At 41.1% G+C, this 268,478-nt stretch overlaps 4 protein-coding genes, 1 non-coding gene and 1 pseudogene across 5 annotated transcripts; 2 read left to right on the plus strand and 4 right to left on the minus strand.

Annotated features, from left to right (window-relative positions):
• The first annotated feature begins 33,360 nt into the window (after positions 1-33,360).
• Positions 33,361-34,185, plus strand: LOC130889794 (40S ribosomal protein S2-like; annotated as a pseudogene).
• A 16,996-nt stretch (positions 34,186-51,181) lies between these two features.
• Positions 51,182-91,042, plus strand: Tspan2 (tetraspanin 2). The gene is made up of 8 exons (XM_057794239.1): positions 51,182-51,324; positions 68,365-68,467; positions 76,099-76,196; positions 77,667-77,741; positions 78,704-78,802; positions 79,883-79,954; positions 85,262-85,345; positions 88,690-91,042. Exons 1-8 carry the CDS (start codon positions 51,256-51,258, stop codon positions 88,753-88,755), a joined length of 666 nt encoding a protein of 221 aa, XP_057650222.1. The 5' UTR covers positions 51,182-51,255; the 3' UTR covers positions 88,756-91,042.
• An 8,273-nt stretch (positions 91,043-99,315) lies between these two features.
• On the minus strand, positions 99,316-100,188 carry Tshb (thyroid stimulating hormone subunit beta). The gene is made up of 2 exons (XM_057794233.1): positions 100,027-100,188; positions 99,316-99,570 (listed from the first exon to the last, which is right to left on the minus strand). The coding sequence occupies exons 1-2, from the start codon at positions 100,186-100,188 to the stop codon at positions 99,316-99,318; spliced, it is 417 nt and encodes a 138-aa protein (XP_057650216.1).
• Positions 100,189-128,343: 28,155 nt separating this feature from the next.
• Sycp1 (synaptonemal complex protein 1) lies at positions 128,344-215,046 on the minus strand. Its single transcript, XM_057793884.1, has 32 exons — positions 214,939-215,046; positions 212,914-212,998; positions 212,699-212,742; positions 212,325-212,381; positions 210,864-211,028; positions 208,808-208,875; positions 206,956-207,029; positions 206,305-206,363; positions 198,565-198,634; positions 197,918-197,991; positions 195,105-195,213; positions 187,061-187,155; positions 186,457-186,641; positions 184,593-184,660; positions 179,439-179,500; positions 174,447-174,551; positions 172,936-173,039; positions 171,052-171,169; positions 169,753-169,823; positions 163,988-164,069; positions 161,347-161,409; positions 159,338-159,400; positions 159,114-159,176; positions 150,600-150,716; positions 150,054-150,164; positions 148,240-148,332; positions 147,459-147,533; positions 143,060-143,116; positions 138,348-138,527; positions 130,916-131,059; positions 128,577-128,663; positions 128,344-128,481 (listed from the first exon to the last, which is right to left on the minus strand). Exons 1-32 carry the CDS (start codon positions 215,044-215,046, stop codon positions 128,344-128,346), a joined length of 2,994 nt encoding a protein of 997 aa, XP_057649867.1.
• A 6,781-nt stretch (positions 215,047-221,827) lies between these two features.
• LOC130890010 (bile acid receptor-like) lies at positions 221,828-239,699 on the minus strand. The gene is made up of 10 exons (XM_057793939.1): positions 239,636-239,699; positions 235,867-236,226; positions 233,535-233,675; positions 230,076-230,218; positions 229,881-229,985; positions 229,648-229,747; positions 228,672-228,785; positions 226,434-226,556; positions 225,657-225,770; positions 221,828-222,075 (listed from the first exon to the last, which is right to left on the minus strand). Exons 1-10 carry the CDS (start codon positions 239,697-239,699, stop codon positions 221,828-221,830), a joined length of 1,512 nt encoding a protein of 503 aa, XP_057649922.1.
• Positions 233,307-233,469, minus strand: LOC130890284 (U1 spliceosomal RNA). The gene has a single exon (XR_009058724.1). It is a non-coding gene; the product is annotated as a U1 spliceosomal RNA (small nuclear RNA).
• Positions 239,700-268,478: the final 28,779 nt, after the last annotated feature.

The raw sequence follows: 268,478 nt of genomic DNA on the forward strand, positions 1-268,478 counted from the left end.
GAACCACATGCAATTTCTTGACATTAGTAAATCTCAAAAATATAGCTAAGTCCATATAAATCCAAGTATAGAAATGGGTTGCCAGCTTTACAAATTTAAACATAGACATAAATATTGTGTATTGCTGATGAGTATGTGACAAAATTTTGGAAAATGGCACACTTCGGGGTGGAAATGGCTACAAGGGAGGGGGTGGTGTTGGGGGGAAGACTGGAGCTGAGTTGTTAACATTTTATTTCCTTAAATAAATATTTGCACTAAAGCTGGCAAAAGATTAACATGCGGTTAAGCTTTTGGTGAGAACATTGAGTATCTATTACATCACCACTGTCCTTTTAAAGTATTTTCTAGTTTAAAAGATAATAGGTATAAATAATTCTCTAAGTGTTCTCCAGGCTTTCGTCTCACTCACAAAAGATAAAATGCCCAGTCCAGCCAAATATCCCTTCTTCTTCACAAGGCAAGTGGAAATTTACGATAAACAAAAACTAGTAGTAAGGTCACCAGCTCCTCCAGCCAGTTCCTGACACTGCGGCCACTCTGACCTCTGCAGTCAGAGTCCCCTCCCTCCTGCTCCGGCCAGGCCTGTTGGCTCGGCTTAGGACTGGCCTGTGTGAGATACAAGCAAAGACCACAAGGACAGGAAGAAAGAAAGTCTTCCTCCCTGCTGGTTTAGAACTGGAAGAAGCTACATCGCTGATGGGTAGGACTCTTCTGGGATCTACTTTGGCTCTCGGTCTTGTAGTGACCGCTCTCTCCCCTTGCTCTTCAGAACTTGGGGTGCACAAGGACTTCCTTCTATTGATGAGCCCACACAGGCTTCAACAAACCTTGTCAGTATCTCTTCGATTTGAACACATCCTTATAAATGGCACCCTCATTAAACCCTCAACACCCCAACTCAAGTGTGCCCTCCATTTTCTCCTGGTGCCTGACCTCATGGAGCAAACAGCATGAGCAGGAGCAGTCAGGAGAGTGAAGAAAGCTGCAGAGACGGCCAAGGCTGGGAAGATGAGTGGAGGTTTGCCAAATGCTCAAAGACACGTGGTAGAGAGAGAAAGGATGTCAAAACAGGAGGACTGAAGAAATGGTATCAGCAAAGACTTTTGTATTAGATGATACTTTCTGTGTGAATTTTGACCTACAAAATTAAGGCGCTGTCACGTGGTCAACCAAATAGGATTCAGACCACGGTTTTATGACCATAGAATTCATGGAGGCTTAAGAAGCAGTAAGAAGAAAAATGAAGGTGTCCCTCCCAGATGGATATTATGAAAGATAGATATAATATTTATCATCTGCAACAGAGAGCATTTAACTTCTGGAAAGAGATAGGAATGTGACTTCCATTTTGTGTTGTTACTCCAACAGAACCCCCAAAAAAGCCCCTGAATCTGCAACCTAGTTCTAAGAGAATAACATGCAAATTTCCACAACTTGAGCTGTCTAGAACACAAAGAGTGATTGAGCTATCTAGAACACAAAGAGCCCAATTTGAGCTATCTAGAATGCAGAGAGCTAGATAGGCCCGTAGTTACCTACCCCAGTGTGACTAAGGAGTTAAGAATCCTGCTTACTATCACACATTTGTACGAGCTCCCAGTTAGATTTCTTATTCATGGACAACTGCCAGAAGGAGTGGGTTTTAAAGGATGCCAGTGAAATGTTTCTGTGGAGAAAGGGCAAAGCTTGAGCCTTGGCAGAGGTGACTAGGTGAAGAAGAAAGCTCCACAGAGGGAGAAATTGCAGAGACCAAACTAGCTCGGCTGGAGGAGCAAAACATTCACAAGGCAAAGGACTTCCTTTTATTAATCTTCTCATGGGACCCAAATTAATCTTTCTTCAGAATTGTTAGTCTCATGAAATTTATTATTTTGGATGACAATAAGTCTTCCCAGGTTTAGAAAGAATTTAAAAGCATAGGATTTATTTGTCCTGAGATGATTCCCAGACCCACAGTGCTACTCCTCAAAACTAATATTTTGGCATTTAATAAACCAGGGAAATTGGGCCATGAACTCAACATTAACGAATTTAAAAAAAAAAAACCTCTGAGTAATATTTAATGTTGGAGTTGTTTTGATCTTGTAATTTCTGCTAGGACACTTGAGCTCAGCACACTGCGGAACCAGATTGCCAGAAGCCTGTGTTCAGGGTGAGATCAGTCTCCCTACATCCTGGTGTTTTAAATTTCAACTCTCCAGATCGCAGGTGCTATATCTGATGGGCTTAGTGTAGTACAACACTTGGGCCTTCTATGGCACTGCTCAAAACCCAAAAGGGCCTGCAGTCAGGCCCTGAAGGCCGAGAGTAAAGAGTGGGGTGAACTAAAGGGGCGTGAGGATGGTAGCTACGCCTTGCTCTGTTTTGGGACTCCCACAGACGTTTCCATCATGATGGCCAGTCACAACCATGCACGTCATCCCCAGGAAGAGCAATGCAGACTCTGGTCTTGCAGGAAAGCATGGCTCACTCATCTGTCTCCAGTTCATGTCTCCTGCGCTGTGCTGTTTCCGGGATCTGAGTTTCAATTAGGTTAATTGAGTTATTTATTCTCAGAATGAAGTGATCCATCATCACCCAAGCCTTCGGGCAGAAGTGGCAAGTGACCAAAGGCCAGCCAATGATGAGTCAAATTGTCCCCCAGGAGGAACCCTGATCTATATCTAGTCTCACCTTACAAAGGGAAGACTCAGCTCAGAGCTAGCAAATGAGTTAGTTGCCCGAGGTCCTGTAATGAGTGTATGTGAGATTGCATTTGACTACAAGTCTGTCTTTGGGTAGCAGTGACTCCCAGGTACTCCCACAGCACATGGTCTCCCTCTGTAGCCTAGAATACTTTATCTTCTTTGTTCATACAAATCTTTTTCTTCCCCCTGTTCAGTTTCTTTTTATATTTCTCTTCAAAACAGAAATGAAATGTAACTCAAACGTCATTCTATTGTGTGTAACCCAGGCCACTTTTACTGTGGACCTCTAGGTGCTAAATCTGTGCTTATATTAAGCATCAGACATGGAAGAAAATCTTAAATGGGGCAGGGTATTTGGAAGTGTAAATGTGATAACGTGTTGCTCATGACATAATTTGGTCCCCAAAGAAGATTGTGGTGGAAGTGGTGGTGGTGGTGGTGGTGGTGGTGGTGGTGGTGGTGGTGGTGGTGGTGGTGGTGGTGGTGGTGGAGGAGGAGGTGGTGGTGGTGAAGGAGGAGGTGGAGGTGGTGGAGGAGGTAGTGGAGGTAGTGGTGGAGGAGGAAGAGGTGCTGGTGGTGGAGGAGGAGGAGATGGTGGTGGTGGAGGAGGTGGTAGAGGTGGTGGTGATGGTAGTGAACATTATAGGAAGAATTGAGATTTATTTCAGGGTAAAACTGGATGTCAGGAGAGGAAATAAAGAAAAAGGTGATGACCTTTTAAAGTCATTTTTGGGACTTTCAACTTTGAACAACTGGACAAGCTGGTAGAGGGCACCGCGTTCCCCTTTCCCCCTCCCAAAGGAGGTAAAATGCACAGCTGTGCCTCAGGCAGAAGGCACAGGGCAACAGTTTGCAGAGACAGTAGCTTAAGCTGTGGAGGGAGAGCATGCTCAAGTCAACCCTCAGGAAGCAAGAGGGAGCCCATCCCTGACACTGATGCGGGGACCCAGCAGCTAGCTAGCCTAGAGACCGCGGAGAGCACCAAACCAACTGGAGGGAAAATGTCAATGTAAGGATGTCTAAGGATATTCCGCTATGCTCATAGATTGGTACCCAGCCCAAGGGTCATCAGAGAGGCTTCATCCAGCATCTGATGGAAACAGATGCAGAGACCCACAGTCAAGCATTAAGCCGAGCTCTGAGAATCCTGCTGAAGAGGAGGAGGAAGGATTGGAGGAGGCAGAAGAGTCGAGGACTCCGCAAGAAAACTCACAGAATCAACTAATGTAGTTTCATAGGAGCTCACAGAGACTGAACTAACAATCAAGGAGCCTGCACAGGACTGATCTAGGCCCTCTACATAGATGTTAGAGTGGTGTGACTTTGTATTCTTGTGGGACTCCTAACAGTGGGAGCAGGGGCTGTCCCTAACTCTTTGGCTGGCTGTTTGGGACCCTTTTGCTCACACTAGGTCGCCTTGTCCAGCCTTAGTATAAAGGGAGGTGCCTAGTCTTCCTGCAACTTAATACGCTGTTTTTGTTGATATCCATGGGAGGTCTGCCCTTTTCTAAATAGTAATGGAGGTAGTGAGGTTGGGGGAGGGCGTGGAAGGAGAGGAAGGAGGAGAAACTGCCATCGGAATGTAAAATAAATTTTAAAAAGCTTTCCCTGCTGCTCTGGTATACCTGAACTTGACCGCAGGGCTACAAAGCTATGAAAACATAAACAAACCCATCGACCTATATCGGGAGGGTTTGCCCTTACCATCTTATCCAGCCAGCATTTTCCTACCCAGAATTCCAAAATCTCCTCTCCTCCAGGAAGTACCCTGGACCCCCATCTTTTATGAGATGAGACATAGTAATTCGGAGCTTCATTCCCTAGCTCTGGGCATATCAGTCACTACTGTGTCTCTGTTAGTGACATCCAAGGAGCCGTGGCCATTCCGTTGTTCTTTGCATCAACTCCCTCCATCAGCTGTCATTTTCCCAGATGTGGCTTTCTCTCCCAGTACCCCTCCCCTCCACTCTCCCAGAAGCTCTCCTTTCTACCCAAAGTCCTAACAATGTAGGCAAAAGCTGAGTTTTATCAAACAAAACTTAAAAAGAAAGTCGCAGAAGAGACGCGTGCTTAGCCTTGGACTTCATAAACCGTGTGTGTATGTTAGAGTCCCTTAAATGTAGCAGGCCTCTCTATTTCATAAGCCTCTAACTCAATTTTGTTTCTTAAATATTTGTAGAATTTCCACGAGAACATCCAACAGTGATCGGTGGCAATGGTGGTTAAAATAGAAGCAAGGAAATTGGATAACGACAGCAGCCCACGGCCACCCAAGTGGGGAAGCCAAACCACAGAGGAGCTGGAAACTCCAGGGACAGAGACCTCTGGGAAAATCTTCCACTTCCTCTTTTCCAGAGCAAAACCTATGGAGTCGCATTGTCACGTGCCATTTTTTTTTTAATCATCAAAAAGTGCCTAGCCAAGGTTTCCCCGGTACGTGAGTGCGCTCAAAGAACACGACATTTCACCACAACCAGCCACCAGAGCGTGGACCCCACTCTTGGTTGTCCTCGGGTTACCCAAACCTGCAGTAACTTTATTGAATTCCCTCGCTCACTTCTGGCAAGAAACCAGTGCTGGCCTCTGGGGGAATAAACTTGAAATCTAAAATTCTCATGGCCTGTGATTTTCACAGAGCCCTCCTGAGTGCTTAGTATTTCCTGTTGGCTTCATCGTACCTTCTGTACGGCAGACTGACAGGAACAGTTTCAGCCACTCCGGCAACCCCCGGCCTAGAGCGTTCAAGAAGATAAGAAATCCCTGCAGAGCCTGCCCCACCACCACAGCTAACAACAGCATCTCCTTGTCTCAAGCAGCCCCTCCAATAAGAGCCCAAACCAGACCCTGCCACACCCAGTAATGGGAACCTCGCTGAAAAATGTTTCTCATCTGCACCCAATCAGTTTATAGGGCATTCTACAGCACCGCGAATGCCTTCCATATGTGTTCCATCTCGGGAACCCTGAAGTCTCCTCCCCAAACCAAATCGCATTGCTATTATTATTGTTGTTATTTAACATTTGTTCTTTTTTACAAGGGTGATGTGCATCACAAACATTTATTTAATGTTTTATCATCTAGAGCCCAACCCCTGCACACTCAGACACCAAAAATAGAGATGACTCAGGGGGCTGTGCTACCATGGCTGTAAACGTTGATGTCTTTCCTTTACCCAAGATACGCACCTACCCTCATCTTCTAGAGAAAGAAAGAGACTAACAGGGGACGGGGCACCTACATAGAATTTTTCTGAGAGAACTGACATGTTGCTTGACAATAATAGTGCAACTAAGGCGGAGGAATCCCAGCTCCTTCTGAGCCCTTTGTGTAAGGGGAGTTCCCACACCTTCTACTCCCTGGGGAAAAACAGAGGGTAAGACTCTCCAGAATGCTCTTGTGAGAAATTTGCAAGGACAGGGGAATGTGGTGGTTTGAATGAGAATGGGCCTCATAGTCCCATATGTTTAAATACTTAGTCCCCAGTTGATGGAACTGTTTGGGGAGGATTGGGAGGTGTGGCCCTGTTAGAGGAGGTGTGTCACTGGGGGTGGGCTTTGAGGTCTTAAAAGGCTCATTCCTAGTGTGCTCTCTGCCTCCTGCTTGAAGGTTACAATGCAAACTTCCAGCTGTTCCCAACAGCTAGCCCACTGCTAGCTGCCAATCTGCCCCACCAGGATGAGCTCTCAGTCCTCTGAAATCCTAAGCCTAATTAGACACGTTTTAATTTTCTTTGGTCATGATGTCTCTTCACAACAACAGAAAAGTAACAAGACAGAAGTTAGATCCAGGGAGTGAGCTCTTGCTGTGACAAACCATACTATGCTGGGTTTTTGGAGGCACATAGAAGATTTTGGGACTTCGCACTAGGAAAAATGATTGAATGATATATGTAGAACATAAACAGGTCTTCTTAGTAAGAGCCTGGAAGGTGATGCTGAGAGCCATAAAGAGCTCCATAAAGAGGCTTCATCAGGGAATGATATTAGCAATTAGGCAAGAGATCCTCCTTGTGATATTTTATAAGGCTACTTTCTGCCCTTGTCCTCAGAACTTGCTTGAGGCTAAACTAAAGAGTGGCGAAGGAGATTTCAAGGCAGCCAAATATTGACTCTCTCGGTGTTTATTAGCAACCCCACTCTTATTCAGATCTGCAATGAAAAAGAGCAAATGGGGCAGAAAGTAATAAAAAAATGTAAAGCTTGAGAAAGAGCAACAAGAAGTTTAAACTTGGAGCCAAGACTGTGCTGACAGAGATTGGGAAATTAAGGAGAAGCTTGTCCCAAACTGTAATAAAAGGAGGGGCAGCCTCAGGGCAACGCCCTACCCAGGAAGGCTCCTAGGATTTTTTTTTTTTTTAAAGAAAAGGTCTAAGGAATTTTCTGTTCCTGAAAAGCAGCAATGGGTGGAGAGATGGCTCGTTGCTTAAGATCACTGACTGCTCTTCCAGAGAACCAGGGCTTAATTCCCAGCATGACCCGTCACAACTATCTACAACTCCAGTCCTAAAGGATCCGATGCCCTCTTCTGGCCTCCATGGGTACTGCACACATGTGCTACACAGACATTTGTGCAAGCAAAACACCCATACAGATAAAAAAAAATAACAAATAAATGTTTCTAAAAAGTAACAACAAATAAAAGCTGCTAGAAAGGTGACTTGAGGGAGCCCAGGATCCATCCCAAGCAAGCACGTGAACCAGGCAGTGTTGTCCACATGGTTCTGGCTTTAGAGCTAGGAAGGACACATGAGTTAAATATTATGGACTCTTCCTCCCTGGCTAGGGAGAGGCTTGGAGGACAGACATGTGACAGTGGAGTCACTGGGGCATGGAGCCCTGAAACGCCATTGGGTGAGGTTGTGAAGGTGAAGCCTGGGTTGCATTAGAGATTCCAGGCTGTTGGAGGTACCAGATCTATGGGATTCCTGACAAGGAAAGCTACACACAGAGAACACAGGGAGTAGGAGCCGCCCAGGAGAAGTGTGTTGTAGGCGGGAAGAGCTGTCTAAGCCATTTGACTCAGACATGGTACTGCAAGATTTGGAGTGTACCCTACCAGGTTGCTTCTTGCTTTGGTCAAGTATTTCCTCATTATTCTCTGACTGCTCCTGCTCATAATGGTAATATATATTCTGTGCCACTGTATGTTGGAAGCATGTAATTTGCTTTTTATTTTACAGGGGTTACAATTAAAAGACTTTGAACTTTTAAACAGTGTTGAGACTGAAAAGCTACAGGAACTTTTGAAGTTGGACCAAATGCATTTTGTATTGGGATATGATCACAAGCCTATGGGTACCAGGGAATGCAATGTGAGCCATAGGCTCATATGTTTAAATACTTGGTCCCACGTCTTGTTGAATAAGGCATGCCGCTGGGAGCTGGTTTGAAGGTTTCAAAAGACTTTCACCATTCCCAGTATGCTCTCTGCCTCCTGCACGGGGATCAAGAGGTGTGGGTGCAGCTGCTCCAGCCAACATGCTTGCTTCCTGCTACTGTACTGCCCCACCATGATGGACTCTGAGCCCTCTGAAGCTGTGAGCCCAATTCAATGCTTTCTTTATAAGTTGGCTTGGTCATGGTGTTTTATCACAGAAACAAAGTGACTAAGACAGGAATAAGATGGTGTGTGGACCTGCGTCTGTTTTAGGACTTTCCAGAAAGAGAACAAACCACTGGGTTATTCACTTGGGGGATTGCATCCCCAGCCATTACTAAAATTCTAGGAAGATGGTACCTTCCCACCTATGCCCCTTCTCTGGCACTCTTAGGTCAAGTCCACAGGCCAATCAGTGTACTTGAACGTTTTAGATCATCTTGACCGTAACCTAAGCAGAAAGGACACGGAAGATTGACTGTGAGATTACACCCAACATCATCCCTGGCTCAGAAGCTAGTTTCACACTTTGGGACAAGCCCTCCCTTGCACATGCCTGCTCCCCGAATCATGCTCAGTGCGGCTCTGAATTGGAGAATCTTCGAGGCTGTTGCTGAGGAAGCTTGCCTGGAGGGTGCGCTGCCTAAATCAATCCCTGTGCACTAAAAATATGTGATCATACAGACTTTTCTCAGCTGGAGACTCTCGTACATTTTTGCTCCACCTTAGTGCCTGTTAGCACTTGTCCGTTAGCCAGAACTACCCTAATACAAAATAAATGAATGAGTAGAAACGATTCACGGGAAAGCTCCAGGATGCTGTGTCTTCCAGCAGTTGCCCTCCATGATCCAGACTGCTCGTATTTGAGGTTTCGTGTTGCATGAAGGGACTGCAATCACATGTTTGCTAGAGGAGAAATGCGCCTTGCTCATTTGAGGAAATCCAATAGATCATATTTGATGGCGTGCTGGAAAATCGTCCTGACTTTCAAAACATCAACTCCCACCCCTGCCGCGTAGACACAGTGGAAGAGCACGGGATTTTAAGCTTCCTGGTTACCGCCCCAGGAACCAAGGCCATTTCTTCACCTAATGTGACTGCTCCAAGCCTCAGCTTCCACCTCCGTCTGTGCCCCAGGAGGGGTGGCTGAGGAAGGGGCTAAGTGCCCAGTTAAAGGAAGTACCCGCCAAACACTAGTCGTTATCACAAGGATTAGTGAGCCACATTTTAAAGGTACCTGGCCCAATTTCTCACACTTCCCAGTGAACCACTGTGACTCCCATGCCTGCTGCAAGGATTCTAAATTTCAGCCCTCAGGCTCCTCCAAGTTCCTGCCCAGAACTCCCAGCTGTCAGGGGTCACAGACAGCTCCTGGCAAACTCTGAGGAGCTGAGGCTCCAGAAGTAAAGTGAAAGAGAAAAGAAAATGTCTGCATACCTTAAACCAAAGGGTCTCTCCCACCCAGGCTCAACCCTGGTGCACCCCCACGGAAACAGGATGGGAGAGAGGGTCTGGAGGCAACCAGCCAGGTCTCAGGTGCCTCTCACAGCTGTGCCCGGTTAGGGTCCAGGAGTTTTAATTAAAAGTGAGAAGGAGGAGGAAGAGAATGAGGAGGAAGAGAAGGATGAGGAGGAAGAGAAGGAAGAGGAACAAAAGCAAAACAGCAAACCCTTCTCACACAAAGAGCAAACCATGGCCATCCAGCATCCAGAGAGCTGGCCCTTGGAGGGGTCACCTGGTGCCTCTCACATGATAGCCAGCTGGCAGAAGGGCGAGCACGGGAAAGGCTCTGGAAGAAGAGAGGACAGCTGGATGTGACAGTCCCCAGGCCCCGCCCCAAAGTGCTCCAACTGTGGCTTTCTTAACGCGATCCTAATTGTTTAAACAAGATTAAACAAGCATGGAATTCGAGAGGGAGAAGGAAGAAATTCGAAAAACAAATAGCGAGGGAATTTTTCTTTGCAGAGACCCGAAACAAATCTAAACCGTAAGAACAGTTCTGACTTAGTGGCCTTGAAAGATCCCAGGCTGAAAGTGTACAACACCAAGTGGAAGCGAACATGTGCAGAGGAAATAAAGGAGCAACGAACCCAGAGTCGCTACTTTCACTATGCCATTGATACACACACACACACACACAAACAGAGCCCTAATGCATTTCTGCTCAGAACACCAGCATCAGTCCATGAGATAAGAAAAATCACACACCTGGTTTAAGTCCCAAGAATGGCCCAGCAAATCCACCGAAGAGTGCTAACACCAGGAGTCCGCAGCCTCTGGAGGATGAAGCTGGCATCCTTAGCACGGAGGACAGAGCTCTCCAGCTTGCCCTTTCATGGCACACAACTTTCTAACTGGACCTTCCGATCCTCCCTGGCCCTAGATCTCCATTCATTCATTCCTGGGCTCACACAGTCGCTCTCTAGCCTGTGGGATGTCCTTCCCCAGTCTTCGCTGGCTTTGGGAAGCCCCAGTTCACCCCTTACAATTTACTGAACAATGGCCTCTTCAGGGCAGGGGAGATGTTCAATTGACTGTGGACTCAACTCAACCCCCAGAACCCATGCAAAAAATGCCAGATGTAATCATGCACACCTGGAATCCCAGGGCTGGGGAGGTAGAGGCAGGGGGAAACCTAGTGCCCTCTGGCCAGCCTCGTCTAATAGTGAGTTCCAGGCCTGATGAAAGACCTTGTCCCAAAGAAGGTGGGCAGTGTTCCTGGGGATGTCACCTGATATTGTCCACTAACCTCCACATGTACACACACAAAGGAACTTGTTAACACTCACGTGCACACGCACACATAAATGGGCAATTCAACAAAGCTTGTCCTCAGCTGTCACACTCCCTCCTGGTGCTTATTCTAGCCATTCAGGGATCGCTTCTTTACTGCTGTTGGTTCCCATAGCTCCGTCTCTCAGAGTTGACCTTGCATGGCTGTGCCTCTGAGATACTTGCTCCTCCAGCACCCTCACTGTTACAGAAAGTAGGATGTCCTCAGCAGCTGCTCCTGGAGCTAACCTGGTTCTGAATATATGCACAGCGATGCAGGGTGACCTCTCAGTGGTTGGGGAAGGGTGATTTTAGGGTTAGGTTCGCTGCTAGAAGGAAGCCTCCATTGTGGGTCAGAAGCCCACAATCTCCTTGTGCACCCCTGCTTTTCACAGACTATCTGTGGGAGCAACGGGAAAGATACTGAACAGGCCTGGCAACTTGCCATTTTAATGAAGCCACAGACTTCAGAACTGAAAGGGATTCTAGAAGCCATGGGACCTCCTCCACAGATACTCAGTCAAACTTAGCAGATCTCACATCATAAAGGAGTCCTACCCTTATGAAATAAGCTTCACTGGTATGTTTTAAAGAATAATATATAAGTGTTCAGCCTCGTTCATTACCGCTCCTCATCATGGAGCTCCACAGGGCTTTGGGCTGTGGAACTGCACTTGAATTCCTGTGTTCAGTCCTGTGTATTTTTTTTTCAGAGATGCAAAGGTGACCAGTTATCCAGTTATTACTACATGACCCTCATTCTACCCACACAGTCCCAGAGTTCTCTGTGATCCTGGCTCAATAAAGTCTCATTTAAACAAGATTCTAGCAACCAAGAAAAGGAAAAAAAAAAATGTGATTCAAAATGTTCTGGAATTTCTCCAATTATTAAAAGGAAATCGAATAATAAACCATAGGTATTTTATAATCTTCTTTCCCCGTATGCTTTCCTTTGATCAAGGTAGAGTCCCCCACCCAGAACTCTCTTTTGACTGTTCTTGGCCAAGCAGGCTGAAACTGTCTCCTCAGCACCCCACCTCACCAGCCCTCCCGATACTTCCCTTAGCCCACAGCTTTTAAGTTTCTTCCCTCTCCTCTCCCCCTTCCCTATCTCTGCCCTGCACACAAGCCTCGGGAACTTCCTCTGCATGAAAGCACTCCTTCTTTAACCCCATATCATGGGGTAATGGGGATTGGGCCCCATGGCACAGGAAGACACCGTCTTGTGTCCCAGCCCCCTTTGCTGTCACTGACTTTCCAGCGGCACAAAGCCTGAACCGCTTGATGGTTCCCTTTGATATCACTCTTACTTAATCCCCGCCATCTCTAAAAAGAGACACTCAGTATCAAACGCAAGAATTTGTTGTTTCATAGGGCAAAGCCCTGTGGAACTCCATGAAGAGGCGTCGTTAAGAATGAGGCTGAAGAGTAAAATACTTATGTAATAGTCTTCTTAAAATAAGAGTGAAGCTTATGTCACAACTGGGCACTGACTTTAAAGGGTCACGTACTGGGGACCCAGGAAGGCTGTGAGATGCATATTGATGAGTATGCACCTGGGAATGATAGTCAGGGCTAAGTATTGCCAGGCAACCCTGGCAATGGGGTATATGATTTGAGGGTCTCTCAGGCAACCCCAACCCTTCTACCAAAAACATATGTCCACTTACATAACAAAAACATCCTGTGTTGCTCAAAAGCATTAAAGCAACAGGAGGCTGGAACCTTCAAAAAACTGTCAATAATTAATGTTTTCTGACGACTTAAACAATTTTTGGCCAGAACTAAAGGCATGAGAAAAGGTCTGCATTTGCTGCGGTTAAGCGTTGTGTGTGTCCAGGGCAAACATGGCGTGAGACGAGCAAATAGAGAAATACAGGATGCTCCGAAGAGACTGACAGGAGCCCAGCAAGGAAGCAGAGCAAGGAAGCAGGCCACCAGACCCTGAGCGCCTTGGCCAGCCCTGCTCAGAGCTGCGAGGAGCGACGGGTTGTGAAGAGAACGGCGAGAGTGCCCTCTAGTGGAAGGAACCAGAGCTTGGCTCCCCCCTGCTCCGTAGTTAAACCTGGTTTAAATCTTGTGTAACTTCATTATTCAGTCAGTAGGCACGGGTTGAATTCTTCTTATGTGCTAAACATCAGGGTGGACCAGGGAGACACATGACTAAATCTTGGCCATCACTCTCAAGAGAGTTTCAACCAGGTGACAAGCTTGGATAACTTGGGGGGGGGGGGGAGGGCTGTGCTAAGGCAGAGGTGGTAAGTCGGGAGGGTCTTCGCAACAGATGTGAACCTCAAGCTGAGATGTTTAGCAGGTAAACAGGAGGATAGGTGTGTCAGGCCAGACAGCAGGGACAAGAGGTACTCTCCCATCTGGGGAGAGAGACAGTGGGAAGCCAGGGAGTAAGGTGAGAAGCCATGGGTGGCTTCTCATTCATTTAAGCACGATAGGAAGCTAGGCAGGCAACATGCTACCCTACAGACTTGTGAATGTGTTACTCTGATGAAAAGGAACTGAGGTTGATGCTCAGGGAAGCAAGACTGAAAGCCAACAGAAAATGAGGGTCTAAATTAGAACCAGGACCAGAAGCTGGCTGGAGAAATAGATGTGGAGAAGAGCAGATAGGCAAGACTTGATTTCAGAGGGATGTGGAGATGGGACGGGAAGGGAGCATTCCAACCAGTTTCTAGCTCCAGCAACGGGCGGGGCGGGGGGGGGGTGCTTTGATGGGATGTTGCTCACCAGACTAGGGATCATGAAAAAGTATGTAAGAAAGACAGTAAGTTCTATTTGGAATGTGGGGAATTGGATGAACTTAACAGGAAAATTCTGGGAGGTAATTGGTAATTGACTGTTTAGTCTGAAGCCTGGAGAATTGATGTAGGGTTGGCAGTCGTCTATGGTATTGGAAGGGAAACAGTCATCCAAGGTAGAAACCACCATGAAACGAGAATAGCTGGGGGCGGGCTCTGAAGCAAAGCTCGCTTCTGAGAGGAAGAACAGGTGCCGGGGAGCTGAGAAGAAAGACTGAAAAGGAGTTGGGTGGGCAATTCCTTAGAGTTTAGCAGCTCCTTGTGGAACCAGGGGGGCTAAGAATCCCTTATGTAACACACTCAGCACGTGGTCGGCATCCAAGACTAGCTAGCTCCCCTACTCTAGAGCATGGCTAGGAAAGTCGCTGTAATGGAGCACAGACTCACCTTTTATTAGTCTGTATCCAGGCTGACTAACACGGCTCCTCCCACAGAAGGAAGTAGTGAGCAGTCTGAGGTCAGTACCTCCAGTGTGTGGTCTTCACCAAATGGGCACCGCTGACTGATGTCTCGTGTGTTCACTGGAGTTCAGAAATGGATTCTGATATTTAGATCTGAGTAACCTCAATGAGCCCTTCTCAACAATGCCACAAGGTAGGGAAAGACTGATATTTCTTATTTATAGATAAGCACATCCGATTAAGAAACACTATGTGATGTGCCTAATAGCACATACTCCTCAGAAAAGGGGGTCCCTTTTTAAATTGTGTCATCTCCAGTGTGTCCCATTTGAATAGTGAGGATCAGAGAGGAACATGAACAGAAACACACACACACACATGCACACACATGTACACACACATGCACACACACACATGCACACACATGTACACACACATACACACACACGCACACACATACACACACGCACACACATACACACGCACACACATACACACACGCACACACATACACACACTCACACACACGCACACACACGTACACACACATGCACACACACGCACACACACTATACTGGATGGCAGCCACTCCTAACCAAATCCCAGTTTGTTCTCAGTTCTACAGGTGGCTCCTCCCATCCTTACTAAGTCCCTCACCCTGCTCCGTGCCTCAGTTTCCCGTTCTGAAAGAGGAATAAAGCCTCTGGTGTCTCCCTTCTTCCTTCCGCCTAAGGAGTAAACCTATCGAGGTTATGTCTACAGCTTTGGGAGCTGTGGGAGGAAGCGATGGCCCAAAGCTCGATGGAGCATCAACTGAACAGCACCGAGCTGCAGCTGAACTAAATTCTAAGCTAGACTGAATCACAGTGCCTGCCCTCTTTGTTCAGCCACTTCTCCAGGTTCCATTTCTTAGTTCCAGTTCTAAACAACAAAGCCAGGACATCTTTATCAGGTACAATGTACAGAAATCTCTAGTTAGGATTTCTCTAAAATGTTTCTCACATGTGTGCTACATAAATACACACCTCTAACTAATCTATCACCAAGGAATATGAACCTCTCTGACGGCATCTTACCACCTCAGCTGCAGAAGCCACTGACCCTCAGGTGTCCGGAATGTTCTGCGACCCCTTCTCCAAAAGCCTAGCCCACCCCCAGCCCACCGGTTTCTGAAAACCACCACCTCTGGAAGCTCTTAGAAGAATTCACTGAACACTTCCTCCGCCCTGCCCTTCCTTGGTCTGAATGGTGAGGTGGTTCCCACGAGCTACTTTCTCCACCAGTCATTCACACCTGTGTTTTCACGCTTTCAAAGCACCCTGAACTCTGGTGCGTGGCTGCTGTTTATTCTCTCTTGGCAAGGCTCTGAAGCCTTCTGTGGTCACGTGCACCTGAGCGGCTGGGCAGCAGCACAACGAGAGGAATCCTCCAGAGGCCCCAGCCAAGTGTTAACGAGGAGCGTGTGAGCAGCCGGGGATCGCCTTCAACAGCCATTTGTGGAGTTCCCCCATCCATTCGGGGGTGTGCTAATGTGACTTTGACCCAGCTGGGGGGTGGGGAGACCTGTGAAGGACAGTCCTTACAAGGAGAAAGCAAGGTCACCTCCTCAGTTGTCACCACGCTCCATTTACAAACCTTTCTCAAGCACTGCCATGTTGTCCCCACCTCTAGAAGAGAGGCGAAGATTGCTACGAGGCAGCCAATGGCAGCATTCTCATTTTCACACGAGGAGATGGGCATGGAGACATCCATGACTTGACAAAGGTCTCCAGAGTACCAGAGAAGAGACCCTGACTACAGATCCAGGGTCCAGGAATGCAAGACACGACCACCACCACCCTCCAGACACAGACTATAATCCCAACAGTAGCGGGTGGGTGCCAGGAAGACATGGTCCCAATCACATATTCAATGTGTCTAAAGAACCACCGTGGAGAAGGGCCAGCCACTCTGGAGAAACGTGGACAGAGAGAAGGTAAAAGTGGTCCCCTCTGGACCATTGTCTTCAGCTCTTAACCAGCACCATATTGCGCCACCTCAGATCCTAAGGACCACATTTTCATTCTCCAGTTCATCAGATTCTCAATGTATGAGATAATTTGATCTCAAATGGCACCTTCCTTCTGGAGGGAGGTGACATCAGCATTTCTATCAGAATGACCAAGAGTTCTGCCAAATGGATTCCGCAGTAAGTCTTCTTGGCTGGCCCCTGCATGGACTCCATAGGAGGTCTTCCTGGCTGGCCCCTGCATGTCCCCTCCCTCAGCAGTCTCCACAGTCCGACTGCTTGTCCCATGCTCACAGGACTCCTGTGTTGGAAGTGAGTCTGGACACGCATTCACATGGAAAAGCATACGCACGTGTGTCTGCTCCTCCCTCTTTAGGCCACCAAGGCATCCGTTAGGCTTCGCAAATTTTGTGTGGAGGAGCAAGATTGGGCAGTGTGTCCTCCTGCCACGAGGGTTTCTTGACTCAGGAACTCAGAGAAAGGCAAACAGGTGGGGCAGTGAGGGCGGCAGCTCGAGCTTGGTTCTGGTTGGGTAGCAGCTTCCGGTCCTGGGCAGGAAGTCTAGCCATCTTCTACCCAGTGTCCCGCCGTCGTTATGACTTCCTCCTGAGCCTTTCCCTACTATCTTCTACAGCATGGCCCTTCAGTCCCCCAGTCTTTGGCCTCTCTCAACCGCAGCTTGTTTTCCAAGACTTAGAATCTTCTAAGAGACAAAGCTCTGGGCGTATCCATGAGGGTGTTTCCAGAGAGGTTTAAGTGATGAAGGAAGATCCACCCTGACTGGACAGTACCTTCCCATTGGCTGGAGTTCCACACTGAATAACGAAGAGAATGTGTAGGCCAGCAAGAAGTCTTAGCAGGGAAAGCTGCTTGCCATCAAGCCTGACGACCCGAGTTCAATGCCAACGTCCTCACGATAGGAGGGAACTGACTCCCTCCCACGGGTTGTTCTCCGACCTCCACATATGTACGGACAAATGGACATAAAGAAAAAAATGTAAAATATATTGTAAATATGTATTTATTTAATTTTGTGCATATGAATGTTTTTCCTGGATATATGTATATGCACTATATGTGTGCCTGATGCCCAGGGAGGTCGGAAGAGGGCATCAGATCCCCTAGAATTGGACATTATGGGGGGTTGTGAGCCACCTTCCTGGCTGCAGGGTTGCACACACCACGTGACCAGCTACCTCCTGCTCTTTCCACTATGCTCTCCCTGCCCCCCATGATACACCCTCACACGTCAAAACAAGCTGCCCTTCTTTAAATTGCTTTTGCCAGGTACTTTGTCCCAGCTGCGAAGAAATTATTTAGCCCACCCACCCACCACTATCCCCTTCCTTCTGTGTCTTCTAGTTCTGAACCCTTAAAGGGGAAACAAATCTGGCTGGGCTCTTTTCCCACAAGCCTTGCCACTGGTGAGCCTACAGTTTACTTGCAGTTAGAGCAAGGTACCCTCCCAATCAGGGAATGGCCTTATAGGAAAATGAAAGCCATGTGTTTGCCAGAACCTGGAGCCGTGAGGGAGGTTAGGTTGAACCACAATGCCACCGACTCCCTGTGTTCAGGTGTGCCTTTCCTTGCCCTGCACTGATGGCCAGAGACCATGCCCTTCCTACGACACACCTGGAATCTATTTAAACTTTATTCTTGCTGATATTCATTCTCTCTCTCTCTCTCTCTCTCTCTCTCTCTCTCTCTCTCTCTCTCGGTAATGTCTGTCTCTCTGTGTGTCTTTGCCTCTCCCTCTCTGTTCTCTCTCTATCTCTGTATCTCTCTCTGTTCTCTTTCTCTGTGTTCTCTCTCCCTCTCTCTTTCTCTCTCCCTCTGTTATTCTCTGGAGTATTCATTTGCCTACTTCCATTGTCTTGTTAATTTATCAACTAGGTTACAAAACCAGCACAGCCAGGGATGCTCTCACTTTCCCTGTGAGAGGGAGGAGGGCAGGGGAGAATATAGCTGGTAGAGTGACTGACTCCCCATCACTGTCCAACACGAGACAGACCTGCAGGCAGATGATAATACTATCAGCCACACTAGCCATGATCCTCTACTCTGCTCCTCCCTCCGGGAGCAGAGACAGGGACAGGACCATAGCTTATGGCTCTGCATCCCTGAGCATCCTAACTGAGCCCTCACCTGCCCTGGATAGCAGACCTGGAGAGTGGCAGGAAAATCCTTTCTTATAAACATACTGCACTGTTAGGCCATGTGGAACTAGTGAAAATGGCAGGCTCTGGGTTCACTGACAGGGTCCTGTCTCCAACACACAAGGTGACAAGCAATAGAGGGAAACGCCCAGCACTGGCTTCTGGTCTTTGTGTGTGCACATGCAAGCGCACATGTGTATACAATGACTCCATGTTCTAGGTCTGGTTCTGCTGCCACAGCCAGCTGTATGCCCTTCTGCCATCTCTTGTCCACTTTGGCCCTGTACGTCCTTGCTGCCTCCCAGGGGTGCTATGGAAGTCACAGGCAGTGGTAACTGCAAGATGGCTGCTGCCATTGTCACAGTCATACTTGGCCTCGCCTGCAGCTGACAGCCCCACCCCCTCCCCCAGGGGCTCACTGTCTGAAATAGACAGGCCCAGACCTACCTGCTGGAAACAAGCACCATGGGAGAAACGAAAACCAGCCAGACCGTGCGCTGGTGTACACACGATGTATTCAATGAAACCGAGCTGATGTTTATCCTCGGACAGACTTGTTTCCAGTGCCCCGTCATCACACTGGAAGACAGGAGGCGGTGGTGATTCCAGCCAGCACCGTCCTGGTTCCAGATGCTCTCAGGTGAGTTTGATTCACGCGGCAGTCTGCCAAGTTACTATTCCTTTCCTTTCTTCAGAGAAGGAAACTGGGTGCGCGTGAGAACAGAGGCTTGCGCACATGGGCACGTCTGGAAAGTTGGTCCAGGACCCCAGTGATGCCTCAGACCAGCAATCTCAGAGGCTGCCCAGGTCAGCACTTGTGGGGTGGTGTAGAAATCCCAGCTGGGTGACCCTGGTGACACCCACAGCAGTATAGATGGTTCCTGGACACGAGGGACTGATGGAAAGGTTCCCTAGATCTAAGAAGGTCCAGATTTACCTGCAAAGAAGTGGGGCTCTGGCACTGTTCTAAGCAACTTCATAGAGAGGACACACAGCGTATGAGTGTAGAGAGGACACACGGCACATGTGTGTAGAGAGAGAGGACACACGGCACATGTGTGTAGAGAGGACACACGGCACATGTGTGTAGAGAGGACACACGGCACGTGTGTAGAAAGGACACATGAGTGTCTGAAGAAAACTTACCAATCCAACTTCACATACTTACTTGGCAGGGGACCCCATGATCACGAAGGGGGTGAGCTTATCCATTGCACTCTGGATTTCGTGACCCCTGCGATTTCCCCAAATGTAACCTGCCTAGTTTGTGGTAGTGGGGCTCTACATTCATGTTCTTTCCTTCTTAAAAAACATTTTTTTAATTTAAAATATAAATAAATAAAATCCCCACAGTTGCCAGCCTACTCCAGGCCCTGGACATCCCTGGGTTTTGAAGGCTATGAGCATCATTCATGCAGCTGGAACAAGAAGGACATGGGACAGACAAGAGACTTGTGCTTCAGGGACTGCTGTCAGGGGGCTGGGAGCTGGGAATCAGCTCCTGGTCAAGGTCTCCTTGTGTCACAGCCACCCACATTCCTAATCTGTGTTTCTGGACCTTTCCAAAGATCCTAGAGACAGTGCCTGAGGAAGTCAGCCATCCTGCAGGCAGAACTCAGCCTAGATGAGGAAACTACACAGACAGAGTCCCAGAGAATGCAGGGAGAGCCAAGAAAGGAATTTCCGTTGGCACCTCATACTAGGGCCAAGGGGCACTAATCTAGATGTGGCCTATAAATTTAGTCCTATGTCCCTGGTAGTCAACATGTCCCTTCTTGGGAAGATGGTTTTTCATTTTCCTCAGTAGACCATCATCTGATGCTTTGCAAAATTTGAAAAACAATGAAAATGACTCTAATTATAGGAGTGACCTTTTCAACACACTTTCACTGAGGAGCAGATGGTGGAAATCCAAAGAAAAATGTCAGAGTGGAGTCAGGTTCGGACCAGTGGAGGCCAAGCTATGAGATGGCCCATCTCCTCAAGGGGAGCCCCCAGTTCCTCCCCTTGGGTGACCCAGGCAAAGGAAGTTTCCATCAAGACAGGCCTGACTCAACCTCTCCCGAGCAAACCAGACACCAGCCACCAAACTGCTAGCACAGAGTTTCCGTAACGAGCCACTTCCAGGAAAGCCCATAAAGCCTTTACTGTAAATTCAATAAACTGGATTTTGAACATGGGGGGTGGTGGGAGAGCCCAGGGCAGTGCCACCACCTCTACCCTCCCTTCTCTTGTCAACATGGGAGACAAAAAGGCAGTCCACCCTTCTCCCGCTGCCAAGACCTCCCTGTTCCCCAAGTCATCTCAACACATGCCCCCCCTCCCCGGCCCAGGCCACCAGACCAAGTCTAGCCAGGCACTAGACAGTCCTGCCATTGCTCTGCCACCACTAGTGGGGAAAGCCAAGCCTCACACCCTTTCAGCCCACCAGTGCTCAGGGATACGGTTCCTACACTGTTGTTTCAAAGAACATTAGCCACCTGGTTCAGAAAAAAAAGAAATGTACCCCCAAAGCGTTCAGTCCAAATCAAGAACTTTAGCCCAAGGGAGAATGGCCACAGCGTTCCCCTCTGTCCTGGTCAAAAACCTCCCTTCGCTCAGTCATCCCACATTTACCGTGATCCACACTCCAAATCCCTCATTCTTGACCCTGACTTTGAGACCCTGATTTTTACATACACACACACACACACGCACATACACACACACACATGCACACACACATACATGCACACACACATGCACGCACGCATGCACACATGCCTCCCATCTGTCGTCACAGTGCTGGGCCTGCAGGAATCACAAAGTGTCTGATGTGAGCACCTCAGCAAGAACCATGTGTGGGAACATCGGGAAGAGCAGGCCTTGGGTGTTCAGAATCAGCTTTTGTCTGACTCCGCCCAGTCAAGGTGAGTATCTCTGGAAAAGTCAAGGCAGATTGTGTGCTGGGGAATGAGGCGGGTGGCCTGTGTGGAAAGGAACAGTTTTACCAGCACAGCTAGGAAATGGGCTTTGCTAGAGAGCCCTCCAAAGCTTTTGAAGCAGAAAGCACTGAGACATCAGGGCTCATCCACCTCAGCACCTAGCACTGTGAGGTGAAAAACTCCTGCCTGAAGAGGCGAAGTGACGCTCACGGGCACTCGTTCACTCCGTGGTACCGCCAAGAGCTTGTTAGGGGCTAAGCCCAGCTCTGCCAAGGTTAGGGGATCCCATGAGATCATATACTAAAACTGTGTATCACACTGCCCAAGGGAGGGGAGAGGAGAGGGAGAGACGGAGGGTGGGAGAAGGAGGAAGGGAAGGGAGGGGAGAGCTGGGAGGCCGGGTGAGCACCTGGGACATCCAGCCAGGTGTCTTGACTTGCTCAGTGCTGCACCACAGGCTTGGGAAGGAGCCTCCTCCAGGAGGCTGAGACTCCCAGCAGGCTCCACAAGCCTGACCCTATAGGAACTGGCAAAAAGAAAGAAAGGGAAAAAATACAACAGAAAACAAAAAAAAACCAAGAAAACAAAAAAAAAAAAAAACCTTTTTCTCCTTGCGGGGTAGAGTTTCACATTCTTTCCCTGCCTCTGCTGGAGGATCACAGTGTCCTCAGCAGCAATGCGAGCCTGTCTAGAAGACATCCCACCCCACTTACACTGTGGACATTCTCTAGATATTTTTTAAAAACTGCTTTTTTTTGGGGGGGGGGACGGTTTTCCTCCAGCCCCGGCCCAAGGACAAACCAAACAGTATTCGCAGTTGGAGAACACAGGGCCAGCATGTGTGGAATAGAGTACATCTGCCTGCAGGTCTGAAGGGCACCCATCTGCCTGTACTTTTCCATAAAGAGGAGGGAGGGGTCGGCACGAGACTGGCTTGCCTAGGGTGGCTGCCTGGTGGCCTGGCATTCTGGGGGTTTTTCCAGCCAGATCTGGGCAAGTTACTGGAACCTGACTGAGCTGTGGCCAAGGTCCCTGATAGGTGTAGGAGCATGGGCAGCTCTGGTCATACAGTGCTTCTGGATGCCTGCTCCCCAAGTCAGCGTCCTCTCCTTGAGGGAGCTGTGTGGTATCCTGCCCATCGTGTGCAGATCATAAATACACTGAGCGCTGGGTCCGGTCAGCCTCTTCTCTACCCTAATGCCATCCTCTGTGATTGGGTTCAGCCCAGACACCGAGCCTCACTGAGAAAGTAAACTCTTGCCCCAAACAGAACAGTATGTTAGCTAGCATAGAGACAACATGGGCTTCATGAAGAAGCAACTAAACATATGATATGGAATTCGACATCCTCACACTGGGTGACTCTATCACCTTCTAGTTTCTGAACCTCAGCAAGCCACTCTGCTTGTCCCACAAGGTGGTGGGTCGGGTCCATCCATAAGATGGAGGCAGATACAAAGCCAGCAGTTTATCCTGGTTATGAACAGCCAGAGTCACCAGGCCTCATCCCACCCTGACTTGTGAAGGCACAAGGGGAGATGAAGATTCAAGAGGTACCCAGAGCATCACCCAAAGGACCAGTCCCCACCCTGTGAACTGCATGGGACAGCTGCCCTTTGATGGTCACATGTGCAGAGGAAAAAGAGGTCCTAACACAATCGAGAGCTCCGAGGAAGCCACTGGGGCTCAGGAGCAGTCTCCGAGGAACAAGCTAGACCTGTGTCCTGGACCAGCCCCAGGTTCCTGTTGGACTAAGCAGCCAAAGCAGTCAGCCCCTTTCCACCCTCCTTCCCACCAGCGCCTGCCTCTTCCTGCAAAACCCTGGAATAAAACCATCGCATGATACAATGTTTCCTTAAGTGCTGGTTGACTGGACAACGTGTGCGGTATAATCATTCCAAGTGTGCTATTAAATATAAGTATTGGTTAATGACTGCGAAGCCATATTTCCAGATTATCAGCGATGTTTTGGAGAGTCAGACTAGAGGAAACTAAAATTAATAAATCCTCCTGGGTGCTTTTCTGTGCTGTCCAAAAGAGCAGATATAAGTTTCATATTCGCAAAACATGATCTTTTTTTTTTTTGAATTTTTCGAGACAGGGTTTCTCCTTAGCTTTTGGTTCCTGTCCTAGAACTAGCTCTTGTAGACCAGGCTGGCCTCGAACTCACAGAGATCCACCTGCCTCTGCCTCCCGAGTGCTGGGAAACATGATCATTTTTAATCTCACCTCTGGCCTTTTAACACACACATGGGACCATACCCTTTTCTGATTACATATCTTCAATTATTCCTCATGACACAAAGTATAAAACTGCAAGGCCTTTCAAGGCATGGAGAAGTTCCAGATCCCCCTCCCCCGCCAGCTGCACCTCATCTTTCGAGACATCACCCCCCAGCTCCTACCTCAAAGCCACCCTCTGGATGTAGAACACAGTTCCCAACACTTGGTGCTGTGTGACCTTAAGCAGGTTTCTTAACTTCTCTGTGCCTTGGTTGCCAATGGTGGAAGGAGAAAGACCTCATAACAGGAGACAGTTGTGAGGCCTGTGCTTGGAACACTTTCTTCACCACCATGGCTTTCCTGCTGCAGAGCACAGACGTCACTTCACTCTTACCTGGGAGATTTCTTACCCATCGGGCTGCAGTTCAAAGGTCGCCCTCCTCAGAAGGGCCTTCCAGCCACCAGGTCTGGACTCTTTCCGCTCCATTATTTTCTCATAACGTCTTCTCCCTTTTCCTCTGGCTCACGTATTAGAATGTCTAATCACTCACTGACATGGGGGCTGGCTCTGCTTCATGCCTGCCGCTCCCCCAGCCCTAAGCTCAGGAGGGTCAGTATCCTGGCAGGTTTGTCCTCCTCTAAATAATCTGGGCTCCTTTAGAAATGTCCATCAGACAGTCGGTGCTCGATAGATGCTGCCTGAAAGGATGGACAAGGTGCACTCAGAGTCCTAGATGACTATCAAATGTTTACAGTCCTGCTTACAGACTGAAGCATTGGCTGATACAGCCGGGTCGCACCATGGCCGTTAAAGCCATTCTTGGTCACTCCTATGCAGTTTCTTTTCCTTTTCTGTTTTTAGATTTTTTTTATTATTATTATTTTAAGGTCAGTGTTTGGGCTGAATGTGTCTGTACACCACATTTGTGCCCGGTGCCCTCAGAGGCCAGGAAAGGGCATCTGACCCCCAGGAACAGGAATCACAGACCACAGTGAACTATCAAATGGGTGCTCAGAATTAAGTCCCAGTTCTCTGGAAAAGCAACAAGTGTTCTTACTGCCAAGCCGTCTCTCCACCCCCTACGTGATTCCTTAACCTCATAATCTTTACTTGTTTGATTGTTGGTGTTTCTGTTTCAAACAGTGTCTTGTATAGCTAAGGTCGTCCCCCTGCCTCCTTTTCTCAAGTGCTGGATTCTAGGCATGTGCCAACGTTCCCAACGTTAACTTCACCAGGCTAGGCCAAAGAAGAGCATCATGTACCCAAAGGAAGGGCAGGAGCAGAGAGCTGCTTTCTGCCTCTCTCTCTGGTGACTCCTTCCCTCTCTCCAACTGACCTGCTGTCTTCCCTTGGACGTTGTGTGGTGTCCAAGGCTTCAGAACGCCTCAGCTCCCAGCATTCATGGCCACATAGAGAGGTCATCTCTTTCTTAGGTCAAGCTTGGAAATGTTCAAGAACTAGCCAACAGGCCTGAGTTAGTCAGACAGTCCTCCCTGTGGGTAGGAGGAAGGTGTCCGCTGAGAGGGCCAAATCATGGAGCACAGATGAAGTCCCCAGAGTCCACCCCTACAGGTCCCAGGAAAAGAGGATGGGTCTATTCCAAATAAGCAGTGTTCCGGCACCATGTGAAGCCTTAACCTCCCCAGCAAGCCTGCTGCCTCGGAACCATTACCGTCTCACTGATCAAAGCTTATGTTATTCTTCTCTCCTCCCTTAGTTTGTATTTTATTTTCTACTGTTTGTGTTTTAATATGTCGTCTCATATTCTAATACAACAGACATCTGTGAACCCATTCAGGTGGCCACATCACACCACTTAGGGAAACTGAGTGTCTCTGTAAGTCACAACGCATCTGGAGTTGTTGGGAATCCAGCCTTCACAGCTATCCTAGGCAACCATGCTTGTCACCATCCCAGAACCAATCGCTAATCAGAATACACCTGTGCCCCTTCCCACCCGGTCCCACTGCATCTTATAGAAGCTGGTCCCTCTTAAGTACAGTTCACTTAAGTACGTGGCTGCGGTGGGTTTCATTTTCAAGAAATGACCTGACAAGCTCATCTTCAATAGTTCTGAGGGGTCTGGGGACTTCTGTGTGCTCTCCCTGAGCATTTACAGACCTTGATGACTGCCTCTCTCAGCAGAGTACTACACAACTCATGTGTATGACTCTCAAGGACAAGCCAAAGAGCACACTGTAGACACCACACTCTCTTGGGGAGTCAGGAAATCCAGTGAGCTGGCTCTGAGTTCAGGGCCTATTGTGTTGTCCTGGGGAGCTGGCAGCCACAGAGCGCCATGTCTGCTCAACCATACAAGTCTGTCTCACACACAGGAAATCCACGATTGAGATACTGATCTGCTAAGTGAAGACCAGGTTTCTTCTCAGTGGCACACAGAAGCCTTCTCGCTGCCCCTCCACATGACAGAGGGAGTGCTGGTGCCTTCCTCTGTTTATATGAAAGAGACTCCACCCTGTAGCCCCATCTAAACCTAGTTACCTCTGGAAGGCCACACCACCAAACACTTCCTATCTCAGTGGGGGCTAGGGTTTCAGCATGTGACGATGAGGGACAGAGGTGTGAAGGCTGGAGAATTTATTATGGATGACTCATAAGCTCTACCCTTAAGTCATTTTAAGTAGCTGTGTCTTTTCAAGAACTTCTCCATTTCATCTGTGCTATCTAATCTGCTGGTACACCAGTATAATCTGATAATCTTTATAATCTTTCCCGTTGCTATGGAGTCTGTAGTGATGTCTCCTCTTTCATTCCAGGCTTTAGAAACATGACTCTTCCTTTCCACAGCTAAAAGAATTTTTTTTTATAAAATCCAGTTTTTAGTTTCATTCTTTTTTCCATAGTTCCTGTTCCATTTTCTGTTTCCCCACCCCACTCTGCCCCTCCCTATTCTGCCCTGCCCCACCCCATCTACTGGTAGTCTGTCCTTCCTCCTGGTCCCTTTGGCTAGACTGCTCTTTTCCTTCTTTCTCTAGGCAGGTGAAGTTTTGGATTTGAGATTTATTGCCCTTAAAACTCTGTGTTTACAGGTATAATGTCACTCAGCTGTTGCTTTCACCACACCCTGTGGTGATTTTTGTCCTCGTTCATTTCATAGTATTCCTAATGCCTCTGTGGTCTCGTCTCTGACTTAGAAGTCATTGATGAATATGTTGTTTAATTTCTTATTATTTCCAAGTTTCTCGTATTTGCTCCTAATATTGACTTGTAATTTAATTCCATTGTGGTCAGAAAACAGATTTTTTTTGTATTATTTTAATCTCCTTAAGCCTATTAAAGCTTATTTTCAGCCTAAGCACTCCTTCTGGAGAATCTCCATGTGCACTTGGGAGGGTGTAGCTCAGCTGTTGCATGGAGTGTCCTGTGGAAGCCCGTCAGGGAGTTGGTTTATAACCATCTGCAGATATCCCTTTCCCTGTTTGTCTGTCTACTTGTTCTACCTATTCCTGGAAGAGTGGTACTGGGGGCTGGGTTAATGGTTCAGTGGGTAAGAATGCTTTCTGTTCAAGCATGAAGACCTGAGTTCTGATACCAGCAGCCATGTAAAAACCAGGCCAGGCTGCACACACATCACCCTGCCACAGTCACCCTGCCTTAGTGTAAGGCACAGACAGGAGGATCATTGGGGCTCGCTGGCTGCCAGCCAAGCCAGCCCAGCTCCACATTCACTGAGAGATCCTGCCTCAGGGGTAACACGGAGAGTGCTCAGACAGGACACCTGGTGTTGTCCTCTGGTCTCTGCATGCATGGGCACAGGCACAGCTGCACACACATGTGCACATACAACAACAACATTCACACAAGAAACTATGATGTTGATGTTTCCAACTATTGTTGCTGAATTACTGAATTCTTCATTTAATTTTGTTAGTTTTTTCTTCTTATAGATACGTATATGTTTATTTCTTCCCAGTGTATCCATCTTCCCATCACTATTAAAATGTCTTTTTCTCTAGTAACACTTTTTACCTTGATGCCTGTTTCATCTGATGTTGACATAGCTATGTCAGCTTTTATTGCTTACTAAACAGTGAATTCTTTGCTGTCCATTCTCTTAGAACTTACAATGTCATTGAATCTAATATTTGTCTTTTATAAGCAGGAGATATTTGGGTGTGCTTCTTAGTTATTTTCTGGTCCCTGCCTTGATTAGTATTTTAATCCATTCCCACCTCATTCAGTTATGAATATGGCAAACCTGACATGTACTGTGTCGATATCCATTATCTGTCTTCTTTGTATCATTCCTCTGTTCCTCTGTTATTGTCATCTTTAGAGTCAAGTAGACATTTTCTTTTTTAATTATAAGAATGAATTCCCTGCACTCAGTGTTGTGCTTGATAAAGACAATTTCTTCCAATCATCTTCATACACTGTAAAGCTCTCAGCAGTTTAGTAGCCATTGCTTCAAGCCGAGTTTACCTTGTAAGTCTGTAATTCTAGCACTGAGGAGCTGAAGCAGGAGGATCAGGGGTTCACACCCAGCTCCATAGTGAGTCCAGGGCCAGCCCGGGCTACAGGAGACCCTGTCTCAAAAAACAAAAATAAAATGACTATTGTTTTATAAATTTTCTTTCAAAAGCAGATAGGGGGGAAAAGTCACAGACAGAAACCCACGCAGGGTGCCGTTCCCTTTGCCTGTTAGCTGCTCTTCACAATGAAGGGTTTCTTCTCCACATGGAGTCAGAACGTTGCCAGGCACCCTTCCTTCAACCCAATGAACTCTCGTTAGTATTTCTTGCAGAACAGTTTTTACACTAAGTCATTTTTCATTAATTTTTGTTTATCTTGGTGTTTGAAGTTCTTGATAGTTTTTTAAACAATGCTGCGCTTAATATAAAGTTCTCTCTTGACAGCCTAATTCTCTCAGCAGTTTGTCAATCTCACCGTCTCCTGCTGTCAACGATTCCTGATGACTTTAGCCCTTAATCTTAGGGAGGAACTCCCACGTGTGCTGAACAGGGTTCTGTTGCTACTTTCAACATTCTCCCTTTATCTTTGACTTTTAAGCGTTGTGATTATGATACATGTAAATCCTTTTAGATTGTCCTAATTGGAGTACATTTTCCTAATTCTTAATGCTCCTGCCAATGTCTTTAGGAGTACATTGGTATGCCTAATAAAGACAGACAAGTCATTGAGGTTCTGCTTATTTATTTATTTATTTATTTATTTATTCATTTATTTATTACTTATTTGTGTTTCTGAGGCTGGGTAATTGTAACTCACCTGTCTGTCTGACTGTCTGGCTATCTGTTTGTTTTGACACAGGATGTAGCCTTGGCTGTCCTGGAACTCACTATGTTAAACCAGGCTGACCTAGAGATCAGTGTGCCTCTGCCCCCTTAACGTTGGGATTAAGAGGATGCTCCTGCATCCTGGTCCAACTCACCTCTCTTTGAGTCAGCTGATTTTTCTGTCTGTTCAGACCTATTCTGAGTCCAAGCCAGGGTCCACAACGGTTACTGAACTTTGCAATTCCAGACTGTCTGTTTGTATCTCTTTATAACTTCTGCCTTCTCTTTGGTGAGACATTGTTGCCACATTTAGCCTTAATATCCAGCCAGAGTTTTCTATTCTTCTTTGAAGGCACTCATAAAAGACAATTTAAAGTCTTTGTCTAACAAATCCAACATATATGTTTCCCCTCTTAGGAGAGTTTAATCTGATTTTTTTTTTCTGTGAATACAACAAGATAGCATGTTTGTGTGTCTTGTAACTTTTGGTTGAAAATTGAGTATGTGTTTTAAGTGCCCCTTCTCACAGCCACACTGCCCATTGCTGTGCTGCCCGCTGCCAGCGATGTCTGTTTAGTACCATAAGGGGCTCTGCTTGCTTCCTGAGGTAATTCTGTGAACTCTGTAATCTTTGTCACATGCAGTCACTGAACCAAATCTTCCCAGTTCCTATCATAACAGGCCGTGACTGTTGCCGAGTGAACAAACACGTCAATTCCTCACTCTCTAGCTGCTTTGCTTGATGGTGATGATGAGGCCGATACGTCTTCACATTTTCTTATCGTAAGTGGTCCTCCTCTCTGAAGCCTTTCCCCGTCAACTCTTGGACATGAGTTACAGGAGCTCTGTGTGTGTAACATGAACTGACCTTTTGCAAGTAGATATACAGTCCAAATTCTTTCTCTCGGCATGCCACTCATCTTTAAGATCTCTAATAAACAGAGTCCTTTACTTTAATATGATTAGTATTTCTGTAAATTCTTTCTGTGTCTTGAAGGTATTTTCCAGCTGGGGAATCGATGCTGCCCCTGGGAGGGGTGGTGGTGTCCTGACTGTAAGCCATTTTCAATGAAAATATTTTAGACTTACTTAGTTGACCACAAGAGGATCAGCATGTTAAATTCAAGGTATTTTAAATGACCTTGGGGCCCCTCCTGGAGAGACAAGCCCACCCACTCCCAGACCCAGGGCCCCCTCACTGTCATGGAGCCCCTTCCCCCTCCTGCCCTCTAGCAACTGGATGAGAGATTCAATCATCAATCACCTCTAAAGCTGTCAACTGGGCTAGTGATGGGGAGGAAAGCCCAAGGGAAGGGGCTGCTACTGAGAAATACCAACCGGCAGGAAGACCCCTCCACCATCAGGGGAATGCGAGCAAGTCCCAACAGAGGACTTGGGGGGGTTGAAATCTTAGCAGAGGGGGTGATGATAATGGGGGAGGGGAAAGGCAAGGCTAAAACAGAGAAGGTGGCATTTTGAAGAAAGGAACATCTTCAGGTGAATCCCCTGAGAGCAGGGGACTAAGGGGACTTGTGCCTCTGAGAAAAGAACATTTTTGCCACCTGTGCCTCTGCATAGGCTCCCAAGAAGGAGGGGAGCTGGGGAAAGGGGAAAGAGACAGAAGGCCTGTGAGGGGCTGGGAGCTGGCTGAAATCACAATCTCTCTCTCCCTCTCCCTCTCCAATCGCAGGCTTCCTGAGTCCACCTCAGCTTCACGACCCAAGGTAACATTTTTTTTTCTATGTGGAAGAAAAGAGGAGGAATTTCAAATCGTGGGAGGCAGAAGGGTTCCTCTGTTCATCCTGCTGAGATCAGCCAGGCTTTCTGCGCATGACCCGCTGAGCCCTGAGAGTCTCCCCCACCCCCACCCTGAAGGGGATGTTTGATTGACTCTCCTTTGAAGTGTTCACACTTTGCTTCCAGTGAATGTTTGACTTTGAAACTTCCTGTCATCTTTGGTGAGAAAAGAGGCTACTGTGAGAGGCAGCTCTCATCAGCCTCCTTCTGAATCATGTGTCCACCTCTGCCAGGAAGGGAGCCTGAAGCTGAGCACTGGACTGAGAGTCAACGGGCCTCACTCTGCTCCTGGCTCTTCCTTTAACTGACCTCATTGACCAGGCTGAATCCTTTACCTTTTAGCATGACCAGAAGCTGCCCCTGTTCTGAGATGAAGCACAAGTCATCAATGGGACTAGCCATCAGTCCAGAGACAGGTCTAGCTTCATCCTCTAACACAGTACAGACTCAATAAGAGTGGAGGACCACAAGGGAATACAAATCAGAAAAGAAGTCAAACTCTCACTATTTGCTAATGATATAATAGTTTACATAAGCGACTCCAAAAATTCCACCAAGGAATTTCTTCAACTTATAAACACCTTCAGTAATGTAGCAGGATACAAGATTAACTCGAAAAAATTAGTAGCCCTCCTGTACACAGATGATAAATGGGCTGAGAGAGAAATCAGAGAATCTACACCCTTCACAATCGCCACAAATAGCACAAAACATCTTGGAGTAACTCTGACCAAACAAGTGGAAGACTTGTATGACAAGAACTTTAAATCTTTGAAGAAAGAAATTGAAGAAGACACCAAAAAATGGAAAGATCTCCCATACTCTTGGGTAGATAGAATTAACATAGTAAAAATGGCAATCTTAGCAAAAGTAATCTACAGATTTAATGCAATGCCCAGCAAAATTTTTCACAGACCTCAAAAGAACAGTACTCAACCTCAAATGGAAAAGCAAAAAACACAGAATAGCCAAAACAATTCTGTACAATAAAGGAATTTCTGGAGGAATCACAATCCCTGACTTCAAACTCTACTACAGAGCTACTATACTGAAAACAGTCTAGTATTGGCATAAAAACAGACAGGAAGACCAATGGAACTGAATTGAAAGCCCAGATATCAGTCCATGCCTAGGAAGACCTCATATTTGACAAAGAAGCAAAAAATATAAAACGAAGAAAAGAAAGCATATTCAACAAATGGTGGTGGCATAACTGGATATCAACATGTAGAAGAATGAAAATAGACCCATATTTATCACCATGCACAAAACTCATGTCCAAATGGATCAAAGATCTCAACATAAAGCTAGCCACAGTGAACCTCATAGAAGAGAAAGTGGGAAATACACTTGAACGCATTGGCACAGAAGACCACTTCCTAAATATAACACCAGTAGCACAGACACCGAGAGAAACAATTAATAAATGGGACTTCCTGAAACTGAAAAGCTTCTGTAAAGCAAAGGACATGATCAACTGTCAGGAGCCATCCCCCCCAAAAAAAAATTATTATAGGGATCATCGCCCTGAGGAGTTTGCAGAGGGCTCCACTTCCCAATTGTATTGAGAATTGTTTTATTGGCAGAGCCTATCCCGCACCCAATTAACTGTCAATAGAGAGCTAGCTGTTAGCGGAACCTGCCTCACACTCTAATTATCCAGAGAACTAGGTGTGTCAACCTGTGAACTCCTGGCCGAGGAATCGTGACCTGACCAATCGTAACCTCTTGGACCATCACGGCAAGATCCCTTCCTGCCCCCATCCCAAGCCAAATTCCTCATTTAAAGGCTATATAAGCCACAACCATGACGCTAATAAATGGAGGCTTTGACAAGAACTCTGCTTGGCCTCCTTCCTGTCTCCCGCCCATGTCTTTCAGGTAGCGCCTCTCCGGGACCCTGGAATAACTGACCCGCCAAGGCGGTCTACAATCAACAAGACAAAATGACAACCTACAGAATGGGAAAAGATCTTCACTAACCCAACATCAGACAGAGATCTGATCTCCAAAATTTATAAAGAACTCAAGAAATTGGTCATCAAAAGAACAAATAATCCAATTTTAAAAATGGAGTACAGACCTAAACAGAAAACTCTCAACAGAGGAATCTAAAATGGCTGAAAGACACTTAAGGAAATATTCAACATCCTTAGCCATCAGAGAAATGCAAATCAAAACAACTCTGAGATTCCATCTTACACCTGTAAGAATGGCCAAGATCAAAAACACTGATGACAACTTATGCTGGAGAGGTTGTGGGGTAAAGAGAACATTTCTGCATTGCTGGTGGGAGTGCAAACTGGTACAGACCCTTTGGATATCAGTATGGCAATTTTTCAGAAAATTAGGAAACAACCTACCTCAAGACCCAGCAATACCACTTTTGGGTATATACCCAAAGGACGTTCAATCGTACCAAAGGACATGTGCTCAACTATGTTCATAGCGACATTGTTTGTCATGTGCAGAACCTGGAAACAACCTAATGCCCCTCAGCTGAAGTATGAATAAGGAAAATGTGGTACATTTAAACAATGGAGTAGTATACAGCAGAGAAAAATGACATCTTAAAATTTGCAGGCAAATGGATAGAGCTAGAAAACATCATATTGAGTGAGGTAACCCAGACCCAGAAAGATAATTATCATATGTACTCACTAATAAATGGCTTTTAGACATAAAGAAAAGAAAAACCAGCCTACAATTCACAATCCCAGAGAACCTAGACAACAAAGAGGACCCTAAGAGAGACATACATGGATCTAATCTACCTGGGAAGTAGAAAAAGACAAGATCTCCTGAATAAATTGGGAGCATGGGGACCATGGGAGAGGGTAGAAGGGAAGGGGAGAGGAAGGGAGGGGAGTGGAGAAAAATACATAGCTCAATAATAACTTTAAAAATTAAAAAAAGCTTCTTCTTCTTCTGGAAACACCAAATGGCGGATGCTGCAGGTGCAGCGGGAGGGCCCAGGATTAGGAGGCCGTGGTGGCAGGGGGCAGCGGTCTGAGCCCCCGCCCCCAGGCCACAGAGCTCGCGGAGGTAAAGCTGAAGACAAGGAGTGGATTCCCGTCACCAAGCTGGGCCGCCTGGTTAAGGACATGAAAATCAAGTCCCTAGAGGAGATCTACCTGTTCTCCCTGCCCATTAAGGAATCTGAGATTATTGACTTTTTCCTGGGAGCTTCCCTAAAGGATGAGGTTCTGAAGATCATGCCCATGCAGAAACAGACTAGGGCAGGCCAGTGGACCAGGTTCAAGGCTTTCGTGGCTATTGGGGACTACAATGGTCACGTAGGTCTCGGTGTCAAGTGCTCCAAGGAGGTAGCCACTGCCATCCGAGGGGCTACCATCTTGGCCAAGCTTTCCATTGTCCCTGTGCGGAGAGGCTACTGGGGGAACAAGATTGGCAAGCCCCACACTGTTCCTTGCAAAGTGACAGGCCACTGTGGTTCTGTGCTGGTCTCATCCCTGCCCTCAGAGGCACTGGCATAGTCTCCGCTCCTGTGCCCAAGAAGCTACTGATGATGGCTGGCATTGATGACTGCTACACATCAGCCAGGGGCTGCACTGCCACCCTGGGCAACTTTGCCAAGGCCACCTTTGACGCCATCTCTAAGGCCTACAGCTACCTGACCCCCGACCTCTGGAAAGAGACTGTGTTCACCAAGTCTCCTTTTCAGGAATTCACTGACCATCTTGTGAAAACCCACACCAGAGTCTCTGTTCAGAGGACCCAGGCTCCAGCTGTGGCCACCACATAAGGGTTTTTTATACAAGAAAAATAAAAGTGCATTAAGTCTGTTAAAAAAAATTAAAAAGAAAAAAGAGTGGGAGGAATCACAAACCATATCATAATGCAGATGGGGATTAGACCAGGCGGTAGTGATTCATACCTGTAATCACAGCACTCAGAAGCTAGAGGCAGGCAGATCTCTGTGAGTTTGAAGCTAGCCTGGTCTATGGAGTGAGTTCCAGGACAGCCAGAGCTACACAGAGAAATGCTGTCTTGAAAAGGCGTAGAATCCATGGATGTTCAGGGGTTTGTGGCTGCTTAGGACCACAGATCATCTGAGAAAGCCCAAGACTACCCATCTCTACGGATGCCCTTGGCTGAATCCCTGGCAGGCAGAGTTTGGGGTCTTGTGGGAATGACCCAGGGACTGGACAACCAGATGTTTGTTCTCCAGTCAAGCAGAGACAATGCACCCTGGGAGACAGAGTTCTGAGCAGTACCCATGGGAGTAAGAAAGGCCACGATTCACACAAATGAGGAGGAGCCTGAGGGACAGTATGTGCTTGCAACGTGCAAAGAGTAGCAGAGTAGCGGGTGGTGATATTTGTTCTCGGGAAAGAAACCTAGGGCAGCCTATAGCGCTGGGACTTTAAGAACTGGGCGGGGGTGGGGCGGAGGGGGCGGGGGGGGCGGGGGCGGGGGGGCGGGGACTGAAAGGCAGGAGGACAGGAAGCCCAGGAGAGGGGTTCTGAGCTGAAACTATAGGCCCCTCATTAGAGTCCTGTGAAGCTAGGCACCCGAGGCTCAGAACCACCCCAAGACAGTTCAACAATGTCAACAAGAAGACAGTTTAGCCTCTACAACCCTGAGGCCTGAATGCAGAGAGCAGCGGCCTGGAGGTTGATGACGCCCTTTCCCCTTCCTCAGCACTGAATGTGGGTCTCTTGTCCCTGGTGCCCGAATGTAAACAACCTGAAAGTGTCGGGGGACCCAAGGTGGATCCAGCTCTCACCATGATCAGAAGTACCCATGCTAGTTGAAGGAGACCCAGGAGTTTGGGTGAGGGCCTAACAACAATGCCCGTAACCTCCCGTGTTCTCAGAAGTCAGCGTAGTGTGTGTGCTAAGCCACATTTGGGCACTTCATAAACAGACTCCCTCAACGCACAAACATCAGTGTAAAGTGAGCCATTCTGGCTCTGGGGATCTTGCAGGGGCCCAGTCACGCGGACAGTCAATGAGCAGTCAACGGTAGGTAGAGGAGATCTCAGAAATGCACTCTCAGACTGTGGTCCTAGTTCTTGAAAGACAAGAGACTGGCTAAGTCCTTGCAAAGCTGCTCTCCGACAGCAGGAGGCGCCAATACCTGATAAACCGTGCCAGTGCAGCGGAAGCTGCCAAAGAAATAGCCAGGAAATGATACCTTGGAAAGAACTGGAAAACAAACCAGCTGGTGATGCAGGCAGCTCAGGCCCAGGTTTAGTGGATGTTGCAGCCCAGATTGCTGACCCCTGAGTTAAACAAATGTCACCCGGGGAAATCCAGGCTGGCCTTAGGGTGACACTGGTTGCCAGTCCTCTGACACTCCAGACAGCCACACCTGACAACCACAATCTGTTTCCTCCTTCTTTCACGGGTAGCTGAGCTCACTCAGGTCAGGGCCACCCCAAGTTCAGAAGAGGCAAAACCCTCAGGGAGGAAGGGAAATGACTTCTTCCAGCTCAGCCTGGAGTATCAGCTGATACTCAAATCCTCACATTTAAATCCCAGGCGGCCCTTTCTGCTATTATTGCAGTAGATGGAAGTCTTCTACCTGGAACTGAAAGTCCAGGCTCTCTCTCTGTGAGGCCACTTCCTCCTTTGTGAAAGGGATATAAATATAAATGCGTTCGATGACAAATAAGAAGCCTGGGGCACGAGAGGCTTGCCTCGGGAAGGACGTGCAAGGGAGGGAGGCAGGGGGAACCTCACGAGAGCACTGGCATTGAAGCTCATGTCCTGGATTCAGTCTTGTAAGCTGTGTGGCCTTGAACGTGTTGCTTAGCCATTCCTAGGCTCAGTTTCCGCTTCGTCAAATGAGGAGTGGGAGGATGAATGGGATGACATCATACCCGAGTTTGACTTTTAGCAGCTCCTTCATGGTGACAAGTGCCATACCATATCCCCTTGCCACATTAAATAATAGATTACGGCACTCCAGTAATTGAGAGTGCCCGCGATGACCAGGCATTGTAACGAATCTCAAAAGTCATAAAATGATGATAAATATAGTTTAGATTTTATGCTCACTTGGCAACTTTCTTATTGCTTTGGTAGTCATATCTCTTTGCATTTTTACCAGAACTGGGAAATACTCAGCGGGACCCATTTCACTACCCTTTCAAATATGAAGAAACTAAGATTCCAGGACTGTAAATAAATTAACCGAAGTCCACCCACCTAGCTATCTACTCAGGAAAAAAAAAAAAAAAACAGGAAAAACATGATTCTTCATAACTCCGGTTCCTACCTTCAAGGGCATAATAATGCCATCATGAGATGGGTCTCCATAGGAGATTACAACCAACTCAGAAAGGATGGAATCGAAAGGGGGCAGAAAGCATGTTAGTTGGAACTATGCTTGCATGTCTGATCAAGCCCTCTACTTCACTGTCTGCTACGGACAAAAGCCCTCAGGAAAACAGAGGCAGCAGAGAACTCTCCATGAGAGAAGAAGCCAGGTGAGACATAAGTTTTCAAATGCATTTATTCCAGAACACGTTGTGTGCATGCCAGGTGCTATGTCAGAATACAGTAACAGAGAAAACACGGATACACTTCTGAGGAGCTTATCAGCCGGCAAGGCGGACAAGCAAGGATCAGGTAATCACACAGAGGTATACACAGTCATCCTTCAGTATCCATGGGGCACTGGCTCCAGGATCCCTGCAGACACCGAGTCTGCGGGTACTCAAGTCTCACCTGTAGTATGGCATGGTGTTTCCATAACTGAACACCTCCTCCCAGACACTCCAAATCATCTTGAGATTGGTTGCTTTAACTAATGCACTGTGAGTGCTGTAGAGATTTGGGGGGGGAGGGGCTGGGAATAATGGCAGAGAAAGAAAGTATGTCTGTGCTCAGTCCTGTCACAGGCTGTTGTTCAAATGCTTTTGATCCATTGCTGATTGGATGCGTGGGTGTGGGCGTGAAAACAGCGCACACAGGAGGCTGACTACAATCACAAGCTGAGATACGTGCTATGACAGAGACACGTCAGGTGTGTACCGGGAAGCTTCTAACCCATGAAACCTGGCTGGTTGCTGGGAAGAATGCTTGAGGCTCACTCAAGGAACCCTGCAGGCACAAAGGAGCTTGTGCAAAAACCCAGCAGTAAGCGTTCAATGCTCAAGGAAGGTGAAGAGGGCAAGAAGTCTTGGGAGATGACACAGGAAAAGGGTAATGGGGAGGCTGCTGTGGTGACCAGACCAATCTGGACCTTGCAGGCTATGGTTGGATTTTGGGTTTTTTGTCAAAATTCATATACAGGCTGGGTTGTGGTGGCACAAACCTTTAATCCCAACACTTGAGAGGCAGAGACAGGAGGATCTCTGTGAGTTCGAGGCCAGCCTGGTCTGCAAGAGCTAGTTCCAGGACAGGCTCCAAAGCTACAGAGAAACCCTGTTTTGAAAAACCAAAAAAAAAAAAAAACCACCTTACTCATCAGGAGCTTGAGGTATGGCTCTGTGGTAGAACGCTTACTTGTCTAGCATGCACATCACTCCAATTTCTCTCTTCAGTACCACAAGGTAAAGAATGCCCATCAAATATCTCCCGCAGTTTCTAAAGAAACGTCTATAGGGTCATCAGGTTCCGGGGGTCTTACTGAGGAAGTGATCTATTTCTGGCCGCAATTTGTCAAGGGCATAGGCCATCTGGAAGGTTGAGAGAGAAATAGAGAAAGAAGCTTCCAGATGGCACCTTAAATGAGGCCACACATCATAAAAGCTCTCCCCCAGGCTTTGTTCTCTGACTCATCTGTAGCTTTCGAAGAGAGAGCAATCACATGAAATATCTAAGCCGCCAAACATGGGGAAAAAATGACAGGAGAAAGCTGCGAAGAATCCTACCAAGTCATCAAAGTTACTGCTACGCTCATCCACCGAGGCTGAAGGCTGGTCCGCAAGTGCTCCCTTCTTTAGGGAGAATAAAGAAGCTGTCTCTGCTGACTGTGGATGAGAATGTGTGGGACAACACGCCAAGGAAACTCAATTGTGGGGTCTACAAATTGGCTCAGAGGAAGGTGGTGCCCCAGTTGAGCCAGAAGATCTACCCGTTAGGATGGCACAGCAATTTCCTTCCTGAATTGGCAAGCTTTGCCCAAAATGTGCTAATTCAACATGTAGTTCTCACAAGACGAACATTTTAATGTGGATTGCAATATCTTAAGAAACCCACAATGTCTCAAAGAAAGTGACATTGCGAAAGCTCTGAAGATAAAAGCTGTGCAAGAGGTGGGCATTACTGTGAAACAGGGCATCTCCATTTGCGTCCTGGGAGACACATTCCCTGAAGTCCAGTTCCCGTGTCTTTGCGCAGGTCGGAGACTCCACCTTAACAGTTCCTGGAAAACACCCTTCTGTTCTCATGGAGACTTCCTTGGCTGCATTTAAATGAAAGCATTTTTGATGCAGTAAGAACGTTTGATTCTAAAGATAGATGAAGCTGTGATAGGTAATGTGTCAAATGTTCAAAACATCACTGCCAAAATCTAGAGATGCCTGCTTTTCAGCACGCCTGTCATTTCCAAACATGCCACTCCCGTGCGAAGCGAGCTGATGAATTTAGGAGAACCTAGCGAATGTGGGATGTGGAGATGGCTCTGTGGGCCAGAGGGCCTGCCGTGCAAGCATGAGGACTCGAGTTCGAGGCTCCAGAATCCACATGAAAAGTCAGGCACGCTCACACATGCCTGTAACGCCAGCGCCGTCAGCCAGGGTGGGCAGAGATAGGAAGACCACTTGGTTTGCTGGTTTCCAGCCTAGCTCCAAAGTCAGTGAGAAACCCTGTCTCCGGGCGATAAAAGTCGGGGTGATAAAATGAAGTGCGTTGAGCAGGACTCTGGACAGCCTCCTCTGGTCTCCATGTGAGGGTGCATGAACCTGTACCTCTCTGTCTCTGTCTCTCTCTCTCTCTGTCTCTCTCTCACACACACACACACACATGTCTAAAGGGAGAAGAGCTAAGTGTACTTAAGAACAAATGAAGGAAAGGCTGAACTGACTCCTTAAAATGAACCTCCCACCCTCCCTCCCTGCTGATGGCTTCTGTCATATCTGTGTGCCATCTCTATGGCTGGTTCCTGACTACTGATGGACCAGTTATCTTAATTTTTTACTTTGCCTCAACAAAAGCAATATTATCGTTATTGTCCGAATATTCCCTCCCCATGCATGTTATTGTGAAGAGCTAACTAATAAACTGTGACTTGACCTCTACGCACTGACAGATCTTCTCGTGTGCACTCGTGTCTTCAGGGTGAGGTTCCAGAACCCCCAGGCATAGAAATCAACAGATGGGGGACTGGGAAGATGACTCAGGGGTTCAGAGGACCAAGGCTCCATTCCCAGCACCCCCGTGGCAGCTCACAATCATCTGTAACTCAAGTTCCAGGGGATTCAAACCCTCTTCTAATCTCTGAGGGCACCAGGCATGCATGCAGTGCGCTAACATACATGTGGATAAAATAGTCATTAACATAGAAGAAAAATAACTCTTAAAAACATCTGCAGGTATCTAATAAAATGGTATTTGCATATAATCATGTGCTTTAAAGCATTCTCAGATTACATATAATACCCAATGCAATGTCAGTGCTATGTAAGTAGGTGTTATAGCATTTAGGGAATGACAAGAAAGAAACCTTTACTTATTAAATACAGATGTAACTTTATTCCCAATTGATTGAATTTATAGATCGGAAGGCTGAATATTCCCATCTGTGGCCAGTGAAGTGGGACCGTGGTCAGTGGCTCAGGCCCTACCACACTCCATCCCCACAGGTGGATGGAGGCAGCCTTAGCCCCAAACACATGGCTGCCACATCATAAAACAAAGGAAAGGGTTCGTGTAGACATAGCCAGTATTTCATGCTGCAGGTTGAGTTTCCATGCTCTGTTTGACCCGTTACCTCCTGCAATATTCTCTGTGCCTTATACTAACCCCAAGATGAAACTCTTCTTCTGAATCCCCAGAGAAAACACCACTGCCTGGAGGTGTGGGGGCGGGCCTGCGACGCTGCGTGTCTCAGCGCATGTTTGGTAACTCATGTCAGTCATTTCGTTTCTTGAGTTTCTGGGCTAGCCTTGTAATCCTGTTTCTTACATTTCTGGGTTAGCCTTGAGACTGGAATTTTCTCATAAGCCATACTTGAGTCTTGAGCCCTAGGCTGCCACCTTGCAATTAGGGTTTTGTTGTCTAGCGCTCTGTTTTCTGAGACTGAGAAAACAGCCGACTGCTGTCTGTTTGGATTCCCCCTTTCATCAAACGTTTCTTAAGCCTTTTACTCTCTTTAAAATGGAGTTCCTTGCCTTTAATTTCTGTGCAGGAATTCTTCAAATATTCTGGAGATAGTTTCCCCTTCCTATCCAGTGCAGATTCCGGGATCCCACAACCTCCCGCAAATGCCCAACTCCACAAATACCCGAGTGCCTATGGGAGATGGCTTATTTGCATACAATCTGCACATGTCTTCCCACATCCTTGAAGTCATCTCAAGATTATTTATACCACCAAACACAGATAGACGCTACACAGCGGTTGCCATGTCGTGGTCTCGAAGTCTGGCACAAGACATCTATATCTGTGCAGTACAGACACCATTTTTATAAAAAAAAAAAAAAAATACGTTTGATCTACATTTGGTTACAGCACCAGATGCAGACCTCATGGACACTACTTTCTGCTTTTTATTTTTGTCTGGTTGGGGGCTATCACCATTAGTTGAGTAATTATAGACACCCCCTTCCCGTCTGTGATTAGAAGCTTCACTTTCTTGGTGTCTTACGTGCATAAAGGCTCACCACCTTAGCACAGCTCTTAGGGCATGTGGACAGCTTGTCGTGAGCTTACAGAACCCATTTTCTTATCTAATCACTTCTCAGGCTTTCGGCCAAGATAAATTAAGAAGTTATCCAGACATCTTCCTGTATGGCGTTCAGTAAGTCAGTTATTGCCACCCAACAACGCCACCCAAAAACAGTGACTGAAAACAAAAACTCTTCTCACTCATGAGCTCCGGCCAATGTCTGCAGGTTAGTTCACCTAAACCTGGCTAGGTTCTGGGGGGGGGGGTGGCTGTGTTTGGCTGGTGGAGTCACCGGGAAGCTGTGCTCCCAGTGTGTCTCAAGCCTCCAGACATTCAGTCTGGAACTTATACCGTGGGGTCTCCTGGTGCTCAGGGCACTGGACCTAAAGGAGATCTATGTATTGTGCTCTCCCAGCTTGGCACGTCGGCCAAGACCTTGAATCTTTCATAACCACGTGATCCGTTTCTCTATAGTGGATTTCCTGCATAAAGACACAATGCCTTGCACACACAGGCATTCTTAGACACTGATAATCTTAGTCTTGGTCTTTGAGGCTAAAATTGAAACTTATACACAAGAAGAAAATCATACTAAAATTATTCTATATTCTTAGTCCATATTGCTTTTTGATTTATTCAATGAAGAGAGGATGCATGGAGGTCAAAGGACCACTCGTGGGAGTCATTTCTCCCTTCCCACCATGTGGGTCCTGGGGAATCAAACTGGGGTCATCAGGTTTGGCAGCAAGTGCCTTTGCTCACAGAGCTGTCTCGCTGGCACCTATTCTGACATTTTTAAAGGTGTCTTTTTAATCCGTATGATTCCAATGGGAATCACCTACAAGGCAGAATAAATATTTAGATTTAGTACTCAGACGTGAGTGCATTCTGTTCCTCCCCTCTCTGCCCTTGCAAAAGTTAAAGTAAAGTAGGCCAGTTGTTCCCTCACAGCCTGTCTGTCTGTCTGTCTGTCTGTCCCAGCCTTCCAGATCATTCTGCTTCTGTCTCTTTCTCCTGAGTCTTTGCCCCGCCTCTTGGCCCACCTGTCCCCACACACATATAAACAATCCTTTCTCTCAGCAGCAAATACCAGAAGCTTAAAAAAACATGGCAAGAGGAAGCCTGAATGCCGCTGGAAAAAGACTGCAAAAAAGAGCCCAGCAACCGGTGACCATGGTGACGCCGTGTAATCAGCAAAACCAGGCCCTTGCTTTCCTTCCTCCTCTGGGCATCCATAAAATGGTTAGTTTAGAAACCCCAAGCCCACAGACTGTTTTCCAGCAACATAGCAACTGCCAGCAAACTGGGCAGTCAAAACTACCCATGACCTGATTATCAAAACCAGAGTTATGACAGCAGGCTACACAGCTGCCTTGCTTAGCAGGAGGGTACACTGGTCACCTGAGGTATCTCCTCTGTTAAATCCAAAATGTTGTGTGAAATACATCAGCACTTCACACACACACACATATACATACACACACCTCACACACACACACATATATACACACACATACATACATACACCTCACACACACACATATACATACACACTTACTTCACACACGCCATACACACACATATACATACACATACATACACACACACACTCACACACACACACACACACACACACACACACACACACTCACTGCGGAGTCACCACAAAAGGAAGAGAATCTACAAAGGCCAAAACGAAGTGAAAGTAAGCACCTTGGGAAGCAGTCTGGCGGCAAAGCTGCCCTCTGCCCTCTACTCTGTGTTTCCATTGACAGTTTCCACAGCTTGGGGTTTGTGAGGTTAAGCCTGAAACCCTACTAAAATAGTCTGCTAGGGTGCCCCACCCAAACCTGCCCCATCCCAGGAGCTACATTCTCAAGGTAAGAAACAAACCCACTGTGCAAAACAGGGCAAGGAAACACCTGTGTTTGGGTTTGATCGTGGGTGTGAGGGGATCTTCCCTGAGAACTCAACCATACGCCAGCCCTCCAGGGACTCTGCTGTCTGGGTGAAGGTGATGTCACTGCCTTGACATGATCTGCAGAAAGACAAGAAAATTCTCTTGGGGGAAACACAACTTCAGCTGCAAACCCAAGACTGTCCTACAACTTACTAGAAAAATGAGCAACTTTACCTTGTTTTTAAATTATCTTTTAAAAATCACAAAATAGGGACAATACAGGTGCCAAGCCTGGTGGTCTAACACCAGGGCCCACATGATAGAAAAAGAGAACCCACTCTTGCAAGCTGGCCTCTGCCCGTATATGCATAGTGCTGTGTCTTCACAGGTACAAACACACTAAACAAACAGACAAACAGCTGTACCAAAAATAAAAAATAAGCAATAAATCACACAATATATAGTCCATAAGGCATTAAAACAATCGGCAGAAAATTCCACAGGTCACAAAAGCAGATCACCAGGGGCTCAGGGGTTACACTTGGGGAAGTGAGGCAACACCACCAGTCTGCCTTTGCCTATTTCCTCCGGTTTCTATGTATGACCCAGTGGTGTCCATGCTCCTGTTTTGATGCTCATTGGCCATATTCCTGGTTCTGTTCTTTTTCCCAAGGTCTATAAGCACATCTTTCCTCTGCACATCAAGAAGGAAATCAGTCAATTAACCAATCAATCAATAGACTCCCACCATCTTGCTCCACTACTCCCACAGCTAAACTCCTTGAAAATACAATCATTGTGACTTCATGCAATCCATTGTGCCCCACCCAGCCCTTCTAAAAAGGCCCTTGCCCAGGCTGTAGAGGCCGCAGTGCCCTGAGGCACCAGGTCACCAAACCCAATGAACCGTTACTTACCAGTTATTGCAGAGGCATTGTACAATGTGAACTCCCTCCTTCCAGAAAGTCTCCTGACTCAGTCTCAGGGGCACTGCTTTCTTCTGAGTTTTCTCTTACGTCTTTGGTCACTTCTTCCCAGGCTCCACAAGTGTTCACTGTGGTTTGTATAGATAGCCCTGTCTTCGTTTCTTTTCCTGTAACTGGGATAAAACACCCCGGCGAACACAACTGAACGGAGAAAGGATTTGTTTTGGCTAGGAGTTCAAGGGTACAGAACAACATGACACAGAAAGGATGGGAAGCAAGAGCTTGAGGCAGCTTCTCAGGTCACACCCACAGCCAGGAAAGAGCAGTGCAGACACTCAGATCACTTTCTCCAGTTTGTACAGTCCAGGACTCATGCACAGGAAATGGTCCTGCCCCCGTCAAGTGGGTTTTCTTCCATCAATTAACCTGGGTAAGATAAGCCCTTGACGGCCTGCCCGGAGCCCAGAACACCCCTCTGGGTTATGTCAAGTTGATGTGACAGCGATCATCGCACCCCCCCAAGATTCACTTGGAAAGTCTTGTTCCCATGCTCGATGCTATTGTGGGGTGGAGTTTACTGAGGGGTCGTCAGATCTTCCTGGAAAGGGATAATGGCACCCCCACTCTCTTCCTTTCTCCCTTCCTATCTTGTCGTTGGGTGAAGCTGGAGATTTTGCACTGTCCTAGGCTTTCACTAAGGCACGCTTCACCGCGGGCCCAAAGCCGTGGGACCAATTGTTCAAGGCATATCAACACTGTAAGACAAAACAGAGTTCTCTTTCTTAGCTGGTGACCTCAGCCGTCTGGTGTAATGGTGGAAGGCTGACTGGTGTGCCTCCTCTGCCCACTCAGGATGCTGTTCTTATGTCACTTGGCACCATCTCCACAGGCACAGCCTCCATTCTTCTGGACAAAACGGCCATCTGTCTAGGGGAATATGTATCTGAGGGCTGAGGGAACCTTTCCCAAGGGAACTGCAGCATTAAGGGCTCAGAGAGAGCTGACTCAGTCTAGATCCCCCGTTCCCAGCTGTATTTCTCCCCACAGGCGGTTGACACTGTGCCTGTGAGGAAGTCGTGTTCCTTAAGGAGCTGTTGCTTGCCCATCCTGAACCTGACTGCGGTACACTTCCCAAGGGTATAAAACTCCCTGGACCACCAGTTCACAAAATGCGGTAGATGTTAAGAGAGAAATAACTACAACACGAATAATAAATATTCCTGTAAAAAGGTGACAACCCCAAGCTTTCAATAAGATTGAAGAATGACTGAACAATTGGATTGATCAGTAAAAATAGTTTCTGTTGCCCAAGGCGGTACACACCTTTTATCCCAACGCTTTGGGACAGAGAGGCGAGCATATGTGAACTCGAGACCAGTTTGAGCTACATAGTGAGTACCAAGCCGGTAAGAACCATGTAGGGAGACTCTGTCTCAAACAATAAGAGGAGGAGGAGGGAGAGGAGAATAACAACAACAAAATATAATAAGAGTTTTAAATAATAGACAAATCTGTAATGAGACATTTGATTTGGAAGGAGCATAAGGAATCCCAGAGTGCTGCACACCTATAATTCTAGTCTCCGAGACAGCAGATCACAAGTTCAAGGCCGACCTGGGCCACATAACAAGACTTTGTTCAAACAACAGCAACAAACCACTATGAAAATACTAAGAGAATTTATGCTGAATGCTCTGCTCTGTGACTAGCAACAAATAACTTCTGTTCACAAATGCATGAACTAATAGAAGAAAACACCAACCCACCAATTCCATCAAGGGAAGAATTTTCATAATTCCAATAAGTGGCAAATGGGATTAAATGTAGCTCAAAAGCTTCTACACAGGAAAAAAAAAAAAAAAAAAAAGGTCACCACAGTCAAGAGAGAACCTGCAGAGTAGGAAAAATGTTTAGCTCTGTTCACCAGGCCAGGCTTTTGTAGCTAGAGTACTAGACTACACAAAGAACCACAAAAATTAAACAAAAAATCCAAGTCATTTAATTAGTGAGCCAATGACCTGGATAGATAACAAAACCCAAGAACTCGAAATGGCCAATAAATAATACAATAAGTAATGGGAAAGGTGATCAATATCCTTAGCCAACAGAGAAATATAAACTAAGCCTGTTTTAAGATTCCATCTCAACCCTAATCAGAATGACTATCACCAAGGAAACACCCACCAACACGAACAGTGAAGAGGTATGTTGGGGACCGCTTTTGGGGTTGTTGGGAATGTGAACTGGGCAAGTCAACTTACCACAGAGACATTTGTAGGTTTATGTTTATTACTGAACTGTCCCTAACAGCCAAGAAAAGGAAGCAGCCTAGATGTTTATCATCATATGAATGGATAAAGAAAATGTACTTCATCTGCATGCGAATCACTTGAATTTTTACAGCCATGGAGAAAAATAACATCATGACATTTTCAGAAAAATAGATGCACCTGAAAAACACCGTGTTAATCAAAACAAACTAGATTCAGAAAGACAAATCTCTGGTTTCCCTCATATGTGGAGTCTAGATTTAAGAGTATATGTATGCATATATGCAGGTATATATTTGTGGATATGTGTGGGGGGGTCATAAAACTAACAAAGGACTCATAAGATGAGAACAAAGAATCTAGGGGAAGTGGGAAATAGGTAACGGAATATGTTAATAAGAAAGTAGAAAGAGACTCAGTGGAAGAAGAACGGGAACCGTCTGGAAGGGAAGGGACACAGAGAGAGGACAGTGGGGGAGGGAAAGGATGGCAACCAATATAGTGACACATAGTGTATGAAGACACCATGTTGAAGCCCACTGCTAGAGCAACAAAGATAAAAACGTGTCTTCTCAAAAGAGAGCAATTGCCAGTACTACCTTACCTTGATGTTTAATGTCTGTTCATTTAAAGCCATATGCTATTTTAGTCAACTGCACTCTAAAAATAATTTGAAGGATAACTCAAACGCTAAGAAGCTAATTAACACTCCGAGTCTTACAGGTCTCAAGAGAAAAGTAATTCATTTTGACCATCATATAACCGTCTTTGTCCAGACAAGTATAAAAAGACACTCAAGAAAAATCTTTGAAGCACTAAAATGTATTATTTTAGTCTTACCTGAAAATATGTGTTCAAGAAGAAAGGGGAATGCTGTAAGATTCCACCCCGTTCAGAGAGCTTGTTCGTGTGTTTTCAATAGGATGACAGTGGGTGGCAGGTCACACTGGCATGCGGTTTCTAGCGCAGGTATTGAAATAAGCATCGTGACAATTTCCTTTAGAATGGTTAATAGTTAAGGTATACCAGAAATGGCATCCTTTAAAAATATCCAAACTTACAAGAAATAAGTTTAGGTGTCAATTTAAAAGTGTGAGACTAAGTCCTACACAAGGTCAGTTATGTGCAAATCTAGAACAGACAGAGAAAGCAAACCATAGCAAGGCTGCCTCCCAAAGATGTGGGCACAGGTGTCCTGGGAAGAAGCACACGAAACTCCTTGTCGGTGGCAATGCTCGATGCCCTGATAGGGTTTGGATATTTGCTGAGTGCTATCAAATAGTATACCTAAAGTCTAAACACTTTGTGGAGGTTAATTTTATTAGGGGAAAAAACAAAACATAAGCAAATGTTTGGACTCTAATGTCATTTATGCTAGAGTTTGGGGGAAACACTTGGAATGCAGAATAAGTAAGGGGTTACCAAGGAGACAGCTATACAGATAGTAATGGAACCAAAGTAGGATATTTGCTGGGGAATCTAGGCAACGATAATATGGTGTTTACCGCACAACTTTGCTGTGCATCTGAAAATACTCATAATAAAATATTGCAGGGAATGTGCAAAAGGAAGTATTTTTCATAATTATTTTATCACAGGTCTGAGAAAAGTTAAAACTGGTGGTTGGTGAACTGTCACCTCCCTCCAGTATCCCAATCATAGCTCCCACCAGATCCAAAACTCCGCAGATTCAAAACTGAATTTATTGTCTTCCCTCTATCAGGTGGGACCACCTCAGCTCCCAGTAACAGACATAGAGTTCAACACAAGCAGGGATTTTTCTTACCTAGCAAGAAAGATGGAAGTAGGGATGTGGTGTTGCTGACCCCACAGTGTGATAGGGTTCTAGTAGGCAAGTCTGCAGTTCTCGTTATCGTCCTTCATAGTCCCAGTATGTTAGAGCACCATGGCCAGGCACCATGTCTGGGTTCAAGAGAAGACAGAAATGATGGCTCTGATGATTAGTTTAAAGGCTAATGTCCTTGTGTTGACACTTAAAGTAATCCTTTACTTGGATATAATAATGCATCTTGAAATGTGTCATTAGCTAGGATGCTCTCAACCGCAAAGACATGTGGTCCACACACAGTACTAAAATCCAGAGTCGAGCTGGAGAAATGACTAGTGGTTAAAAGTGTTTGCTGCATGCATAGCCACAGGACCTGAATTCTGTTCCTGGCACCCATGTCAGGTGACTCACAACCACCTGTAACTCCAGTTTTAGGGGCTATAACACTCTCTTCTGGCCTCTGAGGATACCTGCACATACATATATACATACACACAGACACACGTACACACAGAGTGAGGGGGGAGAGAAGGAGGGAGATTTAAAAAAAAATAAAAGTAGACTTAAAAGTGACTTTAGAATTGGCTGACTGGATGATAGAGAAATGTCATCTACAATCTAGATTTTTTTTTTCTGTGTTATGCTTTGTTGTCTTTAGTGTTGGATCTGTCCCCAGCCTGGCACCAAGAAGGACACAGAAACTTCAAGTAAAAGATCCACATGCAGGAACCATGAGAAGAGAGACCAACTGGTCCTCAGGAGCCACCGCTCCCCTCCCGTTAGTAACAATGCCTGCCAGTTGATTTTCTGAGCTACAAGGGAAATGGGTTTGCCTTAAGGAGAGGAGAGCTGACTCCCTTATCTAAAGCTAGTCCTGCCAAGCAGCCTAAGACCTAACTTTGTGAAGGGAACTGATAGGATTAATCTCACTCAAAGGTTTGATGAGCCCTAGAGTCACCGGAGACAATGTCTCTAGACAAGCATGAGAGGGAGCAGCTTGATTGGATGAGAAGGGCACCCACTGTGGGTAGCACCATTCCCTGGCTTGAGAGCCTGGGGTAAGCCCAAGCACTCATAACTCTCCGTTTCTTGACTGTGAATACGGTGTAGACAACGTGCCTCAAATTCCTGCCGCCGTGACTTCCACCGTGATGGGCCACATCCCTGGACTATGACTTAACGTGAGCCCTTTCTCTTCTTCCTTTGCTTTTGTCGGGCTATTCTGTCACAACAACAGGAAAAGTCGCTAAGATACGGGTTGAGTGTATACTGCAGATCTAAGAGTGTTATAGGAGGCACATGATGAAACGCCTCTAACAAACGCACGAGGCTTACAGCATGGAAGAACAGTAGATTTATTATATAGCATAATAGAAGTTCTGTTCCCAGAAATGACAGAATATATAATCTCTAAATCTTAGAGACATAAAACTCAACAATATGATACAACACGACAGTATACCATCTCACTGCTCCCTGATGATTTACTGGATGCCTACTGGGTAGTGGGGACTACTCACTGATTTCGTTCCTCTTTCAGAGCAAAACAGAGGTGACAGATAGAGACTGTGTGACTGAAATTGAGGCTTCCCCTCTGCATACTAATGGCTTCTATCTTTGTCTCCAGTTCACTGTGACTACCAGAATCAGCACTTTCATTTTTCTTCTCATTTTCATAAACAAAATTCACTAGCTATTCAAAGATGGAGGTTTGATATAGGCCGAGTGGGTAACATGGTGGAGACTGACCTGGTCGTGAGGTCCTGGCCACGCCCCTCACTGATCTGGGCGCTTTACATATATTCACTCCTTGAGCTTCACAACTCTTTTAAAACAGGTACTGCAATCTCCGTATTGAGATAGGAAAGAAAGGCACAAGGACCATGGGGCAGCGTGGCACATTAGTGGACCACCTGCCCACTGCGGTTTGCTCTGGTGCCCTCCCGCTTCCCCTTACTTTGGCTATCTCTCTGAAACCTGCTCCTGAGCTAGGCTGTGCTTCCTCCCTCTGTCTCCCACCTACCCCTCCCTCCCCCACCTCCTCCTCTCTCTGCTGGGACTCTTTTTACAAATCAGGGCCAGGCCTCTCTTCCTAGGAAAGCCTTCCTTAGTCAAGGCAGACACCAGGTTCTCACCCAGCACCTAATGCACCCACCATGCTCAGATAATTTGCTGACAGATCGTGCCTGGCTTCTTCTGTTGTCCCTGGGGCTTGCTACTATGCCTGGCCTATAATTGGCACTTCGAGTGTTGCTAAATTAATGCACCAGCTCCCTGATTCTACACTTCCCTGTCTCCCCCGTGCCGTCTGACACCACATATTGTAGACGCACGACACTTAGTCAACCGGAGTGGGTGCCGCCTTCTCACCAGTAACCTAACTTAACAAAAACAAAGCAAAACAGAACCCGCCCCACCCCCATCTACACATCTCAATCTAGACCCCGAGAATTTGGAGTGCTATCAAGGTCTGCCAAAGCCGGTAGGATGTGGGAAGTCTGACTCCCCCTTGCTGGCCTGGCCGGCTGGGCTGGGCCGAGTGTGGAGCAGTGTCAGGACTCAGGGCCGCCGCCTGGTGCGCCTTCTCCCAGTTCTTGCCTATTAAGGTAAGAGTCCTCTAGGAACGCAGCGACGGGAAGGAGGGTACCCAGCAGCGGCCTCCGCGCTTGGAGGACTCTGATTAACCGCAGCCCTGGTTCCTCTGCCTGGCGCCTCGCCACTGGGTCTACCGGCTTCAGGTCCTTCTTAGCTTTACCACCTGAAATCACCTTCTTATGCTTTCATAGCCACAGAGAATAACTTCAACCTCAACCATGACCGCGGGCCTCAAAGGTGTCTGGGCACCCGGCGCTGACTAAATGGACCCCGCTTCACGGGTGGGCGCTGCTCTCGCACAGATGCTCGGATAGCTACAGGATTCCGCACCCTTCGGCGCGGAGAAAGGTGGTGCCACCTCCGGGACCCGGATCTCCACCCTTGGACTCCCCATCCCAGGCCAACTGGCCGCTCGCGTCCCGGGTCCCCGCCCGCAAGCCACGCCCACAGGTCACGCCCCTTCCAACCCGCCCCGCCCCTCCCGCCGGCGCCCGCCGCTCCCGGGGCTCGGCGCGGGCCTGGGGAATCGGGAGCCCGCTGCCGGGGTCGCAATATGGGGCGCTTTCGCGGGGGTCTGCGGTGCATCAAGTATCTGCTGCTCGGCTTCAACCTGCTGTTCTGGGTGAGACCCGAACCGGCGGGCCAGCTAGGGGGCCGGGGTCCCCAGGGAGGTGACCGCAATAGAGTTGGGCCCTGGGGGAAGGCAGGGTGTTCCAGAGGCGCTAAGGAGACAAAGAGGGAGGGGACGGATGGAGGGGGAAAGGGCAGAGAGAAGCTTGAGCCACCAGAGCCAGTGAGAAGACACGGTGCCGTGCTTCCCCGAGAGGAGCCATCATCCTCGGTGGCATCGCCCGGCGGGTGGCGCCAGGTGCGGGGACCCAGCGGGCCCCTTCATCCCGAGGGCTGGGGCCCTGGTGGCAGGCGCTTCCTGCAGCCCGCTAGACACACACACCCCCTTCGCGCGCTGCCTGCTCGGGGTGGGGGCGGGGGAGCCGTGCTGCCCGGTCAGGGTACCGGGAGGGAAATCCCTACCCTGCGGCTGCCTGGGGTGGCGCCCCATTCCAAGAGTGTGCGGACACACCGCCTGGCTCTGGTGGTTTGTTGGGAAAATACGGACAGTAGCGAAAATTTAGGGAGTGGGGGATGATCGTCCTTTTCTTGGGCATTGGGGGGGGTACTGCTGGATATAGTGGTGGGTGCTGTTCTATGAGAATGCTGTTGGAGAATGGAGGGGCTTGGGAAGGGCAGCAGCATCCCCCAGGATCCCTGCCTACAACCAGTACTCCTGAAATGAGCTCATTCAACTTTTCAGGGTGGCATAGACCTGGCAACAGTCCCCAGTTAGAGATGCAGAGAGACAGAAAGAGAAAGGGTCCTGGCTCCAGTCTCCTGTGTTAGCAGGGCATGGTTAGGAGTGGACCATCCCTGGAATACTCTCTCCCAGGCCCTGGAGAACCGTCAGAGGTCCTTTCTGCACAGTCCCTACTGGCCTTCCCTTAATAGAACACTAGCCAGTGTAGCTGCTCAGACAGACCCTGAGGGGAGACGCGAGTCTTGTTTTGGGGGAAGTGGGTAACAGCAAGAACAGCGATGCTTTGAAATTACTGGACTGGAAGCCATGGTGATCCCCTGTGCTCTGAGGAGGTTGTCTGGACAATAAGTAATTAATTATTGAAAGGTGGGCTCCAACCCATTAGCCTGGGTGACTCCAGCAGCTCCAAACTCTTCAGAGACCACGTGGTCAAGACCAACATGGGTCAGCAATGGACAGTTTGGAGGAGGTACCTGGGGGCTTCGCCTGAATTTTAAAAATACACATAGCTTTTGTACACCTGGGCATTTGCATATGTCACACTCCAGGAAGAAGTATTTTCAAGTACTCTTGTGTTGTATTTGTTTTTAGAAGTCTGGCTTAATTTCAAAAGCTGTTAATTATAGAGACCGTGCCACGCTGACACCCTTCCTTCTCACTGGTACAGATTCAGAGCTCTGTGTGAGCCCTGGAGTGAAATCTCAGGCTAGGTTTAATGCTCACTTGTGCCAGCTTCCCCAGATGTATGGAGCATTTGCAGTGGGTCAGGGACAGTGCTAGGCACCCTACATCTGTCTTTGCACCCCTTTCTCACTACAGTGCTCATGTGCAAGTGGCTCACCCCCACTTTAAGATGTGAAGACACAGAGACTCAAATAGGTCACACAGCTATTGAATGGCAGAGACAGAACTCTGAAGCTGTCTACTCCCTCTTAACCCTGTGGGGGATCCCGTTAAAGCTGCAGTCCCCAGAGTGTGGCTCCTGGGTCAACAGCATCTGTGTTCCCTTGGGATTTTTCAGAAATGGGCATTCTCACCTCAAGCCAGACTTACTGAATCAGACACTGTGGCGAGGTGGGGGAGCAGGGCCCAGCAAGCTATCCTAAAAGACCATCCAGGTAACCCTACCCCTACAGGCATGGTTCAGAACCACTGTAAACAGTTGCTAGATAGATGGTGTCTATTAGCTTAAAGCACTGTTCTCAAAGATGCTACTTGAGCTGAGCTGACGAGAGCAGTGCATGCTGGCCAAGAATAAAGTGAGGCAGAGCGTGACCAAGTGGCACGTTTCCCAACACTGGCCATAAACACATCAAGGAAGAGGAGCAAGAGTCCAGTGAGGTCTGAGAGTCTGTCAGAGTTAGAGGTGGCTCTTCCTATGTGTGATCTAAGTACAGAGTTCAGAGAAGGGACCCCAGTATCAATGAGAAACCTAAAAACTTCTCCTGAGAGACATTGGCGTTCAACCCCTGAAGAGCTGGGAGGATGGGGGTGGGCCAAGGCAAGCCACCAGCTGAGGCACAGAACAAAGAACTGTGAGACCTCTGAGTGACAAGTTCGTGGGGCCTGAGTGCAGAGATCCAAAGCATTGCATGTGTGCTCAGACAGAAGGGGTGCGCCTGAGCAAGCTAGTCCCACTTCCAGGACGAGTTTGCTCATCTGTACAATCGGAGGGACAGAGCTATGACAGAAAGAAAATGTGTGAAGTCCCTGATCCCACCTTCCTATGGCAGTCCTACATAGTAGGGGCTTAAAGTGGTTTCTTATTTTTATTCCTAACTGCCTAGCACACAGGAAGCATCCAATAAATAGTAACTGTCTTCCTCCTGACACCTCACTATTGGCAGACTATGTATGTGTGCCGAGTGCTGGCATTTGACGGGTTTGGTGGGTCACTATACATTACCCTCTTAACTCATACTTGGGCATCCTCCCCACTAAAGTTTTCTTCTCCCTGGGAACAAAGAACTCCTCCTCCCGTTGTTTTCAGAGCCATTCCCCTCAGCACCCAGAATGGCATCCTGCACATAGGAGGCACTAACTCTCCATAGACTGAATTAATGAAGCTTCAGGTTAGACACCGGGATGTGAACGGCCTTCCTGACTTTTAGACATCAATCGACAACTTTATCGGAGAGCTGGCCTCTCTCTACCTGTTTGCTGTGTAGATGTCTAACTTTGCTCTCACAAACTGGGTCCAGGAAAGAGTTAGGAGGACCCAGCGGCTCCCAGGGAGAGGCGAGACCGTGAGTGAGCAGCAGGTGCAGGGAGCCTTCTTGGTAAAGTGAAAGGGCCATACTGAAACAGCTAACAACTTGGGGAAGTCGATTGTACGGGATAAATTATTCATACACCTGACTTTCTGTCACTAAGGGAACCTGATTCCACAGAAGCTCTGCCCTGGCTTCTAAAGTTTCTTTCTTGACTGTGGAGCTTTCCCTGGAAGGAAAACTTCAGCTGTGACTTGAGCATCTCCAACCACCTTTCGAGGGATGGGGTCCCCGCTTCCCTTCCCCCCCCCTCCAATGACAATGCTTCCTGTCCTGCTGGAAGCTGACCTCCAGGAGGCAGGCAGGGAAGCGGTAGAATGTGCTTTGTGGTCTGGGATTCACAGATCCCTTTGGAGCCTCATCTAGGCAGCTGACTTCACATTCCCCTCAGCTGTGTTTCTAGACTACTAAACATTCAGCCAGGCCTTTCAGAACCAGCACAAAGCTCCCTGGTCCAGGGAACTCAGCTGCACTCACACTGAGTGATGGATGCTTTAAAACCCAAAGTTAAAGCCCGGTCCCTGGCCTGACTACATTAACTTCTGATCTGACCGTTGGTGTCTGCCCTGCCTTTACCGGGTCTGACTTCAGGGACTACAGTCACAGTGCTGGGAGCCCTGGCAGTGCTGAAATCACCTTTGTTTGTTCTTCCCCTCTGTTGCATAGCAATATAAATAAAACACTACAACCCACCCGGCCACATATGCTGGTTTGAAGAAAAGCCTAGGCACTGTTTATTCCTTGGTTTATTGTTGTCTGCTCAGCGTTTTCCTATCATTGTGCTGCTCTGGGCTGTTCAGGGTTGTGTCCAACAGGAAGCAAGGCTGTTCCTGGCAAAAACTCACATGCCATATATGGCGAGTGGGAAGGTGGCGTCCTTTCTTCCTCACCGTGACTGAGGCAACTTTGGGTTTTCACTTGGTGATACCCACTAGGTGCTTCTGAAAGACTGTCTCTTTTGCTGGAGTGGGGGAGGGAGGGTGAAAGTTGTTTGACTCCAGCAAGCTTATAGCTCCTGCTCCCTCCCACACATTTCAACAGCAAGTGCAGAGCCCCTTGTTAGACAGGATGGTGGAGGGGGTGGAGAAAGAGAGACTTTAGAGTCTCCCAGACAGCCATAACCCGCACTGCTGGTTTCTGCTAAAGTGGGAAGGCAGGAGCAGTGGTCAGCATTCCCTCCTGTGCACCAGAGGGACCGAGGGAAGCTGGAAGAAGCCAAGAGGGCACAGCAAGATCAGTCTGGACAGGCCAGAGCTAGAGTTCTAGCGATGTGGTAGATCTTAGGCAGGTGTGTGCAGTATGGCGATTCAAATCCAGAAAGCCTGAAAAATGGATTCTGGTACCACACGGCCAAAATTTATTCCTGGCTCTATAGGTCTCACCGCCTTGGGGGCTGGGTTCAGTTGTTTGGCCTCTTTGAGCCTCCATTTTCTCGCTTGTAAAATGAGCAAATAATCAAGTCACCCTGTGATCTTCGTGCAGACAAGACAAGCTAATAATCCCAGCACTTGGGAGGCAGAGGCAGGTGGATCTCTGGGAGTTCAATGCCAGTTTAGTCTACAGAGTGAGTTTCAGAACAACCAGAGCTACACAGTGAGATGAGACCTTGTCTCAGGGGGAAAAAAAAGAGAGAGCAAGTTAATATATGTAAAGTCCTGCGTGGACATGGTACATGCTCAGAAACCTGAGATCTGTTAGTGATGGCGGAATTCATATAGTAGAGCACAGGTAGAACGACAGGGCCTGTGATCCAGGGGGCTCCTCGAGGAAAGAGGAGGAAGTATGCAAGTGCCGTATCTGATGTCTTACAGCTTCTGGGAAACTCGGAGTCCTCCGCCTACGATTCAGTCACTCAGCAGGCATGGGCGAGATGCCTGCCTGACACCCTGCCCTGTGACCGAGTCAAAGACTAAAGCCAACCCCGTATTATCTTTCCCTAGCTTCCAGGTTATCTTTGATGATAGTTCATCCCCAGTCCAATCTTCGCACCTCGGAGGCAAGGACTGTTATAAACCAGTGTCCTCTCTTCTACTCTATCGGCACCTGAGAGAGTTAGGAGGGTTCTAGATAAAAATTCCTGTGCACTTACCCCAGAGCAGAACGGCTAGGTATCTGCCATGCTTCTGTGCTTTCAGGGAGAGACCAAGGGAAGGAGATGGGTCCAGGCTTTGGTGGTCAGTGCCACTCTTACTACAGTGTGAATGGGAGACCTTACCCAACTCTGTATTCTGAATTAGTAGGTCTGTATCTATAACAAGTTCCCAGGTGACACTGGCTGGGGCTCTAAAGACACTTGGAGGGCCCTTGTTTGAGATGTGGTCTCAAGAGCTTGGAGAGCCTTGTTTCTGGATGGCAGGGCGACCCTTCCCCAGGGCTTGCTTTTCATGGTTTTTGCTTCTGGTCACCACTTTATCATTTTTGTCTTAAGGGTTCTTCTGCAGTAACACTTGGCAGTCCTGAATGGCCACCATGCATTGCGTTCCACAGTGCTATTCTAGATCACTCTCTACCGTCCAGCCCAACATCCACAGAGCCTGCACTACAGGCTCGTTCTCCTTGCTAAAGCTAGGGACTCTGCCCTGACCGAGGCAAGCTGTGTTAGGCTCTCTAGGAGATGAAGGAGGGTGGGCTTGAGATGGAAACATCCAGCAGGCTGGAAGCCATCGTCCAGGTAAGCAGAGTTGCTCTGGCCTGCCTGTCTCACCATCCTCCACTTCCATTGAGAGGAAAACCAGCAACACTAATTACTATGCATACGTGACCATGCATACAAAATGCTTCCACATGCATGACCTCATCCAATAATGAATTATCAGCACCCTCTATCTTCATGGTCTTTTTATTCTTAATTTTCACAATAGTTTAATTAGCCCTGTTTTCAAGTATGGAAGCTGAAAGGCACAGTAGATAGAATGCCCAAGGCTTCCTCATTCCCACCTTCTCACATTATTAATGTGCTGGGATGCGGAGTACAAAGTGTAAGGAAAAACACTCGAGGGCTGGGGAGATGGCTCAGTGGGTAGGACCCTGCTCCATTCCCCAGAACCTTTGTAAAAAGCTGAGCATGGTGCTGGCTTGCTCCTGTCCCCCAGCACTGGCGACAGGAAGATCACTAGGACTCGCTAGCTGCTGTCCTAGCTCCAGATTCAATGAGAGACCTTGCCTCAGGTTGAAGGGGGTGGGGATAAGACAGAAATAAAGAGGCACCAGGCACACACACATGGGCGTACACGCACCAAAAGAAATGGAAAACTACTAGAATCAGGCGTGATGGCTCACACGCCAGCATGCAGAAGGCTGAGGCAGGAGGATTATCTGGTTCAAGACCTGTTTGAGCTACATAACAAGACCTTGTCTCAACGAAACGAAAGCTCTGTCGGCATGGAAAAATACAGTCTACGATCAAAGTGATTGTATCCAGTGCCAGGTTCAGTCCTGAAGCATTCTAGAAATTCTGGACAGGAGAGGCATAAAAATACCCCCGCGAGTGGCAGAAACGGGAGAGGGGGAGGAGTTTAATGCAGGTGCAAACTGGATGGAAATTGAGGAAAGCTCCACAAAGAGGCCAGTGTTGTTTTGTTGTTTTTTTTTTAAAGAGACCGTTTAAAAAATTAATTTCTGTATCAGCCGCTTGAAGGGCAATTGCCCTGCCCAAGTATAAGGCCTGTGCTATGCTTTTGTGAGCACAGCCTCCTGTTAACCCCTTCAGGCCTCACCAGAGCCCTGCAAAGCAGTAGCTCTTATCCACAAGTTACACCTGAGGAAATAGAAACAGAGACTTGTCCAGGACACAGAACTGGCCCGCAGCAGATCTGGGTCTCTAGCTGGAACACCGGCATCTTTGTCCTGAGCCTTCCTGAGTCCCCAGACGAACAGGGAGAGAAGGTGTATGCCGAGGTGAGTGGACAAGTGACCTCTACACCTGCTCATCCTCGATGGTGGCCCTGCTGCCGAGAACATGGGGCTGTTCAGACTAAAAATTAAACAGAACGTAACATTCTTGTCCTCAGTCCCACTTATTGCATTCCGAGTACTCAGTAGCGGTTGGTGCCCAGGGGCTACGATACAGGACGGCACAGATGGCAACTGTTTACAAAGCTGGGAACTCCCTTTTGTGTCTGTGTGTGCCCTTGTATGAATACATCAACAGGTGTAGACAACCTCAGGTATTATTCCTTTTCTTTTTTCGTATTTATTTATTTATTTATTTTTTGGCAAGGTCTTTCTCTCTCTGGCCCGGAGCTCACCAAGTAGGCTAGGCTAGACTGGCTGACCAGCGAGCTCCAGGGATCCACCTGTTTCTGCCTCCTCAGCACTGGGATTACAAGGGTGAGCCACCACAACTAGCTTTCTTTCCGTGAGTTCTGGGAATCAAACCCAGATCTTTGTCCTTGCTGAACAAGCACTCTAACAACTTAGTCCTCTGCCCACCTCTCGCTGGAGGACGTCCCCGTCGCCAACAGCAGCCTGCGCATCCTCACTCTCTGTCTAGTAGCTCGACTTTCTTTTCTAGTTCATTCTAGCTCTTAAATGAACTAAACTTAAAGAACTGGATCCATTGCCTCTGAAGGGCACCAGCTTTCTGGTGTGGTTTTAAAAGCTGAAGGGAAGCCCAGCTGTCAGCCAGAGTCAGGAGAGTACAGTCAATGACAACTGGAAAGCAGTGGCAGAAATTTCGGTACCATGGTGGGGGAGCCTTCTCGAAGGCTGAGCTTTCAGTCTGCAAGGATCAGGGAGTCCATCCACATGAGAAGGCCAAGTGCGGGCACCCACAGCTCTAAGTGTGTGGCAGACCTCGGAAGGCTCTTACTCTCCGTCCCCACCCCTGTAGACAGGTGATCCCAGGGTTAGAGAAGTTGGTGTCTTATCCAGGGTCTGGACCCTCCTGCTTAGAATCCCTTGGTTCTGCCTCCTCTTCATACACTATGGTTTGTGTAGGTGGATGTGCTTATTGTCCTGCCTATGGGCATCACTAGTCAGTCTGAACACTCGAAAGAGAACATTTCTAGAAAAACAGGCATTCCTAAAGTGTGCCAAGTGTGCCCTTTATAGTAAAGGTGAATGAAAAGAGTCGGCTAATAAATGTGTGTGTGTGCATGTGAGTGTGTGCGTGTGAGTGCATGTGTGCATGTGTGTGATGTGTGTATATATGATGTGTGTGGTGTGTGTGAGCATGTGTGTGCGGTGTGTGTATGATGTGTGTGGTGTATGTGTGCATGTGTGTGTTGTGTGTGTAGTGTGTGTATTATGTGTATGACGTGTGTGCATGTATATGCACGTGTGTACATGTGTGTGCGTGCATGCGTGCATACGTGTGTGTGTGTGTGTGTGTGTAACTGAACAGGGAGGGTAAAGCCCCAAGGAGTACAGCAAGGGCCGGGGAGGTAGGTTGCATAGAAGACTGCACGATGCCTCTTCATTCTGGAATGGACTGGTACAGGTCTTTATGACTTCAAAGCAGGTTCAAAGAAAATTAATCCTAGGGGAACTGTCTAGAGAGCACCAGCCTAGGTTTTGTGCTGTCTACCCTGCTCCAATCTGAATTCTGCACATAGCACTTACCTTGTGCCACTGTTTCTCACTGTAATCATGAAAAACTGGATAAAGAGCACTAATTACTAGTCCGTATTTAAGCATCCTAGTTACTGAGTGATGGTCCAATGAGCATATACTGCTCTCGCAGAGGGTCTTTTGCTTCCCAGCACCCACACTGGGAAAGTCATGACTGCTTGTGACTCCGGTCTGGCACTCTTTTCTGGCCTCCGTGGGCACCTGCACTCATGAGGGTGTGTCTCTGTACCTGAGCACACACACAAATGGATACACACCATTAACAATAATAATATAAATCTTCAAAAAAAAAAAAAGGATCCTACTTATCATCCAAAGTCATCCTCTCAACCTCCTTGAAGAATGACAGGCAAGCACGTAGACGCCAGCTAGCGACCCCTCTCTGCTTATGTAAAGCTCAGGACGGTCGAGAAATGACATCAGTTGCTGTGGTTGCCAAGATCAGTGTTTGTGCATGCAGAGGACAAAGAGGAGACCCAGTGGGTGCTACAGGGAGGGGCAAACTCCAGAGACCTTAGCGAAAACAGCTCAGCCCTGGGTGAGAAAAGGCAGGGGAGTTCAACTCAAGCTGCGGCTTAGTAGATTCGAGTGTTAGTTCTGGGTCTGTATGATCTTCCCTGATGAAGACATCTGCTTCCTGGCATTAGCCAGTGGCCTGGAACTTTGTTTCACTGTATAGGACAACGACAAAGTCATCGCCTTCCTCCAAATTCTCTCCGTTCCCTAGTCTGCTCTCCCCCCTGCCCCACTTCCTTCAACCCAAGGCATTGCATGCGTGCACTGAATAAACACGGCACACCCCACACTGTCCACAGACATCAACAGAAGGTCAGCACCCTCTTTGTGGGCCAGCTTCTTTCCCCAGGTTCTTCTCTTTCCCCTGAAACTTCTGCCCCCCGCCCCACTGCCCTTGTCAGCGGCCTCCCAGCAAGGTCAGATGACCCACTCAAGTTCACGTCATAACCAACTTCAGCAAACAGAGAAGGGCGTGCTTGTCACAAATACGCAGTCCAAGTGCTCTTTCCAGAGAACAGAACACTTCTGATCCTATCAAAGTTTGAACTGCAGCATAGAGAATAAACACTGAGTCACCGTGAGGTACATTCACGGGGCAGCTCAGTGGGTAAAGGGGCTTGCTGCTAAGTTCCACCCTGACCTGAGTTCCAGCCCTGGCTCCCACGGGGTGGAAGATGAGAGCCAGCGTGTTGCCCTCTCTCCCCCATATGCAGTCACATATGCAGCGCACATGTGCACTCTCACATACGCATACCTGCACACACAGTGGATAAATAAATCATTTGAAAATATTCTCTTACCTGAAGGAAGCACAAGCTCGCCCTTATGAAGGAATAAGAGGGCAGATCACAAACACTGGTGTCCCGGGAGTCTCCAGGCATTTCCAGACAGCCCTGTCACCATCTGCTGCCGCAGCAGTCCTTCCTCCTGGTCCTGACGTCAAGAACAGGGCAACTAGGTCCTTTGGGGGTCGTTTGGTGTGAATGTCAGATGATATTCGGCCCTTGTGCTTTTTCTGATAAAACCCTTGCTTCTGAGACAGTGCCATCTGAATCCTGGCCTTGCTTTCACTACATAATATGGAGAAAGTCTTAGGAGCCAGTTTCCCACTTGAAGCAAATTAGTGTCCTCTTCCAAGCAAATATGCTTGTGACATCTGCCTACTGCAAGGCTGAGGCAGCGCTCCCTTCCTGGAGGCATAATGGGGCCTCAATCGGATCAGGCGTCCTGAGGACTCATTAGGACTCCATCTAGGACGTGAATTGCCACCACAAAAGCATTTAATGGAGACTCTAGGATAGAAGCCTCAATTTCAACTTTATGTGGCTTCATCCCAAAAAGAGAGTAGCAGAAGGGCTGTGTTTATGTGCGCAGAGCGTTCACCCTGGGAAAGCAAGGACATAGGGCTGGTTTTGTTCCTCTCGCACTAAAGGGCAGCATGTGTGTCTGCGTTATGGTAGCCACATGCAGTGTGCATACCTTGGCAAGGAAGAGGTGCGTGCAGGTTTATTCTTTGTGACCATGTGTGGCTCTCAGCACACATCCCTGAAGGCTTAGGAAACCTGATAGCCCATGCTGTGGCTGCTGGTGGTTTCTTTTTCTGTGGGCGGGTGTTTTACTGAGTGCCTCCAAAGCTGTATCTGAATCGCAGCCACTGTGTTTCCCAGGCGCAGGGAGATTTAAAACTAGTACTTTGCAAAGTGCCTCTTGAGTCGTTGAGAGTGGTCGTTTCCAGAGACTCCTGTCAGCCCTTGGTCCTGGCCAACACACAGAAGAAGCACCTGGCCCTGGGTTCAATCCCAACCCCAGAAAAAGGAAGAAGGAGAGGAAAAGGGGAGGGGGTAGAGGGAGAGACAGGGAAGGCAATGGAAGAGGACGGGGAAGTGGAAGAGGAAGAGATGTGGGTTAGAGGGGACCATGGCGGCAACTATCAGTAACCCCAGCAAAAAAGGCTGGGGCAGAAGGATCGCAAGTTTGAGGCCAGTCTGAGCTACATAGTGAGACCCTGTCTCGAAACAAACCAAAATATGAACAACGGCAACCACAAAAGTCGAGAATGGGTAGCTTAGATGACAGAAATTGAGTTAGGTTTGCGTACACGTGTTATGGAGGCTAAACTCTGAGGTCAGGAGCCAGCACTTCCAGCTTCCAGAGGATTGTCTTCTCGATAGCAGGCTTTCTGATGTCACTTCCTATAAAGATACTGCCCCACCATGAGGGCCCCCCTCATGATTTCACCTAACTCTGATTACAAGTGCACGCATGCACATCACACTCACACTCACACACACGTGCACGCGCGCCAAAGGTCCTATCTCCAAAACCCTTCGTGCTGAGAGTAGCCTTCATCATGTGGGTTTGAGAAGAACACAGACCATTCCACAGCTGACTGAGTGGTGCCTCAGCCTCCCCTCCCCCACCTCAGCTCACTCTGCAAGGCTGAGAGGAAAATGCTTAGCGTCCAGCAACGGAGAGCTGTCCCTGCTCTCACAGAGCTCAGGCCTTTAAAACCCAGAAATATTGAAATAGCAATAGTTATGTGAGCTATGAAACAACACACATATCTAGGCCAGGATAGGCTTCCCCAAGGAAGTGACCTGAGAGCTGAGAGAAAGGGGGAGTCAGCCTGCTGTGGGCAGTGCAGAAGAACACTCTGGCCATGAAGCAGGCAAAGCAGATGCCCCCAAGTGAGAAAAGACAGGCAGCCTGGCTCAGGCATTGTTTCCCACCAGGGTATAAGCACGCATGCTTGGCTAGAACTCCCCCGGGATGCTTTTGGCCCAGAAAGGATCCTCTCTGCTGGGTTCCATCAGCAGAGAGCTGAATGGTAGCACACATTTGCTCCTTGCTGTGAAAGTGGCTTGTGTCCAGGAGGGGAAAGCAGGCATTCTGGAAGACAAGCGCACGGACTAAAGTCTTCACTCTGCATCTCAGAACTACCTCCCTCCCCGCAGCTGGATGGACCTCTCTTGTTCACAACTCATAACTGAGAGAAAAGGAAAGATGGGGCATTTCATCAGCAATGCCTGAAAGGGGAAACAAGTGCAGGAACCGGAGTGCGCGAGTGGCCCCATGCGAGCGCCCTGTGTGCGCGGCCCTGTGCGTGCGAGTGGGAGACCCCGTGTGAGTGAGCGGCCCCGTGTGAGCGGCCCTGCCTCAAGCTGAACGCCTTGTATTTTGCAGACAGTTGTTACCTGGTAGAAACTCTCTGTCCATCTGCTTTGCTTCAAGATAGTTTATACCTGGTCTTCCATTCTTTTTGTCGCTGAGGTTTAGTCCATAAACTGTCTTCTCTAAAGACATCTTGGCAGTTTCCTGTGTCCTGCATGCTCTCTAGATCAGGGGTAGTGTTGAAATAACTTGTCCATGACAATATCCGTGGTTCTCCTGTTTAGTGGCGGGTTCTGTGGCCCTGTCTGTCCTTTGCACTGTTCTAGCCCCCATTTTCCCCTTCTACTTTGTGCACGCTTGTGCAGTAGGCTCCCTTGGCTCCCCAAGACTCCCCCGTCTTATAACATTTTCTTTCTTCCTTCTTTTTGATGGTCTTGTTCCTAGTTAAGATAAAATCTCACCTCTGGCTGGTCTAGAACTCAGCATGTAGACCAGACTGGCCTCTGACTCACATGTGCTGAAATCAAACTGTATGCCATCACCTCTGGCTCTTTTAACTTTTTTGTTGCTGTTTTTAGAACAGGGTTTTGCCATGGAGCCAAGGCTGGCCTAGTATTTGCCATGTAGTCCAGGCTGGCCTAGTATTTGCAATGTATCCCGGCTGGCTAGCACTTAGTTACATAACCCAGGCTGGTTACATAACTCCCAGTAATCCTCCCGCTTTAGCCTCCTAAATCCTGGAATTACAGGTACACACTATCACACCCAGCTTTCCCGCTGCATTTCTGGAATGCCATGTATACAGCTGGCCCACAAGAAAAGAATGACTACCATGCTTTCTCAGTGCGCACCTAGTCGTCCGGTCTGGGATAGGCTGGCCTTGAATAGATTCTCAACCAGTGGCTTCTCTGCGGGACCTGGAAAACTCCAGAAGTGCTCATTGGTCCTTCCCTCTGAATCCTTGCTGCCTAGATCCTCATGGATGCTCCGCTAAGGTTTTTGTTTGTTGGCTTTTGGGTTTAGTGGTTTTATTCATTCGTTTTTAGTAATTACCGCCAAGGCTCAGCTCCCTCACTCTGCTGTATGAAAATCCATTCCCCGGGCCAGTGAGGCGGCTCAGCGGGGGAGGGCATCTGCCAGCAAGTCTGATGATCTGAGTCCAATCCCACATGGTGGCAGGACTTCCATAAGTTGTCCTTTGACCTCCACACACTCGCTGTGGCAGGTGCATGACCCCCCACAACACACACACACACAACACAAAATAGATGAACAATATCAAAAGAAAAGTCCATTCATGCAAAAACAACAGCACTTCTTAGAATTCTGCTAGGTTCACTGACAGTAATCCTTTCCCTGGAGGGAGAAGAGGACCCAGCACTCTTCCTTCCCTGTCGCAATGATTCTCACTGGCCTTCCTGGGTCGCCGTGCCCCTCCTTGGCGTCTCTCCATGATCCTCAGTCACCTGAACATTCATCTGTGACTGCTCACTGTGTCTGACAGCCAAGCAGCGTTCAGGCTCCTGTCCACTCACACTGAAAGATGAGCTCAGGGCCCTGCAGGGGGCAGGGGGCTTCCCAGGATGCTGGCCGTGTGCTCCCCAACACTCAGGATAGCATGGAGCAAGGAAGGATTCGTTTCCCTGTGCGGTTCTTCTGCTTCAAGCTTTCTCATCCCACGAGGTCTTTACTCTTCCAGGAAATCCAACTCATTCTTCAAGGTGTAAATCAGAAAGGGAATGACTGCCGCCTGCCCGTGGTGTGCTCTGTGCCCTCCCTCAGAGATGTGTGTTCTTCCTCTTCAACACGCTTCCTGCATCTTATAGCATCTCTTACTTCATGCGAGTGTCTTCCATGTCTCTGCTAGGGAGCTCAGTACCTGGCCTGGATTGGACCGTGGTTGATTGTTACTAAATGTACAAGGAAGAAAAAAGAAGTTTATGGAGATAGAGGTGGGGCAGAAGGGAGTGGTGAGAGGGAGGTTCTCTCATTTCTTGCTTGCTTCGGCTCAGCTGAATGCAGATGCAGCGTGTGTAAACGCCAAATGGACCGGAATTAAAAGAAGTGTATCATAGGAGGCGTGGGACCCTACTGAGTTAAAATTTGGGACTAAGGAGGCTTGAAGGCATCCCCTGAGTGCTGGGGAGAGCATCTTCTAGCTATAGGGAATACACACAGTAGCAAGAACCTTGTGACTGACAGGAAGCCTGCTTCCCTTGTTCTTGACTAGACTGGAGCTAGTGTGATTCTTTCTCCCCCCTGAGCAATTTCTAGTGTGCAACACACCGACCTCAAGTGCAACAAACGGTGCCTTTCCCGAGCCTGGCAAGACTGGAGTGGTCAGAAGGGCCAGAGAGTGACATGGTTGCTGCTGTGCCTCCTTCCAAAGCAGAGACCGTTCTGCTTCTCATCACAGAAGCCCTGGCCAGCTCCTCGCCCACACATCCCTAGCACAGCCCACAGCATTCGGGGAGGATTCCCTGCCACACAGCGATGACATTCAGCTAAGCCACAGTTTCCTTGACCCAAGGAGGAAAGCCGTGTGCGGTTTGGGGTTGGGGGTGTGGATGAGCAAACGCAGATTTTTTCCCCATTGCCCAGTGGCTCTAAATTGCAACCTCTCTTTTCATTTTCCATTATGCCTCCAACACATCTGTGCCAGAACTAGACGAATGGATTCTGTCTGGGAGGATGATCCAGACAGCTATAAATTAGAGTTTGTGTTCAGAGATTCCAAAAATGTGGCCTCGTGGTAGGGTGTCCCTGAGACTAGTCACCTCCTCCATAGTCTGTGTGGTGGCTGCTGGTTTGGGCTCAGGGCCTCTGTCAATAGATTTTGCTTTGTGTTTGGAAACTCTGTCTTTCCATTAAGGCACCAGAGAGACGTGAAAACAGGGAAGCCTATGAGGTTTGCTGGGCAGATTCATCCCAGGTCGTCCCAGGCATTTCTAGGGACAGGTTTGACCAAAGACAATGCTCCTCCCTGCACGTAACAGTCAGGACCCCAAAACTGGCACCTTCCTGAGTTAAGCACAGACTAAGAAGACTTTCCATTTCCCATATTGGGCATCAAAGCTAGTATGCAAAGCCTCCAAAAATCTATGTGTTTAAGCCTCGAAGACTAATGTATAATTAATGTAGAGCCCTTAGAAGACAGAAGGGAACCATCCCTTGGAATTCCACCCTTCAAAGATAAATAATGCTGTGCCTTAGCATGACCTCATCTCATGTTTCCATGTCAGCCTCCTCTTTAAAACGCCCGAAAAGTCAGTGGAGGTCAGCTGTTTTAACTTCCCCGTGAATTATCCAATTAGTGCTCTCTCTAAGGGTTGGGAATCCTTAGTTACTCCACACGGGAGTAGCCAGCTGGTGGAACCCAGGCACCCACTCCCCCTCACTAAAGGCAGGCCTGCACAGTTCTGAAGAAGCCAGCCACACGGGGATTTGGCCTTGGGAACAGGATGTGAAGAGGAGGAAAGCCCTCATAGATATATTGAGGTAACCTTCCCAGGGTGGCACCAGATCCCTCTCAAGTAACACTACAGGAGAGAAGGAGCATGCCTAGAAAGGCCTCTGATCTAACCCTGGCTGGAGATTTCCTTATGACACCTCTGCCCTGCATTCCCTCCTTGGTATCTTCTTCCAGCATCTTTGGGTGCTCTCCTCTTTTCAGATAGGAGCAGACCCTCCCTGTCTGGTGAAAGGCTCGGGCCCAGGATTAACTGGAAGAGTTGGAGAGGCAGGATGCTATTTTTACATCTCTGCTGACTTCCCCATAGTGCTTTGCACTCCCAAGGTTCCCCATAAATAACTGTTAATTGATTGATACAGCCATATTCAAGAGTGGTGTTTGGAGAGAAAGACCCTTGGCTGGAAACTGCCGGCCTGCGGTTGGGACAGTCCTGCAATTGACACAGAGGGCTGCCAGCTTGGACATGGAGCTTGCGACAGGCTTCAGCCTCAGGAGAGGAAACCTGGTGATGACTCTACCAGCTGCCAGCCTGCCCAGCCTGCCCAGCCCGTGCCTGTGCCAGCCACCCAGCCTCTCCATGAGCCACATGGCATACAGACCCTGCCTTTTCAGAAAAATATTTTTTTTCCTTTCTCGCTTTCCATGGAAACTCAAAATAGCAACAACAACCAAAAAAAAAAAAAAAAAGGTCCTCCTTCCCTGCTTGCTTGCTTGCAAAACCATGCTTGGACAGGGGCAGGGCAGTGGTCACCATGTAGGAAACAAGAAGAGGGGGTCACAGGAGTCTCTGAACAGAGCTCTAATGGGAAACTTAGTCATGAACTGTAGGTCGGCTCACTGTGTCAGTGTAGGTTGGTTTTTTTTTTTTTTTCTTGGTTGTGTGTTTTTGCTTTTTCTAATTTAGAAGGTGGCTTCCCTCAGGTCTTAGAGTTCATCTTGTTCTCGGTGACCCCTCCCGGAGACAGTGACCATTCACTAAGGTGTTGGTAAGGAAGTCCAGCACAAGAAACAACAGTGCAAGGGACAGATGCCTGGCGCGGAGAATGTTGTTGGAACAGTGGTTTTGACACGCACTTTCATCCCGTGGGTGCCAAATAAGCACAGGAAAGCCCGATGGCACAGCAGACCCTGTGACTGGAATCAAGGCAGGGCAGAGGCAGTCAGTTACTCAGGGCCGTGGAGGTGGGGGACCGAGCCCATGTTTTCACCTCTAAGCCTAGTAAGACATGAAGAGCAGAAACAATGCTCTCCACAGGGGCAACCCCTCCAAGCCTCCTCCAAGCCTGGGCACCCTGTGCCCGCGGCCTGCTCCCCAGCCTCCGTGTTCACCCTCCCCTCCCTAAAGCCTGCTCCCCAGCCTCCATGTGCACCCTCCCCTCCACAATAAACACACGGTTGCTTCTCTTGCAGCTGGCCGGATCGGCAGTCATTGCATTTGGACTATGGTTCCGGTTCGGAGGAGCCATAAAGGAACTGTCGTCGGAGGACACGTCCCCCGAGTATTTCTATGTAGGTGAGTGACTTCAGTGTCCCTGAAGGTCGGGTCTGAGGGACAGGGCCCTGAGCCTCTCTACCGCCACACTTCACCCGGTCCTGGGGAATGTGCCTCTGTGGCCTCTTCCTCCTCTCTCGGGGAAAGAAGAAGGCCCCAGTAAAACTGATTTGTTTACTTAACGAAACCTCAAGGAAATGTAACTAAGATTCATCTGAAGGAGTTAGGAAGCGTCCTTTGTCTCTGGAGAAGCCCCCTGGTCTGTTCAGAGTGTCCAGGGGACCCTGAGGAGTCAGCATCTTACTTTGTGATGTGGGGTTTTAACATGCAAGCAACTCAAAACGAAGAGATGCCCCAGAGTTTTGGGGTGCTATGGTGGTTTGAAAGAAAATGTCCCCCATAGGCTCATAGGGAATGGCACTATTGGAAGGTGTGGCCTTGTTGGAGTAGGTATGGTCCTGTGGGAGGAAGTATGTCACTGGATGGATGCAGGCTTTGAGATCTCAGAAGCTCAAGCCAGGCCTAGTGACTCAAAGTGTCTTCCTGAATGATGCCTGTGGGTCAAGATGTAGAACTCTCAGCTCTTTCTCCAGCACCATGTCTGCCTGCATGCCTCCATGCTTCCCTCGGTGACTGCTAAGAGACGGGAAGGACCAAATAGGAGGGATGGGAGGGAGCTGTCCCTGGAGAGGAGGTTCAGATAGAGGGACCACAGCTACACCAACTGCCAAGAGAGGAAGATGAGGTGAGGGGAGTGGTGTAGCTCAGATACAGCTGGAGCTCTTACCAGGGACTTCGGTTCTCTAGTATTTTAACCCTGCTCTGCCTTCCTGCGGCGACTCCGGCACTGTGTCCTCACACAGCAGAATCTGCAGGAGGAAAGGGAAGTTTCACTTCATGTGTCCTCTCCCAGAAGTCCCCTCTTGCAGCCTATTGGCCGGAACCACATCGTATATTTATGCCGAAACCAACCATGGCTCCAGAAGAAGATGCCAATGGCTGTGTCTGTAATTTTTGGTCCTTTGTTGCCTTGTGGTGCCTGGCGCTGCTTCTACAAAAGCCCAGTCCTCCAACTTCTGAGCACTGACTCTGTGCCTGTTTACTCTTGCTCGCCATGGGCTAACAGCAAGGGAAGATGTGACCGAGGAGCCAAGGTGGCAAAACCTATACTCGTGCCCCACAGCATCAAGGATGGGAAGAAGGCGTCCGGCCGCTGGTGGGCTGGTTTACCCCTCTGGCTCTGCTGGGTAGCTCGTTCATCCTCAATCCAATTAGCTCAAGAGTGCTTAGGCCAACAGCAACTGGCCACATACGTGGGTTGGGGACAGGCAGAGGTATTGTTAGGCTGAGGAGGGGAAAGGGCTCTGTGGAAGTGAAAGAGCGTGTTCCACTGGAACTGAAAGCCTAGGGCTTCTGGCGGTCATTTGATCATGGTGGGAGGAGACCTGCCGAAACATGCTACAGAAAGAAAGTTGAGGCCAGACGGCCATAGGCTGGATTCTGGTCATATCATTTGAGGCCCTGAGTACACTAGCCTGGACTTTTAGTTATGTGACCCACTAAATCTCCATTATTTTAAAGTCCACTGGAGCAGGTTTCCGTAGTTCGTCATCCTAGAAAGATTCTGGACATACCCGGCCACACAAATATGACATGAAAACACAGCTCTCAAGTCTCAGGCCATGTGTGTGCCTCTTGATTTAGTTCCGAAAACAAGGCAGGGATGTTTGAGTAGAGCATCTCACCCTCCTGCTCACGATTGGTAAGTACCCAACCCTGATTTTTGTCACACTGGTTAAATGACAACATAAAACAGAGCCCACTTTTGCCTGCTTTCATGTGTTCAACGTTTTGGAGTTAATAGATCACTACAAATGTTTGTAGGTTGAACGCAAAGCTATATTTGTGGACCTTGACTTACACCTCATACCTGAAACATCACACATGGAGCTGCTCCTGGGTCACTTGTCCATCTCCAGCCCCACAGGACCACCCTTTTTTCTGCTAGGTGGGGGGGCACATCCTCACTCATCTGATCTGGGGGAGGGGAGCTGGTGCTTGTATGGTTTGACTTTGGGGGCTCTTTGAGGCAGGATCTCATGTAGACCAGGCTGGCCTGGAATGTACTCTCTAGCTGACAATGACTTTGAACTCCTGATCCTCCTGCCTCTACCTCCGATGTGCTGGGACTGCAGGATTACAGGACTGGGCCACTATGCCTAAATGCTGTGTGTATTTTTCTTTAGACTATGTTTCAGAGTTATCAGCTCATACTCACTGCCCGTTTTTGTTAAACGCTGCTCTAAACAGGCTTAGCGTGTCTAAGTAGTTGATTCTTCGAGATTTAAAGCCGCAGCCAGGTGCAGCGGTACCTACTTATAGTCCCAATTTCTTGGGAAGATGAGGAGGATCACAGAGAAGGGAAGGGGAAGAGGAATCACACAGCCTAGAGTGAGTGCATAGCTCCCTGCTTGTGGGTAGAAGGCGGGCAGGCTTTGTAGGATTGCCCGTGTCTGCAGGGATGGTCTCACTTCTAGCATCCTGGCCTTTATCCATGCAGATGGAGTCTCCATCCTAGTACTCTGGACCAGATGTCCAAGCTGGACGGAGAAGCAGGCAGTAGCCAAAGCAGGAAGAGATGGCTACGGAAAATGAGGCCAGACCGGGTGCTGCCTGCTGACACCCTTTAGTGTCCCTCTGGGCCCAGGCCAAGGCCTGGAGGCTGACCCAGGCTCTCTGTGTTCCTTGGTTGCTTAGGTGAGGAAGGAAGAGGCTGGCAAGGGTGGAGCTGGCAGCGAGGGGCTTAGGTTACCTGGGGTTTCCTAGACCTTCTCCACTCTTGTTTCTTCCAGGGAACTCTTGGGGAAAGCCCCTGCATCCTCCCCATCCAACAACCTGCCCATCTGATTTCCTGTGCCAGTCTGCCCCAGTGTACTGGCTGGGCAGATGCCTCGGGGTCTTCCTTCTCAGAGCACAGAGTGGGGAGTGGTCCTCTGTGCCTCAGGAAGCTGGAGCCTGGGCTGGAGCACATGAGCTCATGTCTGTGAGCAGAGGATGTGAGCAGGTTTCTCCACTGGGGGTGCCCACATAAACAGGAGCCACAGCCTCGCTGCATCTGTCTCTCCCTGCTGAATTCCGAGCCCCAGAGCCTGGCTTTGGTTGTGGCCGGAGGTTATGTGGAAGGAAAGTGTTCTGCTGCTAAACATCCAGGGCTGGCTTGCCTTTAAAAACACTCTGACTCATTCTGGTAATATTTTTTAACTTCATACCTGACACCATGCTAGCTGGATAACAGAGAGAGACTAACTACTATGTCTGGACAGTGACTCCCAAAACCATTCTACAAGACACCAAAATAGACCATCATCACAGCCCTGAAGAGCACAACTCCAAAGGAGAAGACTTACATACAACCAGTTTGGTGGGCCCAGAGTTCTAGACCCTAGCCTGTTCTTTTGGGGGACAACACCCAGAAAGACACCTCAGGAACCTTTCTCAAGAATTCCCCTACCGTTTATACATTGGCAGATTTCTAGCTAAGAAATCCACTGCTCTGAGTCTTTACTGAAAATGTAGCATGGGGGTTTGGGGTACACACTCTGGCTCGATTCCAGTTAACCCCCTAGAATCGTGCAGCTTTCACTTGCTGTACTTCTGCTTCCTTAGCTGTGAGTGGTGAACTTGTGTAAGTGCAGTGCCGACCTCACTAGGGGTGAGAACAGCACATGCCAACACTTGCTGTTAGCGTACTACAGGGGCTGAGGACCAAAGGCCACCTGATGAGGGAAGACAGCGTGAGGAGATAGAGGAGCAGTTGGGGTGGGCTTAAAGACAAGTTTACAATGTGGGCTTTGTCATCAAGCAGGTTCTTGAGATGGTATGTGTGTCGAGTGTAGAGTATATGTACCACTCGGCGAGGGCTGGGGCAACAGGAAAAGGTCCTTCCCGGCAGAGGTGCAGAGTGACATGCATAAAGCTCCTAACTGTAGCTGCTGCTGCTGCTATTGAGAAAGCATCAAGTAGTCTTTTCCTTTCCCATGAACTCAGACTCACGTATAACTCTAAGCACGTAGATACAGCCAACCCTTAGAATTAGGGCACTCCCGTCCATTGGCTCAGCATCTACAAATTCAAGCAACCCCAGATCAAAGATTATTTTTAGTTCATCTCTTCTGAACATGTACAGACGTTTTCATGCCATTGTAATTATTATTAATAATAATAATACAGCCTGATAACTACAGACCATTTGTGTACTAGACATTATAGGTAACCATGAGACGATTTGAAGTATACAGGGGTTTGTAAGTGGGGTTATATGCAAATACGTTGCCATTTTATGCACTGGTTGGTACGGGAGGGATCCTGGAACTAATCATCGTGGAGACTGAGTGATGGCTGTAATTAGGTGTATTCAATGAAAGCCGGGAAGGAGATGTCTGCAGAGACACAAAAAATTCTAGATGAAAAAATGACGATTAGCAGGTTGCATTAGACCATCTGCTGCCAAGATCACTGATTTGGTGAGCGTGCCAGTATATCCTTTCCCAACGAGGATTTTTAAGTGAGTTTGTACGAATAGGCCTTTACCTCTTAATCCTTGGCTGACTGAAATGACGCTACACACGTACTAGAAGGGTGTGAACTCCGAGGAGGAAGGGTGGATCATCAGGGAAGGCGTCCCCAGGAGAGCTGCTTCCCAGTAGCATTTCACTGGTGCAAAAAGCCCAGCCATTAATGATCAAAATGCAATTTCAAAGGGTTCTCTTTTTGCAAATCAAGGAAAGTAGAACTTAGAAAACATAAGAGATTTATTAAGTGGGTCCCCGGTCTGTCTGTGTGCTGCTGGGGAGAAAGGACTCTACGAACGCCATCTTGGAAGTAGAATGTCGCTATAAGCTAATTGATGCTTCAGCAGCTCCTTTTAAAACCATAGCTTAGGTAAGGTGTCCTGGGAACCACAGGAGGCTTTAGATGTGCCAGCCTGACAGCCAGGTCTGGCAGGAATCTGTTGCATGTGGAACTTCCCTATGATTCTCTCCAGCTTCACAGAGAGGTTCATGTGGAAACAGGAGGACAGCTGCATCTTTTCATGCAAACAGGGGTTTGCTGTGGAGAAGCTCCTAGGTTGCTCTGTCTGTACTGGGACACTGGACACTGTTGGAGGGAGCCCATCTCCTGGGAAGCCAACTTACTCTTTCAGAAGGGCAAGGATGGTTGCCAGAGAGACCAAGTGAACTGTGTCCACTGGGCCCATATACACTGGGCACCTGCTTCTTCAGTGACATCGTATTTTTGTTTCAGACCTTCTCAGCATATGAGGCCCCCATCTCACTTGGCTGACACTTGAGAACTCAGCCCTTTGGTGACCCCATACGTGTTCGTTGCAATAGGATCTCAGAATGTGTGTCTCAGTAGAGATGCTTGCTGGGAGGAGGTAGCCTGTCGGGAACTTTGTATCTCACTCTGTCCATGGGAGAAATGTAAACGGACTGAGGTTTCTCACTTGCGCTCTTGTAAGCAAGGTAAATGAAGAGTTTTAGACCTGAAATCTGCAGAGAACTGTGGGAACATGCCAAACAGGGCAGTTTCATGCCATGATGCTTCCTAGCTGCCTGGAATGTAGGGTAGATGAGGATTTAGGGAGCTGGACCCTCGCCTTAGCTTCCCGCTGCATGGAACAGCAGTTGTAGGAGCAGTGATGGGAGGCAGTGGCATTCTGAGAAAGAAATCGGTGTGTTAAGATGGCTCTCCCTGGAGGCATTATGGGAAAGACTGGTAGGGTGTCTTTGCTACAGCCACTGCCATCTCTGCTGCTTGTTTAGCCTCTTTCCATGAGGAGTGGAAAGTCAGGCTCCTGCCTCTGACCTCTCATGATGACAGGGATGTTCTCTTACCTCACAGGGCTGCTTCGAGCAAGCGACCTAGGAGTCGATGGCAATGAAGGAGCTTTGAAATGTAGAGCCTTTGAGACGATAAGGTGTTCAGTCAGTGGAGCCAACGATACTGTTGTTTTTAAAAGGGTACCAGTTCTCATGTAACCCCCACCCCACACACACACACACACATACACCCTTGAAATGATCCTGTTAGAGAAAAGGAAATTGGAGGAAGTGATAGCCCTGGAACAGCAGGAAGTGTGTGGGTCCCTCCAGACTGCAGCGCCAAGCCTTCTCCCCTCCGGAACCCAGAAGCACCTTGAGGACCTCTTAGTCTTGGTCTGGGTGGTTCAGGAAGCAGTACAGCTACCCTGTCACCCCATCTAGGTCTGCTAACAGGCAGGCCTACCCACAAACCGGCAATGAGCAACCCAGAGGAGCCCCAGGAAATGCCTACATGCCAGACTCAGGGGTTCCCCACAGGGGTGGGTCCCCAGTGCCCCCCCTCCACCTCCGGATGAATAAGAATGGTTTCCAGGTGACTCATCTGACTGAAACGCAAAAGAAAAAAACACAGTCAATTAGCCTTACCCAGAGGGAGTCAAGTGCCAAACCTAGCATTGTGTTCTCCTTTATCTGGGGATCAGAGAAGGAAGTCAGGAAGGCCTGGCCCAAGGCTCCCCGAACCTGCACCTTGTGGTCCTTTTGCTCTGGGTGGAAACCCTCGTGGGGTGGGACTTAGGAGGTACAATCTCTGGCCACTCAGAGTAAGGCCACTGCTGTTGCTCTGGAGGCAGGATGGCCTCTTGGGGAGAACCGCACCTTGTGACCTTGGGACAATCACTTGACCTCTGAGGCTCAGCTCCTCTGTCTAACCACGGAGGTAAAAAGGACCACTCAGTACTTCACAGCCGTCAGGAAAGCTGTTCTCGTAACCTAGGTGCACACAGCAGAGCCTGACTGGAAGGCTCTATCACACACATAGTGGTTCTATTAAAATTATCAGGTGACAACTGGCTCTCATTTAGAACATGGTGCTAATAATAATAATGTAAGCATCCATTACCTTATTACCCACCCTCATTAGCTGTTTATTTTGTTGTGTTTTGTCTCGTCACATGGCCTCCCCCACGTGTCCAGTATCTGCGACATTGTCCTCTGAAGGAGGAAAAAATATCACACAAAACTGATGACTTATGGCTGTGTCCTGTGCTTCTGTCCCTACCCGGATCCCTGCTGTTCCCTCCCAAATCCTTGGCCTCGAGTCTCTCAGAGATGGAGACAGCTATTAAGCTCAGAGAAGAAGGGCTTCTGGGGCCCAAGAGAGGGCTTCGGTTTGTGTCCCAGCTGTGGCAGCAGCTTTTCAAATTACTCCCGGACTCAGCATCATTGACCTTACCGGGATGGCCGTGCACCTCTGAACGAAGGTGCAGGACCTGAGAAGCTGTGTTTGGGCTCTAGGCATGTGGTGACCATTCACTGACACGGCTCTAAGCAGTGGTAGAGGTGGCTTCTTCCCCTCCCTGGCTTCCTTCAGGTTCAGTTTCCTGATGCGTTCGCTCAGCTGGCAGTGAGATAGGAAGGCTTTGCTGAGTGAGCCGGTATGCATGAGCCGGTTAGCAAGCGTCACCATTACAGTTGACAGCAGAGCGCTGTCGGAGAGGAAAGCCAGAGCCTGGGGTGTGGGAGGCAGGGCTGTTGTCTCCTGCGCTGTGTTTGACTGGCCTCACCTTCCTCAGGCTCTGACCGGTCCCCTTGGCTTCTCGTCCACAGGGCTCTACGTGTTGGTTGGAGCTGGGGCCCTGATGATGGCTGTGGGGTTCTTCGGGTGCTGTGGAGCCATGCGTGAGTCACAGTGTGTGCTTGGATCAGTAAGTGGGGTTGATGAGGTGGGCACAGGGTGGGTTGGTAAACTTCCCTGGAGGGAGTCAGGGGACCTGGTTTGAAGCTCTGGTTCCTCTAGGGCTTAAAGCTTGGCGCTGGACCCTCCCTCTGATGTCTGTTTCCCCGTCTCCTGCATGAGAATGGTATTATCTCTGTTCCTGCCTCATATGGAAAATGTGATAACAATGAGCTCATCAGTGTAAAGATTTGGGGGGAAGAGCGCTTATGAATTGATTGTTCTTTAAAAATAATATTTCACTGTGTATGCAGCAGCTTAAAGATTACCATAGCCAGGAAGAAAACTGTTATCTACAAGGAAAGCATTTCTGGTTAAGATCAACAACTTAACAAAACATCCCTCTGTTACCTTATTTTTGACCAGCAGATTCTGTTAAAAAACAACAACAACAAAAATAAGTTTTGTTCCCTGTTACCCGGTTACCTGCTATCAGCCCATACTCTGAAGCCTAAAGAAGCTAGGAACAGAGGGAAGGCTTTTTATTTCTTGCAGGGAGCCTGAAGCAGGGTGTTCTGAGGCCCCCTCATTTCCCATTCCCATTGCGGTCTTTGGGTTTTCCATGTCTGCCTGCTGCTTCAGATCTATGGCTGTGTGAAATGTCTGTTTCTTCTCCCTGCCATTCTTTGTTTCTACCAACAAAGCTGGAAAGCTGTGCTGTGTTCATCACAGAGCTGAGTTTAATCAGCAAACTTAAGACATGGCAGAACGCTATCCATAAGGAGACCCCCCCACACACACACACACCTACACAAACCCCACAAACACACCCCACACAACCCCCCCAAACACCCCCCCACACACACACCTACACAAACACCACAAACACACCCCACACATACTCCCCAAACACCCCCCCCACACACACACACACACACAGAGACCCTGCACACGTGTCTCTCTCCCTCTCCTCAGAGAAGCCCTTCCAGACCATCACACTCTGTCTGCCCCAAGCCTCAGTGGAAACTTTCTGTGTCCAACCAGATTTCCTCTCTGTAGAACTTACGTGGTCATCAAGTATTTACAGAGCGTGTCACTGCCAGATCCTGTGCTTGGTGACAGGGTTTCTATGTGGCTGTCTAATATTCCTTTATGCATTTTATAATGCATATAAAAATCTTCCCTCATTGACTGTATCTCTTCTGCCCAATATAAGCTTTATGACATCAGAGGGGTCAGGATCTCTTCTGCCTCTAGATACGGGCACGAAGGACAGTGCCTGGCACAGAACACGCGCTGAGTGGCCAGTTGTTGAGTAGAATAACAAACAAGCCATACAAAAGGGCCTTGCCAGCTGCACGGAGGCGGCAAAGTGCCTAGAAGCATCCCTACCACCAAACTCACAGCCTTACCCAATGCCTTGACAGCGGAAGGAGATGCAAGCAGGCTAAGCAGGTTGAGAAGGTATTAAATGAGTGAAATCAGTGTTTTCTCTCAACAGTTTTTCACCTGTCTGCTGGTGATATTTGCTGCCGAAGTAACCACTGGAGTGTTTGCTTTTATAGGCAAGGATGTAGTAAGTAAAACCTAGATGTTTGGGTGGTTGTTAAAGCTTTCTTCTTGTGGTAAACAATATAGACTACTCAGCCCAAGGCGTATTAAGAAACAAAATAGCCCACAAAATCGTGTAAGCAGAACCTTTTAGCCTAATAGTGTGCAGGGCTCAGCATGTGTATTCATGGTTTGAAACTGGTCTGTGTTTGCTTGATTTGGGGTTTTGTCTGTTTGTTTGTGAACTGGATTTCTAGTTTAAGACTGTCGCTAGTTCAAAAAGAGGCAGGCAAGAATGGGGCAGGGAGGAGGAACCTACTTTCTCATTCCTCTGTCACCTGTCCCAAAGGCTTGACCTAGACAGGGGCCACCCTGTTGTGAAATGCTAACGCCTGACCTGCTGTGTACAAGTGCAATCTTTAGTGCCCAGGACAGGTTATGAGGGGAGCCCATCGGCACGTGACCTTTAGAAGGATGAGCAGGCTGTGACAGAGAAGAGGGTTGTATTTCCAATGCACTGGCGTGCCATCCATACTATGCTCAGCATAGGCTGAAAAATGTTGAACAAGGAAATGAGTGCCTGTCACCCCTCTGAAACTCTTCTAACATGGCGGCTGGTATCCAGAGGTTACGGACTTTAGTTTATCTCCATATAGAGCCGAAACCTCTGGCTGTTTGGATGTATAACATCTTCCTTGGCAATGGGCATCTGCCTTTCAGCTGGCAGAGAACCAAGCTTCCACAGATTCTGCCTCTAGTGGCCCACCAGGGCGGTGCCTAACTGACAGTGAAGCCTGTCGGGTTTAGAAATCCTTGCTCTAAGAGGAGGCTCTGACCTAGGAAGGCCTTCTTGGTCAGTGTCTCCTTCACCTTCAGAAGAATGTGTGGGAAAGCAGTGTTCCCAGAGGACGCAGAAGAGGGGATTCCTCTCGGTAAAAAGAAAACGGTCTGCGCCCTTCCATTCACTGTGTGCTGGTGTCTTTTCAGGCTGTACGACACGTGCAGACTATGTATGAGGAGGCGTACAGCGATTACCTTAAAGGCCGGGGAAGGGGCAATGGCACCCTCATCACCTTCCACTCAGCAGTGAGTAACTCCACTTCTCCCTTGAAATCACACGTTCTACAGATCGCGCATGCACCAGGCTTTCTCTAATCGCCTAAATTAAAAATAAAAATAAATCCAATGAGTAGAAGCAACCACCTCTTACTTTAGCTCTGATGAGAGCTATAGTTTGTGTTTTGGGGAGACCTTTGGCAAGATGTCCACCACAGGTCCACAAGAAGTCAGGGTGTCGCAGGACACTGAGAAAACCACCCAAATGCGTGTCAGTTCCTCTCTGTGGTGACACTGTGGTATAATGGAAGCAACCATGGTGGCCTTCAAGCCAGGAAAGCTCGGCTGCAGCCCTGTGGTGCTGCATGAGTTAGTTAGCCTCTCTGATGTCCGCTTAACTCGCTCCTTACTTATAAAACAAAGTTTGTGGGGAGACAACTATATTCCCTTCTAGAATATTCCACGGGAACGTGCCAGAGCGCAGTGCTTAGAGCTACATAGAGTCAAGAAAGGCTTATGGGGGAAGTGAACCAGACCAGGGTCACTCTGTCTTCTTAAGCACTGCACTCTGGTGAGGTAACTGTGAACTTCTGGGCAAGAGTGTTTTCGAAGGCTCTCCAGAGACATCAAGCAGCACACAGTTTCCTTTGTCTTAAACAGCCAACCCTGAGGCAGGCTGCCTGTTTGCCAACCAGCACTCATGCCTGCTCTTCCAGCCATGGGCTTTCCTGTGGCCACCTCTCCTCTCCTCCCCTAGTCCCTGAGTAATGAGCTCTTCCCAAAGCACATCAAGTTTTGTTCCTGGGCAGGTTTTCAGACTTCAGGTCTGAAGGATGGCATGTGAGACCCCGTCCCTGTCTCCAAAGTAGCACTCTAAGGAGAACACCATCAATTAACTCCTCGCCTGGCACTGCCTCCTCGCTTCCTATCATAAAACCTATGCCGCTTTGGAGAAGTCGTGTGCCTGGGTTGATAGCACAATTCTGTACTTCTTCCTTCGCTCTCCAGAAATAGCAGTGGAGGGCGCAGATCTGCTCTGCATCCTCCTGGAGCCAGCACTCCTGTCCCCCATCCAGCCCCTGTGTCCTAAAGCTTCTTCTCGCTCTCTAGTTTCAGTGCTGTGGGAAAGAAAGCTCCGAACAAGTCCAGCCCACCTGCCCAAAGGAGCTTCCAGGCCACAAGGTAAGCTGGCCATCCCAGGTTCCCCCACCAGCCCCTACTGTGAAGAGTAGACTCCACAGGGTAGAGCCGGGGGGGGGGGGGGGGGCTCAAGCCACACACATCAGGGGATGATGAGTGACTATGCCATGTGGTTAAGGTGTATTAATTTACTTCACCAGGGTCGGGGATCTGTGTCCCCCCCCCCACCCCATGCATTTCTGGGACAGTCACAGCCCTGATGAATTTAACTGCTCTGTCGGGTATTCAACAAGTGTGAGAGAAGATACAGCCCCTCCCTCAGCAGCTTGCTAGGCTAGCCCATGGCTGTAGTGATAAGCGAGGAGCCTGTCTAGGGAACCACGGAGGCCCAGCAGAATCAGGAAAGCTTTTGTGGAAGGCTATGTGGAAGGGCAGTCTTTCTGAGCCAAGAAAGCAGCCGGAAGTGGGTCCTGCTGGGAAGATACTTCAGTGCTGTAGGAGACCAGGAGACCAGGCTTTGCACGGAAGGATGTGAGTGACCGTGTCAGAACTCCAGTGAAGCAGTTGTGGAGAACACGGGACAGCTTGGTTAAGGCAGAAATGTGAGACTGTAGACAATGGTGCCGATGCATTTAGGTGGTCGGCGGTGGAGAAATGGGAAGCAGGTTTCAGCTTGTCAGGAATTGAATTGCCACTGAAAACCTTGCATCTGGCTCGAGTCTGGCTGAAGAAACCATAAGGGATCTGTTAACATTTACAAGAGCTAAGTGAAGGCTACATTGAAAGGAACACAGCAGAATCACCAGCCACCCAAGGAAGGCTGTGGTTGTCGAGATGAATCTCGAAGGGTGAATGGGAACTGAGAGAGCAGAAGAAAGAAGAGACATTCCAGGCTGAGGGGACAGAATAGACATGAGGTGGTTTGAGGGGACAGCTGTTTGCAGATAAGTCCATCTTTGAGTGGAAACAGAAAACCCAGGATGCCTGTGAGAGGTGAATTCTTCAGCGAGAAGGGGCCCATTCTTCAAGGGCTGTCAGTACTTCTCCTGGGGAATCTATTTCTGTTCATTCAGCACAGACCAAGGAACAATCCCCCCAAATCCAGCTCAGTGAACCAATGAGTTTTACTAGCATTACTTAGAGGAGCATGGGTGGGCACTACTTACAGGGGCCAGCTACTTATAGGTGACCTGGGCAGCTGTATCAGTAAAACTGGCACCTACCATGCATGACAGCTCCTGAATACTTCATTGCTAGAGTCCCCTGTGTGACCTGCAGGCAGCTACACCATAGAAGAGTCTGCTCTCCCCCAGAAATTGTTTGGTCCTTATTACATTGGGGAAAGACCTGAGCGTCTTGGAACTTTCTGAGCTCCCTGACTTTTGTAAATTTCTTGTGAGGTTTTCATGGGCCTAGTGAGCCTCCTTCCCCTCTCCAGGAGGGACTGTTTCAATGCTTAGATACAGCTGAGGGTCTTACACGCTCCTACGAAACCAAAAGTCTAGCCTTTATGATGTTGGTTTAGGAAGACATGGAAGAGATTAGATTTGCATTTTGTAGAGTTTACTGTGATAGTAATGAGAAAGGTTGATGGATAATGAATAACCTGGAGTTTAGGTGACCAGCTGAAGACTTCACTGCTCCTTGTCACCCACATGTGACAAGCTGGATGGGATGGTAGGACTAGAGAGGAGAAGGTAGCATCTTCATTATTGATGGCCACACAGATCAGAGAAGATGAGAATTCACCGCTGGGTTCTGGCTTCCCACTGGTACAAAAGGTGGTGTCACTTATTAAATTGTCACTTATTAAATTAACGAATAGAGGAGAAAGAGCCAATTAGAGAGAAAAGAAGCAATATAGGTAGGCTTTTAAAGTTTTTGTTTTTTTTTAAGATCTGTTTTTTTTTTTTTTTTATGTGTGTAAGAGAAAGAAAGATGTGGCTATGCACATAGTTACTCAGGGAAGCCCGTCAGATTCCCCTGGAACTATAGATACAGGCATTTGTGAGCCATCTGACATGGGTGCTGGGAACCAGGCTCAGGTCCTCTACTCTTAACTGTGGGTCATTCTTCAGTCCCTACCTCAGTGTTTTCAACACTGCGGTTTGGAAAATCTGGCGTGTGGCTTAGGAGAGATGTTAGAGTATCAACAACACGCAGTCTTAGAGTTACAGACGTGGACTTGATGCATGAGATTTTGGAGAAGAGAAACATGCGAACAATAGTCTAAACAACACCACTGCTTACAGCTGGGCAAAGGGGAGCAGCCAAGAAGGCCACTAGGGGGAGGAGTCAGACACAAGGGAAGTGCTGCTGAGGAGATTGGCACAGAGCCTGTCAGGCACTGTGGATACAAAGATGAACGAGACAAGGTCCCTACCAACAAGGAACCTACTGTCTAATAGGAGATGTAAACACTGGAGTTGACACAGTGCACGGGGGCTATGGGCAGAGCTGGCATGGTGCCCCGGGAGCTCAGGGAAGGCCTGTGGGAGACACCAGATGAAAGGTGACCGGGTAAAGACTGAGTGTAGGTAATGACAGTTCAACTGCCTCTTCTGCATGGAGCGGTAATTATGTCGTTTGAGCCAAGTACAAGAAAAAGGAGTTCACAAAAGATGAAATGCAGATGACTCTTACACACATAAAAAGCATAGGCAGTCAGAAGCAATTCGAAATTAACAGCAACCTTAAATGACAAGACACCATTGTGTGAAATTGGCCACGTTTTCCCCCCTCCTATTAATAACACAATATGGGCGAGAATGATGTGAAATGAAAGTTTTATTTAAAAAAAAAATGGTACAATAGTCTTCGAGATTAGTACAGACTTATAGCCCAGAATATTAAATGAGTTCATGCCCTTTGGCCTAGAAACTCAACTTCTCAGGATGTATCCTCAACAAACGGAATAATTTTTAATGTGTGCAGGAGCTGAGGACATAGCTCAGCTCATAAACTGCTTGCCACACAAGCGCAAAGACCTGAGTTTAATCCTTGATACCTCGTAAAAATCTGGGTGTGGTAGAACTGACTGAAATCCCGGTACTGGGAAGGCAGAGGCAGATGGTCCCAGGGCTTGCTAGCCTATCCTAATTGGTGAACTCCAGAGTCCCTGAGAGACCCAGTATCAGCAGACAACATCAAGAATTCCTGTGGCACACACACGCACAATTTTGTTCGTTACAAATAATATACATTAATAACCAAATACTGATCTCTTATTAAAATCCTACAGTAATATATTGTTTAAATTATGACCTTTTCATAGGATATGTTTTATTGCCAGTAGGAGTCACAATTTCAAAAAATTAATATAAGAAGGTATTTTTGAATTTTCTTTATGTTAAGTGGAAAACACACTGAGTAATATATAAGTGGGCAGAGTGTGTGGGTCTTTTTATACCCAAGAATCAAGAGTATTAGTTATAATCTTAGTGGAGGACAGATGTTTCTTATTTTTGTTTTATTAATATCTATTTTCCACATTTCAGTGACTATGTATTCCCTTGTGGATAAGGAAAGCCAGCGCATGTTTTGTAATTTGTTTTTCACACAAGAAACTGTCTTTGAATGGAAAGGAGGGCTGTTGGCAGGGCTGGAGGAGACGGCAAGGGACAGGTGGCTTTGCTTGCTTTAGATTGGAAACATTGAGCGTGGTGTTACGTGGCCAGAGGTGATGTTAATGGAGGGAAGGAAGGAGGGTGACCGGCCGGCTCCCTGGGAGATGCGAGGGAGTGAGAGCCAGAACGGGGAAGGGGTTAGCCTTCTGCGGGGAAGGGCACCTGGTTAGCTCCGAGAAAAGGAAGAGAACTTGCAAAGGAACACTTGTACCTTGTGTGTGCTCACTACCCTAAACAGTGCCTGGCACAGAAGCAAGGCGTGTCTCAGAGGCAGCAGAAAGGAGGAACACTAGAAGTGCGGCCCGTTGACTCGGGTTTTCTCTGGTGTGCCAGGAAGGGGCTGTCTCCAGTAATGCTCCAGGCTTTCACCAGGGTGCACTCTCGCTCTTCTGGGAGACTGTATCCTCCCTGCCAAGCCTCCGGAGGGAGGAAGCTGGAGCTTACCGCTCCTCATCCACCAAGCCACTATAGTGGCTGATATGGGGTCTGCAGAGCCATTAAACAGAAACGGAGACATGAAAGTGGTTACTGTTTCACGTAACTTACGCGGGTATCGGAGGGTGCTAGAGATCTACGTACCCTGAGGATGCATCTGGACGGGAGCACACCTCTATGTAGGAAGACTCCAAGTGGAAACTTTGGGCACTGGGAAACTGATAATGGTGACTGATGTCCCCCTCAGCCTTAGCCCTGCCCAACTCCCACCCCCCCACACACACACCGCCCCGCTATGAAGGTTCTTCACACTTAGGCTTCACAGATCTCTGAAGGGTAGAGGATAGGAACCCTCAGCTCAGCTAACACTGGAGCAATGATCTTCTAACTCTTAAGACCTAGTTTTCCTAAGTATTGACTTTCTATAATTTAATTCGACTCCATGCAGACTTTTTAGTCTTTTGAAAGATAATGCATGCCTTGCATAGATCAAGTGTATAAAATGCCTTGTAAACAGCAGATGACAGTAGGGTTATTTTTTCTTATTGAAAAAAATAATTTCCGCCTCCTCCCAGCCTCCCATTTCCCTCCCCCTCCTTCCACCCCTCTCCCCCTCCCCCTACTCCTTTCCCCCTCCCTCTCCAGTCCGAAGAGCAGTCAGGGTTCCCTGCACTGTGGAAAGTCCAATGTCCTCTCCCCTCCATCTAGGTCTAGGAAGGTGAGCATCCAAACTGGCTAGGCTCCTACAAAGGCAGAACATGAAGTAGGATCAAAACCCAGTGCCATTGTCCTTGGCTTCTCATCAGCCCTCATTGTCCCCCATGTTCAGAGAGTCCGGTTTTATCCCATTCTTTTTCAGTTCCAGTCCAGCTGGCCTTGGTGAGCTCCCAATAGATCAGTCCCTCTGTCTCAGTGGGTAGGTAGTAGGGTTATTATTTAGAGAATACCTCATCTTTCCTTGTTGAGAGTAAGAAAAGGCCTCAAGTTTTGGAATGCCTGAAGTCCCCCAGAAACAGCCGTGTGAAGCTTCATTTCAGAGCTCTGAAGCAGACCTCTGGCCTAAACAAGAAAATCGCACCCAAAGGGGAGGGTTACATTTACCTCAGCACTACGTTTTTTACTTCAGAGTTGTCAGGTCGCCGTTACCCATGAGGGATGATGGTTTACATATGAGCAGAAGCTGGCGTGGATGAACTTCCAGACCCATTGCAGAAAACGGGAGGATTGGGTCAGAGCGTGAGCCACACAGTTTCCACTGCTGACTTTTTTTTTTTTTTTTACAAAACAGAATTGCATCGACAAAATTGAAACCGTAATCAGTGTTAAGCTGCAGCTCATTGGAATTGTTGGTATTGGGATTGCGGGTCTCACGGTAAGAAAGCTCTAGAAATTTTTTTCTGTCTTCTCAGAAGCTTTAGAACCTTACATCTTATTTCTCTTCACATTGGAGATGGCAGTATCTTAAGTGAGAATTCTCAAAATGGGGAAAAAAAAAAAAACCTTTGTTTCCAGCACGTCTCCGAAGAACAAAGCTAATTACATACATCAGAAGTAGTACTGTAAAATATGACACAGATTCCAGTATCCACCTCATTATGACCTTGAATGTGTCATTGCAATAACTTCCCATGTAAGCCTGCCAGTCATAACCTCAGTAGTGATTTCTGTCTCAGTAACACGATAGCAAGTTAGTCTCTGCGTCTATGCCTTGAAGAGGCCGTGTAGGGCAAGCACTGGTACACACAAGCTGGATTCCCCCTCCTGTCTCCATCACCTTCTGATAAGCCCTGAGATGGAAGGAGAGTTCCTTAATTTCTCTAAGCTTCAATTTCTTTATTTGTAGTGTCTGAATTTTAAACATATCATCCTTACAAGATGATTATGGTCAAAAGAGGTACTACCTATAGCCTGTTGTTACAAATTAATTTACATAAAATCTGAATGGTTTGCTATTAATGGGTACCATCTTTCTGTATATTTTGACTATGGGCAAATCCAGACTTCAGGCAAGGAGAATATCATAAGAAAAGGAATGAAGCATGCTGTACCCAGCATCTGTTGGTGACTCAGTCCTTTAAAAGCATAAGTGTACGTGGAAGAGAGGCTGGGGACATAGCCTTGCTGGTAAAGGGTTTTCCTAGCGTATACAAAAACCCTAGGTTCAATCCCCAGTACTGCATACACCTGTGGTCCTGTCACTTAGGAGATGGTGGCCAAAGGATTAGAAGTTTAAGATCATCTCCTGCTGCATAGTGAATTTGAGATATGCCTGAGCTAGCTACATGAGACCTTGCTATGGGGTTGGGGATCTAGCTCAGTGGTAGAGTGCTTGCCCAGCAAGCACAAGGTTCAGTCCTCAGCTCCAGGGAAGGGGGAGACTTTGTTTTGTTTTGTTTTTAAATGTGTGTTGGAAGAATTGGTAGCCCTGGGCAGGAGTAGTAAGAGAGGCAAGAAAAGCCTTCAGGTCCACATAATTGAAGGTTTTGTGTGTTCTGAGAGACTGGGCTTCAGGTGCCTTCAAGGCCGGAAAGATGTGTGGTGCAGAATGGATGAGGAAGGTTTGGAGAGAGAGGTAAGATTAGAGTCAGAACCCAGTGAAGAGGTGGTTCCCATTGTCCAGAATTTAGGTGACAGTAGCTAACATTAAGATAGAATTTGCTAGGGCTGGAGAGATGGCCCAGAGGTTAAGAGCATTGGCTGTTCTTCCAGCGGTCCTGAGTTCAATTCCCAGCAACCACATGGTGGCTCACAACCATCTGTAATGAGATCTCATGCCCTCTTCTGGCCCGCAGGCATACATGCAGGCAGAACACTGTATATGTAGTAGATAGATAAAATCTAAAAAAAAAAAAATTGCTTACTAGTCTATGTGTAGATTAACTCACAGCTTACACAAAGGCAGGGCTACAAGGATGTTGAGGAAATCCATGAATTGGTAGTTCATAGGGGAGACCCAAATACTTTTTCCCTTCTCTGTATCCAGAGCATAGGGTGGGACAGTGGCTAGAAATACTATTCTGAGCACTGCAAATCTGGGGACAGCTCACAAGCCCTCCCCATGTTCTGGGGCTAACTGGGCCGCAGCTCCGCAGTTCCCTAGTGATGGTCCCGAAGAAATGTCTGTGGCAAAACACCGTGACCCAAGCAGCTGGGGAGGAAAGGGCTTACTTGGTTCACACTTCCCCGTCACTGTTCATCACTCAATGAACTCAGTACAGGAATACAAACAGGGCAGGATCCTGGAGGCGGGAGCTGATGCAGAAGCCATGGAGGGATGCTGCTTACCGGTTTGTTCCTCATGGCTTGCTCAGTCTGCTTTCTTATAGAACCCAGCACCAGCCCAGGGGAAGCGGTACCCACAATGGACTGGGCCCTCCCCAATCAATCACTAATTAAGAAAATGCCCTACAAAATCTTATGAAGGCGTTTTTTCAATTAAGGTTCCTCCTTTATCTATCTTGTATCTTATCTGTCTTGACCCTAGCTTGTGTCAAGTTGACATAAAACTAGCCAGCACAAATGGTTTGAAAACACTCCACTTAATGGAGTTATCAAGTAGACAATCCTAACAATTAGGCAGTCTCAACAGAGGCAGACAGCCCTGACCCGTGACCCCCGCAAGCTGAGAGTGAAGGATCTCCAAAGGGAACCCTTCAGACTATACCCAGGATGAGGTGGCAGTCACCTCCAAACTTGTAGCCGTGGAAAAGGGGAAATAGCCTTGCTTGTCTGTCTTGGATCAGGAGTTTCTCCCTGAGTTCTTCCGTAGGGAAAGGCTGCACAGTGTAACACTTAACCAAACGCCCATTAGGTGTCTCCCCGACCACACACTGGCACTGGGACCTGTCAACCACAGACCTAAACTCTTTGCTGGCTGAACCCTTAGCTCTGTCTGCCTTTGCCCGCCCAGAACAACTCATCACTCCTTCCTTGATGCATTGAACAGTCACAGATCCTAGTCTGTCTTAGGATGGGACTGGGAGCGAATCAAGGTCATGGTACCAAACTTTAAAAACGAACGCTGTCACTTGTTAAGAGGCATCCGCAGGCAGGGTTCCTCTGGCTGTGGACTTGTAGGGGCAATGACTGAGGACATAAAGGATGTTTTGGTATTCTTCTCTTCAAACCAGAGAGAAATAGTTCCGTCCAGGTTTTTGGCTTCTTAGAGAACGATCCAGGAGACAGAAGAAGTCAGGAATATTGTAGTTCAATAACTTCTATTTATGTTTTGCAGAACTACTGATTTAAACAGTCATGTGTTATTTGCATAGAAAGAGACCAAGAATGAAAAGAAGTTGCACTGTTTCATGCTGCTGTAGGAACTAAAGCTTTTCTGACAATTAGACAAAAGCACATTTACCTAAGAAATTAAGAAAACATTTTTTCTGAGTGAATAAAATAAATCTGAGATTCACCTAAAATATAAAATTCAAAAGCCAGAAATGTATCAACTTTTCATAACTGTTAAGAACCAAAGACAGAAACAGAGCCCTTTCTTCAAATAGACTTGTCTGTTGAGAAAGAGAACAGCAGTTCAGCTAGGCTGACACACAAGTTTTGCTTATAGCCATCTTTAAAGAACATATAAGATGTCATCTACAGCCAGTGGCATTGGTTACGCTTCTTTCATAACTTGAGCTAGACACGGCCACTGTTGCTGATCTTCTTATCGAAGCCACGTGTGGAAGTTGCTAAGGAGTGTTTTCTCTGTTGCAGATCTTTGGCATGATATTCAGCATGGTGCTTTGCTGCGCAATACGAAACTCACGAGATGTGATTTGAAGATACTTTGTCATGAAAATTGCAGTCTAGAGTTTTCATGCTAAATGTCACAAGAGCTATCTCAGCTCACTTTTAATATTCAGGATTTTAGAAGCTAAAATAATTTGCTTTTAACTGTACATTTGCACATGTATGTATGTCTGACTCATTACTGACTTGCCCCTTGAGTGAATGTCACGTGTGGTCTGTGTGTTTCTGGGTATATGCATTGCAGTACTGATATCTGTTTCCTGGGAATCCCTAGTTCGTATGTGCCGACGGAAAACCTATTGAAGTACCAGGGAAAAAAGTGATCAAGTTTTGAAAGACTTGTAAAACCTGGCTGTTCAGGGAATGTGATAATGGCCCATTTCTCAGATTTTAGCCATTTAAGTTAGATCCATAAAGAGAATGCAGGATTTCTAGTTAATGGAAGCAATAAGCTATTAGAATTTGAGGGGTCAAGATTAACTGTGTCTGAGTTGAGTGTAAAGGATTCCTGGAGTATATATATTCTCCCCAGAATACAGTAAACCCACAGTTTTAGAACTAAACACATCTGTAAAAGTAAATATAGCATGGAAAATCTAATTTGAAAACACCATACTTTCTTAGTATTTAAAAGCAGAAAACCTCTCTCTGGAAAGGGGAGTTACATAGACAAGCATGTGCCCCATAAAAGTGAGTGCTTTTAGGACTAAAAATAACAACTTTTAAGGGGGAAAATGTTGCTAGACAAAGGCATGTAGAGGTTGCTTTAACCCTCTCTTTCCTGCCTCTGCTTTGAGCTGCTGGAAGTCTCGCCTTTCCAGAAGGGCTTCCATCTCCTGCTCCTCGTGCTTCTCCAGTTGCAGTGACAGCAGACAGCAAGAGCGCTGCAGTGCGGGGCGGGTGAACCCCACAGTGGCAGACAGCAAGAGCGCTGCAGTGCGGGGCGGGTGAACCCCACAGTGGCACTGCTCCTTTGGAATACCTCATAACTTGAGTTTACATATCTTCCTAATTTTTTGCATTTTTCTAATTAATCCATGTAGAGAGTTCTTTATAGATTTATAATACAGTTTTCATCCTTTAAAATAAATAAATCCCCCATAACGCAAGATATTATATTATGAGTACCGTGGTCAAACCAAGATAAACACCTCCAAGATGTGTACCCACAACAAAGGCAAACTGGCGAATCAAAGATACTTTTCTACATACAACTCCAGCACGTGCATGTTCTTTCTCAGCAAATCCCTGTGGAAAGCAATGCTCAGGTTCTTTGGGGGGCTGAGTGGTTGATTTGAAGTGGGAAAACCCAGCCAGGTCTCAGCCTTTTGACTACAAGAGGGAAACCCCAGAGCAGGGATCTAAACCGGCAAGTTTGTCATGATTTAACATGTAGCTGTTAAAGTACATAAATTACAGATTTTAAACATTGTATTTGACCACACAAAAGTGAGGGTGGGAGGGATTTTGGAAACCCTAAGAGGAGCTTCTGTGCCCACTAGGAACACACAAGACTTTGGGTATGTGTTAAAGTGCTAAGAAACTTCCCAGAGCTTTTTCTTTTAGCCGTTCTTGCTACTGCTACTAGCTTTAGAGAAAAAAGTATGAGGGGGTTAAAAAAGTTTAACTGTGTGTGACTACTCTACCTTAGCAAATTATTAGTTTTCTTGGTTTTTTTTTTTTAAAATCACTTCAAGTTTTTAAACCCCAATCGTTGACAAACGCAACCTTTGAAGCAAAGAGGCCCATCTTACAGCTTCAGTTTCTATGTCCGCCTGAGGACAGAAAGCAGGTTGAAGTGTGTCCTCAGGTTTCGCCAGCTCAGAATTATTTTCTGTTCAGAACTGAGTTTCATTCTCTATCTGAATGAACAACTTTAAGGAAAACCGCAGGAACTATAAGTGGAAGAATAGAAATAATTTTTTACCATGGAGGAATAAGTCTAGAAGCCTGTGCCGTGTGTGATTAGTGTACCTCCTGTGGCTTAAGCTTTCCAAAGAATGTGTGAGTAAGATTAGAGAATTCCATCTCCGAGGAAAGATGGATATATATCTTTATGTGAATAGATAAAGCTATATCTATAGAGATATATAATCCCTATGTCTTGACCTATACATATCTTAAATACATATCTCTTGAGGATTTATACATATGTAATTTTAATACATGTGTGTCTGTATGAAATTATGGAGATAAATGTTTGTATGCATACACATGCCCATGTGTATACATTTTCAGTTGTTTCTGTATACCTGAACTAATTTGCGATCAAACCCAAACATTTTAAGTTATTTCAAATTAAATTTTCTATGTACTTACTCTGCTTGAGTTCTCTTAAAATTGTAGTGTATCTTCGTATCCACACTCACATTCCTTATTAAAATGTGTTACCCAGTTTATTCAAACAATGTAGTAAAAACAGATGGGTGACCCGTCCATCCTGCCGTTGTGAGGTGGACCCAAAAGCAGTACCCCAACAATTCTAACTACATACAGCTGTGTTTAACTAACACCAGTTCACCCAAATTGTTTCTCTTTTCTCCAGAAAAGCATGGTTGTCTGTGGCTTAGCCTGTCAAATGACTCCTGGGTCCATTGTGGTCCTCCTGCAGCAATAGCCATCCTTTTCCTGTGATGCCTCTAATGATGTGGCTGCCTGAGGAGACTCGTGGGGAGATGATGATAATCTCAATAATAATCTATGAGGAACAGCATATTCTCCCTTCTGAAATATGTGATACAAATATTCAATGAGTTGCTCTCTTGTTGCTGGTAAGGATTTCGGTGACCCAGAGGCCAGCCACTAGGACTCCCCACAGCCCAGCTTTCATGGCCCCATTGACAAGCTCTTCAACACCAAACCCATCTCATTTCCCCATCACCGAGAAAGAGCAATCTATGGCTCTTGAAGGTGGTGCTGAATCAATCAGTGCTTGAATTCATCGGAATCAAATTGATATTTGTGTGTATTTTTAAGAGGGACAATTTCCTTTTTTTCTTTTTTCTTTTTTTTTTTTTTTTTTTGGTTTGGGTTTTTTGTTTTGTTTTGTTTTTTCAAGACAATAGGGTTTCTCTGTGTAGCTTTGGAGCCTGTCCTGGAGCTAGCTCTTGTAGACCAGGCTGGCCTCGAACTCACAGAGATCCGCCTGTCACTGCCTCCCCAGTGCTGGGATAAACGCATGTGCCACCACCACCTAGCTAAGAGTGACGGTTTTCTGTTTTCTTTAAACATGACACATTTTTTCACTAGGAAAGGATTTTTTGTATATAGATGTTTTTTAAAGGTGAAAATATTACAGCAATATAAAATGTTATTATTTGGTGTCCTTAAGGGATGCTGTCCACTGGAAACAGGGAAACACTGGAAACAAAGCCAGTCTATGCTGGCTTCAGAAAGTGTTAATATGCCAGAAACCTTTTTGTGTTTGGGGTTTTTCTCATGTATATTTTATAAATTTTTTTTACTCCTACCAAATAGCAAAAAATTAAAGAAATTTAAATTTCATGTTAATTTTAAATAAATCAATAATAAACATAAATACTTACCATACCTAGGAACACTGAATACTAGCTATTATAATGGTGTTTATACTCTGACAAAGAGGTCTGTATAAGTCATTTTCTAAAAATCATACAAAATTTCAAATAGTTGCAAATGATCTCAATTAGCTATATGAACATGTGTTGAACCCGTTAATATCTTTTGATTTTCCAATTCTGTTTTAATTCAAAAGCTATGTAATAGTCACAGCTGGCATCTATATATTTTTCTCTGGGCCTGCTCCCACTTGTAATATGCATTCTGATTATTGGGAGTTTTTTGTTTTGTTTTGTTTCTTGCTGTTTAAAATTATCTTATGAATTTAATGGTCCCTTAGCAGATTACGGACATGACAAGGTGAGATTGGAAAAGTAGGCATGTATTGCCGTAGTGCTATGATAAGCATTAACCAAGAGTGGGCCCACTCAAACTTGGGAAGTGTGGTCCAGAGAAAAATTTCCCTGATGTTGACATCTTTGGCCTGACTCCTGAAAAACACACACTGGCCACAGTTGAAACAGAAGAAACTCTGTGCTTTTGTCTTCGGAGGAAAACATACAAGAAGGCTCTGAAATAGTATGTGAAAGCATTCAAGGAGGGCTTGTCCCAAACTAACAAAATAATAAATAAATAGCCCCAGTAAATCTTATTTTTGTCCGAAAGGTAAGGAGAAAAGTTTTAAATAGTGTGTTACGAAAGGAAGTTTTAACAAACCAAGCTTTCAAGTATCAAGACTTTTAAAGATGTTTCAGAATGAGGAGATGGTGGCAAAGACAAGCCCTAAAGATCCTAACTGATGTGCTCTGCACCCACCCTAACACAAAGTACACAAGAGAAGCTGGGTGTGAGGGTGAGAGAGGAACCTGGGGGGGGGGGGGGGAAGGAGCCTGGGGACTCGGTAGATTAAGGCACTTGCCACCAAGCCTGATGGCCTGACTTCAATCCCTGGATCCCATGTGCAGGAAGGAGAGGACAGACTCCCACAAGTTGTCCTCTGACCTCTACACATGCACCATTGTACATCTGGGCGTGTGCAAGCACACACAGACACACGCGCTCACGTGCGCACACACACACACACACACACACATCTTTTAGAAGAGGAGAAATAAACTCTTTGGGTATATGACACTGAAGCTCAGAAAATAACTCTAAGATTGCTGTAAACGACTCTCTATAGAAAAGTGAGAGTGCCCAGCTTCAAATAAGATAAGCCACCACTCATGGTTAAATCTCCAGTGAGAGGGGCCAGAGGTTCAGTGGTTAAAATGCTTGCTGCTCTTGCAGAGGACCTGGGTCTTAGCATCCCCATCAGGGGGTTCACACTGCCTATAGCTCAGAGAGCACCAGCATGCTATGGTGCAGATAAACTCATGAAGGCACACACATAAAGAAATAATAAATATTTTTAAGCCTTAATGAGAAAGTACAGTTTATGAAATCAGAACACTTGTTGCTCCTACAGAGAAACCAGGTTTGGTTCCCTGAATCAACATGATGGCTCACAGCCATCACAACCAGAGAACCTAACACCTTCTTCTGACCTCTGTGGGTATCAGGCACATACATGGTACACACACATACGTGAAGGCGAAATATAAATTTCCATAAAATAAATAGATCTGAAAATTTTTTTAATTAGAGTGCTCTATGCTAATAGGTTAAAAACTGCAACAGTCATTTATTCCCCACATACTCCTTAACCTCAGACTCACAAATTCTCTCTGAGCGGCCTGTGTTCCTGCAGTAGCTGACATCTGGCATCTAACCTCACTTTTTTTAAAAAAAAAAAATATTTATTTATTATGTATACAATATTCTGTTTATTATTTATACAATATTCTGTCTGTGTGTATGCCTGCAGGCCAGAAGAGGGTACCAGACTCCATTACAGATGGTTGTGAGCCACCATGTGGTTGCTGGGAACTGAACTCAGGACCTTTGGAAGAGCAGGCAATGCTCTTAACCTCTGAGCCATCTCTCCAGCCCCTCCAACCTCACTTCTAGCTAAAGAAAAGCTATGGTTTCTTTAAGTGGAAGCCAGCTTCAGATAACTGAAATAGGTACTTCCTTAGGACATCCAAGGACAAATTACTACAAATTCTAATTTTTTTATATGTTCTTCATTTAGCAGTGTCCAAAGGACCAACAGGACACTTGAGATTACTGCAGATCCAGATTTTCCTTCAAAGTCTAGAATCTTCATACCTATATCAGCATCAAGCAAAGTTATCCCCCAGCTACAGTCCAGACCTACATTACCAACTAACGGCTATAACGTAGATTTTGAGTCATCCTTGAAAAGGAAGATTAAAAAGAAAATGCATATTTAAAAATAGGTGAGGCACTGTGGGCCACACTTGCAGCCTCTGCACTGGGAGGCAAGGACAAGAGGACCATAGGCTTGAAGCCAGCTGGGCTACATAAAAGTTCAAGGCCAGCCTAGGCTGAGACTTGGTCTCAAAAGAAAAATGAGAAAAGGCTGGTTTCATCCTCATTAGGACTAATCGAATGCTGTAGCTCTATAGCCTTGTGAATGCAGGTATGTGTTCTTCACCAGGCTCTTTGGAAGCAAAGGGATCAAGACAAGAGCTGTTTGTGTATTGGGTCACTAGCTAGCCACTGTCACCCTTACTGAAACAGCTTCAAAGAGGAATAGGAGTAGCATACAAATGGTAGTTTGGAGAATGAGAAGTAAGGAAGTATGTGGCTACTATGGCTGACTTTTTAAAAAGCCCTAGAATAATAATTCATGGGGGAAGTAACTAGAACACTGCACAGAGTTGTAGACTTTTTTTCTTTTTTTTTCTTCCTTCCTTTCTTCCTTTTGGTCTGCGTGTGGGCGGGTGAGTGAGATCACAGCTGTTTCCCACCAAAGAGAAGGGTCAAGAAAGGAAAAGAATCATGACACACAGCAAGGGAAGGTGTGCACTTAAGGGATGGTATTAGGAATATCTGAAACTAAAGCCGCTGCGTCAAGCAAGGCTTTTCAAGTGCAAGTGTCAAATGAGAAAGTGGGGCTTTCTTTAAGGGTGGGGGCTTCAGGTTATACTCAAATGTGTAATCTCTTTCTCCTCCTTGGGCTGTCTTATTCCCCTCTGGCTTGACTCTTTTGTCTCAGGCTCTCTGTTTCTAAGAGATGCCAAAGATGCCCCCCAGTGGCTTCAAGCTCCTGTTCTATCCCCAAACCAAGCACTCCTTTTCAACAGGTGAAATTGAGTTCCAGGAATGACTCCCACTGGGAGGGATTGCAGTCAGCTCTCTGCCCAGCACCTAACCTGAACATCATGCCCCTCCATCCAGCTCCTAACCTGAACATCATGCCCCTCCATCCAGCTCCTAACCTGCACATCATGCCCCTCCATCCAGCTCCTAACCTGCACATCATGCCCCTCCATCCAGCTCCTAACCTGCACATCATGCCCCTCCATCCAGCTCCTAACCTGCACATCATGCCCCTCCATCAGTCCTAACCTGAACATCATGCCCCTCCATCCAGCTCCTAACCTGAACATCATGCCCCTCCATCCAGCTCCTAACCTGAACATCATGCCCCTCCATCCAGCTCCTAACCTGAACATCATGCCCCTCCATCCAGCTCCTAACCTGAACATCATGCCCCTCCATCCAGCTCCTAACCTGCACATCATGCCCCTCCATCCAGCTCCTAACCTGCACATCATGCCCCTCCATCCAGCTCCTAACCTGAACATCATGCCCCTCCATCCAGCTCCTAACCTGAACATCATGCCCCTCCATCCAGCTCCTAACCTGAACATCATGCCCCTCCATCCAGCTCCTAACCTGAACATCATGCCCCTCCATCCAGCTCCTAACCTGCACATCATGCCCCTCCATCCAGCTCCTAACCTGCACATCATGCCCCTCCATCCAGCTCCTAACCTGAACATCATGCCCCTCCATCAGTCCTACTCAAACACCTTGACTGAAAACTTGAGTCCTGAAAGCAGGCAGGGGAGAAGCAGCATGCAGCCACCAGAAGGGACATGTATACTGAGTGTAGTGGATAAAGGGGAGCTGAAGAAAAGAAACTGACACCGAATTGTCTTATAAGACAGAAAAGGAGACATTAACTACAGCAGACAAGAAAGAAAAAGCATTGAAAAATAGACTAGAGAGGAAGTAACCTCAATACGAGGATTTTTGTGTTCACTCAGACTTGCTACTCTTGCATTTTAAAGATGGTTTTGTTTTATAAAGGAGATTTTCTATTATTAGAATTTTCTATTACCAGGAAGTGCCATGCTATGCTGTGAACTTGCGACACATCCTTGCTGCTACATTCTACTTTTTCTCCGTGAGTGTGGCCATGAAAGACTGCTGCAGCAGGGACCCCAAATCCTTGAGTTTTGAGAGAACTCTTTATAGGCTTATATTTTAGTCAAATGAGACTTTTTTTTTCTTGGAGCATTGAGTTCCTCTGGTAAAATACTGAGTCCTTTGAACTTTACAGGGAATTTAAGGATCACTCCCGGCGATGCTCCAGTGTCTGCCTTTCTCCCACATTATAAGCAATGATTTTTCATCTTCCCATTTCTTTTTTTAAAAAAAATACATTTTTATTTTATGTGCATTGGTGTTTTGCCTACGTGTATGTCTGTGTGAAGGTGCCAGATTACAGTGGTATATTATTTGTATTTTAATAAATAAAGCTTGCCCGAAGATCAGAGGACAAAGCAGCCACACTAGTCAGCCATACAGGCCAGGGGGTGGTGGCACACACATTTAATCCCAGGACTCAGGAGACAGAGGCAGACGGGTTTCTGTGAGTTCAAGGTTACCCTGCACTACACTAGATCGATCCAGAAACAGATCCAGGTAGTGGTGGTTCACATCTTTAATTCCAGTATTTGGGAGTCACACACTTTTAATCCCTGCACTAAGGAAGTGGAGACAGGAGTGATATGGCTGTGGGGAAAGAGGAATATAAAGAGGAGGAGACAGAAACTCATTGGAGTGTGGAATCTGAGGATTCGCGAAGACGGGATCTCGCCCCTTCGTTCTGAAGATTTGGTAGAGGTAAAAGGTCTCTCTAGTGGTTGGCTGCTTTCTTTTCTGATCTTCAGGTTGAACCCCAATATCTGTCTCTCGGTTTTAGTATTCATGCTACACCAGATTCCCTGGAACTGGACTTAAGACAGTTGTGATCTGCCATGTGGGTGCTAAGAATTGAACCAGGGTCCTCTGGAAGGACAGCAGTGCTCTGTCCTCTGAGCCATCTCTCCAGCACTTCCTCTTCCCATTTCTGAGCCTCTATATCCATTTTCCTTGTTTTAAACCAAAAGGACACCAAGGTCCCTCACAATTGAGTTACCATATCTCCAAGCATGTGGACCCAGCTAGGTAAGTTGTTGGATACCTCGATCCCTGAGCTCTGCCCTAAGGTTTTTGTGTTTGAGACAGCTTCACCTTCAAGGATAGTTTAATAAAATTCACATGTGCATCTTCCAAACACTCTTCCTTCAGTGAAAGTAAGTCATGTGCCCACTCTTGTGCCGGTGATAGTGCTAGCTGGTTATATCCATGGTCTGAGCTGGGCCCCTCCCTGCAGAGTCAGGAAATTTATTAAAGTAATTCAAAAGATAAAATTTTCCAAAGCTGTGCTGTCTATAGGTAGCCTCTGTGAACAACTTGTACTTTCTAGAGTCCAAATCTCTTCACAAAAAATCACTTTCAGGATGCTTGAGAATCATTTGCGGCTAATGCCAGGTAGGTTTGAACTTTATACATTTTACACGGCCATCAAATGTCTATATTTGATAAACAATCTTAAATGACTGTGTGCTCTTTATCAGTTGGCATGAGAACTCCAAGTCCCAGCTTTCGATTAGTGATCAGGCAAGTGTCAGCTTTAGATACTAAGGTAAGAGTACTGTAGCTGTGTGGCTCTTGTATGGAAGGAAGTGCACGGTTATTCCCTCATCCTTGGCTAAGTGAGGGTTTGCTACCAGACATCTGCACCATCTCTCCCCCGTGGCCCTGTCAGCGTGCAGGCATTCACAAGATGCCCAGCTAAGCTTACCCAGTGGCTGTGCAACACAGCCACCCTTCTACATGGCCCTACTGAGAAGCAGTTTTCAACTTCATGGTGACAATTAATGGCTGAATAGAAGACAGTCTTTTTAAGATTAAGTCCACAGAACACCACTTAAAGTTCAACTCTTAAGAAGGAGCATCTAAGGAAGGAAAAGAGAAATATCCCGCTACTAAGCCTATAAACCCAAAGCAATGTCTCCCTATAAACAAAGGTTAAGGTTAAAACAACAGAACCCACTCCACTGAATCTCTTAGCCCTCTCCCCTGACCCTAAAACCTGTGGTGGTTGTACAAGTGTTATATGATAGCCAAAGCCCCAAAGCATAAGTTGCTTTTGGTATAAATGCTGGAAGGTATCTCTTGTTACTTGAGGGACTATGAAGGATTTAGGCTTCCACATGTAAAATGATCGTGGCCTCTTTTCCAGGCTTTATTAGCTGACCTTCCAGGGTATCCCTTTCACAGGTCAGCTGGCTCACCAGAGTAATTAAATTAAAGAGAATGGTGCCCATGCTCTTGGCTGAGTTTTGGTGGAGCTTTATTCAGAGAACATGAATGACAGGGATAATGTTTTCTGTGCCACATTCCATAGGGACCTGTCTCACCAGTGCACTCAAGCCCTGCTGCTGGCCTTTAAAGGGACAGTATATTCCTCCAGCTTCTAAAGACAGCCCTTTCTTTCTATAACTCTGCAGTACCTTCTCACTGGCTTTCTAGGTCAAGACAGACCCCCTGCTGTCTGTAGGCAACATCTCCGGGGCTGGGATGCAGTGGCAGCTCATGTTCCACTTTTCTTTTGCCTTCATCTGCTCTGTATGGAAACCATGACAGCCTCTTTCATGCACCTCTCCTTCTAAAGCTTCCTAAGCTCCCTAATGCCCGTGTGGATGTGCCTATGGATTAAATGGCAGGCAAAACGTATCAATGGTATTTTATTAGTTCTATTCCAGGTAAACACATTTAACCAGATTGCGAGTGGCAGTACCGTTAAAGTCAGACGGAAAATCCCCCCAAATGGAATGTCTGTGGCTTGGTGCAGTAGTTGGTCTTGACGGCCTCATGTGTACAGTCACTGTAGTCAGTGTTACACTTGCCACACCGGCAGCTTATGGCAACAGGGTAGGAGAAATAAGGAGCAACATGGCGTGGGCATCCTGGTATCTCCACAGTTCTGTAGATGAAGTCTCTGTATGTGCAAACATCCTGGGAGAGAACGTATTTGGAAAGAAATAGCTTGCCGTTGATATCCTATGGAAAGAAAAGGGATCGTAATGTGATAAATTTCGCACTGCTCTAGATAGTGCAATAGAAAGACCATAATTTACTGACATCCCTTTATTTCAGTGATGACCTACAGAGGACTCTTGAACTCTGTTACTCAATACTAGCTTAACACATCTGCACTTAACCCCCCAGAGACCCTGCCCCCCAAAAGACACCTTCTTCTCATTTACCTTTGATCATGAGAACAAAATGAGGTTTAAATAAATTGGGGGTAGACTATTGCAAATGTATCTTTATTTCTTTTTCCAAACAGAGACACATTGTTATAATTCTGAAAACAATGCTCTTGGCTTCCCAAAGAGACAGTACCATTGGATTTGGAAAATTATGCTATGATTATCTCACTTACTTTCTAAATATTAACAGATCACTTTTGGCCTATATAATTTGTAGCTAAAAGAAGTACAGTGAACAACATACCCTTGTCATACAATACCCGGCACAGATGGTGGTGTTGATGGCCAGGCAATAGGCGCACTCTCTCCTATCCACGTACATTGTATATTCAGTTGGAATACAAAAAGATGCTGCTTGCCCAAATGCAAGAGCAAAAAGCACGGAAAGCAGGACGATAGCACTCATGCTGAATCAAAGATAAAAATCACAGAACTCATTACATGTATCCTTTCTGTACATTCAGAGGCATGTTTGTGAAAAGCTTATGCATATATATAAACACGCAGCCAATAATGGGGACAGCTAAAATACAGTGGATAGTTACTTAGCTCTGAGCCCTACATAAGGTGTTTTTACATATCCAGTCTTCTCAGACCTTCTCACATACACTCAGATGCAGCTATGGCCCTGCTTGCCCCCTTGGGAAGTGACATGCAAGTTTGCAATATCACAACAGAAAACTGACAGCTTTTGGTAAACTAAGTGTGAAATAATTCATTCAATGGTGCTGTAATAAAATGCCTGTCATTATAAAAATTAAATCAATAAATATTCTTTCGGACTGGACTTTTCCAGAATTATAAGTATCTAAAAATGTTGATTCAACAGCTTAAAAGATTCATATAATTAGAGATGGAAAGAAACCAAGAAAAATAACCAAACTTTGGTACCCCCCAGTGTTTGTAATCTTGCCTATAATTCTACTACTGCTGGTCAAGGAAGCTGGAGAAGGTCCTGAAAAATGCAGGTAAAATTATGACTAGTGTTAGTAATAACACCAGCTAGAAGGCCCTTTCTGAATCCTGAAGGTATCTTTTAGAGTTGAAAAAAATTCAAGTTGAAATAAAAGATCATTTTACATAGAAGTTGCATAGCGCTCATTATTTAAAAGAATATAGAGAGCTGAAAATACTAGCTTGACACGTTTAGACTAGTCCAGCCAAGAAAACTGATCCATCATTACAGTCGTGACTGTATGGGAGGAAACAAGGGGGCCACCGAGCAGAACGTGCGTCCCGGCCAGCCTGTCTAACGGAGAAGCTATCAGTATCAGCTGAGCTTGTAATGATCTGGGAAATGCTATGGCTTATAATTATTTTGATTCTGTTACTGAAAGAGAATAATCAAATTTCAGACATTTAGATGTAGGTTGATCACCTCTAAGATTAAGATTTTTATTTCCTTTTACTAATATTGTTCAACTAACTAGGTATGTTTGGATGTTTTTCCTTCTCAACTATCATTGTTGGTGTGTGTGTGTGTGTGTGTGTGTGTGTGTGTATTCCTCACTGAAGCAATTCTATTAAATTATTATTCACTGACTGCCAAGATGGCTCAGGGGTAAAAACATTTGCTGCTTAAGCCCAGTACCCTGAGTTCAGGCCCCAGAACACACATGGTGGATGAAGAGAACAAACTCCTTCCCAGAAGTTGTCCTAACCTCCAAATTTATGCTGTCGTGCTTCCCCAACACCACCACCCCACAATAAACAGCTATAAAAAATTAAAAGAAAATTATTCACTACACAATTTATTCAATCTTCATAAATATATCAAGATTTTCTCAAATCTTCCAGTTGTGTCAACAACAATTGGAAGCTGCATACTTTAAAATCTCTACTTACTGAAACCTTGTAAGTCAGTCTCAGGTAACCAGAATTTTGTCTTCAATAAATGTATAAGACAAAAATAAGTATAACAAAAGTTCCTAAGGATTAATTCTAAATGTCAACTCCTACAGCCATTTCAACAACCTCTTATTCCTAGCATAGGCATTGCCGAAATTGGATAAACACACATGTACTGAGCATCTGGACTATGCACTGAGACATGTATTAACATAGTTCTTGACCCAAAACACCAATAGTTCAAGAGGAACCAAGTATGACACAAATTTAAAATATAGTTTGTTCTAAGTTCTCTAAGAAAGTCCAAGCTATGACTCGATTGCCCTCCATTTATTACATTTGCTACTCGTGTAGATGGATGAGTGAGTGAAAAAGTGCTCAGTGGTAAACTCTGTTCAGCAAGGCATTACACATGTGAGCATCCCTTGCAGCATTTTTAAATGTTTGCATTAGGAAGTAAAAACATAAGAATTCCTGGTTTTGTTATTTGATGCATTCCGATGTAGGACCCAACCCTCACACATACTGAACCTTTATTCAGCTCTACAGTTAAGATTCTACCCCAGCTGAAGCCATAAGAATTCCTTTCTCAGGAATTATGATTTTTGCCAGGTGTTTCATAAAAATACAAGTTCCCTATATAGTATTCAGTTAGTTTATTATATTAGTGACACGGATCAAGAGGATTCTCCAAAGGTTCTTAAAAATAACAACCAGGTAAGTGTGATGGAATACTCTCCCTTCCTGTCCACATAGCCCTGGCCACCTTCACAATTCTCCAATGGCTTCTAGCTCTGCAGTTCTACATGGAACAGCATGTCAGTAACCTATAATCTGAATATTGGCTCAGAACCTAAGGAGCAGAAATTTCCCATGGTCTATAAGAAACTGATGAAAATATTTAATCTCATTTATTCACCTGCTAGATAAAAACAGAGGAACACACGTGACCCTAAAAACTGTAAGATAGGGCTGCAAAAATGGCTCAGTGGCTAAGATCAAGTACGTCTCTAGTAAAGGACCTGAGCACAACTCTCACACCCAGATCAGATAACTCACAACCCCTTGTAACTCCAGCTCCAGGGGATCGATGTCTCTGGTCTACACAGGCACCCTCATACACAGTACACACATGCACACATAATTTTAAAAAGCTCTTCTAAAATAGTGACACTTTTAAGACTCCCTTTTGGGTTTCTTGGTTTTGTGTTTTTTGGTTTTTGGGGGGTTGTTTGTTTTTGGTTTTTTGGTTTCGGTTAATTTTTGAGACAGGGTTTCTCTGTGTAGTCCTGGCTGTCCTGGAACTCACTCTGTAGACCAGACTGGTCTAAAACTCGGAGATCCATCTGCCTCTGCCTCCCGAGTGTTGGGATTAAAGGTGTGCGCCACCACTGCCCAGCAAGACTCCCTATTATAAATATAGAAGTTTAACATAACAAAAGCAAAGCATAAAAAAGGACTGGATCACCAGTCATGGTGCTCATAAAATGCTACAAAGATAAAGAATGTGAATGATTCTGTATATTTTCTTCTTTATTATAAATAGTAAAACTTTATTCACTTAACTTTCCTGTATCTCAATTTCCTTGTCTATAAAAGAAACGTTAAACATCAAAAGGCTACTGGGAAAATCTTCACAGCACGAATAATCTGTGATTCTGTGTTAAATTAGAATTAGTAATCTACAATGCTGCTGTCAAAAAAAAAATAATGCATGAGACTCCTATATAAGAAAATTTCCTTAGCTACATAGCACTGTGTAAACCAGTGCTAATACCTTCCTTTTCTCAGTGCTTTCCCTGTGTTCATTCCCTTAACCTTTTCTCCATATTTTCCTTCTGCTTTTATTATTCGCATTATGAAACACATTTCTCTCTGCTCTGCTAATATCTATCACCTCTCTTTTCTACTTGAAGTCATTACTTACTGTACAATGAAAAGAATCAATTTTTCTACTTCTGAGCAACCTTAGCATTTCACTAAAGCAGAGTACTTTTCCAGAAAGAAAAATGTATTAGATTAATAAGGTGTATGTATTGTATACTAGCCAAGAGAGATTCGCTATTAAATAGCTGAAAAGATCTTGTTACATGGAGTGTCCCTGATGGCAGTGAAAACCTGTTACCCATGCACACACTCCAAAGTGAATTAACTCTAGAACTCTCCCCAAACACATTTTCATCAAAATGGTCATTAGTAATTGTGAGGATTAAATGCACAGATTATTCTAGTGCTAAACACATTTAGGTCGACCTGTGAGCAGGAGAAGTTCTTGCAGCCTGTTCACTCTCCCTCCACCAGCAGACTGGCGGGCTGTGTGCATCCTCAGTCAGCGCGGGCTCACTTCATCGGCCGATGTGGGGCTCACTCCCCTTCACCCACCCCTGCATGATCTGGAACAATAACTAAAAACTGTCGAGCCTATCAGTTCTGTCTCAAAGTTTGCAGTTTTTAAAGAAATGCTACATTGTTAAAATAAAATGAAGTGATAATAAAAGCATCTCGTTTGCAGGGCCTGCTCAGGGTAGACACCTACCTTTCTTTGCATTGGCGAGTGGATGCTGTGATGGCCCAGACTCTGTTCATTTTATACCCTTCAGGATAAGTCCCCTCTGATCTTCTTGTTTATATAACTGCATTTGAATTGCTGCTTCCTTATCTGAAAATCATCTATTGAAAATTCATACTGAACCCCAAATAAAACTTGTTTATACAAACAGGCTCATAATATCCTCCCCCGGAAACTCTGACATTATTATAGCATGCATCTTCCTCTCTCTTATTTCAAATACATTCTTTATTAATATTTGTTAATGTTAATTATTGATATTAATATCTGTTAATATTAATAAAGAATAGACCATAGAGTTAGGAGAAATGGTGAAAAACTCCTGAGAATGCAAATTTATCTGGGGCTTAAGGGCTCTAAATGTCACCTATTCATGTAGAGATATATACATGAAATTATTCATCTATAAAGCAAAGGCAACTTCTTTCTGGAAATCTAGGTCAAATCACCCATGTATGACAATAAAAATATTTTATTTCAAAATGTTTTGTTTTTTCTGGACTTTACAGGATGTTAATATAACTTACAATGTGAAAGGTTTCTTTGAGTAACATGGCTAAATCTGGCAAGATGTCAAACTGACCTGAGATCAAATTCTGGTGTGGTCATTAGCTAGCAATGTCATTGCATTCGTGAGTTGTGCCTATTCCGGTTTCCTCACCTTTCAAAAGGTACATTGGTGTGTGTTTGTAATCCTAAAACTCAGGAAGCGAGGGATGGAGACTTCGAGGCCTGATTGGAATACATAGCATCATCACATCTCAGAAAATAATTAATATCACTGTTTATATAAGTGGCAAATAGCAGGGACTCCATAAGAAATAGTTAATTTATAATAACACAAAAATATTTGTTTGATAAATATTTAGCCAATATAGTCATTGAATGTGCAAATGGTTGGTCAAGTGTGAGGTTATTACTCAACATTTTGAACTAATCTATACTTTTCTCAATCTCTATACCTATGTATTAATTTTACTCATTTAATTCACTATTTCCACACTATAACTAAAGTATCATGCCCCAAACTTGCGCTTGGCATTTCCAAAAGGCCCTTAGGAATGAAAAAAAAAAAATGTCCAGGCTTAGTATCTCTTTTAAAGCCCCTCAAGGTCTATTCTGGCTCTCTGATTTTATCTTCACCATCTCCTGATCCTCAGGCCACAGCCTTTCTCTGCTTCCTGTGGCTTTAGGCAAGCTGAGCTGAGTTTTTCAAGTTAGTTCTATTTCCCTTTCCATTGGGAATATTCTGTTCCCTCTGCTGGAACACCTGCCCAGGACTTCATCCCATGTCCCATCTCAGATAACTCCTGTTCATCTCTCATGGCTCATCTGAGAAACACCACTCTTGCAAACCCTTCTCTAATTCTCCATGGCTTTTCTAATGATTAGGGGTTTTAAGGGAATTAAATATATAGAACCCCTGGCATATGGTAGATACTGAATACAATCCTAGATATTTTGGGGGATTATTGAAAATCACATTTGTCTTCCCTTACTTCAACCTTTATTATTAATATAAGTGATGGACAAAATATGATTTCTGGCATAAGTGAGTCTCCCCAAAGGATGATGGCAAAGTCAAGAGAGAGTTAAGGAAAAACTTTAGGGAAAATACATTTAACAGAGTTAGCTGAACAAAGAAAGACTAGCAAATCAGACAGGGCTCTGAAAAGAAACAGAAGAACTCAAAACGCAAGTCAGGCAGCATCTGTGGACAGAAAGCAGAGGGAGAGACAGAAATAGTCTGACTGGATGCTGTTCAGAGTGTGGCTTACAGGAGTGTGTTCTGATCAGTTGACTGCTCATGATGGAGAAGGCTTGATTTCTACGATTGACTAAGACAGCTGTTCACCACAGCTTTACTACATTGCATCTTTAGCTAGTTTACATACTAAATTTGGTTGTAGTTCACTACACACTCAGTCTGGAGATGTTCACAAACAACACACAGTTTAACAGATATAAAACAAGAACAGCTGGTCCAGGTCTGCACATATTCTGAATACAAACTACTACCATCATAATCTCTAATCCATAATCATAATCCATGCCTTCTACTAAAAACATAGCGAACTATTCAGTGCTAATAAAACCATGGCTATTGGAGGGGAGTCTATAACCATTAAACTCCTAAACCAGCACAATCCCTAACAGCAATCTAAACATCTGTCATTATACCCCCAGATAAGTATCGTCTTCACCCCTCATCAAGGAAACTTCTCTTTGCAACAGAGAGAAAAATCACACCCAATCAAAATGCAGAGTTGTAGAGCCTGGTCCCAGTAGGTACATCTACAAACACTCTCTTACCTGAGGTTCAGAGAACGTTGTAGAAGAGGCAGAAGAAAGACTTTAAGAGCCAGAGAACCAGGGAGTTTGCCATAATTGGTAGCAAAGAGAAGGGAAACAAAAGGTATCAATTTTACTCCATAAGGCAGTGTCTTGATTATGGTACAGGAAAACACAGTAAGTAAGGCAGAGGAAAAAGTACTTCTAGATTGATAAAGTAGGCCTGAGCATCCATGGAAGCCAATGCACTGTGAGTTTACATAGAAGAATACTAGAAAGAACAGAGATGAAGAGTCTTCTGGAGGGTGTCGAGGATCTTTTTTGTACTCAGATGAAAACTGATTAATGTATATATTTGAAGAAACTAGTTGAGGCTGAAGGGCAGGGGGGAATCCGGAGAAGATGAAAGAGAGCTATCCAGACACATCCAGGATGAGGCACAACACCCTTTCCAACTTGCAGCAGTGGTAATCTCCTAATTTATGAAGAATGAAGCCGGCTGCTCAGAGGGTTTTGCTTCAATTATGAGGGAGATTAGTCTTTAACTAAATGCTGTTCTGACCTTTTCTAACAATGCCTGTGAGGATTTACTATTTCCTAAAAGCACAACTTACAAAACAAAGCTGAAGAATATGGATAGTAATGCAGAAACATCCAGCAACCAACAAGGTATAATCTGTAGTATGTGGCATTTAACTAAAAAACAACTCTAGGCATGCAAAGAAGCAGCAAAGTACAATTCATAATGAAGATGAAATTGAACCAGAACTGGTATACATAACAAAATTAATATATAACAAGAAACTAGGAATTATATTATAACAAACTTCCATAAATTCAAGTACCTATGGGAAATACTAAGAGGCATAAAAGACCAAATTTAACTTCTAAAGATGAAAGCAACAATTTTTTCACAAAAAGTATGCTGTTACGGATAGATTATATGTAACAGATTAAATACTTCAAGGGAAAAGATTAATGAAGCTGAAGATATTTAATATAAGCAATTCTAAATGAAATACACAGTGAAAACAATTTGAAAGATGACTAAGGTTTGATGAATTCAGAAAAATGTCATGATTCTAAACATAAGAAAGCAAAATTCTCAAAGAAGAGGAACACAGAAAAAACTGAAGATGCAATCACAGACCTTATAAAAATAATAAGTCAGCTCCAAAGGCCCCAATGACTCATGTATAAAATTATAAAGAAACCCAAACTAAAACATGTCATCACCAATACCAATAATAAAGAGAAACGCCTTAAGAACAGACAAAATTACAGATAATGTAGAAAACATAAGGAGACAAATTCTAAAAAAGAATGATAAAACTTAAAGATTGTGGCTCATCTGTGCTGAAGGGAAAAATTGTATCAACCCAGAATTCTTCAGTGAAAGTCATTGAAGAGAATTTATCGCCAGCAGGCTAGTCCAGAAGGAAATTATACTAGATCATAAATCAAGATCCACACTGAGGATTGAAATGCACCGGAAATGGTAATTATGCATGTAAGTATAAGTAAGATATTCACACTACTATTTAAACACCCTTAATACATAATTGACTATTTGGAGAAGCAGAAAACTTCTCCAAAAGGCCAGTGGCCCTAAGGCAAAGGCCTCCAGGACAAACCCATGGCCCTGACATTTCCTCTCATCTACTCATTGCCCACTACTATGAAGTCCCAGAGCTGAAGTTCAGGTGCTTTTGGTTGGTATCTCTCCATGGCATCTCTCTAGCAGGGTGATTGACGCTCACAACGGTTTGAAAATACAAAAGCAGGTCCTCCTCCTGTACAGATCTCAGTGCTATGACTGATTTTCATGCTCTCCTACAGTTGGAAGCTAATCAATCCCTCTCCCCAAGAATAGCAGCCACCCTGGGGGTATGATCTTTGGAGGGTAAGAGAACCTGCCCAGCCCACAGACTGCAAAGCTAAGCCTCGCCAACAGACGGCCCTTGTAGGCAAAGAAGAGAAACAACTAAAATGAAGACAGCTCTGGTAGATATAGACACTTAACTACACAGGCTCAACATCTGGATAAGAATAGTGAAGACAAGTATCTGCAATCCAGCTGACCCTCCCCATTTCCATGCAAATAACCAGCAGTCTACAACTTGTGAGGATACAGAAAAAAAGCCACCTTAGGTTACATACACCACACACATGCACTCACGCACTAGGTTTCCTTTCAATTATACATCATTACATTTTATTCCTCTTCATACATGCATCCAATGTTATCTTTTCATTACTGGGAAGTCTTCATTCTTTTCCATTCATTTCTATTTTTCATAGAAACCTTCTATGCTTGTCACCTTCCCCTCCACAACATTGTTAGTGGCATTTGTTATTGCTGCTGTTTAAAGAAATGTTATTTTATTCCCCTTTCTATGTTTATGGGAGTCATTTCTTGATTTTGCCCCATTATGTCTAATCTTTTGTTATATTATTCCCATAACAATCTTCTCAAATCTCCTTCTTCTTATCATCTATTTAATCTTGCTTCTTCTATATTTCCTCACTTCCCAGATGCCTTCCTTTGCTGTTTTACTTTACTATTCCTGCGTCATATTTAACATGATAGCACATATACACATGCTGACTAACTCAGCCGTTCTGCTCCTAAGGATTAAATCAGGAGAAACACAAACATGTGCCCATACACATACTTGTGTACAAACTTTCACAATGTCTTTGTAATAAACTAGAATTAGAAATAACCCAATGGTCGTCCACAGTGACAAATAAGCCATGGCACATATAAAACAACAGTTATCAATAATAAATAGAAATAAATCATTGACACAGCAATATTGTTTGTGAGAAAAGGTGAATCCAAAAGACAAGTACATGCTTTCTGATTCTGATAATAATAAATACAAACAGAAAGAAAATTGATTGCCTAGGGTTGGAGAAAGGTATATATAGTGTAAGGGCTAAGTTACCCTGTAAGCCCCACTGGCCCAAGGACAGATAACTTCTTGGAATGCCAGGGGTTGTGCTTGACTGGGAGATGACAAGTCACATGTTTTTGCTACACTAAACAAGTTTGCTTCATCCAACTGCAGCAGAAGAGATTGTTGTTGCAGCAGATGGATGTTGGCAGGAGGTACACAGGCAGGAAGTAAGATGTATGCTTGTTCCTGATTGGACCTGATGGGAAATACTATGGCCTTGTGGTTTTTCCTTTTTAAACCTCTGCAAAATGTGACTTGTCACCATTTTCTGAGAACCCCAAAATGGTCTTGGCGGAGTCCATCATCCTGTCCAGTATTTAATTAAAGCTTGCTCCAAATTTGGCTCAAAAATTGTGGAACTTATTTTTCTCTTACAAATTCTCAGGTTTAACAAAGGGAAAAAGATTATCAACAGGGCAGACGACCATTCGAGAGGAGAAATGTGTTATCTTGATTTAAAATGACTCATCAAATTGTGCACTTTAAATACATGTAGTGTTAAGTTGTGTAACTCCACAATTCTTCTGTGACATTATAACTTCTAATATATCAGATTGCAATTAATATTAAGTCATATTGGAATACAACAGGTCTCTTTCGATATGTTTGGGGGAAATTTAGACACAAACACGTGAACAAGAGAATACCATGTGACGGTTATAGTAAAAAGTCTACAAACTAAAGACATAGAAGAAGTATGAGAGAGGAACCCAATACAGGAAGTTTATTGTTAATAATACCAAACAAAGCTGTTCTAAAGTCCAGTAGTACAAATGACCTACTTACTTCTCTGTTCCCCACACCCATGTACCATGCTCCCGAGCACTGTTTGACTTCCCATATTCCACTGAGCACTCCAAGCTTGTTCTTGCAATAGGGATCTTACTCCTTAATTTGTTCCTTCTAAAGAGTCCTTTCATCATAGTTTAGAATGACTTCCTCTTTATCATCTCAGCTTGATGAAAGCCTTCCTTAGCCACCACATCTAACAGAGCACGTTTTCTATCATTCTTAGGCCCTCATTTCACAACATGTGTAATTTCCTGATATTAGCTTGTTTACCCTTCACTGATACGTATTCTTTGTCTTCCCCTGCAAACCTGAATGTGAGCAACTTAAAAGGCAGGGCTTTGCTTCACTCGCTCACACTGCATTCTCAGAATTCAAATCTGCAAAACCACACACTAGAATTTAATAGATACTTGTTGGTTGTGTAAGTAAAAAAAAAAAAAATACTAGAGTACATAATTAAATTCATCCCCAAATTACTAAACACTCAGATATTCTACAGACAGCTTTAGGCAAAGCCAAACTTAAAACAAGCTTTTTGACATCTTTTATATTACATTTACAGATCAATTCATTTTCAAAGGAAAAAACCCTACCCATCCATCCTAAGTAGCTAAAATAGGAGTATCATTATAATATGAAACAGATTTGTTATCACTCCCCATCCCCAGAAAATAGATGTGCTCTATTTCCATAAAATTCTAATTTGGAGGCAGCAGATTTTCTTTCAAATCAGTAGTTACCTGTGAGAGTCACATTAGAATGACCTGCCATTTAAAACAAAGCCATTTGTTTACCTAACTTCTTCTAATGTTTGCTTCATAGCCAATACATAAAACTCATCAAGAAGAGCTGGTCCTAATGTGATTGATCGTTTTCTCTTCTAAAGCTCCTAAGTGGATGACAAATTTAATTTAAATATGGAACATGTCAATTTGCTTCTCTCTTTTGGTAACAGTTGAAAGCCCCAATACACCAAATTTATATGAATTTACATGAGCTCTCTAAACTCTACCCAAAAACATTTTTTTAAAAATTAAGGTCACATATAAATGTTAATAAGAGTCGTTAGCATCTCCTGTAATAAAATTCAGTGTTATAAAGTCAGATCAGCATCAGTGTTTTCTGTATGTCACCACAGCTCTTCTGTTCCTTAGTATAATATTTTTCATTGCTACTTATATTACTTTATATAATCCCTCTGTAATTAGATATTTCTCTGGATGAATAATATGAGCAGAATTAATTGTACTCATAACAGGTGCAATTGCTTTCTCAGCAGTAACCAACAATGTGCTATTGATCTTACTAAAAATTAACTTTTTCTTGCCTTTGTTCTGCATATTTTTACTTTAAAAAATGTTAGCATTTTTATTTTCAAAAATCAATAAAAGATTCAGCTAGGAAATTAATCATAGTAACCAAGTAATCAACTCATAATGCAATCAGCTATTTCCTCACTATATGTGTGTGAATTTGTCCCAGGGTTTAAAATTGCCTTTAATTGAGGGTGATGGGTATTCAGGAATTCTCTAAGTCCCACATAATGGCAGAAACTGCCCTGGAGGAGTTCATTCTCACCAGTCATCCGCCAGCCCCACTGTGGTGGTTCGTGTTGACAGGAAGGACAAACTGAGAACATTCGTGAGGAAATTTCTACATTGAGCTCACTGAGGGGTGAAGACTCACTTTAAATATGGGCAGCACCATCCCTTTGACTGGGATTTCAAATTGAATAAAAAGGAGACAGTGAGATGAGCAGCACCATGTGTCTCTCTCTGCTTCCTAACTACAGACGGATTGGGACCCACTTGCTCGTGTCCTGCCATCGTGCCTTCTCCACCATGAGGGAATGCACCCTCGAACTGTGAGCCAAAATAGGCATCTCCCTCCTTGAGTTGCTTTTGTCACAGCAACAAAAAAAGAAACCAGTACACCCTCTAAGAAGACAGCCCAGGACACTTTGGAGCCTCAGTCTCGAACTAGATTGTGAGCAGGAACCTCAAGCGTAATGTGCTCACCAAATGCCCCAGCTGGGCTGTATGACTTCTTGGATCAGCCTGCTTCTGGTCTTGCTTCTAGGAAAACGCAGGAGAACAAAACAAAGCCAGCTGGTTTTTGCCTCAAATCAACCAGATTTAGTGAGCTTCCCCACATGTGAAGTAAAAGGAAAAGGCCAAATGTATTCAAGAGAAACTATTCCTCAATGAAACCAAAGGCACAAAAGACTCCCCATGCCATGCACAAGAGGAGGCTTCTCAGCATCCAGCCCATAACAACTATTCTCATTGTTTACTATCCACACTAGCCAACTCTTCCCCAAAGCCCTACATTCCTTTTGTTCTTCCACCCATCATATATTAAAACCCAGAATTGCTTTCCTACTTCAAGGAATTAGAAAAAAGAGTAAAGCATAATGAACCAACTGTTCAGATATTTGACAACAGACACAAGGCTGATACAGAAAGAAAAAGAAACATGACTTAAGCCGTGATTTTCCTAGCTTGCTGCCTAGAGGCAGTTTCTAGGCCACAGCAGAGAGCAGAAACCAAACAGAGACTGACGGTCTGGTTGAGTTTAAAAGACAAGTATCAAAGTTCAAAGAAGTTGAGTAACTAGAATTTATAGGAAAGAGAAATAACAACTGTAGTTAAGGCTGTTCTGAACAAAAAAAAAAGACAACTTTTTAAAAGATTAATTTACCCAGGAGTGATATAACTGTGTGCAAGAGGCAACTCCAGAACTCTCTAAGAAAATACAGCAAAATCCAACATACAAATCTGAGTACACTAAAATGTAAAATCTATAATATTTGTAACACAATAAAAATTACTACTTATGCAAAAACAGGAGTATATGACACATACAATCAATATAGAGAAACAGATGCATAAAAAGTATAGTATACAGACAAAAACTATGGGTTTTTTTGTTTCCTCTCCCTCAGATCATCTCTACCTTCTCACCCACCCAACTCTACACCCTTTCTCTCCTTAGAAAATAGGCTAAAAAAAAAAGGAAAAAGAAAAAACACAAGAAACACAGACACACATACCACTCACACAAAAACCACAAAAACACAAACTCAGAAACTACAATATACATCCAGTAAGACAAAAAATGTCCAGACAAAGTAATATAAGACAAAGTCTATAAAGTATCCTTTATTTTTGAGTGTATATAAGAGAGAGAGAGAGAGAGAGAGAGAGAGAGAGAGAGAGAGAGAGAGAGAGAGAGAGAGAGAGAGAGAGTTTTGCACTGGACATGCATTGGACTGCAGGGTATGAGGTTAAGTGTGATAAATATATTCAGTGAGACTCCAGCAGAGAAAGCGAACTTTTGCTTCGCAAGTATCAGCTACAGATAGCTTCTTGGTTAGAGGTAGGAGCTGGGTCCACTTCCCACTCCCAGCATGAGGGTCCTGTCTGGTTTGATCCTGTGCAGGCCCCATGCACGTTGCCATGGTCTGGAGTTCCTACGTCCCTCAGTCCTGTTGTATCTGGAAAACACTGTTTCCTTAGTGTAATCCATGTCCTCTGGCCCTTACAGTCTCTTTGCATTCTCTTCCACATAGCTCCCTGAGTCCTGAAGGGAGAAATATGATGAGGACAGCCCACCTAGAGCTGAGTGTTCCAAAATCCCTCACTCTCGGCACATTGTCCAGTTGTGTGTCTCTGTTTAGTTCCTATGTGCTGCAAGAGGAAGCTGCTCTGACGGTGAGTGAGGTGCTAATGTAAGGGTACAGTAGAATGCCATTAGGAGACATTTGATTGTTATGTTCCTTTAGCAGACCAATAGTATTTGGTTTTCCCCTGGGCCTACCTAGTCTTAGGTTACTGCCCATCCAAGCAGTGTCAGGCATGGGTTCTATCTTGTGATGAACCTTAAATATAATCAGAGTGGTTATACCAGCATGTCATGTAGGCAGATCATCACTGTAGATCACAGGGTTTGCTGCCAGGTTGGTTGTTACCTTTCTCCTCTGGTAACATGCAGCGTACTTTCCAGTATGATGTAGTGGGAAAGGCTCCATGTAGGCACCATCTCAACCTCTCCATGTTCAATGGGATACGTGAGTGTTGTCTTCAGCAACAGGGCCTTACCATCATTTTGTGGAGAGCCTGTGACATTTTGAGGTTTCCATGGATCCCCTTTGACCAACGACTAAACTAGATATAACCCATTCCTGACACTGAAGATTTCACTTAGTGGCAAAAGATGACAGACAAAAACTTTCAAGTATCTTTTATAGGAGCCAGAGAGATGGCTCAGTGTGTAAAGGTGTCTCCCACCAAGTTTAACAAACCTACATGGTGGAACGAGAGGTAATTTCCTGCAAGTTGTCCTCTAACCACCACATATGTGTCAAGGCATACATTATCCAAATATATACACAAATATGCACATAAAATAAAATAAAATGTAATAAAATAAAATACTAATGCTATCTATAAGCAATACAGCTTACATATAAAATTAAATATATATTGTGTTTATAACTTGTATATAATAGATAAACTGTGTTACATATAAATATATATGAAAAGAGCATCCCATCACTGGAGCTTGTACTAGTAGGCAGTGTTCCGAGATCTAACCATATATGAATGAGTAATGGTCTTGTCATAACTAGAAGACAATCTGACCCAGTCATAGTTAAAGGAAAAGTTCATGATGGTGACAAGAAAGGGCAATGGGAAGATAAATATTAACAAAGTACAGTTATATATAGATGATATGTGAAGTAGCACAATGAAACTTACTATTTTTTATTAACTAAAAATTAATATATTTAAGATTTTAGAGATATTTGTTAATAGTTGCTTTGAAGCAAACATCTTTTAAAATGTATACTAAAATGTAGGTGTCATGATGAATTACTGTAACACAGCACTCAGAAAACTGCGGAATTCCCTCTTAGTAAATCTCTTGTATGAGGTTCGTTATGTGGTGTGACTTTATGGTATTCCTTGGCTCCTGATTGCCAGGACACATTTCCACTCAAAACTGTAACACTTATAATATAATATAACTCTGATAAGTTTATTAGGATTTATTAGGAATTAAAAGGCAGAGTCAGGAACAGCTAATCAAATCTCATGTTATTAACACATTCATGTCACCTATAGTCTAAACTGAAATAGTTCCTCTAATTAAGTATAATTAGTGTGTGTGTGTGTGTGTGTATAAAGTATATTGGGGATTTTTTGGGGGGGGTGCTGTTGTTATTTGGTTTTTGTTGTTGTTATTTGGAGTTTGTTGTTGCTGTTCAAGATAGGTTTTTTTTTTTTTTGGTGTAACAGCTCTGGCTGAGATCCACCTGCCTCTGTCTCCCAAGTGCTAGGATTTAAGGTTTGTGCCGCCACCACCCAGCATGTATTGGTTTTTAGTGAGTAATTAATATATAAAAAAATCAAATACTATTATAAGGAACAAAGAATTTTTTAATATAATCATTATTAATTTAGCAAAGAGTGAGAAAATTCAAAAATGTAAACAATATCATCGGTGAAAAAAACTCTACTTATTTAGAATGTATGCTATTAAAATACTACCGATTCTTTGAAAAGTAATTGGGGGAAAGTGATTATTTTTCCCAGTCATAGCTCAAACTGAGGCTTCTTTTAACTACATAAAAAGCTGTACCAAGCAAATAACAGCTTTTTAAAATTAAAAAGTAATTATAAATTGATAGAATGATAATTTGCTCTATGGATTTTAGCAATTTGTTAGTTTTTGGATTTTTGACATTTTACTAGTTTTGTGTTTGTTTTTTGGTTGCTTTGTTGGTTTGGGTTTTTTGCGGGGGAGGTGTGGTTGTTTTTTCGAGACAGGGTTTTCTGTGTAGTGCTGACTGTCTGGAACTTATTCTGTCAACCAGGCTGTACTCAAACTCAGAGATCCACCTGCCTCTGCCTCCCAAGTACTGGGATTAAAGAATTTGGCGGCAGGGCCTCAAAAAAGAGCCATGCGATTTTTGCTGCTAACACTGAGTCAGGAAGACTCTGTTAAAGGAGTTCTGCCTTTGCTTGCCTGTAGCAAACATGCCACCCCTCACCCGAGAAAACACTGATGCCAAGAAGCTGTGCTTGACTCTGTTCCTTTGTGTCTAGAATCCCTTTCCAACCTCTCTTAGGTTTTATGTGAATGTAGTTGCCAAATGTTGGGCACCATTTGTAGACAAAAGTATCTGTACTACTTGGTCCCATAGCTGTTCAGTCCCAATTAAATACACAGAGGATTATATTGATCATAAATTGTTTAGCCTTTTGCTCAGGCTTATTACTAACAATCTCTTGCAACTTAAATTAACCCATAATTCTTAAGTTTAGCCCCATGACATTGTACCTGTTCTCAGTAAGGCAGCCTCATCTTACTTCCTCTGCATCTGACTTCTAACTGCATCTCTGTCTTTCCTCTTCCCAGAATTCTCCAAGTCTGGTTGCCCCACCTATACTTCCTGCCTGGCCACTGGCCAATCAGCAATTTATTAAACTAATACAAGTGACAAATCTTTATATGGTACAAGACCATTGTCCCACATTATGCATCACCTGGCTTGTTAATTTTATAAAACATGCCTATCAACAAAATGCATATAGTAAAAAAATATATTTTTGAGTTCTAGTTATAAGATGATGATATGATATTTATGTATTTATGTAAATTATGCATATGCCTAAATAGATTAAAGGTAATATTTTATACTATCTTCTAACTTTAATTATTTTTATAGCCCTTATATTAAAGATGTCAAAATTAAATGAATTTTTTATTCCTTTCAGTTCTAAACTCAGATTTCAAAACTGAAATGCTGTTAAGCCTTATATTTCTTCTTTGCCATCTTTTATTTGTAACCCACAGCTGACCTGTCACTGATGTTCTTAATGTACAGTTTGAATTCAGGTTGACTAAATTATGAATAATACATCTCTAACCTTTGCATCAACCAAAGCAACTTGCTTTTTGACATCATTAAATTGTATTTATTAAGTAAAAGACATTTTATTACCAGCTAGAGTGATGAAGTTATAGATATTTGACTTAGGACAGGCATTAGGCCTAATCCAAAAGCCCAGATCTTAAACTTTCAACCTAAGAATTTTTCAACTTTTACAAAAACACTTTGATGATGACAACAGCCTTATCCTGCCTGTTATCCTTTGTGGTCTTCCTAAAACAAGTCCTTTACTCTGCTGAGAAGATGAATGATAGGATTATAAAACCTTATACTTCATAATCTTTGAAAATTTAAATTTTGAAAGATGGCATCTTAAACAGTAAAGTCTTTCTCTGCTTAATTCTATTCCATTTTCAAAACAAAACTGCAACACAACAGTTGACTCTCACAGTCCTACATAAATAAATGAAGACCAATTTTCCTAACTAGCTGCTCAGGTTCAGGCCACACCAATCAGAAGAACAAAGAGCTCCTGCTGCACCAAAGGCCAAGCTAATCACCAGAAAACCAGCTCCCAAGTTGGATAGAGACTCCCTTCTAGACCAAAGATCATGCCAGCTGCCAGAAATCCAGGGCACAAAGACTAAAAAACCAAAGACAAAAAATAAAAACTCCCCCCCCCAAAAAAACAAGAAACAAAACACCCATCTAACAAAGACAAATGCATAAGTCATCCTAAACACCAGTGTGAAAACACAAACAACCAGGTCAACATGGCATCATCAGAGCCCAGCTATCCTATGACAGCAAGACCTGAGTATTCCAACACAGCTCATGCACAAGAAATATACATTAAAAGATACTTTATGAAGACAGAGGTCCTTAAGGAGGAAATGAAAAACTCCCCTAAAGAAATCAAGGAAAAAACAACCAAAAAGAGTAGGAGGAAAACAAGGGGAAAAAAAAAACAAAAACAAAAAACAGGCAAAGGAAATTATTCATAACATGAAAACCAAAATAGAAGCAAAAAGAAAACAAAAACTCAAAACAATCAGGAAATGGATAATCTAGGTAAACAAACAGGAATGACAGATACGAGCACCACCAACAGAATACACCAACAGAATTTCAGGCACCGAAGATACAATAGAAAAAACAGATTCATCAAAGAAAACGTTAAGTCTAAAAAAAACCCTAATACAAAACACCCAGAAAATCTGGGACACTATGAAAAAACTAAACCTAAAAATAATAGGAATGGAAGAAGGAGAAGAATTTCAGTTCCAAATCACAAAAAAAAATATCTAAAAATATCATAGAAGAAAATTTCCCTAACCTTAAGAAGGGCATGCCTATAAAAATACAAGAAGCTTACAGGACACCAAATAGATTGGATCAGAAAAGTCCCCCTGCCACATAATATTCAAAATACTAAACATACAGAACAAAGAAAGAACATTAAAAGTTGTAAAGGGAAAAAAAAATCAAGTAATATGTAAAGGCAGACCTATAAGGATTACAACTGGAGTGAACCTGGGTCCTCCGAGGGAATAGACATGAACCAGAGATCTCAGCGGGACCAGGCATGAGTCTGGGACTTCAGAGAGAGTAGGCCTGAGCCAGGACCTCTGTGGGTTCAGGCATTGGTCTGGGACATCAAAGGGAATAAGCAGGAACCTGGAACCCCCACAGGTATGAGCATGGGTCTGGGACCTCTGAGGAAGAAAGCAGGTCCTCTGAAGGTCCTGGCGCACCCAAGCCTGGGACCCCCAAGGCAGTAAACCGGAACCAGAAACCTTTCCTGCTCCAACTCCAACCCACGGACTTCTGCAGGAGGGAATCCAGACCAGGATTTACAGATACAGGTCAAATCTGGTAACCTAGGCCAAAGTTGCCCTAAGGCAAGAAACTCCATCTTGGGCAACAAATTCCACAGGAGCAGAACTGAACCAAGGATACCTAGGACAGAGAGGGCCTGCTCCACCGGCAGCAGAAGCCAGGAGCAAATCCAGTCCAGGGAGCCAACCCAGTCCCAGAACACTGACAGATCAGGACTAAGCCAGTGACCAGATCCAGAGCCAGTGATCTCCACTAGAACAGGTCCAGCTCCAAGCCAGGAACTTCTGCAGGAGGAGATCCAAACCAGGATTTACAAAAACAGATCAAAGCCAGCAGCCTAGGCCAAAGTAGGCCTGAGACAGCAAACTCCAAGGGAGCAGAGCAAAGCACAGGAGCACTGAGCTATCTCCAGGAACAGGAACAACCAATGGGGTAACTAGAACTGTGACACTGACTGTACCAAAAGGACCAACCATCTGAGCTTTGGATTCGCTGGCACCTAGAAGATTATTCAACAGAATCTCAGACAGCCCCAACCATACCTATTAGAAGAAAAGATGAGTAGAAAAGGTAAGATCACATGCTACACCTCAAAGAGCAACCCAATACCTGTAAAACCTAAAGACCCTACAACAGCAAGACCTGAACAACCAAACATGGATGAACCAGAAGAAAATGATCTTAAAAAAAAAAAAAACTCAAGAGAATGTTTGAAATTCTTAAAGATGAAACGAGAAATTCCTTTAAAGAAATGGAGGAAAAAACAAACAAAAAATTGGAAAATATCAGCAAATCACTTAAAGAAAACCAAGAAAAAGAAATCAAACATATAAAAAGCAAAAGATTTATATGATCTGAAGAGAAGCCAGAGTATGCAATCAAATATATAAAACAAACTAGCCAGGACTCGAAAACTGAAATAGAAACAATAAAGAAAACACAAGCCAAAGGAATTATAGAAACAGAAATAATGAGAAAAAGATCAGGAACCACAAATGAAAGCATGAACAGCAGAATACAAGAAATGGAAGAATCTCAAGCGTTGTTGATACAATAGAGGAAATAGATTCATCAGTTAGAGAAAACATTAAATCTAACAAAAGCTTAACCCAAAATATCCATGAAATATGGAACACCATGAAAAGGCCAAATCTTAGAATAATAGGTATAGAAGAAGGAGAAGTTCAACTCAAAGGCACAAAAAATTTATTTAACAAAATCATAGAAGGAAACTTTCCTTACCTAAAGAAAGATATGCCTATGAAGATATAAGAAGCTTACAGAACACCAAATAGACTGGATCAAAAAAAAAATGTCCTCTCACCACATAATAATCAAAATACTAAACATACAGAGTAAAAAAAAGAATATTAAGAGCTGCAAAGGAAAAAGGCCAAGTAACATATAAAGGTAGACCTATCAGAATTACACCTGACTTCTTATTGGAGACAATGAAAGCCAGAAGGTCATGGTAAGCATTATGCAGACATTAAGAGGCCCCAGCCCAGACGACTATACCCAGCAAAACTGTCAATAACCATAAGACAAAACAAGATATTCCATGACAAATCTAGATTTCACCAATACCTAGCTAGCCACAAACCCAGCCCTACACAAAATACTAGAAGGAAAACTCCAACCCACGGAAGATGGCTACACCAACAAAACACAGACAATTGATGATCTCATTACAGCAAATCTTGAAGAAAAAAATGGACAAATTAACATCACCAAGGATGAAAACTAAATTAACAGGAGATAGCAACCACTGGTCATTAATATCCCTTAATGTTAATGGACTCAACTCACCTATAAAAAGGCACAGGCTAACAGACTGGAAACGAAAGCAGAATCCATCCTTCTTCTGCATACAAGAAACGCATCTCAACCTCAAAGACAGACACTTTCTCAGAGTAAAGGGTTGGGAAAAAAATATACCAATCAAATGGACTTAAGAAACAAGTGCATGTAGCTATCCTAATATCAAACAAAATAAACTTCAAGCTAAAATCAGTCAAAAGAGACAAAGAAGGTCATTTCATATTAGTCACAGGAAAAATCCATCAAGAGGAAATTTCTTTTTTTTTTGCCATTAGAAGAGGATTATTTATTTATCCATAAATAGAGCAAAGATAAAATGTCAACTCAGTTCCTCTCTGCAATAATAAAGGATAACTTTTATTGAACACTTTGTGTTCTGGCCATCATTTAAGTCCTTTACACACATTTAACCTCAAAATTCCTGTGAAGAAGGTACTATTATAATCCCCCATTTTTCACATTTTAAAATTGAAGCATCTAAAAGCAAAGTAAGTAGTCAAAGACAGTAAATAATGGTATCGGAATTCAAATCCAACCAAACTTGATTCTAAATCAAAAGATATTATCTACTTTATCATTCTATTTCATGATTCTCAATCTCCAGATCTAGACCTCAGACACTATTGACTGCCTCTGTCCAAATAACTTTCCTAAGTAACAAAAAAAAAAAAAAATAGAGGAAATTTCAAGGCTGAACATCTATGCCCCAAATACAAGGGCACCCTCATACGTCTAAAGATGAAATCATATATTAAACCCCACACACTAATAGTGGGAGACTTCAACACTCTCCTCTCACCACTGGACAAGTCAATCAGACAAAAAATTAACAGAGAAATAAGAGAACTAAGAGATGTTATGACTCAAATGGACTTAACAGACATCTAAAGAATATTCCATCCAAACAGAAAAGAATATACCTTCTTCTCGGCACCTCATAGAACCTTCTCAAAAATTGACCACATACTCAGTAACAAAACAAACCTCAACAAATAAAAAAAAATTGAAATAACCCAATGTACCTTATCAAATCACTAAGGTCTAAAACTAGAAGTCAACAGCAATACTAATTCCAGAAAACCCACAAACACATGGAAATTAAACAATGCTCAGCTGTATCATCAATGGGTCAAAGAAGAAATAAAAGGGAAAATTAAAGACTTCCTAAAATTCAATGAAAATGACCACACCACATACCCAAATTTATGGGTCACAATGAAAGCAGTATTAAGAGGCAAGTTCATAGCAGTAAAGCCTACATAAAGAAGCTTGAAAAACCCCCACACTAGTTAACTAACAGAACATTTGAAAACTTTAGAACAAAAAGAAGCAAACTCACCTAAGAGAACTAGATGGCAGGAAATAATCAAATTGAGAGCTGAAATAAACAGAACAGAAACAAAGAAAACAATACAAAGAATCAATGAGACAAAGAGATGATTCTTCGAGAAAAAAATCAACAAAATAGACAAACCTTTATCCAAACTAACCAAAAGGCAGAGAGAGAGAGAGAGAGAGAGAGAGAGAGAGAGAGAGAGAGAGAGAGAGAGAGAGAATCCAAATTAACAAAATCAGAAATGAAAAGGGGGACATAAAAACAGACATGGAGGAAATACAGAGGACCATCAGTCATATTTTGAAAATCTGCACTCCACAAAATTGGAAAACTTAAAGGAAATGGACAACTTTCTGGATAAATATCACTTACCAAAATTAAATCAAGACCAGATAAGCAAATTAAACAGACCTATAACTGCTGAAGAAATAGAAACAATCACCAAGTCTCCCAACCAAAAAGCCCAGGACCAGATTGTTTCAGCTCAGAATTCTATAAGACTTTCAAAGAAGAACTAATACCAATACTCCACAAATTATTCCACACAATAGAAACAGAGGGAACATTGCCAAACTCTTTTTATGAGGTTACAATTACCCTGATACTCAAACCACAAAAAGACATTACTAAGAAAGAGAATTACAGACCAATCTCACTCATGAACATTGATGCAAAAATACTAAATAAAATACTAGCAAATCTAATCCAAGAACACATTAAAACCATCATTAGAAAAATGTAGAGCTCAATAAATATGAATAAAAATAATATTAAAAGAAAAAGAACAGCTTCCTGGTTTACCAGCACAAATAGCTCTAACTCTTTCTCAGAAGGTCTGGCTACAGAACATTTAAATGGGGTTTGTGAGTAGAGTGCTACAACTTGCAACATAGATTCACTGTATGACTAAAACTGGGGCAATGTAGATGGCTCTCAGAGGTGGTAAACATGCCTCCACCATGCTGGACTGGGCAGAGCAAGCAAGCAGGGCCATGTTAGCCCTAGCCACGCCCACTTAGCATTAAAAATAAAAGGGTACTTCAGTCAGAAAGTAATTACAGATTCACAATAAAGACAGATTCAGATTTAAAAAAAAAAACCTCTAAATGGATCACAGTGTTGTTATATAAATATACATAAGCTTAGGAAAGAGAAGAAAAAGTATAGAGACTTATAAAAAGAAGTAAATAGTTTAAAAAAATAAAGTCCTTAAAGAGACAGAGGACAGTCATACATTAAAAGGAGTAAAGAAAAATAAGCCACAAACATGGAGAATACACAGAGTCTGGATTATGTATATTGTTTTCTTTGAATTTTTTGAGCTAAGTACAGACATTTCATTGTACAGGCTGCTAAGCTAAACCAACACATAAATCTTAAAAGTGTCTTTACTTCAAAATATGGATCTAAGGATATGTTGCTTTGGAAAAGCTGTCCTTCTTGTTTCCACAAAAGATGAGAACCTATAGATTCCTTCCAGACTAATGTGATTTGTTGGAGCAAGATCCCCTGCTGAAAAGTCACCATGAACAATCCCAAAAATGACTTCACCCAACAAAAAGCACGAAGCAGTTTGGAGAGAACTATGCCCAAATTCTCAAATACTGTTTATAAATGTTTACATTTAAAGAGGGATAGGTTATAGAAATTGACACTTTGCATTGATATGGATCTTGGCTTATTGATATTTTTTTAATTGACATTTATTGAGCTCTAGATTTTTCTCAGCTCCCCTCCTTGCCTTTCCCCTTCCCCCTTCAATCCTACCCCAAGGTCCCCATGCTCCTAATTTACTCAGGAGATCATGTCTTTTTCTACTTTCTACTTCCTACTTCCTACTTCCCATGTAGATTAGATCTATCTAAGTCTCTCTTAGTCTCCTCATTGTTGTCTAAGTTCTCTGGGATTGTGGTTTGTAGGCTGGCTTTCTTTGCTTTATGTTTAAAAACCACCTATGAGTGAGTACATGTGATAATTGTCTTTCTGTGTCTGGATTACCTCACTCAAAATAATGTTTTCTAGCTCCATCCATTTGCCTGCAAAATTCAAGCTATCATTTTTTCTGCTGTGTAGTACTCCACTGTGTAAATGTACCACATTTTCCTTACCATTCTTCAATCGAGGGGCATTTAGGTTGTTTCCAGGTTCTGGCTATAACAAACAAAGCTGCTATGAACATAGTTGAGCACATGTCCATATGGCACAATTGAGCATCCTTTGGATATATACCCAAAAGTGGTATTACTGGGTCTTGAGGAAGGTTGTTTCCTAATTTTCTGAGAAATCACCACACTGACACCCAAAGGGGTTTTACCAGCTTGCATTCCCACCAGCAATGCTGCTTTTTTATTTTTTAAGATGCCACGCAGTTTTTACTGCATCTCTCTTAAAGTAGCTGTGGTGCCCCTGCTCACCACGAGCCCATCTAGAAAAAAAATTGTGGCTACCAAGAAACTGTGCTAAACTATGTTCTTTTGTGTCTAGAATTCCTTTTCAGGCTCTCTCAGGTTTTAAGTGGATTTAGTTGGCCACATTGGCATGCCAATTTGATGCACATATCCAAAAAAAATCATTCACTACAATCAAGTTGGCTTCATTCTAAGGATTCTAGGGATGCAGAGAGATGGTTCAACACAATCCATTCAAGGACAGAAATCACATGATCATTTTTAGTTGACGTCAAAAAGGCCTTTTACAAAATCCAATATACTATGGTGGCCTGGGTAGTCCAACAATAAGGGAATTGCAGAGAATCTGAAAGTAAATTAGTTCATGAAGATGATGTCTTCAGTCTAAGTTGAGATTCTAAAGAATTTGGCAGCAACAGAATATATGAACTTGTCAGTGAGATTGAGGGCAATCATGCAAAATGCAAAGTTTCTTTCTTCCATGTGTTTTTAGCCACCAGAGGGTACAGGCCAGATTTAAGGTAGATCTTCCTGTTTCAAATAATCTGATTAAGAAAATCACCCACAGCATCTTGAGTCCTAGTTGATCTCAGATATAGTCAAGATGACAACCAAGATTAGCCATTACAAACACTTAGGGATGAGAGGAAATGGTGGAAGAGGGAGCAGAAACACTGTAATGTCCAGCTAAAACATTGTAAGGGCCACAGAATCAGGATCTCAACTCTTGTCATGTTATCTAGACATGACAAGAAACCCACACCAATAAAATTCAAACAACATGGTTGCCTAAACAAGACTGGCATAATGACACCAGGTGACATTCCAATGTGTATGGGGAAAAAATTCATAGGGTCCCACACCTAAATGCAGAGCTACAGGAAAATCAATGGCTTCTGAGAAAGGAAGAACCCATCTAATACATTATCCAATTCAAAATGGTCAGCCTTAAACACATGTACATATGAGCAACACTAAATGAATTCAGGTATGTGTGTGTACATAATAGTAGTAATTAAAGAAGATGCCATGAATTTGAGAGGGAGAAAGGGGAATGTGGGATGAGTTGGGGGGAAAAGAGAGGAGTAGCAATAATGTAAATAAAGTACCCATTCTCAAAACAATAAAAACTTTAAGTTAAACTAAATAACATGTTTTAAAGACTTAATAAATTCTCAATAAATGGTTGTGTGGAGGACTAATTATGAAGTTTCAATCAAAAAGATCAGACATTCTAACATCATAGATAAATTATCTGAGTATATACAGAGTTACATGAATTGAAGGAACATAACTTCCATAACATTACAGAATTTCTAAATTTTTCTCTTGTCTAGCCTTTCCTACCAAAAGTCATTCCCATAAGGAGATTGTGTATTCCATCAAACCATAATTACTATTTGCACAGAGCTCCAAAACTATTTTATGTTCACTTTTTACATAAAGTCCATTTACTTTCCTCCTTTAAATCCTTATACTCTACTCTACTCCCAATCTTCAACATTTTTCACCCTTGTATTTACTCATCGTAAATGGTCTTAAGTCTCCTCTTAATTTTATTTCTATTGCTGTGATAAAGACCATGACCAAAAGCAACTTTGGAAGGAAACGGATTTATTTCACCATACAGCTTGTAGTTCATCATGAAAGGAAATTGAGGTGGCAACTCAAGGTAGAAACTGGAGAAAGGAACTGAAGCAGAGACCATGGAAGAGTGCTGCTTATTGGCTTGCTCTCCATTGCTTGCTCAGCTGTAGTGATATTTCATTTGTATTTTAATAAATAAAGCTTGCCTGAAGATCAGAATGTAAAACAGCCCCACTGCTCAGCCTTACAGACCAGGCAGTGGTAACATGCACCTTTAATCCCGGTAGTCACATTCACTATCATAGAAACTGGGTGGTACATGTAATCCCAGTGGTGCACTCCTTTAATCCCAGCCCTAGGGAGGACTATAAAACAGGAGGAGACAGCTCTCAGACAGTATCATTCTGAGATTCTTGGAGGCAGGATCGACTTTTCAGACTGAGGTAGAAGTAAGAGCCAGTGGCTGGCTGTTTTGCTTTTCTGACCTTCAGGTTGAATCCCAATTTCTCTGAGTTTTTAATTAGCCATGCTTCATTCAGCCTGCTTTCTTATACCACCCAAGACTATGCCCAGGGGGTGGCATTGTACCCAGGGAGCTGGGCCATCTCAGATCAATCATTAATCAAGAAAATACCTATGGCTGGAGAGATGGCTCAGCAGTTAAGAGCACTGACTGTTCTTCCAGAGGACCTGGGTTCAATTCCCAGCATCCACAAGGCAGATCACAACTGTCTGTAACTCCAAGATCAAACAAACACGCAAGCAAAACACCAATGCACCATAAAGGAAAAATAAATAAATTTGGTTTTAACCCAGGCAGTGGTGGCACACACCTTTAATCCCACCACTCGGGAGGCAGAGGCAGGCGGATCTCTGTGAGTTCGAGGCCAACTTGGTCTACAAGAGCTAGTTTTAGGACAGGCTCCAAAGGTACAGAGAAACCCGGTCTCAAAGACAAAAAAAAAAAAATAATAACAACAACAAAAAAAAAACATTAAAAAAGAAAATACCCGGGGCTGGACAGATGGCTCAGAGGTTAAGAACGTTGCCTGCTCTTCCAAAGGTCCTGAATTCAATTCCCAGCAACCACATGGTGGCTCACAACTGTCTGTAATGAGGTCTGGTGCCCTCTTCTGGCCTGCAGGCATACATGCAGACAAAATATTGTTTACATAATGAATAAATATATACACAGAATATTGTACACATAATAAATAAATAAATAAATAAATAAATAAATAAGAACACACACACCACCTGCTAAAAAAAAAAAAAGAAGAAGAAAATACCCCACAGACTTGCCTACAAGCAATTTAATGGAAGCACTCTCTCAATTGATATTCCTTTTCCCAGATGCCTCTAGCTGTGTCAAATAGGCAAAAAAACTAACCAGGACAATCATTACAGAAACAAGATGTAAAACCAAAAATCCTACAAAATTCCACTCATTTACCATCACTTTGCTGGTAAATACATTACTTCCTCTTACCTGTTAATATTGTAGAAATGTTAATTCCTCCCAATGTTAAACACTTTATTTACCCAATAAATTCTACCCATCTTGCATATTGTAAAACATTCTATAGAAATGTTTGCCTTTGTTAACCCACGTCCCTCTCTAGTAACTGCCCCTGAACTTCTTCCTTTAAAGCAGGACCTCTTGAGTGTTTTACACTTAAAAGCAAAAGTTGCCTCCATTTTTTCTATCACCCTCTCCTCAAATTCTTCCAATCACTGAAATTACTGGAAAAACTACCAATAATCACTCATCAATTTCATTTTATCTTTGAGAAACATTATTTAATATAATTTATCATTCCCTTCTCTCAAATTATAATCATCAAAGACCCTCAAAAAAATCAATGATATTTATTTTCATACAAAATATTTTAATAGTAAAGAATAAATTATAAATCTCAATAATGCATTTATAACAGTCAAGAGCTCAAGTTAAAAAATTTGGAACTTTAATATCCATTACAAGTAAAAGCAACAAAATGTAATTATCTGAATGTAATTTAAAAATTCAGATAATATAAACTTATTTTACATTTAGGCCAAAAATATGATGATAACATGAACACATATTATTTATGCAAAGTAATTTTAAAGTCTAAGTTCCTGGGTAAAGTTTGATTCTCTGGGAAATAATAATAAAATTAACCATTTATATTATTAGTCTCTATAATCAACATTGATTTCCTGAAATTAAGCAAATAACTTTTCTGCTTCCTTTAGTCTTCTTTTCCTATCAACTTTAGCAATTGTTGCCCAACGGTCCTCTCTCATTTTTCTCACACCTTCAAACTTCACAGAAGACACAGGAGTTGATAGAGATAAAGGAGTCTAAATATAAAATAAAGTCAAACAGTATCTTAATATTTTTTAAAAAGGAAGTCAGTTTTTAAATTTTCCTTTCTGAAATAAAATTTAAAGGCTACCTGTTTTGGTGTTTTGACACATACATGAGTATTTGGTGGATTATTATTGTAAAATCTGTTTGATGTCTCTTCTTCTGAAACCATGCTCTTGAAGAAAAATACAAAAATACAATGTTACAGTATATATATAATAACATCAATATTATGTTATTAAAATTTGGTCAATATATCACCTATAAGGAGAATGAAAAGTAGAGCAAGAGAGAGAAAGAGGAAAAAAGGAAAATAGGGCTTTTAACACTTGCACTCTGAGATTTGAAAGCAAAGTACTTAATTGTGCACAAAACTCTAGAAAGCTATGCTGGAAATACAAGTCTGCTACAGGTCTGTGGGTTGGTTGGGGTATAACATTAGCCACTACCACTTAAAGCTGAACTTGACGGAAAAACAATTACCAGTCAATATTTCCACTGGAAAACATAAGAATTGAAATAAGATTCTAGAATTCCAAAACAATTATTTCATTTCATATCTGCCAGCATAATTGTTGCATAAGAGACAGAGAGGTTTCTGGTATATCCTACTTTACAATGTTCTCAAGATCATGCAAAATAATTTTATTTATTTTAATTTTGCATAGTTTTGCAATGCTGGGGATTAAAGCCAGAGGATCAGTACTAGACAAATACTACCACTGAGCTATAACCTTACCCATACAATTCTTCTTTTAAAAAATCAAAATGAAATAAAGTTATTTTGAGTATCACAGTAACTAAGAAATTGACCAAGATCACTCTGTTAGAAATACAGCATAGATTAAAACATTAGAATGTTTACCTCCAAAGTCCATGCCATTTCTAGACATTCTTATTACATCTGTATGTATCTGGACTGCATTTTCCACTGGAAGCTATTATATACAATGACTTCCACAGCTATTGTACCAATCTATATTCAAATTTTGGCTTCATGCCTTACCATATGATCTTTGTTTAGCTTAGTTTCCTCGACCGTAAAACGAAAATGACAATATTCTCTATAATTTTTCTTTCTTTTTTTTTTTTTGGTTTTTCGAGACATGGTTTAACGGCATGCATGCACAACCACCGTCTGGCTTCTATGCTTTTATAGAATCAAATTGTTATATAAATAATTCAGCTAATCTATGGAAAACATTTTAAATAGGCCCTAGTTTACACTTTACTTATTGAGATGTTTTTTGTTAATCATTATCTATGGGATTCTGGAGTAGGGACTCCATGTATTAAGTTTAATAACAGGATTCTAACATTCAACTACTCAGTATTTCAATACAACAAATTAGTAATAAGTAATAAAAAGCTTTAAATATCTTATAATTTTGCCGAGCAGTGGTGGCGCACGGCTTTAATCCCAGCACTTGGGAGGCAGAGGCAGGCAGATCTCTGTGAGTTTGAGGTCAGCCTGGTCTACAAGAGCTAGTTCCAGGATAGGCTCCAAAGCCACAGAGAAAATCTGTCTTGGAAAAAAAAATCTTATGGTTTTAAGTGGTAATAATGAAACAGGGAGGCAGAGGCACGTGGATCTCTGTGAGTTCAAGGCCAGCCTGATCTACACAGTGAGTTCCAGGACAGCTAATAGAGCTAAGACTATGTAGAGAGATCCTGTCTCAAAAAAGAAAGAAAGAAAGAAAAAAGAAAGGAGAAAAGGGAAAAGAAATGAAATGAAATAATGGAACAACTGACTTTAAGTAGAATTTTGTCATTAATGATAAATAATGTTTGTTGTTCAATTTAGTATAATACTCTTAAATTATTCTATGTTTAACTATTTAAGCTTTATTATCCTTTAAGAAAGTATTGGTGTGTGTATACTGAAGTAAACATTCCTATAAAGCAGTAGGGGAAGTAGCTTCCTTAAACACGCTAACATTACATTTCTCCTTAGGAGTAACAGATGTTAGAGCTGTCAATCAATATATATAAATGTCAATCAGTAGTGCTATAAAATGAAGCAACAAATATGAAAAAAGATGAGACCCTTATTAATAGATTTGCCTGTGGAACTATTAAAATATTAATCCTACTTTTATGTTTTCAAATGAAGAAAAACTTCATAATATTTTTCTGGAAAACAAGACAATCACTAGTCATCTCATACGTCAAGTATGTGAAAATGGTGGTTTTTTTTAAGTACAATGTTTTTGGAAATTTAGAAGGAAATTGTTTGAACCTTAATTTCTATCAAATGACATAAAAACATATGACTCTGTATTGTGACAATTTTGTTGCATTTCATTATCACAATGCTATATACAGTTATATCAAGGATACCACAATAATGATATGAGAAAGTAAAAAATAAAATAATGATATGAACAAGTAACAAGTAAAAATGCTGGTTATTCATAACATTTTTACCAAGAGATCAGTAGTTTCCGAACTGTCTGAATTAACATCAAATTCAAAGACTGCTTTTCTCTTTTTATTACTTCCTCCAGTGGGTATATACTTGTTTTCTCTTTGAAATGTTTTTATTTTAGTTGGTGTCTTCACTGTATACTCCTGTGCAAAAACAAAAAATCATAAATAAGTGCTGAATGTGATAGAATACACCTATTATCCCCTCAAGGAGTTTCTTATATGTCATGTAGAGTATTTTGTGGTAGCCCACAGTGACTCCGTTTCCATCTGGAATACGTTCTGGCTTAAAAGTCATTTGTGTTCAAGCTTGTCTGCTCTGTTTATCCTTGAGGGCTGTAAAAAAAAGTTGATTAAATCCATGGAAAAGAGCATTTTCGCCCATAAAAAAGAACACATTATCGACTAAGACACAGGCTGATATATACCAGCCAAGGGCACATCTAGATAGAAATAGAAACTGCTTCCTAAAGGATAGGAATGGTCTTTTGGTTAGATACTGACTGTGCTGTGCTTTGTTCTGCTTTTGTATATAAGCAGGCTTTGAAATAAATTCAGGGCCGTCCACAGTAAGCTAGTAAAACAGATCTATCCTGTGTTTTCTGCCCCAATTTCTCTCAATCTAACATTTCTTTAGCCTCCATGCCCCCTTCCAGATACCCTGGCTGACTTTGTTGGAGCAGGCTCCAACAGTATATGACAGAGAGAAGTTCCAGTAGAGGTCATCAGCAATAACTTTTTTTTCCCATGAAAACAATCATTAGTGTAAATAATGTTCTTAAAGTTCTAAAAGTTAATCTTCTGATAAAATGTTTTACTGAGAATTCAAAAGTTGCCAGGAAGGGGGCTGGAGAGATGGCTCAAAGTTTAAGAGCCTTGCCTGCTCTTCCAAAGGTCCTGAGTTCAATTCCTAGCAACCACATGGTGGCTCACAACCATCTGTAATGGGGTCTGGTGCCCTCTTCTGGCCTGCAGGCATACACACAAAATATTGTATACTAAATAAATAAATAAATATTTTTTTAAAAAAAGTTGCCAGGCAGTGGTAGCACACGCCTTCAATCCCAGCCCTCAGGAGGCAGAGGCAGACAAATCTCTGTAAGTTCAAGACCAGCCAGATCTATGGAGCTAGTGAAAGGATAGGCTTCAAAGCTACACAGAGAAACCCTGTCTAGGAATAAAAAAAAAAAAAAAAAAGAGTTGTAAAGTTGCTTACTACTGGTTGACTTTGGAAGAATTGTCAGAGAAAGCAAACTATCTTAGAAGTAGGATGCAATTTGATCCAAGTCATTGTTTCACTGTCATCAGTTAATTTTTTACAGATAAGAAGTCAATAAAGGCATACATATCTAAGGGTACACATCCTAATATGCTGGATATATCACTATGAAGTATCAAAGTTGCTTGATTGAAAGTGAGACCCCAGCCCTCTGACACCCCTATATTCAAGGAGTTTGGGATGATTGGAAGCATTCATCCTTGGGGCACCAATAGAGCAGAAAGTTCCATCTCAAGTCGCCTCCCCCTGGGAGTTGCCTTAGTCCAGACTCCACCTCTAGAAAGCCCACCAAGCACTGACCTCTCTTCTCTGCCCGAGGAGGGTCAGGACCACTCCCACAGGCTATTTAGGCTGCCACCTAGAAAAAGAACACCTGGTCTTTGGGTTTTGGATGCTGGACCCCATTCTTTCCCCACCATGCTTTCCGAGTCACCCAGGAGCTCTGCAGTAAACATGGGCATTGATTCGATCTAATCTGGTTTGACTGCAATTACTTGCATCGACAGAGAGGCTTGTCTTAAGATTTCTAACAAAAGTGTCAAAATAATCCTAATTTATCATGACTCATCCAGTACACTTCATAATGTTCCCATACATAGACAATGCAGTATTATATGTACTTTACTGCCTTATAATATTTTTGACATGGTATTTTGCTAATTATTAAATGAATTATTCTCTTCAGGATGAAATGATGCTTGTTCAAAGAACCTGCAAAATAATTTACACTTGTTAAATAGTTACACGAGGGAGTAACCTTAACAATAATTGGACTCTTGACTACTTTCGCTGATGTGGCCCACTGTCAGTCTCAACGATAGATCCCTTTAAAATCTGCAAAAGCACTTTTCTCCAAATAGAATTAACTTGCTTGTTTCATAAATCTGTACAAGACCTTATTTTAAATTCTTTAGGTAAGAGGCCAAAAACCTGGAAACACCTGTCCCAGACCCCAACCACCAGTAACAATATCCTTCACAAATGAGAGAGAACTTAATATATAATGTATTAATTCAATATATTAATAACTAAAATATAGTATGATAAATATATAATTTCCAGATAAATAACTTGTCATTCATAGACTTTTCATATAAGAAATACTAAAGTGAGACCCTTCGGTCTAAAATGAAAAGATACTTGCTTCAAATCCACAAGAAGAAATTCAAGGCACTGAGATTAAGATAAATGCATAGGAAACTGTAAAAGATAGCATAATTTTATTTGTAACTTATTTCTATTCCTATCTGATTGTAAACAAGAATATATAAAGTAATAATTGTAATGCTATATAATGCCTACAATATATTAACACATGATTTACCTAAAATTGACATAATGAAAGAGGAGAAAGAGAATAAAACTATATAGAAGCAAATATTTGTCAATACTGTTAAAACTACATTAATACTAATTCAAATTAAATAATTTCAATTTAAGGTGTTATAATTATCAAAATACCATCAAACAATGACTCTACAAAACAATAAAATCCTCAAAATTAAGAATTTACTCTAAACCAAAAAAATAAAATTAAAAAAAAAAAAACATAGCCAGGTGGCAGTGGTGCATGCCTTTAAACCCAGCACTCGGGAGACAGAGGCAAGCAGATCTCTGTGAGTTTGAGGCCAACCTGGTCTACAAGAGCTAGTTCCAGGGCAGGCTCCAAAGCTACAGAGACACTCTGTCTCAAAAAACTAAAAAAAGAGAGAGAGAGAGAGAGAGAGAGAGAGAGAGAGAGAGAGAGAGAATATTTTCAATTACTCTAAAAGTATCTACTTACAAGGAAAAAGAGATACAAGAAAAAAATAGATATAATATTTAGCATTAGCAACAAATGAAGGAAGTACATTCTACCATCTCAGTAATTAATTCAGTGTATCTATCACTCTAATCAAAGGACAAAGACTAACAGAATAAATTATGTGGAAAAGATGTGGATTATATGCTGTTCCAAAAGACAAACTTTAGGCCTAAAAGCAAAGAGATTAACAGTAAAAGGTAGAAAGTGATGAATCATATTAAGAAAAATAGCTTGAGCCGGGCGGTGGTGGCGCACGCCTTTAATCCCAGCACTTGGGAGGCAGAGGCAGGTGGATCTCTGTGAGTTCGAGACCAGCCTGGTCTACAAGAGCTAGTTCCAGGACAGGCTCCAAAACCACAGAGAAACCCTGTCTCGAAAAACCAAAAAAAAAAAAAAAATAGCTTGAAATAGCTTAATTCTTATTCAAAATGAGATAAAGAATGGCATTTTTAAGAGCTCAGTCTATCAAAATAAGCAAACAAGCAGAACCCCAAAACACATGAGTTCATAACCAGGAGAAATAATGAATTCAAAACCCCAATTTTACTAATTAGTAGAACAACTAAACAGACACTAAAGAAATACAGTGGTTCCAAGATTCTATAATGCAATCAAATAGATATTAGGGAAATTTGTAAGAAGAGTTACAAGAGCTAGGTGTGGTTGCACACACTTTCAACACCAGCACTCAGAAAGCAGAAGTAGGCATATCTAAAATTGACGCTAACCTGGTCTATGGAATAAGTCCCAGGACAGCCAGGGCTATATGGAGAAACCCTGTCTCCAAAAAACAAAAAAAACAAAAAACCAGAATTAAAATTAGAAAAGAAGAGTTAAAGGAAGCTTGAAAACATAACATATGATATTCTATAGTATATAGTAAAATCCATGCTTGGAGAAAAAACTTTAGCTACAAATGCCTCTATTAAAAATTCCAATCAAGCCAAGATGTGGTGGCGCACGCCTTTAATCCCAGAACATGGGAGGCAGAGGCAGGCGGATCTCTGTGAGTTCGAGGCCAGCCTGGTCTACAAGAGTTAGTTCCAGAACAGGCTCCAAAGCTACAGAGAAACCGTGCCTCGAAAAACCAAAAAGAAAAAAAAAAATTAAGATCAAGAAGCCAGGCATGTTGGATTACAACTATACTCCCAGTACCCAGGAATTTAAGACCAGAACAGGTTACATATCAAGTATCAGGTTAGTCTTAGCTACAGCACAAAACTCTGTCTCAAAGAAACAAGGCAAAAATGACAATATAATGCAATTGGTACATTTTTTGTATTTATAATAGAGAAAGATAAAAAAAGCTGTAAAATCCATGTAAAAACTCAAGTTTAATTAGTAAGTAATATACTTTTTGTTTTAATAAATGTGTGATGGTGTGGGGAAACTTGGATGAAAGATACACAAATTCTATATATTACCATAGCACGTTTCTAAAAATACAAAATCAATTGCACTAGAGAAGCTAAATAAGAAGGTGAACCCAAAGAAAAACATATAGTCATCCTCCTGGATATTAACCTTCCTCGGGCGATGAAAGGAGACAGAGACAGAGACCCACATTGGAGCACCGGACTGAAATCCAAAGGTCCAAATCAGGAGCAGAAGGAGAGAGAGCGCGAGCAAGGAACTCAGGACCCCGAGGGGTGCACCCACACACTGAGACAATGGGGATGTTCTATCGGGAACTCACTGAGGCCAGCTGGACTGGGTCTGAAAAAGCATGGGATAAAACCGGACTCGCTGAACATAGGGGACAATGAGGACTGCTGAGTAGTCAAGAGCAATGGCACTGGGTTTTGATCCTACTGCACATACTGGCTTTGTGGGAGCCTAGGCAGTTTGGATGCTCACCTTACTAGACCTGGAAGGAGGTGGGAGGTCCTTGGACTTCCCACAGGGCAGGGAACCCTGACTGCTCTTTGGGCTGATGAGGGAGGGGGACTTGATTGGGGGAGGTGGAGGAAAATGGGAGGCCGTGGCAGGGAGGAGGCAGAAATCTTTAATAAATAAATTAATTAAAAAAATAAATCAGATAACCACCACATCCACTAGAATGACTAAAACGAAAAGGCTAAGAATATACAGTCATTAGAATGTTCATTGGGGATGGAGAGATGGCTCAGAGGTTAAGAGCACTGTCTGCTCTTCCAAAGATCATGAGTTCAATTCCCAGCAACCACATGGTGGCTCACAACCATCTATAATGGGATCCGGCCTGCAGACACACATACAAACAGAATACTGTATACATAATAAATAAAATCTTTAAGAAAAAAAAGAATATTCATTGACTCTAAGTATAATACAAATTCTTTAAATTCATTTAATTACTAAAAAATGAGTGGCAGTATATACTAAAATACGTGTATCTCAAAATCTGGCAATTTCATTCCTTTGTACATACATAACTAAAGTGTGTATGTCAAGTACTAGAATTTCTATAACGATACTTTTCATAAAAGTTTAACCTGAAAACTATCCAAATATCCACTAATAACACAACTGATCAAAAGGTCGTAACAAAATCACACACTAGATTATATATAAGTAAAAATTGTCTATAACTTTAAGCTACAACATAGATGAACCTAATAAACATAATATTTAATAAAAGAAATCCAGATAAAAAGAGTATGTGCTACATAAGGAATTGAGATTAGTAACTGATCTTGGAAGAAAGACTAGTGATTAGAGCTTTTTTGAATAATGAAGATCTGTAATTTTTTCTTAGAAATATTTCAATTAAGTTTTGAAAGTGAAGTTTTTCTCTTTAATATTGTTTCACATTTTAAACAATGTGGTTATAAACGATATGAAGGATTTTTAAAGCTATATAGTCAAGCTGGCTGGTTAGTTGTCAACTTGAGAAAAGGAGAGACGTCTAGAGAAAGGGTGCCTCAGTTGAGAAAATGCCTCCATTAGACTGAACTATAGGCAAGTCTATGCAGCCATTTATTGATTGATGCGAGAAAGCTCAGTCTACTTGGGGCAGTACCACCCTTGGTAGATAGGCCTGAGCTGTATAAAAAAGCAGGATACACAAACGATGAAAATGAAGCCAGTAATCAGCGTTCCTCAATGGCTATCAAAACAATTACAACACTAGAGGAGCTGGATGGTGGTGGCGCACACCTTTAATCCCAGAACTCAGGAGGCAGAGGCAGGCAAATCTCTGTGAGTTTGAGGCCAGTCTGGTCTACAAGAGCTAGTTCCAGGCAAGACTCCAAAGCTACAGAGAAACCCTGTTTCAAAACACAAAAAGAAAAGAACACTAGAACTAAAGTTGACTAATTTTCACAAGCTGAATAATATTTGTGTGTATTTATCAGTTTATGAATGAGAATTTTTTTCTTTCTGAAATGGTCAACAAGATTCATATCACAAAGAATATGAAAACTGAGGCCAAATCCATCTCTGAGTCTTATTTAAAAGTGAACAAACTAACCCTATGATGTATTTCTCTGATATATTTCAAGGAAATGAAGAAAATAAGACACAAATTTTCACTTAAAAAGAGTGGAAACAGATTCAGATACTTTTCACCTGTACTTGCAAAAGAAGTGTCCATATAAAGACTAGTCTTCGACGGTGGGAGAGGATTATCTCATTCTCTGTGAAGTCATGAACCTAGGTAACAAATGTATCTTGCTATCCTTGTGCCTGGCTGAGTAAAGGAAAGGAAACTTAAGAGTTGAATAGCATATAAAAGAGGGGTTTATCAGAATGAAATTCTGCACTTACACAGAGTGGCAAGATTATAAGAGTTCCCTGCAGATTAAATAAATATGTGAGCCGGGTGTGGCGGCACGTGCTTTTAATCCCAACACTACAGAGATAGAGGCGGGAGAATCTCAGTGAGTTCAAAGCCAGCCTAGTCTACAGAGAAAGCTTGAGGATAGCCAAGACTACAAAGGGAGACCCTGTCCCATAAAACCAAAATAAATTAACATGTAGAAGGCAGTTAAAATTGCATCATCTTGCTCATGACAATTACTCCAAGATGACTGTTAAATAAAAGACAGAAAAATGATGTAGAACAAATAGCAATGCAGATGGTAACTATAGCAATCCTGTAAAACACCAAATCAGAACCAGACCTTGCACATGCAAGACTTTGCATTGGTAAATAACCAACAAGTTATGGAATCTGCCCAAGATACCATTAAATTTGGACAAATGAGAAAATAAAACATTTAAAAAATGAAACCATTTCATACTTATGCCACAAAAAAATGGTCTTTGCAAAAGAAAAATTAGTTTTATATATGTACAATCTATGACATATCATACCAAAACTTTTTCTATTAAAAAATTACTGTTATCTTGGAAATTTATCAACCAACCTTTACAACTGTTGTAGATAAAATGTTTTTGGCAGATGTCCGAAAACAATCTCTGTTATCTTTGCATTTGCCACTATCCATTGATGAGGAAATCCGAGATATTTTTTGTGAAGGAGTTGCTTTAGAATCAAATTTCTGAGAGGTGGTTTCAGGTGACTCTGATAAAGATGTCTGTATTTTCTACATTGGACAAAAGTGAATAAAACCATATTAGTCTTTTTTTTTAATAATGTGTCATTCTGAAGCCCATGTTGGTCTCAAACTCCAAAATACTTTAGTTTTGCAGTCTCATTACTCTCTTAAAGGGAGGAAAAAATGCCAACAAGGAATTTTCAGGAAAAAAAAACTGAAAAAAATGGGCATTTGCTCCAATTTTGAGAGTAAATATGTTACAAATTTACTCTCAAATAAATACTTTGGCATTATTTCTTTTTTTATTATTGATTTTTACTGAGCTCTACATTTTTTTCTGCTCCCCTCTCTGCCTCTCCCCTCCCCTTTGGCATTATTTCAACCCAATGATTTTCTCAACTCTGTCTTTGTATGCAGCTTCCCTTAGCAATTCATGTAGTAATTTCTTTCCATATACATTGTATATATGTATGTGTGTAAAAGATAAAATTTCCTAGTAAAATACATACACACACACATGGGAAAGAGAGAGACAGAGAGGAAAGAGAGAGAGTATACTAGGATCAAATCCAGTCTCTCTCTCTCTCTCTCTCTCTCTCTCTCTCTCTCTCTCTCTCTCTCTCTCTCTCTCTCTCTCTGGTTTTTTGAGACAGGATTTCTCTGTAGCTTTGGAGCCCATCTTGGAACTAGCTCTTGTTGCCCAGGCTGGCCTCAAACTCACAGAGATCCGCCTGCCTCTGCCTCCCAAGTGCTGGGATTAAAGGCATGCGCCACCACCGCCTGGCTCTCAAATCCAGTCTTATACATGCTAGGCAGTCCACTATGACTGAGTTACATCCTAAGCCCTCAAAAGTAATAATAATTGCTATAGTGGGATATTATATGAATTCCAAGTACATCATATTCTATTTTATCTCTTTCTTTGGTCATCATCATCTCCATGAATACAATTATGGAAAACTCTCAACTGACAGAATGAAATACACACAGATATATGCATATGTGCACACCACATACACGACTAAGGTACAACTTCAAAAGTTTGGTATTTGAACTTGGAGAACGAGTTTAAATTAGAAGGTATAAGGTGCACAATCAAAAGGTGATTGCGAAAGGTTTGAGAGTTTGCTCAGTGATTAAGTGCACTGAATGTTCTTCCAGATTACCCCAATTCCGTTCCCAGCACCCACATGGTAGCTCACAACCAATTTTAACTCCAATATCAGGGGAGCTGATGCCCTCTTCTAGCCTTCTTGGGAACTAGAAGTATATAACTGTAGCAACATGAATGAAGGCAAAATGTTTACCCATACACAAAATAAAAAATAAAGATGGGGTCAAACAGATCTGAGTAGCCTGTGCTGTTACCTGATGCCATGGTGATAACCAGACCAGGCCAGAGCAGCAGCTGAGGGTCATGTCTGGGTCTGTGGTCCTGCTGCAGCTGGGGTCCATGTTAATGTCTGTGGCCCATGTTACCACATAGGGCCATACGAACCATGTATGATGAAATCAGAGGGTCATGCTAAGCCGCCCTTACCCTTTGATGTCCTTGGGAAAGTTGGCCATGACTCTCACAAGACACTGCAGCAAGAGAGCTGGCCCCACATTCAGGAGAGATGGACCCACCCCTCACCACAGGCAATGGAGAATTGGCCCTGATGGTATGGGCATAGAATAGTTGGCTCTGTCCCTCACCTGAGGGGGTAGTCCCAAGTGACCTGGACTGAACAGCTACCACCCAGGCCCACAGTCCGGCCTTGGGTTAGGCCACCCTAACATCTATCCCATCTAGGACACGCTAGAACTTGTGAAGGAACTGGTCCTGTGGACGTATACCCGCAGGAACTCCATGACTCAAGGCGGCCACAGTATATACGAGAGGATTTTCAGTGAGGATCCAGTAATGATGGTGTACTAGAAACCAGAGGTTTTGAGTCAGACCAGTGACTCACTGCAAGGAACATTTTTCAAGTAAAGCTAATTGGAGAAAAGAGTACACTGTGTGAGACACCATTGCTCTCTATGCCATTAGGACAAAGAGATATTGAAGAGGCAGGAAAGATGGAGGAAGGAAGGGGGGGTTTTGTTTGTTTTATTTTGTTGTTATTTTTGAAGTTTTTGTTTGTTTGTTTGGTTAGTTGGTTTGGTTTTAATTTTTTTAATTTTTAATTTTTTTTTTTTTACATTTTCTTTTGGGGGAAATGCTGTAAGGGTGAGGGGCAGATATGGGGAAACTGGAAGGTAAGTAAAATTGAGGTACAGGATGTAAAATTCCCAAAGAATCAGTAAATAAATTATGTTAAATAAAAATTAAAATTTAAATGACTATGAGTAGTATTTAAAAAATTAAAGTAGGAGCATATAATATTCTCTTCTCTGGGTATATAAATGTCTTACCAGGTAATCACAAGCATATCTCCGGGTTTAAATTTGCCTATCTAGAATCTACTAAATGAAAATGATTGTTATTGCTTCATGCTAATGATCTATCACTTCATAACCATTTTTCCAGCAGGTAGAAATTTTTAATTTTTCTGGACTTCTTTTTTGAGAATTGGTCTGGGACTCCTATGTATATCGAGTTGTTGAACTTACAGCAATCTTAGCCTCTCAAAATGAAAAGTAAAGGCTTAGCACGTGTTTTTTTCAATTGCATTTCTGTATCCTTTTCATACATGTTACTATACCATAACTGAAAGTTCATGTTTTTTCTGCTCTCTAGATGGAATTCATCAGAGGAAATACTTGGAATCTCCAGATTGTAGCTCTTCCAGGACAAATTTTCCTCAACTAGATCTGAGTAGCAATTTAAAATCATTGTTCCACCACCTTGTGGCCATGTCAGGGAAATGCCATTTATCTGATAGCCTAAAAGAAAAGACAACCCTGGCTTTCACACAGATATCCCTTGAAGAGTACATTTTTCTTCACAATAAAGAAAATAATCATAGAAATATGTATTTCTGTAAACACCATAATTTTTCTTAATATTGTATTTCAAATGTTTCAATTCTCTCTGTTGTATTTACCTTATATGGTATTTACTCTATGCCAAAGTTTTTTTGTTTTTGTTTTTGGTTTTTGGTTTTTCTAGATAGGGTTTCTCTGTAGCTTTGGAGCCTGTCCTGGAACTCTCTATGTAGATTAGGCTGGCCTTGAACTCACAGAGATCTGCCTGCCTCAACCTCCAGAGTACTGGGATTAAAGGCATGTACCACCACCACCTGGCTGCCAAAGATTATTTTAAATTGTTCATAAATACCATCTCACTTAATCCTCCTAACAAATTGAAGATATAGGTAAGGTTATCTCTTTAGAGATAAGAAAATTAAGGCATGAAGAATTTAAGTAACTTACACAAAATCAAAAACATTTCATCAACTTAATGATATCAGATCTATGATATTCTAGCATGGTTACAAAAATATAATTCTCAAAGGTCTGTTAAATTTTTTCAATCCTTTAATGACTTTTTTAATTTTTGCAGGATACATAACATGCAGGCTCCCCAGATAAAAGGTATAGCACAAACTAATCTACCTGATAACAGATACAATTAAGTGTATATTACAGAATTTAACATCAATCAGCATCATTTCTAGGAAAACATGTGATATAATTTAATTATATGAACATACTATATTTACAAAGGAATATAGGTGATTATTTTTTCATCTTTATCTACAGCCTTGCTGGTTAATTTTATTATGATGATAATCTCTCTGTCTGGTGCAGCCTCTGGGAAAATAAAGCACTAAGTATTCTCAAACAAATTCAGTACTTCCTTCTTGTCTTTCTTTAACTCCAAGATCACAAAGCTGTGGTATCATCTATACCTAACAAATGAGTTATTTCCAGACTACTCTGTTTCTCACTTCAATGTAACTATAATCATATCAATGTCTGCTAGAAGACAAATTATCATAAAGAAAATAACAGTTTAACCTCAAAACTGGTAAGTTAGAGGCTCTGGATTAACTCTTCTCTACACTGAAATTTCCACTGTAGGGAGCTGTACTAATATAACATTTTAATTATTATTTTTATTTTATTATTTTTTTGTGTATATGGCAAGATGGCTCAGCAAATAACCTGCCAACCTTCATCTAATCCAAAAGACACATATGATAGAAGAAGAACCAGTTCCCACAAGTTATCCTCTGACTTCTACATAGGCACTGTGGCCTGTATGCATGCGCACGCATGTGCACACACACGTACACACACACACACACATGAAATGAATAAATGTAATTAAAAGCTTTTAAAGGACTATACTGAAGCTGTCTCTAAAACTTCAAAACAAAACAAAATGACAAATGTTTTAAAATTTTAGCTAATGCCTTTAAATTAATATAGCAAAAATTTTGAAAATGAAATTGTATGACATTTTTTAAGTTATTTTCTTATTTATGAGCCACAAGAATTATTTCTAAATAAATGTCCAAAAAATGAGTTTGTGCTGGGATATATCCCAGTGGCAGAACATTTGCCTAACACATGCAATGCCCTGGGTCCAACATCTTGGACTGAAAATAAACTCGTTATAATGAAAAACAACAACAACAAACTCTTACCTTGTCTTTTTTATCTTTGAGAATAGCTGTGTTTTCTTTTGCCAGTTTTAGTTTTTCCTATTAAAAATAAATAGCAAAGTATATATATAACAATCAAGTACTACTAATACAAATTAAAACAAACTTGTCAAAATATTTTCTAACAACTATTAAAGAATAAAACTCATTCCTATAGAGTCGCTATTTGGTTTTATCTTTTGATTCTATTCCCTCTCTCTTGCATATCTGTGGAATCATTGGTGAGTTTCTTTAAGTGCTTAATCTCAACTTTCTTACTTGTAAAATGAAATGGATGAATAAAAGTATAGAGTAAGAGATACAGAAAAATAACTAAACAAAGAGTTGAAAAAAATCTAAATCATGGTCTGTCTTGAGAGATACAATAATCTTTTCCCCTAGATGTTAACAAAATACATTTCAATGGTACTTTGAATAATGAACTAACTTTTAACACAAAACAAATATGCTGAGAAGCAAAAACATATTAATAAGTTCCAAAAACCATACAAACTTAACAAACAATATCTGACTTTGGATAAAGAGGGTGTTATGTATAGAAACAGCCAAGAAAAAAATGAAGAAACTATGATAAAAGTGTAACGAGTTAGACTATAGGGTTTATTCAGTAGTTAAAATAGAAAACCTAAGTCTTGCTTACAGAAATGAAAATGGATTGTGCTGCTGGCTAGTTTTATAACATGACACAGCTAGAGTCCTTTTAGAAAAAAGGAAACCTCAACTGAGAAAATGCCCCTACTGTAGGCAAGCCTATGTATGGCACATTTTCTTGATTGAAGATGTGGAAAAGTTCAGCCCATTATGAGGGGTACTATCCCCAGGCTGGTGGTTCTAGCTAGGAGTGCAAAAGAAAACAGGGTGTCCCAGCACTCAGGAGGCAGAGGCAGGCGGATCTCTTTGAAGCCAGCCTGGTCTACAAGAGCTAGTTCCAGGCCAGGCTCCAAAGCTACAGAGAAACCCTGTCTTGGAAAAAAAGAAAGAAAAAGAAAAGAAAACAGAGTGACCAAGCCATGGGGAGCAAGCCAGTAAGCAGCACTCCTCTACAGCCTCTGTATCAGTTCTTGTTTACAGGTTCCTTCCCTGCTTGAGATCCTGCTGACTTTCTTTGATAGCAAACTGTGATATAGAAACGTTAAATAAAATAAACCCTTTCTTATCACAACAATGAAAACCTTAACTAAGACATACAGAACATTTTTAATATGACAGTCATATATAAAACAAATTGGTGATAGCCTCTAGGAAGCAAAAAGGTCTCAGAGAAGCTAAATTCTCCTAGTGCACAGAACTTTAGAAAGTCAAACTTGCTTTGCCTGCTCATGACACCTCTGCCTGTATCCATTCACACTGAATCTTTCACCTTATATACACCATGCTATCTCTCCCACAATATTGCTCCTAACCAAAAGAACTCACTTCATTATGAAAGAATACAGCAATAAACTGACTTAATACTATTAATCTTTCTTATTATGTATCATCTACCAATAATAATAATAATAATAATAATAATAATAGCACAAATATATAACCTACTATTTGCATTTTGGTTTTTTGTTTTGGTTTTGGTTTTTCAAGAAAGGGCTTCTTCCTGAAACTAGCTCTTGCAAACCAGGCTGGCCTTGAACTCAAAGAGATCCACCTGCCTTTGCCTCCCAAGTATTGGGATTAAAGATGTGCACCACCACTGCTGGCTTAAACACAGAACTCTTAGCTAACACTTTCTTAGAATATATAATATTGAAATTTTCTCTTTTTTTCTTGTTTAATAGCTGTTTTTTTATCTTTTTTTTAAAATTTTTTTTCTTGAAACAATTTCCGCCTCCTCCCCGCCTCCCATTTCCCTCCTCCTCCTCCCACTCCTCTCCCCCTACCCCCTCTCCCCACTCCTCTCCCCCTCCCCCCACTCCATTCCCTCTCCCTCTCAATTCCCTGCCCTGTGGGAAGTCCAAGGCCCTCCCCCCTCCATCCAGGTCCAGGAAGGTGAGCATCCACACAGGCTAGGCTCTCACAAAGTCAGTTCCTGAAGTAGGATCGAAACCTAGTACCATTGTCCTTGGCTTCTCATCAGCCTTCACTGTCCGCCATGTTCAGAGAGTTTGGTTTTATCCCATGCTTATTCAGTCCCAATTCAGCTGGCCTTGGTTAGCTCCCAATAGATTAGCCCCACTGTCACAGTGGGTGGGTGCACCCCTCGTGGTCCTGACTTCCTTGCTCATGTTCTCCCTCCTTCTGCTCCTCATGTGGACCTTGGGAGCTCAGTCCAGTGCTCCAATGTGGGTCTCTGTCACTATCTCCATCCATCGCCAGATGAAGGTTCCGTCCAGATGGAACTCCTCAGCACCCATATTGAACTTTCTTACCAGTGGAGAGTGAAAGTATACCAGGGTTGTGAGATTAAAAGAATTGAACTGGGTCTATTTTATGAGCACAGAGGAACACAAACCTGAACTATAATCAATTCTTTAAATCCTAAGTATAGGTTTTGAGGCCAGCCTGGTCTACAGAGTGAGTTCCAGGACAGGTGGGTCTATTCAAAGAAACCCTGTCTCGAAAAACTAACAACAAACAAACAAACAATGTAAAAAAAAATAAATAAATAAATCCTAAGTATACACTTTGAGTAAACTGTCATATTCTCTGTACTAGTTCTGGCCACAGAATAAGAAAATATGAACTGAAGATCTTGAAACTCTCTGTTCATATCAAGATATTTTTTTTTATTCTTTTTTAATTAAAATTTCCACCTGCTCCCCGTTTCCCATTTCCCTCCCCTCCTCCCAAATATTGCCCCCTCCCCCCACTTCCCTCCCCCTATCCCCACTCCTCTTCTCCTCCCCCCGAAGTTCTGAGTAAGATGATTGTCTCTGTGTGAGCTGATGAAGGAAAAAGAAATCTCATTTTGTCACCTACATGATTCATAAGGCGATGGCCAGTTTTAATCTTGAGAAAGTCTACTAAAGCCTAGCTACTCTGGAGACCTGAAATTAGGGAATAACCACAAGTCAAGAAACCACAATTACAAGGACCCAGGTAAGAGAAGGTTCAGAGTGACAGCTGTGGAGAGCAAGAAAGTCAGACACTGACAAGTCAAAGGATACAAGTGACAAGAGGCTCAGCTTGGGCTGAAAGTGCATAGAGATAGCCCCAATATTTCTGGTGGTGAACAGATCTTGAGTTTGATTATTCTAGGTGGCCAGCAGATAGATTACACTCTAGAACCATTCTATTCACTACTAAAGAGCTTGAGAATTCTGACGTACCAGGAGTATCCTCACAGTTGCTTCTTTTGAAAGCATTGAAAATAAAGTCAAGTCTTTCTATACAACTCTCAATGCTCTAGCTGCTTCCCACCCCTCCCAGTCACTTAAGAAACACCTGCCATCAGAAACATTAACCACTACAAGGACTTTGATCTGAGGTCTCTTAGGAGGCTAAAACAACCTGCCTGGACCACAGACTGCAAAGTTAAGTATGGTCCAATGAGGCACCTCATATAGAAAGAAGAAAAACTACCACAGTAAAGATAGCTTTGATGAACTTCAGACTTTTGTCTAATATCCGCTTGCCAACGGTCCAATTCAAGATCATTATATCCAGCAAAAGTTGAAGTAGAACTAAGTTCATCCCTTTGTATTAAAACCGGACAAGGTAACTCACTATGAGGAATATGTTTCCAAAAGCTAGCTCAAGCATTAGGGACACACCCTGATCCCACTGGTAGGGGTCCCACAAATAGACCAAGCTACAAAACTAATTGTCACACATATAGAGACATCCATAGACAAGCACTGGGCTGAGCTCCAGGGATCTTGTTGAAGAGAGAGAGAAAGGATTATGTGAGCCAAGGGGATCAAGGTCATCACAAGGGAACCCACAGAAACAACTATCCTGGGTCCATAGGAGCTCAAACTCTGGACTAACAGCCAGGGAGTCTAAATGGAACTGATCTAGTCCCTCTAAATATAGTATTTCCTTTTTTAAGAATTATTTTTTTTTAAATTATGTGTACCTCTCCAAATTGAGTATGTGCACTACAGTGCAGGTGCCCACAGAGACTAGAGGATTTCCCTCTAGAGCTGCAGTTATCAACTGTGAGCTGCCTAGAGTGGGTGTGGAAACTGAACCTGGATCTTCTGCAAGCAAGTGCATGCTCTTGAGAGTCATCTAATCAACCCTCAACAAATTCATCATATTAGAAAATATTTCTATTCTTGAAAGTACACATATAATTGTTAAATGAAATGTGTTAAGATGTTTGTAGGAAAAAGAACAGCAGCATTTTCTTACTATTAATTACCCAAATTTGTAAAATTATTTTATGACATTTATAAAACACAAAATCCTACAATTATATTACATGTAATGCCACAAAACCTACTTTTTCTTCCCTTTCTATTTCAAGTTGCTTCTTCAGAGACACGAGTTCACTTCTAATATTAGATAATTCAGTCTCCTAAAGAAAAAAAAATGAAGTGTGTAAGTGCTTTTCCATATTTCTCAAGACAATGAAACTGTAATCGAATGCTTCAAATAAATTCAGCTATAAAAAAAATTAACTCAGAAAAATGTCCTTTTAAAATTCATACACGTGGTCAGGTAGTAATGGCACATTCCTTTAATCCTAGTACTTAGGAGGCAGAGGCAGGTAGATCTCTGTGAGTTTGAGGTCAGCCTAGTCTACAGAGTGAATTCCAGCACAGCCAGAGCTACACAGAGAAACTCTGTCTCAAAACATAAAAAACAAACAAAAAAAATCATACATATGAAAGCTTAGGTAATGGAATATAACTAGACTCTATGTGAACAAGTTTCAAGTATTTCATAGTTTTCCCAAGGACTAAAATAGCATATGTATATATACAACAAATTCACATACATACATATACTCATATGCTCCTACTCCACCCCACTCTCCTGTCCAAATAGCAAAACTTTAAATTTAGCTTAGGTGACTTTTTTACACTTCTGTTGAAAAGACACTTATGTTATAACGTTAAAAAAAAAAATGGGAAAGCATTCTGCTAGAAAATAGGTAAAAATCCTTTTAGAGCTAAAACTGACTCTACAGGTCAAATCTCATGGCTTTACTTAGTATTATTCTTTTTTCTAAATGCTGGTATTTTAAGAGTTGGTTTTTATTGCTATTTGTTCTGTCTTACCAAAGCAGCCTTCACCGATGACTGTTCCTGTTCTCTGCTTTTATAAAGTCCTAATTCTGAGTCTCTTTCTTCAACAATCTTATCATATTGGTGCTGTATTAAACAAAGAAAGCATTTTAGGTATATTAAAATAAATAGATTATAATTTATAAGGTTATACACTACACATTAAATGTTTGAAGAAAACTATTATAAATTTGAGTGAATATGTATTTTAAGCTTTCATATATATTCTAACAACCTAAACAGTGAAACAGACAAGTTTTGAACATAATCCACAATAACATGAAACAGTTATTTTAGTAGAAACATTAAATTTCATAATTTAAGAAGTAGCTGAGTTGGGTAAGCTACCATGTCCATAAACCTATCACTCAGGAAGTTGGGGACTGACTACCACAAGTTCAAATTCAACCTGAGCTACAAAGTGAGAGTCTTGTTCAATATGAATATAACACCAAGATGCCTTAGAAAAGTGACTGACTCCAGGGGCAGATAGATGGCTCAGTTAAGAGCACTGGCTGTTCTTCCAGAGATCCTGAGTTCAATTTTCAACAGTCACAGTTTATAACCATCTGATACCCTCTTCTGGCCTGCAGGCATACATGCCAACAGAACACCATATATACAATAAATAAATCTTTTAAAAAAGAAAAGTGACTGACTCCAAATCTCAAACAGGAAACACAATAAAAGCCTTGAAATTTTTGTCATAACAAAAATAAAAGCTATCAAAGACTACTCAAGTCAGGCCAAAAGGACCTAGACAAAGTCAATACAACTTTTCAATATGGACAGGGTTTCTCTGTAGCTTTGGAGCCTGTCCTGGAAATTCTTAATGATAAATTACTTCATAGTAATGTTAGAGCCTAGTTCCATTTTTGTTGTTGTTGTTGTTTGTTGTTGTTGCTTTTCAAGACAGGGTTTCTCGATAGCTTTTTGGAGCCTGTACTGGAACTAGCTCTTGTAGACCAGGCTGGCCTTGAACTCACAGAGATCCTCCTGCCTCTGCCTCCCGAGTGCTGGGATTAAAGGCATGCACCACCACCACCCAGCATGGTTCCAATTTTTAAAAATTAATAGGTAAAGACAAACTATTTCCTCTCCAAATCTGAAAGAAAATTAAGTTTACCTAAAAGAAGAATTACTCAAACAATAGAAAAGTAAAAGGTACTCACAACAAATATTAAGTATTTCCCCAGGATGGAAATATAGATCAGCCATTAAAGGGTAGGCTCACAACCATAAATATAAGTCTTTCATCCATTTACTCCTTTGTTAAGAATTTGTTCAACATAGTGAATGTTCAATACATGTAGAATACTAACATTCAACATATGAATATTAGTAAGAAATATCCTGGGTATGTAGTTAATGAAAGATTAACTATGAGACTACTAGAGGAATTCAGAAAGCATGAATATTTGCATTTATTATAAATGATAACAAGGTATTTACTAGAGGAAGAGGCACCTCAGCTCGACCTTGAATGGTTGGGATCTGAACTTAGAGAAATAGAGGATCAATAATAATAGTTAAGCTATAATTAGGTACCGTTGTATAGAAAATAACTTTTTTGATAAATAAAAGACTACATTGAGTTCATAATTTTAATAGAACTATTCTCTAAAAAATATTTTTTATATTTATATATATTATTGGGGGTTTACAATCGCAGATCGTTAGAGTCTATTCCATAATAATGAAGAGCATGGCAATAGGCAAAAGTATGACAGTAGATCATTAGCTAAGAGCTTATATCCTTATTTGCAAGTATGAAACAGTTTAAGTAATAATTTTATTTAATAAATTACCTTATGCTTTTCCATAAGTGCTACCATTTCAGCTATTTTATGTTGACATCGTAAATCAGTTTCTTTCTGTAACTTTATCTCTTCATCAGCTGTTGCTTTGGCTTTCTCAATCTATAAAATTTTTTAAAAACAGTGTTTCTTTTTATTTATTGCTGCTGGACCCTATACCAATTTCCAAAAAATTCAACTTTCCTTTAAGAAGCATATATTCTACTTACATAAAATATAAAACTCAAACAGCAGAAAATTAGAAACAAAGTAAGTAAAAAATGTATCACTTATTTGGTTTATTTTATCAAGTTTCAAAAAGTTAAATGACTATTATATATAAATTGAGACAAGGTTTCTCTGTGTAGTTCCGGCTGTTTTGGAACTTGATCTGTAGACCAGGCTGGCCTTGAACTCAGAGATCCCTGTCTCTACCTCCAAAAGTGCTGGAATTAAAGGCATGTGCCACCATTGCCCAGCAAAAGTACTTATTTTTTTAAAGCTAATCAACTAACATTTTTAGCATAGTAAGTTCTGAAAATATTTAGGTTTTTCTACCTCTCCCAAAAGCTTTTCTTCTGACATCTTTTTGACCTCAATTTCTTTCTGATAGTTGTTAGTCATTTCTTGAAATTTTTGTTTGGCATTGTCTAGTTCCAACTCTAATTTGTTGACCTGTAAGTAAAGAAAGTAACATTGATTTTAATAAATTATATAGATTACTCAAAAATATTTCATACTAACTGGTAGTTTTGTAAACCCTAAAATATTCAAGAAAATTATGAGTGAATCATTTATTTACATTATTCATATGCTGAGTGAGATGTGTTTCATCTTTCATGGTCTATCTTGACTCTTAATACATGTATATATGCCAAGCAATATAATATAAACAGCCACATATTTTTGTTTCAAACCATTTTACATAAAAATTACAACTAATGCTCCATTTTAAAAAATACATATAAGCTTCCACTGATGTTCTATCAAATTTTATCAACTTGAATCAAACTTTAACTTTAAGTCCAACTTTGAGTAGCTTTCAGCCTTTCCTTCAAAGTGAAACATGCCAACATACTATATACATGAACTTACAAATACTGGGGCACAGGAAAAAATGGTCCACCATGTTACATAAGGTGATAAGGAGTGGTTGTTGGAAGCAAGGCTAATAGAGTAAAATTTACTGCAGCTAACCCACCTAGAAAGGATCTCATAAGCAGCAATGCATTCCTTTGAGAATGTCTTGGAATTTACAGAGTAAACCTTGCAGTGCCCACAGGTTCTTTACACATGGATCTAAATCAAGATAATTCATTTGGTTAATATCTGCTAAGGTGAAACCTCTTTTCATGAAATCAAACCAGGGGGGAAAAAACACCTAGGAAAAATTTTCAACATTGGCAGGTGGTCTTATAACAGCTCTTTGGCATCTGTTATAAGCCTATTTCTAATCAAAGACTCCTTTCCACCAACATCCACAAGTACATCCACCGTACATGTAACGTGGTTTATCATAACCAAGGGGAGGAAGCTTTCTCACAGATGAGGGTTCTTGCCCTGATGTCTTTGTTTGCAGGATATTGCACGTTTTTGGTTTTTGGCTTTCATTTGTTTGTTTTGGTTTTGTTTTTTGAGACAGGGTTTCCCTCCATAGCTTTGGAGCCTGTCCTGGAACTCTGTAAACCTTGAACTCACAGAGATCTGTCTGTTTCTGCCTCTGAAGTGCCAGGATTAAAAGTGTATGCCATCACCACCCAGCACATTCATTTATTAATGAGTTTCTTTTTCCATTTTTTTCTACATTTTTGCTTTTTAGATAATGTCTCTTTATATAGCTCTGGCTGCACTAGAAACTTGCCAGGTAGATCCTTGACTTACAGAAGATACACTTGTCTCTGCCTCTGTCTTTGACTACTGAGTGTTGGGAATAAAGAGATGTCCCAACATGGGCCTTAAAAGAATTCTTTTTTTTTTAATGCAATTTTATTTTCTTTTTAATTTTCTTCTTTTTCCTTTTTAAAAGTCATTTTTACATACCAACTACAGATCCCCCTTTCTCCCTTCCTCTCGTTCCCCCACTCTAACCCCCATTTACTTCTCAGGCCTCCCATGGGGAGTCAACTAAGCCTGGAACATCAAGTTGAGGCAGGACCAGGTCCTTCCCCACTGCATCAAGGCTGAGCAAGGTATCCCAAAAGAGGGAATGGGTTCCAAAAAGCCAGCTCATACAGCAGGGATAAATCCTGATCCCACTGCCAGGGGTCTCAAAAACTGACCAAGTCAGACAACTGTCACCCACATTCAGAGGGCCTAGTTTGGTCCCATGCAGGTTCTCCAACTGTTAGTCCAGAGTCTGTGAGCTTCCCTAGCTCAGATCAGCTCTCTCTGGGGATTTCCCCATCATGATCTTGCCCCACCACCACCACCACTTGCTCATTGATCCCTCCTCCCTCTCTTCGACTGAACTCCAGGAGCTCGGCCTAGTGCTTGGCAGTGGATCTCTATATCTGCTTCCATCAGTTCCTGGATGAAGGTTCTATGATGGTAATTAGGTTAGTCACCAATCCGATTACAGGAAAAGGCCAGTTCAGACACCCTTCTCCACTATTTTTAGGAGTCTTAGCTGGAGTCATCCTTGTGGATTCCTACCCTGATATCCAAACCATACAAAGACTAGTAAGAAAGAAAATTACAGAACAATCTTCCTCATGAACACTGAGGCAAAAATACTCAATAAAATACTGGCAAACTGAATTCAAGAACACATCAAAAAAATCATCTACCCCTCAACATAGAGCCGGCCACACTGAACCTTATAAAAGAGAAAGTGGGAAGTACACTTGAACGCATTGGCACTGGAGACTATTTCCTAAATATAATCCCAGCAGCACAAACACTGAGAGAAACAATTAATAAATGGGACCTCCTGAAACTGAAAAGCTTCTGTAAAGCAAAGGACACAGTCAACAAGACAAAATAAAAGCCAACAGAGTGGGAAAAGATCTTCACTAACCCCACATCAGACAGAGGTCTGATCTCCAAAATATACAAAGAACTCAAGAAATTTTTCAACAAAAGAACACATAATCTGATAAAAAAAAATGGAGTACAGAACTAAAGAGAGAACTCTCAACAGAGGAATCTAAAATGGCTGAAAGACACTTAAGGAAATGTTCAACATTCTTAGTCATCAGAGAAATGCAAATCAAAACAACTCTGAGATTCCATCTTACACCTCTAAGAATGGCCAAGATCAAAAACACCGATGACAACTTATGCTGGAGAGGTTATGAGGTAAAGGGAACACTTCTGCATTGCTGGTGGGAATGCAAGCTGGTACAACCTCTTTGGATGTGAGTGTGGCGATTTCTCAGAAAATTAGGAAACAACCTTCCTCAAGACCCAGTAATACCACTTTTGGGTATATATCCAAAGGATGCTCAATGGTGCCACAAGGACATGTGCTCAACTATGTTCATAGCAGCTTTGTTTGTCATAGCCAGAAACCTGGAAACAACCTAAATGCCCCTCGATCAAAGAATGGATACAGAAAATGTGGTACATTTACACAATGGAGTACTACACAGCAGAAAAAAATAACGACAGCTTGAATTTTGCAGGAAAATGGATGGAACTAGAAAACACTATTTTGAGTGAGGTAACCCAGACACAGAAAGACAATTATCACATGTACTCACTTATAGGTGGTTTTTAAACATAAAGCAAAGAAAGCCAGCCTACAAACCACAATCCCAGAGAATTTAGACAACAATGACGACACTAAGAGAGACTTACATAGATCTAATCTACATAGGAAGTAAAAAGTAGAAAAAGACATGATCTCCTGAGTAAATTGGGAGCATGGGAACCTTGGGGGAGAGTTGAAGTTGGGAGGGGAGAGGCAGAGAGGGGAGCAGAGAAAAAATGTTGAGCTCAATAAAAATCAAGAAAAAAAATCATCTACCATGATCAGAGATACAGAGATGGTTCAACATATGAAAATCTGTCAATGTAATTCACCATATAAACAAACTGAAAGAAAAAAAGGCCACATGATCATTGTATTAATTGTTGAAAAAGACTTCAACAAAAGAAAGGTTTGAAGAGATCAAGGATACAAGGAACATACATAAACATAATAAAGGCAATATACATCAAGCCAACAGCTAATATCGAACTAAATGGAAAGAAACTCAAAGTGATTCCACTACAATCAGGAACAAGATAAGTCTGTCCATTCTCTCCATATTTATTCAATATAGTATTCAAAGTTCTAGCTAGAGCAATAAGACAACAAAAGGAGATCAAGGAAATACAAATTGGAAAAGAAGTCAAACTTTTGCTGTTTGAAGATGATATGACAGAATATATAAGCGATCCCAAAAACTCTACCAGGAACTCCCACAGATAATAAACACCTTCAACAATGTGACAGAATACAAGATTAATTAACTCAAAAAAATCAGTAGCCCTCCTATATACAGATGATAAACAGGCTGAGAAAAAAAATCAGAGAAACATCACCCTTTACAACAGCCACAAATAATATAAACTATCTTGGGGCAACTGTAACCAAATAAGTGAAATACCTGTATGACAAGAACTTTAAGTCTTTGTAGAAAGAAACTAAAAATTTTCTTAATATTTAAGTTGGTAAGTTTTAATTCATTTTATGATAATCCATAACTAACTGAAACCCCATGCATTCAAATAAAAATATATTTAATGTTTTCCATAAAGAATGTTTTTAATTTTTTGCTTTCTCATATTTTATATATTGCATAGCTATATCTCAAATATAGTAATGTCAGGAAATACAAAGAACCCTAAATTAGCACTTATTGCCCAGATTCACTTTACCTGAGAGTTAAATTGTAACTAAGGAAATATGTCAAAGTAGGAGACAAGAATTCCACCAAGAAGGCATAGGTAGTGAACAGTGAACCAGAATGCATTCAATATCCATAAATCAACTGTCAACTTTAAAGTAAGGTAGCCGGGCGGTGGTGGCGCACGCCTTTAATCCCAGCACTTGGGAGGCAGAGGCAGGCGGATCTCTGTGAGTTCGAGACCAGCCTGGTCTACAAGAGCTAGTTCCAGGACAGGCTCCAAAACCACAGAGAAACCCTGTCTCGAAAAAACCAAAAAAAAAAAAAAAAACTTTAAAGTAAGGTAAGATATTACCAATATCATTAAGTTTCTGTTCATCTTCTTTGGTTTCCCCTAGAGCCCCCTCAAAATATTCTTAATATTTACAAGTAAGATTGTTTTAGTGCTTTTAAAACTTATTATACTTATCTATTTAGATAGAGAGGGGCAGAAGTATGCGACCACATGCATGTGAAGGTCAGAGGACAACTTGAATGAGTCAGTTTTCTCTTTGTACCAAGTGGACCCAAGGATCTAACTTAGGTTGTCAGGTTTAGTGGCAATAGTCTTTAGCTACTGAGCCATCTTGCCAGCCCAGTAAATATTATTTAATACTTTTCTTCTATTTTCTGTTTTATATGTTTCCTCAAATACTATTTGGTTTTGAAATTTATTCAATATTTTATGGTATATGTATTCTTTCTCTTCCTTTAAAGCCTGTACCAAATAGTTATGTATATAAATATAGTTTGTCAATTTCTCTGGTAATATTCCATTACATGAATGTAACACAGATTGCTTATGTATTTAATTATTCTTAGATCCTTAACTAATTCTATGTTCTTATGAAAATCTTGTGGTACAAATATATAGTAATTTCCTATGATAGATACCCAAAATTGAAATGGCTAGATCATGGGCATGTTGCATGTTCAGCCTATTAGATATCATCATCTTCCTAAGCATTCAACAATTTAAATTACCAACATCAGGGCCCCTAGAAAAGGTAAGATCACATGCTACACCACAAAGAGCAACACAACACCAGTAAAACCTAAAGACCCTACAATAGCAAGACCTGAACAACCAAATATTGATGAACCAGAAGAAAATGACCTAAAAAATAACTTCAAGAGAATGTTTGAAATTCTTAAAGATGAAATATTTAATATTTACCATTTCTGATGCTTTTCATTCTTCTAACTAATCTACATTTTTGTTTAATATCATTTTCTTCAGCCTCAAGAAATTCTTTCAACATTTCTTGTAGCATAGTTCTTAGTGTTATTTTTTCTGTGTACAAAAATCCTATGAAGACAGATTATTTCTTCCAGCATTTTATATGTGCCATTCCTTTGTTGTGTTGTCTTTGCGCTTTATATAAGATCAGTCATCATCATTTGTCTCACAATTCTATAGTGTGACATTTCTTATGTGTGATTTTAAGTTCCTCTTTATCCTTGGTTTAGCACTTTGACTAATGTATGCCTGCCTAGATATAGTTCTCATTCTATTCATTCTGTTTGGGACTTACTGATAGCCAAGTTTAAAAAAGAACAAACAAACATAATCAAAAACCAAAAGCTTTGTAATATAGTCATTGGCAAGTTACAGATGCCCCAGTGAATATTTTCCTACTCATATACATATACCCTGGTTAAACCCAGTGGGTCACAAGGCAAAAACAAAACAAAAAGATATGAAAAGAGATAGGTACTAGGTGGAAGAAGTGATAATTACTGGGTTCGGAGGGGCATAGGGTAAGAAGCAAGGGGATGAGTATGTGACCAAAATGTATTACAAACAGGTACAAAATTGTCAAAGCCTAAATTTATTTTAAAACAAAAGAAAAAAAATTTAATAATTTTCTCAAATAATTTCCTTTTGCCATTTTTTCTCCTTTCTTCCTCAGAAATTATAATTACATATTTTTAAATCACTTGGTGCTATTCTACAGGCCTGTGAATATTCTCTTTGCAAAAAAATTTTTCTATAATCCTTGAAATAGATGATTTTTACCTACACAGCTTTAATTTTACTAATACTTTAATTTTATTAATGTTTCATTCATTTTAAAAATATATTATTATAGCCAGGCTGTAGTGGCGCACACCTTTAATCCCAGCACTTGGGAGGTAGAGGCAGGCGGATCCCTGTGAGTTTAAGGCCAGCCTGTTCTGGAACTAGTTCTTATAGAAACCCTGTCTCCAAAAACATATATATATATATATATATATATATATATATATATATATATATATGACCATATAAATTTTTTGTTCTATAATATTTTTACTTTTCAGTTCAGAGTTCAACTTTTAGGTTATCTTAGGGTCATTTCTTAAATGATTTTTCATGCTATTAGTGAATAACTATTATCTTTAATTTGGAGCTACTGTAAATAATACTGCTATGAATATTCTTGGTAGTTTCTGTCTCAAGGAATTCAAGTGTATAATTACAGAAGATAATTATGATTACTTTTCTATGTAATTTTCAGAGGTTTGTGATAATTCTCACTTGTCTTTATTTTTAATGACAATATTTGCATTTCTTGTTTCAAGTACTATTTCAAGATATTATAAAGTACTTTATTTTCACTGGGCAGTGGTAGTGCACACCTTGACTCGTAGCCCTTGGGAGGCAGGGGCAGGCAGATCTCTGTGAGTTCAAGGCTCCAAGGCTGCACAGAGAAACCCTGTCTTGAAAAACCAAAACTTTATTTTCATCAAAGTATTCATTTAATATCTTGACTACTACTGCTCTCCAATAAAGATTCAAAAATATTTATTGAATACTTACTAATTATCAATCATTGCCTAAAGAGAAAGGTGACAAAATTTGGTCCTAACATCATAGGCTTACACTCTAGGGCTTTATATGCTACTGAGTTGATGGGTCTCAAACCGTTTGTACAAGATAACCATATTTTACAGTATGTTGTCTGCAAGATATACTGGTGCCAATAGTGGCATAATGTTTTAGAAGTAACCAACCAGTTACTGATTGGATTTAAGACCTACTGTAGGAGCTAGACTCCACATCTGACTCTGCTAAAGAAACCAAGAAAGAACCTAAGACCTACGCCTAGGAAAAACCTAATACTATTATTATTCTGCTAAAGGGACATAGCAATAAATGACTCTTAATGACATTCTGCTAGATCAATGCCTTGCTCAGCCGTCATCAAAGAAGCTTCTTGCACTAGATGAAAACTAACACAGAGACCACAACTGTAAATATGCAGAATGAGAGTTTCTGGAGCACTCAGTCTTGAATGCGATGTCTTTATCAAAGTCCTCCCCAACAAGACTCAGGGATCTGTGAGGAAGAGGAGGCAGAAAGATTCTAAGAATCAGAAGTGATAGATGAAGGAAAGAGTCTTCCAGACACAACAGGAATAATGAAAATATGAACTCAAAAAGACTGTGGAATGGTCACACAAGGCCTACACAGGTTCAAACCAGAGAGGGTCCCCGAAATGAGAGGGAGAAGTGGACACAGGTTTCCACCCCGACCAAGAAATTAACCTCAAATGATACTCACTAACAAAGAAAAAAAAATCAGTTTTCTCCAATGGAGTATCACTGGGTTTATTACCATCCACTAGGTCAGGCCCCATGCCCAGGAGTAGTTAGTCAATACAAAATTAACTCAATCAGGTTTTTGTAAGCTTTTTATGACATTCTGCATTGTTTGGGCATTTTTTTGTCTTATGGATATTCTGCTTATATATTTTGATTTCAGTTTTGTAAAGTTTGTATGTTTCTTTTCCTGTTTGCTTTTTTAAAGGGAGAGAGAAAAAGAACATAAAGTTGGGTCAGTAAAAAAGTAGGTAAGAAAAAAAAAAGTAGGTAAGATCTAGAAAGAATGAGAGGATAAACATGATCAAAATGTATTATAGGAAAAAAATTAAAAGAAAAAAAATAATACAGATTATTGCTGTATAATACATGAGTAAAGAAAATAAAGCACACGTATGTATATATACATAGAGCATGCACAAATGTATTTCTAAGTGGTTCACATAATTCTGACCCAGCTAAATCACAATAAACATTCTATCATTCCTATAAAAATTAATCTCTTCAATCCAAAAATATAACAGCATCTGAAGGTAAGCATTAAATTATAAAAGGATAATATAGTATTTCTAAACCTTCATGTATTTAAGAAAACAAAAATAAAAATGTCACGTACCTTTATCTCATATGCATTCAGCTGTTTGTTATCTGTTGAACTCTTTTTTTTCAAGGTCTTATTCTATGGAAAATTAATTATGGTTAGTACTACGGTGATTAAGACTTGAAATGAAATGAAATGAAATGAAATGAAATGAAATGAAATGAAAGCATTGCTCTCTAAAACTATAGTGCAAATATTGGGATAATTTTAAGAAAATTTATATTATTAAGAAAACCTACCTCCTGATGAAGCTCTTCAATATACTTGCTTTTATTTTCAACTTGTTTCCTCAAATTGTTACACTGTAAAATTATTTTTTAAATTACATAATTTTATTCAATATTCTGATCAAAATGAGCAATTTCAAACTAATAAAATACTGCATGATATAACATAAGGCTCACTAAGTCATTCTGTTAATGTAAAAATATAAATATGATCGGTCTTCATTACTCGTTATTCTCTCATTCTCATTTCTGAGATTCTAATGTTATTAAATATGATAGAGAAATATTAACATGATATTCTACCTCCTGACAGAATTCCATTTCTTCTTACTGAAATACCAATTAAGTCACTTTTTAATATATTACTTAGTGGAGTTATTTCATCTGAGTACATGCAGAACTGAATTAAAATGTATTAGTCCAAGAAACATCCTAAGTACCATAAAAGAGGCACAGATTTCTAAGAGATTTCTAAACTATCACATATATAAATTGTTCTAATTCCCATTAGAATAAAAATTCTCACAAGAAAAAAAAATCAGTCTCCTTCATTAGCTCCAAATGTTGTTGGATATTTTTCTTGTAATACTCATATATGGCTATAGTTAGTTAATATTTTGCATATAAATGAACCTTATATAGCATTGCTTTTTCTTGTTTACAAGTGATTGTTTTGGTTTGTTTTTTAAGACAGGGTTTCTCTGTGTAGTCCCAGCTGACCTGAAACTTGCTCTGTAGACCAGACCTCAAACTACAGAAATGTTCCTGCCTCTGCCTACCAAGTACTGGAATTAAAAGTATACGTCACCAACTCAGCATGTGATTTTATTTTTTAATTAGTGTATCATTGTGTACCCAAGCTTACTTCAAACCATAATCTTCCTATCTTAGTCTTCAAAAACTGGGATTACAGAGATATACCATCATGCCTGGCTACAAGTGGTTTTCTAAAATTTTGCATATCACAAGCCTAATTAAGAACAATTTCAAAAGAAAGGAAGGAAAACACAACTACAGGGAAAAAAAAAACAAAATGCATTTCTCTGATTTTCACACTGATTTGATAAACTGGCACGAGACTAGGCACATTTAATAATCGCACTAGGAAGGGAGAGTCAGACCCATGTTTATAATGGGGGGCAGGGCAGGGTTTGGCTTTTTGAGACAGAGTTTCTCTGCAGCTTTGGAAACTGCCCTGGAACTAGCTCTTGTAGACCAGGCTTGCCTCAAACTCACAGAGATCTGCCTGTCTCTGCCTCCCAAGTGTTGGGATTAAAGGCCTGTGCTACCACTGCCCAGAATTTCAAGGCAAGGCTGTTACATAGTGAACACCAGGCCAGCCAAGGCTACATTATAAGATTCTGTCTCAATAAAAATAAACAAGCAAACAAACAAAAACCATAATAACAGATGAAATTATCTTTACATGAATATTTTATTTATTAAAAGAAATCAATCGTTTTTGTTTTGCCAGAAAGGCTACTTAGATTCTCATGATTTGGTTCTTAATAAAGCTATAACTATTTTATTTACTAGTCGAAATAATTTTCCCCCTCTGGCTAAAAAACAAATTATATGACTATTCATTACAAGTCAGAACTTCAGACAGTAAACTATACTTTTCAAAGGACTGTTCATTTTATGGAAATAGATTAAGTATAGGACAAGATGTATAGTAAAATGAGAGGAAGGAAACCCAGGTAAATAAAAGACATTTCAAATAAGGAGAGCAGGAATTTTTCTGCAGCTCAATTTTAGAAATGAGTGAAAGAGCTGAATAATTTCTAAAAGCATCTTGTCATTTTGAAGCTATTCGCAATAAATATAGCTATTTATGAGCATGAATTTAAGAAAAAAGTGAAAGTGAAAGTAGGGAGTTTAACAAAATTTTGGTCTCATCAAAGAAATCAAAGAAACAAAGTCTTCTACAGGAATATAAGAGAAAAGCTGGTCCTTCAAAATCTAGTCATATATTTTCACAAGGTTCTTATTCCCAAACATTTTTTATAATTTGATAATACCTTATTTTCTAGTATCTTCATTTGCTTTTCTTTCTTTAAAACTTCACATTCAATGCTTCGAGCCTAAAAAAATATTTGATTTGAAATCATTTAAACTGTTAATAGAATTTCATTTTCTTGTGTACTTTAGAAGTAAAATTATAGTTTTATATATTTATAAAAATACTTATCAGCTCTTCCAGTTTATTTCACTCCTTAAAAAAAAGAATATACCTTTATGTAATATGTTAACTGCCTTAATTTAATATTTTATAATATATATGCATAAATTTTATATATACATTAATTTTTTGAGACAACATTTCTCTATGTAGCCCTGACTGTCCTGGAACTTGCTTTGTAAACTAGGTTATCCTCAATTTCATGCCTACTTATCAATATTTCCTTTTTAAAAAGATTTTTTCTATTACTTTAAATTACGTGTATGGGGGGGGGGGGTACCCATGGAGTTCAGAGAACAATATCAAATCCCCAGGACCTAGTTATAAGCAACTGTGAGCTTCCCAATATGGGTGATGTAGAACTAGGATCCTCTGTAAAAGCATTACTTGTTATTAAATGCTGAGCCATCTCTCCAGTCTCTTTATCACTAATGTTTTCTATACTAGTAAAATAGATCATACTTTAAATTCTTTATGTTCATATGTGTATGTCTATGTCTCTCTCACACTCTGTATATTATTATGTACATATTTTCGTGTATATACATGTGAGATAGGATCATTCATTGCATTTGAAGCCATTCAATTTGATTAGGTTGGCTAACCAAATGAGCTCCAGAGATGCGCCTGTCTCCACCTTCCCAGAGCTGGATTTGACTTTGTGCCACTATGCTCAGCTTTTATGCGGGTGCTAGAAATCTGAACTCAAGTCCTCATATTTGCATGGTTAGCACTTTAAGAATTGAACCATCTCCCCAGTCCCCAAACTTAAATTTCAGTGAAGTAAAATAACACATAGAACCTCGAATATGTCTGCTTCATCTTAAGCCCTCCAAAATATCAGCTTATCTTTAAACTATTCTAACAGTCTTTATGTAATTTCTAAAAGGTAAACAAATCTCAAGTCAAAACTCTTCGTTATTCTTGAATTCCTAAACACAAATTACTGAGGCTTTAAATATCGTATTTCTTACCTCTATTTCTCCACTGTTCTCTCTACCCATCTTCATCTTTATCCATTCTCCCTACTGTTACTACCTTAACCTCCATCTTTCAGCAATAATAAATTTTAATTGCTTTTATTTATCAGGGTTACATACTTCCAGGGGTTTCTCCTAATATTTTTTAAATTTTGAATATTCTTCTTCTGCAAGCTAAACTTCTACTAATTTCTGTTAACTTAAGCCTACTGAATGTTTCTTCTTCTAGAAAGCATGCCCAGACTTAACTAAGTTTTGATTAAATGCTATTCTGTGTGCTCAAGTAGTAGAATCTATATAGAGGACAAGTATTACAATCTTGCTAGTGCCCTTACTTCAAGGGAGTCCTTTATTGTAAATTTCATAGTAATTCTGTTGAGATTATCCACTAGCCACAATGACTAGCTTATAAATAAGTAAATAAGCTGTTCAAGACCAGAGTCTTCTCTGTTATTTAGTGCTCTGAAGACACGTTTTAGTAACCTCCCAAATGATTCTAGTGTCTTCAGTCTCTCCTCATTCAAACCTCAAGTATTTTATTATCAGTAAAACATTTTACTGCCCTAATAAAACTTTAGACCGCTTCTGCCCACCAAAGTAAATGACATCTAAAATCAGTATCTAGAACAATACCTGGGACACATTTGGTGGTTAGATAACATTTGCTGAATGACTGAAGGAGCCTTCATAATCATGCATGGTATTTCAACTTTGGCACAATTTTCACCCACTCAATACACACTATATACTGTCTACTCATGCCATACTTTGTACTTTCATAGTTTTGTGACATTTGTTGAAACCATATTCAAGGTACAATACAATCTTTTAGTACATTACATATTATCACACCATGAGCCTTTAATTTAGCCTAGAAATATTAGTCAAAATTAAATACTGAACATTTGGGACAAGCGAGGTGCCTTAATAGTTAAGAGTCCTGGTTGCTCTTCCAGAGGACCTGGGTTCATTTCTCAGCACCTACTGGTATCTCACAACCATCTGTTCAGTTCCAGTGGATTTCTGACCTCCATGGGCACCAAACATGTATAGGGTACAAAGACATTCACATAAAGTAATAGAAAAAAACTTAAATGAACATTTTTCAATTATCTTTAGAATTATATGACTATTTCTTACAAATATGTTTCATACTCAAAACCACCCAACTTAAACCATATCATTTAAGATTTTATGTTTTGCTTGCATGTACTACATGAGTTCAGTATCCAAAGAATCTAGAAAATGGTATCAGATCTCACAAAACTGGAGTTTCAGACAGTTATGTGAGTAGTAAGAACTAAAATTGGTGGGTTTTGGCAAGACAGCAAATGCTTTTAATGGCTGTGTCATCTCTCTAGCCTACCTTAACACATATTTTAAATGTTAATGGCTAAATATCTAGATCACTAGCTATTTATACTATGCGTGTCACTTTATTATCTGTATTGTTTTTTTATGATTTAAATTTTTGAATCCAATCTATTGTTAAATACATACATTCTCTTCACTCTTGTCCAATTTACATTTAACTTCATCTTCTTGCTGTATGAACTTTTTTCTTACTGATTCCAGTTCATCCCTAAAAGGAAATACAAGAATAGCTTCATAATCCAAACCATATTTTCATCTCCAAAGATTTTTTTTAATTATTGCTTATTAATTTTTTAGGTTTGAGTTCTCATTTTGACCACTAACTTTTCATGCATGGCTATTATATTAACAAGCACATTTTTATTCCCACATTTAAGTTACTGTACATATTTATCCTTAAATTATATGCATCATTTTCTTACTTTTAAAAAACAATTTTTTTTATCTTTTCATTATTCTAACATATAAAATATTATACAAATAAAATTTAAAAATATAAATACAATTTATTTTAATTATATATATATATATATATATATATATATATATCATTGATCATGCTCAGAGACTCTGTCAAGGGCAAAAGAAAGATACCATCCTTCCCCAATGTGCTTCTTTGTTCCTTTAAATATTGTATTATAATCATGTGTTACTCTTTTAAAAATGTTTTTATTAAAATATTGTATATTACATATGAAAATATTGGTGGTTGTCTCAGCATGTACTTGAAGATACTTTTCTAATTGTAGTTTTCCTTTGTACCACTACTGTATTGGCAATATAATCTGTGATCTGACCTTTCAAAAACTGAATCCAGGAAAAAAAATTTTTTTTAACTTTTCACATGTATTTATTTGTTTGTTTACTTTAGAGAAAAAGACAGGGAAAAAGGATTGTGTTTTCAATAATACATGTATGAAGGTCAGAAGACAACTTCTAAGGGTCATTTTTTTTTTCCTTCTACCATGTGGATTCCAGGGATTGAATGCAAAATAGCAGGTTTAACAGCAAGTTTTCTTGCCAGCTTTATTCTTTAAATGAGTATAAATTATGATCAGTATGTTCACTTTTCATAGATACTTAAAAGTCCTCCTAGCCTATACTATAAGTAGGTATTCAGACTATATTACTCAGATAATTTGAATGTTATTTTTAAAACAGTCTCTTGAACTAGAGAAAGCTCAACAGATAAGGTGCTTTCCTTGCAAGCAAAAAAACCTGAGTTTGATCCCCAGAAATTACATTAAAGAGCAGGGGTTGTTGAGGCATGCTTGTAATCCCAGTCTCATGGAGGGAGAGACAGGCAGAACCCTGAGCAATGCTTGTTCGACAGCCTAACCTACTTGGTGAAATACAGACTAGTGAGATACCATGTCTTTTTTTAAAGGGAAAAGATACATACAGTAGTTGTAGAATGACATCTGAGGCAGTCCTCTGGCCTCCACACACTCATATAGTATACATACATATGCACTAACAGAGGCTCTTGATGTAGGTGTGGTAGCAAATACCTGTAATCCCAGCATTTGAGAGTCTAAGACAGGAATGTCAGCTAAGTGCCATCCTGGGCTATACAATTAAGACCTTGTCTCAAAAACTAAGCAAATTAATTTAAACTTTAAAAAAAAATTGAAAAAAATTAAACAGCTTCTCTTTAAAATTTGTTTTCATATGTTAACCAAAAAAAGTATAGTGGTTTAGTCATAGATATCTGTAGGTAACAGCTGCTCAGAAGAAGGTTGATTTTTTTAAAAAAAAGGCAAAATCAATCATTATGGGTATGGCAAAGAATGATTTTTCTAAATCTTGAAAATATTAAACAGCTAATAATTATTAAGCACTGACTGTATCAATCACTATATTCAACACTACTCACAATACCTCGTATAATCTCCTAACAAGTATATGAAGAGCTGTATTAGGTCTAAAGATTTCAAATTTTTAATTGTAAAGACTTAAAATAGAAGTTTTCAAAAGCGCATTCTTTAACCAAACATAAGAAACCCAAAATTTCGATGTAAATAAGAATATACACACAATATTTGGAAATCATTCAAGTTACCAATGATTTAAAAAGAAAACTTAAAATACACATATACAAACACACACACACACACACAAAGATTTAAAAAATAATAGTAAAACTACATATCAAGTCAGGTATGGAGTTACATTCCCAGCAACCAGGAGGTAGAGACAAGAAAGATCACTACAAGTTCTACACAGGCCCTTCCCCTAAGACCTATGAACTATCTAGTTATGGATTCTTGGCCTTGGTAATGGTGCCACATATGGGTTCTATCTTGTAGAGAAATCCTTAAATCCAATCAAAATGTGGTTGGTTACTCCTATAACATTTATGCCACTATTATACCATACAATGGTATATAATGCCAGACTTGTCATTACCATAGCTCACAGAGTTCACAGATGTGTAAGACTGTTGATGTCTTTTATCCTCCTGTAGTGTGCATAGCATTTTCTAGCACTATGAAATCTAGCCAATAGGGATAAAGCTTCCAGGTCTATCAGCTTGATTTCTCCATGTTCTATGACTCAAGTATGTGTTGTCCTCAGAAAATAGTGTCTTACCACCAACTTCTGGAGAATAACTAAAGGCAAAGAAAATAGTCTATGTTGGGAGGTGGAGCCTATGGAATCCCACTGGCCAATAGCTTCTTGGCAGTAGCTTTTTATTTGCTAGCCTGTAGTGTCTAGTATGGCATTGTCCTCTTCACTATGGGGTAATTCTATTTAAACTCTTTTTATGTGTGTATGTAATTTAGGAAGCTTCTATAGTAAAAGGTTTCCATATGACGTTATTAAAGGTTTTTAATATTAGTTACCCTTCCTATTGCTCCCTCCTCTACCCTGTCCTCTCATCCTTAACCTACTTAATCCTTTCTGTCCCTTTATTCCCTTTTATCACTTCATTCTATCTCCCTGCCTCAGAAAATGCCCCTAATCCATGGCCTTTTACTAGTTTCCTGATTACTATGAGTATTCAAAATGAAACACACATATTTAAAGATTCAAAACTACAAACCACATATGTAAGAGAGCATGTTATATTTATCTTCCTGGGTATGGTTTACCTCACGCAGGATGATTGTTTACAGTTCCATTCATTTACCTATGAATTTCATAGTTTCCTTTTTCTTAAACTGAATAATATTTTATTGTATAAACATATCATATTTTCATTATTCATTCATCAGTTAATGAGCACCCAGATTATGTTCTACTATTACTCTGCTAAATAGAGTATTAAACTGACTCCTACTACTTATGGCTAGACCCACAGTTAAGTGAAGCTCTTTGTAGTAGAGGGCAGTTAACACAGAGACCCCCATAACTCATTAACGTGTAGAGAATAAGAGGCAGCAGAGTGCTCACTTCTAAATGAAACATCTGTATCACACACCTTCTCCCAAAGCTCAACAATCATTGTGGAAGGAGTAGAAAGATAGTAAGAGCCAGAGAAAATGGATGACTATAGGGAAACAGTGTTTTCCAGACACAACAAGGCAGTTGCATATATGAACTCAGAGTGGTTCTGATAGCATGCGTAAGACCTATGCAAGCTTAAGCTGAACAAAATTCCAGCATGGACAGGAGAGGTGGACACAAAGCCCCATCCCTAGTTTAGGAACTACTGCTAACTAATAGCTGCTGTGAGAAGGACAGCAGATTTTCTTTAAGGGTATAATGACCCCTGAAAGATTGCCACACACTCCAGGAATTAGCCACATGAATATTTTTGTCATCACAGATTGGATTGGATGGATTTAAAAGAAAAAAAAAGGACATGAAGTTTAGTAAGTAAGAAGATGGGGATGGATCTAGAAATAGAAGGAAGGAAGTGAATATGATCAAAATATACAAAAATTTCAAAGAACTAATAAAAATATATTTTAAAATGCCATATCAAAAGTAAAAAGTAAAAATGCAAAGTCATAAATTCATAGATGTGATTGCAAGTAATCTGAAGGATTGATTTTTTTTCTTTTTTTCTTTTTTTTTAACTTTTTTCTTTGCTTTCTGAAATTTTTTATATTTTTAAAAGAAATAGAAAAGCTAAGCATCACTATATAGGTTTTGAAAGAAGACTAGCATTTGAATTCAGGGAGGCAAAAGTATTTTAAATATAAAAGCAATGGTATAAATACACAAAGCAAAAAACAAAACTAATAGAAATTTTAAAAACTTGGTGGTGGCGCACGGCCGGGCGGTGGTGGCGCACGCCTTTAATCCCAGCACTCGGGAGGCAGAGGCAGGCGGATCTTTGTGAGTTCGAGACCAGCCTGGTCTATAAGAGCTAGTTCCAGGACAGGCTCCAAAACCACAGAGAAACCCTGTCTCAAAAAACCAAAAAAAAAAAAAAAACTTATATTAAAATAATTGCCACAAATTAAAAGAAAACAAGTTATAAAAATGCTATAAATAAAATGGATAAAGGATTGCTACATTGGTGCTTAAGTGTAGAAAGGAGTTGTGGGCCATTTCCCACCACCCAGCTCCCGCACGACTAGCTTTACCCAAAATAATTACACGAAAACTGTATTCTTTTAAACACTGCTTGACCCATTATCTCTAGTTTCTTACTGGTTAATTCTCACATCTTGATTAACCCATTTCTAATTATCTGTGTAGCACCACGAAGTGGTGGCTTACTAGGAAGGATCTTAACCTGCATCCATCTTGGAGAGGAGAGCTATAGTGTCTGCCTCACTTCACTTCTTCCCAGCATTCTGTTCTGTTTACTCTGCCTACCTAATTTTCTGTCCTATCAAAGGGCCAAGGCAGTTTCTTTATTAACCAATGAAAGTAACACACAGACAGATGACCCTCCTCAATCACTTTAGTCAACAGTAATAAAGCCCTTAAAAGATTAAAGAGTATAGCTATTTCTAGATAATTTTACAACAAAAATTCCGATAGGCAAGTTTTGAAAAACTCTAAAGCTTATACAAAAGGTAACTGCAAATCATAAAAAGTGGCTTAAATTTTAAATTATTGCTAAATTAGTAATGATACCAAGCAACAATTGAAACATTTGGAACCAGAGCTTTCAACATGATCTTGGTTGTATTTTACAACTTACAATTAATAAAAACTACTAGGAACCAGGAAATTACCAAGTCACTGGAATCATTAGTTCTAAGATCATATTAATAAATTAAAGACATGTGCTCCTTATTTACTTCAGTATTATCTATAATAGCAAAAACCTGGAAAAAGTAAATATCTAAAAATAAAGTTACAAATACAAATAATTATTGTGAAAAATATCAAGAAACAATGCTTAAAATATTAATGGAAAAATTTTCATTTAAGTAATATAAAATTACATTATGATTAATGCATATTCTTTTTTTTTTTTTTTTTTTTGGCTTTTCGAGACAGGGTTTCTCTGTGGTTTTGGAGCCTGTCCTGGAACTAGCTCTGTAGACCAGGCTGGTCTCGAACTCACAGAGATCCGCCTGCCTCTGCCTCCCAAGTGCTGGGATTAAAGGCATGCGCCACCACCGCCCGGCTTAATGCATATTCTTAAAACAGAGTGAACACAAATATTCTAATATTATATAATAGTTGATACTTTTGAAAATATTTAAAATTTTTTTATTCTAAATTTTCTAGATACAGTTAGCATAATTTTTAGACTTTAAAGAATTAGGTTTATGATACTTTAATCTTCATATAATTTTACTGCTTAAATACTATATATAAAATAATTTTTTAGTTACTTAAGTATAAAATTATTATAATTTCATTTTTAGACAGGATTTTAAAACCTAAACCTATACCTAATAGTCTCACTTTATACAATATTTAACAATAGAAAAGAAATTCTAAAATCCTTGAGACAAAGACAAACTCATTACTCTTGCCTTAAATGTGTTTCTTTTTCTTCCAAAATTTCTATTTGTTTCAGCATCCGTACTTCTTGCTTTTTGCTATTCTAAGAAGATAATAAATAATGTTTAATCATTTTGCTTCAACAAAAATGTAAGTGAAATTAATATTTAAAACTTTCACAAGTATGCCATATGCCAGGTTTGGGGGAGGGTTTTTTCTGGGTTGGTTTTTGTTTGGTTAGTTGGTTTTTTGTTTGTTTGTTTGTTTTTTTGTCAACTTGACACAAATTAAGAGTATCTGGGAAGAAGGAAACTCAAAAAACTGCCTGTTAACATTGACCTTTAGGGAACTCTGTGAGGCATTTTTCTTCACTGATGATTGATATGGGAGGGCTCAGCTTGATGGACTACCCCTAGGCAGGTAGTCCTAGGTTCTATTTAAAAAAAAAAAAAAAAAAAGCAGGCTGTACAAGCCCCAAGGAAAAAGCCAATAATCAGCTCTCCTCCATGGCCTCTGCTCTTAGTTTCTGCCTCAAGGTTCCTGCCTTGAGTTCCTTCCCAGACTTCACTTCATGATGGACTATGCTTGAAATATGTAAGCCTAACAAAGCTCCTTACCCCCACCCCAAGCTGCTTTTACTTCATAAAGTTTTATCACAGAAATAGAAAGCAAATTAATACAGTAAGCTATTTAATTTGTACAGTTCTGTTTTATGGACTTGTATTAATAACAACTCTAATAATATATAGCAGCTAGTAAAATAATTTTGATTTCCCAGAGTTACTTGTAGGTTTGCATCCTTTATTCATAATGTTTAACTAATCATTACCTACTAAACTCATAATTCATCTTTCAAGGACAAAATTAATGTTATTCTCTGATAGCTTCTCTTCCATAAAGGCACAAGTGAACTTGTGAACTCCAACAACACTTTATCCCAATGCCAATATATATGACATACTATTTTAGTTAAGATATTTGAACACTTACTATTTATATTAATTCATATGTTCTTGAATAAAAATAAGATGATTCAATATTACATCTTCCATAGAAATCTATGACTAAATAGAATGTTACTAAATACAAAAGTATTAAGGCTTAAAATTAGATTAATTTCATATACTGGTAGTCATATATTGGTAGACTCTATTTTCTGTTGTACATTATCACCATATCAAATAATAATATGCAGCTTTTCCTCCAAAAAATACCATCTCTAAGATAATCCAACTTTTTAAGCTAAAAGGGTATTCAAAGATCATCTATTTTAAAGTCCATCTAATTTTGAAGGTATGAAAGCAAAATCACTGATAACTTTGTCAACTCACAGTGATATCTTCTTGATTTTTCTTGAGTTCTAGGGCCATATCACTGGCTTCTTGTGCCAATTTTATGTTCTCAAGGGAAAGTTTATCACAGCTTTCAGTTAATTCAGCATTCTTAAGTCTATTTTTAAAAACATATCATACAGAAAATATGAAATATGATGATATATAAGATTTGATTCAAAATAATCTTAAGGGAAAGAAAAGGCAGGATATACAAAATACTGGCCATTAAGTCTTGAAGCAAGATTACAGTCTTATTCTACTTCTTTAAATTTATTTATTCAAATATATTTAAATTGTTTCTGTATTAACATTTCATTATGTCACACATTTCCTTGTATATTCCCTACATACATTTTTCTGATATATAAAGGACACATCATTTTCTTCACATAATTGTTTTCCTTCCAATAGTCTATTTCAAACTTCTGAAATTTTGATTAGAACAGTCCTTGAAGCATGAACTATTTGTAACTAAAATGCAATTATTTTTACAAATTTTCCATTTGAAAATTTGAAAGAGAAATTATTACTGCTATTGGCTGAAGTCAGTACCAATTTTAAATAAATGCAGTGTAGTATCTGGTACCACCAAATGATTTTGGGAGTATCTACCACTTCCTCTTATGTAATATTATTGGAAGTTCAGAAAAGAAAATAGTTTTTCCCTAAGTAATGAGAGATTAAAGAGCAAATATACTAAGGAAAACATAAATTAATACTAAAATATAGATAACCACTCAATTCTTAAGGGGATTTTTAATAAAATGAATATTACCTAGATCTCCTGAAAAAAAAAAACACACTGTTAAAAGAATATCAGAAAAAGGGAATGGGACTACAAGTAAAGGTCTAGGCTGTATGTTGGATTGGGAATTATGATGTAATCTAGGTTGGTCTCAAACTTACAACAATCCTCCTTCTTCAGCTTTCCAAGGGTTAGAATTCTATGCATGAGGCATCACACCTAACACTTTACTTACCATTTTCATCTATACCTGAGAAGCAATCAAAAAGGAAAAATAGTGTTTACCACCAACAGGCACTTGAATTTACTTCTTCCTTGGTGATAATTATTAACAAATTAAATTTCCTGAAATCACTCCATTAGATACTTTATTTAGACAATATTAGAGATAAATTTATATATTGAATTTTATCAACATGAACTTATGAAAACAATTTATCAAAATAAAAAAGAACCACAAATAATTTCCTTTATATGACAAATACCTGCCCCAAATTAATGTCGGATCCTATGTATCTAGAAATTCCACATTAATTGACTTATCCAACTCAAAATTGAAACTATTCAGGAACATGTCTGGATTGAACATACAAACTTCTTCCTTGCCATTATTTTCTGAATGTAGTAAAACAAACATTTACATAGCATTTACATTATATTCAGTACTGCAAGTAGTATAGAGAAAAGTTAAAACTTCCCCTGTAAGAGGTTATACTTAGTTTATATGCAAATATTCTGCTGACTGCATATAGGACTTGACTAGCTTCAGATTTGTGTATCTTCGGAGTTTCTGAAACCAAAACTTATAAATACGAAGAGATAACTAAATGCTGATATAAAGTGATTTAACTTTGTTATTAGTCTTTTATATAATGATACAAACTTTCTTAGCAATAAAATAAGTAAACCATTTCTTTTCTGACACAAGATCTCACGACAAAGCCCAGACCTCGAATTCATAATTTTCTTGCTTTAGTTTCCAGAGTGCTAAGAATACATTTGTGCACCACCATGCCTGGCTTTCATTTTTATCTTTAGGAATAAAACTCAATTTCAAATCCATTGCTATAAATAGGAAACTATTTTTATCATAAAGTTTAGGAATTAAACTGTACATAGATAAGTGAAAAACATACTTCTCTTCTTCCAGCTTAGTTTTTAGTTCTTCAACCTGTTTTGAATAATACTGATCACTTGTTTTAGTGACAGTTAATTCTACTTCCAAATCATGGACCTCTTTCTGCAAAATAAATATATATATTTATGACAAATGTTCTACCAGATTTTTTTCCATATAAAAGATATAATTAGGCGGGGCATGGTGACACAATCCCAGCACTTAGAGGCAGAGACCTGGTCTACGTAGTGAGTTCCAGAAAAGCCAGAGATATAAAGTAAGACACTGTCTCTAAATAAATAAATAAATAAATAAATAAATAAATAATCAAAAAGGAGATGGTTGCTCAAAGTAATTAAGTAATATATTTAGAAAAAATTTGTCAGGATATTAAAAAATATATTTTATGATAGTCTTATTCAGTGCAGGTTGGTCTTGAACTCAATCTATAAATGAAGTTGACCTTAAATTTTTGTTTGTTTGTTTTTGTTTTGAGACAGGGTTTCTCTGTATAGCCCTAGCTGTCCTGAAATTCACTTTGTGAATTTGGCCAGCCTCCAAATCAGAGAGATCCACCTGCCTCTGCCACCAGTGTGCTGGGATTAAATGTGTACGCCACTGCCCAGAGACCTTCAATTCTTGGTTCTCCTACCTCTTCTGCCAAAGTACTAGGGTTATAGATAGAAACAAATACCATGTCCAGCTAAATATTTTAAATTTAAGTATATAATATGATAATAATCATTTTAGTCTTTAAAATTAGCAATAACAAATTCAATACAAGTAAACTCTACTGTGATAGCCTAAAGCTCAGACAGAAAATTTTATTCATTTTAATCTACCAAGTAATTAATTCCATTTAAAATTTTATTAGTTTTGCTTATTGTTAATTTGTCTGTTTGTTTGTTTTTCTGAGAAGACTCTCACTATATATCCTTGGCTAGCCTGGAACTCTCTATTCATACCAGGCTAGTTAGTCTCAAACTCACAGAGATCTGCCTGCCTCTACATATGGAACACTAGGAATAAAGGAATGTGACACTACATCTAGCCTAAAATTTTATATTAGTAAGGGAAACATAGTAGTGAAGTCAGGAAGTGTCTTATAGACTAAGGTGTTCTTACTACTATAAAAAGTTCCAATTCTTTTACAGGTCTACAAATATACTTTAAATTTAAAGATAAGTTTAAATATAAGCATTATAAAAATATTGTAAGAATCCAGCATTTAATAAGAGTTAAAAATTAAATGTATCAAGAAATACTAAAGACATCAAGAAACAGAATTATCATAAACCATAACATACGTAAACTGAATTCTTAAGTATTGACCTTTTTTCTCTCACATTACAATATAAAGGTTCCCTATTTTTAAACTGTCATTAGCATGTTAAATATAACAAGAACACATACTTTTAAAAAGAAATTTGTAAAGAAATCCTTTACAAAGCAAATAGCTATGTCATAATCTACTTTATAAATCTATATTCTCTTAACAAAACATTGGAAACAAACATATCCTTAACAAACCTCTCTGGTTTGCAAAAGGAGAGTTAGTTCTTGTACTTTCCCTTGTAACTCTTCAGCAAGCTTCTCAACTTGTTTCTTTTCATCTAAAAGTTTTTGGTCTTCTACCTGTTTAAAAACAATAGGAAAAAAGCATGACTGTTAAACTATAAACATATTGAAAATTACTAAACTTCCCAATAGAAGGAACTATAGTATATTTTCTTGGTTAAAATTGCTTAGGCATAGAAAACAAAGATGGGCGTGGTGGCACATGCCTTTAATCCCAGCATTTGAGAGACAGAGGCAGGCAGATTAAGGCCAGCCTGGTCTACAAAGTGAGTTTCAGGACAGCCAGGGCTGTTACATAGAGAAACTTAATAAATTAATTAATTAACTAATTAATTAATTTGTAGGAAGAGACTGCTCATTCATGTGTTAGTTAAACAGTTCCTGTATTAAAAAAAGAGATTAATAGTCTCTCCCAGTGTTGAATCCTGTTTACTAAAATACTGACTTGCCTACCAAGATGTGTCTACAGGTACAATAGTGTGGCACAACTGTTATGGGGATAACCAACCACTTTCTGATTAAGTAAGAGGCCTGCTCCAAGGAAGGATTTCATGCCTGATAAGTAAACCTCATGAAAAACCCATGACTAAATTGGGCAGTGGTGGCACATGCCTTTAATCCCAGCATTCGGGAGGCAGAGGCAGGTGGATCTCTGTGAATTCAAGGCCAGTCTGGTCTACAAGAGCTAATTCCAGTACAGGCACCAAAGCTATAACAGAAAAACCATGTCTCAACAAACTAAAATAAAATAAATATAAAGAAAAGTCCATGACTAAGGGCTATCATTGGCCCAAGTAGGGAAGTTACTACTTTTTTGCTATCAAAATGTCTTCTGTTTATATCCATTTTGTGGAAAAACCATGGACTTAAAAATTGAATCAAAAAATAATTTCCAATTGTTCTCTGCAAGAAACATACTTAACTGGAAAAGGTAAATGTGAAAAAGCATAAATTGACATAGTAAGCAAGTAGAAACTGAAAACAAGCTGGGAGAACTATACTAGTATCTGAAAAAGCAGACATCAAGCCAAAACAAATCAGAAGAACTAAATCACTACAAATAAAGGTGACAATCCAACAAGATATAATGATTAGAAATTAGTATGCAGCAAACATTGGTGTGCCCAATTTCATAAAACAAAATATACTGCACACAAATGGACAGACAGGCCAAAATAAAGCAATAATAAGTGAAAATAACTCTCAATTCCATGAGTAAATATATTATCCAGACCAAAAAAAGAAACAGAACTTCATAATTAACTACATTATAGATCAAATGTTTGGTATGGAAAGTCCTTCTGTCTATGTGTTGCTTTTATTGGTTAATGAATAAACCTGTTTCAGCCAGTGGCTTAACAGAATAGAAGGCTAGGTGGGAAAACTAAACTAAATGCTGGGGAAAAAAGGTGAAATGAGTAAGAAGCCATGTAGCTGACACCAGGGATGGACACCTTTGCTGGAGCCTGCTGAGACTTTGCCAGTAGGCCACTACCTCATGATGATACACAGATTAGTAGAATGGGTTAATTTAAGATATAAAAACTAGCCAGAAATAAACTTCAGCTATTGGCCAAACAGTACTGTAATTAATACAGATTTCTATGGGATTATTTCGAGGTCTAAGAAGCTGGGAACGAACACGTGGTCTCCCACAACAAACTGGCACCCAACGTGGGGCTGAGTAATCCACGTAAAACCTGAAAAAGCTTGGAAAGGAATCCTAGACATAGACACACACAACACACACACACAAAATAAAACAGAGTTAAGCATGGCTTTTTGGTAGCAGCATTTTCTCAGGTAGGCTCTGTTTGCTAGAAGCAAGCGGAGGCACGATTCTTTAAAGAGAAGGCTCCTGACTCAGCAATAGCAGCAAAAACTGCATGGCTCCTTTAAGAAGGCTTCCTGGCTAATCAGCTTGAATGGCTCTGACATTTTCAGGAGGTCTGGCTACAGAACATTTAAATGGGGTCTTTGAGCAGAGTGCTACAACTTGCTTAATGGTAACACAGACTTGCTGTGACCTGACTCTGGTTCTGGAGCACAAAGAATGGCTCCCAGAGGCAGTGAACATGCCTCTGCCATGTTGAACTGGGCACAGAAACCAGGCAGGGCCTTCTTGGCCCTAGCCATGCCCACTTAGTATTTAAAAAAAAGAAAGAAAGATTGTTTCTTGTCAGAAAATAACTACAGATATAAAATAAAGAGAGATTTTTTTAAAAAAAAGACCTCTAAATGGGTCACAGTGTTGGATAAAAGTACGTAAGCTTGGGAAAGAGTATAGAGAGTTATAAAAAAGAAGTGAATTGTTTTAAAAAATAAAACAAGGTCTTTAAAGAGACAGAGTACAGACAGTCATAGAGTAAAAGGAGTAAAGAAAAACAAGCCACATAAAGATGGAAAATACAGAGTCTGGATTATTTATTATTGTTTTCTTTGAATTTTTTGACTGTGAATGGGCTAAGTACAGAGAAACATTTCACTGTACAGACTACTAAGCTAAACCAACATATATGTTTTAGAGGTATCTTGACTCCAAAATTTGGGTCTAAGGATGTGTTCCTTTGGAAAAAGGGTTCTTCTTTTGTTTTCACAGAGCATGAGAACCTGTGGAATCCTTCCAGACTAATGTGGTTTTATGGACCAAGACCCCCCAAAGGTTGCCGTGAACACCCCAAAAATGACTTCACCCAACAAAAAGCAGAAAGCAGTTTGGAAAGAACTACCCCCAAATTCTCAAATATTGTTTATAAATGTTTGTTTACATTTAAAGAGGGCTATGCTATAAAGAGGAATACTTTGCATTGGTATGGATCCTGGTCTATTGATACAAATTTAAGGTCAATTTTGTTTTACTGTATATATGTATTTCTGTTCTTGATTAAGGTATTGTGTTTGTGTAACACATTTTAAAATGTAACATAAAATTAAGAAATACAGGTTAATAGTCATCTATAATAATTAAGCTTGTAGTCATGTTAGTTAGGTTTTCTAGATATATAGAGATATATTTCAGTTAAATACTCTTCAAACCTTTCAAAGACTTAAAGAATATGGCATTTAAAATGTTTTAAAAGCTTAAGACTTTTTATGACAATGAGACACATCTGTTTCTGGCAGCACCAACCTACTTCAAGAGGATGATGGGCATTGATAAAGCTCCTTATGGAATTTGTTAGTCATTTGGGCAAGAAACTGCTCTTGCCTGAACTGTTTGATGTTATGCTGTATAAACTGGACATTCAGGACCCACAGGAAAATGACTACTGAATTTGTCTAAAGAAGATGAAACAATCCTTAAGGGTTCCTGCTTCATGAAAGAGTCTGCTAGACATTCTGCAGGACACAGAAGACTGTGACTGACAAACTGTCAATATAGAAGGAACTATCTTTGAAATTTCCTGCTTCATGGAAAAGTCTGCCAAATACTATGGGCCTGTAGGCTGAAGATGAATGCCCCAATGTTACAGGAGAACTTTGGGTGACTGTCCAGGCAGTGAGATGTCTCTGTCAATTCTAGAGTTTTGGAAGATGCTTATAATGCACTTCCTGTTTACTTAGGTAATATTTCCTTTTGCAGTCTTTGATGCAGTTGAAAAATATAGTTTTCCTTAGCTATAATAAAAGATAAAGTAGATATAAATATTGTAACTGTAATTCTTGCTTGATACCTGTTTTGTTATATATAATTTTTATGTTAAAGTTAAAACCTCCCTTTTTATTTAAACAGAAAAGGGAAAATGGTATGGGAAGTCCTTCTGTCTATGTGTTGCTTTTATTGGTTAATGAATATTTATTCAGCCAGTGGCTTAGCAGAATAGAGATAGGCCAGAAAACTAAAATGAATGTTGGGAGAAAGAAGGCAGAGTGAGTGAGAAGCCACATAGCTGCCACTGGGGACAGACGCCTTCTTCACTGAAGCCCCCTGAGACTTTGCCAGTAGGCCCACAACCTCATGGTGATACACAAATTAATAGAAATGGGTTAATTTAAGATATAAAAATTAGCCAGAAATTTGTTTAAGCTATTGGTCAAACAGTATTGCAATTAATACAGATTTCTGTGTGATTATTTCAGGAGGCTGGAAAATGCACAAGCAGCCTCCCCTAACAACTGTTAATATATATTTACAGAATATTCCACCCAATGGCTATTAAATATACATTCTTCTAAGCAGTCTACAAACTCTTATCTAAACAGATCATTTTATAAATCCAACATTATCCTATTACCAAGACGTGAAAAGGAAACAACAAAAAGATACTATAGACCAATATATTTAATAAGTTCAAAACTTCACTAAAATACTGGCAAATCAAATTCATACAATATTAAGAAGATCATTCACCATGATCAACTTGGTTTCATCCCAGGAATGCAAGAATGGTTTAATATATGCAAATCAATAAAAGTAATATAGCACATAAAAAGAATCAAGGATAAAAATCACATGATCATTTCAATAGACACAGAAAAGGCCTTTAATAAAATTAAACATCCATTCATGACAACATCTCTGAATAAATTAGGTATAGAAAAATAATACCTTAGTGTAGTAAACCTATATTTAACAAACCCATAGCCAGTATCAACTGAAAAAAGAAAAACTGAAAACAATTTCAGTAAGATCTAAGATAAGACATGTGTGTGTCCACTGTTCACTAGGTCTTTATAGCACAGGATAATATGTATATTTGCTCTTATTTTAAGTATGATAGCAACATGTTTAAATAATACAAACATTCTGGTCATGATCGTTAATAAAAACCTATAAAAATAGATACAGATAAGATTGAAGCTTTATTCAAAAACAAATACAAAATTTTTATATTTTAGCAGAAAATTTGGTATGAAATATTTAGTTTTAAAATCTAGGCCAGCAATTTCAAAATTACTTTTAAAGTAATTGCTGAATATTAATAAGAAAGAATATATACCTACCAATACTATTTTCAATTCTTCCAGTTCCATTTCTTTGTCATTTTTAGATTTAGTCATCTCATCTAAAATAAACAAAATAAAATGTGTTAATCACTGAATTAGAAGGTAGGAAAGAGAAGAAATAAAAATAATGCCATTTGAGCAGTTTTCTGTTTTTTTTTTTTTTTTTTTTTTTTTTTGGTTTTTCGAGACAGGGTTTCTCTGTGGTTTTGGAGCCTGTCCTGGCACTAGCTCTTGTAGACCAGGCTGGTATCGAACTCACAGAGATCCGCCTGCCTCTGCCTCCCAAGTGCTGGGATTAAAGGCGTGCGCCACCACCGCCCGGCTAATAATGCCATTTGAAAAGAAGATTCAATCCATATATGGCAACATTATTGGGCCAAGAACCAATGAATAGACTGAATATAGGACCTAGAAACTACTATGCTGCTAAATAAACACACACTCCTAAGAAAAGAGATAGGTTAATGAAAGTTACAGGGAGTCTAAACCAACTATGCAAAAGTAATAATGGATAAATACTAACAGTCATCTTTCTAGGTTAATTTATAGACAAATGAATCCAACATTCATGAAGTAAAAAGCAATGTATCTACATAAAATAACTTGGATTGGTGCCAGTGTGTACCTTTACTTTCAACTCATTACTACTTGAATCTGTTTGGCTTCTCTTCAAATTTAAAAGAACTGTTCTTCTCTCAAGCTAGTTCTGACCACTGTTCTTTGAACTTCAACATATCCACTTGTTCTGTGACTTTATCTGCTCCAAAACATACCAAGTCTAAGCAGAGAAATCCTTATTTTCTCCTATCCCACAAGCACCCCATATGAATATAAAAACAAAGACATCTGATTAACCTCTCTATTGTCTCAAGCTACTGATTATTCATGTTATTTTTCAAATTCCTGCTTGCTAACTACATATTTCTTTGACTCCATGTAAAACTAGTTACTTTGTTCATGATGTTAATAAAATTATGATCTTGAAAACCAACAATAAGCACTTTGTGATGCCATTCTCAGTCTTATTCATTGTGTGGCTGGGTCATATTTGATACTATGAAACACTCTCTACTGTTTTTCCCCCTTCAATTACCAAGACCTTGAATTATTCATATTTCCTCTTTAATTCCTACTCCTATTGTGTTGCTTTTACATCCTTGCTACCAGAAAAATATTGCTTTATAATGCTTGCCTCTACTTCTGCGAATACAATATTAATTTTAAAACAACCTTTCAGCATAACCTACCTACTTTTTTTCTTTAATTTTCTTTCTTTCTTTTTTTTTTTTTTTTTTTTTGGAGACAGGGTTTCTCTGTGTCTATGGAGCCAAGCCAGTCCTGGAACTTGCTCTGTAGACCATACCCATGCTGGCCTCGAACTCACAGACATCTGGTGCCTCTGCCTCCCGAGTGCTGGGATTAAAGGCGTGCGCCACCACTGCCCAGGTGAAATCATATTCCTTTTAAATGATCTGTACTGGTCCTTTTGCTATAAGCAAGGATTTTAGAGTACTATATCCCATAGTGGACTTAAGTAGAAGACTAAAGGGGAAAGAAACTTTTTACATTTTTAACTTCCTACAGTCTCCTAGTAATTTCCAGCTGTCACAAAAACTGTTTCTGACATATTATTTTTGTTCATTGTTGAAGAGTTTTAATTGTTGGAAATATAATAGAACTACTGAATGTTTCTCAGTTTTCTCTTTGTTTAGAAAATAAATACTTGCAATAGCTTCCCACAGATCAATAAAACATGAAATGTCAATATAGACGCTAAAGGAGAAACTTGTCACATGCAAAGCTTATTTAACACAAAATTTTCATTTTACATAAGATATATCTTATTTTTTAATTTGAGGACTAGTTTAAGGCAATGATCCGAACATGACTCTACTATCTTACCTCAATTCCATATAATTAGAAAAAAGAGACAAGAAGAAATTAAAAAATTATATATATAATGAATTATATATAACAATTTTATATATATATATATATATATATATATATTACCAAAAAAAGATGAACTAAAGAAAGAAGAAAATGCAGACTATTTGCAAAGATTTATGGCTTTGAAGACTATATTATTAACCCAAAAATATAATAATGTGGGGTCCTTAAGTAATTTTTAATTTTCACTTCCATACATAGATTTTCAACAATCTATCATCCTCTACAACTATCCAAAACCTCTCTATATTTTAAATTTTATTCTTAACATCTAACTCTTCAGTAATGCCTTTCCTAACTCTGTTGCTTCCTTTTGGTATCAACATTAACATTCAAGCCGGGCGGTGGTGGCGCACGCCTTTAATCCCAGCACTTGGGAGGCAGAGGCAGGCGGATCTCTGTGAGTTCGAGACCAGCCTGGTCTACAAGAGCTAGTTCCAGGAAAGGCTCCAAAACCACAGAGAAACCCTGTCTCGAAAAAAACCAAAAAAAAAAAAAAAAAAAAAAATTAAAAAAAAAAAAAAAAAAAAAAAAAACTCTGTGAGTTCGAGACCAGCCTGGTCTACAAGAGCTAGTTCCAGGACAGGCTCCAAAACCACAGAGAAACCCTGTCTCGAAAAACCAAAAAAAAAAAAACAAAAAAAAAAAACAAAAACAAAAAAAAAAAAAAACATTAACATTCAATAAGAAATCTGGGCATTTACCTCAAATATATAGATATGTAAAAATATAAATATGTGTTTATATTTTATATAAAACTGTAATATAAGTATGTATTATATTGTTCACCATAAATATAACAAAAATGGTTCTTATATTTTCACTTCTTACTCTACCATAATTTTGCTCACCCTTCATTCTGGATATTATTACCCTAATGGTTATGTGTTTAACCTTCCTCTCAATATTTCTCAAGAACATGGTTTTTTACTTTCAATTCCCACAAAACACAAAGTGCTGTTTCACAATTCTCAAATTCCTTATCCAAACTTCTCATAATATTACTCTGGTATGAGAAATATTGAAATTATAATGTAATAGTCACTTACTGGTAAATTGGATCACTATAAATAAGCATTAAAGATACTTTAAGTACTAAAATTATTCCTTAATCTACAACATTCAACAATTCTAAGGCAAGTAGGTAAGTATAATGATTTAAAAATAATTTCATGTTCTGAAGGAATCTTTGAACTAGATAAAAAAAATTGTCTTTAATCTTTATATTTGGGTTTTGATTGGTTGGTTGGTTGGTTGGTTGGTTGGTTGGTTGGTTGGTTGGTTGGTTGGTTGGTCTTTTTTGACAGGGTCTCTCTACATAGCTCCTGCTGTCCTGGAACTTACAATGTATATCAGGCTGCTTCTGAACTTACAGAGGTTCACCTGCCCCTGCCTCTCAAGTGCTGGGGATTTAAAGATATGTGCCACCATCGAACAATTATGCTATGAAGCAAAATTATGAATAAAATTATTTGGACATTACAATGTTGGAATAATCAAGCATTAATCTACAGTGGAAAATTAAGCATTGCAAAAGGAAAAGCATAAATATGGTTAAAAATTTCAACCAAACCCGATAGGATAGGATAGATATTTTTGTCAGTGGTGTAAACACTGAAAAGGTACTCATGCTCTAGTAAACACACTGTCACACCTACACTCCTATGAACACTATAGTGAAACTATGTCTCTCTCTCTCTCTCTCTCTCTCTCTCTCTCTCTCTCTCTCTCTCACACACACACACACACACACACACACACACACCATGAAAGTAGAAACAAGTCTAGTTGGGAAGAATAAAAAGATTATCAATGGGGCTGGAGAGATGGCTCAGAGTTTAACAAAATGTCCTGAGTTCAATTCCCAGCAACCACATGGTGGCTCACAACCATCTGTAAAGGGGTCTGGTGCCCTCTTCTGGCCTTCAGGCATACACACAAACAGAATATTGTATACACAATAAATAAATAAATATTTTTAAAAAAGATTATCAAGTACAGGAAGGACACAAGCAAAGGTAAATACAATCAAAACTTACAACGTATGAAAATATCATGTATAATTAATACATGCTTTAAAAAATACTGTTTAGAAAGGGACTCAACCAAAGAAATGAACTACTTATGAAATGTCAACTATTTCAAATTACTAGTCAATATTACTTGTAATTATTTTAATTGTAGAAGTAATTCAACTAATAATACAAACATTCAAACTAATAGTAAGCTTTATAGAAAATTATAAAAATAATCTAGACAAATACTTATCAATTCAGGAACATTAATCTATTAAAAATACTTTTTAATTGTAATTGAAAAAACTTGGGGTTTTTTTTCCTTTTAACTGTCTACACTTGCAGAGAGGCTAAAAACTATGAAACATAGACTTATAACTACATAAATTCACAAAATTATAGAATTGCTTTGTCAGTGTAAGTTGTTGAATATTAATGACACTATATAATAATATAGAATTATTGTTTTCCTAAAAATATTTCATAATCAAATACTACTAAGAAATTAAGTCTACAAAATCCAGACATGAGCCAGGTGTGATTATATAGACTTGTAATCCCAGCATTGGAGAGGCAGAGGCAGGAAGACTGCTGCAAGTTCAAGACTAGCCGGTCTACATAGAGAATGCTAGACCAGTTGGAGCTACATAGCAAGACTGTCAAGAAACAAACAAATAAATAAACAAATCCAGGCAGTGGTACATTCCTGTAACCCTAGTATTCATGAGGCTGGGGCAAAAGGATCAAGAATGCAATAAGAGTTTGAACTATGAAGTATGATCCTGCCTCAAAAGCTGTTTCTTCAATTGAAATGTAAGACATTTCCCTAAGGAGTATTCAGGCCTTTGAATCCTAAAGTAAGGAGAATACAAATATCTCAGGTTTCTAGACATAGATAAACTATACAAATTAAAGTTTTCTTAAAATTTAAATATCCTACATTCAATTATAATTTCCCCTAATTATAATTTTCCCCTAATTTTTATATTTATTTTTATTTTATATGCAGGAATATTTTGTCTTACAATTATGAACATCATACGAGGCAAGCATATCTAGGTCCTCTGCAAGAGCAGTTAAGTGCTTTCAGCTGCTTGTTAACAGCTTAACAAATTTAACAAAAAAAACCCAATTTTTTATAATTAGTTATTAATGTTATCAAAGTACACTACTGTCTAAATCTTACCTAGTTCACTTGATTTCTTCTGAAGCTCCATGATATGTAGTTTCAGCTGATCTTCATTTTTTTCCAATCTTATGAGATATATTATTTTAAAGATCAAATTATTATTTAGTCAGAACTCATCTAATAACAAAACTGGCACAATGCAACAACTGATACATCTAACATAGATTTATTCAGTTATTGGACATTATTGAGTATTAATTAATCTGCATAAAACAACTTAAAATAAAAATTATAATAAATACTTAATTGTATAATAAGTGTATCTATCTAAAACCTTAAGGCTGATAATTTGTATCTTAACTGTAGATTGGTAGTGGCACATGTCTTTAATCCCAGCACTTGGGAGGCAGAGACAAGTGGATCTCTGTGAGTTCAAGGCCAGCTTGGTCTAGAGTTCCAGGCCAGCCAAGACTACACAGAGAAAATCAGTCTCAAAAAACAAAAACAAAATTTTTAAAAGTTATCTTAACTATTGATGATAATCAAACTTATGCATTAGTGGATATGTAATTATATTAAATGCATATTTACTATAATAAATTCTTCCTTTAAAAATACAAATAAAAGAACATGTATTGTTTTATTGGTTTCTCTGATCTTCTGTTTCTCTAACCACAAAACTAAGGTAACTGCTAGGTCAGTGAGATGACTCAACAGATACGTGGGCTTTCTACCAAGCCTAACAAACAACCTACATTCAATGCCTAGGAGAGCGCCTACCCCTACATGTTGTCCTCTGATCTCCACACACAGGATATACACACATACACACACACACACACACACACACACACACATATACATATATGTATACATACATACACAAATAAATAAATGTAGTAAATTAGGGGCTGGAAAGATAGTTCAATGTTTTAAGAGCACTGACTGCTCTGTCAGAGACCCAGAGTTTGATTCTCTGTACCCTCATATGGGTTTAGAACTGTTTATAACATACATGTAGGCAAATCAACCCACATACATACAATTTTTTTAAAAATTAATGTAGTAAATAAAGAAATTTACTAAAGTAATTGGAAAAAATAAGTCTATAGCAATTCACAATTTTACTATTTGAAAATTGCCTTAAAGGTTAATCAGAAATATATAACAGAACAGTTTTAAAAAGCTACATTTTCTCTTCACTATGTACAGTAGCAAAGAAAATTTAAGTAGACCTAAGATATAAATTGGTAGAGAAATTCATCCCTCTGCTGTGCCAAGTCTAAGCATTGTGCTAACAGGACAAAAATAATCACCTAGGCTCAACATACTTTTATAAAAAAAATTGCATAAAATGAAGAAGAGTTGCTAATATCCTAATTTTAAATAAAAATCTATTTAGTGTTAAAAGCAAATGAGCAATTTATATCATATGAAATAATATTTGCTCTATCCAAAGATAGTTGCTAAATTTGTAAGTAAGGTTTCAGCCCTCAGTAAAAAGAAAATTTTCAACCTGGACATTATTTCTATGAGGCTAATCTACGTGCAGGGTTTCTCAACCTGTGAGTCACAACCAATTTGAAAACCCTCTAACTCCTAAATAATTATTATTACAATTCATAACAGTAGCAAAATTATAGTTATGAAGTAGCAACAAAAATAAATTTATGGTTGAGGTCACCAGAACATGCCAAACTGTATTAAAGGATCACAGCATTAGTAAGGTTGAGAACCACTGATCCACAGTATTAGTAAATATGTCCTATCATTGTACCAACACTTAGGGACTTATCTATACTTGACCCCACTGCAAAGCATGCATGGGAACTATTCCACAAAATGCCTGACTTTAAATGGTACTTAATATTAAATCACTTTTATGTCTTTACTTATTTGTTTAAAATAAGAAATATTTCACCTTTGCCGTTCTGTTCTCAATAATTCCTCCAAGTTGCATATAGTAGCTTTAAGTTCAGTAACCACAAATGAGTGATCAGTTTTAGCTTTATTAAATTCTTCCATTTGAGCTTCTTTTTCTTCAGTGAACTGATAAATTGTTTTTGTTGCTATCTGCAAATCTTCTTCTAAAGCCTTCTGAGTGTTCTAAGTGAAATAAAGCACAAAACAGAAAGAATAATGCAAAGGCCTAAAAAGGCTTTAAGTTATCTGCTTCTATAAATTGGTTTGCCTTCTTGCCCTCCTTTTAAACGTCCCTCCTTGGACTAACCCACCCACTATCATATTTTACTCACCATTATCAATAGTTCTGATCCCTCCACAGAGTTTTCCCAGACAGGTTAGCCCACACTCTCCATTCTTAGAAGTGTTGTGACAATTTATTAGCCTGAGTCATTCTATTGATACTTAGGTATTTTTAACTAATGCCTTTTATTAGAAGCATTTATAAGGTAGGATTGTGTCTTTTCTATTTGAATTTCTGAGTGGTTATACATTTTAGTCATATCCAATAAAAATTTGTAAAATGATTGTGTGACATACACTAGTTAGTTTTTAAATCATACCATACTTCTTTGCAATGACATTTTAATATCTTCGAGTTCTGATGCTAAATGACTCTTCTTTTCATTTAATTCTTTTAAGTTTTCATCTTGTAATTCTAAAAGATAAATTATAGATAGGCATTATTTGACAGAAAATGGTTTTCAAGGAAACTAATTGCTATAGCAATTATTCCTTTTCCTCTACTAGAAAATAGTACAAAATAAGAACAATTAAATATACACACTAAATTTAAGATTATTTTCCTCAAAACCTCAAAAATGAACATTTTTAACCTTTTTCAGTATCCACATTTACAATTATAATAGAATAAAAAAACATATAACCCAGTTTTAACAGGAAGATTAATAGACTATTATTTTTGTTTGTACACTACTGCCAAGGAGTCAAGTGGCTTATACAGATCATGTCCTATTTCATTTGTTATTACAAAATGTTTTCGAGTCAGGTATAATGAATGCAAGTCTATAATACCAGGTACTTGGGAAGCTGAGGCAGAAGGATTAGAAGTTGGAAGAAAACCTAGGCAATCTGGCAAGCTCATATCTAAAAATATTTTTAATTAAAATAACTGAGTAACTCAGTTAACCCATGATCCTTCTCAAAAAAAAAGTTTGAAAATAAAAAACATTTTATCTATTGTGGAGGATACTAAAGCCCTATGAGTTCACAAATATAACAACTAAAAGGGAGCATGCAAAAACCCAAGCTCAGGTAGTCTTCAAAGATATAGTTTGAAGTCTTCAAGGTTTTGAAGGAAGATTTTTTTTCTTATTATAACACAAGATACGGTTGACAAGGTCCTTTTGGGGTCCAGCCCTAAGGTCCTCTCAGGGTTCAGAAGGGAAACAGTAGCCATAGAAGAACTCGGGATATCTAAGAGCCAAAGAATCTCTCACTCTGTACTTTTTAAAATCAGTTTCTTTATTGTTCTATCATAATTATAATTCTCCTGCCCATTCTCCTGTCCTATTTCTAATTCCTCCTGGCTTCTCCTTCTAGCTTCTTCTCCCCTATTCTAAAAACTCTTCTCATTACAGAAACCTTAAAGCAATAAAAATTTTAGAGAAGTTACCTCTCATTGGTCAAAAGCACATTCCTAGGGTAAGCAATTAAGAGCTGAGCCATTGCCATGGCAACACAAGGATCCAAGGTTACAGGAGTGAGACCATGTTAAGAGAATGGAGTAAGGGTGTCCAGTGGGATAAGCTTTGAGAAATAGGTCTTTGGTTAACAGACTTGGCAAGCAAAACATCGTTATATTTTTCTTAGGGTGTGATGTAGGTGGGTCTTTTATTAATCTGTTGCTTTCATTGGTTAATTAATAAAGAAACTGCCTAGGCCCATTTGATAGGTCAACCCTTAGGTAGGTGGAGTAAACAGAATAGAATGCTGGGAGAAAGAAGCTGAGTCAGGGAGTCACCATGATTCTCCCACTCCAGACAGATGCAGGTTAAGATCTTTCTGGTAAGCCAGCTCATGGTACTACACAGAATATTAGAAATGGGTTAGATCAATATGTAAGAGCTAGCCAATAAGAGGCTGGAACTAATGGGCCAGGCAGTGATTAAAAGAATACAGTTTCCGTGTAATTATTTTGGGGCATAATCCATGTGGGCGGCCGGGTGCCGGGGACGCAGCCCTGCCGCTCCCACTTCAACAAGGGTGCTTTGTGTCCAACCTTGGTTGGACATCTGCAGCTCTGACCTTGTGCACAGCTGTAAAGTTTTAAACGTATGATCTATTTACAAAAAGCCTTTAGTCTAGATTGAATTTGCCTGATTGAAAGTGAGCTAATTGTGTGCAGTTGGTCTAAGCAAAAGAATAAGGCAGACTTTTAAGTGTTCACAGTCCCTGTGGGACAAAGAGATCCAGTTATGAAGCATGTTCCAATATATAGAACAGCATAAAATAACAGAACGTGTAAACTCAGACACCCAAGACCAGTCAGAAACAAGCATGTGGCCACACACATTTTCATCCATACACAGAAAATAGAACTTTTAAACAAAGTTTAAAAGGCAAACAGAACTTTTCCAGGGGAAACCATGTCAGATGACCAGTTTAAAAACCCTGAAATACGAGTTTACAGTATAAAGTAGCATGTAAGAAACCATTAGAACAAAAGGCATTTCCTGGATGTGGTGGAGGCGGTGGTGCCATGCTTGTTTCTGACTGGTCTTGGGTGTCTGAGTTTACAAGTTCTGTGTGTCTTGATAACAACTAGCTGCCTGGGCTCAGAATTTGCCTCTGGACATTGCTGAATCTGATGTGATGACAGAGAAAGTTATTTTATGCTGTTCTATGTTATTATAAAGAAAAAATGTTAAGAAATCGGGTATGGTTAAAATTTGTAACAAAAGTTAACTTAGAACTAGTAACTCCAAACTACAATTGATCCAAGAACTGTGAAGGAAAAAATGAACTGAAGAACAAGAATATGATGGATGACTAATGACTATAGCATTATAATCATTATAGATAAAACTTTACTACCAGATTATTTAAAAATAGATACTATGGTATTCCAAATTGTCATAATCATAAGTCTGCCTTTAGGCATGCATCAAAACTAAATGTATACTATTCTATTCTAAGCCAAAACTACTCTTAAATTCTCTGAGACTCTCAGAAGATGCAAATAAATTTCTTATGAAAAATATACTTAAAGCTGGATGGTGGTGGTGCACGCCTTTAATCCCAGCACTCGGGAGGCAGAGGCAGGCGGATCTCCGTGAGTTTGAGGCCAGCCTGGTCTACAAGAGCTAGTTCCAGGACAGGCACCAAAAACTACAAAGAAACCCTGTCTCGAATATATATATATATATATATATATATATATATATATATATATAAAATATACTTCAAATTAAGTCAGATGTGGTAACAAACACGTCTAATCTCCAAAAGCAAAGACAAGACTGCCACAAAGTCAAAGCCAGTCTGTTCTATATAGTAAGTTCCAAGACAGCCATGGCTACATGGCAAGACTGTATCACAAAACAAAATTAGGTAGGTAGGTAGATTGATAGGTAAGTACATCTTTTCTTTTAAAACTTCTACAAATGAGGGGCTAAAGAGATGGGTCAACAGTTAAGCATCCACTCACTGGATGTTGTTCATCCAGGGGACCTGAGTTCAATTCCCAGCATTCACATAGTGGCTCACAACCATCCATAACTCCAGTTCCAGGTGATCCAATATCCTCTTCTGACCTCCACCAGTACCAGGTACACACATGATACACAGATGTATACAAAACACTTATACACATAAAATAAAATATATTAATTTTTCTTAAATTCTAAAATGAAGGTACATGACCTAATAATAATAAGAGAAGTCAGGCATGTTATATACCTGTAATCCCAGATTTTGTGAGCTTCAACAGAAAGATATAGAACTTAAGGCCGGCCTGTGATGTTATCTATTATAAACTCAGTTATATTGTCTATTCAACTCCTGATAAAGTAATAAGAATTTACCAAGGCAAAAATGAAGAAAAAATGGGAATCTAAAAAGGGAGTTAATCAAAAAGTCTATTTTTAACCTGAGAACATTTGTAGATCCTGACAAAGTAAAACTCCAATACGAAAATGAGGACAAAAATATGAAACATCAAAACTATAAAAGGTAGAAAGAATAAAAGAAGTAAACTTTTGTACAATAATTTGGTAACTGAAAATGGAGGGATATCATAATAGAGAAACAAAACACAAGAGACTTAGTGACAATCAGCAAGAAAACAGATATCAAGAAACTACAAAGAGTCTCAAGACATGGAGTAAAAGAGTCCTTAAAGAAAAGCACATAGGAATAACAAAAGAACATATATGATATAAAAATGAAAAGGGGAGGGCCGGGCGATGGTGGCGCACGCCTTTAATCCCAGCACTCAGGAGGCAGAGGCAGGCGGATCTCTGTGAGTTCGAGGCCAGCCTGGTCTAGAAGAGCTAGTTCCAGGACAGGAACCAAAAAGCTACAGAGAAACCCTGTATCGAAAAAAAAAATTTTTTTTGAAGCTTTCACCTATTTTATTTAGGTTTCATTTCCCTCCCCCCCCAAATTCCAACCAGAAGCTAAATTCAAATGGAAACCAGTAAGCACTAGTTTTACTCCAACGGAGTAGGATCATTCCGATTTATTCCAATAAAAGTATGCAACCCTTAAGCAAAGCTTTTCTTCATTTAAAAGAAAAAAAAATAAAAATAAAAATCTTCAAAAAAAAATGAAAAGGGGAAAACTCAGATAGAAGAGTATAGTTGAGCCGGGCGATGGTGGCGCACGCCTTTAATCCCAGCACTCAGGAGGCAGAGGCAGGCGGATCTCTGTGAGTCCGAGACCAGCCTGGTCTACAAGAGCTAGTTCCAGGACAGGCTCCAAAGCTACAGAGAAACCCTGTCTCAAAAAGATAAAAAAAAAAAAAAAAAAAAAAAAAAGAGTATAGTTGATAATAGGACAGGGAAAAGAGAAGAAAGGTAGGAGAGGGGATCAACCAAAGCCTAAAAGGTATAGGAATGCCATAAAGAAAACTGCTACTTTGCATGCTAATAAAAATTATTCATTTTATATCATATACAAAAAAAAAACAGAAAAATATGCCAGACCTGGTGGTACAAGCCTGTAATCCACGCACTTGGGAGATGGAAGTAGTAGGATTAGGAGTTGAAGGTCAGTTTTCACTACACAGCAAGTTTAAGCCAGAATGCAATACACAAGACCTTCTCAAAATGAGGGGAGAGGAACTGGAGAGAAGGAAGGGAGGAAGGGAAAGAGGAAAGCAGATGCCAAAAGATGGTGGTGAGGATGTGGGGAAAGAAACAATTCATACATTGCTGATAGGAAAGTAAACTAATGCTACCACTATGGAGGTTCCTTACATGTTAAAAACAGAACTACTGTATGACCCAGTGACACAACTACTAGGTATACTCAAAGGACTCTAAGACACATACATATTTACTTCCACACAATTCATAATTGCTAAGAAATAGAACTAGCCTAGATGTTCAACAGGCAAATCCATTTGGGGGGGGGGGTTGTTTTTATTTTTTATTTTTTTCTTTATAATAGAATTGTATTTTTTTAATTAATTTATTTATTTATTAAAGATTTCTGCCTCCTCCCCACCACCGCCTCCCATTTCCCTCCCCATCCTCCAATCAAGTCCCCCTCCCTCGTCAGCCCGAAGAACAATCAGGGTTCCCTGCCCTGTAAGAAGTCCAAGGACCACCCACCTCCATCCCGGTCTAGTAAGGTGAGCATCCAAACTGCCTAGGCTCCCAAAAAATATAGTACATATGCACAATAAAATGTTTTTCAGCCATAAAGAAAAATAAAATCATATTCTCAGGAAAATGGAACTGGAAATCCGTCATTTAATCCATGTTAAGTGAAATAACTCTATTGTGAAATATTAATTGAAGATGTGTTGCATTCATTTATGCTGTGGAATATTTGTTTAATGATGCAAAGGCATTTTGCATTCATGTTGCATTTGTTTAACTCTGTAAAGCATGTTACTTTGCCTATCTGAAACACCTGATTGTTCTAATAAAGAGCTGAATGACCCATGGCTAGGTAGGAGAGATGGAGCTGGCAGGCCGAGAGATAGAAAAAAGCAGAAACAAAAAAGAGCAAGAAAAGGAGGAGAGGATGAAGCAAGGGGTCAGCCACCCAGCAACATAGCAAGACATGGAATAAGAAGGAAAGAAAATATATACAAAGTAGAAAAGGATAAAAAAATAAAATAAAAAAACCAAAGGCAAAAGGTAGATGAAATAACTTAAAATCTGGCTGGCAACAAGCCAAGCTAAGGCAGGGCATTCATATGAAAGAATAAGTCTCCACGTATTTATCTGGGAGCTGTGTGGTGGGCCCCCAAAAATTAAAGAGTAAAAAGTAACCAACAACCTAAGAGTCAGACTCAGAAAGACAAATTTATAAGCTTTGTATCATATATGGAATCTAGATAAGTGTTTATGTGTGTGAGAGAGATAGAAAGAGAGAAATATGGGTCATTCAGAGAGAACAAAAGATCTTGGAGGGAAAGAGGAAATGTAATGGGATTTTTATTACATAAAAGCAAAAAACTATTTGATACAGAGTAAAGAAATAAGCAAGAAAGGGGAAGGAAAGATAGAGAACGGCAATGAAGATGCAAAATGAATAAAGTATAATGAAATAAAGATACTTAAATACTAAAATGAAACCTACCATTCAGTAACTTAAAATAAAAAGTGAGTTACAAGATAGATCAAAAGATATTAAGCAAAATGAGGACTATTAAAGCAAATCTATTTTTAATATAAATGAGTATGGTAGAGGTAGAATTTTTTGTTGTTGTTGTTTGGGTTTGGTTTTTTTTTTTTTTTGGTTTTTTTTTTTTTTTTGGTTTTTCGAGACAGGGTTTCTCTGTGGTTTTGGAGCCTGTCCTGGAACTAGCTCTTGTAGACCAGGCTGGTCTCGAACTCACAGAGATCTGCCTGCCTCTGCCTCCCGAGTGCTGGGATTAAAGGTGTGCGCCACCACCGTCCGGCAAGGTAGAATTTTTAGATGACCAAAGTTTTTTGTTTTGTTTTGTGTTGGGGTTTTTTGCTAAACATTATTTTTATTAAGGAAAGGAAACCAGACCAATGCAAATAAGGCTCAAGATGGTGGTCTATGCCTATAAAAGACCTCAGTTCACACAGAACTAAGGGAACAGGATCACAAGTTCAAGGCTCAGCCTAAGCTGACATAGCAAAGCAATAGTCAAACTTGGCTACACAGAAATATCTTTCCTATAATAAACATAATGGAACAACTTAATATCTAAAGACATTACTGCTAAGAATCTTTAAGATGTAAATAATAAAGGGAATTAATTTATAAATTCCAGAAACTATAAAACTGTCTCGGTACCTTAAAATATCATATTCTAACATTCAAAAATCAAAGATTTTGTGCTGGAAAATGAATGCTTGTCTTCTGGAAAGCAAAAACTGCTCTTAACCACTGAGTCATCTCTCCAGCCCTGAAAACTGACTTCTTTAAAAAACCAAATGTCTTACTTTTCAATTGTCATGATAGAACACCATGGCTAAGGCAACTTATAAAAGAAAGTATTTAATTTGAGGCCTACTGTTGTCCATTACCAACATGAAGGGAAGCATGGCATCAGGCAGGCATGTCTCTGAGCAATAGTTACGAGTACTTTACTGACTGGGTCATCTTCCCAGCTCACTGTGGTGGCTTAAATGAGAATGACGACCATAAATCATATATTTGAATACTTGGTTCCCAATACTTGTTCCACAAGCACCAGGCACAAAGACAAAAGAGCAAATTGGGAATGCCGCAGCTTTTGAAACCTCAAAGTCTACCCCAAGTGGCACACCTCCTCCAACAAGGCCATACACCCCAATCTTTCCCAAACAGTTCCACCAAATGGGAAACAAGTATTCAAACATAGGACCTTTTGGGGGTCATTCTCATTGAGTCATGACAGGGACTTGAGAAGATGACTCAATCAGAAAAGTATTTGCTGTGCAAACATGAAAATTTGAGCTTGATCCCCCAGAACACACATAACAAAGCTGGGTGAGATGGCATATGCCGGTAACCTTAGTGTTGGGGAGGCAGAAATAGGAGAATCCCTAGGGTTTGCTGGCCATTCTATCCAGTGAAATCAGCAAGCTCCAGTTTAAGTCAAAGATCCTATCTCAAAATCTGTCTCAATCAGAGGATCCACTCTTTCCAATGAATTGCAATGAAGATCTTTACTAAGAGTAAAGATGGATTTAGAAGAATTTAACCAACAAATTTAAAATGGGAGGCACAGTTTTTGAGTAGAAGAAACAGTCAAAAGTACAGGATGAAAAAGAATATAAGAAGTATTAGCTGGGGATCCCCAAGTGATTCAATTATGCCCTCCTTCAAATGTTCCAAACCAAGCTGAAGATTACAGCACTAGAAAAATACCATTAAAAAAATTGTGAAAAATCCAAAAATTTAGAACAAAAGAATTTACTAAACACACTTCTATATTTTTATATAAATTCTTACTTGTTTTTTCCTCTAATTGATTAACTTTGTCTCTGGATTCTTCTAGCAGAAATGTTAACTCTTTCAGTTTATTTTCTTTCTCAGTACTCTGGATCAACAGTAGTGATACCTAAAATAAATTTTTAAAAAACATTGCAGATGTAAAAAGTTAAAATTATCACCTTAACATTTATTATCACATATAATTATTTTACATAATTATTTTATATGCCATTTTTATATAGCTATACATGTCATTTAATACATGCCTAAAATAAATATTTATTGAATGAATGAGTAAACTTGTACAAAATACTCAATATTAAACCACTCATTTCAAACTTTTAGAGAAAGTTACATAATGAAATACAATTCATTCACTCAATAAATATTACTGAATACCAGAAATTGTAAGTATTAAGTACATAGAAATGAGAAACCTCACCTTTAAAAATCTCAGTACACAAACAACTACACCTGGACATTATCAGTAACAGAACAAAAATGTTTTCAAAATTAGAAAAGAATCTATCTCTTATTAGTATTAAGGTTTTTTGTTTTGTCTTTTAGACAGAGTTATCACTACCTGACCTTTAAAGTACTGAAACTCTATAGCCTTTAACTCATAGAGATCCACTTCTCTCTGCCTCGCACATGCTGAGACTAAAGGCATGTGCCACCAAGCCTGGCAAAGAAAGGAACATCTAAATCAGTCAGGCTTTAAATGAGTTTTGATATATAGAAATTAATCAGGCAAGACAGGAATGGTAACACACACATTTAATCCCAGCATTTGGCAGACAGAAGAAGTTCAAAGCCAGCCCAGTCTACACAGCAAGCTCCAGAATAGCTAGCAGTACATAGAAAGATCCTGTCTCAAAAGAAAGGGAGAAAGAAAAAAAACAATCAAACAAATATGGAGAAATGGTTGTTCCAGGCTGATTTAGGAAAACTATTGAGAAATGTTTAGATACCCAAAAGTATTCAGATGGCTACAACTGATGTAAAGAAACAGCAGAAATCTTTAGATGCAATTTAGCAGAAAAAAAATAAATAAATAAAAAATAAAAAAAAAACAACCTCCCTCCTTTTATCTCTAAATCTCTAAATCACCTAAAAATTAGCAAGGAAAATAACAAACATAAATTACCTCTACCAAGCCACAAGACAGCACAATATAAAACCAAAGCACAATATAAAAAGAAGGAAAGCAGTTGAATGGAATGGAAAATGGCCAATGTCATCAGATAACTAACCCTGCTTTGCAAATGACACAGGCATACAAACTTCAAAAGATAGGTTTGACGTAGAGCCAAGTAGCAGACCACTTACTAACCTAGCATACCCAAGACCCTGAGTTCAAGTCCCAGCACCTCAAAACAAAAAAGATCATCTCTAAAATGGATATTGTAGGTAAGGAAAGGGTATGAAAGATAGATTGGAAAAATCAGCATAAAAATAGTCCATTCAGCTGACCTTTCCTACCCTATCAAACTCTGCTCCATAATGTCATCTGTCACATTTCTATCCCCAGAAAGGTATATACAATTTTAAATTTCAAATTTAGAATGTCTGAAAATTTCTTACAATGATATTTACAAATCCATAGGACTATCAGGCTAATGACTTAGCAAGATGGATCAACAATCTATGGCTCAAATATGGCACCAACAATTCCAAAATGATGCTTTTCACATTTTATTCTACTTTGATATTTTGTGAAATAAGCATAATTTTAATTTTTAAGAAGAGTTCTTTCTTCTGGAATTCTGGTTTAAAAACAAAACTAAAATACAAAAAAAACTGTTTAAAAACTTTCACACAACATAAGCAAAGCTTGCAAACTGAAATATCTTTTAATCACAATATAAAACTCTATGCATCCTTTCTGTACTTCTATTTTTTTATTATTGTATAACTATATATCCTCCTTAACTGTGATTACAAGGTATCTTTTGTAAAGCCAGAGAAGATGAGAGGAAATAAAAGAGGATCCCTTCTCCCTTTTAAAGACAAGATCTCTCTATGAAGCCCTGGCTGTCCTGGAACTCACTGAGTAGATCAGGCTGGCCCTGAATTCACAAATCTGCCTGCTTTAGCTTCCTAAGTACCAGGATTAAAGGAGGGCACCACTATGCCCAGCCAGAATCCCTTATAATATATCACTTTCTATTTAGAAAGCACAAGGCATGAAAAACAGTAATAAAAACCTAAAACTGACATTCTTGCAAATATTAGAGAACACAGACTTACCATTTCAAGTCTTCTACTATGTGATATTAATAGAAAGAAGCAACAGAATGTTTTAGTTTCCTTTCATTGGTATTATAGAGAGTACATTTCAAAAAAATTGCAAAATGCAATGATCATTAGGATTTTTTGTTAAACAATATTTCTCATATTTTTATAGCAATGTAAACTGACATAAACATTTTAGATTCATTGATTCAAAATTACTGAAGGCTGACCTTCCAATAAATGCATAATTAAATCATGAAAATTTGTTTAAGCAAAAGGCTAAATATTTGAATATATTAAAATTATATCATACAAATTATCTTATATGTCAACAAACAATGTTTTTAATATTATGGGTACTTTATAAAGTAAATATTAAAATATAGCATTAATCTCAGAGTAGTTACAATTTAAATGTACTTATTATACCATTTAAGTGATAAGAATGCTAATTAACCTAATATGATCACTACTCAATGTGGACATAAACCAAAACATCACACTGTATTCACAAATGAGTATAAACATTATGTATGACTCAAAAATTATGAACTAATTTTTTAAAAGAATACAAGTAGTTGGCTATTTTGTAAAACCTCATTTTCCTTGTTGTTTACTTCCTTCTTATATTCTTCTTCAAGGTGTTGGATTTTTTCATGATCTTCCTTTACTTTAAAAATAGAATAAATAAACCTTGTCTTAACACAATTGCATAACTTTTCCATTGCCAACAAAATTTAAAGATTACCCTTTCTTGTTTATCTCAAAATTGCACTAAACCTCAAAAGTTTCTAGTGTATTAAAACTGGTATTTTCTTCTGCCAGTTCTATTTACTAAAATAATGACTGTATACAGTTTCAAAATTATAGCTTAAAGTCCTATAGTTCTTATAAAAGCACTTTCATAAAAATTTTATTCTTTATACTTACATAAAATAACAAATCTTAGATATATAATAATTTACCAAAAATATGTGAGTAAGGCAAAACTATGACTCTAAAATACTAAATACAGGCCATAATAAATATTTCATAGAAAAGATGGTTTTAAAACCAAAAGAAATGTTAACATATATATTTCCTGCCACAATCAACAAGATTTTGAGGGGGGATTACAAAAGCAAAGAAAACAAGAAATATAAACTAGTTGAAGGCATCAAATTAAAGGGGTACAGATACTAACAAAATCTAATAAAACATAAATAGCAGAAAAGCAACATGAAAAGTTAAATAGGAATCCTACACTTAAAATGCATTTCCAGTCTGGCATTCTCAGCTTGCCCACGAAGTTCCTCAAAAGCCAGTATCATTTTCTAGAATACAAAATTTAACTTTGAAATAAGAGACCTTTTAAATACTTTTTTAAAACTTTGAAAATATTAACAAATTTTGCCCTATAATCACTGGATACAAATTCATACAACTTTGGAAACTGCAAACACTGTAATATAATAATTTACTAAAAAGATTTATGTTATAATGAAGCCAGTGTTATTGATGCTTTAGCTAACAAAGGTATCTGCTAACAAACCTTTCAGCCTGAGTTTGATCCTTAGAATCCATATGGTAGAAAGAAAGAACCAACTCCAACCTCTACACGCATCCTGTGGCAGGCATACCTACACACATATACATACTATTTTAAGGTTTAATAACTATGCCTGAGAAATCCACAGAACAAAAATGCCTCCAACCTGTAAGCCCCTTGCCAAAAGACAGATACTTCCAGAAATGCTATTATTTATGAGACATAATTAGCCATGTTTTTACTCCCCTAAACAAGTTTGTTTGACTCATCTGCACCAGATATGCTTGTTGATCACATGCAGGCAGGTATAGTGAAAGATTCAACAGATCCATTATATCTGGCTTGAATTCCAGAGTGATGGCACCTGGGCTTTGAAGTAATCTTTTGTAAATAATTATTTTTATATGAGTTGTTCTTCTGAAGGATTCACAGAGCCTTTGTATAACTTAGTCCTAAGACATACCTGGCCGGGCAGTGGTGGTGCATGCCTTTAGTCCCAGCACTCAGGAGGCAGAGGCAGGCGGATCTCTGTGAGTTCAGGGCCAGCCTGGTCTACAAGAGCTAGTTCCAGGACAGGCACCAAAAGTTACTTAGAAACCCTGTCTCGAAAAACCCAAAAAAAAAAGACATACCTGGAAAACCAGGAAGTTTAGTATGGCTGAGAATTGCTTAGGTAATGTGCTATGGACAATGCTCTTATACACTGTAAAGATTTGCCACTCATATTAGTTTAATAAAACAATGATTGGCCAATAGTCAGGCAGGAAGTATAAGTGGGGCAACCCAACTAAGAAAATTCTGGGAAGAGGAAAGGCAGAGAGACTAGTCACCAGCCAGACACAGAAAGCAAGATGAGAATGCCTCACTGAGAAAAGGTACCAAGCCACATGGCTAAACATAGACAAGAATTATGGGTTAATTTAAGTTTTAAGAGTTAGTTAATAATAAGCCTGAGCTAATAGGCCAAACAGTTTATAAAATAAGCCACTGTGTATTTCCTTGGGACTGAATGGCTGCAGGACTGAGCAGGACAGAAACTTCTGTCTAGAGAATGATCTCATAAGAAGTTTTACTATGCAGAAACTGACTTGCTAAAGGTGTCTCTTGTGTGACAACAAAGAGGCTTTTGTGAAGCCATGAGGCAGTCACTTCATCAGAGGCTGACTCCTCTGTTGTTGTTGCTGCTGCTGCTGCTAGGCTCTTAAACATGATGGAGTGACTCTCCTCAACTGAACTGAGTAACAAAGAATACTGACAGGAGGGAGTACTTGGGCAGGAAAATATGTCAGGGTATATGCTTGCCCCTGATTCGATGTAGGCAGGAGGTACACAGGCAGGAAGTATATCAGCATGTGTGCTTACCCTGATTGGACCTGGTAGGAAATACAATGGCCTTGTGGGTTCACCTTTTTAAGCCTCAGTAAAATGTGGCTACTCACCAATTCCTGGAAAACCAGGAATGACCTGGCCAGAGTCCATCAACCTGCTCAGTATTTAAATAAAGTTTGCTTCAAATTCGGGTTAAAATGGTAGTGGTCTTATTCTCACATGGTGGTATTAACATTTTCTGAAGACCTCAGCAAGATTCAGACCACCCACCCAAATTCTAAAGCCTGAACTTCACTCTGGGAACTTCGGGAGGCAAGTGCCTTGAGACCATTCCAAGGCTTCAAGGCTGCACTCAGTTAACAAACTATCAGTATGAACTATTGTGCTTAGAATGCAGCATCTATAAAAAGACTCCTGGTGAGTCAATCTGGTCTGGTCTGTGGGATCCGGATCTGGAACCCCAATATTATTCTGGCCAATGCAAATAATGTTACACCTGCCTGATTCTGCTTGGTTAGAAAGTTTTGTATGTGGATGGGTATGTATTTTCTGGTGTATACGTAAGTTTTGTTGCAAATATGGAACTCAGAATTATGAATGTGTTGTGGTCACCACATCCTGACTTGTTTTCTTTGAATATGAACGCTTACTCTGCTGTTTTTCTTGCTGCTAGCCACCCAGGCACATAATTTATCTCTAAGCTTTCTGGCCACTGAATCTAATATATTAGGGATTCAAATGTCTTTTAGATATGCATAATATTAAATACTGTTTTATGCTGTTCTATCTTATTGAGAATCTGGCTCTGTAATTGGATTATAGCTCTCCCTTTCTTGGACAGAAGCATGCTTTTAAAGTCTCTATGTCCAGGTCAAGAGCTGTGATAGGGAGAAAAGAGCAAGAAGAGCAGCTAAAAGGATTACTGGTTTCATTTAATTACTTTTTAAGGCTAAACTTAACAGGAATAAGGCTATAAAATTCTAATCTTATAAAAGCTATTAACTTATTGTAAGCTGTTAAAGACAATTAAGACATGCAAGTCACCTTATAAAGTATCAAATTCTTGATGTGTTCAGAACTACTATACTTATAGTCATGCTAAGTACTAATGTAATTAATTAGAAAAAAATAAGCCTTATTTAGCTGCCTGTATGTTTTCAAGGTTAAGCATAAACAAGTAACTAAAAACAAGTAAAGTTTGTTTAGTTCAGATATACTTAATAAATAATGGTCCTCAAGCTTATTAATTAGGTATCTGTTGAATATGGCATTTTTAAATGTTTAATTGAAAAAACTTAACTATGACAGAGATTCCTGGCAACTAACAGTGACCCCTCAAAGTCTTCAAGAAGATGATGGGACATGACAACTCTACCTTAATTATAGTAAGGCTAACCACTAGGCAAAACTATCCTAATGCCTCACCTGCCACCAAGACCCAACCCAAACTCTGGACAAGCAGGACACTGGGAAGTTGCTTGCCCTTCTTTGCCTAGACAAATAGACCATTTGGATTATACTTTCTGCTGTAATTTATCCTTCTCAGATCTCTGATGGCATTGACAGCTAGACTAACTGTAGCTTTCTCAGCTTGGCAGCAGCAGGCAACCACCTCCATCCCCCAAGGTTCACCCTTCTAGTCAGTCCATTTCATAGGTGAAAATCAAGCCTTGCTTTCTTTTTCTGGAGCTACTAGGTCTCCTGTTGAGAAAAGGCAGACAGGTTTGCCTGCTAACAAACTTCACATAAGCAGGTTTCAGATTGTCTTAGTTGGGCTTTTTATTGCTGTGAAGAGACACCATGACCACAGCAAATTTTATAAAGGAAAACATTTAATTTGGGTGGCTTACAGTTTCAGATGTGTCCATTATCATGATGGAAAACATGGTGGCATGCGGGCAGACATGATGCTAGAGAAGGAGCTGAGAGTTATAAATATTGATCCGCAGGCAACAAGAAGTGAACTAAGACACTGAAAGTGGCTTGAGCATATATGAGACCTCAGATCTCCCTCCAACAGTGATATGTTTCCTTCAACAAGGTAATACCTACTTCAACAAAACCATATCTCCTAATACCACCACTCCCTATGCGCTTATGGGGGTCAATTACATTCAAACTACCACACAAATGTAACCTTGTTGAAGGTACAGAAATTGTGGGAGTGGGCAACCAAGAACTGGTCCAGTTTGAGACCCATACTATGAGAGGAAGTTCACCCCTGTGAGGACCGAGAAATGGGAAACCCCAGAGACCTAGAATAGAACTATGACTGACAAAAAAAGAGGAGGAGAAAGAAGGCAGAAGAAAGTCAATGAAATGATTTCTAATGATATTCTGCTATACTCATAGATCGGTGCCTAGCCCAGCTGTCATCAGAGAGGCATCACCCAGCAACTGACAGAAACAGATGCAGAGAACCACAGTCAAACATTACACAGAACTCAGGGAATCCTGTGAAAGAATGGGGAATAAGGATTGCAAGGACACCACAAGAAAACCCACAGAACCAACTAGCTCATAGAGGCTTAGAGATGGAACTGACAACCAGAAAGCCTGCATGGGACTGACCAAGGCTCTCAGCATATATGTTACAGTTGTGTAACTTGGTCTTCTCGTGTAACTTGTTCTTGTATCTAACAGTAGGGGCAGAGGTTGTCTGACTCTGTTGCCTGCTTTTGGGACCCTTTCCTCCCACCAGGTTGCTTCCTTCAGCCTTAAAAGAGAGGAGATGCCTAGTCTCACCTCAACTTGATATACCCTGGCTGGTTGACATCCATGGGAGGCCTGCCCCACACACACACTTTTTTTTTTTCTTTTTTGGTTTTTCGAGACCAGGTTTCTCTATAGCTTTGGAGTATGTCCTGGAACTAGCTCTTGTACACTAGGCTGGCCCAGAACTCACAGAGATTCGCCTATCTCTGCCTCCCGAGTGCTACAATTGAAGGTGTGTACCACTACCACCCCATGAGGCCTGCCCTTTTATGAAGAGAAACAGAGGAGGAGGAGTGGATGGGAGGAGGTGAAGGGGAGAGACAAGGAAGAGGGAGGGAAAACTGGTCAGGATGTAAAAATAAAAAATAAATAAAAGAACTTGCTTTGCAATGACTATTCTCAGTAATAACTACCCTCTGGTAAATGATTAGATGAAAAGAAAAAGGATTAAAGTCTATGCAAATTCTGAGGGTCTAAGAAAGTGTTCTAAGGATATGGAAACTTATGTTCTGAAGGTCTAAAAAAATGATTTAAGATATGTAAATATAAGTTGTAAAGGTATACGAAAGTGATTTAAAGTATGTGACAAAAAGAAATGTTTCAGATTTATTTTCCCCTTCTATCCTATTTTAATATTGAGATTTCAAAAGTTTAAAGTTTTAACACTGATCTGATAAACTGGTAGAGCACAAATTACTATTATCAGTCAGAAACTCAAGATTCTAAATTTCTTTGTTTCCTAAATATAGACCTAAGAGTGCTTCTTATCAAGCTAAAAACATTTCTGTCCAATCTATGTATCAGGCTCTCTGGATAGTGGGAAAAATGTTCATACTTTTTAACCCAAAGCTATAGCTTTGCTAGGACGCAAGGCATGAGTCTACTCCAGCTGTTATATACATACCTGTTAGCTACTTTTTCTACAATGTGGATTCCAATACATATTAATGCTAATATATCTAAAACTTTTACCTTTTGGTAAACTAAAAAGTTCATGTATGTAAGCTTCAGAGAATCAAGGGAGTTGTAAGACTGGGATCCACCTCTCACAGGTCAAATGGATTCCAGATAAGTACAGCCTAAGTTTCCCCATCTGCCTATTCCTGAGAGTGGGATCTCTTTCCTGATCTTGGGACTCCTCTCCTCCCTCAGTCACTAGGACCATGGGCCTGAAAGTTCCAAATGTAAGATTTTTCTTTAAGTTCCTAAATTTTAACTTCTGTCCCTAATCTATATCTATCTCAGCAGATTTTCACTTGGCTGACAGACACCATCCAGGAATCAGCTGCAGGCTTCTAACTGCTGAGTCCTGAATTTGCTGAAAGCTAATGTGAACCAGTTCAGTCAATGTGATGTCTCTTCAGCTGGGCAGTTAACCAGAATCTTCTGATAAATACCCCATTTCCTGATCCCACTCCCAGTTTTTGACTTGGATTTCAGCCTTCCTGAGCCCTGACAACAATATCCTAGCTTCAATCAGAAGCAGTTACAGAAGAGAATATGTCTCCTCCCCTTCTCCCCTTGTCCCCAGCAGGTTAAAAGTCTAAAGGAAACTCCCTGGCATAAGGGACAAAATAGCTACCTATAGAAGTGCCAATTGTCATAAGAGGAAAATGGGCCCAAATCTATCAATAGGTAGATTCATTCACTGGAATATTTCTACAATATTATAGGACACTTCACCTATTCTATGTAAAACAAAGCAGTCATTCTATAACTTTAATAGAAAAATGTTGTTTCTACACAAACTATTTGGGATTAATTACAGGAAATCTGACTGAAATATTACAAAACAGGAGGACCTGAAATGAAACAAATAACTGGCGACCATTCTCATTTCCAGGCTCTTCCTAGATAGTGACTCTGATGTCAGCCAATTCAGAGCCTTCGACCCTCTGTTTCTACTAATTCCTGTTGGCTCTTACATCACTAATACATAACTAAATTATAATTTCTGTCTGGGTATCATTATGCTGACAGTTATTTGATCCCAATATAAAAAAAGGTGCCCATGCAGAATCAAGGATTTGACTCAGGTGGGTGTAATCTGAGACTCAAGTGCCTCCAACCCTTGCCCAAGGACAGATACTTCCTGAAATGCTGGAGGCTATTGTTTATGGGAGATAACAAGCCACATGCTTTTGCTTAACTCTGCACTGGACGTGCTTGATCACACATAGGTAGGAGGAGGTACGTGGGCAGGAAATATGTCAGGATGTATGCTTGCCCCTGATTGGATATAAGCGAGAAGTATGCAGACACACATTAGCATGTGTGCTTGCCCCCTAATTGGACCTGGTAAGCATTACAGTGGCCTTATAGGTTTGCCTTTTTAAGCCTCTGCAAAACATAAATAGTCACCAGTTCCTGGGAACCCTGAATTGAACCTGGCATTCCATTAGCCTGCCCAGTATGTAATTAAAGCTTGTTTCAAATTTAGCTTAAAATTGTGGTGGTGGTCTTATTCTCACCTAGTGGGCTTAACAATACAAATTATATGTATTTAACATTTTCTGTATAATTTTATATATATGTGTGTGTGTGTGTGTGTATGCATGTAAAAAGTAACATTTTCTGTATAATTTTATATATATGTATGTATGCACATAAAAATATTATAGAATTCCTAATGTCACATAACAATGAACACCAGCAAAGTGAAATTACCACTTTATTATCTTAACACATTTTAACATACAATAATCCATAAGGTTTTAAGGGGCTTACAAAAACAAATAATAGAATCAAAACTATCAATAAAGACCTGCCTATACATTTTAAGTGTCTTTCTTCCCCACTAACGTGAGGCAGCCTCATAAGAATTCAAAACTGGCCAGGTGGTAGTGGCGCACGCCTTTAATCCCAGCACTCGGGAGGCAGAGGCAGGAGGATCTATGTGAGTTCGAGGCCAACCTGGTCTACAAGAGCTAGTTCCAGGACAGGCTCCAAAGCTACAGAGAAACCCTGTCTCGAAAAACAAAAACAAAAACAAAAGCAAAAAAAGAATTCAAAATTGTATTTACATCACCTGATAGTATACATTTATTCAATATTCAATAAATTTTGCTTTACAGAAATCAAATTATTTTATTCATTCACTCATCCACTAAATATTTACTGAGTACCTATTATGTACCTGGAACTATTTAGGCACTGAGGATATACACAAAACCCACTGTACTGGAAATTTTATATTGAGTATGACAAAAAATGTGCATACTATGGCAAACTACTGTGTGTCACCTCTGCCTGGCCTGTAAGGCTGAACAGGATGGCTGTTTTACTCTCTGAACTTTAGGCAAGTTTTACCTAGTAAAATACAAATGAAATATTACTAAAAAGACCTCTGTAGCTATCACTCTGCTCAGAAATTCTTCTACTTAAAATAATCATGTTTTTATTAGCACTTACCTCAATGTTATTATTTAGATCCACATAAACTTGTCTTGTTTCTTCCCGTTCATATTCATCTGTAATTATCATTAAAAACTTCAAAATTAAATTTTAAAACATAACATCAACAAAACAATACTTATAATATCTCAGAAAAACATTAAAACATTTAAAATTCTTGTTTACAGCAGCATTGCTACAAATTATTGTACACTACAGTGTTACAAAAGCTCCACTACTAGATGGAATTTTTTAATTCTTCTATATTCTTATGGTACCAATGTCCTCTGTATACTCTACTATTGGCCTTAAATGGAGTCATAAAATGTATCACTATACTATGCCTACCCCACTACATTATTATTTCCTATTATGGACATAGAGATTTTTGTCTAATTCTTGATCAATGCCATGGTAGTTCCAGACATAAAAGGCTAGTCTTAAAATCACACTTGAAATGAATATTAGCTGCAAACATATATACTTATTGATATTTATTACCTTTCAAAAACAGAAAAATTAACTACTACTTAAATAAAAAATGTCTGAGACACATAATTCAATGATACCAAATTACTTTGAAAAACTTAAAAGGCAATTTCTCCTCCTGTTTCCACCATTAAATGAGTAATAAATTGATACATCCCATAAAACAAGAAAGATACCTACATTTATTTGTCTTTTCTGCAGATCTAGCACAGGTTTCCTTAAGCAGATTACACAAATGTCTTGTAGCATTATTCCTGGAAGAAAAAAGGGGGGGTGTTTCCTAACTGTAATCTGGTCTCAAATTAAAATAATACACAAACATTACAGACATATAGTTACAATTTTAGAGAAATTTTTAAAACATTGTATTTGTATATACTGTATATCACATAGTAACATTTATATCAAGAAAAAAATAGACTACTATTGCCAAAATCATTTAATAACTTCTTCACTCTAAGTGACAACTGGTACCCAGTCTCTAGCAAGTTACTATTACTAACAATACCCTCTCAGAGAAAAGGTTCCAGATTTGTCTAGGATAAATAATAAGACAGGGTTAAATTTTTCATTTATTAATTACTCATAAACTGTTCTTGATGCCTAGTCTGAATTCTATTGCAGTACTACACTGTAACTAAAAGTAACTTGGAAAAAAGTTTGACTTACATGTTCTGATCACAGTCAATCACTGATCAGATCAGGAAGCCAAGCAAGAACAAAGACAGAACTATGAAGCAATACTGATTATTGGCTTGCTCCTCATGATTTGCTCAGCCTGGTTTTTTTAATACAGGCCCAAGCATCTGCCCAGAAGGGCACTGCCCATAGTGGCAAGGCCCTCCCACATCAATGATCAATAAGGAAAATGTACCACAGACTTTCCCACAGTCTAATATGATAGAGGTAATTCCTCCAACCTTCACAACCAAAAGTAAAGTAATTTTCTCAGCAGCTATCCATTGTGTGAATAAGATCTCTATTTGTATTAATTTACTAATATAAAGAACAATTTGGTTTCATTTTCCAACATACAGTTTTTTGGTACAAATGAATTACTACACTGACCAAAAAAGGCATTTGACAAGGAAAAGCAGTTCCAAATTGGACTTACTCTATTTTACAAGTGTTGTGTCTAAGACAACAGTGACACAGAAAGATGAACAATATGCAAATGTAGTTTTAGATAACAAATTTTAGGCACTTTTTTGATTCCAGAAAATGATTCCTCCTGACACCTGACATTTTACAGAATGAGAAGTTATTCTACCCAGCTTGCTAAATTTAAAAAAGGTAGAATGGGTATATTTCCTTTTCCCACAGCACTCATGCCGTGACCTGATGTTTTGTTCCTGGAAACCTGAGGTCCTGTAAGGACACACAGACACATATACAGAAAAGCTAGCATCAGGTAGACTGTGCTCACTCTGATGGAGCAATACCAACTATGTAACAATTGAGTTTATTGTGTATAACAGGAGGAACTAGCTAGGAGGACTCTGAGAGAGAGCAGTCTCAGGTTTGATCATCCAGGAGGAAGAAGTTATAGTTATTAGTGTTTTAACACTGATCAATCATTCACAAACACTCTTACTTTCACACGTTTTCTTTCAGACCAGAGGAAGGCTTCACCCTGGGAAGGCTTTGCCACTCCCAAGGGTCTGAGGTTGTGCACATGTCAAACAATATACATTCACGCCGGGCGGTGGTGGCGCACGCCTTTAATCCCAGCACTTGGGAGGCAGAGGCAGGCAGATCTCTGTGAGTTCGAGACCAGCCTGGTCTACAAGAGCTAGTTCCAGGATAGGCTCCAAAACCACAGAGAAACCCTGTCTCGAAAAATAAAAAAAAAAAAAAAAACAATATACATTCACTCAGGATTTTATCCATTCGCTCCACAACCACTTGGGGCTTTCTTGGCTCCCCACAAACTCAGGCAGAAATTATTGTTATGCTACATACACAAAGAAAGTACTCAATAAATAAAAACTATTTTAATAATAAATTTGGAAGTAAAATTATTAATACTTACTCCTTTATTAAATCTTTATTTTCTTGAATTTCTTCTTCTAATTTCAAGCTTACTTTTTCGTTTTCAAACTAATTTACAAAATAGAAAAAGTTAATTACATTTCCCTTTAAAAACATCATTTAGTGTAATCATTAATCAGGTTTTCTTAACTAGCACTCTATATAAGTTCTGTAAGATTCTTTTCTTTCCACATAAAAGGAAATCTTTGAATTTTCCATAAAAATATGAGTTTCTTTAGAAGGTGGAATGTTATGAAATATTAGTTTGGGATGTGTTAATTTGTTTATGCTGTGGCACATTTGTTTAATGAAGCAAAGATTGCTACATTCTTTTATGTTGCATTTGTTTAACTCGGTGAAGCTGTGTTACTATGCCTGTCTAAAAAACCTAATTGGTCTAATAACAAGCTGAATGGCCAATAGCAAGGCAGGAGAACGGATAGGCTGGGCTGGCTGGCAGAGAGAATAAAAAGACAAAAAGAGGGATCAGGAAGGAGCAGCAAGACAAGGAGTAAGAAGTAAAGGAAGTTACACAGAAATAGAGAAAGGTAGAAGCCCAAAGGCAAAAGATAGACAGGGTAATTTAAGAAAAGCTGGCAAGAAACAAGTCAAGCTAAAGCCAGGCATTCATAAGAAAAAATAGTTAAGTCTCTCTGTGTAAAGAATCAAAGAGTAAAAAATGACCAACTACAACAGAAGCATAAGTATCAGGAGTTCAGGGCCAACTTCAGTGTATACAGTGGATCTGAAGCCAGTCTGAGCTAAACAAAATTAAATGCTATGTCAAGAAAAAGGAAGGGGGGTTGGCGAGTTGGCCCAGCGGTTAAGTGTTCTGACTGTCCACCCACTGAGACGGTGGGACTGATCTAATGGGAGCTCACCAAGGCCAGCTGGACTGGGGACTGATGGAGCATGTGATCAAACCTGACTCTCTGAATGTGGCTGACAATGGCACTGAGTTTTGATTCTACTGCATGGACTGGCCTTGTGGGAGGCCAGTCTGTTTGGATGCTCACCTTCCTAGACCTGGATGGAGAGGGGAGGACCTTGGACTTCCCACAGGGCAAGGAACCCTGACTGCTCTTAGGACTGGAGAGGAAGGGAGAGGAAGAGGGGAGAGGGGGAGGAAAATGGGAGAAGGGGAGGAGGTGGAAATTTTTAATAAATAAATAAATAAGTGTTCTGACTGCTCTTCTAGAGGACCTGGGTTCAATTCCCAGCACCCACATGGTAGCTCACAACTGTCTGTAACTCCAGGTCCAGGGGGTCTGACGTCAATGCATATAAAATAAAAGGTAAATAAAAAAAAAAAAGAAAAGAAAAAGAAGAAAAAGAGAAAAAGGGGGAATACAAGATGTTGGTTTAACCAATTAGGACACATGCTACCATACCTGGCAATCTAAGTTCAATCCTCAGAACCTACATGATACAGGAGGAAGACTAACTCCCACAAGTTGTCCTCTGACCTACACACAGACACACATTCACACCCTAATAAGTGTAAAAAGGGGAGGAAGGAACCTTTCACTCTCATCAGCTTAAATGTGCTGAATGACCAGTAAAAGCATTCAATAATATTTAGCACAATATTATCTCTAATAACTTTGAAGTGTATTATCTACTTCTACCTTGACCTTTTTTTCTCATTCTATGGCATATCAAAACTAAACAGTTTCAAAGTTTTGTGTGTAAATACATTCTGATATATCACATCGAATTAACATCAATAATAGGACTTAAAATTTTGAACTCTTTGTATTAATGCTATTAAACTGGCTATTGTCTAAAATAATTATTCCCTTAATCATCTTCATTATATTTTGTGGAATTTATCCCATATTCATTCCTAAAGCTGAACCACAACTTTTATTAATGAAATTTCAAAGTCTTGTTCTCAGAATATCTGCCACATAAACAAATAACCCAGTTTGCTTTGAATTAATATTCTATTTCCAACAATATTGTGCTAATATTTACTTGTGCCATATTTTTATCTTTTTCTTTTATTTTGATTCAATACTTATTTACAATATTTATAATTCAAAACTTTATTATACCTGTAGTTCCTGAATGGCTTTTCGCTGGGCTTCAATTATCTTTCTGTTTTCTTGCAATTTATTTTCTTTCTGCTTCAGTTCAGATTCTATGCTCACTTTCCACTTTTTGATCTTTTCAGCCTCTTTATACAGCTTTGAATACAGTCTGCTCATTGGCTCTGAATTCTACTTGAGTGAATTTACAAAAATTAATTAAGATTTTAATATAATCAACTACAATTACCTACCACAAATTCATATATATTAATGGCGACAAATTGTGTACTCAATTTTATACTCTAACAGGATTAGCTCTTTCATACTATCAAGACAGCATATGATACTTCACAAAATTACTGATTAAAATTAAAAAATGCTAAAGTTAAAAACAATTTAATCAATTAGAGAATTTGACTAGATAAAAGCTAAAATATATCACTCCAAAAGAAACATATAAATGTTAACTGTCTTAAGATATTTTGATTAGAGAAATAAAAAAATTTAAGGATTAAGAGTGTGGTGTTGAGGAGCTGGAGAGATGGATTAGAGGACCTGGGTTCAACTCCCAGCACCCACATGGCAGCTCACAATTGTCTAAAATCCTAGTTCCAGGGGATCTGACATCCTCACACAGACAAATGTGCACATAAGATAAAAATAAATAAAGAGTGTGATGTTTAAAATATGACAAAAATAGAAAGTTATTTGATATGAAATTTTCAATGAGCCTAAAGCTTTATTTAGATTTCTTGCCTTTTTTATCCACATCATATTATAAATGCCAGAGAAATTTGGGTTTGTTTTTCATTTAGGAGCTGGGGATCTAACTCAGGGCGTCTCACATGCTAAGCAAATAACAGCTCTAACATGAAGTTATCCTCAAGCTTCATTAAAAAAAATAAATAAACTGATATTTGCTTATTGATAACCTGTTATCAAAATACAAACTGAATTCAATTTTATTATTCTATGACACTATGAAGTTTAGCAATAGACATATAGCACTTATCAGGCCATTTAATTTCCATAAATTTAGAAGATATGCTATAAGAATGATTTTATAACTAATATAAAAACGATGCTATATCCTACAAATAAATTTCTTAATACAACAAAGCATCCAGATAACAATTTCATTAAAAGACTATTTTTGTAAATGCTGGCTTTTTCACATATTACATCCGTCTCCACTCCTCTAGTCTTAACTTTTTTATTTAAAATTAAATTTCCCCAAAAGAACTGGTTCCTTTCACTCATGAAAATACAAAAGCTTCGCACTTCAAATACTTTAAGAAGAAAAAGAATATCTGGAATGGGGATGCAGAGCAGTTGCCTAAAATGTATGAGGCTGATTTAGTACCCAGAACCACCAAAAGAAAGATTTCAAAGAATATAGTTTAAAATATTAACCAAATATTAATACTTAAAAGGGTATATTCAAATGATAAATGAAATTCCAATAATAAGAAGGAAATATCTGACCTCAAAATCAGAGTCATTTGGTCCTTCCTGATAGTGGCAACTGCCAGAATTAGCAACCTAAAAGATTAATATTTACTGTAAGATTATATTTTTAGAGCTAATGACAGTTAAATACACAAGACACATGGCCAGTAAGTTGGCTCCATGAGTAATGGTACTGACCAATGATAATCTGATTTGAGCCCTAGGTCTGCAAGTTATTTTCTGATCCACACACATATTATATGCACACATACACACAAATACATATAAAGCACATATACACATAAATACATGTAATAAAAATTAAATGCACAAGACTACTAATCCCACAAATACCAATTTTTTTCTTCTTCAAATAATCTAACAGATTGTATGTACACACTTCCACTAACCTGTTCAAGTATTGGCAAAATGCTAAGTTTTTGTAAAGCAGGATCTGCAAAAAATAAATAAAACTGGTATTAAATACAAGAACATGTTTTATATTATTTTACCTAGTTGAATGTCAAGGATGCCAATGTAATACTTACACTGTATTTTCAATAACTGGCAATGTATTTAACAAAATGTTTCTATGAAATTTTATATATTGATTGTCCAAACCTACCTGTATTGATGTCTTCCCGACTTTTTGAGAGACTGGACATTGCAAATGAAACACCAAAATCACTTTCTGTACATTTGTTGACAGTCTAGAAATACAAAGAGGTTCCTTAAGTATTCTGTTCAATACCACTTTGATACCTAGCAGTGTAATACACAAATAGATAGTACCCATACCTACTTAAAGAAACCACTGTAAACCGGGTGGTGGTGGCGCACACCTTTAATACCAACACACAGGAGGCAGAGGCAGGCGGATCTCTGTGAGTTTGAGGCCAGCCTGGTCTACAAGAGCTAGTTCCAGGACAGCTAGTACTGTTACACAGAGAAACCCTGTCTCAAAAAAAAAAAAAAAAAAAAAAAGAGAGAGAGAGAGAGAAGCCACTGTAATTTTAAACCCTTTGATGTATAGTGTTTAAAAAATATCGAATATCTAATGTTTTTGCTATGCAAACAAAGCAAAATTTTAATTCTGTATTTCTCCTAGTAAGATGTACCTAAGCGATAAATTACATAATAAAAGCTTTGTAGATATTTTGCATTAACATTTGCAATTTTAACAGTATATAGTTTCCTTTAATCTCTCTTCAATCAAATTGAGATTTATCTTCACTGAATCCAATTTTAATAATGTGTCTGGGCTAGAGTGGATATTTTCTGCAGCATGTAAAATTAAGATATTAGCTGCATCATCCTCACTTTCATATTCCACTTGAGAAATTTAAATAATATAAAAAGCTGTTTCATCTGAGAAATCTTTAGTGCTTTTCAATTAGAATTTTATTAATAAATGAATTTCTCCTTACCCTATCTATCAAGAAGCTCAATCACAATATTACTACCCACATATAGTCATTTGTCCAAATAGTCTTAATTTTCCTTGGTAAAATTCCCAATTTTCTTGTAATTTTTCCTTATAAATTGACTCAAATCCTGAGGGTCCTTTTCATCAAGTGGTACAGCTACTGGGTAAGTGCCATGCTGCTATAAGCACACTGACAAACACTGGGACACGGACACACACAAGAAACAAAGCAGAAGGGGATTAGTGGGAGGGGTATAAATGAGGTTCATGGGAGATTCTTAAATACATTGTTCAATAACCCTCTGATACTCAACAGTGCTAATATGCAAATACACTAGATATATGCATCTGTATCTGCTTAAAGCCACTCCGAGTATAAATCTTTTCATCTACCAGCAGTGTTTAAATTATACACACATAAAAGTGTCATAATGAAACCATCATTACCTACAATTAAATACGTTAATAAAACATTAAAAAAATAGCTTCAAACCATTTAGCCAGAAAGATAATTTAAACAAGCAAATACTATTTATGCAAAGTTGTACGGCAGCAATTCTCTTCGATTTTAAATGTGCATGTGCGTAAGCATGTGTGCGCGTGAGCTTTAATGCCTGTAGAGGTGACATCAAGTCCCCTTAGAGTTGGACACGCTGGGAGCTGGGCTTGCTCTTGGTGCCCAGTTGAACCGTCTCTGCAGCCCAGCAGGGATTCTTTGGCTGAGTCTGGTTGATGTGCACTCAGGCCCGTCACCCCGGGGAGGTAAAGCCAGTCCCAGTCCTTGGGTACATCCGCTGTTAGGATAACACACAAAGTGGGAAGCACGCTTTCCTTATTAGCATTTCTTTTTCTTTTTTTTTTTATTTATTTATTTATTATGTATACAATATTCTGTCTGTGTGTGTTTGCAGACCAGAAGAGGGCAGCAGACCTCGTTACAGATGGTTGTGAGCCACCATGTGGTTGCCGGGAATTGAACTCAGGACCTTTGGAAGAGCAGGCAATGCTCTTAACCACTGAGCCATCTCTCCAGCCCCTTATTAGCATTTCTTATGGTGAGTCTGCGCAGAGGCGGCCTGCGGGTGGGGGAAGACCGAAACCGACTAGCGGGATCTGGATCTCTCGGCCACGTGGGTTCGAGGGCTTGGCCGCACCGCCCCTCCCCCCACCCCCGCACCCCCACTCCCGCACCCCCCTCCGTCTCAGGCACCTGGGCTAACTGACCTTGAAGTAGGGGGAGTCTCCAGCCACCGTCTGCGGCTTCACGGCGGACACTTGACTGCTGCTCAGCAACGGCGGGACGAATAACGTGAAAGGCTTCTGCTTCTCCATGGCGTCTACTAGGCCTCGGCGGGGGGCGGGGAAGAGGTCACGAGGCATGGTGAGTGAGGTCCCTCGGTGGGCGCCCCCCCCCTCCGCCTCCGTGTCGCCCCACCCCACGGCGCACGTGCCCGACAGTAGAAGCCCACCGGGCCCCCCATGTACCCACCCAGGCCATCACACGGCCTCAGGCCCAGCCGGGACACCCCGAGGCCCACCCGGCCGCCCTGGGCCTCGAAGCCCCCGCGCGGGCCGTGACCCGCGTGACGGAGCGGCGCGTGCGGCCCCCAGCCCAGGCAGCCCTCCACACCCTACCCTTCGCAGGCTCCGCGCCTCGAGCGACGGCTTCTCTATGAAAACATCGAATGGAGCCGCGAGCCTCGGCTTCAGAACCTCCTAGAAGCCGGAGAATGCCAGCATGGGGCGCAGGGCACGGGGCGCAGGGCAGCACGGGACTGGACCGTTAAATATAACGGTTGGTCGGGCTCTGCAGCTGGCCAGGATCTCGTGCCCACATCTCGCGAGATTTCCCTTTCCAGGGGTCGGGTTCTAATTCTCCACCATTCTGCATTCTGTGAACGGCTAGTGTTTTCAGAGAACACTGGGAAAGCTCTCAGGGTGCTAAAACAAACGAGCTGAGGCGCTCACACCCTAAGCGTGCCAACAATCACATTGCCCTGTCATATCTTTTCTTTTTTTAAAGGATGTGTTACTTTCTGGTTTGTGGGTAAGAATGGTTTATGCGCGTGGATGTATGTACGCATGTGCAGCACATGCATGCAGTGTCCCGGATGGCCATGAGAGGGCATAGGATCCCTTGGAACTGGAGTTACACATGGTTGTTAGCTACCATGTGGGTGCTGGAAACCAATATGGGTCCTCTGCTAGAGCAGTAAGTACTCTCCAGTCCCGTAAAGAGGAGGACACCGGAAGTGGTGCTAAAGATGGCTTGGGGAATAGATGGTGTGTGCTTCTCACTGCTTCTGCCTTGGCTACAAGGTCGGTACCACTAACTAAGCACAAACTGGACAAAGCAATGGAGCTGTCTGCTAGGCTTGTGCGTTAAAAAAGAAAGAAAGAAAGAAGAGAGAGAGAGAGAGAGAGAGAGAGAGAGAGAGAGAGAGAGAGAGAGAAAGAAAGAAAGAAAGAAAGAAAGAAAGAAAGAAAGAAAGAAAGAAAGAAAGAAAGAAAGAAAGGGGAAAAAAAAAGAAGACATGAAGGCTCAAAGCCGGGGACAGGACGGGGGTGCATATTTTAGACTTTACAGAGGAGGCCCATGAGGAAATTTTGAGCAGCAAGGCTGGCAAGATAGGGTTGGGAAGAAAATTCATGGTATGAAGAATGCTTCAAGTTTATGGAGTGAGAGTTTTGATTGCTTGGAAAAGATGCATGGACGAATGCTCACAGGGGTCGTGGAGATGAAGAATCACCTGGAAAACACATTTAGGAGATCAAAGCAGTATGTTTTAACTTAAGTATAAGGGAGGGAAATCAAAGGGGCAGCCTTGGATAGCTCGATGTAGCATTATTACAGCTGAGACCCAGCTCTCCCGAAGGAGGGAGAAAGGTAGCCTTTCTCTTGGGCTGGCTCCATTTCATGCCCGCAGTTTTCCTCAGCAGATGCCTCCCAGTTCAGGCATCTCCCACATGCTGGAGTCTCCATTATAAGATAGGCTTCTCCTTCAGACTTCATACAATGGCCTTTTGGGGCCCTCTTTGCCAGTAATCAGACCCCACCACACATTGCCTAGCCTGCATGATCAGTGCCAACGTTCATGACCCCTCACTCACTCTTGCATCTAGTCTGCCCACGAAGTCAGAACCACTCTCCACCTTCTGTTGCCATTGGAGACAGAGGCTGGCCCCTTGGACCACAACTCCAACAGCCTCCAGGTATCTTCAAGGCCAAATCTGGGGGAACACTGTTTTAGGAGATGTTTTCAGGCAGGGACCCCTGCAGAGAATCCCTTCAGATTCATTCCTAGCTCATGCTCTCCTTTCCAAATGAATCTGGGTTGGTTTTTTTTTTTTTTTTTTTTTTGCAAGCTAGAGCCTGCAATAAATGAGTCATTGTTCCCAAAGCACCTCTCCTACTGTCCCAATGAGAAGCCAAAGGCTTTTCCTAAATGGCAGTAATATTTTTAACAATTATACGCTCCCATCTAAGCTTGATAAAGATCCTTTCTGTCTCTTTAAGAGACAAGCCACGCCCACTCCCTCCCCCATCCACTGCTTGCAGCCTGAGTCTCTTCCCTTTTCTGTCTCCCTCAAAGAGGCAGTTTCTGCCTTGCCCCACTTCTCTGCTTCCCCCACTTCTCTTCTCTTCTCTTCTCTTCTCTTCTCTTCTCTTCTCTTCTCTTCTCTTCTCTTCTCTCTCTCTCTCTCTCTCTCTCTTTCTCTCTCTCTCTCTCTGCCTCTCTGCTCTTCTCTTCTCCTTTCCCCCTTTATAACCCACTCAATAAATATCCAACCTCACTCAGAATGGCATGCCTATCTGTCTGTCTCTTGCCCACCCGGGACCAGCTGCCTTCGGAGACCCCTGCCTGGGACTGGCTGCTCTGGGCCCGCTGCCTGCCCCCACTGGGGGACCTGTGGCGTGGTCTCATGTCCTGCTGCCTGCTGCAGCAACTCAGGGATCCTACAGCATTTTTAATTAATCCGTTACACCTTTCCCCACAAAACTGCACATTTTTCATATCCTTCCACTCAATTGTTGCAAACATTGCTAAAAGCAGTAGGATAAAAATTATGCCATGGTCCAATACATGCTATCTTGAAATAACTTCTACCAAATCCTTTATTTTCCATTTAAACCTCAATTTCTCAGGATATGGGAATAATGTGGCCAGGTTCTTTGCCAGAATTTAACAGAAGTGGTCTCTAATGCAATTTCTGATAGAGTCTTTGCTTCCTTCTGGAACCTCATGAGCCAGGACGGCACTGTCAACACTGTTGGAATTGTGGCCTTCACACTTAAACTCTATAATAACTCCACGCTTCTCCAAATTTCTCCCATAAATTCCTTGCAAAAACGTACTAACCACAAGGTCAGATTTGTTGTGTTTATATATCTCACTTCTCAGAACCAATTTTCATCTCTTGTTCTTGTGATCAAATAACAATAGCAACCTGGGCTCACAGTCATCATGTTGAGAAAGCCCGGAAGCAGAAGCTTGAGGAAGTGTCGCCTGTGGGATCACATTGTATCCACAATCTAAAGGTCCCTGAGGTACCTTAATGGCTATTTTTAGTTGCTTTTTTTTGCTCTGTTTCTCTCCTCTTCCCCTTCTTTCCTTCTCCCCTTCCTCATTCCCAAATAGTGGCTTTGTAATAGCAATGCACTCTATAAATAGTGTTCATAGGGTTTAAGTGCTTCTTTTTATGTCCTACGCTACTATGTGTATGCTATAAAGTAAGCCTGCTGTTTAAATCCGCAGTCTTGAATTTAAAAAACAGTTGAAGAGGATATCATATGCATCCACATAGAGACTACTTAATCTGTGTCTGTTCGAAAAGGAAAGAGAAATGAAGCTATTTAAAAACACTGCTTTCTAAAGTGTTTCATCTTTGCCCAGTTTTACATTAATTTTGGCAAATTCACCAAGCCTGGTAGTTTCATCAAAGAACTCATTAACATTTTCTCAGACCTTTGTTTGAAAGTTTAGCTATTGAAGTCAAGCTGTACTGTGTATTCTCAGGGTATTTGTATATGTGACATTATGTTGGGAGCTATTGGGGGCTGTGGACCCCCCGGACCCCGAATTCCCTGTGAGCAGCTTGTTTTCCTATGCTTGCAGCTGCTTTGAGCAAAACAGCTTGTTTTCCTCTGCTCTGAGCAGGGTGGCAGGCTGCTGCTAAAAGATTCTGAGAGCTGGGGCGTGGCCAGAGCCCTATATAAGCTTCTCCTGAGCACAATAAACTTGGCACCCTTGTATCAAGAATGACTCACGTCTCTGTCTCTGTGTTTCTATGTTTTTAAGTCTCTCAGCCCAGTTCCCAGCTCGTGTACTGATTGACCTGTAGTGGCAGAGGCATTACAGGCGTAGTACCAAATAAAGGTAGTACAGGTCCATCTCGGAGTTTTACATTGCAGAGTATTAAAATGTATTTCTTTATCTTTAGCTGTTATTTTCTTTGGAATAAATTTAGAAGTATAAATCAGAGGAAGTACTGAGTGGAATGTGGATTATTGACAGGAGTACAGCCTTGCCAAGGACCAATGCCTAAGACTCATGATAATAGCAAAGCCCTCCTCTGGTCCATACATAAATACTGACCATGTGTGCAAAAGCTATCACCTGCAGAACTATTCCTCCTCCAGAATGACTACAACTTTAGACTGCCTGGCTACAAAGACCTTCAACAAGACTAGCTAACCTGACTGTGTATGTGATGAACAATAAAGATGCTGAGCTTCTGGGTTGTTGTCTAGCTGCTGCTCTCCATCAGAGGCCCGCTTGTGGTGGTTTGAATGAGCATGGACCCAACTCTCTCCTATAGTTGACTCCTTGATTCCTACTTAGGGGACTGTTTGAAGATTAGCTGTGTGTCCCTGAGGATGGGCTTTGAGATTTCCAAAGCCTATACCAAGCCCAGTCAGCCCCCCTCTTATGTCCCCTGGCTCCAACTTGCAGATTAGATGCAACCTCTCAGCTACTGCCCTAGTGCCATGCCTACCTGCCTGGTGCCGTGGTGCTGGCCATGATCATCATGGACTCATTCTTTGAAACTTTAAGCAAGCCCCCAATTAAATGCTTTCTTTCATAAATTGCCTTGGTCACAGTGTCTCTTCACAAAAATAGGAAAGTAACTAAGACAACAAGCAATCACAGTTCTTCTGCCTTTATGTCATTTCTTCATTCACTCATCACCCCAGTCAGGATTCCAGAACCAAGCTATGGAGGACCCATCTCGACAAAATCACCTCTTGCCAGGATAGGGGCATGGAAATTGAAGAAATATAAGTAAAGAATATGAAGACACATAAAAAATAACAGAACAGAAACCATAGAAAGTATCGGGAGGGCATTCCAGTGACTGAAATCCTGAAATTCACCCATGTTTATTTTTCTACAACTTTTATACCCAACATAAATGGGGGGGGGGTAACAAAAGACTTTATTAACATGATACAAAGGATAACTCACACAGTCAATCACTTTATCACTCTTGAGACATCAAATCTTTAGCATTCTGCTTTCTAGGTTGCAAAGGTGCTCTAGGTCAGGTATTCTGAAGACTGCCCCTCTCCAGGTGACCTCATAGTTACAAAAGAAGGAGCAGAAGAACATTTGCATATCCTGACCACCTGTCAGAATGGCAAGGACTTACTAGAATAAGCTATCTTAATTTCAAAAGAATCAGGCAATCACCTCCTGAGTTGGGATGTGCAACTATGCTTGTCAGTCTCCAAACAGCAGACAAGGTGGAAATGGGCCTGCATTTTTCAGCCTCCACACCAAGCCACACAGTGTCCGGCAGGGGTGGGGTGAGATGGGTCTGCAGATAAAGGCTCTTGTATCTAAGGCTGACAATCCATGGAACACATGTCAAAGTGGAAAGAGAGAACACACCCCACAGAGCTGTCCTCTGATGTTCACAAATGTGTTTGGTACACACACACACACACTTTTTTTTTATTAAAAAAAAGAAAGGGAAAAACAACTGTCGGTAAGAATTTTGAAGGAAAAGGAGTCTTTATACACTGTTGAGAAGTAGTCACTGTGAAAATCACTATATCATTTCCTTCAAATCTAAAAGTAGACCTACTGTATAATCTATCCATTTCTGGGAAAACACCTAAATCAAGAGCCACATAAAATTGTAACACCTACATAGTTATGTTTATTACAGCACTAGTCACAGTAGCCAAGATATGGAATCAAACTAGGTGCCATCAGCAGATGGGTGGAAAAATAAAATGTGATATACACAGATATACATGCACAAGTCCGTCCTTAAGAGGAATGAAACTATGTCATTTGCAGAAAAACAGATGGACATCTTCATATTCAGGGAAATAAAGCAGACTCAGACTAGAGCCAGATGTTTTCTCGCATGTGTGAATCTATTGTTTTAAGACACGGAAGTAGAAGGGGACAATGGGGGGGACAAGAAGGGCATCAGCACTGTGTGGTGAGTACACAGTGGTGGTAAATACAACTGAAGTATCTTATATACATATATGTGTATATATACATATTCATGTATATATGAAATCTTCACAACAGAACTCACTATTTTGTATAATTAGCATATACTTCTTCAAAAATACAAAGACACAATTTGAAAAGATCTTTTCCTCTTTAATCATCCATGAAATGCCATCACAAGAAGAGGTTTAAGTATCAGCTTCTTATTCCATCAGCGTGTCCTTAATCAGTGAGGCAGACACACTGCCTTACACAACTAACCTCTGTTCACATTTATACATTGGATATTTTCAGCTAAATGAAAACAATTAGTTTCCTTAGGTAAAGGACTTATGAAGAAACGATGGCCATCAGTTCTTCTCTCTCATCTTCGGAGATGAGGTCTTACTATCCAACCCAGGATGGCCTTAAACGCAGGATCTTGCCTCTATCTCCCAAATACAGGGAATGTGCCACCACCTGGCTCCATTGAGAAGAATCCTACAGTGTTCCTCTACTGAGAGTCCAAAATTCCACAAAACCGGATGAACGCTTAGGATCTCCATTTATAGTGAAGTGCAGTGACACAGTGGTTTACAGTTTCCAATCAGTCATCCAATTTTGATTTTGAAATTTTAAGACAAACCTCAGCGTTCTCCATTTCAGTAAAATGAATGCAAATTCCATTTCTCAGAGAGTAACACAAGCAGTCTGGGGTCCTTTGTTTCCCAGGCGCTGAGGACTTCCGAATGCCTGTGACTCAGAGTTCTTAGTTCAGTAAGCCGCCCTATGAGGCGGGCGAAATGCTGGGGCTCTTCCCGATGGTACAGTTTCGAATACTTAAACAAAAGCTGGAGAACTGATTCTTGTAAATTTTCTACATGCTGCTTATTTTTAAGACATGGACGATCTGAAAAACAAATTTATCTTAAATGTTGATTTAAAGTGGTAGAAATAATGAATTCATTTATGATAATGCAGCTATTAAATAATAAAAGTCACAAGTACTTACAGAACCCTAATTCACATTAGACTTGATAATTGTCTTTGTTCCTCGTTTTATTTAATCTCACAATATTCCACTGCACTACGCTCTACCTTTATCACACTTTTCAGATCAGCTCCCCAAAACGTAGAGCGTTAATTTCCACACAGTCCCGGGGGAAGGAGAAGATCAGTGAGTAATGGTGGGAATATAATAGCGTGAGAGACTTGCCTGGATCTTTAAAATAGAAAGTAATGTCTCTACAGCCAACAGGAAGCAAAGGATAAGACGTTGTGTCTTCCTACCCTGAGATATGAGCCAACTGGGAAATTCTGAAGGCTTCAGCAGCCTCATCCATCGGGTCACTAACTATGCAGCAATGAACCTCACAGGCTCCTTTTATTGTATCTATATTCTTAATATGCAGTGGGTGGGGGAGGAGGGAGACAAATAAATCTTAAGAAGCAAAAATAGAGGGCTGGAGAGAGCACTCAGCAGTTAAGAACACTAGCCACTCTTCCCAAATACTGGGGTTCAATTCCCACACCTACATGTGGTTCACGACCATCTGTAACTCCAGTTCTAGGAGATCTGACGCCCTCTTCTGGGCTCACAGGCACTGTGCACATGGGGTTCATATGCAGACAAGGAAGACATACATATCAACAAAAATATATGAATAAAAAACTTTTACAAAGCAAAAATAAAATAAGAATGTGCTATAGAGAATAGTAAACAGGGAACAGATAGGGCTCTGAGCAAAAAGTGGCAAAGAGGAAACAATAACAGTGGGCTCTGCACAAGAGCTTGCCGCGCTCAGTGGATTTCTATGTCAAAAGCAATGTGGACAGGTAGAGGATGAAAAAGGAAAAGGAACAATACAGAATAATAGAAAATAGGAAGCCACCAACGGGTACAAAGAGAGGAATGAATGACATGATCTGGCTTACAGCATAGAATCAGAAATTTCAGTTAGATAAGAGGATTCAAGTACACTGCTTAGGCTAGAAACAGTAAGAAGTAAGCCAGGCAGTGGTGGTGCACACCTTTAATCCCAGCATTCAGGATTCAGAGGCAGTTGGATCTCTGAGTTCGAGGCCAGCCTGGTCTACAGAGTGAGTTCCAGAACAGCCAGGGCTACACAATAAATAAATAAATAAATAAATAAATAAATAAATAAATAAATAAAATAAAATAACAGAAAGAAGGAAGGAAGGATAGGATTAAGTGCTAGAGATATACTTTAGAATTGAGCCAACAGATTTGGTGCATATGTGTTATTAGTAAAGGAGAAAGAAAAGATGTTATACCAATTTTTTTTTAATTTGCACCTGCAATTTGAAAAATGGAGATATGGTTTAGTACAAGTTGAGAGGAAATATAAAAAGATGAGGTTGAAAAGTCTCTGGAGTTCAGCTTTCGGCATTTTAAATTTAAAATACCTGCTCAACAGTCACATGGAAATCTTAAGGAGTCTATTTAATAAACTCTGGGGGAGCACACCAAGTTGGCAGATAAGTTTGCGAGCATCAGATACACACAGACTTTTAATGCCAAGAGATAGGATGAAGTCATGAAGGAAGTGAGTATAGAAGAAAACAGGGCCTTGTCAGATCTGGCATCTTTTGATCTCGGCAGCCCAAGGCACACCAGGGTGTACCAAATGTGGACAAAACATACTCATAAAATAATGAGTTAATTTAAAAGAAACTGAGTCTTAGAGCAACTTAAATATTTATCATTGTGAGAGATGAAGAGGGCAGAATAAAGGAGACACAGAATTGCCAACAAGCAGGGGTGATGTTCCTGAGATTCAGTGAAACAAAAAAAGTTCTCAAGGTTGGTGGGATGCCTCAGTCAGACAGGCCTGAATACAATCCCCAGGACCCACATGGTGGAACAAGAGACCCAACTCCCATAGGGTGTCATCTGACTTCCACATTTGTGACATGTACATGCACAAACACACACACACATAAATACACACACACAAATAAATAAATATTTTTAAATGACTAACAAAAGAAAAACACCCATATGAGTTAGTGGTCAGGTGGTTTGGTTTGGAGTGGAAACGTCTTGAGACTGTCAGGCTTTTTTACAGTTTTTGCACATTTTTGGTTTTGTTTGTGGTACTGAGTATCAACACAGTTGGCAACACGGTGTTGGCTGGACTACAGTCTGCAAGGAGAACCTAACATTTCCACCTAACAATGAGTAGCAGTGCCAAGATCATGAATGGGTAAGTTGTTGGAAATAAATATCTGAGCCCTGAGAACAGACATTAAACAAGGATCAACTGAAGGGAGAGATAAAAGTGATGAAGTTCTTCTCGCCATAAAACCTCAATGAAAAGTATCTTAATGACAAATGTATAATTTAGGCGAGCCCTGTGCCCCACTGAAAATATTCTTACAGACTGAGAGCATGGCATGTTCCTTGTTTTAGAAGATCCCACTGAGAAGTATAAAGGATGTTGGCTATGCACATTGTTAGTCCCACTTCTGAGAGGCAGTGAAATCCTCAGACAGCTAGCACACCTGAGCTCTAAGCTACTACTGTTCCATGCAGAATTTGTAGCTGAATTCCTAAACTGAACTGAAAGAAAGAAGACTTTTATGGTCCAGCTAGGGTGAACTTTTCCTAGGTAGCTCTCTGAGCTGGTTTTCCAAATATTCAAGTTCAGGTGACTGTAAACACTGCTATCCAGTACTGGAAAGTGGATAATGAAATCTGGCTGCATTGGAGCCTACATGATTGCCCTTTCAATGAGCGTACCTAGTGAGCCTTCTTGAACGCTGATGCCGCAGAAAGTTAGAATAAAAAAGAACACAAATATGTCCTGCCTGATCAATCAAGACGGGGCAGTGGTACCCTGGGAAGACTTCAGTGGCCTGAAGCAATGTGGTACCCATGCTGAGCGACTGTCTCACTTTAACCTGAAGCCAGTGTGTAAAGCAGACTACATCATGTCAAGAAGATGATGAATTGACACAAAAAGCCAGAGATCTTCATCACGGCTACAAAACTCCACCCAAAAGCTCAAAGGAAACCGGAAGTCCTATTGTTTTCTTTTAAGTGCTTATGAGCTTCTCTACCAAACATAACTAATGGGTTGAGTAAGATGAAGACCGAGGAGAACTGACCTGTAGGATCAGCAATGCCAAGACCCTGAAGCTACTGACTTCAGTGGTGAACTGGGCAGGATGGAGTGAAATCTGACTGTAGAGGATTCAAGAGTAAGAGGAGTAAAATGGAGATTAGATTATAGCTAACTCCCTAAAGAAACTTTGTCTCTCAGGGGCTTGGGAGAGGGTATCCAAGAGGGCATGAAGGCAGGAAAGCCATTTTGAGATGCAGGAAATTACAACTCCACGGTGAGCTTAAAGGAGAGCAAACTGTGATGGAATGATCAGTGCATTCGACTTCAGTGAGCAGATTAATAGCCAGCAACTTCATGATCCCGTGCAGAATTAACCCAGTGCTTTAAAGCAGGCAGTTTTTACCTGAGAAAAGCACTGTTATCGCTGTAAGCAGAGCGTATTCAGTATCTGTTACATTAAGTTCTCTCATTCTTCTGTAGAAGTAGGAGAGGGACGCAATGAATTCTTTAGTAATACCTAAAAAGATCAATATAAGTGTATTTTCATCAGAATGTAACAGACGCAAACACATTGTGATTATCTTTCTTTCTCTAAAGCAAATCTAAAAATGAGGCGAGGGTGGGACTCAGGATGGCTGCCTCTGCGACGGCCAGCAAGAATGATTCTCTTTGCTGTGCTCTTGAAGGCCATGCCTGAACCTCAGTAGTGGGCTCATTAGGTGGGCAGTTGAGAAAGACCAGAACAATGGCAGGGTGTCACCACAGGGACCAACTAGGAGGCTGCGGGACTGAGAAGCGCCTCTCTGGGAGCTTCTGGATTATCCACAGTAAGGCTCCCTCTTCTACCCATAAAAGTGGTTGGTACTGTGATGTTGGCTGTATATGACATCAGCATCCTAGGAAACTTTGAAAAGCACCCACAAGAACAATTCAGAAGCTTCCCGCCTATATATGGAAAGAATTGCAGTGTTATAGCCAAACAGAACGCTCACTGGTGACCTGTCTAACATTAACAAACGTAGTAGCTGTGTCTACAAAGGGTTTCACCACTGAAACACTCTTGGCAGACAAACCAGCAACTATGAGAAGAGCCCATGGCACTCTCCTTGTAATAAAATTAAAGGAAGGGAGAAAAGGAAGCAAGGCCACCCATATGATACTTTGTATCGCACGATGTTACCAGTTAGAGTAGCAGAAGGACCGCCTTCCTCGAAAAGGTTTTCCAAAGAATAAACATTTTCATCACTGCTCTGATTATGTGCTTTCCATGTACCAGCTGAGCGCTTTGATGGTCTCATAGTACCTAGCAAAAGAGAAAAACACAAACTCTAATTTTCCCCCTAATCATTATATAGAGAGTAAATTCACTATCTTTTCAGAATTCAACATAACTATCATGTGAAAAACAATCCCCTAAAGTAATATCTTTAGCATTTTTGTTACTGGAACGTAAAACCAGATTAATAGCTCATATTTTGTAGAAAGAGTGTAGAGAAGACTCTCCAAAATGAGTTTTCCATGACACTATAAAGAATGTCTTTCTTAAACACGCACACCCTCCAAGCATCTCTTTAGTGCCTCAGAGGCTGCAGACTCTAAAGCAAACACTATTCAAACAATCACCGACTAGGCTATCAGGAGTCTCCCATTAACAACCTTATGGTTTAGTGTATACAAGAAAGAACAAGCAATAAATAAATGAATTTAATAGGTCAGCACTACAGCAGTGCGGCTAGTGAAGGCAGCTGGCATTGCCGGCGGGATGTTTTGTTGCTTTTGTTTCTGCCATCTTGCTCTTCTTCCCTTATCCTCAACCAACATAAAACTTTTCAATTATTGCACGCCCACATTAGAACAATGATGGGTTTCCTGCTCTATTCAAAAGGTTGATTGATTAAAAAAAAAACATATTTCTGCTGGGCAGTGATGGCACACACCTTTAATCCCAGCACTTGGGAGGCAGAGGCAGGCAGATCGCTGTGAGTTCGAGGCCAGCCTGGTCTACAAGAGCTAGTTCCAGGACAGGCTCCAAAGCTACAGAGAAACCCTGTCTCGAAAAACCAAATATACATATATATATATATATATATATATATATATATATTTCTGATTTTTGTGGAAGTGGGGTACTGAATAGTAGGCTCAACACTTGCCTACTTTACTCCACCACAGAGGTGCTCTACAGATAAGTAGCCTATAGTTGTGAGTTTCAAAGCAAGCATACAGCCTTAATGTTTTAACACCTGTAAAAGTCCTCCCCATTAGAGGAGCCTGGCTTAAGAGCACAGAAGCCCCCACCCACCCGAGCTGAGGAGCTGTGGGCTGTTGAGAGCTGCTGTGGGGGAGAATACAGTTTCTTTCTTTAGGGGCTTGGTCCCTCAGAGTTGACAACCTCCAGCGGATAAGCCCGCACCCATGTGCACACGAGTAGCACTAATTAGAGTCACTGGGTTATTTTTAAGAAGGGTGAGGGAGAACATGAAATTAGGAGAAAGATGTGTGGGGAATCCTGGGGGAGTTGGAGGGGGAGGAAGTGGGGTGAGTGTGATTGAAAAAAAAATGTATACATGTAAGAAATTCTAATGTGGGATTTCCCTCTGTATGGTATGAATATTACCATTGGCTAATAATGAAGCTACTTTGGCCTATAACAGAGCAGAATACAGCAAGGCAGAAAATCCAAGCAGAGACAGGAGGAAAGAAGATAGTGTCAGGGAAATGCCGTGCAGCTGCTGAAGGAGAAGGATGCCAGAACCTTGCCGCTAAGCCACAGCTTGTGGCAATGCATAGATGGATAGAAATGGGTTACTTTAAGATATAAGAGCTAGCTAGAAATATGACTGAGCCATTGACTAAACAATGTTGTAATTAATATAGTTTTTGTGTGAATATTCAGGTCTGGGTGGCTGGGAATGAAAGAACAGTCTCTGTTTACAAAAATTCTCACAAGAATAAAAAAAATCAACTTTAAAAAGAATGACTTTGTTGAGAGAAAAAATGCTAGATGAATATATTAGAAAACTATTTATAAACAGCTATTATGAGGCATTTGTTTCTACACTAATTGGTAAAATAAAATGAAAAAATAAAAAGAGGCTGGTGATGTCACTCAATAAGTAGAGTTCTTGCTTAACATGCACAAGGCCCTGGGCCCCATCCCCAGCACCACATACACCAGGCATAGAGGCATGCATATGTGGTCTCATCAACTGGCAGGCGGGAGCAGGAGCATCAGGAGTTCAAGACGCTCCTTGTCTATATAGTGAGTTCTAGGACACTTAAGGTACATGAGAGTCTATTTCCAAAAACCAGTGTTTAAAAATGTGTTTGTGTATGTGAATACTTAATATTACATCATTTGTTGCTAAGTTTAACATGATTATGTGAAAGTTAGATAAAAATCTTTTCTTCTTTTTACTTCCAGAGGTTGATTCTTTCCCGCTGTAAAGCTGGGCTGCGTGAAGGAACATCACTTCAGTCTTCGACTCTTTCTGTAATGCACTCTGATCCTCACTGGTTAAATTTTCAAATCCTTAAAAAATACAAAGCATGAAGAAACAAGATAATCAAAAGGTAATATTCATGAGTTCAGTGTTTAAAATATAATTTCTTTACCTATCATCCCTAAATACTTCTTGGGAAAAAATCACAACACATAAATTCAAATCTGAATAGAATTATTGATTCTACGTGGTAATATTTTAGACTTTTATCAGAACTAGGTGACACTTCTCTTCCAGCAATAACAAATCAAATATATCTGCTTTAGCCTTGAAGAATGTAATTTTACAGTGAGCTATTGTACCTGCAAATATAAAGAGACTGAGTTGTGTATAACTAGGTTTTAGTCAACTGTTACTTGTTCTAGTACTGTAGGGAATTTCTTTGTTTCCTGATTCATCTGAAAAAAAAACTACATCTTTATAATAAATTTTGTAAATATTTAGATTAACACCCACCTGATTAATTGAAGTAGATAAAATAAGCTTTTTTTTCTTAAGTTAGAAGTAGCATTACTGACAAAATAAAGTTTTCTGCTGAAGCCAGGGCCTCCCTCACATCAGACGAGTGTCCTGCCCCGAGCTGTGTAATCAGCCTCACATTAGAGGCTTTGTTTTGCTGTGCTACCCTTTTCCCCTAAAAACAGAATTTGGGGCTGGAGAGATGGTTCAGTGGTTGTGAGCATTTGTTATTCTTGCAGAGGACCTGGGTTTGTTTCCAGCACCCACATGGTGACTCACGACCGTCAGTAACTCCAGTTCCATGGGATCCCACATTCTCTTCTGACCTCCATGATATGGTGTGTACATGGTATGAATGCACACTTGCAGGCAAAACGTGCATAACACCAAAAATAAAAATAAATCTTAAAAAAAAATGAAACAGAGTTTTACCTGGGAGTTCCTTGGTAAAATTTACCAGCATATGTATGTGTAGGACTGCTGCCTCGGAGAGTCTCAGAAAACTTAGTTCAGGGTTGGAATACTCCTGCAGCTGATCCATAAAAAAGAAATCAAAATGATAAATGGTATTTTCTTTCAGATAATTACTGACGTTTTAACCATTTTGCTATCATTTCCTAATAACAGTCATTACAAGTTATCTCTTGCCAGAGGTGCATACATACGAGCATACTTGTTTCCCCTACAGGGACCGTGAATTGTTGGTGAGCAGTAACTATGGTAGTCATAAGATGATGTTCCTCTTGAGTCAGTGACATGCTTTCCTGAACCTGTAAGGAAACAGAGTGCACCTGTAAGGTGTGCCTGTCACACCCATTGTCAATAAAGAAACAGCAGACAGTATGGAAGCAAAATCTTGCCCCTTTTCCAGATCTGGTGGTGGATGATACAAGCTTGCTGTCTGCTCTGTCATCTTCCCCTTGGACGTCCGAGTAAAGGGCAATCTTCTGCTTGAAGTTCTTGCGAAGCCTCTTTGACTTACACTGGATCTCTGTGAGCAAACCTGTGATGTTACAAAATTCACACAAAGCATTTTTGTCTCAGAAGATAACACTGTAGGATTTGATGAAAATGGTCTTAAATGAGTATACAATCCTAGATGCCTCTTGTGCATGTGTGCTTTAACTAACTGTCCGGTATTACTTTCTCTTCATGGCTATATTGTCTCCTTGAAATACAATCATACTAGACAAAAACTAAGAGCTAATTTTTCATTTCCAAATTATGTTTAGATTGTTATACAAAAAATTACACATTTATTGCATCTTGGAAATGAGATTGTCATGTTACAGAGTAGTAGAATTACCTATCTATAACTTTTATCGCTGGCTTTACTAAGAAAGACTCTTAGGATTTTCAAAATAAGCTAAGTCAATTTTTCCTCCAAGCCAGACAAAGCATTTAGTTATTTTTCAAATATGAATAATATTTATTTGAGGATTGTTTTGTTTGCTTGGGGGTTTTTTTGTTTTTTGTTTTTGTTTTTTTGCTTTTTTAGAGACAGGGTTTCTCTGTGGTTTTGGAGCCTGTCCTGGAACTAGCTCTTGTAGACCAGGCTGGTCTCGAACTCACAGAGATCCGCCTGCCTCTGCCTCCCAAGTGCTGGGATTAAAGGCGTATGCCACCACCACCCAGCTGTTTGCTTGTTTTTAAAGATTTACTTTCAATTCTTTATATGAGTTTGTGTGTGGTTATACACCCATGACTGCAAGTGCAAAGATGCCAGAAGAGTCATATCCCCTTGAGCTGGAATTGTTCTCGGTTGTGACCCCCACAATGTGGGTCTTCTGCAAGAGCAGCATGTTCTTAAATGCTAAGCTGTTCCTCCAGCCTGACGATTATTGCTTTTATAGAACGTTTAATCGTCCATTGGTGCCTTTATTGGACCAGCAACAGCTACCATAAGTCACTACTCAAGATTATACAAGTATCAATATATCCGTCATATTCATAAATATTTAAAACACACCTATTAAATAAAAATAAATGAGGAACTGAAATATACCACAAAACAAAAACTTTAAAATCCTTCTAAATTATTATTTGTCAGAGAACAAGAATACCCAAAAATAGGAAACCATTTTAAACCTATCAGGTATTGGACATGGTAGTACACACCGGTAACCCAGCTACTCAAGAGACTTTAACAGAGGATCACACACTGAATCCAGCCTTGGAAACTTGGACAGAACCTGTCTTCAATTTTTTTAAAAGTAGAAAAAGAGTCTATGGGTGTAGCTTAGTGGTAGATTGTAAAATATGTGGGAAACCGGAGCTCAACCTTCAATGCCACAAGAAGGCAAACTAGGGAGGAAGAAGAAGAGTAAAGGGAGAAGGAAGGGAAAAGGAGGAGAAGAAGGATGAGGAGGGAAGAGAAGAGAAAAGAAGGAGAAAGAAGAGGAAGAAGAGAAGGGGAGGAAGTGCAGAAGAGGAAGGGATGCCCAAAGTACTACACCCATGACAGTATTAGGGCAACTGGGTAAACATGGTATGAAGAGCTCCAGCAGTGGCGGCAGGGTATGGATGACAAGAATAATGTGAAAAAGGCTCATGTTCACCAATCACAATAATTATGCTCATCAGTTTTTTGCATCACCTTGCCACGGTTTGATGTGGGATTCCCCCTCTCTATGCTATGAATATGTTTTACCATTGATTAAGAAAGAAGCTTCTTTGGCCTATGGCAGGGCAGAATAAAGCCAGGCAGAAAATCTGAACAGAGATATATAGAGAGAGGGTAGGTAGAATCAAAGAGACGCTATTTGCTACCGAAGGAGAAAGATGCCATGTAGTCACCCAAGAAGCAAGAGGTAACAAGCCACGAGCCTCGTGGCAAAATATAAAATAATAGAAGTGGGTTAATTTAAGATGTAAGAACTAGCTAGAAATACGCCTGAGCCATCAGCCAAATAATGTTGTAAGTAATCTAGTTTTTGTGTGATTATTCGGGTCTGTGTGGCCAGGAAACAAAGCACAGCCTCTGCTTACAAGAATTCCTTGAAGTTACAGCAAAGGGTGCTTCATTTTGCTTATAGAGTCCCTCAGAAGACTCTGCGTTCCTTTCACGAGCATTTTCTGACACAGGTTAAAAGGCAACTTTTGGTCCAGGTACGGTGGCAAACATTATTAATCCCAGCACTTGGAGGGCAGAGGCAGGGGGATCTCGATGAGTTTGAGGCCAGCCTGGCATACTTCTCAACCTACATAATGAGATCCTGTCTATAAAATAAATTAATAATTAAAAGACAATTTTTTCCCAGGGTTTCTTCGGACTGAACTGTGTCTCCCAAACCCCATATGTTAACGTGCTAATCTCTAAGGGTATTTGGAGACAGGTCCCGATAGCCATGTGTTAACTAATAATGGGCTGTATATACCTGAATATCAGGAAGGCTTTTGAGAACTACTACCTTTAAATTTTGCACTTTTTCCACTCAGTATATAATTTTAGATTAAGTAACATAAAAATACAAGATCATTTAAATTATTGTGCATATTTATTCTATTTTATTTTATGTGGTGCGTTGCTTGCGTGCCTGGTTCCTGCAGAGGTCAGAAGAGGGTGCTGGATCCTCTGTAACTGGGGCTGTGAATAATTGCCACACAGACTAGGAACTGGGCAAGAGCACTACCCAAAAGAACTTCTAATTAAAATAAATCTTTGACTGATTCCAAAATTAGAGCAAAATAGTACAGAGAAAAGTTTATGGAAATCACTGCTTAAATTTAAAATGCCATCCATACTGAGCCATCAATGTACATATGTGTGTGGTGTGCATGTGTCCATAGGTAAACAAACATGACAATATTCAAAGTAACTCTTAAAGAATGCTTTACATTCTCAATAAGGTTGGAATTTTTATTTTATTTATTTATTTATTTTTTTTTTTTTTTTTTTTTTTTTTTTTGGTTTTTTGAAATGGAGTTTCTCTGTGTAACAGCCCTGGCTACCCTAGAACTCCCTCTGTAGACCAGGCTGGCCTCAAACTCACAGAGATCCATCTGCCTCTGCCTCCCGAGTGCTGGGATTAAAAGCGTGAGCCATCACCACCTAGCTATTTTATTATTTTTAAATTCAATGTTATTGTACAGAGGGGAGTGTGAAAGCAGCCCCCCCACACCAATACAAATTATGCAGCTGAGCTTCCCGCATTTGTTATAATCACAGGGGTCAGCTCACCCCGGTGCAACGGGTGAGCCTTGCCCTGGGAAACCACCTGCGTGATCATGGTGACTTCCTGGACAGGTAATTAAAGTTGGGAAAAAGTCGAATCCCCCTCAGAAAAACAAAACCAAGCCACAAACACAATGGCACTTACATTCTGCCAACATCCCCACTGCCTTGCACTTTTTCAGTCTGCACTCTTGGCATTTTCTACGCATGTACATATCCATTTCACAGTGGCCGCCATTCTTGCAACTGTAGACTGCATTTTTGGTGATGCTACGGCGGAAAAAACCTAAGGACAAAGGTTTTCAAAGTTTAATATTGATATTTTTAGCTACTGCTCATTTTATTAACATTTTACATTCATAATAAAGTAATCAAGTTAACTAGATTATTTCAATAAAATAAAATGTGGATTTCTTAATATACATTTATCTGGAAAGTTACCTAATTCTTTCCAATCGGTGTACTCAGTCCTTCATGAGGTTGTCCCTAACGCTATAGCATCTGGAGATTATCACATTAAGATGACTCTATTCTACTATAGGTAAATTACTTGTAAGAATTTTTTAAACATTTTACAGAATAGCAAGATCCCACAAAGCATCACTCAATGTTCCTTTGATAGAATCTAAAACAAAAATGTCAGAAAAGCCTCTCTTTCCTAAGACCCCACATTTTGATTTCAGCCCACAAAGGCAGGAGCGCCCCTCCAGACTGTCCCGCCCCCTTGTGGAGCACTTCCGCTTCTTAGGAGAAAGCCCTTCTCTTCCCTCTCCAGCTTCATTCCTTATCCTAAAGGGCAATCCCTGCCATTTCCTGCTCGCTCCAGCGAGGTTGCCAGCTGAGTCAATGCCCCCTCTAAAGTTCTGCCACATATTCACTGTTGGTAGACAATTGAGAGAGTTCTTTCATGGTTTCAGTTCAGCAAAATAAAAGCTCAGCTTCGATTTTCAAAACCGTGCCTCGTTGTTCCGCTCAGTTTCAACGGTGAGATGCTGAATTCAGAAGCAGCCTTGCCCTGGCCAGCTACTCAGGATGCTGTTACTTCATTTCCTGTAGTCTCCATTTGGCAATTCTTTGTAAGTGTTGAGAAGACTTAGAGGTAAAATTTTACCCTGAACATACATGTCTGTTTATGTTCCATTGCCCTGTTTACTGTTGTTTGGATTGGTTAGTTTCTGAGGGTGCTGGGACCAAATACAAAATGAGGTGCTAAGTGCCCTGGCGCCTGCCTGCATTCCCGTCCCCATACTTATTGGTTAAGGAAGGGCCGGACTGCTTATAACCATTAGAATTGAAGACTCTCACTCTTCACAAACACTGCCTTTTGCATCCAGACTTTCAATTTCTTCTCTTTCTTTACAAAGAAAAAAAAAATCTTTTGACTTAGAATCAGAGAAGTCATTTATTTCAGATTTTCTCCAAGAGTGTAAATTATTTCAACCACATAAAAAGATGTCACGGTTAACATTGTGATCTTAATAAAAGGTTATATGGGGCTGGAGAGATGGCTCAGTGATTAAGAGCATTGCCTGCTCTTCCAAAGGTCCTGAGTTCAATTCCCGGAAACCACATGGTGGCTCCCAACCATCTGTAATGAGGTCTGGTGCCCTCTTCTGGCCTTCAGGCATACACACAGACAGAATATTGTATGCATAATAAATAAATAAATAAATAAATAAATAAATAAATAAATAAATATTTTAAAAAATAAAATATAAGGTCATGTATTGTTCCAGCATCAAATTCTTCCAGGAAAAAAGAAAACCTTCGCTTGTATGTATTGAGTTTGATACTGAAATGTGAAACTCCTCATCAAAAATGAAGAGGCAGATCTGGTAAGGAAGGCCCTTAGTATCAGCACTTGGGAGACAGAGGCAGGTGGATGTCTGTGAGTTCAAGGAGAGCCTGGTCTTTACAATGAGTTCCAAGGCAGCCAGGACTGCATAGAAAGACCTGGTCTCAAAAAGGGAGAAGAAACAGAAGAAGAAGAGGAAGAGGAGAAGGAAAGAAAGTAACCCTAGGATCTGGCATGGTGGTACATGTCAGCACCTTTAATTCCAGCACTTAGAAGGCAGAAGCAAGCAGATCTCTTAGGGTTCAAGGCCAACCTGGTCTACACAGTGAGTTCTAGGCCAACTAGGTCTACACTGAGACCCTGTTTTAAAAAAAAGAAAGAAGAGAAAAGAAAGAATAAAGGAAGGAAGGAAAGGAAGGAAAGAGAGAAACTAACCCTAAACTTAACATTTTATTCTCCTGCCTTTGATACAGATTGATCCTTTTAAATTTGCTTCTCCCTGGATTTGTTTCTCATGGCTTACACTTGATCTTAGCCCAAAGGCCGAGCCTTTGATTGCTTTGATTGCAAGCCATGATTGCTTGAGTTTTCTGAAGTGTTTTCTACATGTGTGGGTGTTCTGCCTGTGTGTGCACACCAGAAGTGTGCAGCGCTGTCTGTTTTGCTGTGACTTAGCCCTTACCTTTGCAGCCTTCACAAGTAAGTGCGTTGTAGTGATATCCAGACGCCTTATCACCGCAGACCACGCAGAGTTCATCTTGCCCCTTCCAGCGGAAAGAACAAGTTGGTCTGGACCTTTGTATCCCAGGGAATCCATCCTCCTCATTGTGAACAATGTAAGTGGACTGACTCGATTCACGAGCATCAAGTCCACTCCAGCCGCCACCACCGTAGTGTGGATCCAAGCCATATGTGCTGAAATGGCTTTGTAAAGATGGGGACTGTAGAGCTGGAGGGAACTGAGCGGGAGAATACGGACAATAGGGTGGGTCTTGGAAATCGGTGTCACACAGCTGGTAGTGGATTTGTTCTGGCAAAATATCTAGTTTTATTAACACAAAAAAGAATAAATAAATATCAAATATTCATAATTTTTTTCAAACTTCAAAATGTTTTATGTTCAACAGAATGTTAGCTCAACACTGCACCTTAGGGCTTCCTGTCTAACACAATAGGAGCACAGTATATAGAACTACAATACCTACTGAATAGAAGTATACAGAGGTGGATCAAGAGCCAGAAGAAAGAGCATTAATTGCTAGTGGTGGATACATTAATCTAGCCTCTCTCCTTAGGGAAAAGGGAATATATCCCAGATTTTTAATTGATTTTTCCCTTACCTTTTGCATTTCCTTTGTTATGGTTACTGTCTCAACACATAAGTGGGAAATCTGTCCCTCTCGGAAACAAGTCTTCTAGGAAGCAAAGCCCTAAGCAGAGAAGGCTACAGGCACAATAATAATACATTCAGAATCCCACACACAGGCCCAGAGGCAGGCTGACCACAGCCATGCCCCATAAGTCCTGTGTTAACTAAGCCATTGCCTGGGCTCCTTATCTAGAAATATCCTTGGTACTTTGCAAACACCTGTCCATCCAAGTCATACAGAGAGGTGCCTCTTGGTATAATTTGGTAATGTCAACTTTGGACCCACTTCCTGATGTGGGATTCCACTCTGTATGTGAATACCATTGGTTAATAAAGAAACTATCTTGAGCCCATGATAGGATAGAACAGAGCTAGGCAGGGGGTGGTAGGGTGGTGGAAGGGGACACAGATTAAACTGAATGCTGGAAGGAAGAAGGCATAGTTAGGGAAAAGTCATGTAGCCCCCTGGAGCCTGACGTAACTTTATCTGGTAAGCCACTGACACATGGTGATACACAGATTAATGGAAATGGGTTAAATTAATATGTATGAGTTAATCAAAAAGAAGCTAGAGCTAATGAACCAGGCAGTGGTTTAAATAACATAGTTTCTGTGTGGTTATTTCAGGGCTGAGCAGCAGAGAACCAATAAGCAGCCTTCCTTGAAATAAATTGGTTTCTTCTAGACTAATGTGGTTTGAAGGATCAAGTCACCCTGAAAGGTCTCTGTGAACAGCCCTCAAAAAGTTACTTTGCTGAACAAACAGCAGGAAGCAGTTTGGAGAAGAACTATGCCCATATTCAAAAATATTGTCTATAAATGTTTGTTTACATTTAAAGGGGGATATGATATAGAGATGAATATTTTCAATTGGTATGAATCTTGGTTTATTGATACAAATTTAAGGTCAATTTTGTTATACTGTGTATATATATTTCTGATGTTTATTAAGATATCATATTTGTGCAACTCATTTAAAAATATAATGTATAATTAAGAAAAATAGGTTAATAGAGAGTCATCTATAATAGTCAAGCTTGTAGACATATCAGTTAGGCTTTCTAGATATATAGAGATATATTTCGGTTAGATAGTTTTATTTTATTTATATTATTATTATTATTATTTGCAGTTTTTCAAGACAAGGTTTCTTTGTAGATTTGGAGCCTGTCCTGGAACTAGCTCTTGTAGACCAGGCTTGCCTCAAACTCACAGAGATCTGCCTGCCTCTGCCTCTGCCTCTCAAGTGCTGGAATTAAAGGCTTGTGCCACCACTGCCCAGCTAATGGTGTGCATTTGTAATCTCAGCACTCCTACAAAGAGATGAGAGTCATAGAATTCCCAGATCTTACAGTCAAATAGCCTAGAGTACAAAGCTTAACAAAGGAAATCAATAAATAAAAATTTAAAATACATATAAACTATAAGATAGCACATGATATATTATTGTCAAGATCATCATAATTTCCAAGAGCCAAAGTACTCCTTGCTTTCAGGAAAATTACTGGATGTAATTCAAAATATTAGCTCTGAAAGAACCCAGCAATGCTGGCTTACTCTGTGTCTGTAGCCGTAATTGTACTTCTGCTATGCGGAGTCATCAGAAGAGTTGTTGGATGATTAGGGTTAAACCTGCCTTCAAAATTCTACTGTCAAAAGCAGTTAACAGGATAATTTTTATTCACGTAAAATCATTCACACAAAGCCGGGCGGTGGTGGCGCACGCCTTTAATCCCAGCACTCGGGAGGCAGAGGCAGGCGGATCTCTGGGAGTTCAAGGCCAGCCTGGTCTACAAGAGCTAGTTCCAGGACAGGCACCAAAGCTACAGAGAGACCCTGTCTCGAAAAACCAAAAAAAAAAAAAAAAAAAAAAAAATCATTCACACAAGTCACTTACAGTCCACAGCATCCAACACCAGTGCAGTGCTGAGTACTACCAAATAGCCTGATATAAGACAAACATTTCTGGGGAAATAGCTCAGCAGTAAAGTGCCCCCAAAGCATGCTGGGACCTGGGTGCAATCCCCAGCACCACAAAAAAAAAAAAAAAAAAAAAAAAAAAGGAAAAAGCAAAGACTCAGTAAATAATTAGGCTTTTCCTGCCCGATGGAAATGAGAGTTCGAGCCCTTTATGAACTGGGTGTGATATCGTCCTATCACAGGCTTAGCCTGTGTGTGGAAATCTCTAGTATCACTTGCCTTCTTTTCTCACTTCCTTCTGTTTTCCAAGTCTTACATTAAGATTAAAATTTCCAGTGTAGTTGGGTGTTGGGGAGATGGCCCAGTAACTAAGAGCCCCTACTGCTCTTGCAGATAATCTGGGGTTCAGTTCCCAGCATTCACTTGGTGGCTCACAACTGCCTGTAATTTCAGGTGCAGGGGACCTGACACCCTCTTCTCGCCTTCCCAGGCACCTGCGCTCACGGTAGACAGAAGACCCACTCAGTCACACAGAGACATACACATAAAATAGAGAATAAGTAACTCATCTTTACAATTTTTTTCAAGGAACCTTTAGTTCAGGTTCAATTTAACATAAAAGCTCGCCTCTATTTGTCCTTAAAACTAACTTCAATTCCTGCAAGTTAATTTTTTTAATTGAATACATTTTTTAGATTTATTTATTTTGTGTGTGAGAGAATTTTGCATTAATGTATGTCTGTGCACTTCTGGTGTGCCTGGTGCCTGAAGAGGCCAGAGAAGGGGACTGAACCCTCTGGAACTGGGACAGACCGTTGTGAGACAGTTTATGGGAGCTGGGAATCAGAGTCTGGTCTGAGTTCTTAGCTTAGCTTAACTGCTGAGCCATCTCTCCAGTCACACACACACACACACACGCACACACACACACACACAAAATGTTTTAACAGATCTACTACATTTCTTTTTTTTTTTTTTTTTTTTTTTTTTTTGGTTTTTCGAGACAGGGTTTCTCTGTGGTTTTGGAGCCTGTCCTGGAACTAGCTCTTGTAAACCAGGCTGGTCTCGAACTCACAGAGATCCACCTGCCTTTGCCTCCCGAGTGCTGTGATTAAAGGCGTGCGCCACCAACCGCCCGGCTACTACATTTCTTATTACATACCGAAATGTTGTGCGGGTTCAGCAAGACAGTACCCATCAGATGCAGTGACATACATATTTGCCATTCTCTGATCCAGTTTCTACTGCTTTGTTGACTTCAGCAATGCTAGACACTTTCAGAATAAAACCTGAGGTGGGGGAGAATTGCAACAGATTACTTATGATTTTATTATTACAATATAAATCCGGGCATGGTAGCACATGCCTGTAATTTCAACACTCTAGAGACTGAGACAGGACAATCTTCATCGTAAACAACCAGGACTACATCGTAAGTTCAAGACCAGCCTGAGCAATATATCAAGACAGTCCCAAGAAAACAACCAAAAGTTGCAATATTTTCTTTTGTAAATAAAAATTTTAAGCTGGTTAGATTGCTCAGGGGGTAAAGAAGCTTGCAACAGAAGTGGCAAGTTCAATTACTAGAACTCATGTAAAGGTGGGAGAGGGGCACCAACTGCACAAAGTTGTCTTCAGCCCTCTACCTGTGCTCTATGACACATGCATTGCCCACATATGTCATGTGCATATGTGGGCACACACACACACACAAACAATGTTTTGGAAAAGAAAAACGGTAAAATTTGCAGAATTTATACAAGAGACTTATACTTCCATTTTAATCAAGCAATTTCTCATATTTTCAAACACCAAATTATTTAATTTTGCAAATTTCTTGTTGCTTAGCCTTTAAATGACTTAATAAATCTGGCAATAATCATTAGAGGCATACCAAATTTGAAGTTACAGCTCAAACACTGTTCCAGTGTTACTTATGGATGCTGAGTTATGCCCCTCTGAACCTTGGCTTCATCAGTTGTAGTACCAACACTCTTCCAGCAAAGGCATTGGAAGGAGCAGATTAGTGCACGTGAAACTCAACACAGCTCTTAACATGAACTCATTCCCTCAAAACTACTGTTCTTCTAGGAGACTGAAGAGATGGCTAAGCAGTTAAGAGCACTTGCTATTTTCTCATAGAGCAGAGTTTGATTTCAATCTCAAAACTACCTGCAGCACCAGCCTCAGGCAGTCTAACATCTTTTCCTGACCTCCACAGGCACACACACACACACATACACACACACACACACATACACACAAACACACATACACATAGAGACAGACAGACACACATGCACACACAGGTACACACAGAGACAGACAGACAGACACAGAGAGAGGAGAGAGAGAGCATCGTAATTTTTTGTTGTAGTTTGGGCAGGTATAGTGGCATACGTCTTTAAACCTTTCAGGAGTCAAGGGGCAGATGGATCTCTCTGAGTTTGAAGCCAAGAGTCTAGAAAAGACTTACAGGCCAGCCAAGATTACATAATAAGACTTTGTCTCAAAGTAAATAAATAAATCTTTTTTAAAAAATTATTCTGGGGGCTGGAGAGATGGCTCAGTGGTTAAGAGCATTGCCTACTCTTCCAAAGGTCCTGAGTTCAATTCCTGGCAACCACATGGTGGCTCCCAACCACCTGTAATGAGGTCTGGTGCCCTCTTCTGGCCTTCAGGCATACACACAGACCGAATATTGTATACATAATAAATAAATAGATAGATAAATAAATAAATAAATAAATAAATAAATAAATAAATAAATAAATATTATTCTGTTGGGTAACAGTGGCACGTGCCTGTAATCCCAGCACTCGGGAGGTAGAGGCAGGTGGTTCTCTGAGTTCAAGGTCAGCCTGGTCTACAGAGCAAGTTCAAGGACAGCCAGGGCTGCACAGAGAAACTCACTCTCAAAAAACAAAACCAAAAAAATAATAATTATTATTATTCTAATGGTTTCCAGATCTCCAGGTTTTAAATTAAGGTAAGAGTCAAAACCAGACCACTTCACGAATACAGAGGAAGCTAGAGTGGGAAACGGCAGCTTTCACATCCTGTCGTAATCCTCTAAATCCTTTGGAAAGCCTCGTCCTCCAGCACGCTGGTAAGGCAAAAACAAAACCTTAGTTTCTGCACTGCTGGAATAATGACAACAGCTCCTCAGATTTACTTTTAATAGGAAGACACAAAAAGTGAAAATTGTGAGGAAAGAATGATCAAAATCTAAGACTACGCCTTACGGATAATTTGTTAGTTTTTGGTATTTCCTGGGAAGAAACTCCGGAAACAGTGTCTTTAAATAGCCCTAAACAGGAAGCCACAGTTTTGAAGCTGGGAGCTATTTAGAGGGGAGAAGAACACCCTACAGGCTGTCCTATTTTGCAGTTTTATCCCCTGCTTACAAGATAAGGAGCTGGCACTGTGGCGTATTCCTCAGGAGGCTGAGGCAGGACGTGAGTTCGAGGCCAGCCTGGGTTACACAGAGACACTCGAATCAAAGAAAAGGAAAAATACTATCCCACAACACACACACACAAAGAAAAGAAAAAAAAGAAAGAAAAAAAAGAAAGAAAGAAAAGAAAAGAAAAAAGAAAAAACAGCAAAGAAGAAAATGTTTGCAGAGATTTTGGAAGGTTTTCTTTGGTTTTTTTATTGGTTTTGTTTTTTGTTGTGTTTTGTTTTGTTTTTGAGATAAAGTCTCCAGTAGCCCAAACTGGCCTTGAACTGCTCATAGCTGTGCCACCACGTCCAGCAAAAATGGGACTTTTCGCTCATGCCTCTGAGTATCTGAAATTATTTTTTAACTTTTCTTTGGTGTGTCACTCATGTGAGCTCTGTAACTAAGATTTCTCTCTCCACAAAGACTCCAATAGCGATACATCTAAAACCCATGTCCTGTTTTGCCTAAAGGATCTAGGCTCCTTTAAAAGCACATGAGCCCCACCCCCACCCCAGTCCTCTGCTAGTACAGCACCAGTCATGTATGTCATGTATGAAGGAGTGATGCCTCTGAGAGGTGGGTGAAAGCTTTTCCACTACTTTAAGTCAGCTGACTCCCCTTACATATAAAAAGAATTGTGCAGAGGCAGACGGATCTCTGTGAGTTCGAGGCCAGCCTGGTCTACAAGAGCTAGTTCTAGGACAGCTAGGACTGTTACACAGAGAAACCCTATCTAGAAAAACCAGAAAGAAAGAAAGAAAGAAAGAAAGAAAGAAAGAAAGAGAGAGAGAGAGAGAGAGAGAGAGAGAGAGAGAGAGAGAGAAGGGGGGGAAGGGAGGGAGGGAGGGAGGGAGGGAGGGAGGGAGGGAGGGAGGGAGGGAGGGAGGGAGGGAGGGAAAGAAAGAAAGAAAGAAAGAAAGAAAGAAAGAAAGAAAGAAAGAAAGAAAGAAAGAAAGAAAGAAGGAAAGAAAATGAAAAAGAATTGTGAGTTGAATGTAGTTACAATATTTCTGTAAGCCCAGCCCTTGGAGAATGGAGGAAGGAAGATGAGAAGTTCAAAGCCAGGCTCAGCTACACACTGAGTTTGAAGCCAGGCATAGTGACATTGTGAGTTCAAGGCCAGTCTAGGTCTGATTTGTGTAGTAATTTTAGCAATACCATCTATTTCTTTCTAAACTTCTCTTTTTGAGTCTCAATCAGACATTGAAACAATGCAGGTGAACGTGAAATATTGAAGTTGTTATTCACCTGACTTTAAAATTGATTGTATTGCTGGGTAGTGGTGGCACAGGCTTTTAATCTCAGCACTCAGAAGGCAGAGGCAGGCGGATCTCTGTGAGTTTGAGGCTAGCCTGATCTACCAGGACAGGCTCCAAAGCTACAGAGAAATCCTATCTCGGAAAAAAAAAATTAAAATAAAAAATAAAAATAAAATAAAATTGTGATTGTGTTTATCACCAAGCCTCATAGAGCACAACATTAAATAACTAAAATAGACTGAAAATTAAAAATCAATCCACATTGCTTACATAAGACTTTTCTGGTTAATGGTTCACCTGACAAGTCATACTGAACAAAAGACAATCTGACCACACAAAAGTACCTTGTAATAATGCCACTGTCAGGGTTCATGTTATAAAACCAGCATTCTAAAATCACATTCTTCTTTCCCTGGTAAGAAAAAAAAAGCCTTAAAATAGTGACTACATCATATCTGTTACCATCATCAGATCTGGACCAGCTATAATCCAGGATGCATGGGAGAGGTAAACATCAATTACCCTCTTGAAGAGAGAGGTCTTTCAAAATACGAAATCCATATCTGTGCTGTGTGCTCACAGTAATACTCGCATCACCTCCACCTTCGATTTTTCACAAAATTTCAGGCTCTTAGCATTTAATCCCACGACAATGTTTTTATTTGAAAGTTTTGATGATATAAAGTTCTTAAAATATTTAATAGGCGTATCGTATATAGATATGTAGCAAAATAAAACTTTTAAAAATAAATTACAGAAATGAATTTTAAACATTCAGTAGGGCCGGGCGGTGGTGGCGCACGCCTTTAATCCCAGCACTCGGGAGGCAGAGGCAGGCGGATCTCTGTGAGTTCGAGGCCAGCCTGGTCTACAGAGGGAGTTCCGGGACAGGCTCCAAAGCTACAGAGAAACCCTGTCTCAAAAAAAAAAAAAAATTCAGTAGGATTACGAGAGGGCACACACACTCACAAACGACACAAGTAAATAAATACAACAGAATACAACTTTTAAAACACTCAAGTAGATTAATAGTAAACTAAAGGCATGAGAAAGTTCTGCCCGGCCAGAGAGAAAGGCCTCTGTGGATCTGGAAGGACTGTGTCTTGTTATCTTTCATAATAAATATTTATTTAAAATAAATAGCTTAGTTAGAAGAGGACCTTTTATCAAGATAATGAACTTGGCATGGATAAAAAAAATCTGCTATCGCTTTAATAAATATAATTTTACTAAAAGTATATTTTTCACAAGTTGTCTGCTAAAAATGACCCTTCATTCTATAAAGCTTCTGCATTTCCTCCTCAATCAAAAATTGGTGTCCAAAATTTTCATCTATGTAGAGTTTTAGCAGGGAAAAAAACACTGATTCTTGATAACTAGATGTGCATAGTGGGAATTTCATGATTTTTAGATTTACTCTTGCAGTGTGGACCATTTGAATTATGAATAAAAATACGGTATAAATTAATATAGGTGAGAAGCAGATTGCTCTAGAAGAAAAACTATTTTCATTTCTACAGTACTTCTAAAAGAATAGTGCATCCTTGCAAAAATGTTCTGCATGGCAGAGTTGTTCTTTTTTGCCTGGTGACGCATCTTCAAGCCAAAGTTCTCCAGGCAGAATTAACCCTAGTCAGAGAAAATGAGAAGAATGTCCCTGAACAACAGAAAGAAAGGTTTATCGACTCCTTTATGAGAATAACTTTAGAATATAGAAGGCACTCCTATATTGTGTGTGTTAACCTGTAGCTTTGATAGTAACTTATTGACATATAGTTAACTCATAAAACTCAGCCATAACTATAGAATTCAGAATATTCATATTCGATGCAGCTGCCATCACCATGTAAGCCCAGAGCCCCTTAATGCCTTCCCAGCCCCCAAATCCATGAGATGTCAGCTCTCATCCTCTTCCCCGGAAACCTGCCATCACCTGTCTCCTTCCCTTCGCAACGGATTCATCTAGTCTAAATAGTTCATGCAAAAAGAGCCACACATTGTGCATATAGTTTTTTTTTAAAAAGCTATTTTATTCATACCATCTCAAATATTTAATAGATTAATAATGATAGCAGAAAAGAAACATGCTAATATTTTTAAAAATCCGTGATTTTATGAAATTAATACATCTATATTTCAGAAATAAAGAAGCATAATTTGACCTATCTCCCTAGTCAAATCTTTGTATTTATATCATCGTAACAGTTTCAACAGAGATGTCTTAAACAGAATATACTTCATGTTGTTCTGAACCTACTTACGGTCTGGCCTTTCAAGACTGTAAACACTATCAGTGAGTTCGTCATTTAAAGACAGGTTTCACTTAGCAAATGGAGCAGGGAGCATCATTCCTGGACAACTCACATTCTTAGATCAGCTGTTAACTAAGTCCAGTCACAGCCCAAAATTGATTTGAGCTTCTCTAGGCAAGAAGAAAATTACTGCGTAACCCACTGCACTCCCCAAAATATTCTGTTTTTAAGGAAAATGACTTTTAGGGCTTCACTCTTACAGTAACAGCCAGATTATTCAATTTTGCAAAAAAGGAATTGTGATGGTAGAGGCTGCAGATCTCAGAACTGGCAGTTCTGTTAACATTATACAGTGTGGCAGACAGATAAACTCACCACAAAATTGGCATTCATATTTAATTCACACAGCAAAAGATTTTTTTAAAAGTGTCTTATTTTAGAGAAAAAAAATATACTCACAATTCGATGATGTTACTACGGGCTGGCTGTCCTCTTCCTCACAGAATGTGCACATAGGTTTAGCAACTGCACTGACCTCCCAGCTGAGCAGAGCGGGCACTTTCCCTACTTATCAGAGGCTGGACGGGAACACTGCAATCCACTTAGGCTCCAGACACTCTGCAGAGCAACACCACAGCTCTATCTCACAGACAAACTTCCCACACAATCCTCTCTTGGGTCAAAACAGGGGCAATTACAGGCTGACATAAATCAAAATATAACTGGACCATCAGGGACCAAGGCCTTTGAGACCTGCAGGTCCCACTCTTCCGAGCTCCTTACTGTTTACTTAAGAAATGCTATGTTTTCTTGGTCGAATTTGATACTCTTCTACTTCAGGTATAAAGCACTGGGGCTTTACAAACCAAGGAATGTCTGCAGAAATGGGGTGGGGTGCAGGAAGAGGTGGGGTCCACATTAATTGAAAATCCATTAACACAGGTGCTGGGATAGTTCAGCTTTCTTGTCTCATGTCTTCTTCTCCCCACAAAAGAAGTTGCTAAACCAAATAAAAGTATGAATAACGATTTATAAGCCAGTGCAATGTTCAATGTATATATTACCCTCTGTGCTTCTCTTCTCTTCCATTAGAAAAAGTGTAAGGAAAACAGAGAGCTGTGATCACTTGGGTTCTCACAGCTAATTAGTCAGAGAGAGATGAGAGTCCACAAAAATCCAAGCCAGATATGTAAAAAACTTCACTACATAAACAAAGTGTGCTGGACACTGGGCTCCTGAGCTCATCCCTCAAGGCATTCTTAAGGAGGCGAGGTTAAAGGCAGTTCCGCTGTTAACCTCTGATTTGTTGGCCACGTGTCCTCTGACCTCACGACTTACCTGCTGTGTCTGACTCACTGCTTCATTCTTAGCCCAGGTTCTGACTGTTACCCCACACACACTGAGTTCTTCTAGCCCCTGTTTTCACAGGGGAGACTTCATGATTTGAGCCCCCACGTGTGCTGCTTTTGCCTTAGTTTTGTTGTAAGTTGAAACAGAGTCTCATACAGCCCAGGCTGGCCTCAAACTTGCAACATAACTGAGGATGACCTTGAACCTCTGACCCTCCCGCCTCCATCTCCCACACTCTGGAATTACCATCATTCAACACCATTCCCTGCTGTATCCACTTCCTTTTAAAAAAAAATATTTTTGGTGATTATTTGGGAATTTTACATAATGTACCCCATCACCCTTACTCCCCAGTCCCCCGCAAAAAACCAAAAGATTTTTAAAAGTTCAATTTGTGCTGTCCATAGAGTCGCTGAAGCATGGTCAGGCTCCGAGTGGCCCGCCCCTTAAAAGAGACAATCTTTCCCCACCCCACCTTTCCACCCCCACACCCCCACCCCCGCCAATAGCCATCTATGGTGGAGAACCACACGTCAGCATCCTTATCACAATTTTTAAGAGTTCTCTTAGATGGCTTCCTATCTAGGGCGTTACTTTTGGAGGAAGGGGTTGTCACAAAAGCCTTCTATGTCTCTCTCATTTGATTCATTTGTGTTGATTATAAAGTATTCCAGAAGGAGGGTCAAACTGCTTACCAGAGTTAACACTCTTCTCTGTGTCCTCCTTCTGTGCCCCGCTAACCACAGCGCACATGGCCACTCAGTGCTGAAGACAGGCAAGTGCTGGGTTCCTACCTGCCTGTGTCCCCAAGTCATCAGCCAGGTTCTCGCTATGATGGTGAACCTCTGTGAGGCCGATGTATTGAAATCACTGATTAACAGAGGTGGGAAAATCAGTGTGACCCACACAGGCAGGTGGAACAGGTGTAGAATGATCAGCCCCAGATTTAGGGTGTAGTCAAAAGACCTAGATAACTAGCCACATGGTCTGCTTCTGTCTTTACTGTCTGGTTTCTTCATACTCACAACCTCAAGGGCATCATGAACCCCGCAGAAGCAAAATGAAAACACAGAGGAGGGAAAATGCTGGACTTCTTTTCCCGGGAAAATAAAATATACATATAAATAAAATGCCTTGTCAGAGACCAACTTCGACAAAAATACCACTTACCAGGGTAGGGGCTTGGGGATTGGAATAAGAAGACATGGGTGAAAATAATAAAACAGAATACTGAGTCTGCCACGTTTAATTTTCCGTACACTTTTATACCCCAATCCAAAAAGGGAAGAAGACAAAAGACAGCCTTAACAGGATACAAAGGGCGACTAGAACAGTTATTTGCTTCAATACTTGAGACATCAAGTCATTAAACCGTGGGAAAAGCATTCTGTTGTTTAGGCAGTGAACCCACCCTAGAGCAAGTATCCTAAAGGCAGCCACTCCCTAGGTCAAACCGCCTATTTCAAAAGAAGGAGAAGACATAAGACAGAATTTCCTGACCTTTGGTCAGGGTGGAGTGGATCTGCCTGTGTGAGCCGTCTTAACGTCAAAAACACAATGCAACCACGCCCTACCTAGGTCAGGGTGTGTAGCCACTCCAGTCAACTTTGAACCAGATGAAACTCTCTGACCTTTAAACAAGGTAGAAACAGGCTCAATTTTTGGACCTCCACAATGCCTCAATGGACAAAGCTTTTAAAAGCTAACAACCTAACATTGAAAAAAATAACGAACTTATAGTCCTTGGTTTGCTTTTAAAACAATGTCTAATTTGATAAGTATTTATTTATATTTATTCATTCCCATTTTGTTTGTTGTTTGTTTTAGACAAAGTCTAGTCTGTCCTTGAACTCATGATCTTTCTGTGTCAGCCTCACTGGTGCTAGGATTATATGTGAGCCTCACCACATTCAACAGGAACACTTCTTTGTTGAACAAAATTATTTTTTTAAAAAGAACTTTAATTATTAATACAAAAACATAAGTATTAACTTCCAAATTATTTTATTTTGGTAATTCTCAATTTCAATCTCTACTGAGAAAAATTGTTTGCTTTTGTATGAAAGTAATACAAACTAATTGTAATGGTCTGTCCTGTCCCTTTAAGAGACAAGCCCCACTACCCACTCCCCATCTGCCTGCTGAGGCAGGCAGATTTTCCTTCGGCTTACAGCCCAAGTCTTTTCCTTTTCTTGAAGAGGTAACTGCTGCCATGATTCCGTTCCTCCACCCCCTCCTCCCTCTCTCTCTCCCTCTCTCTCTCCCTCTCTCTTCTCTTTCCCTTTCTCCCTTCCCTTCCCTTCCATAACCCACTAAATGAATACCCACTTACTCTGCATGGTGTGCCTATCCATCAGTCTCTTACCTGCCAAGGCTACCACTCCTCATGCCCAGGTCTCTCACCCACCATGTGCCTCTATGCCTGTGATCCGCTGCCCCTCATGGCCCACGGCCCACTTGGGGGCTCCCTGCTTGGACTGGCTGCCTTTGCTGCCCACTACTGCCACTTGGGAACCTGCAGCATTTTATTTAAATCATTACAACAATGACACATGCCTGTTATCTCCTACCACTCAGAAGGTGAAGATGGTAAAAGTGCAAATTCAAAGACAGTCTTTAAATACATACATATAGGAATACATACATGGCTGGTGAGATGGTTCAGTTAGTAAAGGTGCTTACTACCAAACCTGATGACCTAAGTTTTATCTCGGAGACTTACATGGCAGAGGGAGAACGTTGACTCCCACAAGAAGCCCTTTTTATACATGATGAACTTCATATACAGTCATACTTGAATGCATTCCTATTCGTATGCATGCATGCATATACACAGAAATAAGAATATGTAAATGAAGCAGGGCAGTGGTGGTGCATGCCTTTTAACCCAGCCCTCAGGAGGCAGAAATAATCGGATCTCCGTGAGTCTGAGGCCAGCCTGGTCTACAGAGTGAGTTCCAGGACAGGCTCCAAAGCTACAGAAAAACCCTGTCTCGGAAAACAAAAGCAAAAACTAAACAAAGCAATATATATGGAAAGGATCTGGATGTAACAGCTGAAGGCATGGTTGGCACACAGCACCTGGGCCTGCTTCTCTGCGATTTCCTGTGACTTAAAATTTGCTCCTGACTTAATCCCTACACAGCAAGAAGTACCTCATGCTCTCTTATCTTATGTAACAAAGCTTGAGGTGAGCCCAAGCAGAGCCACCTCTGCAGATGTAAATGGGACCCCAGTGCTCCTCTTCCCTGAGGTTTCCTGCAGGGGTGGGGTGAGTATAGCACCAGAGCTAAGGCTCTAAGAGCAATCAGAGCCTGACTGGAAGTGAGCGCCTGAAGTTTGGGCACCGGGACTGTTGGGAAATAAGTCCAAGGGAGCTCTTTTCTCTTTCTTTTTTTTTTTTTCCCAGAGACAGGGTTTCTCTGTAACTTTGGAGCCTGTCCTGGAACTAGCTCTTGTAGACCAGACTGGCCTCAAACTCGCAGAGATCCGCCTGCCTCTGCCTTCCGAGTGCTGGGATTAAAGGTGTGTACCACCACTGCCCTGCAGGAGCTCTTAATATCTTGGTCCACCTTGAAAAGCTTGAGTAATCATGCAGAGTAAAGTTATATTACCAGAGACTGGTTAAAATGGCAGGTTGGCGACACTGGGCACCAAAGCTGAAGAGTCTCGAACAACACACGGAGGAAGCACACAGCTGTACGATGTGAGAGGTAAGGGAAGCCTCGGGAGTGTGACAGTCAAATGGGTATAGTTAGGGGCCAGGTGAAAACCCGGAACGCTGGGCTTTAAATTTGCATAAGGAACAATAAGTTTGAGGGGAAACAGGAGAGAAGAGGTTCCCTGCCACCATGCAAAAGGAGAGCCTTATGCAGTGTGCCAGCCTGTGTACACTGCAGGATGGCGTTTGAGTCTGTATTCCCAGCATGTAGGAGACAGAGACAAGAGGATGGCAAGTTGCGGTCTGGCTTAAGACAAAAGATCCTGCCTCAAAAAAACAACAAAACCAACAAGACATCGGTGATCTGTGCAATAGAAACAAATGAGGACCCCCATACACACAATCACACACACACACACACACACACACACACACAACAATCCTGGCTTGCTCTGTCCCACAGTGGGCAACCATCTTCAGAAAGTTTCTCAGAGTCAAACTGCCTGGCAGGCAACAGAAACCCCTGTGATTTTTACATCCCCAAGCCCCAAAGGCCTCTACTCTCCGAGACTGGTGAAGTGATCGTCCACCCTGAGAACCACCGTGCTTGTGACTTGGACACAGACTTATAGCCTTAGCTAAGTCCACACAGTGAGAAGCGTGGAGACACTGGAGAGAAGCAGAGGTGCCTTCAGCAGGAAACTGGTCCTCACCTCCGAGAAGGGAAGGGGAACACCGGTTGTGCTCATCCAAAACAGAGCCGAGAGAAGAAACCTTAGGCCTAGGGCAGCAGGCCAGCTGAGTGCCCAGGCCTTGCCTCACCCCTATTCCAGCTCTGCTTTATGCTGACTACAATCTACACTCTCAGAGTTCCAGGGACTCTTGATGACATAAAGGTGCAGCTCAGGCATTTCTCACACCCACAGGCCCAGTGGCAGCACACCTCTGCTGCAAGCAGGTGCCCAACCCGCTAGTCCACAGACTTAGTAGGCACAGACAGTTTGAGGGCAGCTACTACACCTGCCACACTGTAGGTCCTACAGAGTCAACGCTGGCAGGCTTCCATCCCAGCAGCAGCCACAGTAGCACAAGGGCTCTGACTGGAAAAGTAGGGCAGGCTTAGCATACCAACAGTCCTTTCTGGTCTGGCCTGTTTGGACTTAAGAGAGAAAATGACTCTCTATTCCCATCCCACCCACCTCCCACCCCCCCACACACATCAGATAAAGTATAAGCCTGGGAGGAAAAGGTGAATCATCTCCATCTTCTATCTCCCCAGCAAGGATGGAATCGCCCGCATTCCAGACGTAATCTTCCTTCCACTACAGAGAAGCAATCCAGTTTCCCCATGGTAATCTGGATCAATTACTCCTCCTAATACTGTTCATCCTTCCCTAGCCTGTTGGCTTGGAAGTCAATGGAAAGTTTGTTGTGGCTCCTGGCAGGAGCACTCCCTGCTCTGAAACCAAAACTTCTATGGTCGTGGGAACAGGAAGCCAGTTTCCTAGTGGGTCACTAGGGGTGATAGTGAGTGGAATGATTCCCTTTTCCACCCTTTGATTCCTGGACCCAAGGACCCTGGCTATTGGAGAAACAACACCATATATTGGACATTGATTCAAAACATATCCCACCTTCTGGAGATCCCGGCCCCAACCCGCCAGGCTTCCGCCGCCTAATGTGTGCTGTAACTGTGTCTCCAAAAGGCTATCCCACCCTTTGGTGAGGCCAGCTGCTTCAGGATGGCGGGGAACACAGGAAGACCAGTTCCATGATTGTCACACTTCTCTGGCTGTGAAGTGAGTTCCCTGGTCAGAAGCAATACTGTGTGGATACCGTGTCAGTGGATCAGGCATTCTGTAAGTCCAAGAATGGTGCTTTGGGCAGAAGCATTACGTACAAGAAAGCATTACATACATACATCCATAACCAGAATAATTATCTACTCCAGCGAGGACCAAATATTGTCCTTTCCACGGAAGAAGTGATCCAATGTAGTCAACCTGATACCAAGATGCTGGCTGGTCACCGCAGGGAACGGAGCCATACCAGGGGCTGAGTTGTTGGCGGATCTGGCACTCAGCAGCAGTTGTAGCCAGGTCAGCCGTGGTGAGCAGAAGTCCATGTTGTCGAGCCGATGCATGACTTCATCTCTGCCATGATGGCCACTTTGTCTATGGGCCCTTTGGGCAATGACCAGAATGATTGGGGAAAGAGGCTGACTGTCCACAGAACGGGTCATCCTATCTACTTGATTAGTGAACCTCTCAGCTGAAGTCACTTTTGATAGTCATTTACATGGCACACAGTATCTTCACATCATTCAACCATTTGGATGTAGCCGCCTCGACGGGTCACTCTGTCTAGGGTTTGTAACCCGCCTGGCTGGCCAGTTATTCCAGGGTCACGGAGAGGCACCACCTGAAAGGCATAGCGTGCAGAACCATCAGTCAAACCACACCTACTATTCTCTTCCTCAGTCAACCCATCATAGAGAGCACCCCAGGGGGATATAGGTGCATCCTTGGCAACAGACAACATTGTAATGGGAGTAGACACCATAGGCATCTGGGCAACTTCTTCACGTAACTTGCTTGTACCTTCGGGACCTGCTCAGGCCCGATCACATATATACCACTTTCATTTGATAATAGATCGCCACTGTGCGTGTCCTATTTGTTTTATTTAATGGGTCAGATAACACCCAGCTCATGATGGGCAGCTCAGGTCGCCTGGTAACTTGGTGGTCCATTGTCAAACATTCAGTTTCCACTAAGGACCAATAACAAGCCAAGGGCTGTCTTTCAAAGGGAGAATAGTTGTCTGCAGATGATGGTAGAGCCTTGCTCCAAAATCCCTGTGATCTCCTCTCTGATTCACCAACAGGGGCCTGCCAAAGGCTCCAAACAGCATCCCTAGCTGCCACTGACACCTCAAGCACCATCAGGTCTGCTGAATCATGTGGTCCAAGTGGTAGAGCAGCCTGCACAGCAGCCTGGACCTGCTGAAGAGCTTTTTCCTGTTCCAGGCCCCACAAAAAGCTAGCAGCTCTCACAGTTACTTAGTATATGGGCCGAAGTAACACACCCAAGTAAGGAATGTGCTAGCTCCAGAACTCACACAGGTCCACTAAATGGTGTGCTTCTTTCTTGGTGGGAGTGGCCAGGTGCAATAACTTAGCCCTTCACATTAGAAAGAATGTCTCTGCACACCCCATACCACTGGACTCCTCAGAATTTCACTGAGGTAGAGGGTCCTTGGTTGTATTTATTTCCCATCCTCTGATGCACATATTAGTGTTGGCGATGAGTCCAAAGTGGTTGCTACCTCTTGCTCGCTTGATCCAATCAGCATAATGTCATCAATATAGTGCACCAGTGTGACATTTTATGAAAGAGACAGATGATGGAGATCCCTTCTAACTAAGGATACAGGGCTGAGTGTTAATACATCCCTGAGGCAAAACTGCAAAGGTAAGCTGCTGACCTTGCCAACTGAAAGTTGGTTGCTTCTGGTGGTCCTTGTGGACAGGTACTAAGATAAAGGAATTTGCTAGGTCAATAGTTACATTCTGTGTACCAGGAGATGTGGTAATGTGCTCAAGTAAGGACACCACATCTGGTACAGCAGCTGCAATTGGAGTCACTACCTGACTGAGTTTCCGATAGTCGACTGTCATTCTCCACAATCCATCTGTCTTCTGCGCTGTGCTGGCCAAATAGAAGAGGTAAAGGAAGATGTGGTAGTAACCACCACCCCTGCATCTTTCAAGACATACCAATTTCTGCACTTCCACCAAGGATGCAATAGTGCTTTGGATTCAGTATTTTCTTTGGCAGAGGCAATTCTAAAGGCTCCGCTTAGCATTTTCATCAGAATAGCCCTCATTCCACATGTGAAGGAACCAGTGTGAGAATTCAGCCAACTTCTAAGTGTATCTGTCCCATTATACATTCCAGGACTGGAGAAATAAACACAGGATGAGTCGGGGACCCACTGGACTGACTGTGACTCAGACTAGCCAAAACTCCATCAATCCCCTGACCTCCATAAGCCCCTACTTTAACTGGAGGATCACAGTGTTTCTTGGGGTCTCCTGGAATCAGTGTCAATTCAGAAGCAGCATCCAATAGACCCTGGAAAGTCTGTTTGTTTCCTTTCCCCCAGTGTACAGTTGTAAAAGGCCATAGGTCCCTCTGGGAAAAGACTGGAGAGAGACTAACTGTAAAACTTTTAGGTGTTTTATCAAGGTCCTTCCTTAGAGGAACCTGGTTGTCCCTTCATTTGAAGGGTTCTGGGTCTGCAAACTGGCTCACATCTGGAAACTGATTCACAGACTGAGATTCCCTTTTGCCATGATCCAGTGTAGCCTTTCTTTCAAAGAGCAAAAGCTTCCTTCTTTATGTCCTTACCTAGGCTTCCGGCAGAAGGCGTGGTCTAGATTAATGTCTTCCCACCTCAAGATCTGGACTAGAAGCAGATCTTCCTACTTAAAACTGAGCCAAAACCCTCACAGGTGTGTCCTTCAGTTTTGGATTTTAGTTAATTCCAGATATAACCAAGTTTCCAACCAGAATAGTCATCACAAATACATTCTAAACCATAAAATAAATCATTATAAATTCAAAACAAATGGAAGAATTCATTATATCTTATCAGATATTAATAATATCATATAATAATCAGAAGAAAAACTAAAATTCAACAGCAAGAGAATCAAATATATGAAGCTATAGCAACATATTCTGAGGGAAAAAATTAGTGGACGTAGTACTTTCTAGAACCAAATGAAAAATACCACTTTCCACAGTCTGTGGGACACAATCCAAGAGGAATGTTTACAGCAAGAGGTGCTTACATTAAAAAATTAGAGAGATCTCAAACAAATAATGCAGAAATGCAGCCCAACTTCTTAGGAAAGCAAAAACAAAGCCTTGCATGGTGGCTCATGCATTGAATACCAGAACTCAGGAGACAGAGGCAGGCAGATCTCTGTGAGTTCAAGGGCAACTTAGTTCACACAGTGAGGTCCACGCTGGCAGAAAGGAAGAAAGAAGGGAAAGAAGGAAGGAAAACAAGAATAAAGCAAACCCAAGACTAGTAGATGGGAAGAAAGAATAAAAAGAGCTAGAATTAATGAAATGGAAGCCAAATAAAAAATACAAAAGATCAGTAAAATAAAAATGGTTGTTTGAAAAGACAAGATTGAAAAGCCTCTACTGAAACTAAAAGGAAGATCAACCAATAATACTAGACACAACACAAACTGAGTAGAGCCAACTCCCAGACGGTAGACAAGGTGTGAGCGGCTGCTCACAGCCTGCCCCCATGCCTTCCTCATCTTGATGGACTGTATCTCTTCTTAAACTGAAAACCAAAACAAACTCTTCCTTCCGCCTGAGGTAGTTTGAAAGTGAATGAGCCGCATAGGCTCCTATGTTTGAATACTTGGTTTCCAGTTAGTAGAACCATTTGGGAAGGATTCAGAGGTGTGGCCTTGTTGGAGGAGGTGTGGCACTGGGGTGAGTTTTGAGGCATCAGAAGACTGATGCCATTTGTCCTCCCTCTCTGCCTCTTGCTTATAGATCAAAATGTGGCCTCTCAGCAGTTCCTGCCATCGTGCCTTTTCTCTCCCACCATGACCTCTGAACCTCTGAAACTGTAAGCCCTATTCAAACGCTTTCATTTCTGAGTTTCTTTGGTTATGGTGTTTTGCCACAGCATCAGGAAAGTGATTAAGACAGTCTCCCCCAGAACAAGACTGAACTGATTTGCACCAGGTAATCCAAGACCACTCACCAGAGAAAGAGTAGTTGCTTTAACATAGTGCAAGGACCAAAAACCAAGATTGGAGCCCACCTCACAGTTATTAAAATTAAGAGCTAAACTGTGGCCCTCTAAGAAGAAAACACAAAGGTGCTCTTGTACAGGCACATGGTTTCTTGGCTATACAACTAAAACGTGAACAACAAAGGTAAGCGTAGAGAGAATGAATGTCATCAAAACTGAAAGCCTAGGCCAGAAAGATGGCTTATCTGGTAAAAAGCGCTTGACCTGCAAGACTGACGACCTAAATTAGATCCTCACAACACACAGGAGGAGAATTAACTGCAAAAGTTGTCCTTTGGACTCCACACGCACACCATGGTGCACACACACCTGAACTCAAGCACACAAAGAAAGCAAAATAATGAGAATAATACGTAAAATAAAAACAAAAATTAAAAACCAAAACATTTAAAATATGATAAAGAGAAGAGACAATATAGGTACTAAGAGAATATTTGCAAATGATAATATTCAGAATATTAAAGAACTGTCAACAACAAAGACAATCTAATTTTTCTTTAAGATTTTTATTTATTTTTAATCTATGTGTATGAGAGCCACATTCACACAGTGCCTGAAAGAGCTAGAAGAGGGTGTCAGATCTTCCAGACAGTTGTGAGCCACCTGGTGTGGGTGCTGCAGATCAAACCTGGTTCCTCTTAAAGAGCAGCCAGTGCTCTTAACTTCTAAGCCATCTCTCCAGCCCCAAGAGAACCTAATTGCATAACATGGTTAGAGAACTTTCATAGATATCTCTCTAAAGATATACAAATGGAAAAATGCACGCCTGTAAGAATATGCTCAATACCACTAACAACTATGGGAATGTAGATCAAAACTACAGTGAGGCTACTTTATAGCCCATAGGATGTGCATACCAGGAAAGAACAAAGACGTGTGGAGCAGCATGCAGATACATGACAAGCTCAGTGTTACTGATAGGAATGTAAAATCTTCAAAAGCAGTTTGGAGGTACCTCAAACAACTAAACATATAATCTCTCTATGATCAAGCAGTTCCACTCCCAGAAATATAACCAAAAAAGCTTAAAACAGATGCTACATGTTCTTAAAAACACAATTCAAAAGATGGAAACCATCTCTGGATAGAAAGAAACAGGCCAGATTGGATTCACAACACCCACATGGCAACTCATAATCATCTGTAACTCCAGTTGAAGGGGAGCCTTCTTCTGGCCTGCAAGGGCTCTAAGCATGCACATGCATAATAAAAACAGGCAAAACACCCACACATGGTAAACACTCATACACAGAATAAAAATAAAGATACTTTTTAAATGGTTAATTTTATATTTTATGAATCTTAGTTGATTTTTTTTTTTTGATGAGCCAGGCTTTGTAGACAGTTCATATTAAGAAAGGACATATCTAACAATACCGGTTCACCTTTTGTTCAACTCAAGCAGATTCCATTTTGTTTCAAAGTTATTTCAATGGACTTGAAAACAAAACTAGATGCAACTTCCAATGCTAAACAAAACACTGTGAATCAGAGTTAAAGTGATTTAGCTGGCTTTTTCCTTAAGTGTTTTAAAACATATCGGAGGTTTTTAATAGTGAAAGGACACCATATTAAATACAGCTGGATCATTTCTATATAATTGGCTTTCCAATCTTAATCTGAGTCTGAGCTGTTTATTCTACTTTAGTAATTAACCATTATCAACCTCATTAATGCAACAGAAACCACCAATCATTAATAAAAAGCTTGTCACACAGAATTTAAACAAAGAACAAGATTTGGGCAAGCAACAGCCTGTTAGAAGCAGCTTCTCCTAATTACATGAGTATTTAAGTTATTTTGTTGTTGTTTTCTGGAAACCCACAATGTTTCTTTTGGCATAACTGTCCAGCAGTCTGTCTGAGTTCTTTTATACAAGAATAATAATTTGACAGAACTTTTTTATGCAGTACGTGAAATGCTGCATTTCTGGCTGCTTGTCTACATATGTGAGTAACAAAAATGAGATTCCCTGCTCAATCAAGTCACTCTGAAGACCTTGTTTCCTACCCAGCTAATTTCCAATTAAAGTTAAAGAAAACCTAAAAGGCTGGGCGGTGGTGGCGCACGCCTTTAATCCCAGCACTCAGGAGGCAGAGGCAGGCGGATCTCTGTGAGTTCGAGACCATCCGGGTCTACAAGAGCTAGTTCCAGGACAGGAACCAAAGCCACAGAGAAACCCTGTCTTGAAAAACCAAAAAAAAAAAAAAAAAAAAAAAAAAGAAAACCTAAAAGATATATTTCTTAATCTAAGATGTATTTCTAAGATAAAAAACAGAAAGTCACATTTCTCATGAGATTACACGGCAAAATTGTTGGGTATATGCTAGAAAATGAAACTAAATTTCCAGTTATAAAATTTTGTTTGCTATAGCTATACAGCACTCAGGCAGGCGCATCTCTGTGAGTTCAAGGACAGCCTGTAGACTACAAAGTGAATTCCTGGACAGCCAGAGATACACAGAGAAACTTTGTCTTGAAAAACCAAAACAGCAAATAAAAAAGTTATATGCTTGGATTTGAAAATGCTACCAAGTTTTAGTAATGAGTAAGAAAATAAGCTTCAGTACTGTGATCATTTTCCCCCAAAGTTTAATATCGTATGAAGTTAAAGGCATTAATATTTTAAGATAAAGGAAAATAGTGCAGTGTAGCTCAGAACACATGGGATAATAAGGAGATGCAAGCTCTGTCCACATAGCAGTAGGGACTGATAACCAGCTTAGTGTGACCTTTGAGCTATTTTTTTTTTTAAGTTCATTATCACAGTTGGCTGGCTTAAGGAGCCAATTTGTAACCAGAGAGTAAGAAAAAGGCATGAGATGGCTCAACTGGTAAAGACACTTGCTGCCAAGCCGGATAACTGAATTTAATCCCCAGAGTCCTCGTAGTGGAAGACAGAACCAGTTACTGCACGTTATCTTCTGTCCTCCGCGTACAACACACACCATGAGGTGCAGATGTGCACACACACATAAATAAATGTTATTTTTAAAAAATTGTTTTAAAAAGAGATAAGCTCCAATATATAGTTGGAGATCAAATCATGCTCCTTTTTTCATTGTTATTTCACCAGTCTCTTGGTTTCTATCTTCTTCATGACTGACTGAGTTTCCAGGACCTACAGGGCCTGCCTCATGGTGAGCTCAAAGTTGTAAAAAGGAATAGATGTGTACCAGGCTTTTTCTCTTGGGTCAGCCAGCTCCCAAATTATGACACGGATACTTAATATTAGCTATCAATGGTCGGTCTTATCTTTTACTCATTTCTTGCTAGTTCTTATAACTTAAACCTGTTTCTCTTCATCTACATTTTGCCTCTGGGCTTTTTCGTTTTCTTTCCTTCTGTATGTCCGACTCCATGTAGCTGGTTGGCTGGCCCCACGTGTCTCCCTCTCTTTCTCCCTTGTTCTCTTCTTTTTCTTTTATCTCAAGCTTAGATTTCTCCTCCTAATTATTCTCTGCATGCCAGCCCCTCCTATCCTTCTCCTGCCTAGCTATTGGCCGTTCAACCTTTTATTAGATGATTCAGGTGCCTTAGGCAGGCAAGGTGAAACAGCAACATACCTTACATAGTTAAACAAATACAGCATAAACAAATGTTACATGCCTTTACACAGTTAAAGTAATGTTCTGCGGCATAAACAAATGTAACACATCTTTGCCTAGTTAAAGTAATAGTCCACAACATAAATGCATGAAGAAGGAAGAATGGTCACTGTGACAACCAGCTGAGCTGCCTCTAGCACCCTAGAAGCAACACTCAGTTAAGGAGATCATGACCCAGCTCTTCCATCTGGAACTCAAGGTCTATTTATCCTAGTTTTACAGGACAACTGAATACTAGCAGTTGACAATTTGTTTATGCAATTGTCTCTATTTACATTTGTATAAACTAATGAGTTATGTATATATTTTATAAAGGAGACCATCTTTATTTCCCTGGCACTTATTACAGAAATGTTCATATAAATAATAATCAATAAATGCTTGTTGAATCCACAGCACATCTTCTGAAATATTTTCCTCTTCTTTAATCTTTCATTTTATTTATTATTCCTGTTGGAGTGTGAGTGTGTGCTTGCCACAGCATGAGCCCCTATGTCAGAATTCGTTCTTTCCTCTCATCATGAGGTCCAGGAATCAAACTCAGGTCTTCCGGGTGCATGAGAACCACTGTTACCTACTGAGCCGTCTCACCAGCCTCTTTCTCTTCACTTCATCTTGTTCCTACTACATTAAAATAATAAAGACTTTTCAGAATAATCAATGGAAAATGTCAAGGATGTTTCTACCTGTTGATAACTACTTTGTCCAAATTTTCTTGACCAAAAGCAGCTTGGGGAGGGAAGGGTTTATTTGGCTACATTTCTCAATTCCAGTCCACATTGAAGAAACTCAGAGCAGAGACTGAAAAGGGGCAAGAGTCAGGAGGCAGGAACTGAAGCAGAGACCATTGAGCAGTACTGCTTCCTGACCTGCTTTTTTATAAACCAGGACACCACCTGCCCAGTGATGACACCATTCATTGTGGTCTGGACCCTCTCACATCAATCATTAACAACAACAACAACAACCAAAAAAATGCCAACATTTGCTTGTCTACAGTCAAATCTGATGGAGGCATTTTCTCAACTGAGGTTCCCTCTTCCCAGATGACTCGCAAAAACCTAACAAGCACATAATAGTTTTCGAACTACTAATGGTTATTTTGTTTGATTTATGTTAAGTGGAACGTTGCTGCTGTTATTGGGGGAAGTGGCTTTTGTAGTAGTAGAGATACAATCCAGGGCCTCAAACATACTAGGCAAGTGCTCTATCATCAAGTTATGTCCCCACCCCCAAAAACTGTCTTAATTTTCTTTTTTTTTTTTTTTTTTTTTTTTTTTGGTTTTTCGAGACAGGGTCTCTCTGTAGCTTTGGAGCCTGTCCTGGAATGTCTTAATTTTCAAAATGACTCAAAAGACTATGCCTTCTAAGTAACACGAGATGATATTTTAATGAAATTGTCTAGTGGTTTTTTACATATATATTCCTAACATATCAATAAAATCAGCGTTAAGACTGGAACTATGACCTAAACTCAGATCCCCAGTGTTCAATGAAGCCAGCATGGTGGTACCTATAAGGGGAACTGTGGCCAGAGAGTTTAGCCAATCCGTGAGCAATGGGGCCAGTAAAAAACACTGCACCAAAAAATGAGGTGGAGCAAGCCAGATGGTCAGTGGGTAAAAGACTTTGTCTTGCAAGCCTCACAACCTGGTTTTGTTCCATGGACCTAGATAGGGATGGGAGAAAAGAACAGACTCCACAAACCTGACTTCTGACCACCTCACATTCATGGTGGCATGCTCCACACAGCACACACACACACCATGCATGCACAATAATAATAAAAAGAAAAGAGGAGAGTGTTAGAAGACACTCAAACACCCACTTCTGACCTACACACACACTCACACACACACACCTTCACAAAAGGGTTTTGGAGGTTTTTTGTTACATGCATGAGTGTTTTGCCTGTGTGTATGTGTGTGCACTACATATATGCCTGTTGACTGTATAAGTTAGAAGAAGGCATCAATCTCCAGGAACTGTAGTTACGGATGGTTGTGAGCCACCATGTTAGTGCTGAGAACTTAACCAGGGTCCTCTGCACTTGCAATACGTGCTCTTAATCATGGAGCCATTGTTACACCCTACACACACACACACACACACACACATTAAAAAAATATTTTTATCCATCACTTGTCCTGCAACTTGCTCTGTAGATCAGGCTGGCCTCGAACTCACAGAGATCCATTTGTCTCTGCCACCCGAGTGCTGGGATTAAAAGTGTGTACCAGCACCAACTGGCTAGTAAATTTTCTAATGTAACCATAGTACAGTTTTTCCATCTATAGAATTAGGAAAATGAATATTGCCTGAAACCTTTTTAAAAACAGCAGTCAAAAGTATATAAGCACTTAACAGGGCTGTAGCAACAGCTCAGCTGTCAAAAACACTCACTGCCCGGCTGAGTACTGGGGTCCAGTTCCCAGTATCCACCTGGCATCTAACAGCCATCTGCGACTCCAGTTCCGTGGAATCCAACACTCCCTTCTGACCTCCACAGGTACAGGCATGCACGTGGTGCACACTCACACGCAGGTGAAACACACATACAAAAAGAAAAAATAAAATAGAAATATAAGAGCACATATTAAGAGAACTCGCCTTAGAAACAAAGCCACGGGATGAAATGACCAAATGAACGGCTTTTGTGTGAATTAAAGAGCTGAATAGTATCAGTGAGAATTTGAGATCCTGACATTTTACTTAGAAATCGCATCTTCGGGGGCTGGAGAGATGGCTCAGTGGTTAAGAGCATTGCCTGCTCTTCCAAAGGTCATGAGTTCAATTCCCAGCAACCACATGGTGGTTCACAACCATCTGTAATGAGGTTTGATGCCCTCTTCTGGCCTGCAGACACACACACAGACAAAATATTGTATGCATAATAAATAAATAAATATTTAAAAAAAAAAGAAATCGCATCTTCGTTTTCAGACTGTGAGATATTTTGTATATTTTATAGAAAGCTGGTTACTACTGCCGTTTCATTGCGTTCCCTAGTCAATCGTGTGTTTGGCAGAATGGTGTAGAAATGCATGTGACTCCTGGTTCAGGCAGCATTCTCTCTTTCCTTTTGTGTCTCTGCACAGCTGGGAGCTTTCCTTTGGGGGCACTGACAAGCTTGCTTTGTGTGATGGGCACGGCTGGATCAGCCCAGGCTCTGAGTCTCGGGGGAGTGCTCACATTTTGAATGCACTGTTTATAACAACCAGGCACTTTTATTTATTCTAATGCCAGAGTCTGAATGGGCATTTCAAAATTATCTACGGAAACGAATGCTTGCCTTGACTGTTCCTTTTTTTAGCTGAATCAACGGATCCTCTCTAGGAGCAATTCTGGCTCCTGCCACAGTGGGTGAGAGGCACTCTGACGAGACGCAGGCGTGCTGCTGATAGTTATTAAAAGCATTAAGGCATTAACCTTTAGCAACCTCATTTTTCACTTGGTACACACATTTAAGTATTTTTATCAAGCTGAAGCTAAACACTAAGAATTCAAGTTAAAAAACGATCTGTTCTCTTTAGTCTAATAGAAGAACATACGATAAAGAGTGAAGGCACCGGAGAGCGAGGCAGGGTAAACAGTTGTTTCAGGGTCAATTAACATTAATCTATTCCCCTGTGACTGTGGAAACGAAAATGCCCGTGACGAACTGACTTAGAAAATCCTCAATTATTTAATCTTCAGAATTCAAGATTAAAGAATTGTGGACATCAAGAATTTCTTTGTTATATATAGAATATGAACACTAGTTTTAAATTTCTCTTTTTAATTTTTTTTAAATTTTTCATATCACAATATTTAGAATAGAAAGATCCATTGAAAAATGTAACTTAGTAGAACGTGCATAGAATTTCTCAACAGTAGGCTCTTAACAACAGATATTAATGTCTAGCCCGAAGCCCTTCCCACTTGACAATAAACAAGGAATTTTATTGGTTACTAAAGGAATGCAAAGATAAATAAAACATAAGTCCTTTCAGGGTGAAAAGTAAAACATGTATACATATATACTACACAGGGTGGAGTGGGATAACCGGTGTATAAACAAAGATTCATAAGGACTGAGCCAAAGAAATCATTGGTATTTTCCATAATAAATGTTTATAGCTGATGTTATTCAATTTATCTACTTAGTATCAGATCTTTTGACTATTTTCATAAGAATTCCCCTGCCTATTATTCTTATACAGTATGGCCCTACTTTCTCTATAGAATTTTAACTCTCCTCCCTTCCGGCTGAAACACAGGCCTATGACTTAAGTTCCGCCGATCGACGTCACCACCCTCCCCCCCAATACTGTCCACTGACAAAAGCTGTGCAAACTCTGCCCATTGCTCTAGACCCAACTGCACATAAAGTTTGGGAGTGGGCACTGCGCGTGTGCTTGACCACTGAGCATGAGAAAGGTGGCTGGAAAGTCCTTACTGGACAAAATCTAAAAGAAGATTCTGAACGTTCCTTTGGGTCTCAGAATTTTTTTGTTGTAAACTTGATCTTTCCGCTTTCCTATCCATTGTGTTGGCGATACATAGCCTTGAAGTGAATGATCCTCCACACCAACCAGAGGTAGTTACTAGCCATTAACAACGGCGGCTGGGTTTTCTTCTCCCATAGTTCTACCTGTTGACCCAAGCCAAGATGTTAAGCAGCACCCTCTGCCACACCTATTGGAGTCACATGAATTACCTCCAAAGTAGACTCACCTCCGAAACAAGGAGCTTTCGAATTCAAGCATTTACTTAGAAGGCCCAGGGATGACAATCCATTCTTGGGCAATGTTAATTGAGGGTCTACTACTTTCCAGGCATACTGTAGGTGCTAGAGATCAACGGTAGTACAGCTTCTGTTGTGTCGCACTGTTTCTACTTTAGTGGAAATCGTTATCTCATGTGGAAAATTAACCTCATAACCATCCCGATAAAAAATGTGATTATAAACAAAATAAACATTCTAAAAGCACAATTGATGACAGTTTGCAATAAAGGAATTAATCAAAACTGAGGGTGTCGGGGTTTTGTTTCCTGATACTGTAATAAAATACTCTGACAAGAGCAACACGGAGGAAGGTTTAGTTTGCATACAGTTGGACCACAGCCCATTATAGCAGGGATGTCAAAGCAGCAGGACCTTGGAAGCAGCTAGTCACATCCACAGTCAAGAGCAGAGAGACAAGTAATACACACACACTTGCTGGTGCTCAGTTCACTACCTTCTCTCCTCTTGTTTTTTAATTTCTATATTTGTGCATATGTGTATTTGGCTTGCATGCATGTTTGTATGCCTGTATATCCCCTGTGTGGCTGGTGCCCATAGAGGCCAGAAGATGGCAATGGATCCCCTAGAACTGGAGTTACAGATGGTTATACAGATGTGTACACTAGAAGTTGTACTCTGCAAGAGTGGCCCTTGCTCTTAACCTCTGAGTCTTCTTTTCAGCCCCTCCTCCCTCCACTCTTATACAGCTCAGGAGTCCCTGACTAGGGAGTGATGCTACCCACAGTGGGTGATTCTTCCCAACTCAATAAATACATTCAAAGATATTTCCTCACAGACATATCTGTGGGTCAAACTGAACTAGATCACCCTCCTTGGGACTCCCTGGAATTTTTTAGATTTTGTCAGTTGACAATTAAGATGATCACAGTGGGGTTACAAAATCTTTCTCCAATGAAAAATGTTTGAATTGTGGTTTAAAAATGAGAATATTTGAGTTGGGCTTTAAATAGATCACAGTCATAAATAAAAGTATACATCAGGGTAGCATGCAGAAAAAAAATGTATTATTTCCTGAAACTGTAAGACAAAGAAAAAAATCTGTCAGGCATGGTGGCACACACACTTAATCCAAGCTTTCAGGAGGCAGAGGCAGGAGGATCTCTGTGAGTTTGAGGTCTACTGTTGTGAAATATTAGTTAAAGATGTGTTACATCTGTTTATGCTGTGGAATATTTATTTAACGATGCAAAGATGTGTTGCATTCTTTTATGTTGCATTTGTTTGACTCTGAAGCTGTGTTACTTCACTTTACTTGAAGCTGTGTTAAAACACCTGATTGATCTAATAAAAAGCAGAACAGCTAATAACAAGGCAGAAGAAAGGACAGGTGGGGCTGGCAGGCATAGAGAATACATGGGGAAAATCTGGGAAGAGGAGATTGAGGAGCAAAAGAAAAAGAAGAGGAGGACATCAGGGGCCAGCCACCCAGCTACACAGCAAGCCACAAAGTAAGTTAAGAAAGGTATATAGAAAGACAAAAGCCCAGAAGCAAAAGGTAGAGAGGATAACTTAAGAAAAGCTGGCTAGAAATAAGTCAAGCTAAGGCCGAGCATCATAAGACTCCATCCACAGAGTGAGTTCCAGAACAGCCAGGGCTACATGAAGGTGGGGACAACAGCCTCCTCTTGATATTTTAAAGAGAAATATTTTCAAAAGAGAGAGAGATGGAAAATATATTTGAAGAACTTAGAAAGCCAAGATTCACAAAAGAAAGATGATCTTAAGAGAACAGTGCAGGGGAGGATAGGGAGAACTTGGGGGAATGGGATGGTTGGGATAATGGAAGGATGGATATGGGAGCAGGGAAGTATACATCTTAATTAAGGGAGCCATTTTAGGGTTGGCAAGAGCCTTGACTCTAGAGGAGGGGTTCCCAGGGGTCCAGAGAGATGTACCCAACTAGGTCCTTGGGCAGCTGAGGAGAGCCTGAAATGGCCCGATCCTATAGCCATACTAACGAATATCTTGCATATCACCATAGAACCTTCATCTGGCGATGGATGGAGATAGAGACAGAGACCCACATTGGAGCAATAGACTGAGCTCCCAAGGTTCAAATGAGGAACAGAAGGAGGGAGAACATGAGCGAGGAAGCCAAGACCGCGAGGGGGGCACCCACCCGCTGAGACGGTGGGGCTGATCTATTGGGAGCTCACCAAGGCCAGCTGGACTGGGACTGAAAATGCATGGGATAAAACCGGACTCTCTGAATGTGGCTGACAAGGAGGGCTGCTGAGAAGCCAAGGACAATGGCACTGAGTTTTGATCCTACTGCATGTACTGGCTTTGTGGGAGCCTAGCCGGTTTGGATGCTCACCTTCCTAGACCTGGATGGAGAGGGGAGGACCTTGGACTGCCCACAGGGCAGGGAACCCTGACTGCTCTTTAGACTGGGGAGGGAGGGGGAGGGGAGTGGGGAGTGGAGGGAGGAGGAGGGAAAAGGGAGGCGGGGAGGAGGCAAAAACTTTTAATAAAAAAAAGAAGAAAAAAGGGAACAGTGCATAGTAATCTCCAATCTGATACCAACCCTGACTGTTTAACACATGCCTAAAACACTGAAAACAGTCAAAGAGTATCCAATATTGCTGTGATGGTGATGACAAGGATGATGATAAAAGATACTTTAGGGGATGGAAGAATGTCTCAACTGTCAAGATCACTTGCTGCTGTTCCAGAGGACTTGGATTCAGTTCCTAGCACCCTATAGCAACTCACAACTATCAGCAACTCCAGCTCCAGGTAGATCTGATGCCCTCTTCTGACTCTGATGGTACTGCAGGCCCATGGTACACATACATGCATGTAGACAAAATATTCATAGACATAAAATTTAAAACTGAAAAAAGGGGGATGCATGCCTTTAATCCCAGCATGTGAGAGGCAGAGGTGGCAGATTTCTGTGAGTTTGAGGCCAGCCTGGTCTACAGAGTGAGTTCAAGGACAGTCAAGGCTATACAGAGAAACTAACAATAATAATAATAAACAATAATAATAAAAAAGGTACTTTGGTACTCTGGGTACATACACTCAATTTAAGTTTTTTTTTTTTTTGGTTTTTTAAGACAGGGTTTCTCTGTGGCTTTGGAGCCTGTCCTGGAACTAGCTCTGTAGACCAGGTTGGTCTCGAACTCACAGAGATCCTCCTGCCTCTGCCTCCCGAGTGCTGGGATTAAAGGCGTGCACCACCATCGCCCGGCTCAATTTAAGTTTTAATGCTACTTTTCTACTTTCAAGTTTTATTCATATTTATTTTCTGTTCGAACACATGTTGGGGAACACAGATGCCACAAAGTGCACGCTGGGTTGGAGGACAGTTTGCCAAAGTTCTCTCCAGTCACATGGATCTCAGGATTGAATTCAGGTTGTCAGGCTAAGGAACAAGAGTCTTCACCCTCTGAGACTCCTCATCAGCCCTGCTTTTATTCTATTTAATAAAGATGACACAGTCACACCCACCAGAAAATCCCTCCTTTACTTTTACTTTTTAAAGGGGGGGGAGATGTTAAAAAAAAAATACCCAAAATGCTCACATTGTGGAGGAGTCATTTGACATTCCTTAACTTTTACTAAAAATACTGACAGGCTTAAAACCATGCAGAAACATTGGCAACAGTCCAGAAGTGGAATTCAACTACACAGCCGCTGATGAGCCGCATGGGAATAGCAAAGCTCAAGTCATAACCCTGCCAGTATGCCCCACATGTACATAAGCAGGTCACAATTCTGTAAAGTGTGTTTATTTATTTATTTATTTATTTATTTAATGAGAGAGAGAGAGAGAGAGAGAGAGA

This window comes from Chionomys nivalis, chromosome 18, assembly GCF_950005125.1.
Source record: "Chionomys nivalis chromosome 18, mChiNiv1.1, whole genome shotgun sequence".
NCBI classification, from domain to species: domain Eukaryota; kingdom Metazoa; phylum Chordata; class Mammalia; order Rodentia; family Cricetidae; genus Chionomys; species Chionomys nivalis.

Excerpts from the sequence above, each read along its gene's own strand:
- Tspan2 (XM_057794239.1), top strand. The coding sequence starts at position 51,256 with ATGGGGCGCTTTCGCGGGGGTCTGCGGTGCATCAAGTATCTGCTGCTC. Across the intron at positions 51,325-68,364 it reads GCTTCAACCTGCTGTTCTGG|CTGGCCGGATCGGCAGTCAT; the intron begins GTGAGACCCGAA and ends CTTCTCTTGCAG. Across the intron at positions 78,803-79,882 it reads TCATCACCTTCCACTCAGCA|TTTCAGTGCTGTGGGAAAGA; the intron begins GTGAGTAACTCC and ends CTCGCTCTCTAG.
- LOC130890010 (XM_057793939.1), bottom strand. The coding sequence starts at position 239,699 with ATGGCAAATATGTATGTCACTGCATCTGATGGGTACTGTCTTGCTGAA. Across the intron at positions 230,219-233,534 it reads AGTGGGGATGTTGGCAGAAT|GTTTGCTCACAGAGATCCAG; the intron begins GTAAGTGCCATT and ends GTAACATCACAG. Across the intron at positions 226,557-228,671 it reads GAAAGAATCAACCTCTGGAA|GTACTATGAGACCATCAAAG; the intron begins GTAAAAAGAAGA and ends CTCTTTTGCTAG.
- Tshb (XM_057794233.1), bottom strand. The coding sequence starts at position 100,188 with ATGAGTGCTATCGTCCTGCTTTCCGTGCTTTTTGCTCTTGCATTTGGG. Across the intron at positions 99,571-100,026 it reads CCGGGTATTGTATGACAAGG|GATATCAACGGCAAGCTATT; the intron begins GTATGTTGTTCA and ends TTCTTTCCATAG.
- Sycp1 (XM_057793884.1), bottom strand. The coding sequence starts at position 215,046 with ATGGAGAAGCAGAAGCCTTTCACGTTATTCGTCCCGCCGTTGCTGAGC. Across the intron at positions 179,501-184,592 it reads GAAGAAATCAAGTGAACTAG|ATGAGATGACTAAATCTAAA; the intron begins GTAAGATTTAGA and ends TGTTTATTTTAG. Across the intron at positions 147,534-148,239 it reads CATCGGTGAAGGCTGCTTTG|GAGACTGAATTATCTAATAT; the intron begins GTAAGACAGAAC and ends TTTTTTCTTTAG.